This window comes from Eubalaena glacialis, chromosome 13 (genome assembly GCF_028564815.1).
Source record: "Eubalaena glacialis isolate mEubGla1 chromosome 13, mEubGla1.1.hap2.+ XY, whole genome shotgun sequence".
Taxonomy (NCBI): Eukaryota; Metazoa; Chordata; class Mammalia; order Artiodactyla; family Balaenidae; genus Eubalaena; species Eubalaena glacialis.
The window spans coordinates 10,442,318-10,686,110 of record NC_083728.1 but is presented as its reverse complement, the minus strand read 5'-3'; the positions used below and the strand labels follow the sequence as shown (position 1 = coordinate 10,686,110).

The following is a 243,793-nucleotide window of genomic DNA, read 5'->3' as shown; positions in this document are numbered from 1 at the left end:
CAGCTAGAAAATGTGGCAATTCCCTGGGAACTGCTATGTCAGGAACGGAGGTAAGGAGGGTCCTTGGGAATGATGAGAGTCAGATAAACAGAGCACTCGTCATCTTCACTGACATTTCTCAACCTCTCATGACATGCCATAAAGGAATGCAGCTTGCTGGACAGACTCAGGCTGTTGCTTTTACTGGGAGCCTTGAAGTTGAGGGTTAAAGCGGATTATAGCTCCAGAGAGGCAGCTGCCTCTAAGACAACAGACCTGGGTTCCAATCCTCACCCCACCTCTTACCTAGGAGCTGTGTCACCTTGAGCCAGTCACTGAATCTCTTAAAACCTTACCGGTAGAAAAGATAACGACCGTCTCCCCCTCTTCAAAAACATTCTGTATGTGAAGCACTTTGCATAAAACCAGAGCTGCTGTTGAACCAAGACCCCCCATACCAGACTAAGAAATGATCTGATGCAAATGAGAACCACAATGAGATACCACAATGCACCCACCAGAGTGGCTAGTATGAGAAATATCGACAACAAAGAGAATGAATTGACAAGCTACAGGTGGGGGAAAAACTTTTTGCAAATCACGTATTCAACAACATACTTCTATCCAGAACGTATAAAGAACTCTCAGAATTCAACAGTAAGGAAACAATCTAATTTAAATGGGGGGCAGGGGGAGGGGGTGAGACATGAATACCTCACCAAAGAAGACATGTGGGTGGCAACCAAGCACAAGAAAAGATGTTCAATGTCATCGACCATTAGGAACGTACAATTAAAAATCATGAAGAGGGACCATTGCACACCTGTTAGAATGGCTAAAACAAAAGGACTGACAATGCCAAGTGCTGCCGAGGATGTGGAGCAACTGGAACGCTCATGTGTTACTGCCGTGGAATGCAAAAACAGTGCAGCTGCTCTGGACACAGCTTGGTAGGGTTTGTCTTTTAACAGACTTATTAAGATATAAGTTATATACTATAAAATTCACCCATATGTGGTGTATAATTAAACGTGTTTTAGTGTGTGTACAGTTGTGTAACCATAATCACAAGCTAATTTTAGAACTTTTTCATCATCCCCAAAAGAAACCCCCTACCCATCAGAAGTCACACCTATCCTCTGATCTTCCCCAGCCCTAGGCAACCACTAATCTACTTTCTGTCTCTATAGATTTGCCTCTTCTGGACTTTTCATATAAATATGCAATCATACAACATGTGGCCTATAGGGACTGGTTTATTTCACTCAGCATAATGTTTTCAAGGTCCATCCATGTTGTAGCAGGTGTCAGTACTTCATTCCTTTTTATGGCTGGACAGCATTCCACAGTTATGGATAGACCACATTTTGTTTATCCGTTGATCAGTTGATGGACAATTGGATTGTTTGCACTTTTTGGCGATTGTGAATAGTGTTATGAATATCTGTGTTGCTACGTGGCCCTGCTTCATCCTCAGTCTCTCTCAACGATGCTTTTCTCATCTGCAAAATGAGGATGATAACACCTCATAATCACAGAATGAGGGACAGGTGGGAAAGCACTTTGCAACCGTAAAATGCCGTGACACAGCAAGGCCCACTTTTTCAAGTCAGGTTCCTGAATCTTCCAGAATCCACTCTTAAAACTCAATGACCACAACACTGTAAATCAACTACATTTCAATAAAAATTAAAAAAAAAAAATTCAATGACTTAATGCCACCGAACCGTATACTTTAAAATGGTTAAAATGGTACACTTTGTGTATATTTTACCAGAATAAAAAAACAAACTCAAAGTCACCACGGGCCAGGTCCTGGGCTGGCTGAGGACAAAACCGGAAGTCAGTTCCTTCCAAGCCGCCTCTCCACATCCCCTAAGAGCAAAGCCAATGAGGAAGCACCACCCACGTGGGCTCCAGCCACCCCCTCCACCTTCACTCCTCTCAAGCCTCTTGGTTTATTTTTTCAAACTCAAGCAGATTTTGCCTTCTGCTCTATTCATGAATTTGTTTTCATGTGAAAAAAATGTGTTAAATGATTTGCCAATTCAATGACTGACTGACTCTCATTCTCCATCCCAAACTGCGGAGTCAGTGGAGTTTGGGGGACGTCCTCTTTCTCCTTTGGCTACATCTACCCCCAGCCCTGAAGGGGTGCAAGCCTCAGGTGGGGATGCCCAGGCCAGCCCAGCATAAGGTTGGCAGGTTCGTGTCCCACGCGGGGAAGAGGAGCCACTCAGAGCAGGGCAATTTAAAGGGAAAGCACCTGCAAAGTCAAGGAAAGGTGAGCAGAGTCAAGGTGGGATATTGCCTCTGTGCCCAAACCTTTAACTCTTATAAGGACTCTATCCAGACGGGTGACCTTGGTGTTTGGAAAAAACATGCACGTGAACCCATCTCTATGAAGGACTTTGAGCGTCGGGGAGACGGCCTCCCTCCATCTGCAGCCCGCCCTCCCTCAGAGGTCTCAAGTGATGACAACAGCTGTGCCATGAGCCTCGTTGCTGGCTCTCACAGGTGGTGTTCCTAGTCCTAAAAACAGGCAGGGAACTGAAGCTCAGAGACTCTAAGGAATTGGCCCCATATCACTCAGTAGGTGTGGGACTGGGTATTCAAACCAAGTCTGTCTCGATTCCAGCTGGGGCCATGGCATGGTGCCCTTTGCTGCCTCCCCCTACCCCCCGCCAAATTCCAGCCCGTCTCCTAAATTGTCATTGCATTCATATCGACTCCCGCCCACCATTAGGCCCAGAAGAAAGGTAGTGCATTCTCTTGGTGTCTCCCTTAAGTATGAAGCCATTTTAGAGCAAAAGTCTCCACGTCTGCATCAGGCAGCCTGGCTAGCGGGATTTTTTCTGGCCTGATTTTCTCCAATTCTGGTGGTGATGAGCTGCCTAGTAAAATTATGCTAAGTTTTGTGCAGAGCGAGTAGCATCTTACACGCTAATTAGTGGCCACGTCTTTGAAGAATTCCTGTGCGATTTCCAGGGTAATCAACTCACCTCTTTCCTTGGGTCTGATTAGTAGTTTGGGCAAACTGGAGCCCCCGGCCCCGGCCCCACTCGAATCAGCAGGGCTCTGGATGTCGTTAGCTACTCCAATTGCCTTCTAAAAAATCTGTTTCACATAAAAGGACAAATGAGAATGAGTATTTGCCCATCTTTAAGACACTAACTACATTCCTTTCCACAGCCTGTTCTCGTTATTATTTCTCTCTTCAGGAGGAATTTGAACACAGCCTGGGTTCCCGCACGCAGTTCATGACTGCAAAGCGCTTCCTCTTCGAAATCCGACCCAAGTGGGCATATTCTGGAAATGTGGCATCTTCGAAGAACGTGACCCAGTTCATTCTTCTCTACTGGTTCTCCCTCCAGACTCACCTTCTAAGTCGGAGATGGCCGGCTTTCCAGGGCTCGCCCAAGAACAATCACCTCTGCCTACTGCACCCCAGGCAGGGCTGAACAGAGACCCTTTGTAGTATTTGCTGGAAATGCAAGAAGAAACTTCATCCAAGGACCGCCTTCTTCTCCTCTTTATATAATAGTTAGTGTCGTTTATGCCAATAAAGTCACACAGAAATACTGGGCATGGCAGTGGGCTGATTCCAATGGGAGGGGTCTCGCCTCAACCCCCTTGGAACACAGAGGTGGAAACAAAGACAGGAAGGGATGGGTCAGTGAGTAGCAGGGAGAGAGTAAACTGGGGCCCCTTGGACAGAGTTCAGGTTCTGACATAGTTCGTGGGCCAACTTTAATAATGCTCGCTTGGTTCTCATACAGCACTCAGTGAATGAATGCCATGGACCATGGGCCCTACCTGCCTCCCACCCCGCCCTCATCTCCTCCAACCTCCCTCTTGGTCTCAGCACTCCGGCGATGTGCCCGCCTTTCTGCTCCTCTGACATGCCCAGCCTTTCCAACCCCAGGGCCTTTGCATACCCTGCTGCCCAAATACCATTTCCCCCAGAGCTTCCCACAGTTCCCTTCCTCTCATCCTTCAGGCTTCTGCTCCAGTGGTCCATCCCAAAGGGCCCTTCTCTGACCCCCATCACTTCCACTATCCATACTTTAACCATATCATCACTCTCTTCTTCTCCCTCTCCCTGCTTTCTTCAGAGGACATTAGAGTCTGTATCTGTATGTCCGCTGTCTCTCCCACACACAAGAAGATAATCACTATGAGGGCAGGAACTGTCCCTCTTGCTCTCCACTGTTGCTTCCTGCCCGAAGAACAGTACCCAACACATAGTAGGTGCTCAGTAAATATTTAGTGAATGAATGAATACATCAGCATACTCCACACAACTCCCATCCCTCTTTCTGGATTCTGCAATCTTCCCTGAAGAAAAAAAAAAATATTCCTGGGCTTATCTGGACCCAATAAAAGAAAAAATGTTCTTCTCTTAAATCTCTTGAAAATGAACAGCAGAGGCTTAGGAACACGAAGTTCTCAGTGTAAGCAAACAGAACCTGTACGCTGAGTTCTAAGAAATGAGACCTGGCTGGTCACCGAGCATAGGGTGTGGGGCTGGTGACTTCACATATGATTCAGTTACCCCCAAATTTTATGGGGAATCCATTTCAAAATCAAAACCTCAATATGGAAAGTGGAGGGTGGCTTTGCTTTGGCATTCTTACGAGAAGGCAGGCCTTCTGAAAAGATGCTACGCTGTAGATAACTCATCCATAAAAGGGGGAGCAGGAGGGAAGGGGAGAAACCCCAGGATCGGGCATACTTCTCTGCTAAGGCTTCAGATGAAAACCGATCCGGGAGTGCGTGATCCTCCAAAAATCTGCCAGCCCCCAAAGTACTTAAGTTATCCCTCCAACCACAGCCACATGGAGAACGAAATTAAATCCCACGGAAAGATTTGACTTTTTTTTTTTTTAACATTATGCAATGTTTGGATGAAAAAAAGGGGGGGGGATATCAGAAGAAAAAAAAAAAAAAAAAACTCATCGTTTTCCCAGAGTTTAGCAAAGCTATTTCTAGCTTTTAACGATACATTTCACCATCACTTCACGGGTAGTTTTGAGAGGCGCAAAGGAGGGACTGTTCTATTATGTAACCCATTTAAAGTAGGAAATTAGCAAGTCCTGAATGAATTCTGTTACTGTGCTCCGACTTGTGGAAAGTTTGGAGCGACTACAGTTCTATTTTGAGGTGAGCAAATTCATCATTTACAAATCAGCTCACAAATACTGCAGGGTTTCATGTCACCCTGAAAAGTTTCATAACAAAAACAGTTAAAGTACTTGAGGTGTTGGGACATTTCGTCTCTAAACCTTATGAGCCTGAAGAGTGAGGAGGGCAAGGATTCCCAGTTGCCAATTATTCAAAAATGCAAATATCTGAGATCAAATAAATATTCATCTCACCCCCGCCCCCATCTTTTTTTCTTTTTTCTTTTTTTTTCCAAGCTAAGTCCAGCAAAATAGTCTGGTCAACAACATAAAAAGAAATGTCTGTTTTTAACGGAGCCGTTGGCCATGAAATAAATTCTGAAGCTATGAAAGCAGCGTCTTGAAACATAACAGTTAGGTATGCTGGGCCCGCCGGGCTGGTGAAAACAGGAAACAGAAATGTCTTTTGATCCTCAAGTTCCCCCTAGTGGCTCGGATGGAGGAGTGTCTGCACATTCATGGAATTTCACAGCAGGTAAAAGCGGTCTGAAGACTTTACATGGATGGCACGCGGTTAAGGAAAAGTACTGCCCTCTGCTCTTGAGCGCATGCGTCCCCCACGTGCCCGGGGAGCCGCTGTTGACTGAGGCACAGCTAATGTACAATCCCCTCTCGACTCCATAAACTGAGAACGGCCCTTTCAGCGGAGAGCCAGGGAGAGGAAGCCAGTAGCCCGCACTGCAAAGAGCTGCTAATTAAAACATTTGGCCAGTTGGATGTATAATCAGCTTCTTGAAGACAGGAGTTTACGGCTGCTGGGCTCCTTTGGAAATGAAGACAGACTCTTACAAATGGCAAAACTGACGCTTGCAGATTGTATGTGGGTTTCTCAACCTCAACACTTTTGACGTCGGTTTGAATGAGCCTCTGCTGCGGGGCTGCCCTGCGCAGTCTTCATTAGATGCCAGCAGAGCACCACCCCTCCAAGTTGTGAGAACCAAAAGTGACTTCAGACATTGCCCCATGCCCCCTGCAGGCCACAGTAACCTCTGGCTGAGAATCACTGGATTAGATGAATAAAATACCATGTCCTCTGTACCCTATACACTAGCTTAAAAACCTCTTTTCCCTAAAACTTAAGTGACTGGGTTCCTAAATCTTCTATCACTTGATTAAAAAAAAAAAAATCTATACAAAGCAATCAAAGACTGGGTGTACAAATACAATATGAATCATAAAATATGTTCTCTTTTTTTATATAGATCACTTTTTGAAATTCTAACATATCTGGAATAGACAACAGTACAGAATAATAAATAATGCATGGGTTTGGGGTTTTTTTTTTGCTGAAATTAAAATAATTCTTTACCTGGAGAAAAAGCTATTTACATTTTATGTACCATGAGATACATACAACATAGGAGTATTATCATAACAAGCTCTCATTTTTGACACCAGAGTTTCATGTCGCTGCACAAATTGAAATGATCCCCAAAGGCATAAAGTACACAAGCTTTATTGGGCAACAGCAACGGGCCACGCTGGCAGACAATGAAAATAGAACCGCTCAGAATCTCGCAGGATCACATGTATGTCATCACAGGATCAAGAATTTAAATCATCTGGGAGCTCCTGCTAAATTAAAGCTCTGTACTATCACTTCCCTCTAATCAAAAAACGCTGTCCTGGTGAGTATTTGCCATGAGGATTACAGATAATCTACTAATGAGGAAGTCAAGGAGTCCCAGAAGAATTCACAGTCAGCCCCATTGCAACAAAATAATAAATGAGCCACAATTTTTGTTTTTTGCAAATACCACGCCCCCTCCCCACCTGCCCCCCAGCAAACACACTATTCACTGACATCGCCCAGCGACATCAACAGACTGTGTCTCCAACCATACTGTGACGGAGAAGACAGATTCCCAGGAACGCCGCGCTGGTGTGAGAAGATGCTGAGCGTCTCCAAGTACTGCAATGCCGCTCACGTGCTTATCGGTTCCATCCAAGAGCATAATATATATATACTTTTCCATGACACAATGGACTTAATTAATGGAAATATTTCCTAAGACATACATATAAACGACCAAAAAAAAAAAGCTTTATGTTAAAAGAAGGAGGGAGAAATAAAGTCTGTCGTCTTTGCAAAGCTCCTTGTATATTTCTTAATGAAAAACAAAACCGTGAGTGACAGGATTTTAACGCAGTGAAAACCAAGTATGTCTTCAAAACACTTGAGGTGACATCATACACTCACACATACACACGTTTCAAACACACCAAAAAGATCCAAGATAAAAGTGGCTGATAGGTGTTGGCCTTAAGTAAGATGGAGCAGAAGATCACGTAGGTCCCATCTGCAATTCTGGCGCAGATTTAAAATGCTGCCCCATAAAGGCGCAAGGGCATTCCCATCCCCACCCTGGGAAAAACAAAACAAAGTATAAAAGCAAAGGTCTAGAGAAAGAAAAATAGGCATGATCATGTCAATTTCCAATGAGCACAAAAGCCCAAAATACATTCAAAAGTACTGTCAGCATAACCTAAGTTTTCAGTGGAAAACATACGGAGGAAAGGGTAAGCAGACGTTGGTATTTAAGATCACTGCTACGAAAAAGGGTTTCACTTAAGGGAAGCGAGTCTGGGATCTGGCTATAATAAAGCTAAAAGTGGGAGGAATCCCGGCCCTGGGCCTCCCAGCTCCAGGTGGCTGTAAACAGATGGTATGCTCCAATCTCAAGATGCTCCTTGGGATGCGCTTCATCGCTTTAGGGTGAAGTCCTCTGCCCCAAGCAACCCAAGTAAGTGCAGCCAGTGTCACGGAGCACGACAAGCAACACACACATGCATGTGCTCACTCTCAGATTAGCACTGAAACGGGCAGATACAAGAAAGCACTCAAGATGGAGACACTCGTCTGGTCATTTTAGAGAAAGGGAGGGAAAAAGAGACACCCCACGGATTCCTCGCTTTCCCACACGCACAACCGTCACCAAAAAATATAATAAAAGTAATCATCAAATAATAAAATTAAGTTACTCTTGACAGAAATACCTAATGTTGTCAAAGGGCAGGGGGAGGTGTAATTTTTACTTTGAGGAAAGTATTTAAACAGCGCTGATTGTGTGCCAGGGGCCTCTGGCTGTCGGAGACTTGGGGCCACTGAGTTCCAAGGCGAAGGGACCTCCAAGGTGTCAACGGTGTTTCCTAAGTTCCTTCCAGACTGGTGAACGGAATCCTTATGCTTTTTATGAATTCAGCAGTTTCCTGTAAAATGGCTTGGATTTTTTGTCTGTGTCTTTGTCTTCTCCCCACAGCTAAGCTAACACGGGAAGTGCCTGTGTACGCAGATCCTCTGTTGGGATCATGGGCTGATGTGTGCACGTCAGGATCTTGTACTCTCAGCTGACTCGTGGCTCCCGCCACGTGGGTCTCTAGAGTTTGAGAAGCACACGTGTGTTTTCCTAGACACTCCGGACCCCGGAAGGCGGCGGGAGCAGGCTGCCCCCTGGCAGGGTGGCTCTCCAACACGGTCACGGTCTCCACTTGCATTTTAGTCCCTCTCACCCTTGGCCGCCTCAGCCAGGGTACGGTCAAAAGGCAGAATGAGGGGGTCTGTTGATGGCACAAACGCACCTGCGACCTCCAGGCACAACTTCTTCTGCTCCTCTGGGACGCTTTCTCCCTCCCAGATGCCAAGCAAGAGTTTAGGTGTTGACTTTCAAAGTCAACTCAAGCACCTCGATCAAAACTGGGAATTAAGGAAAAGACCAAAGAGACTATCTTCATTCCCTGTCACTGCTGGAAACATCTAAAAATTTCCATGAGACCTACCTGTAGGAGCCATCACCTGTCTGTGAACAAGGTCAAGTTCAGGGTTTGAGAACTGGGCGTAGAAGTACCTTTAGACTTCCGGTTATACAGGCTGACTTCCAAGCAGATACACAGGTACAAAAACGCTGAGCACTACGTCCTCTCACTCCACCTCTGAAATCACATAAAATCACCCAGCAAAGACGTCAGACCTGCTCGCCCCTTCTCAAAGTTTTGGACAAAGATCCTCTTCCTGAATAACCATTCATTCAATACAACATTTACTTCCTGTAAATGTTTTGTGTGTGGCAGAAATGGCTGGGACAGAATGGGAAAAATCCTGCAAGACTGCAGAATCTTGAAACTAAAATAGAAGTGATGTCATAGCCAATTTCACAGTGCCTGCAACTTACTGTCATTCTATAAAGTTTTAAAAGGGCAACAGAAATACACGAGCATATCGAGTGCTCCAAAGTCAAGGGCCTCGTGTCCCCAGCTCTCCAAGAGCAGGCTTACCCTAGGGTGGTAGCCATAACTTACATCTCTGAAGCACACGAAGAAGAACCAGGCTGAAGGGCTGGAGGGTATGTACTCATAAAGTATTAATCACAAATCTAAGATCTCGAGCACGATCAGCTCTTGCAGATCCACCAACCTAATCCTCTGGCACGCACATGTGGCTTCTGCCAGGAGAGACTTGAAAACCCAAGAAAGCTTTGCCGGGCCACATCCAGCGCTTGAAAATTCTCTTCTTCCCCTGAAACAAGAAGCCACAGCTTTATAGCAAACACACATGCGTGGGCCCCACCCTGGTGGGGAGAGGAATCTCTACTCCTGGCTGCCTTCCAGCGAGTTCCCCTTGAAATCTGTAGGCTGCGCAACGGAGCCCAGACCCCAGAGCTGCAGCCCGGGCCTCCTTCCACTGGGGCTCCTCGCTCGAAGCTGCCACTGATGAATGGCAGCGTGCTAAGACGCCTCTGCCTTTGTCATTGTGTCCTCAGTAATTCCTCCTAACAGGAAACAGATTTCTGTGGACGTAAAGAGCCCCAGCCCCTGACCTTTCCACTTTAGACTCAGAGGGTCTGAGCCACATGTGCTACGTTGCCTAAAGAATTAGCTGAGTCTCTTGTCACACTGTCAACACATTTAGGGGCCGTTCAGTGGCACGTTTCCTGCTAAAACAACTCTGCTGAAAATGTCTCAGAGTGTCCTCAGATAGCCACAGGCTTTGTAATTGTTACCAGATCCGAACAAAGCAAGATAACACCTTTGAAATTCTTTTACGAGGTGACAGGTGATGTTAACTCCAGGGCCACAGATGCTGAATTGGAGGAAGGATAACATGCCGGATTTACGGTTCTCTCTCTCTTCTGCTCTCTTCTCATGTGGTTTTCTGTAATCCTAGGAATCCAGTGCCCTTTCGATAAGCAGGGCTGCCTTAGAGAGGATATTTAGCATTTCCAAATTGAGATTACTGTCTGGTTAACTTCTTACCAAATGTCACCGTCTTTTCCCCCAAACCTATACTGAGAGCTTTATCTTTGTCTGAAACCAGTTTTTTAAGAGCAGAAAGACGTAAAAGTGCACACACATTGGGATTGTTTAAAACAACAACCAAAAAACCCTCTACAGTCTTCGACTAGACAGAAACTTTTATCACATGACAACAAAATTCAAGTCATAAGGAAGCCTGCACAGTGACCCATGAATAAATCTCTCGGCTGAGTCACCAGTTTTCACACAGTCACATTCACTCGACTGTGAATCACCAGGGGCTCAGACAGGCCCGCGTGGGGCCCTTAGGCGCCTCCCTCCTGTTTATTCGGTGTCGGGCTCCGTGGATGCGCAGAGCCTCTTCATGTCAGAACTGCACGTGGGAGCCACCACTACACAATCCACGGGTGGTGGTTAACAGAAATGCAATTTGAACTCTGTCCGCCAGGAGAGTGCGGAGACCGGGGTCCTCTCCCAAGCGCCCGGCCTAGGACGTGAGCTTCGAGTAGCTGGGAGGGGAGAACCGCCTTCGCAGGTACTTGAGGACATAGAGGGGCAGACAGCTGACCAGAGTGATGACAGACACTTTCCACAAGAAGGACAATGTGGCAATGAAGTACACGTCTGCAAGCAAACAGAAGACAGCAGTGAGCGGGCGGGAACGTGCTGCCCAGAGCCGGCGGGGCGGCAGGGCCATCGGAGGGGACGTGGGCCCCTCTCCCGCAGGGGGTGTGCTGACAGCACCCAGGTTGCCGGCCTGACTTCCCTTCCCTGTCTCTCTCCTCCTCTCTCTGACCTGCTTCTGGAGCTTCCGGACCTTCCGTGAAATGCTGTTTTCAACAACTCTGAGAAGAAAACCGTGGGCAAAAAAATCCCCCTTCCAAGTGTTTTTGATTTGGAATCTGACAGCTGGAGTTTTTCTTTCTAAACCCGGCAGAAAGTGACGCTCAAACACACAGTTCTTCCCAGCAACTTTTCCCCTTCGCCTCAGCAATGGTCACAGAAGCCAGAGCCGGGTCTGAGGGTGGTGCAAAGGGGGGGCGGAGACCCCTCGTCAGTAAGAGTGTGACCTGGAGGGGCGGGGAGCTCCCCTTCCTGCCGCCACACAGTCAGGCCTGCAGTTCCGAGGTTTGTGCAGCAGAGGAGCGACAGCTAGTGATTTGCAACAGTACCGGGAGTGGATGCCTGGCAGCCGCCTTCCCTGCCTCTTGAGCACAGGCTGGGGGAAATGCAGCGGGCACTGAGTAAGCACCTACTAAGTGCCAAGCCCAGGGCCCCAACCATGGGCCCAGTCCTATGACTGGTCCACATCTAAGGTGACGACCAAAGCTTCTTGAGGGCAGAGCTTGCATCTTCTAAGCCTCTGTGACTCCCTGGCCTCAAGCCACTGAGCGCACAGTAGGTGCTCACAAAACCTACTCAGAGAGACTTTTCAAACAAGTGTGAAACTGTTCTAAGACTTCACTTTTCACGGGAATGCTCCTTTTTCCTTTATCAAAACCTTCTTAAAGAGCGTTTACTGATCAAGAAGAGGCGTGATAGAAGATGCTTTCATGATAAGGCAGAGTTTCTCAAGCTAATAACACTGGTTAAGTCCTGCTGGACTGTCATTTACTCTCTGGATTCTCACCATCTCCATAGCTCCACGGAGTCCGGCACAGTGACCAGCTCCCTGGAGAAGCCCACTAGGCCCCTGCAGAACTGAACGAATCCCCTTCTAAGCCAGCAGGCACGGCGTGGTTTTAAAGAAAACACTCTACATTAAGATCATGCCCGCCAGCCTCAGTTCCAAGAGGCTGATTCTCAACTGCCACTTGTCCCAAGGGACGCCAGTGAGAAAAGGGCGGGCAGCTGAGTACAAAGGCCTGCTGGACAAAGGGCCCAGGACACGAGCGCTGGGGATGCTGCCTCCCTTCCCAGCTGGTGAGACCCCTGGACCTGATGGGCAGGCCCTAAGTGCAGGGGGGTCTTACCGATAAATTCGTGGAGGAACACCAGGGAGGCGATGTAGCAGGCCAGACTGAGCAGCTCGGCCACCGTCATGAGCCAGTGCCAGGTCTGGATGGTCAGGGCCACCATTAGCAGCTCCGTGAGGATCAGCGACGTGAAGGAAATCGCCACAATGTGCACGAATTCCGACTCAAACAGCAGCAGCGCCCCGTACATGATGGTGCTCCCTGCAAAGGAGGAGGGAAGTCTGGGTGGGGAGGGGCTTCTGCTGCCCACGCAGCCCTCCCTCCTGGGAGCCGACGCCTCCCCATCCTTCCCCACCGAAGGCTCACCCTGCTCACTCACATCTGACTCCTTTTGTTTTTCCCATTCAGACATGAAAGGTACCATTTGTTAAAGGAGGTTAATGAGTGGTACTTTATGGAGGTTTGAAAGAGAGGCATCACATTCTAGTTTTCCTATGTTCCCTTTTGGCTGTATATAAGAGAGAGTTTTTTTTATTTTATTTTTTTCTTAACATCTTTATTGGAGTATAACTGCTTTACAGTGGTGTGTTAGTTTCTGCTGTATAACGAAGTGAATCAGCTATACATATACATACATCCCCGTATCTCCTCCCTCTTGCGTCTCCCTCCCACCCTCCCTATCCCACCCCTCTAGGTGGTCACAAAGCACCGAGCTGATCTCCCTGTGCTATGCGGCTGCTTCCCACTAGCTATCTATTTCACATTTGGTAGTGTATATATGTCCATGCCACTCTCTCACTTCGTCCCAGCTTACCCTTCCCCCTCCCCATGTCCTCAAGTCCATTCTCTATGTCTGTGTCTTTATTAATAGAGAGTTTATAATTGGATAGAGAGGGAGAGGGAGAGGAAGAGATAGAGAGGAAAAAAAGGAAAAGAGGCAGAGAGAGTAACTGTCTGGATTGGGTGGAACAAGAAATAGAAGTTTCTGTGTATTATTTTAAATGACAGATGTAGTCAGCCACAGAAGAACAAATACTGTACAATCCCACGTATATGAGGGATCTAAGTAGTCACATTCATAGAGACAAAGTAGAATGGTGACTACCAGGAACTGTGCGGAGGAAGGAAAGAGGCATTTGTTGTTGAATGGATACAGAGTTTCAGTTTTGCAAGATGAAAAAGTTCTGGAGATCTGTTTCACAACAACGTGAACATACTGGACACTACTGAACTGCACACTTAAGAAGAGTTAGATGGTAAATGTTATGCTTTGTCTCCTTTACCCCCCTCCCTGCCCCCAAACACAAAAAATGATAGGGACCACCAAGCGAGACCCTCAAAGAATTACGCACCTGCACTGAGGAGAGAAAGGAGAGTGGGGGAGGGTCCAGATAAGTGCATTTTCCTCCAGAATTGCAGGAACTCAATGGGGAATGTCTCACGTTGATCAAAAACGCTAGCTGCATGAGATTCCTGCTCAAGAGCAGGGCCAGGAGACCCTGAACCCCAAAACTCCTCAAATGACTGCCTATTACAACAGTGCTGGGGATGCAGGGGGTGCAATGAAGCACCACCGCTTGTTATTATGAACTTCCATGCAGGATTTACTTTCTTCAACCAGCTACATACATGTCACTTCGCTATACTTCTCAAAAAGAAAAAAACCCTCAAATTGTTTCAATGACAATTTAGCCTCCTAACAAATTCAACGGTCTACACTTTTTGACCACACATCCCATCAGAAAAAAACACTAAGAATGAATCCCTAATGGACGATGTGGATTTGTAAATTATCCATGTGTACCTGTGCAGACAGACATAGAGAGGTAGCAGGACCACTGTCCAAATATATCAGGTACGTTATAAAACATACATGACAACAGAAGTTCTAAAAAGAGGAAAAAATACATACAAAGAGAGGTTCTGACATTTCCTTTTCATATTCCAGTAAGTCGCCTTACAAAGCCTGTACAGTCTGAGGGACCCTCTCTGGAGGCCACAGAAGTAAATATGTTGTTCAAGAACTACAACTTGACTTCAGAAAAAGTATCAAAACATTCCAGAAAACGACCACTTTTTGTTACAATGACTTGAACACCCCAGCAGGGTTTGATTAGTATTAGTTGTACTTTTCTCTGACTTTGTCTCAGTTAAGCGGACAGCACCAGCTCACATGTGTGACTCTGTGCCTGATGAGCAAGGCCTTAGAACCCGAGGAGGGGGGCTCCCTCGGACACAATGCCACACTCCTTACTGCAATCTCAGGATGCCAGCTGCTTCTCTTTGTGTTCTACAGACAACAGAATGGTGAAGTTGACCCTGGGGCCAAGGCCAGAGCATAAGACGACAGGTGGTTTCACCCATCCTTACCTTGATAGATGCTGATCAAAACCCATATCAAGAATGTCTTGTAGGACAACGGCCGTCCCTGAATGAGAGAGAGGAAGACAGAGCGGGTTACCGTGCGGGGCTCATCCAGGGCACGAGCCACCGTCAGGCTACCCTCCACCAACCAGACAAGGCAACCTGCCTGTTTTCATCAAAACAGTGGTTCACACACATCAAAATACATTAAAGAAACAACGTTTTTTTAAAGAGAATTGATACTAGATGGAAATATTGGGTTGGCCCAAAAGTTCGTTCGGGTTTTTCCATAAGATGTTATGGAATAACCCGAACGAACTTTTGGGCCAACCCAATAAATCTGCTCTTTATCAAAAACCCCTTGAGGACCAACAAATGCAATTACACACACACATTTTTCAGGAGTGTACACAAAAGCACTTCCAGGAACAGACACAAGCTGCAGCTACAAAATGGAACTGTCAGGGGCTTTTTAAAAAGGCATTAGAAGGTTTGTTTTAAAAGCTGACGTATCACTGTACAGTTTAATATTCTTTACATGTGCATATCATACTTTAAGAAAAGACATATACTCCCACGCCTTCCTCTCAAAAGAAAGCCACCAGTTCAAGTGCGTTCACATCAGACATGGAGGGTCTGTGTGAAATATGTTAAAAGAGGGAGGGAGGGAGGGAAGAAGGAAGAAACGATGGATATGGAGGAAGGAAGGAAGGAAGGAGGAAGGGGCTCAGTGAACCTTGAGGAGATCCTTGTAGAGCTCAGGGTACAGCATGGCAACTTCTGACTTGACATCTTTGTCCAGGACCAGAGAAAACACAGGAAACATGGTATAGATGGTGGAGTACCTGGGAGAAAAAAAATCACCACAGGTAATATCCAGCCAGTGGAGTACGAGCCATGTGCTGCCCCAGCCTCTGGAGCCCAATTTCCATTCCTTCATTCAACTACTACGTACTGAGCACCTGGTATGTGCCAGGGCCAGCTCGAAGCACTGGAGATTCAAGATGAAAAGCAGACCATAACGCCTGCCCTCGGAGAGCTTCCGTGCTGGTCGGTGAGTCAAAAAACAAATTCAGTGAACTATACCGTGTGCTGGAGGTAAAGTGCTGAGGAGGGAAATAGAACGGGGAAGAGGGAATGAGACATGGGGTGGGGTGGTGCAATTTTAGAGAGGGTGGACAGGAGACGGGGCATTTGAGAAAACACCCACAAGATGTGAGGGGGAGGCCATGCCAATATCCGAGGGAAGAGCATCCCAGGCAGAGAGAACAGCAAGTGCAAAGGCCTTGAGGTGGAGGCATGTCTGTCCTGTTTGAAGAACAGCGAGGCTGCCAGTCTGGGTGGAGCTGAGTGGGTGAGGGGGAAAGCGAAGAGATGAGAACCAAGAGGGAAGAGGGGACCAGATCATGGGGGGGGCCACATGGAGCACGGCTCAGGGAACCCCTGGTTCTATTCTGGTATGTTCTGCCACTCTTCCAGGACCTGACAAAGGACAGGCCATTTTTCCAATTAGAAGCAGGCAGAATTCCAGTGCCTACTCTCAGGCTGAACATAAGAAGATGGAAGGCATGCTTTGTAAGACTCCACTGGGACCAGCCGGCCTCCCTGTGCTTCCCACCTTGGTAACCAGGGGAGCGCCCTGCCAGCATCTCTATCTAGGGCATGTGGTAACCAAACTCCACCTACCTGGGGAATTCAGAGACTGAGCACACCCTCTCAAAAGGTCAAAAGGAACGTCCTAAATTCCAGGTCAGGAACAGGGGGTGGGTTTGATAGCAAACGTAGCAAACATCCAAGGGACAGCGTGCCTCACAGGTCAGTGGCACGCAGTGGCCAAGCTCTATCAGGGGTAACCCGGAGAGAGCAAGGCTCTGGCCGCCTCAGAGACCCACCAGCAGGATGGTCCACTATGGGCAGCCATGGCAGAGAGGGTACTTTCCAGATGCCCCTTCCACTTTTTCTAAGACCCCCCGGTGATTTCCTAAGAAATCACAGTCTGTGAAGCTTCGCTCTTGCCTGGTGTGCCAATCAGCTGACAACCTCAGGCTCTCGTGGGCGAGCATTCTTCAACCATCAGGTATGAATGGACCACAAACAGATCGGACACTGCATCCGCAATTTGGTTAAGGGCTTACCAGTTCAAAAACGTATTCATTCAAGAAGGTTCTAAACCAGACTGCCAGACCTGCCTTGACTTGGGGACTGAAGGGTCTTCACATGATGCTTCCTCCTTCTTCTGTGGCATTTTAGGGAGGTTTCATTAAAAATTAATACCTTGCCTGGACTTCCTTACCCAATGATGAGGAATCCTTGATAGAGAGGAACGGAGGCAAAGTAAAACACGGAGGAAAAGACAGCCTGTGCCGAGGAAAAAGGAGGATGTTACCAAAAACCATGACCAAAGCCCTTGTGTTTGTATCAGAAAAATAACAGCCATCGCTTACAGAGCACTTATTTTACACCCGCACGGTTACGGTGCTTTAAGTATATTAGCTCATTTAATTACTACAGCAACCCTGTGAAGGAGATACTGTTATCATCATCCCCATTTTACAGATGAGGGAAGTAAGGCACAGAGAGGTTAAGTGACTTGCCCAAGATAGCACAGCTCATAAGGGACAGAGCCAGGAGTCACACCAGAGAGTTTAGCTCCAGGGTCCACTCTCAGCTCCTCTGTGAACATTTATTAAGTTACACAAGCTGGACCTGGAAATACTTTGTATCTGATCTCAGTGAATCTCCAGAAGAACGCATGAGATCAAGTCCTAATATCCCCTACATTTTACAGAAGGGGAAACTGAGCACATAAATGGCCCTGCGGGACTCAAGCCCAGTTCTGTCTCCAGAGCCCACACTCCTGACGGCTCAGAATTACCACCTCTCTGGGTGTACAATCGATAAACGAGTTGGTGTACGTACTGGAAACAGGTAGGGGAAAATATCCTCCACTGTGAGGATATGCACCAGTTACCCTTAGGACCGCAGAGAAGGCTTCACTTCTCATATTACATGTTTCACTCTTCTTGGAAATTTTTACAAAGAGCCCACAACCTGCTACTTTTGCAATTAGACAAAAGCAATAATGATATTTACGAACCCCTACTGAAATGTCTGCTTCCGGATTTGGAAAATATTAGCTACTGGCAGTGAAAAGTAGGCTAGGGAGATAAAATCAGGCTTGATGCTCTGTTACTTCCTTCTCTGAACACCTACCCGCCAACAGAAGCAAAGTGACCTCAAAGCTAATTTCTATCAGTATAAAACCTACGGGAGGCCAGGGACAACTGTTGCCTAAAGGCTTTTTAAAAACTGAACGTGGAGGAAAAGGCTGGGCCAGGCTAGTGGTTAAAAAGAGCGTGGGACAGAGACCCCTTCCCCGTATCACCCGCTGTGGGTGTTCGCTTGGCACAGAGCTCAGAACACAGGTGGCACCTAGAGCCATGGTCACGGGGAGCCCCGGCCACACCCGGTCGTGATTTCAGAACTGAAAGGTGAAATCCGTTTTTCAAATGACTTCTCACCCAGGCTGGGCCACTGCACAGGAAGGATGGTTATAAAGACGTCAAGAATCTGGTGTTCAGTCTTACAGATCAACACCAGGAGCCTCGTTCTCTAAAAGGGCCAGACTGACCATAAAGCCTTCACCCTGGAAAGAGCACTGTGGAAAATAAAAATGCTATGTCTTCATCTATCTAAGAGCCCACTGTCAAGGTGCAATTCGAACGGGACTTGCTCTCAGCCAGTCACTTTCAGCACAGTGGACAGGGTTAAGGGCGTTTTTTTTGGCTTTTTTTTTTTTTTTTTTTTCCTACAGCACAAAGAACAATTCCTCATGCTAGAATTTTTTTTTCTGAATCGATGTTCTTGGTAACATACAGGCATTACAGAAGTCAGCTCATCCAGGCCAGCTTTTGTGTGTTTGCCCAGGGACAAGCTGATTAATCTCCCAGTGATTAAAACCATGACATTATCCAGTTCAGTTGATGAGCTAACATAAAATAAAAGTACAGATGTGGTCTGATGAACCGTAGCAGCTGTTGGCGTTTAGACTGTGTTGATGAAAATCACTGTAAGCCTCCTTCCCTCATAAATGCAATACATGCTGAAAACATAACCCCACCACCACCACCAAAGGCATGGATGAGCCAGTGGATGGTGAATTGTCATGTACACCACGCAGCACCACTTGACCCTTTAGGGCAGGGTGTCTTTCATGTATGATTAAACACCTTTCCCACAAAGTAAAACATCACCTTAGGTTTATACATTAGCCTGTTTTGTTTTTATTAATGATGGTAAGGACGCCTTCAGCACTTGATGCCTTATAAAACTCTCTGCTTTTCAAAGCAGCCCTGTCTGAGGGGCAAGGGCCAAGATGCTTGAATGGAGTGATGGAGAGGTCTGATGCCCACTTTACAGGTGGAAAGACTGAAGCCCAGAGTGGTAACGTGACTTGCTCAAGGTCTCAGAGATACCTGATGATATGGGTTCCAAGATGTCCCATTCCTATGTTCTCACCACTTAACTGGGGGTATTTTTCACCTAAACGCCCAAGGAGGAAAGTCAGCCAATAGTTTTTCAACACCCAAAATGTTTCCTTTCCCTCCCTTTGGCCTCCTTCCTAATACAACTTCATTGCCACAGCCTGATGACAGACTTTGAAGGAGCTGGGGAGAGAGAAGATGGGAAAATACCTTACACGTTCTAGAATCTTTTTGTGAAAAAGCAAGATGTAACTCCCTGAGAGGACTGACGATTGGGATAACTACGCTGGACTCCCAGCCAGGCTGCACTGGAGGCAGAAGCAAGATGCCCTGGGCTGCGCAGCCCTCGCTAAGCGCCCCCCTGCATGTGGAAGCAGCAGCTGGCCCTGTGGATGGAGGGCAGAGGGGCACACCTGCATTAAGAGCACAGGTACCGGAATCCCCTGCCTGCGTAGACTAAATCCCTGAGAGACACTGCACTGATTTCTCGCCCACACTGAGCCTCAGCCTCCCCATCTGCGGAATGGGCACAGGCTACAGTGAGGACTGCAGGTGAGCCCGCATTGTGAACACTTAGCCTGACGCCCAGGGTACAGGAAGCACTCAAGAAAAGCAAGTTATTCTTCTTTTGTGGCTGCTCTCTGTAGGTCCTTGCTTCTGCATGTGGAAACCTCAGGGCCGGAGTATTCACTCGGCATTTAACTCTGCATCTTTGCCTCTGGCAAACTAAGGATAACAACTCACCCCAATATGAGCACCCGGGTCATTTACACTACCGCCCACTTGGTGCCAAGCCCTGGCAAGGCACCACTGCTAACGCTCACATCCGCTCCGCACAGCAAGCACAGCCTTCGCCCCCAACACAGGAAGGCTTCGCGGCGGCCACTCCAAGCTCTATCGCCCAGAGTGTGGCCGGGGGGTTGGGGGAGGGGGAATTGAAACTGGCCAGGCCGGGGTAACAGCTCCAAAGTGGAGACTAATTCTCAGGCCCATGGCAACCACACAGCTGTGCGCACCTGCCCACCCACCTGCATGGTGCTGATGCAGAGGCTCCTGTGGATCACAAACTGGCTGAGGGCGGCCGAGCGCTTGTAGCTATTCCGGCCATGCACCATGAGTAACCGGCCAAGGTGCTTGAACTGAGTGATGGAGAAGTCCGCAGCCAGCGAAGCCTGTTTTCCTTCCTAAAATCCGACAAAATTGGGCACCGTCAGGAGCACAGGAGGTCAAGGCACTTTTTTTTTTTTTTAACTGAAAAAGCAAGAAACTGTAAGGAGATTTTTGAAGAACTTCAATAAAGAGGTTCTTTGATTTCCAGCTATACACGGTTGGTGGTCTGAGTCTAAATTTGATTTTAAAAGAGGAATTTATTTAAATAAAAAACATTCATAAGCGCAGATACTCATAATTGGGAGGTCAAACGGATCTAGCATTAAGCCTTGGGGGTTAGGCCCAACCCATAATGTGTATCAGAAGCAAAGAATCATTCTAAGATAGGCATTTAGAACTCAGCTCAGTTCAGAGTTAAACATATGGGGGAGGGGGCACAGCTCATGCTACCAACAATACTAAATTGAACATTCCCAAACATACAGCTTTGCATGTTCATAGAACTGGAAATAATTTATAGTGCAGCCATATTATGGGATTCTCTAATTTTAAAAGGTACATGACGGATGCCACTAATGGGACAGATGGACATCACGGCCTCCTGGTGTGATGCGACAGGAAGGCACAAACTCCCCTTATGTGCTCCTCACACCAAAAACACAGAAGCTGAATCAAATCCATCCAACCCACAGACATCATGGGATGTTCCACAACTGCCCCAAACGCTTCCAAAATATCAAAGTCGTGAAACACACCGCCTCCCCCCACAAAAGAGGTGGAGAGAAGTGTTCTCCATTCAAGAAGAGTAAAGAGACACGAAGACGCGGGAATAAATGCACTGCATGATGCTTCACTGCTTCATGGAGATTTCCTTTTAAACACCTTGAGGACAACTAGGGAAATGAGACCATGAATATTACATAATATTATCATATCAATGTTACACTTGGGGTGATGCTGTTATTTTGCTTATGTAGAAGAATACACCTGCTCTTAAGAGATCCAAGCTGAAGTATTTAGGGGTAACATATCTGCAACTCACTTTCAGCTGATTCTGAGAAAGCCGGAGAGAGAGAGGGGAGGAAGAGCGGAGGGAGAATGCTGCAACTGTTTACAACTGGTAAATTACAGCAGAGAGTAGACAGGTGTTCACTGTTCTATTTCAACTTTTCTGAAGGAGTTACATTTTTCAAAATAAAAAGGTCGAGGCAAGAGTTACATTTTTCAAAATAAAAAGGTCGAGGCAACATACAAAATGGTGGCTCTACATGTTCTGATGTATAAAGAAATCTAAGATATAACAGATTTAAGCAAGTTGCATTAAAAAAAAGCATAGTGGGGCTTCCCTGGTGGCGCAGTGGTTAAGAATCTGCCTGCCAATGCAGGGGACACGGGTTCGAGCCCTGGTCTGGGAAGATCCCACATGCCGCGGAGCAACTAAGCCCATGAGCCACAACTACTGAGCCTGCGCGTCTGGAGCCTGTGCTCCGCAACGGGAGAGGCCGCGACAGTGAGAGGCCCGCGCACCGTGATGAAGAGTGGCCCCCGCTCTCCACAGCTGGAGAAAGCCCTCGCACAGCAATGAAGACCCAACACAGCCAAAAATAAATTAATTAATTAAATAAATTTTAAAAAAAAAGCATAGTATAACGTTTTAAATTTTACATTCTATGTGGAAATAATGTATATACATGTGTAAGATGTATGTATGCATACATATGTATTTATGTGTGTGTATATATAATATTATATACATACCCATAATTACTAGTATAGAAATAGACAAAACTTCTGGAATAACCAATGTTACTAGTTTTATACCGCCATCTAAAAGAAAGGATGCACTTTATCCATTTCTAAATTGTTTCGGGTTTTTTTTTTACAGTGAGCACTTTTTTAGACTCCAAAAACCAAAGGAATCAGAATATAATTCTGAACAGAAGGGAAAATGTTTTAGTACTATCAGCATCGTGTAAAGAATTCCATCTATTAAACTCAAGTGTGCTTCTTAAAACCTGCATTAAAGGAATCCATACAGATTTCAGACATAACAACTCCTTCAAGGATCACTTAACTCTGCAATTTCAAGTAACTGTCAACTGGATGAGAACCAGAAAACCAGGAAAAAAAAAAAAAAAGGTGGAAAAGAAAAAACATTTTTGGAAATTCCAAATGCAGGAATGTATGGAAGGAAACACATAAGGGAGCATCTCCAGCCCTCACTCCCGGCCTCTGTACTCTTACTTTACACACTGTGCTAACAAACGTGGTGACCAGCCTCCTTGCCTACAGTCACCGCAAGATCACAAACGAGAGAGGGCAGGGTAAACTATACACGGCAGGCACACAGTTGACAAGGAAGGAAAGAGGAAAACTACTGTACTATAACACACAAACTCAGCCTTTTAATGAGGGGCAAACCACGCCACATTCTTCCATAATCCCCAAGAGATCACCCCCACAGTGTGATAGCTAATGCTTTTACTGACAACACTCCCAGGAAAGAGTTTGAAGTACATTCGCTGCACCCTAAGAACGTAGCAAAACACTTTAAAAAATTAGGTTTTGGCAAGCAAAGACTCAGCATCTGTCTGTAAGATAACAGTGCTAGGGATCTGTGACTTGCAGATAGTAATACTAGGTAATTATGATACATGATTCCTTATGCTCTGTAATTCTAATCTAGAATTTCCAGAAGCATTAAAGCTGTGTCTTGGAGGGAAAATGAAACTCCAGCTGGTGGAGCAACTCCCAGCTAACGACACAACCACTTCACATCCTAACGACAACCACTCGGCAGAGATCAGCGCACACACGCCCCCACCCCCACCCCACGGGCTCACCTTTCCCTCGACACCCACACCGCAGTCAGATTCCTGGATCATACTGACGTCATTGCCTCCATCACCTGCGGGTCACCCAGACCAGAGAGAAGAGTCAGGAAATTAGGGAGAGGCAATAAACATAACCTCGCTTTTCATTGTTACTTTAAATAATCATACAGGTGCTGCCTTTCACTGCATGCTAAGTGTCTTTTCTGTTCTGCTCCACTTAATCGCTCCAGCAACCTGCAGCATCAGGTTCTTATTTTACAGGCAGAGGAGCTGAGAGTCAGAGGAACCAGGTGACTGGCTGAGGGTCCTGGCCACTGAGTCACTGAGCAAGGGAACTGTGTCCATAGCACGTGGGCACTTACAACACCGCATGCCCTGCCTCCAAGGTGTGGGTGTCTCGTCATTATCAGCAATGACAGACGTTGCACGTAGGGAACACTTACTGTGAGTGCAGCAAGCACTTCTTAAATGCTACTGCCCCTCTGAATCCTCATAAGCACCATGTGAGAGAACCACATTACTCTCCCCTTCTACCAATGAGCAGACAGGCTCAGCTGGGGGAAGGAAGCCCTCCGGGACCCTCAGCTAGGAAAAACCAGCAGTTTGGACCCAGATTCCTCTCCGCAGTGTGGTCTTAGCCCCCAGGCATTGTTGCGTCCCATGTCACTGGCAAAGGAAGCGCAAGCTAAGGAGGAAAGCCCTCAGCATGCTTCTCGACTCTTTCTCAAAGCAAAATACTTAAAAAATAATAATAATAATAACAAAAATAGGGCCAAAGGGGGAGGGGGTGTCAATATCACGGCCTGAATAAAGTGGCCTGGGAACCTGAACACCAGGGCAGCAGGACCCCGTCACCCCTGGGGAAGGTCGCTCTGCGCAGCCGCGGCAGCCCTACCTACTGCACACGTGAGTTTCCCCGTGCGCTCCTGGAGCAGGCGTACGATCTGGGCCTTCTGGGTGGGCGCGCAGCGGCAGCAGACCACGGCCGGGCACTGGCAGGCCAGCTCCATGAACTCGTACTCGTAGTACTTGAGGCAAACCTGGCGGGGATCAGGGAGAGGTGGTGCGTCGGCCAAGGCCCCTCCCACACGGCAGCTCCCGGGAGGAGCCTGCTGGCGGGGGTCCCCGTGCCCACCTCCAGGGAGTCTCCGGAGATGACCAGGGCACAGTCGTGCTTCCTGCGGAAGGCGTTCAGCTCGAGGTGGGCCTCGCCGCGGTTGGTCACCTGGAAGGAAAGACAGGATGACGGAGGCCTTGCTCTCCGAAGCTGGTGGAACAACAAACAGTGGCTTCCTGCAGCCTCGTGAAGACCATGGCCGCCGGCCCGGGACCCCACCCCTCCCCTGCCCCCAGAGCCAGAGCCAAATTAGATCCTGTTTGCTCTGACTCTGTGGGAATCCGGAGGGCCCGTAGGCCAACCATCCCCTCGCACTTCCCCCAGGATGGCTGTGACCCACATAATAAAAATAAGAGCACAAAGCCACTGTGCTTTCATTCTGTGCCAGGCACTGTGCAAACAAGCACTTTTCAAGCATTTTCACCCCATTTGTTTCTCACAAGGACTCTTCGAGGTGCATGATGATAATAGTTCTACTTTACATCTAAGGAAACTGACACAGGGCAAGATTTGTTAGCCTGGCTACAGTGTCACAGCCCGTCCACTGCAGAGCAGGCCTTGGAAGCCAGGCATCCAGCAGGGGCTTTTCTAAGAAGGACCAGGTGTTAAATATGACACGCTCTGTGGACCATACAGCCTGTCACAACTACCCAACTCTGCCGCTACAGTGCCAAAGCAGCCACAGACAATACGTAAATAGATGGGTAGATCTTGTGTTTAAATAAAACTTTATTTACAAAAACAGGTGGCCGGCACACGGGCCATAGTTTGCAACCCCTGAATTCTAGAGCATACAGTGTGTTCTCACTATGTGCAATAGTTATGTTCTGGAAAGTTGCTGTGAATACTGAATTAGTGATTTTTAAACCACTGCTCCTGGGGGAGATACAGGGCTAGCTAGGCTCCTATAAGCCTCTGGTTACAATATTTTTGTCCATCAGTCAATACATAACCTCATTTTCTATGTGCCTCTGTTTAAAGACATCTTTGAAAATATGTACTGTTGAAATAAATCAGAGAAAGACAAGTACTGCATGATATCACTTATATGTACAATCTAAAAAATAAAACAAACTAGTGAATACAACAAAAAAGAAACAGACCCACAGATATAGAGAACAAACTAGTGGTTACCAAGTGGGAGAGGGAAGCAGGGAGGGGCAAGACAGGGGTAGGGGATTAAGAGGTACAAACTACTATGTATAAAATAAGGGGCTGGCGGAGTCAAGATGGCGGTGTGGGAAGACGCAGAGTTTGTGTCTCCCCACAACTAGGGAACCTGCTGGATGCTGGTGGGGGACCTCAACACCCCAAGAGATGGGAGGAATGCTCAAGCGAACCGGTAAGACGTGGGGGGACTGAGGGTGGAAGAGAAGTGGAGGCCGGACAGGACCGGTGCCCCTGAGGGGTGGCTGAGACGGGGGAGGGGTTCCCACGCCTGGAGGGACCCTCAGGGGCTCGGATGGGGGGTGGAGTGCACCAAGCGTTTCCCCTGCCCAATCGGCCAGGGAAGTCTGCCTGGCTCTCAGGCCGGGTCCTACGCCCTCAGAGGCCCCCTCCAGGCCCCATTGGTCCTGTGGGTGTAGGAAGGAGGCCGGGGGAGAACAGGAGAGGCAGGCGGGAGAGGCCCTTGGGGACTGGAGGAGAGCAGCAGAGGGCGATTGCCCCACCCACTCGAGCCCTGCTGGGCTCCCAGGTGGGGTCCCCCACCCTCTGAGACCAGAGGCAGGAGGCACACCTGGGCCCCTTCTGTTCTGTTGAGCTTAAGCCCCACCCCCTACACCCCCAGGGCCTTTTCCAGCCCTGTGGGTCCTAAGCATAGGCCTGCCCACCGCCCAAATCCCACCCCTGCTTAGGCCCCACCCTCCACAGCCAAGGCCTTTGCCACCTTTTTTTTTTTCTTTCTCCTTCTCTTTTTTATTATTGTGGTTCTGTTTTACCTTCCAGTTGTTGTTTCATCTATGTTTTTATTTTTATATTCTTTCTAACATATCTGTTAGTTTCCTAGTCTAATTTTATATTTTACTTCGTTATTGTTCTTTTTTTTTTTGCCGCCCCACATGGCTTACAGGATCTTGGTTCATGAGCCAGGGGTTGGGCTGAAGCTCCTGTGGTGGGAGCTCCAAGTCTGAACCACTGGACTAACAGAGAACCCCAGACCCCAGGGAATATTCATCGGAATGAGGTCTCCCGAAGGTCCTCACGTCGGCACCAAGACCCAGCTCTATCCAACAGCCTACAAACTCCAGTGTTGGAAGCCTCAGGCCAAACAACCAGTAAAACAGGAACACAATCCCACTCATCAAAAAAAAAAAAAAAAAAAAATGAGACAGCAAAAAAAATATCTCAGAGATGAAGGAGCAAGGTAAAAACCTACAAGACCAAATAAATGAAGAGGTAACAGGCAATCTACCTGAAAAAGAATTCAGACAGTAGAGATGATCCTGAATCTCAGAAATAGAATGAAGGCCCGGATTGAGAAAATACAAGAAATGTTTAACAAAGATCTAGAAGAACTAAAGAACAAACAGAGTTGAACAACACAATAACTGAAATGAAAAATACACTAGAAGGAATCAATAACAGAATAACTGAGGCAGAAGAATGAATAAGTGAGCTGGAAGACAAACTGGTGGAAATAACTGCCGAGAAGCAGAATAAAGAAGGAAAAGAACTGAAGACAGTCTCAGAGACCTCTGGGACAACAATAAATGCACCAACATTCGAATTATAGGGGTCCCAGAAGAAAAAGAGAAAAAGAGAAAAAGAAAGGGTCTGAGAAAATATCTGAAGAGATTATAGTAGAAAATTTCCCTAACATGGGAAAGGAATTAGTCACCCAAGTCCAGGAAGCACAGAAAGTCCCATATAGGATAAACCCTAGGAGAAACACAGCAAGACACATATTACTCAGACTAACAAAAATTAAATACAAAGAAAAAATATTAAAAGCAGCAAGGGTAAAGCAAAAAATAACATACAAAGGAATCCCATAAGGTTATCAGCTGATTTTTCAGCAGAAACTCTGCATGCCAGAAAGGACTGGCAGGATATACTTAAAGTGATGAAAGAGAAAAACCTATAACCAAGATTACTCTACCCAGCAAGGATCTCATTCAGATTCAACAGAGAAATCAAAAGCTTTCAGACAAGCAAAAGCTAAGAGAATTCAGCACCACCAAGAGAGCTTTACAACAAATGCTAAGGAAACTTCTCTAGGCAGGAAACACAAGAGAAGAAAAAGACCCACAAAAACAAACCCAGAACAATTAAGAAAATGGTAAGAGAAACATACATATCAATAATAACCTTGAATGTAAATGGATTAAATGCCCCAACCAAAAGACACAGACTAGCTGAATGGATACAAAAACAGGACCCATATATATGCTGTCTACAAGAGACCCACTTTAGACCTAGGGACACATACACACTGAAAGTGAAGGGATGGGAAAAGATATTCCATGCAAACGGAAATCAAAAGAAAGCTGGAGTAGCAATACTCTATCAGATAAAATAGACTTTAAAATAAAGACTGTTACAAGAGATAAGGAAAGACACTACATAAAGATCAAGGGATCAATCCAAGAAGAAGATATAACAATTATAAATGTTTATGCACCCAACATAGGAACACCTCAATACATAAGACAAATGCTAACAACCATGAAAGGGGAAATCGACAGTAACACAATAACAGTAGGGGACTTTAACACCCCACTTACACCAATGGACAGATCATCCAAACAGAAAATAAATAAGGAAAAACAAGCTTTAAATGACACAACAGGTCAGATAGATTTAATTGACATTTATAGAACATTCCACACGAAAGTGGCAGAATACACTTTCTTCTCAAGTGCACACAGAACATTCTCCAGGATAGATCACATCTTGGGTCACAAATCAAGCCTCGGAAAATTTAAGAAAATTGAAATCGTATCAAACATCTTTTCTGACCACAATGTGATGATATTGGAAATCAATTACAGGGGAAAAAACTGTAAAAAAACCACAAATACATGGAGGCTAAACAGTGCACTACTAAATAACCAAGAGATCACTGAAGAAAACAAATAAGAAATAAAAAAAATACATAGAAACAAATGACAACAAAAACACGACGACCCAAAACCTATGGGATGTAGCAAAAGCAGTTCTAAGAGCGAAGTTTATAGCAATTCAATCTCACCTCAAGAAACAAGAAAAATCTCAAATAGACCATCTAACCCTACACCTAAAGCAACTAGAGAAAGCAGAACAAAGAAATCCCCAAGTCAGTAGAAGGAAAGAAATCATAAAGATCAGAGCAGAAATAGATGAAATAGAAATGAAGAAAACAATAGCAAAGATCAATAAAACGAAAAGCTGGTTCTTTGAGAAGATAAACAAAATTGATAAACCCTTAGCCAGACTTGTTAGGAAAAAAAGGGAGAGGATGCAAATCAATAAAATTAGAAATGAAAAAGGAGAAATCACAACTGACACTTCAGAAATACAAAGGATTATGAGAGACTACTACAAACAACTATATACCAATAAAATGGACAACCACGAAGAAATGGACAAATTCTTGGAAAGGTACAATTTTCCAAGACTGAATCAGGAAGAATTAGAAAATATAAACAGACCTATCACAAGTAATGAAATTGAAAGTGTAATTAAAAATCTTCCAATAAACAGAAGTCCAGGACCAGATGGCTTCACAGGCAAATTCTATCAAACATTTAGAGAAGAGCTAACACAGATCCTTCTCAAACTCTTCCAAAAAACTGCAGAGGGAGGAACACACCCAAATTCATTCTACAAAGCCACCACCCTGATACCAAAAACAGAAAAAGATATCACAAAAAAAGGAAAATTATAGACCACTATCACTGATGAACATAGATGCAAAAATCCTGAACAAAATACTAGCAAACAGAGTCCAACAACACACTAAAAGGATCATACACCATGATCAAGTAGGATTTATCCCAGGGATGCGAGGATTCTTCAATATATGCAAATCAATCCATGTGATACACTATATTAACAAACTGAAGAATAAAAACCATATGATCATCTCAATAGATGCAGAAAAAGCTTTTGACAAAATTCAACACCAATTTATGATAAAAACTCTCCAGAAAGTGGGCATAGAGGGGAACTACCTCAACATAATAAAGGCCATATATGACAAACCCACAGAAAGCATCATAATCAATGGTGAAAAACTGAAAGCATTTCCTATAAGATCAGGAACAAGACAAGGATGTCCACTCTCGCCACTCTTATTCAACATAGTTTTGGAAGTCCTAGCCACGGCAATCAGAGAAGAAAAGGAAATAAAAGGCATACAAATTGGAAAAGAAGAAGTAAAACTGTCACTGTTTGCAGATGACATGATACTATACATAGAAAATCCTAAAGATGCCACCAGAAAACTACTAGAACTAATCAGTGAATTTGGTAAGGTTGCAGGATACAAAATTAATGCACAGAAATCTCTGGCAATCCTATACACTAACAATGAAAAATCAGAAAGAGAAATTAAGGAAACAATCCCATTTACCATCACAACAAAAAGAATAAAATACCGAGGATAAACCGACCTAAGGATGCAAAAGACTTGTCAGAAAACTATAAAACACTGATGAAAGAAATCAAAGATGACACAAACAGACGGAGAAATATACCATTTTCTTGGATTGGAAGAATCAATATTGTGAAAATGACTGTACTACCCAAAGCAATCTACAGATTCAATGCAATCCCTATCAAACTACCAACGGCATTCTTCACAGAATTAGAACAAAAAAATTTTACAATTTGTATGGAAACACAAAAGACGCTGAATAGCCAAAGCAATCATGAGAAAGAAAAACGGAGCTGGAGGAATCAGGCTCTCTGACTTCAAACTATACTACAAAGCTACAGTAATCAAGACAGTATGGTACTGGCACAAAAACAGAAACACAGATCAATGGTACAGGATAGAAAGCCCAGAGATAAACCCACGCACATATGGTCACCTAATTTATGACAAAGCAGGCAAGAACACACAATGGAGAAAAGACAGCCTCTTCAATAAGTGGTGCTGGGAAAACTGGACAGCTACATGTAAAAGAATGAAATTAGAACACTCCCTAACACCATACACAAAAATAAACTCCAAATGGATTAAAGACCTAAATGTAAGACCAGACACTATAAAACTCTCAGAGGAAAACACAGGAAGAACACTCTTTGACATAAATCACAGCAAGATCTTTTTTGACCCACCTCCTAGAGTAATGAAAATAAAAACAAAACTAAACAAATTGGACCTAATGAAACTTCAAAGCTTTTGCACAGCAAAAGAAACCATAAACAAGATGAAAAGACAACCCTCAGAATGGGAGAAAATATTTGCAAATGAAACAACGGACAAAGGATTAATCTCCAAAATATACAAACAGCTCATGGAGCTCAATATCAAAAAAACAAACAATCCAATTAAAAAATGGGCAGAACACCTAAATAGACATTTCACCAAAGAAAACATACAGATGGTCAAGAGGCACATAAAAAGATGCTCAACATCACTAATTATCAGAGAAATGCAAATCAAAATTACAATGAGGTATCACCTCACACAGGTCAGAACGGCCATTATCAAAAAATCTAGAATCAATAAATGCTGGAAACGGTGTGGTGAAAAGGGAACCCTCCTGCACTGTTGGTGGGAATGTAAATTGATACAACCACTATGGAGAACAGTATGGAAGTTCCTTAAGAAACTAAAAACAGAACTACCATACGACCCAGCAATCCCACTACTGGGCATATACCCTGAGAAAACCATAATTCAAAAAAAGACATGTACCACAATGTTCACTGCAGCATTATTTACAATAGCCAGGACATGGAACCAACCTAAATGTCCATCAACAGATGAATGGGTAAAGAAGATGTGGCACATATATACAATGAAATATTATTCAGCCATAAAAAAAACCGAAATTGAGTTATTTGTAGTGAGGTGGATGGACCTAGAGTCTGTCATACAGAGTTAAGTCAGAAAGAGAAAAACAAATACCGTATGCTAACACATATATATGGAATCTAAAAAAAAAAAAAATGGTACTGATAAACCTAATGGCAGGGCAGGAATAAAGACGCAGACATAGAGAATGGACTTGAGGACACGGGGTGGGGAGGGGGAAGCTGGGGCGAAGTGAGAGAGTGGCATGGACATATATACACTACCAAATGTAAAACAGACAGCTAGTGGGAAGCAGCCGCATAGCACAGGGAGATCAGCTCGGTGCTTTGTGACCACCTAGAGGGGTGGGATAGGGAGGGTGGGAGGGAGACGCAAGAGGGAGGGGATATGGGGACATATGTATGCATACAGCTGATTCACTTTGTTGTACAACAGAAACTAACACAGTATTGTGAAGCAATTATACTCCAATAAAGATCTATTAAAAAATTAAAAAATAAAATAAAATAAATAAGCCACAAAGATATATTGTACAGCACAGGGAATATAGACAATATTTTATAACTATAAATGGAATATAACTTTTAAAAACTGTGAATCAGTGTGTTGCACACCTGAAACATATAATATTGTACATCAACTACACTTCAATAAAAAAAATTTTTAATTAAAAAAATATATTTATTGTTGATTCATTAACAGTAGACTCATGGCCAACAGGACCATATCTCATGCCTGGAGGAAGCTTATCTCCGGGAGGCTCATCACAGCCTTCCTGCACTCAGGGATATGGTCAGTACCCAGCTCTGTGCTGGGGGCCATCTTAAACAGTGAAACTGCTAACAAAAAAACTCACAAAAATGCAAAAAACGTGGCACTGGGTAGACTGAAAAGGACCCTTGCGTCCGTCTGAGAGCTGAGACGAGAAGGCAGAGCGGGCTTCCCTGGTGGCGCAGTGGTTAAGAATCCGCCTGCCAATGCGGGGGACACGGGTTCGAGCCCTGGTCAGGGAAGATCCCACATGCCGTGGAGCAACTAAGCCCGTGCACCACAACTACTGAGCCTGCGCTCTAGAGCCCGCGAGCCACAACTACTGAGCCCGCGTGCCACAACTACTGAAGCCCACGCACCTAGAGTCCGTGCTCCGCAACAAGAGAAGCCACCGCAATGAGAAGCCCGTGCACCGCGACAAAGAGTAGCCCCCGCTCGCCGCAACTAGAGAAAGCCCGCGCACAGCAACGAAGACCCAACGCAGCCAAAAATAAATCAATAAATAAATTTAAAAAAAAAAAAAAAAAAAAAGAAGGCAGAGCGTCGCCCCTCTCCACCTCAGCTAGGAACTCACTCGTCGGATGACTCAAACTTTCCACTGCTGTGCATGCGTCCATATAGGGCTCTGAAAGCACCCCGAGTATTGATCTTCGGGTTACAAACAAGTTTTAGTGAGTGGGTGAATTTGCAAATACAGAATCCATGAACAATGAGGATCCACTGTATCTGTCTCTACACGATGCTGGTCGTGCTAGTCCCGAAACTGCTGGATTTCATAAAGCTTCAACGGGCTATAGACCAAAGGCAGGGGTGCGGGGGGAGAACCCCAAAACATCTAGAGTGCCTCCAGTTGTTTGGCTTGGTAGCTCTGATGACAGATAAGTAGGACCACCACATCTGGCCCCAGAGGGGACCTAGTCCCCTCCCAACTCCCAACTCAATAAGGCCAATCACATTCCTTGGCTTCGAGCCCTGGAGCGGCTCCTCGTGCCCGCACTGTTCGGGCCAAGCGCTGGCCACCAGGGCAGGGAATTCTCATTCGCCACCCAACACGCCTCCTTCTAAAGGTTCCTCAAGGGTTTCCTTCAGGAGGGCAGACAGGCCAGTATCTGCGATCTGGAACTGATTTCCTACCCAAGGACTTGGCTTTGAAGCGTTCGGGGCAATCCCAGACTTGTACGTACAATCTCACATGTATGAGCTCATCTGCATCCTTCACGCTGATCGTGCCTAACTCCCATCAGCTCCTCAAAGGGACCACAGCCAGCACCGGGTTAAGAACACAGGTTAACACGGGGCGGTAACCAGGTGCTCCGGCACCACCACCGGCAGGAATCGTTTAGCCTCGCCTGGGTCATTCAGTGATCCCACCCAAACCAACAACGTGAGCTCCCGCCACCTCCCCCAGGGGTCCACGCGAGGCTATGAGGTTACAGGGCAAACGGCAGCATCACCCCACAAGGCCCCAGAGCAGAGAACGCTTTACCAGCCGAAAAATGTGGATGTCTTGGTTTCTGGTCACCAGATGTGCATTCTTTGCTGTGCATGTAGCTGTCTCCAGCTTGTCCCCCGTCAGCATCCAAACCTGAAATTACCGCACGGAAGGGGTCCCCTTGGTTAGCGTTTGAGGCTAGGCTGTCGCCTGTGTCAGCCGAGTTTCCAAACACATCAAGCTGAACTTGATACATTCCATTTACCTCCTTGAGGCCTACTATGTCCCCAACGAACCACAGGAAAGGCCCCAGTTCAAGGGCTTCAAGACCTTGGGCGTCCGCCGCTGGTGGCAGCAAAAGCTGGTGTGGCACTTTTGAAAAACTGGCCACATGCTGCAGTAGACATCGTGAAGCTCAGCCTCTGCCCTCCTAATCCCCGTTCTGGAAATTTTTCTTAAAGCAATAAATAATCTCAAAGAAGGGGAAGGCTGTATGGACGAGGGGTCACTTCCATGTCCCACAGGAAACACTGATTTGTCACGTTCCATAGGGTCTTTCTACGCGGCCGGATGCCCCCGAGCAATCTCAGGGGGCTGAACCCTAACTAAAACGCCGACAGTAAATGTGCCAGGTTCTTCCTCACCTCATAACTGAGCGCTGTGCGTCTCACTGCTGCGGGCTCAGAGAGGGCAGGTGACTTGCCCAAAGCCACAGAGCTAGTTCCTGTCCCAACCAGGCCCAGAACCCAGGTCTTCAGAGCGTAAACGGATGTGCTTCCTACCCTGCTGATTCACCCATTAACCCTCTGTTCTCTCTGCGCCCAGTGGGGAAGTGGGGTGGGGGCCTTAGAGTCATCGGACAAAGGAAATCCTGGCAGCAGGGGAAGCGCAGGAAAGAAAATAACCACAAAGGTTCCCCGAGTGTTTACCGTGCCAGGCACCTGTTAAGCGCTGTGCATCGTTCCTTCGCAGTAACTTTATGAGGTGGGAAACGGAGGCCCAGGCCTCAACCTTCCTGCTGACATCGCCCCGCTCACGGGCACTCCTGCCAGATGCGGGCCCAAGGACGCAGCCTAGAGCTGCTCTGGGCAGAGGCAGGCAGCTTAACCTACATATTTTCAGGAGCTTCTAGCCGATGAGTTTGCTAATCCCTTGCTTGGGTCCGCTGAGATGGAGCCCGCTCCCCAGACGCCCTCTACTGGCGTCTCCGGATTACACTACTAGATATGTATTTTTTGGCCCCAAACGAAAATGTAAATATGGCAGTTTGTTGGGGCAGATGGTCACTCTGTTGGGTGGTCATTCAGTTACCCAGACCAAAAGACAGATGGTTGGCTGGCCGGACACTCAACAAGAATATAACAAACACCGCAAATGCACGGGACACAGCTGGTCCTGAGAGCTAAGGAGATGCTCTTGGTCCTGTCTCCGTGGAGCCCGGCATGCAGAGGGGAAGCCGGCAGCAAAGGCAGACACACAAGACGTCTTCCAAAGCTGTCAAGGATGGGAGGGCTACAGGTCACTGTCCGAGCCCGGTTCCCTGTCACTACTTCCATCCTCGGCCCCCCCTCCCCCCCATCTCTAATTTTCACCCTCCGCTGACGGGATCACTGGTCTAAGTCTGGAATTCACTGCCATGCGGCAACCTATTTCAGCAGTGGGTCCAGGTAGGCTCACCCTACCTTGATGCCGGCGTTCCTCAGGGTCTCCAGTGTGGGCCTCACGTCCGCCTGGAGCTGGTCCTCCACTCCTGTCAGGCACAGCAGCTCCATCTCCATCTCCAGGCTCTCGATCACTGTGGCCACTTTGAGGGAACGGTCGTGCACACTCAGCTTGGCCTGGACATAGCGGGCCTGGGACACACCAGGGGACACTGTCACTGCTTAGGATGGGGAGGTGCAAGGCGGACCAACTGGCAGTGGGAGCATCTCATCCGCCCGCACAGGGCAGGGACCCCAGCACCTGGGTGAACCTCAAAGGGGTGAAACTGAGACCTCCAGCCTCCTTCCCAGTTCATCAGTCCAGACGCTGGAGCTGGACAGACCGGAGCTCCACCCTTTGCTCTACACTCACCTGCTATGCAACTTCTAGCAGGTCACTTAACTTCTCTGAGCCTCAATTGTTTTCCTCCCCGAAGAGGCAATAACAGCCCCAACCTCACTGCGTTTTTACAAGGATGAGTACAACTCAAGATCTCAAAAGACAGTAGGTTCTCCCCACACAGCATATGCTCTGTAACCAAGAACTCTTGACCACCAGGTTGTCTAAAGACAAAGTCTTACTTCCAAAGACCATCGACCCAACCCTTGTGTTTATCCCCTCTTTACGGTGTTAACAAAGATACAGCTGTCACAAAGCATATGCCTTTAAAATTGAAAGAAAGGTAGAATTTATCAGGGCTAGAACTCTCATTAAATAAAACTTTACAAAGAACTCAAGCACATAAGAGAGACAGACCCAAGCACGGTTTCTCTGGGCGGAGCAGGACAAGGGCTGCGCAGGACAAGGGCTGCAGAAGCCTTTCCCCCAACCTGGTCTCTCTCCCCTTCAGTCATGTGTAAATACGTTCATTCAGCTTTGTGCCAGGACTGGGGGTACAACAAGGACCCTCCCCTCAAGGAATCATGGGACACAATCCATGGGACGAGATGACAATTAACAAGACATATTGATACTGGAAGCCTAGGCAGTGAAAGTCAATGATCGAGTTCGAATTCAACATTTTTTACAGCTTAAAAAAATTAGGGTTCCAAGAAGGTTTACAATTTCAAATTTGAAGGTTTCATTTCAAATTTTTCAGAAGGTTTACAATGACTATCCTAAGTGTTGGGGTACAAGGGCAAACCAAACTGATAAAGTCTCTGCTCTCAAAAAGATTTTATTCCAGAAAGAAGCTATCAAAAAGAATGTGAAAATACATACATAAACAAAGTCATTACAGCTGGTGATAAATGCAATGAAGAAAGTTCAACAGGGTGACGATGGGGAGTGATGAGGTGGGGCTGCTTTAGATGGGGGATCCAGGAAGACTTCTCAGAGGAGGCGGCATTTGAGCTGAGACCCAAAGGAAGTGAGGGAGGGGGGCCTTGGGACTCTGTGAGGGAGGAGAGTACTAGGCAGAGAGAAGAACCTGGTGTGCTCAGAAATGACGTCAGTCTGGCCAGAGCAGAATGAGGGAGGGGGAGATGGGGAGGTGGGTGGGGTTAAAAAGTAACAGAAAAGTCACAGAACCACTTACCTCAAAGTCTTGATACTGCTCCTCTGCTAGAGATTTCTTTGCCACCACAAGCACCCGCAGCCCTTCCCGGGCCATGTTTCCACACTGAAAAGCAAACCCCGGTCAGCGGAGAGCCACACTAAGAGCTCTGTATCCCTGACTCTCTCTGGGGAGGGCTGGAGGCTGAAGTGGATGCCCCTTCCAAGGGGACGGTGCAATGGCAAATCAGAACGCTGCTTTCCCCTAAAGCAATCTCTCTCAGCAAACCTTCCAAAAAGGGGTCTCAAAATTTAAGTCAATGCAGTAAGATCTCAGAGACTAATCTGGATTTCTGGCTCGTTGGAAAAACTGAACCTCTGACAAGAGCACTTTCCCAAATGACCACAGCCAGTGATACTGAAAGGTGGCTGTTTCCACACGGTCCCACGAAACACAGATGTCAAGTGAAGAATATTCCAACACGTTCAACGCACAAAGTGTGATGCTGTCAGGAAACACATCCCGGCCCGTTTCATTCACCTGAGTTACCTGCCTGGCCCCTGTCAGCATTTGGGTTTGTTACTCACTAATTGGAAATATGATATTACTGAACATAAAATGTGAATTCTGCACCTGGAGATGGGAGATGAAACACAAATGGCCTGATAGACTGGAGAGTTCCTTCCCTCCCTGCTGCAGCCAATTCCCACGTCACAAACTGGGACAAGGCAGCCTGTGACGGGGCCCCACGATGCCCGCCTCCTGGTACCCACACTCTTGTATGTTCACCTGCCCTGAGTGTGCACTGGACCCAGTGCCTTGTTCCTAACAGACAGAATGTGGCAAAGTGAGGGGAGGTCGTTTCCAAGAAGGTCACTTCTCTCTGTTTCACCTCTGTTCCCACGCTTGCTCTCTCGGATGAAGCCAGGACCACGTGTACGCTGCCTTATGGAGAGACCCACATGGCAAGGAACGTGGCTGCCTCCGGCCTAGAGGCACTGAGGAGCTGAATCCTGCCCATGACCACTAAGTGGGCTAGGAAGTGGGTCCTGCCCCAGCTGAGCCTTCAGATGAAACCCCAGCCTCGGGTGACCCGTTGACCAAAGCCTAAGAGACCCTGAGCTGAGGACCCAGCTAAGCTGTGCCTGGATTGCTGATTCGCAGAAACTGTAAGAAATAACACGCGTCCTCCTAAGCTGCTAAGTTTGGGGGTGACTTGTTACATAGCCCCAGAAAACGCATGCAGGGACCCACCTCACTATTCCATGCAAGGGACAGACTCCAGGACACGCATCCAAGGCCCCGTTTCCACACCCCACGTCATGCATACCTCTTCCTCCAGCCAGTCGTTGTACTGCACGATGCCAGCCATGACGACATCCGCTCCCTTCATGTAAAACGTAATCTCCCCAGTCGATTCATCCTAGAGGGGGGGGGCCGGGAGGAATGAACACCCAAGAGGAACACTTGCGTTCCGCGCCAGTGGCCGCTTCCCATGAGAGATGCTGCACAAAGTGTACTCAGTGGACGCCAGTGTTTTCTCACTTGGCCGAAGATGAAAAGTGAGAGGGGAGCCTCACTTTGGGGCAAAGGCCACAGAAAACAAGAAAACTCAAAGCATTTGGAAAATCATTAAATGATGAAAGCAAGATCAAAAGGATTGAAGAACTTTGTTTTTACAGTTATTACTATTCTAACGGGAACGGACTGACCCTCACACTGTAAGATAATTTTAAATTTATACGCGGGGCTGCCAGTATTGCCAAAACGTGGTCTACCAGAAAGCGTTGGGAAGTAAGATAATTCTTGAGATCAGGGTTTCTCAGCCTTGGCACTGTTAATATGTGGGGCTGGAGAATTCTTTGCCGTGAGGGGGCTGGACTCTGCATTGCACCATCTCCTGCGGCATCCCTAGCCCACTAGATGCCAGCAGCAATCCCCATGGTGACAACCAAAATGTCTCCAGACATTAACAAATGTCTCCTGGGGGACACGTTGCCTCAGTTGAGAGCTACTGCTCTAGACAACGTGGGACCCTTACGTCTACCTGAGGACTCAGCTAGAGAGCAAAGTACCCAGATTTTCAGTTCACATTGACCAGATTTTCTGGGGAGAGGGTGACATCACAGCACAGGCATCAGATGCTTAGACCAGGCAGCAGCTCCCAGCTGTGTGCACCTGGACAAGCTACTTCTTTTCTCTAGACCTCAGTTTCCTCCTCTGTAAAATCGGGATCCTAACAACTCTTACCGTATAGCTTGCTGGGGCTTAAACGAGATCACCTACATAGAGCAGGTAGCAAAGGGCCAACATCCACAGAAAATGCTCACCCAGTGTTATTATTCCTGTTGGGGTGACAGTCACTCCTCAAGACCCTCAGTGGCACTGTTTGTAGAAAACAAGGTTCAAGCCGGGGGTCTGAATGGGGGTGGTTTTGCCCCCAGGGGACTTCCGACAATGTCTGGACACCTATTTGATTGTCTCAACTGGGAGGTGCTACTGGCATCTAGTGGGTGGAGACCAAGGATGCTGCTAACCGTCCTACAATGCACAGGGCAGTCGCCGCAACAGAGAATCATCCCGCCCCAAATGTCAATGGTGCTGAGGCTGAGAAACCCTGGCTTTAAGGAATGATGGTGAAATCGTCAATTCTTATCCCATGACTCTTTCCTCACAGACCTGCATCACAGGGAGGCTGGAGGCAATGGAGATGGGCAAGGCTAACTGAGCACGGCCATCACCACCTTGTGCCTAAATTCTGCTACCCCAGGAAGCCCAGAATGCATGCCTGTAAGCTCTTCATCGAATAGGAGATAAGTACCCAAGGCCAAATCAGTGGGATAGTTTCATCTACTAAAGGAACTTCTGAATGCCTCTGATCACGGACAATCTTGCAGAACAACATGCTTACTCATAAAAGCACCCACAGGCCACGAACAGGCACCTGCACTTTAAAAGCATTGGAACTGCAGGCTGCTTCTTTGATGGATTGCATCTATGCTTGCTTGTGACTCGGGCCAAAGATAGCTGTGGGGTCTGAACATGAAAGCATCCGAGGTTTCTTTTTCCTTTCGCCTTCACCCAAATGCTGCTATGGGAAATAACGTCCCCCTCCCCAGCTTCCTCTGCTCCAGAAGGGGCTCAAGAGAACTCGGACATCTTGTCCAATATAAATACCGTATCGACTGTCTCCTCCCGTTAGTCATTTCCTCCCACCGAGTTCATCACAAGGTTACTTCGTTCCCATATTATGGCAAGATTACGCTATAAATTTACAGAGATCTGCCGGTTATGTTGCATTGTTTTGGGGCCTCATCTTTTTCCACTGTGGTCTGACTCTGGCACCTGTTCAAAGGCCTCTTTTATTCAGACAGTGACAAGGGTATGATCTATACCAATGATCCGACTTCAGCACGCCAAGGGGGAAGGGTGAGGGGAGGGCAGTGGAACATCTTGTAACACAACAAAAACAAAACTGGCGACACAGAGACAAACACACAAGCCCCAACGAAACAGGCTTCTCTAACCTCACTGACCTTCTCAGAAGAGAGATTCACACAAAGACCAGACCTTGCTTGGTGAGGGTAAGAAGATGCTGCACAGAACCGTCCACGAGCTCACACATGTTTAAGAGGGTTGATGAGCCAGGTTGAGAACAAAACTATAACTGTCAACAGTCATTAAACCAGGTTGAGAACCATTTTATAACTGAGGGAAAACTTGCTCACATCAGGTAACTGGACAGTTACTTTCAAACAACAGACAGAAAAGATGGACACATTAGAACAGAGTTTCTCAGCCCTGGCACGATGAACATCTGGGGCTGGAACATTCTTTGATATGAGGCTGTCCTGACCTCTATCCACTAGATGCCAGTGGCACCACCCTCTGAGCTGTAACAACCAAAAATGTCCCCAGATGTGTCCCCATGGTCCCCTGGGGGCAAGATGGCCCCAGGATGAGAATCACTTCGTGAAAGGAGAACAGTGAGATTCGTGCTAAGTGGAGAGCTAGCTCCACAGCCCTGGGCACGGATTTGCACCCTGCAAAACCAAAGACAGAGAGGGAGACAGGTCAGAAAACAAAAATATTAGCAAAATAATATGCATCACATTAAAGACAGCCTAACAAAGATGGATGTGCACAGATTCATTGTTGGTAGTGAGAGATGGAAAACAACTTAAGTATCCAAGAAAGGAATATTTGATTAAATAATGCTACATTTTTTCAGCAAAACACCATGCACACATTAAAATCATAAAAATCATGTTTTAGGGCTTCCCTGGTGGCGCAGTAGTTAAGAATCTGCCTGCCAATGCAGGGGACACGGGTTCGAGCCCTGGTCTGGGAAGATCCCACATGCCGCGGAGCAACTAGGCCCGTGAGCCACAACTACTGAGCCTGTGCATCTGGAGCCTGTGCTCCGCAACAAGAGAGGCCGTGACAGTGAGAGGCCCGCGCACCGCGATGAAGAGTGGCCCCCGCTCGCTGCAACTAGAGAAAGCCCTCGCCCAGAAACGAAGACCCAACACAGCCAAAAATAAATAAATAAATATATTAAAAAAAAAAAAATCACAGCAGAAATTTAAATGTAAAAACCATGTAGGGGAAAATATATTTTTTTTAAAAATCAGGTTTTAATGATATGAGAACATTTTCACTATACCTATTGTTCAGTGGAGGGGGTGGGAGTTTTACAAAGCTTTAGGTGGAGTTTGAAGCCAGTTTTATAAAATTGTGTGTGGCTATTTACACTCATTTATGCTTAGAGAAAAAACTGAAGGGAAATTCCCTGAAAAGGCAAGAGTGGTTGTCTTTGGGTGATGAAAATACAGATGAATGGTTCTGATCCCCTTCTATACATACTTATCTGTTCCGAATGCTGATTTTTTAAAAATATAATCTGGGAAGGGTGGAGTGCTATTGCAAAGTAATGATAGATTTGCCCACCCAACAGTATCCCATACTCCCATACTCCCAGACACAGATCCCGTTCTTGCTGTGGGAAGATAGAGGGGTCACATCTCATAAAATATGACACATGTCTGGGAATGATAGCCCTTTGCAACTAAAGGAAGGGTGACGCACTCAGTCCACTTATTCTAGAACGGCTGATATCGGGACTATTTGATGATGATTCAACCCTCAAATGACTCCAGCATAGTCCATGGCCCTAGAACTTGGAAAAATAAAGGCTGGAACAAAATAAAAGTAATTCCATAGTAGATAATGACTCTAATTCCCCAGGAAACACCCACCCACAGGATTCATGTGGCTGCTTCCAGGCCATGGATGTTCTTGACATCAGATATGCACTCAAGATACGGTTTAAAAGCCACGGGGCAGGCTAGGTGCAGACCAGTGGGAAAAGCAGCAGCTGCATGGGAGGAAAAGCCCCCATCCCACTCAAAAACTGCCATGGATATATGTCTGGTAGAGTCTGAAGACTACTGGCATCAGGGACATAAAAATCCCTTAAAATGTGTCGTTTTCAAGGCACATTCGTACTGTGTGTCACTGGACCATCAGTACTGCAGCTCATGGAGCTGCTTCTAACTTTTACCTGGAGAAACAGCCTCTTCAATGACTCCCACTTTCCCCACCTCCTGGTGTGTTCACACCCCTGGGTGATCCAGGCCCACCAAAGTGGTGGGCTGGACCCAGGGACCTGCTTCTAATAACAGAATAAGGCAAAAGTGAAGGGAGGTCGGTTCTGAGATGACGTGCCTTCTGTCTTGTTCACACTCTCACAGACTCACTTGGATGAAGCCAGCTGATGTGGGAGCTGGTCTACGGAGAGGCCTGTGGAGCAGTGGATGAGGGTGGCCTCTGGCCATCAGCTGGTACAGAACTAAGGTCCTCAGCCCAACAACTGCAAGGAACTGACTCTTGCTGACAACACTGATTTTACCTGGCAGTGAATCCTGCCCCGGCTGAACCTTGGATGACTGCAGCCTATGACAGATCCCGAGGCAGAGGGCCCGGCGAGGCTGCACCCGGACTCCTTGGCCCCCAGAAATTGTCAGATAGCACTTCCTGTTGTTTTAAGCCATCACACGCGGGATAATCTGTCACAACGCCATACGTAATTAACACACTACCTCAACATTACTGTGGGTGCTCTGTGAGCTTTCCCACATCCCTCTCATCACACCCAAACTCCCAGGGCCTGGCGATAAAGAGCATGACCTGGGAGCCAGACAGCCTGGGGTAGAGGCCCAGCTCCACCTTTTCTAACTATACGAACTTGGGGAGGTTTCTTCTTCTCTCTATACCTCAATTTTCTCCTCTGTTAAATGCCAACTGCAATGGTATCATGAGAATCACATGAGTTGTTTTATGCAAATCATTTACAACAGTGACTAGCACCCAATAAGCACCATTTAAATGTTACCTCTGTTACTATTATTGTTCCTAACTCTGTTCCTATTACTAGTGCTACTAGCACTATTACTAATTACTCCTATTACTAATTCTATTATTACTAATTTACTACAATAGAATCTACAACTCTGACCCCTAAGGCATGAAACACTTGTGTAGATAGGGTGGAGGGGATCCTCATTTGTTTAAAAAATGAGAGAGTCTTACTCCAAAGATTCTCATGATCTGGGGCAGCATTTTCTCCAGCCAAGCCAAACAATGTGGAGAAACTTTAAGAACACCAGGGAACCATCTCAATACCAATATAGGACTGGGACCAAAGTAGTCTGCAATTTTTAAAGCTCCTATGGTTAATTCCGATGATGAGCCAGGTTTTGTTTGTTTGTTTGTTTGTTTAGATCTCATTTTATTTATTTTTGGCCATGTTGGGTCTTCATTGCTGCGCTCAGGCTTTCTCTAGTTGCGGCGAGCGGGGGCTACTCTTAGTTGCTATGCACGGGCTTCTCATTGTGGTGGCTTCTCTTGTTGAGGAGCATGGGCTCTAGGTACACTGGCTTCAGTAGTTGTGGCACACGGGATCAGTAGTTGTGGCACATGGGCTTAGTTGCTCTGCGGCATGTGGGATCTTCCCGGACCAGGGCTCGAACCCGTGTCCCCTGCATTGGCAGGCAGATTCTTATCCACTGTGCCACCAGGGAATTCCCTATCAGCCAGGTTTAAGAACTACTGAGCAGAGTGGCTTATGAACACAGGGCTTCCAGGCTTCCAGGCTTCCCAGAATGGAAAGTGTGAGTAAAAGAGCAAATAGGAAAACAAGGTGTTAATTCAGATTGGCAAGATTTTAAAAGTCCGACACTATCAAGCATTGGCGAGGATGTAGAAAAACAGTGGAACTAAGATTAGTATAAGCACTTTGGAGAAAAAGTTGAAAATACCTGGTAAAGTTAAAGATGTATATATGCTACCACCCAGCAAGTCCACCTCTGGGTTTAGTCCACAGAAAAACACGGACATATGTACAGTGGAGACTGCAGCAGACAAGGCTACACACGGCAGCGGTCTTTCTATCGGCAAAAAAAGTGGCAACGACCTAAACGTGTATCAAGAGGGAACGGCAACAGACGGAAGGAACTGAGGTATATTTGCGCAATGCAATACTACAAGTCAGCTAAGAGAAATAAAGTGGGATTACGTGCATCAACATAAATAAAGCTTTTTTTAAAATGTTAAACAAAAATCAGGATGTGGAATAATAATATATATACTACAATGACACTTTATAGAGAGAATAAAAACAGGAAAACCATAATACATATTATTTATACCCAATGTGTCTGATAATAGTATTTTAAAATTCATAGGAGTGATAAACCTGGGGTAGGACTGGCGAGGAAGCACATCTAGAAAGGGCAGATGGGATTTCAATTGAATGCACAATGTTTTCTTTGTTTAAAAAATTTTTTTAACTATAATACATGCAAAAGTGTGGATCAATACATAAATATAAATTTGAGCAAACGAACTCAAACACAGAAGGGTATCTACTGTACAGTTTCCTTTATATAAAGTTCAAAAAGAGACAAAATCAGTCAGTGGTAGAAATGGGACAGTGGTTATATCCTTGTGAGAAGGAAGGATGCAGTAACCAGAAAGGGGTACGAGGGAGCTGCTGGGGTGATGTGGGAGGGATTCTGTTCCTTGCTTGGGATGCGAGTTACATTGTGTTAACTTTGTAAACACTTGAGCTGTACACTCATGAAGTTTGCACTTTTCTCTTTGTATGCTGTACTTCAATAAAAGCTTCAAAAAATATAAAGAGAAAATCTGAAATATTAATGCCAAAATGACGATGTTGAGTGATCACGACACTTTCTTCCAATAACTTTTGTGACTGTATGAACGAAAAGTCATCGAAAATATCTAATTACAAGGGTATCAAGACTATTCAATGGGAAAACAATAGTCTCTGCAGCAAACGGTGCTGGGACAACTCTATATCCACACACAAAAGAACGAAGTTAAAACCCCTAACTCACACCATATATGAAAATAACTCAAAATGGATCAATGATCTAAAGAGATAAAACTACAAAAACTTTTAAAAGAAAATATAGGGGTAAATTTTCATGACCTTAGGTTTAGCAATGAACTCTTAGATATGACACCAAAGTCAAGAGCAACAGAGGAAAAAAATAAATTGGACTTCATCAAAATTAGTAACTTCTGTGCATCAAAAGAATTTTATCAAGAAAGCAGGAGGGCTTCCCTGGTGGCGCAGTGGTTGAGAATCTGCCTGCCAGTGCAGGGGACACGGGTTCGAGCCCTGGTCTGGGAAGATCCCACATGCCGCAGAGCAACTAGGCCCGTGAGCCACAATTACTAAGCCTGCGCGCCTGGAGCCTGTGCTCCGCAACAAGAGAGGCCGCGATAGTGAGAGGCCCGCGCACCGCGATGAAGAGTGGCCCCCGCTTGCCGCAACTAGAGAAAGCCCTTGCACAGAAATGAAGACCCAACACAGCCATAAATAAAAATAAATAAATAAATAAACCCCAAAAAAAAGAAAGCAAAAAGACAAGCTACAGAATGAAAGAAAATATTTGTATATCGTATCTCTGATAAGGGTCTAGTATCCAGACTATATAAAGAACTCTTACAACACAACAATAAAAGACTACCCATTTAAAAAGTGGGCAAATGACTTGAACAGACATGTCTCGAAGGAAGAATACAAGTGGCCAATAAGTATACGAAAAGATGCTCAACATCATTAGCTATTAGGGAAATGCAAATCAAAACCACAATGAAATACCACTTCACAGCAACTAGGATGGCTACAATGGAAAAAAAAAAAAAAGGAAAATAGCAAGCACTGATGAGGATATGGAGAAACCAGAAACTTCACACACTGCTGGTACAATGTATTGGGCTGGCCAAGAATTTTGTTCAGGTCTGTTTGTAACATCTTACAGAAAAACCTGAACGAACTTTTTGGCCAACCCTATAAATGGTGCAGCATTTTGTAGAAAAGTTTGGCGACTCCTCATAAAGTTAAAAGATAGAATTATCCAGCAATTGGGAAACGGACCCAGCAATTCCACTCCTAGGTATCTACTCAAAAGAACTGAAAACAGATACTCAAATCCTTATACACGAATGTTCATAGCAACACTATTCACAATAGCCAAAAGGTGGAAACAACCCAAATGTCCACTGATGGATAAATGGATAATCAACATGAAATATTACTCAGTCATAAAAAGGAATGAAGTATGTATATATGCTACAATATGGATGAATCTCTAAAACATTATGCTAAGTGAAAGGAGCCAGATACAGAAGGTCACATATTGTGTGATTCCATTTATATGAAATATCCAGAATAGGTAAATCCTAGAGACAGAAAGGAGACTGGAGGTTTCCAGGGACTACGGGGAAGAAGGTATGGCGAGTGACCGCTTAATGGATACAAGGTTCCCTTTTGCAGTGATGCCAATGTTTCAAAACTTGAGGGAAGTGGTGGATGCAAGACATTGTGAATGTACTAAATGCCAATGAATTACACATTTAAATGATTAATTTATGTCATGTGAATGTCACCTCAATAGAAAATAACATATTTAATTAAACGAAAGAGTATACAATGAGAAATGTATTATTACCGAGAAATGCTCAATCTACACTCATTAGACCTTTCACTCTGGAAGTGGGTTAACCAAAGGCTGAGCAGCTATCCGAGATCTGTCCAACTGATCAACTAATTCTCTTTCTTCTGAGGGAATTATATCCTCTTGTTAGTCTGAACGTCAGGCAATAATACAATAAAGAAAGGGGTAAGAAAGAATGTCCAGCCACAGGGACATACACAGCAGACTTAGGCAGGTTTTTTTTTTTTTTTAACCATTTTCAATCATAAATAAAAGACAACTCACCCTCACGATGATGCCCATGCGTTTGCTTTCGTAGGTGAAAGGGAAGATCTGCAAGATGGTGAAGTTCAGGATCTGGTCACCAGGGGTCCTCAGCTGCATGGAAGACTGGTCACGGCCCACCAGTGTTAAGCCCACACTTTCGGTCCACTGCACCAGGGCCACCTAAATGTGACAAGGGTCGAAGGTCAGATACACAGCCGAGGATCCTGGTTCACAGGTCAAGCAAATGAACATAAAGGTGGACGGGGGAGCAGAGACAGGTGAGGTTGAGCAGGGCCCGCATCCCTGGGGGAGGTCGTGCTGGCCGGTGACCGCCCGGCACCCGCCCCTCTAGGCCTGCGGGGGCTCTGCACTCACAGCTGCCGTCTCTTCTGGGCCCTGAAGCAGGCCACGCGTGCGCCAGAGCCGTGGCAGAGAGAACCGCACAGGCTCAAGGGTGATCAGCACAAGCAGAGATCACGTCTGGAAGGAGCTGCACCAGGCAAACCACAAATACGGGGAAGCCAGGAGCACGACGCCGGGGTGGGGCGACTCACCTCCAGGCTCCCCGTTAAACCTCACACACACTCAACCGGGAGGGGATCTACAGCAGTTCTCGACTGGGCAGCTCTGCCCCCCAAAGGGCACATGGCAACGTCTGGGGACAGTTTTGGTTGTCACAACTGAGGAGGGGGTGGATATTTTCTACTGGCATCTCGTGGGTGGAGGCCAGGGATTCTGCTAAACATCCTACAACACACAGGACGGCCCCCATGACAGAGAATCACCCCACCCCACGTGGCAGTACTGACAGGGGGAGAACGCTGGTCTGTACAGATGAGGAAACAGGCTTGCGGAAGCTCATTAAGTTGCCTGAGGTGATGTTCCGGGGCAACGGCCGGCTAGGCAGGAACCTGGATCTACCTGGTGCACAGCCAAGCCCCCCACCACCCGTTACACTTCCTAGGGCCACGGTTCTGTCCCCAGCTGGAGTCTTCTCACAGCCCGAGCAAGGCTTGCTTCACTTCCAGCCAAAGGCATGGAGGATGCAAATTCCAAGACAGGGGCCAGACCAGCGGGAACTGCAGCAGGCAGGAGCCAGTGCCCCCCCGAAGGAGGCTGCCCCGCGGGAATGTGGACCCAGGGTGGCCAGAGCTTCCAGTTTCTCAAGAAAAACCAGAAATCTGACCTTGTCCCTGAGATCTCTAACTTTTCAATGTAAGCCACTAAGCTGCATGTTTTAAAGGCCCATGAAGAAAATAAAACACGTCTACAGATGAATCTGGTCTGGGGTCTTCAGGGAAAGAAGGAAATAGGAGTGGAAAATGCGGGGACAGAGGCGGGAGCTGGGGAGGGGAGACCACCAAGCCCTCACCGCCACTGCCACAGGAAGGGGGACGCGCCGGAGGGGGGGGAGACGGGGGTAAGTACGAAGAGCCTACAGCATACGAACCACAAGGTCATCGTGTTTACTTGTCAGCACAGCCCATGGAGGCAGGAAGTACCAAGCAGCTCTACCCGATGGACGAAGAAACAGACTCAGAGAGGCCAGGTGAGCTGCGCTCGGCGGGCAGCTACCATGGGCTGAGATGAGATCGAACCCTGTGTCTAGCTGGCCCAAGTAGTCCAAGGGAAAGTGCCAATCCCGGGCCATCCAAATGCCTGTTCTCTAAACACGGGTGCACACACATCAGTGGAGGCTTAGTGGGTGTGCCCGGTCACCCCTGACTCACTGTCACCGTTAGAAAGTTGAGGGGGGGCGTGGTAGGCACAGTAACAGCCCCCAAAGGTGCCCACCTCCTAATCCCCACTGACCTCCACCTCCAAAAGAAAGGGCTGATCAAGTTTGGTTTTTTTTGTTTGTTTGTTTTGCTATTAACCTGCATAAGTCTTTGGAAACTCATTCATATAGTTGTTTCATCTAATCACTCTGAATTTCATTACGGCCTGTCCTATCTGCTAACAATCTTCTTTCCAAGTTTAAAATGAACAAATCAATAAACACTGATATAAATTTAAAAATCCCATCCATATATATATTAAAAACCTTGGGTACATGCACTAAAATGCTTACAGGATGATACACATGAAGAGAAATTACTTCACTCTTCTCTCTATATACTACTGAAATATTTTAGTGTGTACACGCATTCCTTTTATTTTTAATATTTTTAATTTTAATTAAGTAAATAAATATCCCAACACAATACTAGATTATTACAAATACAGAGGTATACACAAGCCCGGAAAGCTTGACTAAATTTACATGCTCCTTTATATACCAGTTTAGTAACAAAGAAAAAGGAAATTCTTCTTCGGATGCTTTCCAACACGACTGCTAGGGAAAAGATTTTTTCATCCTTGCTTTTAAACAGCTGTTGTTTCACCCCTTAAAAACGTATTTAATTGCTCTGAAAAGATGTGAAGAGTCTGTGATACTGGGCTTCAAGGAGATACACTAATTCCCCCAAAGCCTGTTCTTAACTTCAATCAAGAAAGGATCTGAAACTCCAGAACGGGAAGTGGCTTTCAGGGCCGTAGAGGCAGTTCTGGCCTTGGCCAGCCTGGGTTCCCCTGCCGCGGACCCCACAGGACTGTGCTGGAGGGAAAGTTGAACCATGAATCTGAAATGATCAACAGTGACAAGTGTTCCCGGGGAAGCATGAATTACAGCTGAATGGAAACATCTTCTAACCGTGCTTTCTTCTACAGCAAACCCCTCGAGGGAGTTAAGGAACCTACTTTGACTGTGCTGGTTGCCCCGCCTCCCATCTCCCACCCCTTGGGTCCAAGGTCCTAATCAAAACCTCACAGGTCCCCTTGGGGGCTGATTCCAACAGGATATGAGCCCTGCAAGGGGGCCTTTCTTTCTCACCTTACACTCCCTTATTCCGACTTTAACATTAAGTCAGCTTTAATTTAAAGCTGCTTTCTACCAGAACATATAAAATCCCCCGGGTCCTACTGAGAAGAGAGCAGTTTAGAACTGGGGAGCTCATTAACCCTTCTCAACAGCAGCGGGGACAAACATTCCAGCGGTCAGGTGGGACGACTCCATCCCTTCCTAAAGCAAGATGATGTAAATGAGGCTACTTCTGCTTGAGGGTCTGAGCTTCAATTCAAAAGAATCATCCTGTATTGCCAAATCAGAAAGGATTTCAGGGTCTTTTTTTTTTTTCTTACGGCTGCACTACGCGGCACGTGGGATCTTAGTTCCCTGACCAGGGATCAAACCCGCACCCCCCTGTAGTGGATGCATGGAGTCTTAACCACTGGACCGCCAGGGAAGTCCCAATCTCAGGGTCTTGAGTCTCGCTGTCCTTAACAGCCGGAGCTGGGGTCTCAGGGGGCCTCGGGTCAGACTATCCGGAGGTCAGAAGAGCAGCAGGAAAAGGAATCTTGTAAGGTAAATGAATGAACAAATCAATGAGAGGCAAAAGCAAATGCTGGAAACCAAGAAAGGGCCAGAGCGGGGGATCTGGGCTCTACGAGTCAGCTGTGTGGCTGGTTTGGGTCAGGAAATTAAAAAAACAGAGCCTCCTACTCCACCCTTCCACCTCCAAAAAAAAAAAAGCCTATCTGAAGAATTCTTGTCAGAGCTGTCTGTCCATGAAAGGGCTTTTTCATCATTTGTTGGTCAGCAATGAACCACCTGTGACAAGCTTTAATAATCTTCCCTTTGTACCTGGGAATGTGTGCTTGGGAATTACACCAGACAGGCTAAAGAGCCTTGAATTCCTGTCAAAAGCAGGATGCATATGAAATATAAGAACATGCATGAATCTGCTATCTGATTAAAACGGTTCTTTGGGGGCATTCAATCAGATAAACACCCAGGCTTACAAAGAATGGCCAGTCTGCCCAAAGCCAGCCTTTCAAGCTTATAAATATCCACAGACCTAGGTATTCTTTACTTTATTAAGAAATAGGTTCCAAAATGTGCCACATGGTGGTTGCAGGTTTGAATGCCAACAGGAGCAGGGCAGGCAGCGGACAGGGGCAGGGCTGGCCACCTAGGGACAGGGTTTGGGGGAGGGGGCTAACTGCTGCCAGGTGGAAACTGGGCCCAGTCTTTCTAGATCTGATCTTTCTCAGGAGAAGCTGATTTTTATAGAACACTGAGTGATTTTTAAAATTGCTGTTTTTCTTTTAAACACAGCATGGAGCAAACAAAACACAGCCTGCTACTTCTAAGAATCAGTGGACAGGGCTTCCCTGGTGGTGCAGTGGTTGAGAATCTGCCTGCCAATGCAGGGGACACGGGTTCGAGCCCTGGTCTGGGAAGATCCCACATGCCGCGGAGCAACTAGGCCCGTGAGCCACAATTACTGAGCCTGCGCGTCTGGAGCCTGTGCTCCGCAACAGGAGAGGCCGCGATAATGAGAGGCCCGCGCACCGCGATGAAGAGTGCCCCCACTTGCTGCAACTAGAGAAAGCCCTCGCACAGAAACGAAGACCCAACACAGCCATAAATAAATAAATAAATAAATAAATAAATAAACCCAAAGTTTAAAAAAAAAAAAAAGAATCAGTGGACAACGTGGTAGAATAAAAGGCCACTCCCTGATCCAAATTTCCTGATCCTACACTTGAAATTCAGCCTCTTATGACTTAACTCTGATAAAAACAAGTATTTGAAAAGGAAGAATGGCATCATCTCCATAAAAATTTAGCCACTTAGAAACAACTATTTACTTAAGTCCATTCTGGACCAATACTAATGTGATATGGGACAGGACTTTTGCATGTATGGCCACGGATGAGCTAATACCAAGGAAGGCTCATTTGACAGTTTTCTACAGTGTCCCAAAAATCCCATAGTCCTGCCTTACACAGGACCCCTATCTTCTGAGCAACCAAAATCTTATTTCAAAATTCTACCCCAGTGGTTAATACATAACATTGATGGAGGATTTTTTCCTTAAGTTCCCGACCGCTGTTCTTTGACCTCACTCTCAGGTCCAAGGGCCTGGCAATGTGATGGTGGAGCCCCACCAGCCTCCTAAATCTCTCTGGGTTAACACTCCACACTCCATCGTGCACACATCTGAATGCTGGCATTGTCCGAGGCCTGGAGCTGAGGTTCAGACACGAGGAGGCATTCAGGGGACCGACAGGGATGTGGTTATGGAGGAAAAAAAAAACCCAAGGCTGCAAAGGGACGGGAGATTGCCGGCCCCGCCTCAAGGCCACGGGCTTACCTTTCCCCAACGGTTTTTATCCTCACTCTTTGCAACAGGGTTAAGAAATGCAAAATGAGACAACTGGGACCTTTCATGCATGCTGAGAGATGTACAGAGAGATTGAATATGCGAGGCTCTCCATCATGACATTATTTATGACAGCCACAGGTGGGGGACCACCTAAATGTTACACTTGGGAGACAGAGAAATTAATCTGTGGTGTATCTAAGCAGCAGAATATAGAGCAGCCACTAAGAATATTCTTACCATTGATAGTTACCGGAAAGGGATAATGCAAGGGAACAAATCAAGGTCATCGAACATATATTGTATATATACAGAAGAGAAACAGGTAGGAAAAACACCAAAACATTTTTGGCTTTTTTTTTCCTGTAATTTTTTTTTTTCTTCTATAATAAGCTAATGTTACTCTTATAATTAGTGCGGGGGGGGGGGGCGGAACTAAAAATAAAATCTGCTTCTAGATTAGCTGTACCTTCACTGTATACCCCTTTTTCTTATATCACCCCTGTCTGCATTACTCCCAGCTTCTGACATTCTAATGGATGCAGGAATGCTCTCCATCTACAGACTCTGATGTCTGGAGGAGAGACCCACTCGCTCTTTGCCCATCTCTCACGGCCACTTGCAAGGGGGCCATTTCAAGGTTACTGTGGACCAGAGGAGAAACACATCCTTTTTGGTTTTCCCTTCTAAGGGCCGGATCCTGAAGAGATGGACGGTGAAGGCAAGACACTCAGAAGGTAGGCTTCTGGGGTCTGGCAGAAGACGGTTATTATCACCAAGCTTGGAAGCTTATAAGATGAGAAAAGAGGGAAGGGACACACACAAAAGGTGCCACTGAGTTTTGGAGATCCCAGACACAACACTGGCTCAGTGCAGGTGTCCCAAGGGGACCGGAGTAGGTAGAAATAATTGGACACTCTGGAACTTCACCCAGTATCCGCCCTGAGCTCCCCAAACGCAAGTGCTTCACTCTCTGCAACACTTGTGAGTTGACAAAGCACTTTCAAGCCATCATGCCATGGGTAGGGACGTGGTCCTGTGGGGTTACGAGCCCCACCTCTGGACATGGACTGCCGGGTTTTGTTTCTTTGTTTGTTTTTGTTTTTTTTTAAATTTATTTATGGCTGTGTTGGGTCTTCGTTTCTGTGCGAGGGCTTTCTCTAGTTGTGGCAAGCGGGGGCCACTCTTCATCGCGGTGTGCGGGCCTCTCACTGTCGCGGCCTCTCTTGTTGCCAAGCACAGGCTCCAGACGCGCAAGCTCAGTAATTGTGGCTCACGGGCCCAGCTGCTCCGCAGCATGTGGGATCTTCCCAGACCAGGGCTCGAACCTGTGTCCCCTGCATTGGCAGGCAGATTCTCAACCACTGCGCCACCAGGGAAGCCTCGGGCTGCGGGTTTTAATCTCGCCAGCCGTATGACCTTGGGAATATTCCTTAGCCAATCTATACCTCATTTGCAAACAGCACGATCACAGTAATTCTGGGTGGTAAGGGATGCCCATAACGCGGTGCCCGGCACAGAGCAGATAAGCAACAGGTGACCCCTTCTTACCACTGGCAGCATCACCGCTACCCTCACTGCTCCGTCTCTTCTCTAAGGGCCATGAGCTCCGTGTGATGTATCAGCCCCTCTTTACCTACGAGGAGGCTGAGTGCAGCTTAAAATCACACCGCTAATCAAGTCCGCCCTGGCAGTGACACACGACCCGCAGCTGCACTGCGGGGTAAGGAGGGGTAGTGCGATGCCCCCATCTTTCAGAAAAATTAGTGGAAATGAAGGTCTTGAAATGCCAGTGCGAGACGACAGAACACACAGCAAGCCAACATTTTAGCAAAACTCAGCTGACGCCCCACACAGCGACACCACACACACGGACGTGCTTTAGAAGGGTGAGTAACGGAAAGCAAGGCGAAAAACTGGATCTATAATGTACAACTGTGCTCTTAAATTTTTAAAATAGGCTAATAATTAAAGGGTGAGGAAAATTCTAACATATGCAAAGAATTATCTCTGCAAAGGTACTCAGATATTGAGAACAGTGGGCAGCTCCGAGGCAGAGGTCAGGGGAGGGGCCCCGTGTAGAGACTGTGAGAAAGGAGGGGGCGGGGCGCCTCAGGGGAAGAAGCAGATAGACTTCTTGCTCTGCGCCCTGAGCAGGGGTGGCCACACAGAACATTCTACACATTACCCAGAACTTGTAACTAAGGGCTCTGAAATCACTGAGGTACTCAAGGCACAGCCACATACAGCAGGCCACTTTCATTCACACTCACACACACACCTATGCACATCCACACGCCACACACGCTCAAACAGCAGCTGTGCACACATCACGTGCACGTGTTCACACCCACACTCGTGCACATATGTACACGTGCCCACACGCGCACACACACACACGCACGCACACATAAACCCTACAGGACCATGAAAACCATCTGGCTTTCTCAAGGATGTGACTTAACCCACTTCACCCTCTTTCCTTCCTTGTACTATAGTGTGATTCTGTACCAGAGAAACATACAACTGTAATTCTACATATATGCCCACATTTAGGAAAAATCTGGGTAACTCTACACCCGAACATAAACAGTGGTTATCACTACGTAGTGAGAATTACAGGTTATGTTTATCAACTTCTTTAGACAAATGAACGAGTCCCAGGGTGGATTCCATCTGCTTGGAGGAGAGCGCTTCCTTGACCACTCACGCCAAGAAGGACATGTTAAAAGTTGTATCACAGTGACCCCCCTCCACTACACCCCACCTCCAACACTGCCAAATATCCTACAAACGATGGGATGCTGTCAGGGCTGAAGCCTGCTCGCCCAAGCATCTTAGGACCACTTCTCTCCGGCCAGATTACATCTGTCTCATTTCCCCTGGGAGTTTACTGTACGGGCGGGGGGTCGGGGGGTGGGGGCAGTGCCCCCCAGGCTGTAATCAATAGCTGAATAAAGACACTTCAAGGCTTCCCAGGCGGAATGTGCACAGGAAACAAATTTAGGAAATCCTGCTTTCTGTTACAGGAAATGAATCCTAGGCCAACTGGTAGAAATTACTCCAGGAGCTCCGAAGTAAAGAGGATACTGGCTTCTGTATGTATTCCATCAACTGACCTTGCCCGCACCAGCCAGGTTTTATTGATATAGAATTTCAAAGGTAGGATTCTAGACCCAGCCACTCCTACGTGGAATCCCACAGGGATCTGGAAACAGTACAGCTTTCTGAAAGATTTCACTGGAACTAGATTTAACCTATTTTCTGTCAGACGGTATACTTACATAAACAGATTTATATTTTCAGGTACGCATCTTTTGAAGTAGTTTAAAAAGCTGGTGAGTAAAATATTAACAGTGGTTAGTAGGATTATGGTTTACTTTTTTTTCTTCTCTATATTTTCATATCTTCTATCATAAACATGAAATGACTGTGTAATAAAAAAAAATAATAAAGCTGTGGGGAAAAGGAAACCAAGAAAGTAACACCGACCTCTGTGAAGACACCAAAGACCAAAAGAAAATACCTTTTTTTAAAAAAAGCAAACCACTATTCAGAATCTTAGAAAAACAAAACAAATCTGAATCCAAAGGCAATTAATGGACAGCAGAGATAAAGGGCTCTTCTCTTTCACAAAAAGGAGCTGAAAAGCACAAAGCATTCCATGGAAGATTTACCTTCATGGAAAAATCTTTGCACAGCCCTAAAACAAATATATCGAAGTTCAGTGGGAACCAGGGGTGTGGGACAGGCATTAAAGACCGTCACACATGCATGTCAAAAGCCAATCGGAGCCCAGAGGCACAAGTGCTGATCGGATCACCAACGTTTAATTTAAATTCTATCAAATACCCACAAGCTACTGGTCCCCGGTCCATAACTACCAAGAATCTGGTCCTTTCTCACACGGACCATTCAATGGTATCATCCTCCCATTCCCAAACGGAAAAGCAAGATCAAGCAGACTAACCCTGGTCAAGATACGGTGACAAATATGACAAGCTTTTGGTTCCAGGGCACAAGTCTCAGTAGGCTCATCCATACCTATCCCCCACCTCCCCCTTCTCTCTGCACACAATTCCCATCTCAGAATTTGGCCAAGGGTTACCATATTTTTCACCCCTAAAAAGCCTGGTTCAAATATCAATGGTCACGGATGAACTGGGCTTCACAGCTTGAGCTCTTCCACAAACACCAAGCAGATGAGAAGGAGTCGTCTCCCAGGGGACACATTCCATTGCCCCAGAAAAGGAGGGAGAAGAGACTGGGCAGGGAAAGACACACCCAAGTGTCCTGCCATTTCTGATCTTTGGAAAAGATTCTTATTGTGCCACCCTCCCCCCGCCCGCACGATCACATCAACCACTGGTTCACGGATATTCTCAGATGAGTCCAGACCTCCAAAACACTTCACGTACCAGAGAAGCCCCTCCCTCCTTCTTAAAACGAACAAAAACCATCATCATCATCATTATCATCATAACTGAGAGTCCTTGCAACATTGGTGGAAGAGTAAAATGCTTAAAAAAAAAAAAAAAAAAATCCCGGGAAGCACTCTGGTAATTTACGTCATGAGCCTTAAACATACTCATTCAGTTTGACCCACAGGATTTACTGACCACATACTAAGGGCCTCACAACACCCTCCTGTGGGTCCCATGTCACAGACACACAGTGAGGATAAGAAACCCGCTCAGGTGTGGAGCTGGGAACCCAAGATTCATGCGCTCAACTGTCTCACTCCTGCCGCCCCAAGGGGTGTGGGCTGCTGCCTTGTTTAACGTAGACTCCACAGTGCCTGGCCCATGGGAGGCACTCAAAAATACCTGGTGAATTAATGAACCCTGTCACACCATTTCTAGAAATAGCAAGTGTAAGGATACTCGCTGCAAATGTTTATAAATACTGTTGCTCAAAAATAGAAATAACCTAAATTCCAATAATATGAGAACAGTTGAAGATATTAGGGTCCATACCGTAGGCAGTGAATCTGAAAAACTGTGTTTTAATAATGTTCAAGAAAATTGAGAAACAGGTATGATAAAATATTAGTGAAAAAAGAACAAATATAGGCAAAACCCATAACTATATTAAAATGCTCATTTTTTAAAGAAAAAGATACATGAAAACCTAGTGGAGGGGCTATATATCAAATTAATAAAAATTAATATTTAGTGGTTTCTGAAAAATGGTTTAGTAAAAGGATTAAGAGTTTGGGCTCTGAAAACAAACTCCCTGGGTTAAAGCCCTGACCCTGTCACTTAGGGGACTGGTGTTGTAACGTAAGTTAGCCACAGAAAACGGCAACTTTACCAGGAGGAAACCTGGGAGACACCACCTTAGCCAAGAAACCTAAGTTAGCATCTCCGAGACCTAGACACGCCAACATCATGCATCTCCGGATACCGTGCACCGAGGACAGTGCCAGAAATGCATAACCTGAGTCAACATCCTAAGAAAATGTGAGACAAATACAAACTGAGGGACATTCTACAAAACAGATAACCTGTACTCTTCAACAGAGTCAAGGCTGTGACGGTCAAGGAAAGCTGAGGAACTGTTCCAGGTTAAAAGAAACTCCAGATGGTCCAGTGGTTATGACTCCGAGCTTCCACTGCAGGGGGACATGGGTTCGACCCCTGGTTGGGGAACTAAGATCCCACATGCTGCACAGCTTGGCCAAAAAGAAAAAATAAATTAAAAAAATAAAAATAAAAGAGACACCAGAGGCAGTACAACTGAATGTGGTGTGTACTCCTGGATTGGTTACTGATCTGGGGAAAATGTTTTTTTCTTTTTTTGTAAAAAAGTGAGTGGGACAGTTGATGCAATTTTAATAAGATCTGCAAGTTAGATAACAGTACTGTATCAATGTTAATTTCCTGATTCTGATAAATGTCCTTGTTTTGTAGGGAGATATTTAGGAAAGTATTTTTAGGAAATATTTAGGAATAAAAGGGGATCATGCCTGAAGCTTACTCTTCAAAGGTAAAGATAAAGCAAAAGCAGAAAAGTGTTCACATTTGAAGAATCTGAGTAAAGTTTTGGTAAAGGGGACTTCTTTGTGTTAATTTTACAACTTTTCCAAAAATCTGAAAGTATTTCAAAATTAAAAAGTCTAAAAAAAAAAAATCCAGGGAAGATATAAAAATGCACAGCACAGGGAATACAGCCAATATTTTATAATAACTTTATATGGAGTATAATCTCTAAAAATATCAAATCACTCTGTTGTACTCCTGAAACTAATATAATATTGTAAATCAACTATACTTCAATTAAAAAATAATAAGAGAAAAGAAAAGTCACTATACTTTGAACTCTTAAAAAAAAAAAAACAAAACTAGGAACTTCAGGCTAAATATTTAATCTCTCTGTCCTTGACTTTTCTCTTCTGAAAATGGGGATAATCATAGTACCGCTTAGTTGCTGGGAAGATTTAATGAATAATACACAGTATGTCAAATGGGACCTGATGTGTACCAAATACTCAAGGGAAGTTACCTATTGTTATCTTTCATGAGTGAAGTTGCAAATAACCCATTTCCCTCTTTATATTCTTCTGAAATTTCCAAATTTTCCACACTACAAAAAATTGTTTCCATAATCAGAATAAAATTTTTTTTAAGGAAAGAAAAAAGAAAGGAAGGAAGGAAGACTGGAAAGAAAAAAAAAACAAAATGTTAACAGACTGGTAAAACACGGACTGTGTCTTAACTACACTCAAGTCAGGGGGCAAAGGATATGATACCATTTTCATGCTGGGCGAGGGAGTTCTCTGCCTATACCTACACAGGAGGCGTTCCTATCATATGGCACCCTAAGAGAAAAAGCAGTTAGGGGCTTCTTACAGAAAACACTACACAGGCAACTGTATTACCAGGTCCTATGCTCTTGAACACGGAATTAAATGAATCCTTTCAGCTTTAGCAAGAGTTGATGCTTAGATAAAAAAATATGTGGCTTACTAGACTTCATCAAAATTTAAAACTTCCACGTTTCAAAGGACACCATCAAGAACATAAAAGATAGAATGGGAGAAAATATTTGGAAATCATATATCTGATAGGAGGCTTTTATCTCAAATACATAAAGAACTCTTACAACTCAATAACAAAAAGACACATAACACAATTAAAAGTGGGCAGAGGACCTGGATAGACATTTATTTCTCCAAGGAAGATACATAAAGGGGCCAATAAGCATATAAAAAGATGCTCAACGTTATCAACATTATTAACCTTTGGTATCAGAAACACAAATCAAAACCACAATGAGATTTCACTTCACACTCACTAGATCGGCGAGAATCAAAAAGAGGGACGGTGACAAGTGTCGGCTAAGATGCAGAGAAACTGGAACCCTCGTACCTTGCAGGCGGGAATTTAAAACGGTGCAGCCACTTTAGAAAACAGTGTGGCAGTTTCTCAAAAGGCTAAACATAAATTTAACATGACCCAGCAATCCCGCTCCTATACGTACGCCGAGAGAAATGAACACATATGTCTGCGCAAAAACCTGGACACATGTTCATAGCATAATAGCCCCCCAAAGAAAATACACATATATATATATATATATATATTATACACATAGAAAATATATAAACAGTCCAAACGTTCATCAACCAAAGAATGGATAAACAAAACACGGTATTATCCATTCAATGGAATATTGTTCACCCATAAAAAGGCATGAAGTATTGATACATGCTACTACATGGATGAATCTTGAAAATACATGCTAAGTGAAAGAAGTGAGACACAAAATGTGTGTGTATGTTTCCATTTGTATGAAATGTCCAGAATAGGCAAATCTACAGAGATAGAAAGTAGGTCAGTGAGGCTTCCCTGGTGGCGCAGTGGTTGAGAATCTGCCTGCCAGTGCGGGGGACGCGGGTTCGAGCCCTGGTCTGGGAAGATCCCACATGCCGCGGAGCAACTAGGCCTGTGAGCCACAACTACTGAGCCTGCGCGTCTGGAGCCTGTGCTCCGCAACAAGAGAGGCCGCGATAGTGAGAGGCCCGCGCACCGCGATGAAGAGTGGCCCCCGCTTGCCGCAACTAGGGAAAGCCCTCGCACAGAAACGAAGACCCAACACAGCCAAAAAATAAATAAATAAATAAATAAGTTTAAAAAAGAAAAGATGACTACTATCTAAAAAAACAAACAAACAAAAAAAACCACTGACCTGTACGTATCTGTCAAACGGGCGACTGTATGGTATGTGGATTATATCCTAATTATGCTGTTTTTTAAAAACAGCGCCCCTTATGCGCTGGCCGTCTGAACCACAAACAAGATCTCTCGCTGCTTCCTAACTCAGGATGTATCTCAAGTCCAAGGCTACTCCTTCTAGAGGAAGATCAAGGGCTGCAGGCATCTGCCAGCGTGTTTCCCTAGCGGCCCAGCATCGTCCGGGATCCCGCTGCCCTGACAGGCAGCCCCAGCCAGAGCGCGTGGGAAATGGGCAGGGCACCCCGCGTGCCCGGGGCTTACCTCGTCCGGGCTGGACGCCTGGTACACGCGGCAGGAGTCCTCGTACTGTTTCTCCGCCTCGGCCTGGTCGGTGACACCGTTGGACTCGTACACGGGGGTGACATTGTGGCACAGCGCGATGGCCTTGACGGCTTCGTGCACGCGGCTGCTCATGGTCCGCCGCACTTTGGTGGTGAGCGCGGGGCCCTTCTGAGCGGGCGGGTCCTGGGATTGCTATGAGAAGAGGAAACCAACGAGGAAGATGACCAGAGACACGGAAGGACCTCGAGAGAGAAGAAGAACGACGCTGCGGAGTCGCTGCTTCTCTTTCAGCTGCTCTGACACATGTCACTCTGGGGGTGTCTCCAGTACCACTGCCATGAGGGCGTGTGAGTCAGGGATCCAGTCATGGGCGCTCAGCCAAAAACAAAAATGCAAAATAAAAAGAGGAAAAAATGACAGTTTAGTGAATGTGGGGGACGCTACCTGGGAACATGTGAACGTGCCTTCCTTTGGGTGGTGCTGGGGGCCTCTGACCGAGTGGGGACCCCATTACACTTCAAGTGATGCTGCTGCTTCAGACCAGGGCTTCCAGACCTCAGCACTGCTGACATTTGGGGCAGATAATTCTCCGTTGGGGCTGGCGGCGGGGGGAGCGTCCTGTGCACAGTGGGATGGCTAGCAGCTTCTCTGGCCTCCATCTACTAGATGCCAGAAGCAACCCCCAGTTGCAACAGGAGAACAAAAGTGTCTTCAGATGTTGCCAATTGCCCATGGAGACCAAAATCATGCCTGGGTTGGAACTGCTGTTTTAAATGTACATTCCTCTTGGTTTAAAATTGAAGACAGGGGACTTCCCTGGCGGCACAGTGGTTAAGAATCCACCTGCCAATGCAGGGGACACGGGTTCGAGCCCTGGTCCAGGAAGATCCCACATGCCGCGGAGCAACCAAGCCCGTGAGCCACAGCTACTGAAGCCCACGCGCCTAGAACCCGTGCTCCGCAACGAGAAGCCACCGCAAGGAGAAGCCCACGCACCGCAACGAAGAGTAGCCCCCGCCCGCCGCAACCAGAGAGAAAAGCCCGCGCACAGCAACGAAGACCCAACACAGCCAAAAATAAATAAATTTTTTTTAAAAATGAAGACAACAGTATGGATGGGGGCTCTAGAGGGTAACAAGCAACCAAGGGCAGGTCCAGGGAGAATATCAGTAACAACCAGAAAGAAGCCTGGCTGGCTGAACACACTGCAAAATGGTACCTAGAAGTCCACTTAGGGTAGATTTTCAAGAGTAAACTCAAATGTGCTCAAGCTTTGCCTTCCACACTGGCCACGGACCCTAACTCTTGTCTAAGAAGCAGTTCTGTTGCTTACACAGCCCTCATCCATTCCTTCATTCATACCTTTCAACACACAGCTTGGCCTCCTAATGGGTTAAGTTGGGGAAGACGTTTTGAGCAACATGGTAAAAAGAGTACTGAAGGCTGAGAAATCTGAGCCTGATTCTCGGGTGGGTGTGAACAGCTGTGTGACCTTGAGCAAGTCCCATCTGCCCTCTGGGCCTCGGTTTCCTGCAAATGAGAGGAGTGGGCTAGGGGGTGGTTTTCAACCCACATGCGGAGTAGAGAAATCCCGAGAAACCCACTCAGCACCATCAAACGTGGAGGACAAGCAACCCCATACCCATCTGTGTTACACACCAGGTACCATGAAGGACTAGCTTTGAATAAAGGGGTTCTACTGCCTTAAAATACAATAAAAAATTAAGACCACTAGAAAGAGACCACTTGCCAACAGTCTACGAGTTAGTGTTCAATAAAAAACAGTCCGGTGCCCTCCCATGACCCATCTGATTAGCCTCTCTCTCCAACCTCCTTCCTGCCTCAGGGCCTTTGCACTTACGGGACCCACTTCCTAGAACACTGTTTCCCACACCTCTGCAGAGCTAGCTCACTCCACCTCATCATTCAGGTCTCCATTCAATGTTTCCTCCTCAAAGACACCTCCCCTGAGCCCCCTAATCCATGCTGCCCCCTGTGCCCACCCCACTGGGAGCCATGCTTCCACGTTACCATGTGTGTTATTGTCTCCACTGGCTAAAACTGGATTCTTTACCTGATAACTCTCCCGTTAGACCATGAGAACAGAGAGCTTGTCTACTGAATTCTAGTACCAAGGGCAGTAGTAACTAGCAACAGATATTTGTTGAACAAATGAACGACTTAATATTCCTAAGATACTGGTGAGAAGTCCTCATTTGTCATGAACTTTTTTTCCATTTCTAAGAAGAAATAAATATCAAATTGACCAACATCAGTTCCAGATTTTAAGTCACAGTTAAGGACAAAAGACCTACAATAGTCTTCCTGCCTCTACAACTGAGTCTCGGAAGCTGGAGATGTCTGTGAAGTTACTGAATGCTGTGTTCCATTAAAAACATATTTTATCCAACAGAGCAGAAGCCATCCGATCTTTTAGAATGAATCACGTTTCATACCCATGAACACACGGTTGCCCAAAATAGAGAACAGATGGGTTATGAGAAACAAGAAAACGACTTTCATTTAATTTTTTAATACTATTTTTAGCAGTGGCATTATACTCCTCAGGTAATTAGACAATTACTAAATTATTCTGGTCATGCAGGCACACACACTGCTCTGGCTTCCTGCTCTGTTAACCTTTGGTGTCAAGAGGACACGAGTTTCACTTCCAGGCCAAAGGGCACGGCATGGTAACAATAATTAGAGTAATATATCAGAACTACAGTTTAAATGAATCATTATTTGCCAAGTGCTTTTAATCATAAAGAATTTAAGTTTAAAATTATAACGAGGACTGAAGATTTACAGAAAGGTTCCCTCTCCGGGAGAGACTAAATCAAGAACATTTTTTCTAAACTCTATAATTTATGTTCTAGCCGTGGACGCATGTCTTCATTTTTTTGCCCACATTCCTCAGCACCTGGACCAAATTATTACTTAACATTAGGAGCAATAACAAGACCTTTGACAAAGTAATTGCTCTGGCTGGCAAGTTTTAGTAACAGTGGATTTGAATGAAAGGCTGAGTTCAGGGCATCTTCCACAAACCTTCGGATTTTATAAGCAATCTGATTCTGTCTACAGAAGTCAAATATTTCCACTCCTATTTCAAATGTGGGATAACACAGAGCTTTGGGGTTTTGCATTCCAGGTGAAACCACACTAGGGCAAGGCAAAAAAGAGAAACACAGCCCAAATTTTTGCAAAGACCTCACTCTCAGATCAGGGAACCATTTGACAACAAACTAGAAAATGATGGTGACTGAACTGGACCAACATCACAGGCAGACTGGTTTACTATCTCCACGTTCATTCCTCTCTCTCTTAAATTGATACTTATCCCACTTTCCTACCAAGATGTTTCAGGGAAGAGGGGTCATAACCACTGATTCTGAAATTCTCTTTTAATTTGCAAATAAAAGGCTCACCCACACACCAAATGGCAATCTACATACACCATGAAGGCACTGGTAATTACCAGGAGCTCAGCTAGTGTTAGTATTGAGGCCCAGTCCCCAAACTTCCTCACATTCCCCATATGGAAGAGTTTCACATTGTACAGTGTTTATCTCTAGCCTCCTCCCCATAGGCCCTTTAACCTGCACACATTTCTTCTTACTTAAAAAATACCAGGGGAAAATAAAAACAGATGTGGTATCCACAGAGACAGGTTACAACTCTTTTTGCCCTGGGGGAGAAACCACTGGCCCTCTTAAGGAGGGAGGGCAAAATAGCCCCACGTGAGGTCAGAAGTTGGGTGAGGAATCAAGATCTCCGTATACAAAGGCCTCTGACTTGGGCCCTTCGGTGGATATCTCGCACCATGTGATGTTTTGGTCATTCTAGGGCAGCCCAGCCAACAAATGAGACACGGAGATTCAGTGAAAAAAACAGCCCTCCGTTTCTCGTTAATAATCCATGGCAGGGACATTTCCCAATGAGAACTCCAGCCTGTATTTCAGGAAACAGTAATACAGAAGTTAAATGCCGAGTCACCATGAATATCAATTTTCTTTCCAAATACAATGAAAACATCACCACTTACGAACATTCATAATATTACCAGATACGATGGATGGGCTGCAACCGGTAAAAATACACTATTGAAGAGAAGGCATTCCTGTTTCAATAGGCCTCCTTCACTCCCCAAATTGAGCTCAGAGCTGGTAACTCATTAACCTGAAAGGTCCACCTCCACAGAGACAGGCTTAGAGCTACCACTTCCAAGTGAATCAACTGCCTTACACGCTAAGCGACTGCATAAACACAGCGTTTACTGCTTAACAGTATACATTTTCCGCATGACAGAGGCAACAAATTTCAATTCGTTGAAACTGAACCACATATTACACAGGGGTTCTCGACTTGGGAGACTGTGCCCCCCCACTGGGCAGTGTCTGGAGATACTTGAGGGTGCGAGACAAAGCAGGTGCCGGGGGAGCGTGCTACAGGCATCGAGGTGGCAGAGGGCAAGGATGCTGCTGAACACCCTGCAGGGCACAGGGTGGTCCCCACAGCAAAAAATTATCCAGCCCAGATGTCAATATGCCCAGGCTGAGAACCGGACATGAAGCCGCTGCCACCGTAAAACCAGGGTTAGGATGGTGAGGCCAAACTGTGCACGAATGCTGAATTGGATATTGTCAATTTAAGATTTGGATTTTTCGCATTAATTTTGAGGTTTTTAAGTATTGCATTACAGTAAGATTTGTCTTGATGATGGCGTTTTCTTGCCATCTCAATAAATTTTGCTCCCTGGGTGCATGCCTCACTCTCCTTAACCCTACCCAGTCCTGGCCCTATTATAAAACCATTAAAAAGGATCATAATCATGACATGTGTGAAGAGAAAGAAGCTGGACAGTGTTATTCCAACAGTGGTTCTTAACCAGAAATGCCTCTCTGAATAACCAGTAAAGATTTTAAGAAGTATATATATATGCTTGGGCCCCTGACACTTAAAGAATAGAGTAGGGCCCAGGCATATATACATATTTTTAAACTTTACAGTTTTGATGCTCAACTCTAGTTTAAAAGAATTACAAAAATATGATGCCTTCTTGTTGAAAAGAAAAAAAGGAACAGAGAGAGAGAGAAACAAAGTACACATCTCCACAGACACACAAAGGCAGAGAAATAGCTTGGCATTTTATACACCCAGGTGTTAACACTGGCTATCACTGAGTGATGTGAATACAGGTGATTTCAATGTTTTTTATTTGTACTTATCCATGTTGTTTATTTTTTCTGCAGGAAAAAAAAAAATGTATCCTAAGAAAGTATTAGGAATTTTTTAAATCAGTAAAAAACAAAGTAAACTCTGTGTCACAGAGAAAAACACACAGATGAAAAATTCTTCCTCGAGAAAACATAACCTTCTCTGTTTCCTATGGATGCAGAAAGCAAGAGGTACACTATCTGGGACACAGCAAGCACTGACTACCGAATGCATCCTGTGTGTATATATCTTGTGCAGGAAAGTAAACCACAAACTCACACATTCACTAACATACTCATTAAAAAGAAAAGGAAAAAAATGCTCCGTAAATTCCAACTCTAACAAATCCTAAAACAATATCAGAGACAAAACGTTAAGTGAAAAATCACAGTTCCCAGATCAAAATACGTGAAATAATGTGAACTATGTTTTTTTGAAAAATAAGAATTTACATGTACAAAACAGCCTAGAAGAACACTCTTGGTCTTGGTCTTCTCTGACACAGGACACCACGAGCCTCCCACTTCCCATAGTCATCCATTTTTTTTTCAGATACATATATTAGTAAAAGTTAAAGATATTTCCACTTGCTGAGGGGAGTAAAATAAAACAGATGACTACATATTCCAGGTAATAAAGACTAGTCGTCTCAAAATACTTTGAATGTGTTGAGAAAAAATTTAAGCACCTTCCACACATGTATATTTAAATTGTATAAATATTGTATTGTGCATTATGAAACAACAAAAAAATTCTAAAATGATATGATAAAAATGAAAAGAGCATATTTCACAGAATTAGCTAATACCTCAAAATAACATATACTCAGGGTAAGTGGCACTGAGAATTATAGATTTTAAATTATAATTATTTAAAATTATAGATTCAAACTGTCATATCTGTCATAAGGGGCATGAAGCGCTGACACGCGTTGCAACCTTGGGGATGCCATGCCAAGTGAAATAAGCCAGGTGCAAAAGGTATTGACTGATTCCCTTCATCTGAAATGTCCAGAACAGGCAAACCACAGAGATAAAAAGTAGACGGGTGGTTGCCAGGGGCTGGGGGAGGGGTGGGAGTCTAAGAGATCGGGGGTCCCCCTTTGGGGTGGTGAAAACATTCTGAAATGAGAGAGCAGTGACGACTCCACAATGTTGAGAATATACTAAAAAACGCTGACCTGTACACTTAATGGGTAAATGTTATGGTTTGTGAATTCTCTCTCAGTTTTTTAAAGGTGCCAATAAGTAAATGAATAAGCCAGAGGAAAAATCATCACATCTCCTTAGCCTGTCATGGGTTTCTCATAACGTGTTGGCCATTTCCTTGTGGTTTACTTGGGCTTGTATTGATCATCTGGAGTTTCCCTGCAGGAATCTTGTAAAGCCGCCTGCCCTCTTTCCTCTTTACGAGGTTACTTTAGTTAAATAACATCCCTAAAACCAGTCACCTGGACACTCATAAAACACAATCTGAATTTCAATGTTCTGAAAATAAACAATCGTAGAATTCCAACTCCTTTCGCAGGACACCTCAAGGACTGTGCCTGATAAAAGTTCATCTGATATATGGAGTGGGGGTCCCAGGGTCAATCTTAAAGCTATTAGTAAAGTTTAAATTTTGCTTTAATTTTGAAGATGAAAACGAAATGTGAATAGACATTCTAATCTTTTCCTCCTGCACCTCAATGGGTCTCCTTGCAAACTCTGTTTTGGAGTCCAGATTTAGACACTGACATTCTGAAAAATAAGGACGAACCTCAGATGTGCGGTAGCTATTCTCAAACTCTGTTTTACTTTGGAATCACCTGGTTCACCTGTTAAAACTGTAGGTCCACGCACCACTCCTAGAGATTCTGACTCTGTCCCTAGCGATCTGAGCCAGGAGTTCCAAATACTCTACTTTAGGAGACACTGTTGTAACATCCTATTATTAAACTCTAAAAGTCAGATGAATGGCTGTAATGGGCTCAGGAGAATCATCTGGGGTGGTGGGTGTGGTCTAATACTGGATTGTGGGGATGGTTCCACAACTTTGTAAATTTACCTAAAAAAATCATTGAATACTACAGTTAACATGGCTGAATTTTATGGTATGTATGTTATACCTCAATAAAGCTGTTTAAAAACCACAGGAAAGCCTTCGTATTTGTCATCACAAAAATAGTCATGTGTTTACCGCAGGGCTTTTCGATGTCCCGAGAGAAGGATGCACGTGGCCTCGGGGGGTGGAGTGTGCACACCAGCCTCGGTCTTTCCCCATCACACTCAGCTACTTTAAACCCAAGGCTGGGACGGGCAAATCAATTTACGAGCTTCCGCTGAGGAAGGGTGATGAGTTAAGTGTCCACGGTAAGGACTTCCCTAGTGGCACAGTGGTTAAGAATCTGCCTGCCGATGCAGGGGACACAGGTTCGATCCCTGGTCAGGTAAGATCCAACATGCCACGGAGCAACTAAGCCCGTGCACCACAACTACTGAGCCTGCGCTCTAGAGCCCACGAGCCACAACTACTGAGCCCGCGTGCCACAACTACTGAAGCCCGCAAGCGTGCCACAACTACTGAAGCCCGCAAGCCTAGAGCCAGTGCTCTGCAGCAAGAGAAGGCACCGCAATGAGAAGCCCGCGCACCACAACGAAGAGCAGCCCCGGCTCGCCACAACTAGAGAAAGCCCGTGCGCAGCAACAAAGACCCAATGCAGCCAAAAATTTAAAAAATAAATTAAAATTAAAAAAAAAAAAGGAGTTCACGGTAAGAACTTTTAAGACTTTACACAGTGTTATCTGTGCTAAACCAAAAATGGGCTACAAAAGCTGAACTACACAAATATCCTGAGAAAGGATGGCTTCTGTCAATACCACAAGCTCTTAAAAATACCACCAGCATGGGCAGGGGTGTGCCTCCCGCCGGGGTGCACCCCAAGGTCTACGAAGCTGTCTAACGTGACCGTCGGCAGCCGGTGCCGCTGATACAGGGCTGACAGGCAGGCAGGACTCGGCCAGGTGCTGAGAAGCTAACGATCCACACGGTGACCCCTCAGGAGGGGCCCGGGAGGCATTGGGACCGAGGGTTCAGAGGGAAGAATATTCCAAGACACAGAAACGAGGCGGCTCACCTTGCCCTGAATGCCGCAGGCAGTGGTGTAACGGGGTGAGCGGGAGGAGAGGGTGAACAGTGGGAGAGGTGGCGGCAGGGGAGGCAGGCCACGCTGGACCACGTGGAAGCCTCAGACCCTGCGAGGGAGCTGCCAGTACCAGGGCGATCCTGTGCTCCCGGGAGGGAGACAGGGAAAGCCTGCAGGGCAGTCACTGCAGACAGCCAGGCAAGGGAGAGTGTAGTTCCTGCCTAGTGAGCGAGAGGGGATGAAGACAAAAGGCCAAACAGGTGATCTGGGGGGAGCAGGTGGTCATGGGGCAGGAAGCAGGGGCACTTCCCAAATCCCTGGACGGAGCTAACAGGGTAAATGGGAGTGGTGCTTACTAAAACAAGAACAGCTTAAAGAAGCAAGTGTACGGAATGCAGGAAAAATGTCGGGATGGTGGGTGCACCGTCCTCATGACCCACAAGCGGTGATGCCAAGTATGCAGGTGTATTCCAGGCTAAAGCTCCTGGTCGGGCCGACACAGACATGGGAGCCATCAGCTTCAATAGGGTGACAGAAGCTGGATAAGAGCAGAACCCCCTAGAGAGGGACACACAGAGCCCAGCACAGACACCACGTCACCTCACAGAGGAAGACGGGTCAAAGAGAGAGAAAGGAACCAGGGGCTGACTGTGGCTTTTCCTCTTGGTCCAACCAAGCCCTTGTGATTTTTTTAATAGTCTTAAAGTCCATCTTTGAAGAAGAACAATGGACCATTTGGGGACAAGCCACGATGACCACACAGGGAGCCTAGAAGAATGACAAGTGCTTCGTGGCTGGTAGTAGGTGATGACGTGACATGGATCAAACAAACTGTTCTCCACTTAAAATCCACCCCCACTTCCACACTATCCCCTGCCCTGCCATTTTCAGGAGATACCCCGGAAATCCAGGTATGCAGGCTAGCGAACATTCCGGAAAATTAAATGTTGACTATAACTGTATCACAAAGCATTTAGAGAGTCCACCTCTAACTCTTACACAAAAATACATTTTTAATTGGCCTTCTGACTATGGAATCATTATCTATTTGGACAAATTTAAGCAAAACATGGCCTTTTTATTCTATTGCCCCCAAACAAGTGTCATGACACGTAGCTGGTCTAATGCAGTCCATCTTAGCCCTGGGTGTGTCTCAGAATTACCAAGGGATTTGTTTGTTTTGTCATCTTTCTTTTAAAACACAGAAGCCCAGACTCTCCTGTCATCTTAATGAGTCAGAATCTCTAGGGTACCACACCCAAGTTAATGTCTTTTGTTTTGTTTTTACTCTGTTTTTAAAACATCACCAGTAATTCTGATGAGCAGCCAAGGTGGGGGACCCGCTGGTTTAACTTTTTAGGACTCTTAGGACACTTACAAGTAATACCTTTCTCTAAAAAAAAAAATGACCGGTTTTGAAAAACCTTGTAGGGGGTGAAAATCAGGAGCAGAGAAGTTGACCATCATCTCTGATAATTTCTTCCATGAGATTGCTGAGTTGAAAAGAGATGAGGAACTAAAGTGATCGGTTATACCATGATTATGTCACAAGCAGCCCATTAATTATGCTGCTTTGGCTCATAATGGGGGAAAAGGAAAAAGTAATTACGCATGTTTGTAAACTTGAAGGAAAACCAACCATTAGGTTCTCAAAGTTCTTTCTGGCACCAGTTACTAGCAAATAATTTTTTCTTATGTTTTCCCCAGTATCCATTAGTATTTCAGTAGATTAACCCTGGGGATGAGGAAGATGGGGAAAAAACCTCAAATGCAGGTCTATTCAAAATGTGAAGGATTAGTGGTTGCCAGGGGTTTGGAAGGAAAGGTGGGGTTGGGGGAAGTGAGGAGTGACTGACTGTCCATGGGTACAGGGCTTCCTTTCGGGGTGATGAAGATGAAATTGACTGTGGTCATGGTTACACAACTCTGAGTATACAAAAAAACACCCAACTGTACACTTTTAATGAGTGAATCGTATGGTATTATGAATTCCTCTCAATATAGGTGTTAATAAATGTAAAACAATTGTTTGGGTATCAAAACAGAAGGCTTTACCTGGGTGTAAATACTAAAAATGTGGCTTTGTACTTCATCCATTGAGTCGAGGCCATAGGCCACGGTGCCTAGATGGAGCCGTTTGAAAACCATCTCATTCTGGGTAAGAGTTCCTGAAACACAAGACAAATGAGTAACTGCCTACATCCCGGAGCTCTTATTATTATTAACAGTAATGATAGCTATTTGGCTCTTTTTTTTTTTGAGAGTTTACTATATGTCACAGACTGGTTTCAGCACTGCTCCTGCTGGATGAGACACCTGTGATATTTTGTCAGCCCGGAATCCCAGAATTTCTTCTGAAAATAGAACCCCAGGTTTCCAGGGGGAATTATCACCCTCGTTCCCCGGGATGGTCCAGAGGGAGCATCAATCAGGGTGCCTGACTCATTCCATTGGCCAAGAAGACAGCACGTGACATACATGAGGCCAATCAGATTCTATCTTGAAGGAATCTAAACCTTGAGCAGACAGGCATATCGACAGAGGATGAGTAGAGTCAAGTCAGGAGACCATCCCAGGGGTCCTGATGCTGACACAGCCAGAACTTTCCTGGTTCTTCTCCTTCCTGAAACCTAGTTTTGCTCTGATTTCCCGAATCCTCGCAATAGATTCCCTTTCATCCCATGCTCACTGAATGGTAGAGAGGAAGCTAAAACCCAGGTCTCCCCACTCCGCACTTGCTCTCAACCACTACGACAACCTCGTAACCTGACAGATGTTAAACTGTGGAGCAGTATTTTGACGTGTGGTTTCAAGGTCAGGACTTGAAGCCAGAGTGTCTGAGTTCAAAGCCTGCTTCTGCCACTATGTGCTCCCGACAAGTCACTTAACCACCAAGTCACTTAATACCCCCGAACTCACAACACCGGGGGAGGATTAAGTAAGTGACTATAAATACCCAGAATGGTGCTTTTGTACATAATTAGCATGAAGTAAGGCTCTGCTGCTATCATCATCATCATCATCACCAAATAGTCTGTCATAAAATAAAAGAGCAGCAGCATGCATCTCTAACACCTCCAGAAAGAGATTCCAAGCACCTTCTTCGACCTTGAATCCTGCGAGAGCCCCAGGAAACTCACCGGTCTTATCTGTGAGTAGGTAGGAAATCCTCCCCAGCTGCTCGGGAATCGTGCTGGAGCGAACCACGGTCCCGGGGATTTTCGAATCCCTGCGAATCACCCAGCTGTACACGATCTTGCCCATGTCCAGGTTCACACGCAGACTGTCAGAAAACCAGAGCACACAGGTTAACGGGATAAACATAAGACTGCTTGTATCTCAACAAGGACTCTAAATGCACATCGTTTGTGCCATAACATCTGGAATCACCCCCTGTCGAAGCACACTGCTGGGGCTGAATCCACAGATTCAACACCACTATCAAATTTCCATGAAGCGATCCTGTTACGGACCAAAATAAAATATAAAAATTTAAGATACTTTTAAAATATTGAAAAGGTAGTTGTTTTAGCCTTACTTAAAAAAAAAAAAATAGTAGTCCTCTGAGCTAATGTATTTTTGATACCTTATTCATTTTTTACATTGTGGTAAAATATACATAACATAAAATTTACCATTTAAAGCATCTTAAGTGTACAGTTCAATGATATCAAGTACATTCACATTGTTATGGGACCATCATCACCATCCATCTCCAGGACTTTTTCATCTTCCTACACTGAAATTTTATACCCATTAAACAGTAGTTTCCCATTTCCCCTTCTCCAGCCCCCAGCAAGCACCATCTACTCTCTGTCTCTATGAATTTGACTGCTCTAGGGGTCTCGTACTGTGGAATCACACATGATCTGTTCTTTTGTGTCTGGCTTATTTCACTTAGCATAATGTTTTCAGGGTTCATCCATGTTGCAGCATGTGTCAGAATTCCCTTTTTATTTTTTTTCCCTTCCTTTTTAAGGCTGAATAATACTCCTTTTTATGTCTTACACTCATTTTTAAAAATTAATCAATTTATTTATTTTTGGCTGTGTTGGGTCTTCGTTGCTGTGCACGGGCTTTCTCTAGTCGTGGTGAGCAGGAGCTATTCTTAGTTGTGGCGCGCTCGCTTCTCATTGCGGTGGCTTCTCTTGTTGCAGAGCACGGGCTCTAGGCACGCGGGCTTCAGTAGTTGTGGCACGCGGGCTCTAGAGCGCAGGCTCAGTAGTTGTGGCGCATGGGCTTAGCTGCTCCGCAGCATGTAGGATCTTCCCAGACCAGGGCTCAAACCTGTGTCCCCTGCATCGGCAGGCGGATTCTTAACCACTGCGCCACCAGGGAAGTCCCTGTGTTATACTCATTTTTAAATATTTCATTGCAAACAATAAAAAGAAATCTTCAAGTTCATTCATAATCCTATAAACTGATTAAATTGCTAACTATTTCGCTGGCTAGCCCTGGCCCATATGCAGATTCAATGTACCGATTTTCAGTCATGTTGTAGACAGAACTTTAAAGACTACAGTTATACACAACATTACGGCACAAACACTCTCTTGTTAGCAGTAAATTTAGACTTATGTATTCTTTGAAACCATCATCCAGAGCACACTAGCTTGGGGCTCAATCTCCTTCTTCTAGTCATGTTGTTGTACCAAAACCACAATCTCTGTCTTTGGAAAAAGACAAAGTCTAGCTGGGATGAAGTAAATACACAAAAGAGCAAGACAAAATACAGGGCAAGAGATCAAGTAAGTGTAAGAGAGAGATTATAAGCACTAGAAGTCTGAGGGAAAAAGATATGGCTTATTTTATAATTATTTACTGATCATTTATTATGGGGAAAAAGTAGAAACAAGCATCCAACAATATGGGTCTAAATAAATTATCAGGCATAGAATACATACTACAGCAGTTCTAATAAATGACGGTGTGCAAGTATATTTGATGTGAAAAGTTATTTGCAACACATCCTTTGTTAGAAAAAAAAGTGGAGGGTGGGAGTGGATTTTTATGTAGAGCAAATTCTCCTTTTTCTAAAATAGAAAGCTGTCTAGAAAACATATATCCCAAAATATTAACAGCAATTATCACTTAGTTGTGAGATTAGAGATGATTTTTATTTTATTCTTTGGCTACTGTGAATTTTTTTTTCTACTACGACCATCTATTACTTATATATATATATATATATATATATATTTTTTTTTTTTTTTTTAACCATTTATTCAGCCTTCAAATGAGGTAGGCGAACAATTGCCTGGCATGTGCCACCAAGCTTCCACTGCTAATCAAGCACCATGAGTCCAGACTCAGGCTCAGAATCCTTCTCAACACAGCACTCCCACCAGCCACCACCAACCTCTTGGGGCTGGTAAATAAGATGAAATCTAAATGGCATGTCCAGTGTACACTGAGGCTGGGCAAGGCCAGACCTCTTGAGCAGAGTCATTCCAGAAAGGATGGTTCAGGGAGGACTGTGCCCGTCCAGTGCTCCAGCCAGAGCGCCGCCTACACTCCTGACCCTGCGTGTCCTTGGTCATCACTCTACAAAGGGCCCAGCTCCTTCTCAAAACCGCAAAACCATGACCTTTGAATGAAGAGAGAGAAGCAAATGTCACAGCACTTAAACACAAGCTTGTTCTCTGCTTACCTGATGGGAATGATGTTGGAAAACAAAAGGAGGAAGCGGATGATTTGTAGGTACCAACGTCCGGCGAAGTGCTGGAGGGCGACCATGACCAGAGACACCACCACCAAAGCTCCAAAGAGGATCTTTGTCAGGCAGTTCACTTCCAGGTCAAACAGGCCAATCTGTGGGACAAGGCACAGAGCGAAGCTTGTGATTAGCTGGTGCAACCCACAGCCCGCCCGGAGAACTGGTCCTTCCCCCAGGAACACCTCTACCTCGGGCAAGACAGTGGGCTCCATGGATCCCCACATCTTTGCGTGAGAACACTGGGCTCCACAGGCTAACAGACATCCAAGGGACTTCAATGAATCCGATTTCAATTTTTTTCTTAATGAATTTAGATTTAGCCTTGGAATCACATAAGTGGGTTACTGCTGCCTTCAGCGATGCTGTGCGCTGCGTGGCCTCTACCATCCTACACGGCGGCCTGTAAAATGACTCAGTCCTACAACCCTGCGCAGCGCACCACGCACTAATTCCCTATTGCCTGCAAATTCAGGGCACACACCACTGGTGGCCCCTGATTTTTAGATGCTGCATTCATGAACGTTAGTATTTTAATGGCTACATATTTATTTTAATGTATATTCTTTAAAAATGGGACCAGCACATGAATGAAACCCATCACTTCGCAGAAACGTGGCCCCGGATACAGCTAAAACATCAAATAGGTGACATTCAGAGTTGTAATAACGATGGTCATCGTGGGGGTTGTAATGGCGGGGTGAAGTGACTGGCATCTGTTCACGGTTTTGACAAAGAAAACCACTCTGCAATATTCTGACTCTAAGAAGCTGGGGGAGGGGTGGGGCTGGGAGGGAGGGTGCTGGTGGGAAGGGAGCAGTAACAGGGCCGTCAGGCAGACCGCAGAGCTGACTCCGCTCGCCCTGCCACAGCAGCTCAGCGTGGGTCTGAAGCCAGGTCTACACAGCTTGGCCAGAGCGTGGTCCTTCTCCAGGCCATTTCTCCTCTATAAGATGAGGCTGCAGAAGCACCTGTGCTCACAGGCTGGCGTGAGGATTAAATGAGGTGCACGTGAAAGATGCCGCACAAGACGTGGCAAACAGTAAGGACTCAACAGTTCATTTTAAAAGCTTTTAAAACGTTATGTATTCATTTACAAGCAGTCCTTGTTTAACTGCCGTGAGCTTCGCAGATACTGAGGTTTTTTACAAATTGAAGGTGTGTGGCAACCCTGTGTTGCCAGCGGATAAGTTAGTATTTTTTAGCAATAAAGTATTTTTAAATTAAGGTATGTACATTGGTTTTTTTGACATAATGCTTTTACTGAACACTTAACAGACTACAGGATAGTGTAAACATAACTTTTAAATGCACTGGGAAACTGAAAAATTCGGGTAACTTGCTTTGTTGTGATACGCACTTTACGTGGTGGTCTGGAATAGAACCATCACCTCTCCAAAGGCTGCCTGTACATACGAATACATATTTATGTACTGTGCGTGTGTATCTATATAGACACACATACCTATGCACATACACGTACGTGAAAAGATAGTGTGTATAAATGAAGTCACACTGTCAGGGGTTCCTGTTTTTAAATCTAGCTTCTCACCCCACCAACACCAATCATCAAACTACATCAGGTCAGAAAGTTCTGGCAAGGAAACACATCCTGTGACTCTGTACACACCTTACTTCGAGGATTTGAGGTATTCATGACACTCCGGAGTTCTCTCCCCGTGTAGAGAACAACACCCACAATAGTACCTAAGGTGAGAAAAACAACCCAAAGAAATGTGAGTACAGACAGGCAGGCTTACAGACAGAAGAGTCCGACCCGCTTGAGGAGGATATTTTCTCCAACCAGTACCCACACCGTGAGATGCTACAAAGTTTACATCGGGGCCAACCAAGACCTATGTCCGCACTGAGGGTAGGAAAGCCCCTAGCCACATGTGGCCATTCACATTTGAATACAATTAAAATTAAATAAAATACAGTCCCCCATTTTCACTAGCCACATTTCAGGTTCAACAGCCATATAAGGCCAGTGGCGGCCACACAGGGCAGTGAAGATACAGGGCATTCCCACTACCGCTGAAAGTTCCACTGGTCAGCGCTGGCTTGCGGGGTCCGGCAGCCTCCGACGGCAGGAAAGGTGGTAGAGGCTTGCAGAGGTGCCTAGAACTCCATAAACAATTATGGAAACTTATGAGCACACCTCTCTTATTAGAGCACGTTCTTCCCAGGGAGTCTGATTCCTTTCAGGTTCGCTGTGTAACTAGAACATTTGGGGGATGTCTGTCCAGATGACAGTTCTTTCCTGAGAACTTCCCCACACCCTCTCTTCCATCCCCCCAGCATAATTAAAAATAAGAGCTATCAATTCTTGTAAACAATTTATAGGAGAAACACAAATGACCAATTAACATTAGAAAAGATGCTTCACCTAGTGAAAAAGCAAAGAAATGCCAAATAAATCATTTTTACTCCCATCCTATTAATAAAAATTCAAAAGACTGAGAACATTCAGCGTGAGCCAAGAGGTGGGGGAATGGACTCCGTCATGTACGCTGCTGGCTGAGCTGTCAACTGGAAGAGTCTATTTCGGAAGGAAAATTGGCAATATCTATCAAAAATTTACATTTGTCTCCCCTTTCCAGTGTGTGCCAGGAAAACACTCCACACAGTGGGGAAGACGGACAGTCAAGAAGGAAAGCAGGACACCGGTAACCACGGAGAGAGGTGGGTACCACGATGAAACGAGCAGAGGAACAGGCAGGAGGGGACCGGCTAGGCTGCCGGCGTGTGCTGGGCGGCCAGGGACGCTGTCTCTGAGTTGAGGACATCTGAGCTGAGACTTGAAACATGAGAAGGGGCAGCCCTGCCAAGCGCTCAGGAAAGACCCCAGGAATACAAACAATCCGGTCTCTGCTGGATAAAGAAAAGCCCTAACCTTCTCTCTGCTGGCCCCTCACTCGTGGAACACCAAAGAGGTTTAAACAGAGTTGGTAAAAGAGCCCAACCCCAGACGAAGCGCTGGGGCTGTGTCTCCTGGGGGGAGACACTGAGGTCCCCCCCGACTTGATGCACACAGCGTTCTGCACAGTGCAATTCCCTTCCAGAGAGGCACTCAGCAGATGGCGGGCCGGGGAGGGCGCCTGCCCGCTCCTGGGCAGCTGGCAGCTCCTGCGAGCGCAGGCCCGTCCCCCCAGCAGATGGTCGGATGGTGGGAGGCGAGCCTGGGCCTAGTAGGGACAGCCGCACGGCCGTGGCACTCATCCCGGGGTAGACGTGGGTCGGTCTCAATTCCCAACGTCCAGGGTTTGAGAGGGTCCTAATTAACAGGGGCCCCCAAGGGCAGTGTCCCCCACTTGGCACCGGCCAATCTCCACGCCTTCAAAGGCTACTGGAAATGCCCTTCCCTGCAACACCCCCTGTGCCCAAAAGCAAAACTGTCTCCAGGAGATGCGAACCCCGGCCTCAGCCACCCCGAGGGAGCACACCAGCAGCACAGAGCCGCGCTGCTTTGGTCTGCTCAGTGCTCTTAAGGTTTTGAATTAGGTGCCAACTTTTAAATGCAGAAACTTTCATATAAAACATAGGGATTTCTGGCTTCTTCTGGAAAATCGGAAGACCTGGTGCCACTGACTGCTCGGTCCTCACTGTGTCACCAGCAGATGTTGAGCTCGGCCACTCCCTTTAGCCGGGCTCCTGCTCGCCTCTCATCACGGTCCCCACGTAGCCCTTGAAGACCTCCCGACCCGTGCCCCTCCACCCCCCAGACCTCTGACCCCTCTTTCTAGGCTGTGCCCCCTGCGGTCCCCCCTCACCCTCACCACTCTTATCCTCACTCTCACCCTCTGCCGCCTGCCCACCATGGCAATCCTCTCCATCCTGCTGGCTGGGATCTCCCACCGGCCAGGCTGCTGTGGTCAGGTATTTCACCAAGTCCTTTGGAACCCTCCAGAAGAGGGTGGTGCTGGGGTCAGACCTACACTGTGACTCCTCTGACCCCAACCACAACGAGATAAACCATGAACCCCAGAGAGAGAGTGTTGGACACATTTACAGCAACTACACGCTGTTCTGATGTTCGAGCCTGCAATCCCGGGACAAGCCCCAAGGAACAGGGTACAGACCAGCTGGGCATTATCAGACCCACGTGGCGTGACCTGCATGCTGGTCACACACAGCAGGGTCACAGATCCATCTGCTACAGATTACGGGTGGGGCCAGGGGGACAAGAAACTGGTCCCCCTCCACAGAGAGTCTGAGAAGAACTGGGATCCATAATATCCAGGCTCCTTCTCTGCCAACACACCCCCGGCCTCCCGCATCCCCTTTCCTATCTTCGCCCCAGTGACTCCTCAGCTTAGCAGCACAGTGTGGGGTTACCATGGCAACTGTATCCTCTACAGACTGATGCCAGCCAATGCAGCTGGACCCTTAGCATTGCCTGGCAAGCTTTTTTATTCTTTAAACTTCTAACTGATAACAGCTGAGTGACCAAGACACAGGAGTTAGATTCTAAAGGGAACAGAGAAGTGAAATCTCATATAATTAAGATTACTCTTGATCGCTGCTCCTGGAGTTGAGCCCCAGGAGGAAATGGTTTGCATTTAATGCCGAGTTTACATTAGAATCAGAGTGCGGTCAGACATCTACTTGGTGAGCAGCAGGGGAAACTGAGGCCAGCTAAGGAAATGGTAACTGCCCAGCTCCTCAGACTCACTCTAAAACAGACGTTCACTGAAGGGCGTGGCAAACAGTGCCACTGGATCAGGAATCACCACTCTCTCTCTCTTCCCACATCACCAAACACAAAGAGAAGAATTCAGACAAGTGGAAAAAATGCATATTTTAACTTCACAGTACATTTCTGATGAACTGTTTGAAATCTTTTTTCCATCTTCAAGATCCCAATTTGCCTTCCATTTTCCTCCTCCCAGGAGATGATCTCTCCAAGGCTGTGTGACCTTAGGCAAGTCACTTGACCTCTCTGAGACTCAATTCTTCATTCCATTAAATGTCCTCATTTAATGTTGTGAGACCAAAACAAGAGAACAGAAGCAAAACACTTGGAAAATAAAAAGTGTCTGATAAATAAGACTTATTACTGTTAAACTCTGAAATTGAGGCTGAGAAGCCTCTTCACTCATTCCCTCCACCCTCCGAATTCTCCACGTTTTCACTAAATCACTTTTCTTCTCACTGGTTTCAGAGGAAATCCAGAGAACTCACTCCCACTTCCTCCCATCTCCTCTGCAATTTATATTAAGTTTAGAGTAAGCTATAAATCCATGAAGGTGGAGACAAGGGTCTTCTGGTATACCACAGCACTAGGACCTAGCAATGGAGCTTGGCATTATTATAAATAAGTGCTCAATAAAGGTTTGCTGCATGGAAAGAAGGAAAGCAGGAAGGAAGGAAAGAAGAAAATTACCAGAATGAAAACCAGACATGTAAACATGTATTTCTTATCGAATATTATCAAAACCAGTGCCTAACCAAACAAACCATCAGTCACCCCTACCCCACCCACCCAGAAGTAACCACTACCCTGACTGCAAGAAATGAAGTGTGCACTGTTCACATTACTGCCTGGGAAGGAGACGGGTATGTCACAGGCATCCTTGAATTTCAGTCCTGCCTCTGCCAGGTACAACATGACACAGGGCTTAAACCCACTCTGGGGCTTCCCTGGTGGTGCAGTGGTTAAGAATCCACCTGCCAATGCAAGGGACACGGGTTCGAGCCCTGGTCCGGGAAGATCTCACATGCCGCGGAGCAACTAAGCCCGTGTGCCACAACTACCGAGCCTGCGCTCTAGAGCCCGCGAGCCACAGCTACTGAGCCCACGTGCCACAACTACTGAAACCCGCGCGCCTAGAGCCCGTGCTCCGCAACAAGAGAAGCCACCGCAATGAGCCCACGCACTGCAACAAAAGAGTAGCCCCCGCTCGCCGCAACTAGAGAAAGCCCGCGCGCAGCGACGAAGACCCAACGCAGCCAAAAATTAATTAATTATTTAAAAAAAAACAAACCCACTCTGTTCTGATTTCCTTTAACACCTCTCTCTGCTCCACCTGAAGAGATGGGCGTTTGACACAGGATGTCCCCCTCCCAGCGTGCATGCTTTATCCTGTGACGTCTCTGTTTCCCATCACACTGTCTCTTTACACAGGGCCACAAACACAACCTGGCACAAGTGCCCGGAGCTGGGGTTTGAGCTGAGCTAAGATCCCTTCGCTAGCCAGTTGTCCTAACTTCACTCCTTAAACCAAGATGAATCCCAGATGGAGCAAACATTTTAATATAAAACCATATAAACACTCCAAGCAAACACTGGTGCACTATTAAAATGTTAGAGCAGGGAAGATTTTTCTCAGCATGTCACAAAAACCAGAAACCATAAGGAAAAAAACATCAATAGGTCTGCCTATATAAAAATTTTAAACTTTTGTGCCAAAATACGAATGAGATCAACTGGGAAATAGTAATTGCAATTAAGGTAACAAACAGAAGGACAATATCCTTATTGTCCTTATAAAGAGTTCTTAGAAGTCATTTTTTCAAATGAACCCCTCAACAGAAAAAAATGGGCACAGGGCATAAACTGGCAGTTCGTACATATATTTTGAGAAATGCAAACAAACCGTAAGTATGAAGAAAGTTGTTAAACTTTACAAATTATTTTAAAAAGGGAAATCACTATGTTAGATATTTGTTTAATGTCTATAGGTGGGCAAAAATTTTAAAGTCAAACAGAACATGGTGCTGGTTAAGGTACATTTATAAGATTCTCAGAAGAGGGAAGTTTGCCCTGCGAATCAAAATGTACAATGTATACACCCTTTCACTTAGTAATCCCATTTCTATGAAAATGGTGACGACATCAACATTGAGAAATTCTATCTGGAAAAACCAACCAAACAAAGCGTATCACAGGCAAAAACAAAAGACAAACAATAAACTGTGAAAAAATGTTTGTGACTGAAGAGAGATGACAATTCGATACCCTTTCTTCTATAAAGCATTCTTACAAGTCAATAAAAAAAAGAACCTAGAAGGAAAGTAGATAGACCAAAATATTAAGAAAGGTCTTACATGTGGAAAGATGGTCAACCATACTCACAAAGAAATAAAAATTAAAACACTAACAAGGGGCTTCCCTGGTGGCGCAGTGGTTGAGAATCTGCCTGCCAATGCACAAGCCCTGGTCTGGGAAGATCCCATATGCAGCGGAGCAACTGGGCCCGTGAGCCACAGCTACTGAGCCTGCGCGTCTGGAGCCTGTGCTCCGCAATAGGAGAGGCCGCGATAGTGAGAGGCCCGCGCACCGCGATGAAGAGTGGCCCCCGCTTGCCGCAACTGGAGAAAGCCCTCGCACAGAAACGAAGATCCAACACAGCCATAAATAAATAAATAAATAAATAAACATTAAAAAAAAAAAAAAAGTAACAAAGTATCATTTATCACCTAACAGACTAGAGACAAATGAAAATAGTAACTTTTAACTCCTGCATATTAAATACACCACAAAATTTTTTAAAAGCCACATGACATATTTATGGAATCTAAAAAATAAAACTACCTAGTGAATATAACAAAAAAGAAACAGACTCACAGGTATAGAGAACCAGTGGTTACCAGTGGGGAGAAGGGAGAGGGAAGGGGGAGGGGCAAGATAGGGGTAGGGGATTAAGAGGTACAAACTACCATGTATAAAATAAATAAGCAACAAGGATATATTGTACAACAAGGAATATAGCCAATATTTTATAATTACTGTAAATGAAATAAAACCTTTAAAAACTGTGACTCACTACGTTGTACACCTGAAACTTACATAATACTGTACATCAACTTACCTCAATTGAAAAAAAGAAGAAATTTTGGAAAAGAAAAAAAAAAACAGATAATAAATTGGATGGGGGCAAAAGGATATGAGGTTTAGGCATCAGAAATGAGAAACTCTTACAAATGATTAAGAAAAAGATAAGAACCATAACAAAAAAATGACTAAAGGACACACAAAGTAACTGACATAGGAAGAAACAAAACAGATATATGCAAAGATGGCCAACCTTCCAGATAACCTAGGAAATGCAAATTGACACAAATTCTTTTTCAGTCAAATTATTAAAGATTAAAAAGAATAACTAATTACTTGTTAGCAAATGACTTCAAAGTGGAGAAAAGCTGGTGAGGAAGAGTAACAAGTTCAGAGAGACCTGGGTGGACAAGGGGCCAGGAAGAGGCCGAGGTGAAAGGGCTGCGCCTGCCCTGGGTGGCCATGGCCATGGCCTTGGTGTGGCCGGGCAGTGGGCAGTGCAGAATATTAAGGACCAATCTCTTACATCTTTAGTCACCAGGGGAATTGAGAGACAATCTAGATTGTGCTGCAAATACAGGCTGAAAGTGGAAAAACAACATGGCAAAAAACCAAAAGGGAGAGCTCATCTCTGTCCACTGGCTTGAAGTGAGTCTGTGGATGGCAGCCTGTGTATAGTCTGTGCTGGTCATTCCCCCTCCTTGTCATAGAGCATCCTGACTGAGCATCTGTTGTACTAAAGAACCACAAAACAGCATCAAGCAGAGGAAAATGGGTTGGTAGGAGAGAGAGGGGGAAAAAAATGGATTCATCCCATGGTAAAGACAGAAAGCTGCCAGTAGTGGAATTACGTTATCAATAGCATATATTATTATATAACATATGTAATATAATAACAGCTGCACACTGAGTTCTGCTTCTGGGGCAAAGTGCCTGGGTTCAAGCCTCAACTTTGCCTTTCATGTGCTGTGTGACCTTGGGCAAGTTACTTAACCTCACTGAGCCTCGGTTTCCTCATCTGCAGAATGGGGACAATACTAGCACCTGCCCGCATGGTACTGTTGGGAGGATTAAGTGAACCGTGTAACACACAGGAAGGGCCCGGCCCGGTGCCTGACAGACTGGCGGCCCCACTGCTATCACCCCAGCTGCTGCAGGCCGTGCTCAGCCCCTGGAGCCCTTTCTGCTCAGCTTCACACCAGTGTTCAAATCTTTTCCTCCTGCACCTCAACAGGTCATCTCGAGAACTCTGTTTTGGAGTCCAGAGGTCTAGAGAATTTCTGTGTCATCTTGGAGTTTTAAACACTGAGGCTCCATCAGGCCCGTAGCCCTGGCGTGCGCACCAGGGCAGGACCGGCTGGGCAGCCCTCACGGACACAACTTCCAGCCCGAACACCCAGGCTGACCCAATTTCTGGTACAGATTAGGACGTCAATCTCAAGTGGCAATTAAGGGCTATTCCCAGAGCGGACGCTGTGGCCGAGTCCACAGGCCAGGGCGGCTTCTCCTCCAGACGTCTCCGAACGTCCGAGGGGCAATTAGATGGCCGTTTAATTCCCCGGCGGTGCAGGAGCAAGTGGAAAACACCACCTGACCGACAGCTCATTGTCCCAACTGACAGATGATTATTCTCATTACACAAAAGGATTTTCTTTCCTTTTCGAATCGTTAGCACATTCCTCCGCAAGAACACCGTACCTGATGCGGTGACCGTGCCCGCCCAGAGCGCGTTCTCTATGCTCAGGCTCTCGCTGATCGGGGCGTCGCTGTCCTCCTGCAGAAGAACAAGTGGACACACGCTGACCCACCAAGGTCTGGGCAGGACCCGCTGGCTGTCTCCAGCCTGCTCTTCACAAGAAGGGAGGAGAGGGGGTTTTCCCTGGTGGCGCAGTGGTTGAGAATCTGCCTGCCGATGCAGGGGACGCGGGCTCGAGCCCTGGTCTGGGAGGATCCCACGTGCCGCGAAGCGGCTGGGCCCGTGAGCCACAATTGCTGAGCCTGCGCGTCTGGAGCCTATGCTCCGCAGCAGAAGAGGCCGCGACAGTGAGAGGCCCGCGCACCGCGATGAAGAGTGGCCCCCGCTCGCCGCAGCTGGAGAAAGCCCTCGCACAGAAACGAAGACCCAACACAGCCATGAATAGATAAATAAATAATAAATTTTAAAAAATTTTTAAAAAAAACAAAAAAGAAGGGAGGAGAGGATGATCGCTGTTTGGAAGCCAACAGCCCAGATGGGAGAGGCGGGCCAAACTCATAAACTCTTATCCTTGGCGTTTCCTCCCCGGTGAAAAACAATGGTTCACGATTTAAGAAATGCAGGCTTCTAGCACTAAAGAAACATTTTACAAGTTGAGAACTAAAATGTAGAGGCAAGTCGAACAGAAACAGCCCTTTGCTGGTCAGTCTTCGGGCTTCCAGAACAAGAGCAGGAACAATTCAATTTGGGTTCTATAAACCTATTACCCAACAGGCCTAAAATAATTCAAATCCAAACTTAATTTCTATTCTGAAAGGCTGGGACGTGGCTTAAAAATTATAACCCTGGCGGATAGGACTTGGAGGAATAAAAGAGGACAGGGGCTCACGTGAAAGAGACAGAAAGAGTAACTGCTTTCAGACACCAGAGTTAACGTTAATTACAGTAACACTGGCTCCAAGCTGTCAGGTGATTCAAGCTGTTCAGAGGCTGGAAGAAAATCCCAGTGGTGTTCATTTTACTGAGAAGCAATATGTCAGCTTTCAAAGTGGGGCCTTCTGAAGGGAACGTCACCCCACCTGGCACAAAGCAACTCCCTGACAAACACCTGTCAGCACTGCGTAGCAGGGCCTCACCCCAGACATGCGCCCCGCCAGACCAGATTCTGCATCACACGAGGCATACTTACTCTGGTGAAAGTCCCCACAAAGTTGTGAATGTCGATGTTTGGCTCCTCTGCATACACATATGATCGAATCTGAAGAAGGTCCTGTTCAACGGGGGTGACATTTTGGAGGTAAAACGAAGTCACTGTATGATTAAAGGGATTTCAGGAAGCATCCACTATCTTTCCAAAGCAAGTGTATTTTCCAAACAGCTCTCAAAACCATGGGGCAGGTGGAAAAAAAGAGGGAAACCTTCCAGCAAGTAAGTTTAGGAGTCACTACCTGCAATATCCCAAGACACACTGAGACCCTAAAGGGAAGATTCTGTGTTTCTCTTTGTTTACCCAGCATTTCCAAAACTAAGTGATAGCGCAGATCCCCCCGCAACACTCTGGTTTACAAGAGTTGTTCATACCAATCAAAACACTCATTAGGGAGGGTACGAGGGAGAGGCAAGGAGGAGGGGATATGGGGATATATGTATAGCTGATTCACTTTGTTATAAAGCAGAAACTAACACACTGTTGTAAAGCAATTATACTCCAATAAAGATGTTAAAAAAAAATTTTTTTTTAAATAAAAGGAAAGAAATTCTGACACTTGCTGCAGCATGGATGAATTGTGAAGATACCATGCTAAGTGAAATAAGCCAGTCACAAAAAGACAAATACCATAGGATTCCACTTATCTGAGGCACCTACAGTAGTCATATTCATAGAGAAAGAAGTAGAATGGTGGTTGCCAGGGGCTAGGGGAAGAGGGGGAACCGGAAGCAGTATTTAGTGGGTCCAGAACTGCAGGTTTCCATGATGGGAGTCTGGAGATGGATGGTGGTGATGGCTGCACAGCAGTGTGAATGTCCTTAACACCACTGAAGTATCCGCTTAAAAATGATAATTATGTATATTCTGCCACAATAAAAAAGACAGGGCGGGGGGGACCAAATCAAGTGGTCAGGCAAATTCAGGCCACAATGCCCCTTAGCAACAAGGGCCTGGAGTGGAGTAGAGGCTACTGGCCACGCCCTCAGCAGGCCCTGAGCTCCCTGCAAACCATCCAGGACGCCCACATGCAGATGTGTGGGCAATGCGGCATCTGTGTGCTGATAAATAAAAAAGGCCCACAGACAGAAAGTGAAGGGAAAAAAGTTTCAGAATCATAATTACAGCACAATCCTGTTTATGAGAAACCACACTCCACCAGCAAGTGTGCAATTGTATATTTGTAAGAAACTGCACTAAAAAGGACCCGGAAAAATCACTACTGACTTCACAAGAGCCCCTGGGAGAGGGAGGTAAGATCTGGGGAGGAGGCTGTGAGCAACACTTTTCACTTGTTCCTCCAATTTGAGTCTCTTTTTGAATAGAATATACTCGCCTATTACTCAGGTAAATCTTTCCATACAATTCTTTTCATCTATGACTTCGTCAAAACGCTGTTACCCAACTAGGCCCCTTCAGCCCACTAAGGCTGAAGGTACAGACAGTGGTACCTTATCTCTCTCTGGACGCCAGCCCAGGCCTGGAGAAGATGAATGTTTATGAAACTGGGTGAAGTTTCCAAAGTGCACATCGAGAAAGAAACTCAGAGCCATGGAACCGGCGGGCACCTTCACGATTCTAGGCTCTTCTGGACTGTCTCCTGAACAGAGTCCCTCAAATCATGGGACTAACCCTCGCTGGTTAGCCCCATCTCAAGGATTCCCCAGGGCTCCTGGCCACAGTCGAAAACTCACTAGAATTCCTGGTCTAAACAAATAATAATAAGGATGGTGCTATTTCCCGTCTTATTGGCCATGAAAAATCATGAGTACCGCGGACACGTTTATTGCTACGTTCACTCCACTGAGACACAGAACTGTCTCCTGCCCTCTCCCTTCCTCCCGGGATGCAGTAAGGAGTGGCATGAATCAATGTGGCCACAAGCCCAGGAAAAGCTTCTGCGCTCTGCTTAATCCCTTCAGACCACCCACAGGGCATGTCAGTCTCTGGGCATTTAAATTACATTTTGTGATTTTGTAACCTACTCCCCAGGCCTCATCCAGCCCAGGTGGCTTGCGTTTACACTTCTTCTTTGGCTCCCTCCCTACCTCACTCTGCAGTTTAAGGCATGAGTGACAGGGAGCTGGTGGGGAAGTGCGGGGCCCCGGGGAGCTGGGAGGGCCTGTTGGTTCCAGCTACGGTGGCCGCCCCCTCAGACAGGGCCTGCATGCGTTCCCTGCACCGTTCGACATGCCGTTCCATGCGCTGGGCGCCCAGCAGTGAACACACCGACAGAACCCTGCTCTCGAAGACTCTGCCTTGAAGTGAGCGGAGTGGGAATGCAAGGAGAGGGTGGTCAGGAAACACCTCTCCAATAAGGGACTTGTACACAAAAACCAAGAGTGAGTCTGACTGTTCCTGGTGGAGAAACTGCAAGGGCAAATGTCGGGGGGCAGAAGCATGCCTGATGGAGAGGCCTGTATGGCTGGAGCTGGCGGGCAGAGGGGAGAGAGCCAGAAGCTGAGGTCAGGGCCTTAGTAGAGAGACAAGGACCGCAGGATCGAGTCTCAGGAAGCGGAGATGCCTTTGGAGATTCTAAGCAGAGGAATAATGTGCTCTGCGTTGGGTTTTACTTTTATGCCAGGTATCTGGTCAAGGTTTCTTAGAGCTGGAGCTTCCCTCAAAAGAGCACCATCCCTACAGGCCAGGTCTGCGTTCACAAGGCCACACGGCCTGGAGCCAGCAAGCACTCGAGGCTCTCGAGAACCCCACACCGCCCCCCCGCCCGAGCCCCACCTCACACCTGACGGTCCGTGTCTGGCCCCTGAGGGGCCCGAGTTTGAGAGCCCTGAGGTGACACAGTCGCCAGCGGGGCTGCTGCAGGGACGGCTACTCACAGCAGCGGTGGGCAGCCTCTGAGTGCAGGCCACGGGAAGCCGAAGTTTCCAGTCCGTCTCTCCGTCCAGCTGATCCGTCCGCAGGAAGCAAGACCCTGTGGAGGGAAGTCAGGCACCGTCCGTTCCCCTGCAATTCAAGAATCCTTCCCGTGGCGGCTCCGAGCAGCTCCGGCTCTAGTACTTGTAAAAACAGCCAATCAACGGCCAACGACCAAGAGGGAAAAATAAATAGCCGATTTCCCATTTCCTCCGTAAGCTCCGGGGTCAGAAAGACCTGGGTTCAAATCCTCGCTCCACCACTCACAATGGGAGCCTGGGCTAGTTTCTGGACCTTGCTAAGCCTCAGCGTGTCCAGTCTGTGAAATGGGGAGACACACAGATCTCACAAGCCTGCTGTAAAGGATCCAGTGGGGTGATCATACCCCCAGCACGGCGGCTGGCACGGGGCAACCAGCATTCGAGTCCATCTGGGGCAGGGGTTACGAGCACCTTCTCAGGAACCAGACCTCCTGGGTTCAGGTTCAGGCTCCACGACTCCCTAGCTGTGCCCTGAGGGAGTTACTTCTCCCCTCTGAGCCTCAGCTTCCTCCAGGGCACAAATGAGGATATTACAGCGCCAACCTCATGCTGCGAGGCCTAAAGAGCTGATCCATGCAAACTGCTCAGAACAGGGAAAGGACCACAAGGACCACGTTAACTGTCTGCCGTGACTATCGACCTGCAAATTTTGTGGATACATACTTCAACCTGATCTGTACACGTCTGAGCAGTCAGCTCTGTATTTCATCAGACAGAGAATGTACTGAACTCCCTGACACCGCACTTAAAGACTTCTGAGGACTTTCAGGAAGATCCCTTCTATTTTTTTTTTTTTTTTTTTTTTTTAGGAAGAAAGGGCGAACACATCTGGGACCTCCAATCCATAACACTCCATTTTCACTGCCGAGGACACAAGAACTAATTTGAGGACAAAGCTGCAGTGTTTAAAAGAAGACTGTTTTAGGGCCTTCCCTGGCAGTCCAGTGGTTAAGACTCCATGCTTTCACTGCCGAGGGCCCAGGTTCAATCCCTGGCTGGAGAACTAAGATCCCACAAGCTGCGCAGGTGTGGCCATAAATAAATAAATAAATAAAAGAAGACTGTTTTAATGGAGTGCTTTCCACCCCCTCTCTGGATGATTTAACATATTATTAGTATATAATGTCATCCGCACTTTTATCCAATTCATCATAAAAGAGGTTGCAGCAACCTCAAAGGGACACAAATATGGATTTTTCCAACGTTTGAAGATCTCTGATTATGCCTGATGGGCAAGAGAAAAACAGCCTTGTTGCCTCAAAACAGCTTAAATAACAACAAATAAAAAGGAGATTTGAGTCAACCGACGGGGAGGGCAGGAGGCAGTGGGGGGGGGGCCACAGTGGGAAACGCAGCCGGGCCCCCGAGCCTGCCCTGCGGATGCAGGACGTGCGGGTGCTGACGGCCGAGTGTCCTACGTCATTTTATATAAGGGACTTGAGCATCCGTGGATTTGGGTACCCACGGGGGTCCTGGAACCAATCCCCCTCGGACACCAAGAGACAACTGTAACTGCGAGAAGTAGGGTCTTGCAAGAGACTTGAGAGGTTCACTCAGGCAAATAGGCTGCAACGACAAATAAATCAATGGGCAGGGGTGACTATGGCCCCACCACTCATGAGCCAAGGCGGGGAAAGGCCACCTATCCCTAACCTCTCCCCCCAGCTTCTCTACTGCCCCATCTCATGACACACCTCCCAGTATTTTCTCAGAGGAGTTTCTGTTTGCTTCTGTTTGTTCGACACACTTCCCAGTCCTGCCAACTCCTGCGGTTGAGCTTAATGCAGCCCAGCGGGGAAAAGCACAGCCACTGTGTGTGACTTTCCCAGCTATGATTCAGCACGGGTCCGACTATCTTTGCTATGATCAAAATCTGTTGACCTGCGCGCACCAAAAACCTTTTTTTTTTTTTTTTAAAGACTGCTCTATGAAAAGAAACGTTCTTGATTTGCCTCCATGGCTCCAAAATGATCATCTACTTCTGTTACATTTTCAAATGATTATTTTGCCAAATTACCACTGAAAGGTTAATGGTTATTTTCAAAATTGATCCCAGATGTTTACCGTTTTTTTCTGATGTCCTCAGGAAGATCATGTCAGCAGGGACCCGCTGGTTCTGCGTTATGAACAGAAAGACTGTTACCGTGAATGCCCCTGTGTGAGGTTTCCATCCCCAAGCCCCCGCCCCCTCGGTGGGGAGGAGAGCAACCCAAACCCACAGCCTCTTTTAAGTGTCTGCCTTTGTCAAAGACAGATCTGGGGATTTATTTTGTTTTGAATCTGAAAACTCTTGCACACTGCCGTTACGTTACTAATCTCCTATTGAAATCTTATCTCGGAAAGAGAGCTTCTAGTTTTCTGGCGAATCCAACCATTACCGCCTGAAATTGCAGCCAGAGGACCCGGGAGCCCAAAGCCTGCTCCCCTAGCTGGCTTTCTTCCAGGCTGTCTGCTGAAACTAAAGACATACATACACTCGGCTCACGCTTTCTGCTTCTACCAATTTTCCGGCTTGATGTTTGGCTTCGAGTGGGATTTTAATAAGGAAGTCAAGTTAGTAAGAAGCAACAAAAGCCGCTCTCAAAAAAAGAGGGAAGCCAACAGCGGGCCTCATGTAATTGTGAACAGGCAAGTATGTCATAACATAAAGAGGTTTGTGTGGGTCTTCTGAGCTGCCACCCAGGAGAGCTTCACTTTACCCCAAATCAACTGTGAGTTCTTGGATTTAATCCTTTTAAGAGAGCATAGTTCACTTCCTACAGAAACAAGTTAAGATGCGATCCTTTTCTAATCAAATATGATTCCAAGACTCTCCAGGGCCACCCCCAAAATCCAACACCTCCAAACGTACACAGTAAGAAAAGGTATGAGTGCTAGAGTAACAAACATATCGACAGCGCTATCTTTAAAAATGCATTTGGGGCCTTTTTACTGTTCTCATGTTTCACTTAACCCCTACTCCCCATAGAATGACAGAAAAGCACAATGTTATTTAAGTCAAAAAATGTGAGCCACAATTGTTCAAGAGGTAAATGACAAATATTTTTATGTGCTTATGCAGCCAGCAGACTTCTAGGAAAAACTTTATTATGATGAGCTTAAAAAAAGACTCCAAAAACAACAAGCACATCAAATAGGAAATCAAACCTTGGAATTGTGTTTGTAACTTGGATTTCTGGCTAAGAAGCACACAGAAACCATGAAAAAATATTGTGTGTGTGTGTCTCATGGGCAAGAGATGTTTCTCCCCAGGCAAAGCTTCTGGGTAGAATCCCAGAAAGCAAACATCCAGTTCGGCCACCAGATACACGAATCACACGTCGCATCGGGACGCGTGAAGCGGGGGCAATGACGCCCCTCTCCCACGCGCCCACGCGGCAGCCGTCAGGAGCGGCGCGACCCTACTCACCTTCTCCACAATGATAAGATCTCCAACTTGGATGCTGGAGCTCTTCACCTTCACTGTCCCTGCAAAGAAACAGGCCCAGATACATCACATCTGAGTTCCTTCCAAGTCTGCGCACCTCTGCAGGGTGTCCGCTAGCCTGCGGACCCAGAAGCACGTGCCCCCGAGCCCGGCAGCGGCAGCTGCATCTCCTGTCTCTCCGAGAAAAGGTTCACCTACCGCAGAGGCCGCTCCAAAAATGAATCCCCATTTCGCGTAGCACTGGAATGACTCACTCAAGTAAGATCTTCTGTCTTAACAGCACCTTAGAAGCTATTCTAAATCAGCACCATAAAAGATTCAGCCTCACACACACACACACACACACACACACACACACACACAGAAATGGGGAAGAAAATTCAGAGTCAGATCCATGGACAGAAGGTCAACACTTAATTCTCAACACCATCAAAGAGAAAGAGGATAACCCAAAATGACTGACTCTTTTTAAATCTACGATTGCTCTATAGTGCAGTTTATATGATTATGATCAGATCACATAACTTTGGCTGGATGTTTAGCTGGATAAACAATAACAGCTAACATTAAACACTAATTCTGTGCTAAGTGCTGTATAGATATTGACATCCTGATGGCTTCTCTTGCTCCTCTCAAAGGCCACCAGAAAAATATATTATCTCCAGTTTTCAGACAAAGAAAGTAGGCTCAGAGAGGCCCCATCTTCCCCTAGTCTCACAGTTAGCACAGGTCAGCACCAAGATTCAAACCCTCATCTGACTCCAGAGGATGGAATAAAAAAGAGGGACTTCGGTTCAACTCAAAAAACATTTACTGGGCTTCCCTGGTGGCGCAGTGGTTGAGAATCTGCCTGCCAATGCAGGGGACACGGGTTCGAGCCCTGGTCTGGGAAGATCCCACATGCCACAGAGCAACTAGGCCCGTGAGCCACAATTACTGAGCCTGCGCATCTGGAGCCTGTGCTCCGCAACGAGAGGTCGCGACAGTGAGAGGCCCGCGCACCGCGATGAAGAGTGGCCCCCACTTGCCGCAACTAGAGAAAGCCCTTGCGGAGAAACGAAGACCCAACACAGCCATAAATAAATAACTAAATAAATAACTAAATAAATAACTAAACAAACAAACCCAAAGTTTAAAAAAAAAAAAAAAAAACATTTACTGAAGTGCCATGTTCTAGGAATTCGAAGCTCAAAGACAGTCCCCTTGTCCTAAAAAAAAAGCTCAGAGTCTCATGCAGGCATCGACAAACGTGTCCTACAAAGAGCAGGAGGGCAGACAGTTTAGGTTTTGCAGCCAGTGGACAATCTCAGCTCTCCCAACAACTCTTCTCCCCAAGGGCAAATAGTCTTTGTATATTTATATTTTAAAATGTAAAAAATGTTCTTGGCTCCCGAGCCAAGATGGTGGGCTGAATTTGGCCCACTGGCTGTAGTCTGCAAACCCATGAGCTGGTGCGAAAGACAGCAAGACAAATGCTGTTAGTGCAAAATAGTGTGTGAAAGGATGGGAGTAAGTCCAGTATGCAAAGGGAGCAGAAAAGGTGACCTCCCCCACTGAAGGGGGACCAAGAACAGTGCCTGACACCCCGAAGGCTCGTGACTATTCACTCCGCATTCAAGCCCCCTTAACTGAGTGCCTGCTGGAGGCCAGGTGTTCTAAGGGTGGGATGCATGGGACTCGCACTCCAGGGGCAGGAAGGAGGCAAGAGACAAATAATGAATGAACGGGCTGGGGTATGGGGAGGCATCAACAAATGCTTTACAGGAGAGCTGAGGTCAGAATTAACCAGATGAGGGACACTGGTTACCAGCATCAGGAAAAAGGAAGGCATGAGATGGGAGACAGTGATGCACACGCGTAGCACATGCATCTGTGTGGCCACAGGCTGGAACTCCCTTAGCAAGACAGAAAGCATCACACGGAACAGAAAGAGATGAAGGGCTTGGGGGGCCAGGTGGTCCAGCGCCCCATAAATAAGCCTGTGGAGGACATGGGTCTTTATTCCGGTGACGGATCAAATTCCCACACAAGGGAGCGAAACCATAAAAATCTTCATGTTGGCGTCTCGTAATAAGCCCACTTAGCTTATAAATGTTCAGCCGAGAGAGAAGAAAATAATAATGATTCTCAGTCCTCCTCGATAAAGTATATGCCCCAGAGCAAGGGTGACCTGGGAGTTCTGAATCTGCTGTCCCCCACCGTGGACTCACTCCTTCAACAAACACCCAACGCTCACCCACTAGGAGCTAGTGCACAACGCAGGTTATTTTATCATACACTTTTCACATCATTTAATGCCATGGGTCTTTTTAGTAATTCACCACTAAATGAGATGTTTCAAAGCATTCCAATGACTTCAACTGAAACAACTCTTTCTAAGAGGTTCCACGGGGTTGGATTTTTAACTAATGTTTGTACTTAATTAAATTTTGTCATGGTAACAGTGAGAAGACCTGGTGCTAAAAGGGCAGCTCTTGAACACAAACGACTTCTAGAAAACACGTGGCAGATGGCTCTGAGGACGGCTAGACTCTCTCCCCCTAGGAAGGGAGCATCTGATAGGGCCTTGCTTTCATAAAGCACGAATTCAACCCAATGGCCTGAGCCTGGGCATCCGCGGGACCCACTACCCTCAAGAGTTCGTTGTGTCGATATCTTTGCAGAGGGAATGGAGAACATCCGCGAATCCTAAGAGTCAGCTCATTAGAAACGGCTGAATGAAGAGTGGGCTCCACGCGCAGAATTCTCTTCCGGCCTGAACAATCCTTCTTGCCCAACGAGGGGGCAACAGGAAAAATGCATACAGATACACTGCTCTCTCTGGACAGCTTATCAAAGCCTTCCTCGAGGGAAGATCGTAAATTCGGCGTGCCCCCCACCCCCTGAGCCAGTGAGCTTTTCCTTCGCCTGAGCTCGCCCCCACTTTCCCGAACATAAATTTACACATTGTCTTTGGTTTTATTACTGAAATTTATGCTGGTGGCCTGACCCAAACCATCCCTGAGCCTGTGTTCTGATCTTCAAGACCTACTCACAAGTTTGCTCTTAATATCTGACCCGAAAAAGAGCACTGTTATAACTCTTATTAAATAATAATTGCATATGGATATATATGTGTGTGTTAGCGAGACAAAGGACAAAATCAGGAGGATTATACTAAAAGGGTTAAGGGTGATTCCCTCTAGGGACAGAGGAGATTTACCCCTTTCTTTGGCAAAAATACTTCCTAAATTCTTCACGACAATTTTTTTATAATAAACATGAGGTGCTCTTCCAATAAGAAAAAGATATAATAAACTAAATTAGCTCAAACTTTTAAGTGACCGGGCCCAGATTTTTCCCTTCCACGGCGGGGTCCTGATTTACGATCGGTTAACTTGAACTCTGCCTCTCTGTTCATCTGCTCTACCTCAACAAAAACCCTTTAATCCGCTGTGTTTGCAGAGCAGTTTCTGACTAAACCCAGCAGGCCGATCCCTCCGACAAACCCTCCTCCTGTAACTGGCTGCATCTCAGGAGGAGGGCAGCGGGGGCCGCACCACCCTGAGGTCACTGGGGTTTCTCAGCCCCGGCTCCCTCATTAGCATTTTAGTATTTGGCAGGGATGAGCCTCAGCTTTGCAGGTTCCACACAGGGAGACCCTCAGATTCACCTGTTCCATTGAGCCAACACACGTTCCTCACCATACATTTGGACTTTTCGGGCCGTACTGCCATTTTTGGGTGATCAAAAATGTGTAGCTCAGTCAGGCCTGCACACAGAACACACATCTAGCATGCGTCTGTGTACCTGTGCGTTCTGAACAAGACAGATAAAACCAGAAGAATGAAAGGAGGAAAAGCAGCAGGAAGGAAAGAGAAGGGGAAGCAGAGACCAGTATTTCAATTCCAACATTTACTGGGGTTTTGGCTGCCGACGTCCGAATGAAACGCCCCTCTCTAAGAAGCCCACGAGTAGGTAGGGAAGGCACCGGCTGGGGCAGGAGAGAAAGAGGACCAGAGTCAGAAGAGGTGAGCACTCAGTGGCTGGGATTAACTTCCAGAACGACAAGACTCTGAAAATTGTGGAAAGGGCCCAAAACACATAATTTCTAACCTTACGTGAACCACTGTTGTGAGTTTTCTACCAATATTCTTGCAAAAAAAAGAACAAGAAACATTCGCAGAGCTCCCGTCTTCCTAGCAAAAGAATACGATACATGAAAAGTAGCACACTGACAGTGATTATTACCTACCTCAAGCGAGAGGAGCTCTCCCTACACTCCATTATCTGGTTAGAAGAAAATTCTCTCCCAACGCCCCGCTGAGAAGTTAGCAGACATACTTCCCAAGCACCCCTACTTTTTTTGTGTGTGTGTCATCTACCCTAGAGATTCCTAAAACTTCTAGAAGCAGAGTCCAACCCATGGGCATGTGACCTGTGTATTCACATAGATCCCCTCACCCTTGGGTGAATGACCTACTGTTTTCATCTTCAAATTCTTAATAACTTTTAAACAAGCGACCCTGTATTTTCATTTTGCACTGAGTCCCACAAATTACATAACTGGTCCTGAACAGGAGTAATAACACCCATTCGCATCTTCTTTATAAAGTGCACAGGAAGATCCGGCCGTGGTCTAACATCTGAAGCCACAGAACTCCTCACTTTGCCCCGCAAACCTCTTTTTTCTTTTGGACCCTGTCACACCCAATCTCCAACCTCTAGGCTCTGGGATTCTTACATATCTTTGCAGAAACTCTACAGAAGTTGGGTAAGGGATTTTTCAAAGGTTAAGTGGCAGATTCTCTGCCGGCCACATCCTAAATCATAAAATGCCTTCTATAAAATAAATGCATCCCGTTCAGCTTTTGCCACTTCACCCAGGTCACCTCTGAGCTAGAGTTTATAACGGGGAACAAACTTCCAATTACTAGAGCTGTTTATTTCTGCAGAGATGGACCCCCGAGCCTTTCATAAGCAAACCCATTGAGCCCAAACCATGCTTTTCATGGATGAGAGCTTCCGAATAAGGGCAGTTTGTCTATACTGCAGAGAGAAACCAGATGTTTCCCTTGAGTCGAAACAAGCAAATGACAATTCCGTCACACTGCAGAACAGCCCGAAAAAAAAAAAAAAAGAAGTAAATTCCGGAGCACTAGTACGTGTGGGCCAATTTTTTGACCTCCGAACACCTCCAGCCATACTTCTATTTTTCATTGTGCCTGCAGGACATTGATTGCCTTTGCAGGTCTTTAGCAGCAAGCTCCACGCACTAACCCTGGTTAATGTATAACTCTTTAACTCGCACTCTAATCTGACTGTGGCAGTGATGAGTTGTAAATTCTACAGCATGTGTACATTTCCTGGGCTTGACACGAAAACGCCCTCGCAGACCCGGCAGAGTTCATAGGTTGAAAGTTGAAATTTTCATATTCCGATCGGGTTGTCTGCGTTCCCCAAAGCCTAAGAATAAAGACTGTTATTTGAAAACAGGCAAAGGGTGGAAGAGTATTATTATAAATTCCATGGGCCACTTCCTGGGGCTTTTGTTTAAATTAGCGGGAACTTTAAAAAGAAAGGCTGAAGTTTAAATTTAACAAGTGTATACCCAACAGAGGCTTTTAAAATAAATACATAAATGGCCCTTCCCTGCTTCTGGTGCCCAATAATGATGAAATAGACCAACATCCCCGGCAGGGGGGAAATACCTTTTGGGAAAGATAACAGTGCAATTTGCATGTGAGATTTTTTTTTCAGGGTTTTTTGTGTTTTTTTTTTTAAATTAAACAATAGATCAGTTCACCAGCGATTTGTAATAAAGTCAAATTGCGTAGTTTGAAAGAATAAAAGGAACCTTATGGGTCTGAAATAACAAACTTCACATCTGTCAGAATTATGGGAAAGTGTTTGGCAAGACCTATTTTAAGACTTGTAAAAGCTAATGCTCTGAATCTTAATGAGGAAAGCCTGGGAAGGGGAATGCTTTGCTTACTGAGCTGTATTTGAGATCCTCAGTAAAGACCTTTGCAGTACCTCTGCGGCAGTAATATCAAAAAGACCATCACTGAGCAGATGCAAACTGTTATACATAAAATGGATAAGCAACAAGGTCCTGTTGTATAGCACAGGGAACTAGATTCAATACCCTGTAATAAACCATAGTGGAAAAGAACATGAAAAAGAGTATATATATATACGTGCAACTGAATCACTTTGCTGTACACCAGAAACTAACACAACATTGTAAATCAACTATACTTCAATAAAATAAAAAATTTTTTAAAGACCATCACTGTAACCCTCTTCTTTTAAAAAGTATAAAGCAGTTTTAGTGTTATCCTAAGTCTGAACAGAGTTCATACTTTGAAAACAAACGGTACTTGTGTTTAAGAATACAGCGTTTTCGTTTAGCTAATTATTAGCTAAACAACTCCCCATTAATGAACACATGTTCCCTGCACTATCCTACCTTCTCCTGATGAACTCCAGTGGAATACAACGCCCTAAAAGAAACACATGTGTGTCCTTAGACCTCAAATATTAGTCACATTGATTGCAATCCTAAATAATGGTGCAAAGTGGATTTTGAACTAAATTGAAAAAAAGATATCACTCTCAAATGGAAGTGAGATCCTTGAGGTTATTCTGTAACTGGGAAAGGGTGAAGAGAGCAGCACGGAGGAACAATCTGAAAAGAACTGGAGAAGAGGAAAGATATCCGTTCCGTTTTTTACACCACATATGTACTAAAAAGCTGAAGATGAGAGGGATTCGCTCCATCTTGCACAGACCTTTGGCTTACGACTTACGGTTCACCATGTGCCCAGATGTCCCCAGCAGGAAAGAAGCATCAGCAATTGTGTTAATTATGCTTCTGTTTGCACTTTCCTTCAAGGCTAATTATCCACTTGCTTCATTTAGCCCTTGATCACAAGTTAGTCTGAGAAAACATTCCTGGTATGAAGACCCCTGGAATTCATCTGGTAAAAATGCAAATCCAACTGCCCTTACTACCTGTGATAAGCAAGGCAGATTCCCCCTCCAGAATTAAAGTTTTGGTTTGGTAAGGACAAGGATAAAGAAAAATAATTCCTTGACTAATTACTCTTTCCTGACCCAACCCAAATCTTTCAAGTAACAAAACAAAGTTTTGCTGGGTCTGTTACTACTTCAAGACCCTCTCTTCTTCGGCTTTGGTGTTTGCAGTGCCACTGAATGCTATTAATTTGGAAAGACAGCTCTACAATTAAAGTCATAGAACGCATAAAAGTCCAATAAGAACCTCTCAAGTCTCTGATCAGGTTTAAATGTGGATTCCAAGTAGGAGGAGAGGGGATGCTTACTTATCTAAAAGCATCATTCCTACTTGGCTTTCAACAGTTTGTTCATCTCAGAATGAGGGGGCTGGATTGATTTCTTTGGACTCAGAAATGTGTTTTGTCCTACTGTACAGCAAAAGGAACTATATTCAATATCCTGTAATAAACCATAATGGAAAAGAAAATGAAAAAAAAATGCATATATATGTATAACTGGATCATTTTGCTATACACCAGAAACTAACACAACACTGTAAATCAACTACATTTCAATTAAAAAACAAAGTGTTTTAAAATGGACTTAAATCTAAAAGCCCTTCTGTAGCATACGTATTAAGGCTGAACGCCATGGCAATCATTGAGATAGTCTATGGGAAAGTGTGAGCCTCAGCTCCACGCACAGAGTGGAGCCTAGACTTATAGGCTAAAGTTTTACATTCAGACAAGCTGGGGTTCACATCAAGCTCTACCCCTTAACTAGCTACATCATCTCAGACACAATACTTAACCTCTATGAGCCTCAGTTCCCCATAGGTAAAAGCTACCTCCATAAGGCTGTTTAAAATAATTACAGACCAGACCTTGTCCAGCACCTGGCTGGCTTATAGTAGGTAAATCTTTCTTTTTGTCTCTCCTGCTTCCCAATCTGGACAGCGTTTTTCAAACAGTTCCAATGCCACCTTCTCCCTGTAGCATGCCTTGATTACAGATTCCTGGATCACAGAATAAACTTTCCCAGAGTCTCAGGTCTTCACTGGCCAATATGGTTTTTTCTTCTATTTTCCCAGGAAGGAGAGGCTCAGGAAACAAGGCGGAATTGCGAAGAACGAGATGGAGCCAGAACCTGGGGTTCTGTACCCCACGCTTCTAGCCATCCCAGCCTGTGACCTGTGGAGAACTCTTTACCAGGAACACTTCATGGGCATGTGATTCCGGTAAAGGCACAGGGCCCTGCACTCAGAAGGGGCCATTACTTGGTTTCATGCTCTGCTGCCGCCAACTTGAATAATGTTTGAACAGGGGCCCCAAGTGTTCATTTTGCATTCAGCACCACCAATCATAAAGCCAGGCTGCTTTCTTCCAACCTCGAAGACTCAGGATGCGGGTCACCTCTTCCGGGAAGACATCCTCAGCTCCCCTCTGATGGGCTCCCATAACCTCTGGCTCATACCTCCATTAACTCACCCACCAATATTTAATGAACCCCTGCTACAATACCACCAGCACTGCCTTTCTTGGGCACAGACCAAATCCCAGCACAGCGCTAAATTTTTCTCATGCAAGAGTTATATTTACGGCAACTCTCGAAGGTAGGCACTATTATTATCCCCAATTTACTGACAGATTAAGGGATCTGTCCCCACAGCAGGGGGGGAGGCAGAAGCAGGACTCCTGAATCCAGGCAGAGCACAAACTCAGAACCACTACTCTCCTCAACCACCAACCACTGTGCTCAGAACCAGGAACGTGGTGGTCACGAAAGGGGACATTCTTTATAAGGACCCCAACACTCATGCCACTAAAGTATAACTACCAGTTACATTTTGTAATCATCCCCTTTACACGCCTGGATACCTTGCTGGACTATTAATTTCCCCAAGTCCCAGCCCCTCAAGTTTATCTCTGTAATACAGAAACCTATCACAGACTTTGTAAAGTGATGGAGTTTCAAATATCCTTGAAGAATGAATAAAAGGTCATTTCTACATGTAGGCTAATTTTATTATCAATATTAAAATACTTCAAATACTTCTTATTAAACTATGACAATTACATTAAAAACTAATCCACTGATGTGTTGTTTTAGACACACCTTGAATGAAATAAGATGATCTAAACCACTGGAAGCAGCAATTTAAAAAAAAAAAAAAAAAAAAGATCATCCATTTTTTTTCTCCCAATGGTGAATTTCTTATTTCCAGAGTTTTTAATTCACTTGTTTAAAATCAATTTTTTTTCTCCAAGTTCGAAACTTTTTCAATTCGATTAACACAATGCCTCTACAACTTTGGCAACATCCCAGGATCTGTGCCACTGGCATTCTTAAAACGACATAAATTCCTGCATTGTTGTGAATCTAATTTTGAGACCTCGAGCAAACACAAATTGAGGGACAAGTTGCAAAGTAACTGGCCTAAAACTGGCCTGTCCTTTTCAGAAATGTCAATGTCATAACAAAGAAATCCGGAGAACTCCGCCAAGTTAGAGATTAGGGAGAAAGGACAACTAAATGCAAAAGGCAAACCTGTCCTGGCTCCTGGACAAGAAAAAAAAAAAAGCCATAAAAAAAATTTTAGGAACAAATGGCGAATTCTGAGTAAGAAGTATAGATGAGATTAATAGTAATGTAATGATAAACTTCCTGATTTTGTAATTATACTGTGTTATGTAAGGAGAACATCCTACTAGGAATTAAACGCTGATGCTGATGTATTTACAGGTTAAAAGGGAATACTGTATGCAACTTAATTCTCGAAGGGCTTAGAGTGTGAGGGGAAAGATGAAAAAGCAAAAGCTTAACAACTGATGAATCTGGGTGAAGGCAAATAGGAGTTTTCCACATGATTTCTGCAACTATTTTGCTAGTTAGAAGTTATCACCCACCCCCCCCAATTATTTAACTGTATTAGTACAAGTACTGTTACTATTAAACAGGAAATGATGCAGAATGCAGATAAATATAATGGCTTATAATCTCATGATCAAGGACTTGATATTTTGGTTTCCAAACTTTTTTGAACTCCAAAAATAGTGTTGAAAAGTACATTTTAAGATGCCATGTGATAAAAAGAGAAAACAGTCCTGCGTGGACATACATATACGTATCTGTTTCCCTTTGCTTTTGAACTTACTAAATGAAGATCTTGGTGAAAAGCCTCACTCAAGAAAATATTATAAAATAATTGAACGGTAAGGTAAAAAAAGGCTTCTTTCTCTTCCTCTCTCTGAAATCCTCCAGTTTGGGCTTCTTACTTTGGCCCTTCCCCCCAAAGTGTATCAAATAACTAACCTCCCCTCCTTCACTTTCCAAGCTGACAGTTTTCTTCAGTGCCTTTTTGGGGCTTACAAAACAAATTGCAGAGCCAGGGTCTGGGTTAATATTCAGAACTCTGCTAGGTCTTCCCCTACTGTTGGATTGGCATGACAATGGAAACCACGGGCCACAAAAGGAGACCCACAAAGGAAGACAAGTTTTTAATGCTACAGCCATCTGCCAGCTCTCCTCAGGATCTTTTCAAGAACGGAGGGAAGCTAAAGCAGGGGCTGAGAAGGGGGTCGGGTCTGCAGGGGAGGGCAGAAAAATCACTCACAGGAAAAGCAATTGCAATATGAAAAGAACCAAAGAAGGTCTGGAGCCTGGATGGCTGAAAGAATGGGATCCCAGGGCCCCTCCTCCTGAGCTCTAAATAGACCCACCGCACCCTCTCCGATGGGGCTTTTGTCGGTTGCCAAGCATTTTAAATGTTATAGTCAGAATATGTTATTAAGGGAGGATTTAATATACACAAACCACAAAAAAACGTACTCCAGAGGGGTCTCCTGATTACCCACATGGAAAGCCCACGCCACCTGCCTTTGCAAAGATTACGCTGGGTTTTCTTTCTTTAGGTAGCAAAACGTCCTAAATACATTAGTTTAGCAATAATAAAGCATTTCTATACCAACTCTAAATCCCCCCTTCTCCCAGAGACTTGCAACTTTTTAAGACCACCAACTATGAAAATCTATTTCAATGCATTAAAACAAGATACTTTCATGCTCTCACAGGATTATACTTTTTTTAAAAAATTTGGAGCCTTAAATAAATTTCTCCAACATTTTTCCGAGAAGGAAAATTCTACTCAAACCCCTGAAACCGTGGACGGACTGCTTCCTCGGAAGACTAATGCACTTAACATAAAGCAGTTCACAACCTGGCTGGCTGCAAGCTCCCTTGGGCATCTATCTTATCTCTTTCAGAATTCTCAAATTCCTGAAGGCAAACCACAGCTTTTATTCCCCTCAGCCGCTCCTAAAACATTATTAATCCCTGAATGGGATCAGTAATCTTAGGGAATTTTAGGTAACATTCTCTCAAGTCTGAATACAACCTTACAGGAAATCTAGGTAGAATTTGTAGTTGGAAACAGAAGTCGACATTGGCTGGGTTGTTTTGTGGGTTCTCAACGGTGTGTTTGAGCAGGTTTTTTAAATTCCACCATTTCAAAAATTCAAATTAAAGGTTACCTAGTAATTTCTCTTTGGGTCAGATTTAGTCACTCTTCACTCTTCCGTTTTGAGGATTTATAAGATGCCTCCAAAGAAACCTTCACAGATGCAGCTTTTATTATAAGTCTGGTGCCTTCTTAAAAACTCATATTGCAAAGTTGTAACATTAGTTTTGTAATGTTGAAAGAGTATCTTTTAAAGCTGCACTGCCTTGGAAACGCGTGTGGGAGGATGCCAAGCGCACAGAATTAAATTCCAGTTTGATGAGGCACAAGTCAGATGACAGGACTGGCTCTACGAGGACAATGGCAGCCCAGGGATGCTGCCGGAGTAACCCCAGGCCCTGGGGCAGACGCTGGCCTCCCTGGTGCCAGCAACGAGTGACTGTCCTGCCACGGGGCACCCGCACACCCGCCGGCCCCAGGCCTTGAACTCTGCTCCCTGACTGTCAGCGGCCCATGATTGAGTTGCAACCCTGTGGGCCACCCCCCCCCCCACCCCGCCACCGGGGGCCCTGCTGCAGGAAGTGGCCCCACTGGGGCCAGGAGGCTGACCTCTCGCTGTGAGCCGGCTGTAGACCTGCGAGTTGACTTCCTTGTCTCGTACGTAGCATCGGATCTCCTCCACCGCCTCTCGGATGATGGTGACGGCCAGCACGAAGCCCTGCACAGAGACAGAGAGAGGGTGAGCCCTGGTGGAAGCCACCTTCCTCTCCTGGGGCCGGGGACAGAAAAGGCCAGAGGCCACTTGAGGGCAGCGGGGCAGGACCTGCTAATTATTCCAAGTGCAGAGGCCCCAGCAAGCCCACTTCTCTGAATCTCATGCACCGGAAAAACTCTCACTGACACACACATGTACAGGGACGTCCCCAGTCACCACCACCACAGGGTTCCTAAGAGTGAACAACACAGAAACCCCAGAACCGTCCGTCCGCAGGTGAGGGCTGAGTGATGGTGACCTCTGACGTCTGCATCTCACTCGCCACGTGCCGGATGCCATTCGAAGTGCTTTCCACCCCTTAGTGCAGTTCGTGGCTGAGATCACCACACTACCCATGAAGAAACTGAGACACACAGAGGCTGAAAAATCTTGCCCCTAAGTGATAATGCAGGGAATCTAGTTCCAGAGTCTTAACTGCCACAATGTTCTGCCTCTGGAGAAACCTGGGTAGGTGGAACCAGTAACATGGGCCACCAGGACCCAAAGTGAAATGCATCCCTGTTTGTATTGACCTGTCAGTAGGGAAATCAACTTTCCGGAACATAACAATGTAACACTGTTCAAATAAACACCAACAAAGATTCTCCTATACTGCTAAAGATCTTCCACTGTCCTCAATTACTGGCTAGATTCCTCTGCAAGGTAGGGGGCTAAGATGGGATGGGGACTTTAGTCTTTCCGGTAATGTTTTAAACTTCTATAAAGAAAACATATTAAAGTATTAATTGCGTAAGTACACACTCATAAAAAGAAAATTTTAAACTGCCCTACCTTCCCAAGTCAGATACCCCAACTCATAAAACCTGTTACAGAGGTTATACTCACAGGTATGTGAGTCACCCATATCTAGAATCTATTTTCATCTAGATTCTTCCTCTTGTATCAATAAAGGCAAGAACCGTCATTCATTTTTTCTTACAAAATACACTTGTCACCCCTCCTTTTAAAGTCATTTTGTTTTTTAAATGCAGAGAGCACAATCGCCCCAAGGTTAGCAGCAGTGAATTCTTTGAGGCTGTCATTTTCATACTGTTTATCCCATGCAATATATTAAGTTCGATTCAAAGGACTTCAAATCTCTTATGTAAATTTAGCCAGAGATGGGCTGCTTTATGAAACTCCTCCAAAGGCCCACACATCTTTACAATCAAAGGATTACTCCTGTTTCCACTCAGATGTAAAGTACACACTGAAGCCAAAGCAAAACTGGTACATTTCAGAAAAAAAATGCATAACCAGACCACATACAGAGGTGAGAGAAAACCCGTCCTGGAAAAGCAGGGCCCGGTTTGCAGAATCCCCGCCCCCTCCCCCAGGCTGCTGTTTTGTTCTGGGCCAGAACCCACGTTTTTGTTGTTTGTTTTTTCAAATGTTCCAGTTTCTATTTCTCTCTGCGTGGGCCTGGCTAAATCCCATTGATGTTAATGGGAAGTGTGTGCTCATTACAAAGACAGGAGGCGCTAACCTCCCTGCTACAAATAAATACTGCCTCCTAAGTCACCGTATCTATGACCCCCCGAACACACACACACACACACACACACACACACACACACACACACACACACACACACGGTCCTCATCAGTCCCAGGGGACGTGCCACGTCTTAAGCTAGAAACTGCTTTACAAAGAGCTGCAAATGTAGTCCAGAAATAAATTCCACCTGTCCAACTTCGGAGGTCCTTAAGAGCCACAGATACTGAGAAAGAGGCTTGAATAGGAGTGGGGGGTTTTCTGAGCTTGTAAGGAAATCAGAGGTGGTGACGGTGAACAGACACGAAATTCTGAAGGTGCTAAGACTCTTCTATAAGGTTGTATGTCAAAAATAGATTTACTAAAGCAAAATTATGAGAAAAATCAGAAAAGCCGTTCCCTCTGGTTGGGGAGGGGGCTGACTGGAGAGGGGCAAGAGGGAACTTTCCGGGGTGATGGAATGGTCTTGACCGAGGTGGTGTTGACATGGGTACTGACAAATGTCAACACACAGTGAACTGAAAACTTAGTATCTGTGCATTTTATGGCATGTAGATCGCATCTTAATGACAAAAAAAAAAATCTAGATTTGGTCTTCATACAATTTTATGGATTATTTCAGCTGTCTCCTGAGGAATTTCTCCCTCTAACATATTACTATCAAGAAAAAAGTTACCAAAAGCTAAAACATAATCCGCACAATGAACGATAGCACTAGTACCAGAATTTTTAAATTAAAATGAGAACATTTCCCGAGAATGTTCTATGTGTCAGGAGCTATTTGAAGCATTTTACTTGCTGTACTTCACTGAACCTCCCAACAAGCCAAGGGAGTAGACATGATCGCCCCTATTTTATAGGTGAGGAAACTGAGGCTCAGAAAAGCTTGTTCCAATTACACAGCTTCTCAGAGAAGTTGCAGCAAGAGCTCAACCATCTGGCCACACCGCCCTCATTTTGAACCACTGAGCTCACGGCTGGGTTTGAAATGAGAGGACTCTCAGGGTGGTTGGAGACATTTCAAAATGTACTTTAGCCAAGAACGGGAAATTGATTCTCTACATAAAAATCTAGGGGATTTAGGGGAAATCAGCTACAGTCTCCTAGAAACAGATGCTACCTAATTTGTCTGACCCGAAACTCCCTTCTCGGCAGCCCCTGGAAAGAGAGGAAGGACTTGTACAAGACAAGCATCTCCTCCTGTCTCTGAACAATCACAGGAAACTTCGGCTATAAAAGGGGTCACAAGCTAGTGAGAAACCTCAGGACTGGGACTTCCCTGGTGCGCAGTGGTTAAGACTCCGCGCTCCCAATGCAGGGGGCCCAGGTTCAATCCCTGGTCAGGGAACTAGATCCCACACGCGTGCCACACTAAGAGTTCGCATGCCACAGCTAAGGATCCCGTGTGCTGCAACTTAGAGGCCGGCAAGCTGCAACTGAGGAGCCTGCCTGCCACAACTAAGACCCAGCACAACTAACTAACTAACTAAATAACCTCAGGACTGTCAGAGGCTGCTGGTAACCCACCTGTCTTCTCTCTACAGCCAGAGTCCCAGGGAAACCAGGTGATTCAGCTGCTTACATTGGAAGTCAGGCCTTCTGGCTTCTCCTGGAAATTCCGAGCATCATTTCAGAGAGGAGACTGGGCTAGGACTGGGGTCGGGCCCTCTTCTAGAAGGATGGCAGCCCTCCAGGTCATCCCAGCCCCCACGGTTCACCCCATTGCATTTCCTGAGACCCTGGAGTCAGCATCACCGGTGCTAATGTACAGAATACATACTAGGAACAGAAAAGGGTAGAGTACCTACTATCAAGTTGCGTTCAACACTTTGATCCTCGGTCACCAGCCCCAAGAACCAATGTGGCCTCCCCCTGTGGAGGGAGCAACTCTATTCTGAATGATTTCAAACACCCTGAATGCACGTCTGATCTACGTAGTTTCCTATACCTTTCCAACTTCCATAGAGGCACACTGAGGTGGCTTAAGACAGAGGTCTCTGCACATAAAGATAAAAAACACTTAAAAGAATAAAAGGCAACCCCCGGCTCCAAAGATAAACACTAGCTTCGGTGAAGAACCTTCCAGACCTCCATGTATTTACATGCACAAGTGTGCAAAAATACTTCTTGTGGGTGAGAGGGTCATAAAAATGGGAGTATGCTGTCCATGTTATCCTGCAACTTACTTTTTTCATGCAAAGAAAAACATGAGTCACATCGTGTCGTGTCAACATCACTGGAGTGACTTCATCTTTCCTGACTCCGGGGCAGCATTCCATAGTTTTGCTGGGCCAGCGTTCAGGTAACCACCGATGGACATTTGTTTGCTGCCGGTGTCTGAGTAACATACAGCATGCTGCAAAGAATATCCTCGTACACACACCACACACACATCCCAAAGCCTTTTCTGATATTCCAAAGCCCAGTCCTTAGAAAAAGAAAATGAGTGTCCGTCTCTGTGGGGCTTCACATCCTCTCCACATCCTAGCATGATCTCAAGCAAGCTCCTTATTCTCCTTTGCCCCATGTTCTTGTTTATCGAGTGAAGAATCTTTTTTCTCTACCAGTCTGATTTGCCTGCAGTCCATGGGAATCTCCGACAACCACTGTGGAAGAATTCGATAGAGCTCATCTCTTTTCCAGCCCCACTATTTCTCCTGCATAATTCCATCTTCTCTGAGTCATACACATGACTCTTGGTTAACAGAATGAAAAACTTATGCCAAAGATGGCCAAAGTTCCCTCCCCAACACACATTCCAACACCAACGTGAGTGAACAAGGCTGTAGGGGTGCTAGTAGGTCTGCACCCCAAAAATCATTCGGACGATGGGTTTATGTGACAGGCTGGGCAGATGAATACCTCGAGGGGAGAGAGCACAGACCAGATATCATGCTTGAGATGGTAAAGGCAAGGAGAGGGGGAGACACACAGCTGCCTTCTCGAACGCCTTGGGATCCAACTGCATTTACATAATACATACTTTACTATAATGTAAGTTAGAGTGTATGTAAAACAGGCACGTGTAAGAAGAGACTGAAAGGAAACAGACCACAAACATAGATGGGGCATCTCAGGAGGTGGCTGCACAGGTAGGGATGTTTGCTGCGCTGCTTCTCCTTCAAATTTTTCTCCAAAAATAATGAGTCCCGGGGGACTTCCCTGGTGGTCCAGTGGTTAAGAATCTGCCTTCCAATGCAGGGGACATGGATTCGATCCCTGGTTGGGGAACTAAGATCCCACATGCCGCGGGGCAACTAAGCTCTTGTGCTGCAACTACTGAGCCCGTGCACTCTGGAGCCTGCGCCGCAACTAGATGGAAGCCCATGCGCCGCAACTAGAGAAGCCCGCATGCCGCAATGAAGATCCCGCATGCTGCAACTAAGACCCGATGCAGCCAAATAAATAAATATTAAAAAAAAAAAGAAGAATGAGTCCCTTTGTAGAGTCCCTTCGTAGTTGATAAAGGAAAAGAAAAATGAACAGAGGCCGTTTTGCAGGCAGTAAAGCAGCAAGATCTGGGGTTTGGGGAGAACCCAACAGACAAGATTTGAGAGGTGGGATCTGGTCATCCCACACTCCCAGTCGAGGGTTCCTGAGCCCAGAAGGCACCAATATGAGGTACCAAGGAACCCTCTACAGCCTCAAGCAGAGCAGAGACCGCAAACCGGCAGCCTGCAGACAGACCACCAAGAGAAGGGGTGTGCTCGCTCCACACGATGCTGTAACATTCTGTGAATGAGTTTGCAAAGTTTGAAAATCAAGGGAAAGCGATGCTGGAAATTAGAAAAAAATGACTCAGCACTGTGTATACCTTGTAACCTTTTTTCTAAAAAGGAGCGTTGGGGAACGGGGAAAAGACAAGATTTTTAAATTTAATGTTGTATGTCAATTATACTTCAATTTTTAAAAATTATGGTAAATGGCAGAAGCCAGTCCAGAAAAAATTTACTCATTGTTTGTAAACTTTGGAAGAAGGAAAAAGAAACGAATGACAGTGTTCTGGGGGTGGAACTGGATAAAAGGGAGATTTTTCATGAGGTACCTTTTTTTTTTTTTTTTTTAAGTGAGTTTTTTTTGGTTTGTTGTTTTGTTTTTTTTTTTAATTAATTAATTTATTTATTTATTTTTGGCTGTGTTGGGTCTTCGTTTCTGTGCGAGGGCTTTCTCTAGTTGCGGCGAGCGGGGGCCACCCTTCACCACGGTGCGCGGGCCTCTCACTATCGTGGCCTCTCTTGTTGCGGAGCACAGGCTCCAGACGCGCAGGCTCAGTGGTTGTGGCTCACGGGCCCAGTTGCTCCGCGGCTTGTGGGATCTTCCCAGACCAGGGCTCGAACCCGTGTCCCCTGCATTGGCAGGCAGATTCTCAACCACTGCGCCACCGGGGAAGCCCCCATGAGGTACCTTTTTACACATTTCCTGAATCATGTGACTGTATTACCTTTCAAATAACTATACTTTAAAAATGTAATCAGTAAAAGGCAGGGTGATAGATATTTTATACACACTGTAGACTAACTTTTCTTAAATAACTGACTTACAGCTTGACTTTATATAGGTACGTAGCAAACCGCTGTGGAACTAAAAAACTAAATAAAATTAGGGTATTTCCGGTAAAACTCTGAAGTTTCTACCTCTTGGGCCTGGCAACTCTGGGTCCAGGTTTGCAGCTGATGGAACAAAGCAGCATCTTCTGCTTTGAGATGGGACACGAGCCCCCCGCTTCTATCAGCCTGGCCTCTGAGTTAGCGACACTCACTGTGTAAAAGCACACACCCTGACGCAGGCAGGAATGTCTGTTATCCCAACATCCTACCTCACCCACAAATGACTCAGAGCAGAAAAGAACGATTCCCGCATCCCAAAAGCACCTCCACCGCTTGTGTGGAAGAAATAAGCCCCCCTCCTCTTTCCAGGGCTGGAACTGCCGACACGACCTGTCTGATTAAGGCAGCACCAAGGGCGTGTGGAGCCCGCTCCCGGGGCCCGTGGCGTCCACTCACTCTGCTCCCTAAGTGCCTGTGCACCAAATCCTTACCGTCCAAAAGAATGTGTGTTTTTGTTTCCTTAAGGCGGAAACATCTTTTCTACTTTAACAATCTTCTCCCAATGAAAAATTTAACAAGATTTGTGAACAGAGAATCCGAATGTTCCTTCCGAGCCCTGCGTAATGAAAAATAATTGTATTTCATAATGTCTCTGGAGGAAAAGAAATGCCAGTTTCACCCTGTGCCCCAGACGTGCTGGGCTTCTTCTTTCTGTCCTTCAAATACTCTAAGTATGTGCTGAACGCAGGGCCTTTGCACCGCTGCTGCCTGAACCTGGGATCCTCCCACCCTCCTACTTTTCTTCCCATCACCTCCTCAAGAGGCCTTTCCCGGCCACCCTGGCTAAGACTGCCCCTCCACATCTCCCACCTTCATCCACTCAACAAATACTAACTGTGCCTGGGATGCCCCATTTGCCCTACGACCTTCTACTACCTTCACAGCAGTTTCACAACTTGAAACAATTACGCTCAACTGTTTATTGTCTATCCCCACTGAAAGTCAACTCCGCTAGGGCAGGAATTTTCCTACGTTTTAGTCACTGCTGCATCCCCAGTGCCCAGCACCGTGCCTGGCACACAGCAGGTGCTCAGTAACCATTTCCAAAAAGGCAGGAAGAAAGAAAAGGCGGCACAAGAAGGATGGAGGGGCGTCGGGTCTGTCACCCTCCATACACACCGAAGCACAGAATCTGTTACTCTGTCAACCCTGCACGCTGAAATAGTCTACATAATAAACAGAAAACGATTCAAAGAGCACAATGCACAGAGTCGGAGGCTTTGCCTTTCTCATGACCGCTGTGTGCCAAAGCCTAGAACCGAGTGATTCATGATAAGCATGCAAAAAATATTTGCTGAAACAAGGAAAGACTGAACAGCTGACGGACAGAAGGAATGAGTAGCACAGGCATCACTACGGTTGATCCTGGTAGTGGGAGAAACGGAGCTTCACCATGAAAACCTCAGGGGTTCCCAACGTGTTGGCCTGAGGGTGTCCTCTCCCTTGAAAGGCCGAGTCCCATTCCAGGTGCTTGGAGGACAAAGAACCTCTGCTGCCCAACCTCTGATGTTACTGAACGGACGACCCGACTGACTCACCAGGGGAACCCAGTAGGTGTACAGTGCTCCCAGTCGCATTTCGGGGACGAACTGGGAGCAGGCGAGAAGTAGGAAGTAGAGGTTGAAGAAGTATTTGAACTGGTTAAACAGCACCTGGAATGGAGAGAGAGGAGAGAGAAGACACTTGAGGCTGGTCTGATGCAGCTGGGCGGGCTTAGAGGGGGATGGGTGACATTTCAAAACACTCCCCCAGAAGAACACAACTCACATGGTACCTGCACATACGGTTTACACACCTCTACATGTTGTATAGGAAAATACACCTGGGTGACGAAAACATAATTTGTCAAAGTAAAGAAGCAAATGATACACGTGGGAATTATAAACACCAGATTCAAGACAGTGGGGACCTCCGGGCAGTGAGGGTATGCTGGAGGCTTCGGCTATAGTTGTGAGATTTTATTTCTTAAACTTTTTTTTTTTTTTTTTTTTTTAATTTATGGTTGCGTTGGGTCTTCTTTGCTGCACATGGGCTTTCTCTAGTTGCGGTGCACGGGCTTCTCACTGCGGTGGGTTCTCTTGTTGCGGAGCACGGGCTCTAGAGCACAGGCTCAGTAGTTGTGGCACACGGGCTTAGTTGCTCCACGGCATGTGGGATATTCCTGGACCAGGGATCGAACCCGTGTCCCCTTCATTGGCAGGCGGATTCTTAACCACTGCGCCGCCAGGAAAGTCGGAAACTTTTTTTTTCCTATTTTTTGGCCACGCGGAGCAGCACGTGGGATCTCAGCTCCCCGACCAGGGATCGAACCCACGCCCCCTGCAGTGGAAGTGCAACGCTTTACCCAGTGGACCGCCAGGGAAGTCCCTTCTTAAACTATTTTGTAAGTACAGGAAAGGCCACTCAAAATGTTGTTGAAGAGGTTTTAGTGGGAAATGCTTATGCTGTAAGACTGAATCAAATGAGTGAGATAAATGGATATCTCCATGGTATGATCTCAACGTCATACAATAACTATAGCAGAATTTCATCCCATGTGGCAGGAGGGTTCTGGCAGAGTTTCAACTGCCCCCACATGCCCTGGAAGTGACACTGATCCCCCTGACTCGTTTTGGCCATTGGGCAACGAACAGAAATGACATGTCCCTTCGGAGCACTGTCCGGCCCCTCGCTCTTGCCCTGCCATGGAGACGTGGGTGCCCACGTATTCCAGATGGTGTAGCTGTGAGATGGAGGAGAACGGCCTGATCTGCCTCAGAATTTCCATGAATGAGAAATAAACTTTCACTTGACTTAAGATACTGAGCTTGTGACTTCCCTGGTGGCGCAGTGGTTAAGAATCCACCTACCAGTGCAGCAGACATGGGTTCGATCCCTGGTCCGGGAAGATCCCACATGCCTCAGAGCAACTAAGCCCGTGTGCCACAACTACTGAGCCCACGTACCACAACGACTGAAGCCCACGCACCTAGAGCCCGTGCTCCGCTAAGAGAGAAGCCACCGCAATGAGAAGCCCACGCACCACAACGAAGAGCAGCCCGTACTCGCCATAACTAGAGAAAGCCTGCGCGCAGCAACGAAGACCCAACGCAGCCAAAAATTAATTAATTAATTAATTAATTATTTTAAAAAGATACTGAGTTTTAGGGGGCTGGGGGAGGGGGGTAAGCCAGGCATCAATAAATGTACTCAAAATCACCCTTAAAAAACATTCCGGTTGACCTTAAGCTACAGTGTAAGGTATTTGCATTTCCACGTTCTCCCTCAATAAATCAAACAGTGATTTTTTTTTTCTTCCAGCTTTGGAACTGATTGCTGCTGCTGCTTCTGAAGTCAGTCAGTGTATTTTGGAGGCCACAGTAGATAAAAATAGATGTTTAACTTAAGGGTGTTTTAGGGGGAAGGTTTTCAGAGTACTTGTCCGTGGATTTGTGTTAGTTAACGAACAAAAGGGATGACGGCAGAGTAAAATACTACGCAAAACATTAGCAAACATGTTAATAGAAAGTCTCTCTGGATGATAGTGTTAAAATTTACCTTCCAAAAAAAGTTCTCTACACTTTTATCTCCCAACTTTCCTGTTCCAAATATGTGTTTCACGATAATGAGGGGTGGGGGGGAATGTAAGCACTGATTTTTTTAAAAATAAATTTATTTATTTATTTTTGGCTGCGTTGGGTTTTCGTTGCTGCGCACGGGCTTTCTCTAGCTGCAGCGAGCGGGGGCTACTCTTCGTTGCAGTGTGCGGGCTTCTTATTGTGGTGGCTTCTCTTGTTGTGGAGCAGGGCTCTAGGCGCGTGGGCTTCAGTAGTTGTGGCACGCAGGCTCGGTAGTTGTGGTTCGCGGGCTCTAGAGCGCAGGCTCAGTAGTTGTGGCGCACGGGCTTAGTTGCTCCATGGCATGTGGGATCTTCCTGGACCAGGGATCAAACCCGTGTCCCCTGCATTGACAGGCAGATTCTTAACCACTGCACCACCAGGGAAGTCCTCTCCTGATTTTTTTTTTTTTTTTTTTTTTTTGTAACAAAGCTACGTCCTCAAAATATCTTTTTCACTCTCAGGCCCAACACACCAAATAAATGTGAAGTTATTCTAACCAATCAAGTGGAGTCTCACAGCCTTGCAGACAGAAGGCAGCCCCCTTCCAGGTGCTCAGGACCAGGGAAGATGAATGGCCAGTGGCTGAGGTGACATGGAAAAGACACGGGGTATTCACAAAATCTGCCACAGGGACTTCAGTCTTCTATGACTGGTACCACTGCATACATTTGGTGTAGGAAGAAGAAGACAATGTTGCCCCTGCCCGTACATACCCCAGGCAAAAAGGTGAAGAAGTTGTACTTCTGATTGTTGATGACGTTTCGAGGGTACCTCTGGTCCCTCTTCTCGGGGTGCCCCAACCAGACCGTGCGGGGCCTGGGCTCCCCTGCACCACAGCATCTCAGCCACTCGCAGCACCTGTGGGAAAGACACGCCCACACCGTCAAGACCACGCCCACACCCATCCACTCTTCCCAGAATGTCTTTCTCTAAAGCATCTTCACTGGGTCAGAACCACAGCCCCATCTGGGGCTTCATCCTTCAATGAGAGGGGAAAACACAGCTGAGGCGTCTAAGAAGCTGTGGTCCAAATCAAAGATGCTTTGTCCCCAAGCCCAAATTATTTCAAAAAGTAGGATTCATTTTTAAAATAAGATTTAAGTTAAAAAAGTAAATACAGAGCAACAAGTACTGTTATCACTTTGACATTCTGCAGGTGAGAGAGGAAAGCTCAGGACAGCTGAATAAAGCACCCGAGTTTGCCAAGATGTGAGAAACAGCTGAGTCTGGCCTTGAACCAGGTCTGTCTTATTCTAAAACCCAGTGTCTTCCCACCCCACATGCTATCAAGGGTGCTGGTCACACCAAGATTACTATACAGAAAGAGAAGGGAAAGAACCTCCTTCCACACTCGGCTCTACTTTTTAGCAACATGCTGGAGGAAGACGCCAGGAAGATGCTGATGACTCAGCGCCCCGCATAACCTGGAGGCAGGCCAGCGTGCCCGCTGTAGGCAAAGTGACTCCAAGGGCCGCCCCCGGAGGGCAGCTCACCAGGCACACCTGCCCTCAGGTCACCTGTGTGAAGCCAGGGACACCTGCCCGGCTCTGGCAAAACTAAGCTGCTCTGAGACACACTCATGCCAAAAAAAGGCAGCCCATCCTTCAGGAGAGGCTATAAACAGGCACTCTGAGAATTACGAGCATTCCTAAGTCCTTGCGTGGAAAGACCCCAGGCTGAACTGTTCACCTCCCCACCCCCCTCCCCGCCCCACAGGCTGGGAGGAAGGAACCCCAGCCCTACCAGCCCCTTGAGATGCTGCCAGCTGAAGGCAACCCATCCAGACATGGCCATGATGACTTACATAATCACTTGTCACCTGCGGACCCACCGTCTTCCCCTCCTCCTACGGGCCAGGCAGGCCCTGCCCAGGTACTGGGGTGCAGAGCTGAGCACACACAGTCCCTGGGCATCGGGACTCTAAAGATTAGCAAGCCAGCAAGTCGCCTGCTCAGATGCTCAAAATTTCCATGATGAAACACAATGCTCTTTCTTAAAAATAGCATCCTGATTCTGGTAAACTAGTGCTAGGGCTGGGGCGGGGAGGATGGTGGTAGCTCTCACGAGGACAGGTTTCACTTCTAATAACTCATTCGTGCTGGCGAGAGACACATACAGAAACCTTGAGGTGTCCAACCCCATTCCTGCTCTTGGGTGTGCGTCACCCAAGCTGGCCATCCGTGGACGCAAAGCACTGAATGAGGGAGGGAGGGAGGATGCATTTGATGGAAGCACACCCTTCAATCTGCAGATAGCTACCCATGGTCACTGACTTTTCTGTGAACCAGCCAGTCTCTCCCCATCCTATAATAATTCTGTAATGACGACTCCCAGAGCTGAATGTTTCTAATGAAAGCTGAAGAATGGATTTAAGAGAATGACATACTGTCAGGCTGTTTATGAGTTTTGTCTGTTTTGTCCTAGCAGAAGGTTCCTCACAGCAAGCTACCAAGTTAAACTCTCCGTGACTTAACCTGCAGGCGTGCACGTGCACAGGGGCAGCCCGCACGTGGTAGCAAAGACTGGAACCGAACCGTACCTAACCGGTCATCAGAGCGGCGCTGGTCAAATAAGCAGGGAACATCCATACAATGGAATGCTCAACAGTCTTTGAAGAAGGAGATAGAGCTGTATGCGCTAAATAGCCCCATTTGCAAGATATGCTAAATCAGAAAGGAGCTGAAAGGTGTGTCCAGGATGCCATTCTTTGCATGAAAGCAAGAGGATAACGTGCAGACTATGCTTGCCAATGCAGAAAACCTCCATGACAGCTGACACCACCAGTTTCCTTTGGGAAGGAGGGAGTAGGGGCGCCTTTTCCTACTTATTCTTCCGTCACATTGTACATATATTACCTATGGGACTAAATGTGCTTTTTTTTTTTTTTTTTAGCTAAATCCATAATAGTAAGCATCTATTAAGTGCTCATCTGGTCCAACTATGATTCCAGTTCCTGTGGGGACCTAACTTTGGAACAGGATCCTTCCCTTCTACTTCCTCACAATCTCATTGCAACAAAGGGTAAGCACTTGGCACAAGGTAAAATAAGGACTTTGTGTCACCTGAGCCCAGTGTAACTAGCCCCAAGCCCATCTCATTTAATCACCTTGTCACCTTGTTTATTCACTTTCTACCTGCACTGGATATAAGCTGCACACTTTCAATGACTTTTAGGTCAACAGTGTTTACTGAGTATCTAATAATAACAATAATAAGACAAGTGATCATTGCTCCCTTTTTGTCACGCATTCATTCACCTAGAATGTCCTGTGCACTCACAGGATGCAGGCCCTCACCTAGGGCATTCAACAGTGAGCAAGACAGACAAGGTCCTCCTCCCATGGGGAGGAAGAGAGACAGTAGACAGCTATCCAAAATAAAATAAGGCATGGGATAAGAGAAGGAGTGGGCAAGGGGTGCGGCTCCGGGAGACTGGGTGGTCAGGAAGGCTGGGGTGACAGTCGAGCTGAGTGACAAGAAGAAACATCCACGCAACCAGGCAAGGAAGTGCCATCTAGGCAGATCAGAACCGCAAGGGCAAAGATCCAGAGGTAGGAAGCAGCCTGACACACATCTGCAGGGAAAGACTAGTGTGGCTGGAATGCACCGAACACGGGGGAGAGGGTAAAATATGAGGTCGGAGGAGAAGGAGGGGGCAGACAACACAGGGCCTTGTCACCAGGGCAAGGAGTCTGGATTTTACTCCATCCACAGTGGGGATCACTGAAGGGTTATAAGCACAGGGTGGCATGATCTGATTTAATTTTTTTTTTTTTTTTTGGCCATGCCTCACGGTTTGCAGGATCTTAGTTCCCCAACCAGGCATCAAACCCATGCCCCCTGCAGTGGAAGCACAGAGTCCTAACCACTGGACGGCCAGGGAATTCCCGATTTACGTTTTTTTAAAGGTCCTTCTGGCTCCTGAGCAGAGAAGACACTGCCGTGGGCAAAAGGAGAAACAGGTAACAGGTGTGAGGCTTCTCTGGGGGATGGTGAAATGTTCTAACGTTGTGGTGATGGCTGCACAACTCAATGAATACACTAAAAATTGCTAAATTATATACTTTAAAGAGGTGAACTGCAGGGTATGTGAACTATATCTTAATCAAGCTGTACATTAACCAAAAAAAATTGGAAACAGAAGGATCATTTAGAAAGCTGTTGCCATCATCCAGGCAAGCAAAGACTAGGGTGGTGGCAGTGAGGGGTGATAAGAAAGATACAGATTCTCAAACTGTTATGGATGTAGAAGTGTATTCTCTTTTAAAAATAATGTCTTACTTCACTTAATGTTCACAACAATCCTACATAGTATGTACTAGCATCATCCCCATTTTCATGATGGATAAACTGAGGCCCAGAGAGGACTCAGTTACCTGCTCAAGATCTACTGCTACATCAGCTCCATCTACTACCGAGTGGTGGAAGCAGACTTTAAGGCCAGGTCTGTCTGATCCAGATCCTGAGCTAAGAGCCTGAGAGTACCCTGAACAGCCATTAACAGCCCCATCAGCACAATTATTTCACAGCTCTATTTTTTTTTTCTAGCCTCTCTTCATTACATAAAATTGGAAAGATCCTTAGGGGCCATAGAGGGTGAGGGCTCTCAGGCTGCTCAAACCGGAGCTCTTCTGTGTGCACATCAGCTGCCCTGCCCCCCACACACATTCATGAATCTTCATATCAATGCGTTGGCGCCCAGCTCCCCAGTCACCCTTCAATGCCTGCTCTGGGATGTGGACAGACTCCTTTCTGCCTCTCCTTCACAGTCAGTGAAACGCTAAGCTTTCTCAGTAGAGGGCGCTGGAGGGACACCACTGGAGGAAAAAGCTCACCTGTGGTTTCCAGGCTGTGGCACAGTGGGCGGGTCAGCAGTGCGTTGAGTGAGGCCATCGAATGGTGCTCTGGCCAGCCATGCGCCCAGCACATGCTGTCCCTCGAGGCTTTCAAGCCCCACTGTGGCCCAGGGGTCACCTTCCCAGGGCCCTCTCGATATGGACATCCCATGCCCCAGGCCTCTTCCACACCGGTGCCCTGATTCCCTCACCCCCAGGTTTGTCTCCCAAGGTCCTCCTGTCACTGTGGCCCTCAGTGTCCCACCAGGGACACTGTGAGCTCCGGTGCCCTCACTCCCATTGTACACCCAATGTGTCAACCACCAGCTGTGCCTGCCACCCCATCTGTACCCCTGCGATTGCTTTCTTGCTTGCCCCACCTGCAGACCAGCTCTGGTCCTGCCATCCAGTGGCCGGAACTACACTGTCTCCAACCAGGTCTGCACCCCAGCCTTAGGGAGGGGCCCCCGTCCAAGTGTGTCCCACCTCAGATTCAGTCCCTTAGCCTAGGCTACCATACAGTTTTCTTCTACAGCCTACAGTTACTCTTGTATCATAATTTAATAAGTCCATTTCCCTCCATCTTTCCACCTGATTGAGCCGAGGCCAACCCCACCTCTGAACTCCAGTCATGACAAGCCCAGGACCCAGGCTTGGCCAAGCAGAGCCCTCGACATGGTGATGGGCTCAGAGAAAGGGCCAATGAGAGGCCTGGCTGGGCTTTTTGCTAGAAATTCCAGAAAAGACATGCTCTTCACCCTGGGGTTGTTAAGGTGGCAGAAAACAAGCCTGGAGTTGCAGGAAGCCACCTTGTGCCTGTTTAGGGAGAGTCTGCCTGAAAATGGAGTCACAAGGAGGATGCAGAGACCACAGGTGGCTCCTGCCCACCTTGGGGGAGACTGTAGGTCTGTAGGTTCCCTGGGCTTCTCAAGTCTTAGGCACCAGTACATTGGTTTTTGTTTTCTTTTACTTTGCTAAAGCCAATGTTAAGTGGGTGCAGTTAACCACCGCCCCAAATCTCCTGTCTGATAGTCCTGTCTGCCACATGGCTGGACTGTCCTTAAAGATGCATTCCTGTTTGTTTATGTGTCTTCGCTTCTAAGCTTTTAAAGCCTGCAGTCTATCATCCTGACGTCTGCACACTGATTTCTTTAGAGCTGTGATGTCCAACACGGTAGCTTTACATTTAAGTTACTTAAATAAAAGAGTTAAATTCCTCATTCTCAGTAGCCACATTCTGAGTGCTCCGCGGCCACAGGTGGTCAGTGGCTATGGACTGGACGGTGCAGATGCAGAACATTCCAGCATGGCAGAGGTTCTACTAGACGGTGCTGCTTTAGAGCAGCTCTTTCAAGGCATCTCCTCCCTCCTCGCTCTTGAACAAACCTCAATGTCACAGGAACATCAGCAAGTGGACCCCACAACTGAAGGCAATTTGCCTAAAGAGTTTCCCAAACTTCAGCCATTTTCACACACACGGGATTTCTACCATATCCAACTAACTCTACTTTCTAACTTCATAAGTTTGCCTCAATTTGCATACCTTAAATCAGCGATTCTCAACAGGGAGAAGGGGGTTAGTTACTGGTATCTAGTAGGTAGAGGAGGTCAAGATTCTGCTAAACATCCTACAAAGCCCGGGACAGCACCCACCACAAAGAATGATGCAGCCTCAAATGCCAGTTGTGCCCTGGTTGAGAACTCCTGACCTGGATTTTATTAATCAATACATAAATGTGTCTTAAAAGGTAACTTAAAAGGTAACCGGTATCATAAATGCAAAACCAGGGGCTTCCCTGGTGGCACAGTGGTTGAGAATCTGCCTGTCAATGCAGGGGACACGGGTTCGAGCCCTGGTCTGGGAAGATCCCACATGCCGCAGAGCAACTGGGCCCGTGAGCCACAATTACCGAGCCTGCGCGTCTGGAGCCTGTGCTCCGCAATAGTGAGAGGCCCACGCACCGCGATGAAGAAGAGTGGCCCCCACTTGCCACAACTAGAGAAAGCCCTCGCACAGAAATGAAGACCCAACACAGCCATAAATAAATTAATTAATTAATTAGTTAAAAAAAAAAAAGAGAGAACTCAAATTTTATAAATAAATAAATAAATAAATAAATAAATAAATGGAAAACCAGTATCACTTGCCATAAATAGAAGGTAAACATCAAAATCAACACAATGATTAGCAAATGTTACTAAATTCCCACTGGATACAGTGGCTCCCAGCCCCCAGCCTGCTGCCTGCTTGCCAGTTTTTTCTGCTATTCAAAAGTGGGCCCTGACAGGGTTAAAAATATTGAAGGAAAACTGAAAAAGGAAGTGTCTGGCTGTACGTCTCAATGTGATTTAGTTCCTGTCCATGAATTACTTAGTATCACCGTAGCACCTGGAGCCATCATCTGCTATTTGAGGAACTACTGTCCTGCAGTAGAAGCCTTGGGCTTGGTGGCAAATTTACAAGCAACGAAGTCCTCCCCCGGCCCCCAGGTCAGTTAAAGCAGAAGAGGCGGCAGCCAGGCTCCCCCCTGACATCTGGATTTATACCCACGACTCTTTTTTCTTCTATCCGCTGCCACCAGACCCCGTCTGTCCAGGGGTGGACGTCAGCACCCCGGAGGTCCAAGAGGGGGAGATGCCTGGAGCTGTGGGGTGGCAGCTGTCACCCTGCTGTTGCTTCTCAACACCAAACTGAGCTGTCTGTCACTTTCCCAGACAAATTAACTCCTATCCCACATTCTAGACAGGCTGGGGAGATGGGCTACAAGATAGAACCCCTGAGTGCAAGAAATTAATGTAGAGGCTGAAAAAGAAGTAACAAGCAAGAGTCACAGTTTCAGAACAGCAGGACCACGTGGGCTAGAGGAATAAACACCAGCTTTTAAACCAGATGGGCCTGTGCGCAAATCCGAGCCCCGCTCCACACCAGCTGTGTGCCCTTGGACAATTCATCTTCTGTGATCCCCACTTTCCCTATCTGTAAAATGACAATAAGACCCGCCTTGCTGAATTACTGCGAAGACTAAGGATTTTATATATAAAGGGTGTAAGACAATGCCTAGCACATAACAGGCATTCAATTAAAAGTAGATATTATTTCTCTTAAGTTATTTTTCCAGATTAAAAAAGAAAACATGAAAATTTTCTCACCTGAATAGCAATAGCTATCAACTAGGTTAATATGTAAGGCTAGAAATAATTTAGTCTACACTGCTTCCAGCTTAGACAATTTAAACAAAAGGAAACCAAAATGGACTTCCTTACGATTTGACTCTAAAACAAACAAAGGTTTTGATAGCCAATAGCCTGCCAACCAGATGTGCAGTGTTTTCACACAATCTGGTCAAATGCAAGGAAAAGCAAATATTAGAGAGGGACACGCCAAGGGAACAACGTTTCTGGAAAAGGTAACCACTGCAACAAGGAGCTGGCGTCCAAAGAAATGATCATCTCTGCCCTGGTGCCACTCAGCAGGCACTCAGTAAATATTTGCTAAATTGCCTGCATGACGTACCCACCTTCCCTGAAGCCAGAGTCCAGGAAGCTAGAGTCTCAGTGTTGACGTTGGGAAGATCCAGGAAGAATGTAAAGGAAAATTAAAAGCAACACGGACAACTCACAGATACAGAGAACTAGAGGGTGCCAGTGAGGAGGGGCGAGACAGGGGAAGGGGATTAAGAGGTGCCAACTACTATGTATAAAATAAGTAAGCTACAATGATATATTATTGTACAGCACAGGGAATATAGTCAATATTATATAATAACTACAGATGGAGTACAACCTTTAAAAGTTGTGAATCACTAGGTTGTACATCTGAAACTTATATCATAGTGTACATCAAGTATACCCCAATTTTAAAAAACAGCTATATAGAGAAAATAGTCTGCAGCAGTAGCTCTCAACGGGGGTAGGGGGTGAATTTGCCCCTGGGGACACTTGGCAACGTCTAGAGAGATGTTTGGCTGTCATGACTGCAGGTCCAGGGAAGGGAAGGGCTACTGGCATCTGGTGGGTAGAAGCCAAGGATGCTGCTAAACATCCTTCAGTGCACAAGACAGCCCCACACAGAGGATTATCTGGCCCCAAATGCCAACCGTCCCGAGTCTGAGAATGCTGCTCCAGAGCGGGACTGTCCCCGACATTTCTGTGCAGAGGGAGATGTTCTCTAGCTGCACCATCAAACACACCAGCCATTAGCCACACATGGCTGTTGAGCGTTGGAAACATACATTTTAAATTTTAGTTCATTCATTTAATGAATGAAAACAGCCACATATGGCTAGTGGCTACCACACTGGACAGCAGGTCTAGAAGGACGTAACCCAAACTGTTAAGCACAGATGCCTGGGGGGCGGGTGGGGGAGACTGGAAGGAATGGAAGGGAAGGTATGAAGGGAAACTTTTGCTCTTTGTTCTAGAAACAGGGAAGTGGCTAGATTTTTTTTTTTTTTTTAAACCGGGAGAATATAAAATCTAGGATCTGAAAGAACGCAAAGAAGGAAGTAGTTCACTGAAGTCTGAAGTACCTCTGGCCACAGGAATGCTACTGTCTGGAGAAGAAACAAGACTATAGTTGTCCCGCTTATCCACAGGGGATACGGTCCAAGGCCCCCCCAGTGGATGCCTGAAACTGGGGATAGTACCGAACTCCATCGGTACGGTTTTTCCTATACACAAATACCTGTGATAAAGTTTCATTTATGAATTAGGCACAGTAAGAGATTAACAACAATAACCAATGATAAAACATAACAATTATAACAATATACTGTAATAAAAGTTATGTGAACGTGGTCTCTCTCAAAATACCTTACTGTACAAATTTAATGCCCTTTTCATCTTAACTAAAGTACTTATCACACACTGTGGCCATACTTTTTGCAGTCTGAGGTGCACGAAAACTAGCACGTATTTCTTTTTCCCTCTTCATAATTTCACTGATAGAAGATTCATTCTTACCGTGGATCTTAGCAACCTCAGCATACGGTTTTTTTTCTTTCCTTTAAGTCGAGAACTTTCACCTTTTCACTTAAAGGAAGCACTTCACAGCTTCCCTTTGACACGTCCGAATTGCCAACATTACTATTCGGGGCCATTATTAAGTAAAATAAGGGTTATTTGAACACAAGCACTGTGATACTGGGACAGTTGATCTGATAACGGAGACCCATCTCAGTGACACGGGCAGGATACGTGGGACGGAGGGATGATGACTCATGTCCAGGGCAGGACTAAGGAAGACACAAGATTTCATCATGCTACTCGGAACAGTGGACAATGTAAAACTTATGAATTGTTTATTTCTGGAATTTTCCATTTAATATTTTCGGGTTCATTACGGGTAACTGAAACCACAGAAAGCAAAAGCTCAGATAAGGTGGGACTACTGTTTACCAATGAAAAAAGCCAAGTCAATGTAGCAACTTCTTCAACCGTAAAGCTCAGATCCTCTGACCTAGCAAGTCTACCTAGAAGGACACAACTATTGGTACTGGTGACCAACGGGAAATGCACTAGGAGGCCGGCAGCAGCAATACAGAGAGAGAGCAAAACCCTGGAAATGACCAAATGCCCATTACGGCAAGACCCCTGAACAATGGACTGTAGTCTGGAAAGAATAAGGTAGAGACACACACACTGGCAGGACAAGATCCAAGTGATAAAGCGGAAGGAAAAAAACAAGCAAAAGATAAGCAATTTATTGTGCTATATTTTAATAAAAATAATATATGCTGATATATGCATGGGAAAAAATACTAGGAAACAAATACACACACACACAAACTGTTAACTCTGGTTCTCTGGGGTAGGGGGCAGTCACGGATGATGGAAACTGTCGCCTCTCCCTATTTCTCGTGCCTTAAGTCTTCCCCTATTGGTCTCTTTCTGCTCAGAGCACATGACACCTCTCACACTGCATCCAACCCCACGATTCAATAATTATGAACTCAAATTCACCCCTGGTACCTTTTCATCCCAGGTCCTCACAGTCAAGCCACCGATTGCAGCCAAGGCAGGTGAGCTCCAGAACTCTGCACTTTTGGTTCTTCCCTGGCTGTTTCACTTTTCTCCAACTCCCAAGCCCTGTGCAAGACTCATCCACACCAGACTTGCTCAGGCAAGCCCATCACCCAACTTCTACTTATCCTTCAAAACCCAACTCTGTTATTCCCGAAGAGAAGAGGAAGCAGCTCTGTTCTCCCTTAGACTTACTCACCTGTTTCTCTCTAGACCAGGACTGGCAAACTCAAATCTACAGAAGCCCAGCAAGTAACAGAAAACAATAAATGAACAAAAATAAACAAAGGATCCAGTGGGGTGGGGCACACTGAGGAGACCAGATCCCATGGGAAGGAAGTAGCTGCCCCCAGCTCCTACCAGGATACAATTCTACATAAGCCCAGCACAGCAGACCATCCAATTCTTCAAGACAAAGACAAAACATAGATTCCGAGATGCAAACACTCAGTTTTTAAATGTTGGCAACTGATTCAATTTTAAAGTACTAGGCAAAACTAAAACCACACTGAGAGAGAATTTTTTTACTTAGCACGATGACGAAGATCAAAGAGCCTAACAACACCTGTGCTTGGTCAGGATGGCCAAACAGGCACCTTCACTGCTGGGAGGGGCCTAAATCAGTGTCACCTTGAGGGAGGGCAACCTGGCGACAGCTATCAAAATTACAAATGGACATTCATTTTGACCCAACCATTCCCCTTCGAGATATTCCATATGTTCCAAAATGGGTATAAAGACCATTCACCATAACATTGCTAGTAACAGCAAACTAGAAATAACCTAAACCTTACCTGTAGTAAACTGGTTAAAGTACATCTATTCAATGGAATCCTATTAAGCCACTTTAAAAAAAAAAATTTAAAGGAATAAAGAAGCTTTTTATGTCCTGATATGGAACAAGCCCGGAGTGTATTGTTAAGTGAAAAAAACAGGTTGTAGTGCGTAAGGTGTACTAACAATTGAATAAAAAAGGGAAACATCTATGCATGTTTGTCTAGATAGATAGATATAAAATACTTGCACTTTTTTTGGTAGATGGTTAAAGTTTCTCCGGAACGACACTGAAGAAATTGATGAGTGGTTGCCTGGGGAGGGGCATAGGGTAGGTGAACAGAGCCGGTGGGAGGGAGACTGAGCTTGCAATGTACACACTTCTGTACCTTTTAACACTGAACTGGGACTTCCCTGGTGGCACAGTGGTTAAGAATCCGCCTGCCAATGCAGGGGACACGGGTTCGAGCCCTGGTCGGGGAGAATCCCACATGCCGTGGAGCAACTAAGCCTGTGAGACACAACTACTGAGCCTGAGTGCCACAACTACTGAAGCCCGCGCGCCTAGGGCCCGTGCTCTGCAACAAGAGAAGCCACCACAGTGAGAAGCCCACACACCGCAATGAAGAGTAGCCCTCGCTCACCACAACTAGAGAAAGCCCGCACACAGCAACGAAGACCCGATGCAGCCAAAAACAAATAAATTTATTTAAAAAAACACAACACTAAACTATGTGACCTTGTGATTAAACTTTTTAAATTTAAAACAAAAACCAAAACAAAAACCGAAAAAAACCCACACTGCTGCCCAAACAGCATGCAGCTCTCAGTCCGCAGCCTCAAATCTCAGCCACAAGCCTGTGGGTCAGAGACCAGATGCTGCTCGCCTCCCACCCCAGGCCTGGTATACAGCAGGTGCTCAGTCGCTCTGCGTGGATCCCTTCACACGCCCCAGGCACCCAGCATGCAGGGACCCTACTCACACGTGGACACTTTCGCTAGGCCATCTGCTCACGGGTTCTAGAAGAGGTCTGGTGTGGCAGCACCCAGCAGCAGCCCACGAAATGCCGGAGAACTGAACAGAACTACATGATGACATGGAAGGCAATGCCCCAGATACCAGAACAATAAGCAAGAACATCTATAAAGCGCTCAGTGTGTGCCGGCTGTCAATGTGCATTACTTCCCTGGATCCTCAGCTCCACTCCGTGGGCGCTCTCATCCTCCCCCTCCCGCACCGAGAGTCCTGCAGCTGGTGGGGGGCAGAGTCAGCTGTGGGTCCAGCAGGTGGACCCAAGAGCCATCGCTCTTAACCGGCGCCTGAAGACCTCACACTACAGCAGACTCCAAGAGCCACCTCTGAATTGTTCAGACAACCACCTAGGGAGGAACCCAATGACAGACACAGCAGGACACACGGAGGGTCCCCAGTGCCACCGCCCAGGCCCGCATGGCTCCTCCCTCCACCCCACTGTCATCCTTGACAACGGCTATCACTGCTACTGTACTTCCCAGGGGCCACACGCTTGGGATCTAAGCACCTGACACACATCAGCTCATTCAGTCCTCACACCCCCTGAGCACTGTCATCACACCCATGTTCAGAGAGCTGGACTCACTCGCCCAAGGTCATACAGCCAGTGACAGGAGGCGCCCAATGTGGACAGAGGCAGCCGTGTTTGAATCCAGGCTCTCAGACCCTCAAGGTCCTCAGCAGCCAAGCCAGGCTGCGGGGAGCCAGCCCCTCCACCAGGAACCCTCCTCCTTCCCGGACTTGGCTCCATCCGAGCTCCTCTGGAGACCTGGGCTGCAGCCCAGCCGAGGAGCTGCCGCACCGGGCGTGGCTTTGGCACTGAGACAGCCCCGGGAAGGCCATGGGGGATGTTTCCAAGGACACCTGTAAGACGCCAGAACTTACAACACCTGTCGCTTGGGAGGAGTTTACCTCTGGAAACAGGTGGTAGAGGGGCTGAGGGGCTGGTCCGAGGGCGGCTCAGGCGTGGCAGGGACCTCACAGGGAGCACTTCACACCTCTCCTAACGATGCTGCTGCAGGGGAACGCGACCCTGGGCTCCAACGACCCCACTACAACCCTCACCCTCCTCTGCAAGGAAGCAGACATGCCCTTGGCCCTGTTGTCTACACACAGCTTTGTCACGAGAAACTGGATCTAGAAAGTCTTTTATTCGTTCAACAAACATTTACTGTATGCTTGCAGACTCCGTTATCTCTCATGACCACCAAACACACACCACCGCGAGGTGTTCAGTTCCCCAGTCCATCCACAGAGCGTTGCCACGGAGCAAGCCTGTCCTCAATCGACCACAGGCCCCTTCTGCCCTCCAGCTCCACCTGGCTCACACATTAATAATCAGGAAGCCTGATTTGTGGTCGACAGAGAAAGGAAAGCATGTGTTTTTACTTCTTTCTCTCTCTTTTTTTTAAACTTTCCCAGTCTCGGGGGTATGCGCTAGGCAAAAGGCAAAAGGCAAAATTATCCTGACCCTGGAACAAGGGCCATTCTGGCTTTCATGGGGTGTAAAATGGCAGAGCCCTTCCAGAAATTAATTGTCCAAGATGTAGCAAAAATTCATGCATCAAGATAGCCTCTAGGGACTTCCCTGGTGGTCCAGTGGTTAAGACTTCGCACTTCCACTGCAGGGGGTGCGGGTTCCATCCTGGTCAGGGAGCTAAGATCCCACATGCTGCATGGCATGGCTTTAAAAAAAAGAAGAAGAAAGATAGCCTCTATAGACTAAGTTCTAATTTCTAACAGCAAACACCAACGAAAATAATGTCACCTAATAGCCATCTGATAAAATTATACATCAGAAGGAAACATACCTAAATGTTAATAGGAAGTCGGGCTTTAAATTCTGGCTACTGCATCTTTAACCTTTCTCTAAGAGAAATCACTAGTTTTCTTTAACAGAAATTATTACTTTTATACTAGAAAAAATAAAATGCTAGTGTTTAAAAGTCCCGTGTGGGGGGCTTCCCTGGTGGCGCAGTGGTTAAGAATCCACCTGCCAATGCAGGGGACATGGGTTCGATCCCTGGTCCGGGAAGATCCCACATGCCACAGAGCAACTAAGCCCGTGCGCCACAACTACTGAAGCCCGCGCGCCTAGAGCCTGTGCTCCGCAATGAGAAGCCCGTGCACCACAATGAAGCGCTGCAACTAGAGAAAGCCCCCATGCAGCAATGAAGACCCAATGCAGCCAGAAAAAAAAAAAAAGTCCCATGTGGGCCCCAGAGCTGGGGAGGGCTCTGAGTGGGTCAGGTACCTCCAGGGCCACAGCAGCTGTCTCCGGCTTGACTGTACAAGCCCTGGTCCCCCAGGCCCCTAGTTCCATCACTGGGCACAGAACAGCCCAGTGCTGCTCAGGGGATGTTAGTGACTGACAAAGGCTCAGCCCCAGTTAAGGCAACAGCCTGGAAACACAAGAAATCTCAGTGATGCAGCAGGAAGCAGCAGGGAGGCAGTGAGGACTGAAACGAGAGCATCTCCAGCCAAGTAGCAAATATGAGATCACCATAACCCAGGCCTGGGCCTCCCTCAACTTTCCCTTTGTGTGTCTTTGGCGTGCCTCTGCTTTGCAGGGCCAGCGTTCAGAATGAATACATTATTTATAAAGTGACAATAAGAATCAACTTGTAAAAATACAGGGCCCTGGTTATGTAAATTAAAGGTGTCTCCTCAAAGAAATAATATGTTGCCACTTAAAGTGTCATTTACAAAGCACATCATGATACAAAAAAAGCCTTACATTAAAATGCTGAATGAAAAAAAAAAGTAGGAAATAAAAACACATGTGCTACATGGTTATAATTCATCAAACAATGTACACACGGAAACAAGACAGGAAGAAAAGAGCATACGCTAAAAGGTTTGTGTTAACTGTGGCTGCCTTTGAAGGGAAAGTTACACCAGTAACTCATTCATGAGTTTTCTCTGTTCTCCAATTTTTAATACACATGCACTCACTTTACAATTAAAAGAAAGTAAATTTTATACTTTTTTACTGTTTCCCTTATGATGAAAACTACTCAAGAAGAGGGTGTTTGGTTGTAATGTATGCAGAAATAGAAATATAATGTGGGTCACATGAAACTTACATAATGCTACAACCCAATGTTACCTCAATTAAAAAATATCAAAAATAAGAAATGCAAAAAAAAAAAAAAAAAAGAAAAGGAAAGAAAGATCAAGCTGCAGAATATACTGGCAGGAATCAAGGTAGAAACAAGGATTTGTGTTAGGACAGAGACTGCAATCTTTGAGCTAGTGTGAGCTTATGGTGCAAAGTTATCATGAGGCAAAATAAAATCAAAGTAAAACTAAAAAGAGAGTACTTGGTCTGAAAGGCAAGGCCGCTGTGATGTGACCATTTTGCCACGTTTAGGTTCAGGGTTACCATGATGTGGCTATCCTATACGTCTAAAACTTGACTTCAGAGCAAGAAAACGAAGCCTCTCTCAAATAAATATTTTTTTAAAATGCATTTCTTGTGATACTACTATGCTCCCATGAGGATGGCTAAAATGAAAAATGACAAATACCAAGTGTGGACGAGGATGTGGAGCATCTGGCACTTTCCCGGGTGGAGAAGCACAAATTCGTACAATTTGGAAAACTATCAATTTCTACTAAAGCTAAACACAAATATCCCCAAGGGCCCAACAAAGCCACATAATACATGTCCTCAAGATAAGCTCAGGGAGGTCCACAGCAGCACCATTCATGAGACCTCAAGCTGGAAACGTCCCACTTGTCCATCAGGAAGAGATGCGATAGAGGGGTCACGATATACAGCTGACCCTGGGACAACAGGGGTCTGAACTGCACCAGTGCACTTACTTATATGTGGATTTTTCTCAATAAATAAAGTACCTGTATTTTCATTTTACAGATCTTTAAGTTAACTAAGCTCGGGGAAAAGTTTGTGTTTGATTAGAGATCACAATATGTAAAATGAAAAGAACTAGGGCTTGAGTCCCGATTCTATTCAAACTGTTTGAGCTTCTGCTTTTGGGTGAGTCATTTATCAATTCCTTTGTTTTTGAGGCAAAGATAGCAGTACCAGTACTTGGATTTTTGACTGGTTGGGGGTCGACACCCCTAACCCCCTCCCTCATTGTTCAAGGATCGATGACTTATTCGTACACTGACTTCATATGGCCGACAGAAGTGAACAAACTACAATAAACATGCAACACGGTCAACCCCTATGAACAAAACATGGAGCGAGAATTAACAGGCATGAGTGAGTACCTGCTACATGATTGCATTTACTTAAAGGTCAAAAACAGGCCCAGCCAATCTGTTAGAAGTCAGGATATATATCGAGGCAGGGGAGGAAGGAGGCAAGAGGAGGCTTCTGAGGTCATATAGCCTGTTTATCTGCTGCCAGTTACAGGAGTGTGTTCACTTCATGAAAATTCATCAGGCTGTGCGTTTATGATGTGTGCACTTTCCTGTGTGTGTATATATATGTATGGATGTGTATATATGCATAGTTTTTTAAGCAGCTTATTTAGGAAAAAAAACCCTGCGAGGTGGGACAAGTGGTCTTATCTATTTACTACCTAGTCCTTTGATTTACCCGGACACAATTGGGTCATTCCTTGTATGAGAGCCTCTAATTGCCTTTAATCTGGAGAACAGAAAAAAGAGAGGAGAGGATGCGGGCGGGGGAGGTTCTTCAGTTTTAAATTTTCTTTGCACTTTCATGGGGACTGACTGTATAAAAGCTAAAAAGTATTCAGATTCAAATCACTTCCTTTTACAGGGTGAGTACACACATTTTAGAAATAGATGTTCTGCACTCCCCCCCCATTAGCATGAATGTCTCTCCTACAGAGAGAGTGAATTTAAAGTACTAAGGATCAATATGGAAACTAACTCTGAAAACAGATACTATGCTTCTGATGGATTTACAGTGACTGGGATAATTTGAAGTTTCTAGAATTTTCCTCTGTCACATCATTTCTGCTCTCTGCTTCTACCAGGAACAATGGAGTACACACATATTTACTGCCAAATCACTGAAGGCTCACAAATCCCCAATTCCTCTTCCCTCAACAAAAATCACCTCCTCCAAATGGCCATTACAAAAAAACTCAAATAGGAAAGGGCATAGAGACAGGTTACAAAATACAATTTGCTGCATAAATTCAAATTAAAATGAGCCTTTTAAAAAAACTCAAATGAGCTTTTAAGTTTTCTAAACCAAAACCGTTCTTCAGTTTGTCACCTGTAAAGTAGGGCTGTCAGCAGGATGAAATGGGATGATCCACGTAAAACTCTTAGAAGAGCACTGGGCACCTATTCAGCACACAATAGGGGGTAGCAACTATTAGAATTCTCATCAAATTAATCTAGCACAATCCAAGTGACAAGAACTAACAAGCCAACCATCCAAAGCACAACCTGGAAATGTGACCACTGTAAACTCTTTAAGCAAAAGGAAACATCTGGGGACAGCACCTCCCCCTTATGGAGCATGTGGCATGTGTTTTAGGTTGCAGGGGGCTGGGGGGTGGCATTCAGCTCTAGTGGACATGACTTGGCAACACGGAGAACTCTTTGCTTACGGAGAACTCTTGAGACTGGACTGTCTAAAGGAAAGCACTAAAGAACTCATCATCAGTTTAAAATAAAGGTTTACCAAGAACACCGAGAGATTCCTCACCTACCGAAATAACCACGCGATGCTTCCTATATTAGCCTGCTCAGGCTGCCATAAGAAAATATCACAGGTCGGGGGGCTTAAACAGTGGAAATTTATTTTCTTATAGCTCTGGAGTCTGGAAACTCCAAGATCAAGGTGTCAGCAGATTTGTTACCTTCTGAGGCCCCTCTTGCAGACGGCCACCTTCTCCCTGTGTCCTCATGGGCTTTCCTCTCACCCCTGGTATCTCTCTTCGTGTCCTAATCTCCTCTTCTTAGAACACCACTCAGATTAGTTAAGGGCTCACCATAATGGCCTCGTTTTAATTTAATCATCTCTTTAAAGGCCCCGTCTCCAAATACAGTCACTTTCAAAGGTGCTGGGTTAGGACCTCAACATGTAAATTTGGAGAGGGACACACGTCAGCCCATGACACTTTCCAAATGCTTTCTTCCAACAGCTCAAGACTTCCTTAGTTGCTAAATGAGAAGCTGAGCTCAGAGTTAAGAACACAATCCAAACGTGAATTTCTTGCCCAACAGGTTTTTCTTTTTTCATTCTTTCTTTTTGTTTTTTTAAAGACAGGATGAGTCACCTTAAGGACAGTAACGGGTATGGCTTTTCATAGAGTGTACGCATTCCACTCATCCAGGGGTTCCTAACAGCTGCGATTCTGCCCACTCCTACTCCTCCCACCCCCCGGGGGACACGGCAATGTCTGGAGACAGTTTTGGTTGTCACAGTTGGGAGGAGGGTGCCACTGGCATCTAGAGGGTGGAGGCCAGGGATGCTGCCCAACATCCTACAGTGCACAGGACAGGCTCCCAAGGCAGAGAACTGTCAAACCGAAAATATCAATAGTGCTGAGGCTGAGGATCCCTGAGGTCTAAACTGGCCAAACCCTACCTCATCTTGTGTCACAGCAGATGGCCCAGCGAAGAGAGGGAGAGCCTACCAGGCCCCGTTCCCTCCATAGGCCTCTTCTTCCTCAGGGAGGGCAGCCAGCAGGCTCTTCCCTGGCACTGGGCAAATGCCACAGAGATCTAACTGGAAGAAGGCAATAGTCTCCAGCCCACCCAGCTTTCCAATTCACACAAGAAGCCTTTCTTTCCACGGGGCCCCTTCCAACTGTCCTCTCCCACAAACCTCTCAAACTTTAGACAATGATTAAAGCAACGTTAAGGCCCCAGATGAACTAGGTAAACTAACCATCGTTTAAAAATCATGTTTTTCATGGACGACTTGGCAAAATAAAAAGAATTTTTAAGTCTACAAATAACAAATGCCGAGAAGGTGTGGAGAAAAAGGAACCCTCCTACACTGTTGGTGGGAATGTAAGTTGGTGCAGCCACTATGGAGAACAGTATGGAGGTTCCTCAAAACACTAAAAATAGAACTACCATGTGATCCAGCAATCCCACTCCCGGGCCATATATCCGGACAAAACCATAATTCGAAAAGATACATGCACCCCAATGTTCACAGCAGCACTATTTACAATAGCCAAGACACGGAAGCAATCTAAACGCCCATCAACAGATGAGGGGATAAAGAAGATGTGGTACATGTACACAATGATACTATGCAGCCATAAAAAAGAATGAAATAATGCCATTTACAGCAACATGAATGGACCTAGAGATTATCATACTAAGTGAATAAGTTAGACAGAGAAAGACAAATATCATATGACATTGCTTCTATGTGGAATCTAAAACATGACCTACATGAACTTATCCATGAAACAGAAACAGACTCACAGACATAGAGAACAGACTTGTGGTTGCTCAGGGGTAGGTGGGGTGGGCAAGGGATGGAGTAGGAGTTTGGGATTAGCAGATGCAAACTATTATATATAGAATGGATAAACAACAAGGTCCTACTATATAGCACAGGGAACTATGTTCGATATTCTGTAATAAATCATAATGGAAAAGAATATATATATGCATAACTGACTCACTTTGCTATACAGCAGAAACTAACACAACATTGCAAATCAACTATACTTCAATAAAATAATTTTTTTTAAAAAAGAATTTTTAATCTATTAGCACAACCAGCTTATCCTTTTTCTTTCCCCTTTGTAACAACAACATTATATTTTTAGACCAACAGCACCATGTTATTAGCACAGGCCACCACTTCCTAAATGTCAGGCATGACGTGGGCACGTCTACAAACCTACCGAACTATTACTGACTTCATACTTTTAAATCAACTCTGTGTTTTTTACTGAAATGTATTCTAAAAGAAAACTTCCTGTCACTACTACAAAGAGAAAACAAGTATCACTTGGCACAAACAGAAGGAACTATAAACATATTTGCTAACCTTTCAATGTTTGGCCACGAGCCACCTAAAGTGATCTCTGCTGATGCTTCCCACAGGCCAAGCTCTGAATACCTAAATCAATCTTTCAAAGTCACATAAATAAAAGACGCTAGCTTTAAAAACAATCAGCACCATTCTATCTCTTTAGGTAAAAGTCATGGAAAAATATGTAACGATGAGTCTTTTTCTTTCTAAATTAAACCAAAGTCCACTCGCTTTTAGGAGGGAAGCTCGAGGCACTTCATGTCCATTCCCAAAGGTGGCCATCAAGTCTGGCCAGCCCTAGTTAATGACTTTCATCACGTGCATCTGGGTAGAGATATTAAAAGAAACTTCTGTTCTGAGAAGTAACAGCCCAAAGTCCAAAGACGGATCATTCGACACCCCGCCTCCTCCTTTCTACTTGTTGCATGGGTGGCCGAGGTCAAGGTCAAATGGCCACCCTGCTTCCTTAGGGACTGGCACCCAGGTGGCTCACTGGCCTTCCTCAGGGAAGCCCCGGCAAGCGTGGCGCCTGTATCCACGCTCTACCCTTCGGCATCTCCACCTGGGTTTGTAATTTCACATCCGGTGTCACTGCCTGTGCCTGGCATGGGCAGGGAGCACCTGGTCCGGGTTTGGTCAGCACAGGGGAGGGACCAAGGCAGGGATTCTGTAACAGGAAATGGATGGCACAAGTGCAGCTGGGCTGGCAGAGGACGCACAGAGCACTTCCTGATGGGCCGCTACCAATGCCTGCTCTGACTGTTCTCATCCAAGGGAGCAGAGAGCTGTTAACACAACTCTCCACTCCATCACAGAGAGGGGAAGGGCTGGGGTCTGTGGATTTCATTCACCAGCACAATCTCCCATAGACTCCCCCAAACACACCCCACCCCCCAATATTAATACCTAATATTAGGTATTAGGACGGCATACCTAATACCACGTCCACTGTGTCAACAGAAAGACGCTGAAAACACACGCACCCCTACATACAGCCCATCCTTCTGATTTGTGATATTTGTTTTTGCCAATTCACCTACTGCCTAAAATTCGTAACCTCAAAAATCAATGCTCACAGCACTCTCGTGGTCATTCACAGACATGCTCAGCGTGGAAAAAACAATCCGAGTCACCCACACACATTCCCAGCTGAGGCTGAACGGGGCGAGGATCTGCCTTCTCGTCTCCGCTCTCATACTGTACACAAGTGTCCTCTTCATGGCCTGTTTAGTGCCATGTGTCCTGCATTTCTGTGCTTTTAGTTGTCTATTTCACCGTTTAAAATGGTCCCAGCACTGTCAGCGTGCCTAAGAGCAAGAAGCCTGTGATGTGCCTCACGGAGAAAAATACATGTGTTACATATAAGCTTCCTTCAAGGCATGAGCTGCAGTGCTGTTGGTCATGAGCTCAATGTTAATGAATCAACAATGTATTTAAACACCATGTCTTTCAACAGAAATACACCTAACACAAGGTTCTCTACTGATCAGTTGACTGAAATGTTGTAACAAGAGGCTCACAGGAACCTAACCCTATATTTCCCCCTAGGAGCTGTGGTTCACTGTTCGCTAATTCAGGGCTGGCAGGGACTTCACAGAACAGAACTACTGCAAGTAATGAGAATCAACTGTACTGTATACCTAATACTACCCTCCATGATGTCAACAGAGACAGGCATTTTACCATCACAAATCAGAAGTGACAGCTTCAATAAAAAGTTCAGAACTTCCCACTGAATAAACACATCTGTATAAAGAACTCCCCACGCGGGCACTGTTCTTAGCCCACATCAACAGTGAATTCACATCACTGATGCACCCTCATCCTGGCATGGCATGAGCACCTCTGCAAAGGAGCATGTGGCCTGCAGCAGCCCTGCCACTACAGATTTAGTCATTTGAGGTCTGAGAGAGCTTCTGGCAGAGTCAAGTCCTCTGTGGCCATTTTCCGGCCAGAGTTCTTACTCAACCAGACTCTCTACAAAGTTCTAGAAAGAGAAGGAGATCGTGTTACCCAGTGCAAGAGTCCGCATGAGGCTTCGTCCCCCTTCCAGGCTGTGCAAAGAACAATTTCTGACGTTCTCTGAGGGCTCACATCCACTCTGCATATATTATGCCCGACCACATGGGCTCTTACTATGTCGCCACTTTACAGAAGAGGAAACTGAGGCACAGGAGGGAAAAGACAGTGGTCTGGGACTTCCCTGGTGGCACGGTAGTTAAGAATCCACCTGCTGGACTTCCCTGGTGGCGCAGTGGTTAAGAATCCACCTGCCAATGCAGGGGACACAGGTTCGAGCCCTGGTCCGGGAAGATCCCACATGCTGCGGAGCAACTAAGCCCATGCGCCACAACTACTGAGCCTGCGCTCTAGAGCCCGCGAGCCACAACTACTGAGCCCACGTGCCACAACTACTGAAGCCTGCGCACCTAGAGCCTGTGCTCCGCAACAAGAGAAGCCCACGCACCACAACAAAGAGTAGCCCCCGCTCCCTGCAACTAGAGAAAGCCCAAGCGCAGCAACAAAAACCCAACGCACCAAAAAAAAAAAGAACAAAAAACAACTCACAGTAGACAAGAGAAATAAAAGCATATGTCTACACAAAGACTTGAATGTTCTTAGCAGTGTTATTTACAATAGCCAAATACTGGAAATAATCCAAATGTCCATCTTGGTGAACAGATAAACAAAATATGGTATATCTACACAATGGAATTCTATTAAGCAATAAAAAGGAACTTTAAAGCCATTGTGCTAACAAAAAAGAAGCAGTCTCACAGACATGGAGAACAAGACGAGTTGTTACCAGTGGGGGGCGGGGGGTGCTAAATAGGGGCTGGGGAGCAAAAGGGACAGACTATCGGGTGTGAGATGAGCTCAGGGATATACTGTACAACACAGGGAATATAACCAATATTTTGTAATAACTGTAAATGGAAAGTAACCTTTAAAAATTGTATAAAAAAATTAAAAATTAAAATTAAAAAAAATATGCTAAGTGAAAAAAGGCAGATACAAAGACAACATATTTTATGATTCCATTTATATGAAATTTCCAGAAAGGGCAAACCTATTAAAACAGAAAGCAGATCAGTGACAGCCTGGCATGAACTGCAAACACGCACGAGGGAACTTTTGGGACTGATGGAAATGTTCAAAAACTGGATTGTGGGGACGGCTGCACAAACTCTATAAATCTACTTGAGAAAAATTAGTGAGTTGTACATTAACAGTGGATGTATTTTATGTGATGTAAATTATACTTCAATAAAGTTACTTATAAAAAAAAGCTGAAATAGACTCTGTACCTAAATAGTCAGCTCTTTCTTAACCCAGTTCATAGCCAAAACCTCCTAATGCCCCAAGTCCAAATACGTCAAAAATCAAAGCATCCTTGTCCACTTAGGCCACAAAACCCCAAATTATGACTAAGAGAAGGCAAAGTCTCAGTTCTGCCAGAGCTGCTTTCGACAATATCTATCACACCAGGGCGTCTACATACCTGGATGGAATAGTTTATGTAGTTAATCATTTCCTGGATTTGATCAGGAAGGAGAAATGAAGTCAATAATATTTCTTTACTTGCTACCATCAAAGGTCCTTCCTCTCAAAGGAGCGTTCTGGAGATCCCCCAAAGCAAACCTTACACAAAGACCTAATTATCGCTATCTGTCCTAGTAAAGACCCAGGATGTACTAAGCACTTAGTGTTCCAAACTTAACATGGATTAAGTCTCAAAACAATCCTAGGAGGGATACATAATTACTGTTACTCCCACTTTACAGATGAAAAAATGAGACCCAGAAAGGTAAAGTAATTTCCCCAAGTCACACAGCTAGTGAGTGGCAAAACCCAGGCTTGCACCCAGCTCTCCAATCCTACGCCCACGCTCCCAACCAATCTCTTGTGTTTCACCAAGAGGAGAACTTCATTTAGCCAGAAGGAAAGCACATGATGTCAGAAAAATGGTTTCCAGCAATGTGAGGCAAATGCCTTGTGTCCTAACAAAACCACTGTAATAGTTTTCTCAACATCAGGATGTGGTAACTTTCTCAAGAGAGAAAAGAGCTCTGGGTCTATGGGATTCCTCCAGCAAATAAATTGCATGTCTTGGCAACATATGCTGAGTGACCCCAGCATTAATTATACTCTGTCTCCTGGGACCTGTGGCACCTATGTTTTTGGTTTTTTAACCACAAAATCCCCCAACCATCCTACAGCTTTGAGCCATTAGGTAAAAAGAGTTGATCCACCTCCTCACACTGAGTATCCCTATGACCTCCAACAAATTATTTAGCATCACTGAATCTTAGTTTCCCTGTCTATAAAATGAAGAAACTAACTCCAAAATTTCACACAGTTGTTATGAGGATTTAAACACAGCCATTTATCTCAAGTGCCCAGCAAAGAGTCTGACCCATCACAAATATATTTCTTATTCCTTTACCTCCCCCCGCCCCGGCCCCCCGTCTTAAACTACAGGAAGCCTTTCCATCTCTCTGTGCTTCCAAAAGTGTTTCCCAACACCAAGACCCCCAACTTGACAAGGCTACTCCTAAAAATGCAGATTAAATACTAGAACATATATGCAAATACCTGGAATTCCAGATACATGATTTGAATTTGAATCCATGTCACTGTTTAGGAAATCAATTAGTTCCAAAGTAGCAAATTCTAAAGGAGGAGTGATCTTCCATGTCAATAACAAACAGAAATTTTTTTTTTTTTTTTCCAACTGTCAGCACCACTTCCTCTGGGCCCCTGTATCAACGGTGCATATTTCTATCATGGTAATCATCACTTTTAAATAATAATTTGCATTTTTCTCTCATGCACTGAATCAGAGGTTCTCAACTATGCCAGTGCATTAAAATCATCAGGAGAGCTTATAGCCAGGTCCCACCCAAGACTCTTATTTCAAAGGTCTAAAATGGGGCAGGGATGGTAATTGTTTAAGCTGCCCAGGTGATTCCAATGCAGGGTCAGGAGGCCCGCACCTGTGGTCAGGGCTTGTTTAATTCGTATATGCACCCCAGTCACCTGACAGCCCCCCCACACACAGTAGGCATTTTATAATTGTTTTTGGCACAAATTAATAACTAGAGGATCTTCGAGTCCATTGATCATATTAATTCGTTAAAACACTTACTGAGAAAAAAAAATTTACTGAGGGTGTATATTACATCAGGCACTATACCAGGCATAGGGCTCAAGTGAATTGTCATCGTTCTTTAGCCTTGAGTGGTCAGGATTAAAACGCGCGCGAACAGTGAAGGAAGGGGTGGAGGGCTGTCGGTCTCTGGGGTCAGAGAGCCTGAGCGCAATCTGCACTTTGCAGCATCTTCCCAGCAGCCCTCGACCTCGCTGGGCTCGCTTCCTCCTCTGTATTCTATCAATGGGGCCTCCTCACCGGGGGATTCAAGGAAGACTTTAAGAAGACAGGGACAAAGACCTCACAAAATGGCAGCTGGCATCATTCCTCTTTTTTCTTAATTCGACAGACACCTGGTGAAGCCAGCCTACTTGTTCACCCTCCTCACCCCCTCCATCAAGTAACCGACGCCGCAAACAGCGGCCGCCACAGGGAAAGGCCCAGAGAGAACAGGACGCCAAAGGGAAGGGCCGGTCCGAGAGGCCCGGCCCCGCCCAGCTGCGGTTCTCAGCCTTCACCCGACAACAGCCTCACCTGGGCAGCCTCGGAAAATGCACATTTCCAGGTCCCACCCCCAAGAACTGATCGGCGGGTCTGGGCGGGGCCGGGGAATCTGCATTTTAACCAGCTCCCCTCAACCTTCCCCCCAGCTAACTCTGTCGCAGGCGATGCCACAGACCCTTAAAACCTCAACAGGTCACTGCCATCCTCCGAATAGGAAGACGGCAGGGCGCAAAACATCCGCCCGTCCTCTCTCTCCAAGTGAGGGAAACCCTCACCAGGCTGTCCAGGGGCCTGCCAATGCGGGAAGGCACAGCAGGTGGCAACCCCTACGCCTGCCAGGGGGCTCCTTCCCTCAAACTGTGGGGAACCGTGGAGGGGGGGGGGTCTCCTGTCGACCAGTAGGAGCCCTTCTCGCCCTCCTGCGGCTACTAGTTCGGGTCCAGCCGGGGCCGGGAGGGGAAGGCGGCCATCTGGGGGCTGGGACCCGGAGGCACTGATGGGGACCCCCCCGGCGGGTCTGCGGAGGAAGCCATGCCTCCCCCGACAAACAAACTGAGCATACCCGGGCTTCGGAGGACTCCACGCGCAGAGCAAGGTTTGAAACTAACCAAATCGGAATTACAACGACAAGGAGTAATCAGGAAACAAAATGGTTAAGAGGCAAGGCTGATCCCAATTCCACGCGCGTGTAAACAGCGCTGGGCAGGCCCGGCTTCCAGGGGTTTCGAAAGGAAGGGGGGCATCGGTGCTAGGCAGCCGGGCGCTTGGGCCCGAAAGGGACGCGATCGTGCCGGGGGCCCGGGCGGGGGCTGGAGCTGAGCCGAATTCTCTCCCCGCCCGCCCGCCGGCCTCCCAGGCCCGGCCACCGGCTCATGGCGCCGGCCAACCTGTCAGGCCCGGCCCGCCCCGCCCGAGCGCCAGGCTCCGGCCGCGCGCGGACAAAGGAGGGCTGCCAGCCCCGGGTCCCGCTCACCCGCCGCGGGGCCTGCTGTCCATCCGCTTCTTCTGGCGCACCGGCTGCAGCGGGATGTTGTCCGTCATGTCGCCCGCGCCGCCCGCCTTGGCCGCCGTGCCCCCCGCGCCGCCTGGGCCGCCGCCCGGTCCGGCCTCCGCGCCACCGCCCGCCGGCGCCGCGCCGCCCCGGGGGAGGAGGCGGCGGCAGCGGGCGGGCCGGGCCCGCAGCGAGGGGGCGAGCTCGCGAGCGCCGGGCCACGCGCGGAGCCGCCCGCGCGGCCCGACCGACGGACACGGGCGCACCATGGGCCCGAGCTACGCGCCGCGCCCGCTCGCCCAGCACCGCGCCTGCCACGGGGGGCGGCCGGCTGTGTCCGCGCCGCCGCCGCCGCCGCCGCCGCAGTGTCCCCGCCCCCGGCCCGCGCCGCGCGCCCCCCACGCGCGCCCACCCGGCCACGCGCCCCCCGCCCACGTCCCGCCGTGCGCGCGCGCGCCCGGTCCCCGCCCCCAGCCGACACCACTTTCACGCGCACACACTGCCACGCTCCCTCGGCCTCCATCCTCTCACGTGCTCACTCTTGCACGTTCACACGCGACCCGCGCGCGCACACACACACGCACACTCATTCTCACCTGCTTACTCCGCACCAGCATCCGACCTTCACAATCACACACGTACACCTGCACGCACACACCCTGCTACACTCACCCCCATGAGTCACCTTCGTCCGCCCTGGATCTCAGGCCTCACACACGTGTGCCCCCAGGAATCACAGTCACACCGGGACCCACACTCTACCTCACTCCACTTTCCAGACTCCCTCACCCACCATCCTTCACCATCACCTACCCTCACTCTCCCACCTGGACCCCTCAATTCACAATCACAGCATGCACGTACACACCTGCACACCCTCGTTCTCACACACACTCCTTCACCTACCTCTGGGGCTGACACACGTACCCTTCTCAGTCACCCAGACCAACATCTGCACCTCCATCCTCTCCCACACAGTGTCCGGGATCCACTAACTTTCCAAGGACTCGATAAAATTTTAAGAACAGAAAGAAGATGAATAGTGGTGAAGGAAGGAGGGAGGGAAGTTAAAAATCCATATGTAATGAAAGAGCCTCAAAATGTAACACCGTATAAACTAACCTACTGCAACTAAAGGAAATTTTGAAGTAGCTACATCTAGTACATTTCATGCGGGATGCGGGTGCCTTTTAATTTGTTTGCGATGAACAAGGGCAAAGCCACCAACTGTGTCTGGGGCCTTGGGTGAAGTGGATCCCAAACCAAGAAGTGTGACTTATCTCATGTTCCGATGAAGTTCCTCAAGAAAAGCATGTCATTAGACGTTGCTGCATGGCACCTTTGAAGGGAAAACAGCATTCTTTGGATAACAGACCTGGTCTGCTTTGCGTCCTGTACCTAGGACAGTGCTAGGCCCACAGCATGATACACAGTCAACTCTCAGTAAAGGCTCACTGAGTGGAGGAAATGTAAACATCCTGACCCACCAATTATGGCATCAGAGGAGGCCCCACCCCCTCCCACCTGCTCCCCTAAGGTAACCTCTCAAACCCCACCCACCTCAGACCCTCTTCTCCATTCCACTACCACACAAGGTAACAGACAAGACCGAAGAGATTGTGGCCCTTTAATCCAAGGTCCCCCACACAGCTGGTGTTCAGTAAACGTGGGCTCGTTTTAATCAAGCACCTAAAACACACGTGGAGTCCCACATTTAATCCTCCCAGCCCTGCCAGCTGAGTCTAAATGGTCACACCCATTTCACAGGCGAGGAAACAGAAACTCAGAGTGGCCTGCACAAAGCGACGTGATTAGGAAGGAACTCAGCTGGGCTCCCAGGCCTGGTCTTTTGTGATCCAGAAGGCAGGAAAAATGCCCTCCAGTGACCAATGGATTCAGTTATCGTGACATTTCCAGGCACCTATTAATCCTGATTCCGAATATCTTCCAGCTCCCTCTGATCCTTGAGGAGCCCCCCTGTGGCCACCCTTGTCAGGCTGTGCCCTCACTGTCTAGAATATGCAGTAATAATAGTGGCTCCCTCATCTGAGATCCTATATCACTTCCACCACCTCCCAACTGTAGAACCAGAGGCGACTTACAAACTGCTGAGGCTCAGTTTCCTCATCTGTAAAATGGGGATAGTACCAGCCTCAGAGGATTGTTGGAAGGGTTAAATGAGCCAATCATGTACATAAAGCAATTCAAAGAGTGCATACACAGAGGGAGAATGTGGGCAGTTCAGGATTGTTGGAAGAATTCAGGGCAGTAATAGGAACATGTAAAGCACTTAGTGCAGCCCATGCCACAAGGTCAATTCTCATCAAGGTTAGCTATTACAATTTCTCGTCCTCCTCCTACAATGAATATTATTATTTTTTTCCTAATTAAAGAACACCACAGTGTTATCAAATGGTGGTCTCTGGACAAAAAGATTCTAGGTAGATTTTTGAAATATAATTCAGTCACTAGATTATTTTTTGTAGTAGTCAGTACAGAGAGCTCCATTATCCCATCCCATACCCACCTTACCTCATATCCACCCCCACCCCAAACCCAGCAGTCTCCCTTATTAACATCTTGCTTTACTGTGGTACATCCAAGTGGATCTTAACATTTTCCTTCTTTATGTTTTGTCTATACTTTCTGCTTTTTCTCTAGTGAACAGGTATCACTTTTACAATGTCTTTCTTTAAGTAAATACATTTTTAAAAGGCCAAAGAGCCCCCTCCATCTCCAAAGGTAATAACATTTTCATATGAAAAGAGGCAATTTTTATTGCCTTTGCATTTCCCAAATTTCTTACAGTGCACTTTTATAATCAATACAGAAGACACTTTAAAAGACTCCCTTCCAGCAAGGCAATCCCTCAGGAAAGGAGGCACTTAAAGGCTTTTATCTCTTCTTGAGAGAGATCCAGATGCTTGCGTGAGATAGCAGAGAGCCTGTGGGGAGAGCAGCAGGGCTGGGGCAGTGATGGGGTGAGGACGGGAGGAGGGGCACAGCATCCCTCTTCCGGGCCCAGCCCTGCCTTCTCCCCGTGGTCCTAGGAATGGTCACCTCAGGGTCCTGCTTTCTGAGGAGCAGCCCCTTTTGTGGCCTTTGACAGCCGTCTCCATCCAAGAGGCCCCGGGTACAAGAAGCCACTGACCCCTAGAAAGCTGGAGCAGAAAGATCTTTGACAGATTAACCAACCTAGTCTAGCCTCTTCTTTCCAGAAATCAGAGAGACTGAGGCCCACAGAGGTCACCCAACCTCACCAACAGATGTTGGGTCCAGACCATAATCTATCTTGAGACTCAGTCCAGCCCACGCTGAACCCTCATTTTCATAGATCACCAAGCTGGCTGCAGCTGTTTACAGAGTGTTGGTGGTAAGAGGCCAAGAAGTCAAGGGCACTAATGGGTCAAACGGAGGCAGGGAAAACAGGAACAATGACTTAATAAAAATGTTTTGGGTAAACTCAGGCTGGGGAGAGAAGAAGTTCTTTTGGTGCCTAGAATCTTCTCTCTGAATGAATTCTCTCTGAATGAATGCATTCATTAGGTAGTCCCTAAAACAGTTTAGGTAGTCCCTAAAACAGTTTCTCAGCCTCAGCACTACTGACATCTGGGCTGAATATTTCTTTACTGTGAGACGCTGTCCTGTGCATTGCAGGATGTTTAGCAGCATCCCTCATCTCTATGCACTACATGCCAGTAGCAGCTCACCCCCTTCTCCCTGGTTGTGACCTCCACTGATGTCTTCAGACACTGCAAAATGTCCCTGGAGGGCAAAACTGTCCCTAGCTGAGACCCACTGGGCTAGAATGTGATGTTAAATCATTGCTAAATTTCTAGTAAAGCTGTGTCTCTAACACTAATCTCATCTAATCTCATCATCAAGAAGAAGTATATCTTCTTCACTCCCCTTTTTGGGGACAGAACTTTGTAAGCACTTTCCACAAGCACCTATATCTAGCTAGGATTTAATAACATTACTTTGTTTGTATGGTACTGTTTTTACCTCCAAAAAGACACAGGAAGTTTAGGGAAAACACCACTGAACAATTGATTCAAGTCATCTTCACCAAGGACCTACAATATTCCAGGCCCTGGGGATACAGTTAACGAGACACACAATCCCTGCTGCCTAGGGCTGGGGGCTCTGCTGGTTCCTAGAGGTAAGAAAAGACTGGTCATCTTCAGCAAGATGACCAGATGACCTGTCTAGCACACTCTTCCGGGTTACCTGTGTCTTTCCTTGTCTTTGAGCTCTTTTACAACTCTCTAACTTGCAGAAACCCGATAGTAACACAAATGATTCTTCTCCATAGAAATGCAAATGAATTTTGTCCAATGGAATGCAGTTGATTCTAGCCCTGTGGATACTGACCATTTTTTGCATCTTTATGTAAATTCACTTGAACTTTCCTGATTGCCTGAAATTGGGGAGTTCTTTCAATTCTCCTTTCAATCAGTTGTAAAACTGTTGATACAATCTTAGACACGTTCATTTTACATTTGTAGGAGTCCTGATTTTCCCCTTCTAAAATGTTATATTTCAACAGGATAGACAGAAAATAAACAAGCAAACATTTCAGAGTGCAAAATGCCATGTGGATAACAGAAGAGGGCAATGTGAGATATTGTGCTTTTGTTTATCATTCTTACTTGATAAAAAGTTGGCAACCCTAAGCAATTCCCTTCTATTTCCCCCCTAATTTTTAAAAACAATTTCCTGCTCTGTGGAATCTCCAAGATTAGCAATCCTAAATTCCATTATAGTTTCCTCTCCTCCGTCCCCTGTGGTCTTCACCACACAAGAACATGAAGATGAAGATAGAATCAGCCTCCAACACGATAATTAACTCAGGACATTTAGGAAGGTCATTGAAAATAATTTCTCCCACCAGGATGGTTTGAAAGCCATCAGAGTACTTGGCAAACATTAAAAAGCAAAACAAAACAAAAACTGATTCAGGTGAAGTAAATAAGAAAAGGGGCAAACCTAACTTTGACACCAGGTATATCTTCAGCACTTACCACCAGAGAAGGTCATTTGTTTCACTGCTTTTAATTTAAGGACCCACAATTATCCCTTCAGGATAAAATAAACCTTTGTATCCTTTGTTCCACACCTTGTCTTTAGCACACTGGTATTTCTTTCAACTTACTTCTTTCCTTAAAACAATAGATTGTTTACAAAGGGTTGGAGGGTGGAAAATGACAGGGGAGGGGAAGAGAGGGCAAGAAATACAAGTCATTTGGGATGTTCATTCTTCTCCCAGGAAAGTCACTTTCAAATATTTAGACTTTGAAGCGCAGAGCTTGATGCTTCTTTTAAACACATTTGCGAGGTCTTACCTTAATACCGCGATTGCAACGTCCACTTTTGAGAGGTAAATTTACTTATCCTCATTTTGGCCTAGCTTAGCTAATTCTCCATTTTTCTTTTATTTAGAAATAGTTGGATTTAAAGAAAAAAAAAAAAGAAATAGTTGGAATTAGTCACAGAAAAGTGATAAGGAAGGACCTGGGGTTTTTTGGTGTTTGGGGGTTTTTTTTAGGCAAAAGTCTTGAATTTCCATGGATGCCAAGAGCAATAAACCCCTCGACCAAAAGCAGTTGCTTCTTTGAGCATATTACGAGACTTTAATTAAACTTTGAAAGCTAACTCAATTTCTTTGAAGAGAAATGAGCATTCTTTATTTAAGCGGTTAATGATTTTGTTTGGAAACAAGAAAACAGAACTAAGGGAATAGCTAGGACTGAGAATAATTACTCCACAAGAAGTATATGCTTTCTCCACTGGAAAAAGTGCCCCTTTAAATGATTTACATGGTTACAGAATCCATAAAATCAGTGGTGCCAAGGAGAGAAGAAAGCAAAGGTATGAATTAGCTGCTGTGGTGTTTAGGTCTCAATCAAGACAAGGTCGGAGTCACAAGGTTAGTCAAATATAGCTCTTTGATGGATTCGACATAGGCTCCCAATACCAAGAAAGGGCCTAGAACCGGCAAGGTTCTGCCATTTTGTAACTTCCAACCACAAGCATCCAAATGTCCTGGGGTAATTTGTCGAAGGGGTGGTGGAGAGGGGGTAAAATGTACACGCAGGAACCAATGAAATTGTAACTACTGCTGAAATACCGTTCCTCATGTGTCTGTATTTGAAGAAGACACGCAGAAAACCCACCTTAGAAATTACCCCACCAGCCTACTTTTTTTTCGCATTTTATTAATCAGAGAATGATGACATATGTCATTTCATGCATGTCCCATGTGTTATGAGCTGCAAAGAACCACATCACCTTGAAGGTAAAGGAGCTGCCCACCGCCTGGGGGCTTCTGACCCACATGACTTCCTTCCTCAGTCCCAACAGATTGAACCAGGAGACTCCGCCTGATCCAGAGTTGGGACAAATCATACCCAACTAAAGTAGGATAGTGTTGATTTTCTGAACTAAACGGGAAACAGTGATGGCTATTTTACACTAAGTCTCAGATTAGATGAGCATAAAAATGCATCGTCTCACCATCGTCTTATGCATCAAATATCATCCCCATTTTGCAGACAAGATATCCAAGGTTCCATGTTATCTTGTCTTAGGGCAGGCACCCCGCCAAAGTGTTGAGCTGGGACTTCTTGCCCAAATGAACAGCCAGTGTTCTCATGATGAACCCTTCTTTTCCCCAGATTTGAAATGTACCTGTTTCATCTAACTCCTCCCTCATTTTATTTCTGGACTTTCTATGTATCCTGACATGTAAGTTTCCTGTTTGGCCTCAGGGATCTGCTGAGTTGTAAACAATGGGAGTTACTCTTGAAACTCTATTGAAGGGCTTCCTGTAAATGTGCAGATTTTCAACACCTCCCCTGATGTTAGGGTTTAGCTACACCGTCACCTGACTCAGTGGCTCTTGGCAAGTTCTGCCGCCATAAAGGTGCAACTTTTCCACCTGGAGGTGGGCCTCTCCCAAGCTTTCTCCAGGCCCTCTGCAAATGCACGTTCCTGCAAATGCAAAGCAACAAATCCTTTCCCAGAACACTTGTCTTTAAGCAGGTTCTGGGCGTGCCAACTGAAAGCAGAGGGCCAGCAGGAAAGGTGGAAGTTTATTCTTTTTTTTCAGCTTTACTGAGATATAACTGACAAATAACAGGAAGTTTATTCTTAAAGTCAAAAGCCTTTTGAGACTCCCTCAAATCATCATCCATCAAGTATCAAAAACAGTTGTGAATACACAGAACCCATAGAGGAAGACACAACGCAGGCAGGTCTCAAGTTAAAAGAATACGTTCTATGGCAGCTGTACTGCTCACAACCTATTCTGGCTTCAAAGATTAAGGCCGAGAAAACAGCCACACACACACATACACGCTTACGAAAACAACTGCAAACACACGTGGAAACATTCATAATCTTTGTCCTAGCAATCCCTCAAGGAGGAATTCACCCTGGAGTCAAGTGCAAGAAAAATTAGACCACAAAGATGATCAAAATCAAAGTCTGAAGGAAACATGAATACTGTCTAGCAATAGCTGATTAAACATGTTTGTATTATTGCAGATATTTAAAAAGGATTAGCCAGAAATGTGCTTTACCTTGGAAAGATGTCTCAAGTATGTGAAAGGAGGAAACATATTTTTCACTTAAGTAAAACAATTCTCATACATTCGAATCTAGAAAGACATAAAACTTAGCTGTAGGGTAGTATCAAGTGTGAGAAAGGATGAAAATTCTGAATACTTGGGACTAGGGAATATTAGTTTAGATCAGCGGTCCCCAACCTTTTTGGCACCAGGGACTGGTTTCGTGGAAGACAATTTTTCCACAGACAGGGGTGGGGGAAAGTTCAGGCGGTAATGCGAGCGATGGGGAGGGGCAGACGAAGCTTTGCTTGCTCGCCTGTCGCTCACCTCCTGCCGTGTGGCCCAGTTCCTAACAGGCCGCGGATTGGTACCGGTCCGCTGCCCAGGGATGGGGACCCCTGGCTTAGATCCTTCCATGTCAATTATCTAAATGATTGGGTTTATCTTGCTCTCAGTCAACAGAGTGGCTGCTTTACCCTAAATTTAGATGAGTTGAGGTCAAAGAACATCAAACCTTGGGGAGGAGGGCATCCACCTGCAAAGGAAGTTGACACGCAGAGCTCACATCAGGTCAAAGGCCATAAGGACACAACTCCTAGACCTTTCCTGGATGTCAAAAGACTCCTTTCCAGGATGCTGCGGTACCCACAACCATTACATAATGAGCCTGATGCTGTGTCTTGCAAAGACACAACACAGCACAAGAGAGTACTATGCCGGGAGGAGGACATTACCATGGTCCTGCCCTTATGTCTCTCCTCAAGGAGCACTTTTCCCACCACGCTCTCTAAGACTCTTCCCTTGGAATTAAATCCCACCTCCTATGTGATTCTCAGCCCATCCCCTTCTAAGCAGCCAGTCTGTTAAGTATGAGATGATTAAAGATACTGCCTCTCTGGGAATTCCATGGCGGTCCAGGGGTTAGGGCCCTGCACTCCACTGCAGGGGGCACAGGTTTGATCTCTGGTCGGGGAACTAAGATCCCGCATGCAGTGTGGCATGGCCAAAAAAAAAACAAAAACAAAAACCAGAACCTGTCTCTCTGCCCAGTGACATGTAACCAGGTATGGATGGGTTGAGATGTGGGATCATCTAGGGCCTGATAAATTTTCCACAGCTACAAGCGAACACAAGCAAAGTTCTCTAGAAGGAGAGGACTCTAATAAAATGCCTTAAAAAAGAAAGATACCAACCAGCAAGTAGTTAGTTGTGTGTGCTTGAGTAGTGGGTCAAGCACAGGTGTAACCAGATGTGTAGCTTCAATTCCAGGACTTAGAGGGTCCCGAGGGAGCTGGAAATGATTGTCAATTAAGGATTCTCAGGTTTTTTTAAAAAATTTTTTGGCTGCGCTGTGCAGCATGTGGGATCTTAGTTCCCCCACCAGGGATCGAACCCGCACCCACTGCATTTGAAGCGTGGAGTCTTAACCACTGGACCACCAGGGAAGTCCAGGATTCTCAAGTTTAGAGCAGAAACTACCAGAAAAACTTACATACACGCCTGGTGGTGAAAAAAAGAACCATCCAAAATTTATTCTCCAACAGACAGACAGCATCAGCAGGTAAAAACTACAGGGGTTTCTCCGTAGATCATACATTCACAAGGCATTATTAGCTTAACAAGTGAGAAAGCCTCTGGTGTATTTTCTGTAACAATATCCACTTCACAGTGTAAACAGGTACTATTATTGTGTTCACTTACAATTCCAGAAGGAAAGGCACAACTTGGCAAAACAAAAAAAAATTTTTTTGGATCCTAAAGTCAGGTGCAATTACCGAGAGACAGACTTGAGAACAGTTGCAATCCACTTTTCCACATAGAGGGGCAAAGACTTCACCCAGAAATGTGGGTCTTTCTTTCTCCTTCCGTGTTAAATCCTCAAGAGTAACGCTTCATCGTCTGCTTAATATCACATATACAAAAGGGGGATTAAGAAAAACAGAATCACAACAACATCTTGAACTTCCAGCTGCTCCCACCAATACATCAACTCTTAGGTTTACGACAGGGCCTAGGAACACTTCAGCGGTCATCAAATAAGAAAATAGAGACTATAGCTACAAAAATAACACATGAATGAGGTAGATAAATTAAAGCTTTCACATCCAGGACTTGCCTGTTCCAACTTGGTAGCCTTCATGCAATACTCAGGAAAAAAAAAAATCTTCATAATTACTTGGCATAAGTCACAATCAAGGAACTTCTGGTACAAATTAGTATAAGAAGTTATTAGTATATAATAAGAAGACACGCCCTTCTGGTGAGTTTGTTTCTTCAAGAACGGACACCCAGCTCTTCAGAGTAGGCACCGGTGAACTAAATTAAGTCACCTGAGATTCCCTGCTCAGGTGCTCACCTCTCCTGGTTTTAGGAAGAAGAAGGGCATCTGGAAAGCTTAGGGAGGACACCTTGGCACTCTTGGGGCTCCAACTGAACTGTATTTAAATAAGCAGCAACACACACACCGACTCTCTAAGGACTAAAAATCCGTCCACTTGAGGGCATTCTACTTAAGGTTCCAAGGTTGAAAAACAATTTGGAATTCTACAACCTTGGTTTAAAAAAAAAAAAAAAAAAGTACATTCAAAAAAGAAAAGAAAAATGGGTGTAGGGTTGGGAGAATACCAAACAGGTCCCTAAACAGACGACAGACCTTGTCCATTTACCCGCATACAGTCACCGCAGAAGTAAGAATACAGTACCCACCCACCCCTCCCCCCAACCCCCAAACAGGCAAAACAGTTGTCTTCTCCATGGTGCTTCAACACCTTCCAACTTGAAATGGGTGACAGTCTTTGGAAACAGTTCCTCTAGGTTGTACAAAGGTTTTATGTATATAGTTTGTTGCAAGTAACAAAACTACTTTGCAAGACCCGCTTCTTTCCAAAATTAAAAAAAAATACTAGTCTATATTTGTTTTAGTATGAATTTTTTTTTTTGATTTTTCTTGTTTGTTTGTTTGTTTTTGCAAAGCAGCATAGCAACATTGTGATTGTAGGATGTGCCTGAGGTTGTGGTCACAACTGTAAACATTATTTGCACATCAGGAAGAAAACTGGAGGAGATGGGGGTCTTTAAGAAAAACAAACAAAAAAGGGACAGTTCTAGAGAGGTCACTGCACTGCTCCTTTGACGTGCGTTCTCCTGTAGCTTAGCTGACGGCAATCTTGTTTTCCTCCAGGAAGTGAGGGAACTGGTGTTTGGGGACACTGTCGGCAGCTCCCGGCTTCTCCACCTCGGCACTGATGGCCGACTGGGAGCCATCCATCTTGGAGGTAGCGGTGTTATTCACCACGGAGCTGGCCCCCAGCGACACCGGGAGGGTGGGAATGCCACCACTCTGGATCACGGAGATTTCGTTGGTCTTCATGGCCAGACCACCATTGAGCATGGTGGTGTACTGGTTCCACACAACAGGGTCCACGTTCACCGAAGGGGCCAGGATTTCCTTGGGAAATATCTCGGGGACCCTCTTTCCGTCCGTTCCTAATAGAGCCATGGTGTTCTCGATGGCCAGCTTCCTGCCACGGCGTGCCGAGCTATTGTTGGCCCCATGCGTCATATAATGGACCTGTGGGAAGAGGGACAGAAAGGTTTCCACCAAAACAGAGATGGGATTGCATGTGGGCAAACCAAAGTCAAGTCTGCCTATGGGTTTGGTCTATCTAAACTTATATTTTAAAATTAGATTTCATATTAAAAAAATCCAGATATTGGGCTTCCCTGGTGACGCAGTGGTTAAGAATCCGCCTGCCAATGCAGGAGACACGGGTTCCAGCCCTGGTCCGGGAAGATCCCACATGCCGCGGAGCAACTAAGCCCGTGCGCCACAACTACTGAGCCTGCGCTCTGGAGCCCGCGAGCCACAACTACTGAGCCCACGTGCCACAACTACTGAAGCCCATGCGCCTAGAGCCTGTGCTCCGCAACAAGAGAAGCCACCGCAATGAGAAGCCTGCACACCGCAACAAAGAGTAGCCCCCGCTCGCCGCAACTAAAGAAAAGCCCCGGTGCAGCAACGAAGACCCAATGCACCCAAAAATAAATAAATAAATTTATTAAAAAAAAAAAAAAAAAATACAGATACCTATTCTCTTGGGGGAAAAAAAAAAAATCAGATCATCTGGCAACCATGGATCTACATTCCTGCCTAGAGGCAAGTAAGGGCAACAGAGGTGGGGAATACACACTCCAATTTTCCTCCTCCCACTGTTCACATGTACAGTTTTGTCAACACCTACTACATAGCAGCGTTGTTTCAAGTGCTAGGGTTACAACTTGTGAACACACAAACTTACACAGTTAACAAATGGTACGGAACTTAACACATACAGACACGGAGTATAAGTAAAATGGGAAAATCTGTAAGACCAGTAGGTTACATCAATGTCAATATCCTGGTTATTATTTATTCTATAGTTGTACAAAATTCTATCACTGGGAGAAACTAGCAAAGTGGGTAAGCATCTCTGTATGACTGCTCCCTTTGCATGAATCGACAATTACTTGAATAAAAATTTGAGTTAAAAAAATAATCTTTGAACAAAACAGACCCTGGCCTGATGGAGCTGACATCCTAAATACATAGTGTGTCAACAAGAGTAATCACTGCTGCAGAGAAAAATAAGCCTAGTTGGGAAGGTTACACGAGGCCACGGGGAATGAACGTTATTTCATCTATGGTAGCAGACAAGGCAAGGACTCTTCTGAAGAGGAAAGAGATCCTACCACTTACTGCTTCTTCAACCTGGCCGGCCTCCTTTCTGCAATTATTTTCCTGGTCTGGCTTTTGAGTTTTCAAATCCCTTTCTTTATAAAGAGTTGAAGAACGTGGTGGGTACTGGGTTTCAAGTATTCTCACGTCACTTCACTGACATCCTTAGAAGTTAGTAGTTATCCCAGCGGGCTCAGAAGTGACTTGTTCTTCATCACTCCAAGAAATTATTAAGATGTTCCTGGCATCATGTGAAACACTAATACAACTCAATTAATCTCCAAGCAACCCTGAGGTCATTACCACGATCCCCATGCCTGAGAAACCGAGGCACAGGAGCCACCTGCCCAAAGCCACTTATGCAGCAATAGCAGCTCCAAACCTTCCCCAGATTGATTCCAAGGCCCCTGAACAAATTTAAGCTTTATATTTCTGGAAGTTGGGATTACAGATTAAATTACTTCCATGTTCCTCCCCTGACATTTTTGCCACCTAGACTAAAAAATTAAAAGAATATAGTTTTTTTAATAAGTACTTTTAATTTCTAAAATGATATGAGGTCTTCTAGGTCAACTTTAAGATGAAGTTTCAACCTTTATTCTCACTACAAAGAATTCAACTAGTCTACTCACTGGAGAGCTGGCTAGAGAAAAGAGGCCCAGAGAAACACACCTGGAACAAAGTAGAGGCAGGACCATGAGGGAAACCCAGGTTTCCCATCCTGTGTCCTTACACAGGCCACTTTCGATCCTTACATGGGACAGTCTCCCAGGTAATATCTTAGGTGGAACCAACTTACCCTAACAATAGACACAGGACATTCTTTGGAAGAACCCAGCTGTTCAGTTTCAAAGAAAGGCCAATAAACCTGGAGGCTTTCTTCCTTTAACTCCAGTGGCACTATATATACGTTTAACTCGTGGTATTTATTTCAACCTAGCAGGCCAGGAAAACAAAAACCAACGTACAGGGTGGTCATCAAGTCTGAAAGCACAGGCAAATCCGTAAAGGATTTATCAACACTACATTACAATACATGACAAACATCATCTGTGTTTCCAGACTTGAACGATTTCACGCAGGCACTGACTACAATGATCATCCCAACTTCAGAGATGTTGTAATGTGAGAAAGTCTCTTTCTTCTTTTTTCTTTTTTGACTGCACTGCGAGGCTTGAACTCACCTTCAAGTTGCCTTTGGTGGTAAAAGCTCGCCCACAAATGTTACACACGAAAGGCTTCTCCCCGGTGTGAGTCCGCTCGTGAATCTGAAGCGCGCTGGCAGATGAGAAGTTCTTCCCGCACCTTGTGCAGCCGTGCTGCTTGGCCTGTCGTCGGGGCTGGATGGCTAGCAAAGGTGTCACGCCTGGGGACATGGTCGCGGGACCAACAAACGCACCAGGAACTTCAACTTTGACATAGGCTGGCTGGGCTCGGATAAATGTCGGTGGGCCACTGCTCCGACCTGGTGTGCACAGAAAAAAAAAATCCCAAATTATCATCCTACAGTCATTCATTCTTCAATCCAAAAAAAAAAGGAGCTTTGACCACAACTGCCCCACTGTTTGACAGCCTGGAAAAAGCATTCAGGAAATTGACACCTTGGAAGCAGCTTTCCTTTTACTTGTTTATCTGCACGGAGAATGACTCCAGCACTTCAGAGAAGGTTACTATTTTGGCTTTAAAGGTATCGGCAACACAGTCACAGGCAATGCAATTCCAAGTTCAAATTCCTGCATACAGTTACCTTTATAAAGTAGGCCCTGACACTATCTTTCTGATTCTACGCTGTTGCTGTTCCCCCATTTTTGCCATTAATGCCGTCAATAGGCACCCCATTTATATGGGGCGCGTTTAAAATAGGTTAGATTCTTTTCTCTCCCTCAAGAGTTATTAATTTGTGAACTTTACATAAGGGAGTGGGATTTCAGAATCAAGGAACTATGGCTTATCTCACTGGCCAAAAAGCAGTGCCCACTTTCTCAAATATTCTTCTACTGGAGCATTTACTTAGGATTACCCATGTTGCCCTCACAGGGCTCAAACACAAAAATAAAAACCCACCAAAATTAAGTACGCTGTCCACACCCAGCTTGCAAGAACCGTCGTAAATAAAAGCATGTCTCTACTATGACAGAGGTAGTTATTATTGCCCTCTATCCAGAAGTACCCACAGAAAGGCTAGTCGCCCTACAGAGGAGCTATTTCACATATACCACACTCTCCATTTGTCAAGTTCAACCCAGGTTCCTTTTGGATGACTCTGTGCCCAGAATGGACCTAAGTTAAATCCAAAGCTCTATCACCTTCCGTCTCAGGGCGGCTGTTCTCGGAGCTATCCACTTTGCCACCAGCATCAGGAGACTTGGACTTGACACTCTCCGCTTGGCTATTGGCTGGGGAGACTGCCTGGAAGGATGTGGTCTCCAGGACATCTGGACTTCGGCTCGGATACTCCTGGTCCCCCATCACTGAGGAGGAAGAGTCGTTGGTCAAGCCATCACTCTCCACTGAACCATTTTCTCGGCTGCTCTGTCGCTGCAGGACAAGACCAGCGAGACCTGTCTTCCCCGGGGCATCTAGGGAAGCCATCGAGGACAGCCCTAGAGTAGGTGATGCCGAGTGGATGCTGGGAAGGGGCATGGGGACCTTCGAGGAGCTGCCAGGGGCCTCCTGGGAGCAGACTTTGTCTACATCGATGCTTTCGACATCATCATGACAGACAACGCTTGTACTGCCATTTTCACCGACCATCATTGGCTCGGGACCTGTAAAGTCACAGGGATTCTCCGGCAGAGGCGTGTTGGGAATCTGACCGCCCATGTGCATCCGAATATGCTGCTGCAGCATGACCGCGTTGGTAAACTTCTTCTGGCAGATGGGGCACGAATGCTGCGTCTTTATGGACGTGTTGGTCCGGTGCACCCCGAGGTGCGTCTTCAGGTTGCCTTTGGTGGAGAAGGCTCGACCACAGATCTTACACTGGAACGGCCTCTCCCCGGTGTGGGTGCGGTAATGCATCTTGAGGGAACTTTGGCAGCTTAAGACACGGCGGCATATGAGACATTCGTTGGGGTCGATGGTGGCCTTGTCGATGTTCTCCACCAGCTGCTGCAGTTTCAGGGTCTCTGACCCCGGCTCGGGTGTCCCACTCCCTTGGAAGGCACCAACCCTCGGGGAATTATGGTTTAGCCCCACCCCAGGTAGGATGGATCCATCCTCACTTTCCGGAGAAGGCCCGGGCTGCAGGTCGTTGGGCAATGGGCCACCCATGAGGTCCTTGGGGTTAGTCCCTGAAGAGAGATTCTGAGGTAGCCCTACATTGGGGGTCCCCGTCGCAAGGACGGGTTTGTTGTCTAAGGAGAGCCCGGATTCATCTACGGGGACAGGGCCAGAGAGCGCGTAGGGAAGGCCACTGCCTGCCGCCATCTTGTCGTGGAACTCGGCAAACAGCTGGGGGTTTGCCTTCACCTGGGGATGCCGATGGAAGTGCACCTTGAGGTTGCCCTTGGTGGTGAAGCGGTGGCCGCAGACAGAGCACACGAAGGGTCTCTCTCCGGTGTGGGAGCGGAGGTGGATCTGCAAGGAGCTATCAGTCCCAAAAACCTTGCTACAGTACTTACACTTGTGCTTGTAGAGGACCTCGTCCTTGGGTTTGACATCTACCGGGGAGACACTCGGTGGCTTCCCTTTCCCTTTCTTGGACGGGTCTAACGCCACCGCGGAGAAGGGGCTCTGGAAGAGCACAGAGCCTGGGGCCTGAGGTAGCAACGCCCCTGGGAGACGCGACAGGACGTTGGGGAGCACCCGGGTCCCATCTGGCTTCAGGGCGAAGGGCGTCAGCCCCGGGGACACGGAGCTGGCAGCGGAAGGGATGCTGGTGTGAGGTAGCTTGGCTGGCTTCAAGGTGTCCAGGGGCAAAGCCGGGCTCCCCGCCTTCTGGCTGAGCAGAGCCACAGCCGCCGAAACCTGCTGGGACACGTGGCCGCCCAGCGTCTTCAGGGAGTCGGCTCCGGCCACGCCGCTGGAGTGGAGGGCGTGGGAGGCCCACAGGTTCACCTGCACGCGGATCTGCTCCGTGAGCTGGATTTGCTGGAGCTGCTGCTGCTGCAGACACAGGATCTGCTCGAGGACCCAGGGGATGCTGCTGGCGCCGGGCAGCGGGGCTGGGGGCGCGTCCGCGCCCCGCTGGTTCACGGCCACCTTGGTGCCCCGTAGTGCTTGAAGCGTGACGTTGGTGTTGGCCACTTTGCCTTTGGGTAAATAGCTTATGTCCTGGGGTGTAGGCGGCAGGGCGGCCTCCGTCTTTAAGTACACGACGGACTCTGCCCCCGGCTTCTCCCTCGTGTCCCCTGAGCTGCCACCGTCCTCTCTGTGACCGTCCTTCCTGCTTGGGCTGCGTGGCTGGTGGCTCAGCACAGCCCCGGAGAAGTCTTCTGAAGGCACCGGCCCCTCGCTGTCGTTCATGATGAGGACAGGTGGATTTTTAGTGCAATTTTTCTTATGGTCTAAGAACTCCGAGAAACTGAAGAACTCGGCACAGCATTTCTCACAGATGTGAGTCTCCTCCCGCCGAGGCCTCTTTATCCCTGCTCCGTCCACGTTCACGTCATCGCCACTCCCTGGGGGGTTCATTGGAGTACCTGCGACAAGAGAGAAAAAGCTAAGAACTCTACCCAAGAAAGGATGTAGGGCAATTTCTTGAGAAAAACCGCAGCTCACAATCCAGAGGTCTTCGTGATCTGCGTCCCAACACGCACAAAACTGTGTAAGGGAACGAGGCATCCAAAGAGTCTCAGTGAACCAATCACTTAGGTAGTGGGTCAAATCATAACCCCCAAAATGTCCAATCCTAACCCCTGCACCTGTGCAAGTGACCGTCTTTGGGGCAGGGGGGGAAATCTTTGCAACTGTAATTAGGGTGGGTCCCAAGCCCAGTATCTGGTGTCCTTAAGGAGAAAAGAAAGTGACATGAGACAGAATAAGGCCATGCGAAGCCAAGGCAGGAGTTATGTGGCTTTTATAAGCCAAGGACAGCTGGAAGCCAACAAAAGGTAGGGAGGAGGCCTGGTACAGACTCACCCTCAGAGGCTCCAAAAGGAACCCTGCAACTCCTAAATTTCAGGTGTCCACCCTCCAGAACTGTGAGAATAAATCTGTCTTAAACCATCTAGTCTGTGCCAACTTATTAAGGCAGCCCTGGGAAACGCATACAATTCATTAAAATAATCCCCTTGGAGCTCTGGCCCTCACCCTCAACTGAGAGCTGGCTTGAAAGGCAAATGGATTTCATGCCACCATAAAATGATGTTGGAAACCTGCTCAATTCATGGCCGCTCATCTCCATCCTGGGCCCATCGAAAGTGAAATTGCAGTAAGTCACTCATTCAGACAATGTGGTAAGTGTACCTTCCCACCAGGGACAATGAAAGTTTAAAGGTGCTAAAAATTATGAGAGCAGTAATAAATTCACCTAAAATATGGAGAACCGTACACGGGAAGATGAGGCAGATAGTCCTAGGAGTATTTTCATACAAGAAAAAACACACTGAAAAAAAAGGAAAGATTGCATGTCCAAGAAAAAAAACTTCACTGACCTTCCTGATTATGAAAAACCTATAGAAATGCCTTAACAGGACATCAAAGGATTAATAAGCCATTAAACAAAGAAAGAAGCCCAAGAGAGGAAGGAAGGGATGGGAATGATGGATTTTATTCCTCACCTTCCATTTGCAACTTCTACTCTGTTACACAAAAATCAAACAACCATCCTATTCTGGGTAGTTCTATTCCTGAAAATGAGTGGTCCCTGGACTTCTTTTGCAGTTGGGTCCTATTTCCTTCACAGTGACTGCTCGTCTGCACGTTCAAATGCCTTTTTGGGGGACTGTGCTTTAGCCAGATGCCTGAGTCCTGGCGGGTGGAGAATCTCTAAGCTACTTTATTTTTCTCATTTCCTGCCTAACCTATTATATGTACACCTTACCACTGAGAAGTCATATAGGCACACGTCAGACCCAGCAACTCCAGGTGTGCAGATCCAAACCACAGACATTTGCACACGTATACAAAGACCCATGGAGAGGACTTCCCTGGTGGTGCAGTGGTTAAGAATCCACCTGCCAGTGCAGGGGACACGGGCCGGGAAGATCCCACATGCCGCGGGAACAACAAAGCCCGTGCGCCATAACTACTGAGCCTGCGCTCTAGAGCCCATGAGCCACAACTACTGAAGCCTGCTCTCCGCAACAAGCAGCCTCCACTCGCCGCAACCAGAGAAAGCCTGCGCGCAGCAAACAAAGACCCAACACAGCCAAAATAAATAAATAAATAAACTTATTTTTTTAAAAAATCCATGGAGGAAGAAGGATATTTTTCACAGAAATGTTTATAGCCACAAAAGAAAAAAAAAAAAAAAAAGGTAAATTTTGGTTTACCCACAGTACAAAAACGATGCAGAATTTCCGTGTGTCCTGACATGGAGACAGAAGTTAGGTGGAAGTAGGTTACAGCACGGTTTGTAAGGTGTGACCATTTTTGTTTAAAACAAAACCTATTTGAAATGTACAAATGCATGGGGGTAAGGCCAGTCAGTATCCACTTATCTTTTAAATAAAATCATCACTTTGTAAAGCCAACTAACCCATTTTGCCTCAATTCCTTGGGTGATTACATTTCCCAACAGCATGGGTTTTTGACTGAGGAGTCAGTCAACATTTTGGGGAGGGGCTGATCTTGCAACAAAGTGTATTTCTCTTGAGAAAGAGCTATGCTTTCCATCAGATTTTCAAACACTGGTTCTTTTACATTTCCGTAGCACGGCCTTAATAAATTGAGTTAATTTTTCCTAATTTCAAACTAAATAATCATCAGAAGTTCTGCAAGGTGTATGTGGGTCGGGGGTGAGCCGAGAGAAAGAAAACAGGTCAGGAGCAATCCATGGAAAACAGGTTTGATATGGTGGGCCTACCCCTCAGGATTTCTATTAAATGTGTAAAATCATGACAACCACGTAAGTTAGATGCCTGTGTTAAGTGATGTGATTAATTTAACAAATGTTTGTTGAGTGCTGACTGTGAGCCTGGCACCATCCTATGACCTGAAAGTGCAGATACTGTAGGTATTCAGTGAACATCAGTTTCTCCACCTTCTCTATTTTGGCGGCTTATCTGGTTACCTGGGCAACTAGGGCTGCTGAACACAATAAGGCTTGTACCAGTCATTTAAAGCCTCACTCATTTAACAATACTTCTCGCCTCCTACTGAGTGCAAGGCCGGGGCTACGGGGGCTGATGAAAAGATGAGCAGCCTACCAGCCTCCTGTAGTCCAGACTAGAACCTCCAGGTGCCCCGTGCTCCATACTACACTCATCCAACCCTATTAAACATCAGCCCCATTTATAGATGAGAAAAACAGACTCGGAGGTAATGTGACTTATACCCAAGGCAACACAATGAAAAATCTAGTCATAGATAACTTTTGAGCACTTATTATGTACCAGGTGTAATTTACATGTTATTAACAACTCTTGAGGTAGAGACTATTATATTTAACAGAGGGGGAAACTGAGGCACAGAGGACATTAACTTCCCCAAGGTAGGGCATGTGGTAAACTGCGAAGCCAACATTAAAACCCAGGCACGCAGGACCCAGACCCTCCCTTTGAACTCTTCCTTGATACACTTCCTCCCAAGCATAGTATGTTTCTTCTGTTGAGAGGGGCAACTACCTTTCTTCCCACAGAAACCCCAGGAGGGACAGGAAAGCTTGATGGGTCAGGTATGGGGGTGTGGGGAGGTTAACTTCGGACACAATACACCCCTGCTACTTCCATGTGGAGTGTAGCAGGTAGGTACCTCCTTCCTTCTGGCTCCACAACTGCTCCAAAGCAATCAAATTTCCAAGAATCAAGTTAAAGATATTCGTCAATTCCCAGAACCCTTAAGATAGTATCTATTGGTACACTTTCCCAAGACTTCTAATGCGGTATTTGCGGGGTGGTTGTTAAACTGGCACAATCTTTCTGGAAGTACAATTTTGGCAATTTTGTGTCAAGAACTTTAGAAGTGGAACTTAAAAAGTTTCTCTTGGGAGGGAAATACACCAGTAGGCCGGTGCCCATAAATACATACAACTGGGACTTCCCTGGTGGTGCAGTGGTTAAGAATCCGCCTGCCAATGCAGGGGACACGGGTTCGAGCCCTGGTCAGGGAAGATCCCACATGTCACGGAGCAACTAAGCTCGTGAGCCACAACTACTGAGCCCGTGCGCCACAACTACTGAAGCCTGCGTGCCTAGAGCCTGTGCTCTGCAACAAGAGAAGCCACTGCAATGAGAAGCCCGCGCACCACAACGAAGAGTAGCCCCCGCTCGCCACAACTAGAGAAAGCCCGCGCGCAGCAACGAAGACCCAATGCAGCCAAAAATAAATAAATAAATAAATGTTTTTTAAAATTTAGAAAAAAAATAAATAAATACATACAACTTCTTCAGAGCACAATCCACCGACATCATCATTTTAGTGCAATGCTCCTTCCACCCAGCAATTCCCTTGTTAGGAGTTTACTTTCTGTGATACCAGGATACAGGTTTCATAGTAACAAACAGCCTAAACAAAAAAGGATGCACTCTGGTCCGTCAGTACGGTTCTGATTGAATAAATCAGGGTACAGGAAAGATGACTACTTTGTAGCCTTCAAAAATAAAGTAGATCTTTATTATATATGCTTGCTCTATAAGACAACCGCCCAAGACTGATTTCAAGAGGAAAAAAAGTGTAGAGAACAGGATGTATAGATAATGTGCTCCCCCCTCTTTGTGTTTGGGGATAAAGATATAAGTATGTACGTGGGAAACTTTTGAAATAATAGATGCTGTGGCTGGTCCCTGCCTCTTGGAGCACAGGCCTGGGGTGGAAGAGAAACTTTAAAAGGTATACACTTTTGGGACTTCCCTGGCGGTGCAGTGGTTAAGACTCCACACTTCCAATGCAGGGGACGCAGGTTTGATCCCTGGTCGGGGAGCCATGTGCCGTGCAGCGTGACCACAAAAAAAATAAATAAATAAATGTATACACTTTTGTACTTTGGCTTCTTTTTAATTAGCATGTTACACCCCTTTTCTCAGCCATTCTACTTCTGGAAATCTCTAACAAAGCTCATGTACAAATGCTTGTTAAGGGCCAAAGCAAAACTACTACCATCCTCCACAAACTGCAACAAAGCACTCACTTCAGACTCCTATACCTTAACTCACTTATCTTCGTAGCCCCGTAAACAAGCATCTTTGTTCCCAATTTGCAAACATGGAAACTAAGGCTCAGAAATAACTGCCTCAAGGTGCCATACTGGTAAAACACAAGAGCAGGGATTATAGTCTTAAATACTATTGAAGAAGGGAACTAAAGTTAGTGTCCTAATTTATAATTGTTTCTTCTAGAGCAGTTTCTTGAACTTTTTTTCATTTTACCCCTCTAGGAAGGCTTTTAAAGTTTTTTTTTCCTAATCACCCCCTCCCCAAATTTTAATACCACCAATATACTATATTATCTGTTTATGCACTATGGTCCTTTGGAAGGCCACAAACCACTGTAACATCAATAAACATTTTTGCCCCCCCCCCAAAAAAAAACCAATTTTCACCCCCTTGGGGACAATATTCCCTTACTGACAATGCAGGTTTTAAAGGAGATAACTCTTTAAACTGGGGCCGATGAAATTAGACAGGAAAAAAAAATGGCAACCTTATTTTCACTCAGCTGAATTAAAACTTAACATTTCTTTCAATTATGAGCGTGGGGAACATACCTCAGCGGTATTTGCAGAACCCATGCCTATGTCATCAACAGAAAGCAGGTATTTTCCTATGATGTCAATGCGGTTGCATTACTGGAAATTCTGGTTACCTGACTGACTGCTAGATCTCCTTTATTGTGTTCATAAAGAAGCACATGTTACTATATCACAAATGTTTTCATTTTTACTAAGTGTTATCTCAATGCAATTTATTTCCTTGGTATTTCTATGTATCTTATTGTATGCATTTAAATACATTCTGTTGAGAAGGGGTGAATGTGGCACAAAAAAGGTTAAGTTCCCTGCCCCAGAAGGATCCAACAGTTCCCAAGAGTGATTTACAACCTGAATACCAGCTTGCCTGCACTGTATACACAGGCTTGCCTCTTCTGCAGCCTCCAAGCAATACCAGCAACATCCCACTTGAGTCTTCAAACAGCAGGAGCTCTGTTTGCTGGTGCAGTAAAAAGTACTTCGACATCCAGACCACCACTGGCAAATACTGAAAGCGTATTTGCCAAAGAGTAAGAGGACTCTGTTATGAACAATTGCTGGGTATGCTTAAGTTAACCCTTCCCAAAAGGAAAAAGCAAAGTTCAGAGGGATTACACAGCAACTAGATCTTCCATCCTTCCACCCCACCCCCCACTCCGAATTTTAGGAATGTTATCTCTCAGCATCTAGTTATCCAATAAGTTGGAAGAATGCAGTAAACCCAGCAGGGGGCTTAGATTCAATCACTGCCAAATGGATAGAAAATACTCTTACTATTGTATAGGAAGAAAGCTCATCTGCCAGAGGCCAATCAAATTCTGGAGCCAGTGAAAATGCTTAAGAAACAAACCTGTGTATCTGGAGAAAAGCATTATGCCTCAAGCTTATCTCCCCCCCCCCCATTCCTATATTAAAAGAATTACAATGAGCAGATTATCTAGAGTACATAAACATCTTCTACCCCACCCCCACCGGCAGGGTAACTGCTTACCAAAAAACAAAAGGAAACTGAGATGTCCTTAAGTACTGAACCAGTTCAAAGAAACTGGTTTACCAGTTTAATTTTACATCTGAATTCAGCAATCCGGGAAACACTTAAGGAACAAGCCCTTAACTCAATTTGTAGGTGGCAAATTAGAGCAGTAATTAACTTTCTATTTAATTAAGGTACCAAAAAAAATTGTTCCAAATGGTCTTGGATCAAAATTCAAGTCGGCTGAAAAGGAAAAGTAAAAGAATCAAAGTTTCTTTGAGCTAAGGTGTGCGAGCTCTGCTATTTACGCTGTAGAGATACGTCCCATATTGCCTCAACTGGAGCTCATCTTTAAAGCAATTTGTAAACTCCATGAAGGCAGGAGCTTTTGCTGCCTCCTTCCCCAGATCCCCCTAGAACAAAGCCTGACATAGACTTGAAATCTAGAAAAAAAAAAAAAAGATGGCAATGATCAGAGATGCAGTTCTTACATGGATTTAGAGCTTTTAAAATTTTTAGATGCTTTTTTAAACAATCAAAAGCACAATAGGTTAAGGATGATGAAAAAGGGAGTATCTTGAACTCTTCCCATCATTTTTTCCAAGGCAGTAAAGCCCAGAGCACCAAATGCAAACTCTGCTTTATTTTCGACTTGCTTCCCAGGACCTCTTATTCTAAAGCCTGCGAAGGCACATCTCAAAAATTAAAAGGGAGGAGGAGAGATAACACTCAACCAGCCGAACACTCACCATAGCTCCCTCATCTGATAGAAAATCCCGTCCCATAACCAACTCTTCTAAAACCACGATAAACACAGCTTCTTGGATTTAGAGCAAGGCTCAAATCAAACAGGACAAGGCAACCCTGGGCAAGCCACTGCAACCAGGAGTTAAAGTTTACTCCAAAATGAGTAAAAATGAGGATTACAGATAATGTCGTTGAGGTCCCCAGCCTGGTGTCTGGCACACAGTAGGCTACAGATAAAACTGCAGAATTATCTCAACTTGGCAGTTCAGTGCCATCTTGACACAATAAAAAATAAAACATTGTTATTTTGAACAAAATTAATTACTGATCACATTTTCAGCACACAGTGGGTCTTGTATAGTTGAAACTATCTAAATAAACAGCATGCTTCATCTCCATGGTACAGAGGAAGAACCCAAAAGCTCAGAAATCAAGGCTACACAGCTGAAAGTCATACAACCAGATTGGAATGCACACCTCACTCTAAAATCTTACCAAAACCTAACTTCATTTAAAAAGAGGAAGCATTAACTCTATCCCTCCCTCCCAAGATGGCTCCCCAACTCCCCACCGTGAGGAAGGCAGCAGAGGCTTGAAGGACCAACTAGCACTGACTTGTGCAATTTCTTTTTAACGGAACAAAAGCGGTGTGGGCAAGTTGTAGCCCCTTTCAGAAACTCAGATGGAAACACAGAAAGTCGGCCTGCAACATTAACGCTTCGATCAACAAGATTTCCCTCTCCCTCTATTAAAATATAAGCTCCCAAGTGCCCTATTCTCAGAATCCTTACTGCCAATGTAGGTCATTTCAGTTTAGAAACTAGGGCTAGGCAGTTATTTGAAATTTGGGAATCTTAATCGTTGATGGCTGTAATCCAGTTTAGCACAAAGGGCATTTGAAACTCTTTTGAGAAAATGCTAATTTTCCTGTATGTAGCCTGAGTCCCCTGACCACCTGCAGATTTTTTGATCTGCTAATTTTTTGCCGGACTTCATTTTCCTCCCGCAAAAAGTACATTCTTTATAAGTGGGTCACAAATTGGCTTTGCAAAATAAGACCAGTCTAAACTGGATTTTTAAAATGATACATACAGGCTGCTCAAATACAAAATGCATCAGTTAAAATGTACTGCTTGGGAAAACTACCTTCTGTCCCATGGTGGCAACTGGGGGACTCTGCAAACACATTCGAGGATCGAAGAATTCTTTCCAAGAATTCCAAAGACTTGGCAAAGAAAACCCGGCACAGCCAGGGACAGCTCAAGCAACCGACTGGAGTCCCTAGCCCAGCCCAGCGCTCTCCATCCCCCTGCCCCAGCCTGTCCCACCCATCAGGTGTGAGCCGGTACCTGCGAAGGGACCCGCCTCTCAGCAAAGGGCGAGGTTCCAGGCTGGGCCTCCAGGGGGCGCCCGCGCGCAGCTCGGCCGTCCACTCCAACCCAAGCGATCAATAGCAACTCCCCCTCCCAAATCGTGGAGGGAGCGCACAGCCAGGCCCGCGATCCTAACCAGCTCGGGTTAACTGATTGCAAACTCCAGCTAGCGTTAATTTAAGAAGCTCCCCCTAAGGTGCCAAACACCACCAAAAGCCCCACTTGAGCGCGCCCACCCAAAATGAAGCGAGTAGGGGGAAGGGGAGGTCAGAGCATGACCAGGGGAGGGGTCAGAGCCAGGAGCTCGCCCCTCCTCTCGGGAGGAAGCGGGCGGGCAGAGGGTTAACCCTTTTGTTCCAGGTGGGCCAGGCAACGAAGCCTCTCCATTCTCCCCCCCCCACTCCCCCTCCCAAGGCACAAAGAGAGTCCACCCTCCTCCGACCTTGGGTGCACGCTGCCCTGACCATCGGACGTCCGAAAACGCACAGCCGCCCCCTCGGTCAAGCCGATCTCTTTAATTTGCCCTGGAAAAATGTTATTTGGGGGGAAAAATAGGGATTTACATTATATTATAAATTTAGGAAATTTACCACATTCCCTCCCCGAAATAAAAGGTACGGTAACCAAAACGTAGCGACCGTTTTCCCATCGGAGTTGTGGCTCGGAGAGTCTGGGGTTGCCGCGCACATCCCCATCACGGGCTGGGAAATTAGAAAGCAGGCGGCGAGAGGAGAGAAGCCACCAACAAGGCCCAAGAGGACGTTAAAAACGCCCCCTCCCCCCACGCGTACACGAAAAACTTATCAGGCGACAATTTGGCGGGCCAGGACGGAGGGGAGATAGTGGGAAATCGACTGGCTCCTAAAGCCCCCTGGGTTACATGATTAGGAAGAGAGGAGTTTGCTCGGCCGCTCCCGACCGGGCTGGGGGTCCCGAACTCCTCCAGACCCTGTAGACGCGCGGCGCGGAAGCGTGGGCCGGGTCAGCCCCCGGAGCTCGCCCTGGCCACGACCGCCCAGCCCTGGCCCGACCTCTCCCCTCTGGCCCCCGGGGCGCGAGTTTGGAAAGCCGGGCGCCCTAGAAAAGCCACGCAAAACGCCAGGCTGGTGCACCCCAGCGGGGCTGCTGTGCGCCCGCGACCCCCGCCCCTGGGGGCCCGCACCCCTCCCGCCGGCCGCGGTTTATTTTTAGGAAGTCGGAAATCAAAGATGGCTGGAGGTCAGGCCCCGAAAGGTTAGGGCGAAGATCGGCAGGCGGCGTAGCCCCGGGAGAAAAGAGGAAAACCAAAAAAGAAATTTTTTTTAAAAAGGAAAATACTGTGCTCTTCTCCTCCACCTCTTCGGGCCCTCCAATCCCCTCCGCAGCGCTGGTGGCCCGCACCCCAGCTCCCGGGGGTGGGGAGAGGTCGCGCCCCCTCCCCCCTCTTGGCCCGGGAGGGGCGCGTGCAACAGATCGTGCTCCCCCGGGAGGTCTTCCTAGGGTGCGCCCCTTCCCCAGCCTCCTACAAAGACCCTAACGGGTGAGGGAAAGAGTGGGGACCCCCGGGGTCTTTCTTTTAAAAAGCAGCGCCAGGGAGGGAGGAGGGGAGCCTAAGTTACAAGTGGGGGGGAGGCTACTAGTGAGGGGAGTGGAACCAATTACGAGAGGGACAGAGGACAAGGAGAAGGGAACCTTTCAGGAATGAGGGACACAGGAGAGGCTGGGGGTCAATTTTACAATAAGAGCGAGACCTGGGGGTGAAACTTACACAAGAGGGGAAAAGCGATAAAAGGGGAGAAGTGTAAAATTAACGAGGGTGGGGGTGGGGAATGAGGCTGCCGCTCTCCTCTGGAACGAACTGAGCCCCCAGATCTCGGTTCCACAGCCTGCGGTGGTAGCCGTTGGCTCCCCAAAGTCCGCGCCTTCGAGGGTCCCGCGAACGTCCCGGAAACTGCCCGCCCGGGGCGTGCGCCCCCAGCCCCACTCACCCGGCTCCCCCGCCGCCGGCGCCGCTGCGGCCGCATCTGCAAACTCCGGGGCCGGCTGCTGCGGCTGCTGTTCGCCCTGGTCCTCCTCCGAGTTGATGTGTTGGGGTTTCGCCTGCTTGCGCCTCGACATGGTGCGAGCATCGGGGCGCCTGGAGAGCCGCGGTTATTTGCCCACTCCGCCACAAATTCCTGGAGTTGGGAAATTTACCCCCCTTCGGCCGGAACGCGCATGTCCCAGTAATTATTATTATCAATAATGCATTGCGATTTATCATGAGCCCTGACAGCTGATTGGCCTGGGTCCAAGACCTCAGAGATCATTTAAATAAGCCCTCATTGATCAGGGAGGGGCGAGGCATTCTGGGCTTTGTAGTCCGGCCCTACAAGCGACAAAGGCGTGTTCATCGGGGGAGAGCAACTAATTAGCATCCGGGCTCAGATTGGCTGGATCGTGGACGAAATCTGAGGGGGACCCATCCTCGCTTCAGCTATCTGAGTCCTTGGAGAGAAAAAGAAAAATGATTGTGTATTTACTAAAAACTTGGAGCTTCCGTAACAGTTTTGGAACGAGCGTATTCGGTAGTGTGCTCCAAAAATTACTTTTGTAAGGTTGATATCCTCGCAAGCCGGGGAGGAAGGTCTTTCCAGTGAAATATTTTGGCTCAGTGTTTACATCTACCAAAAAACAAAAAAACAAAAACAAAACAAAACAAGAAACTGAGATTTGACCCGTGTCCCCTCCCATCTCCTTTTTCACTGAAATGTTTAAATTGAGTCTGGAGGTATCTGAAGAATGGTAAATGGTGGTATATTCAACCTTCCCACCCCATCTCAACACTTAAGGTGGCCTTCAAATTTCCCAAGTTTCAGATTATCCCCTCACCATGATTTATTTCCTTTAAATGCTAAATAATAACCTCCAGGATTCATACTCAAAAGGTTTGGTTTACTGTCAGTGCAGACCTTGATTTTTGGTTTTGGTTTTGGGTTTGTTTTTTTTTTTAATTTAAAATGACTCGATACTAAATATAGAAAAGGTAGATTAAAAGCAAGTATAGTCAGAGATAATATCAAAACAAGGAGGGACTGCACTTTTTCCCCACAAGCCATAAATGTCTGATAACATCATTTTATTACTGAGACAATCCTCTTACATCTCCCACGGATCAGCAATGGGCATTGTCATAGTAACTGGGTGTTGCCAAAGTAATCATTATCGGAATTTTTTGCAATATGGACTTTACTATGGAAAAGATGTGTAGTTCAAAGTGATTGCATCATACTGACACGGAGATGCCTGGAATTTTCTAAAACTGTGTATGTGTGTATAATATTATATGTATACACTCCTCTACAGTAAATCTCTATGTATTTTATTCCATTAACTGCCTTGCATGATGTAAATGCTCAATAAATGTTGAATAAATGATGAAATCTTCAGCCTTCTAAGTCTTTGATTAGTGTTTCCCTAGTGCCTCTGGGCATGCGTCTGTATTTAGCATTTACTTCATTGTAAGGAACTGTGCAATTATAGACCCTTCCTCCACATTTGTGCATTGCATTTTCTTGATTAGTTATTCATCAGGTTCCCAGCTTGTTAGAGTTTCTTGTAAGCTCATCGGGAATGCAAGCAAAATAGAATGCTAAGCTGATAAATATGTTCACCTGGGTGTTTGGACAACCCAAGGCAGAAAATAAATCAGCTTGATCATCTTTTTGATATTCATGGCCATCAATAAAAACTTACTGAAGGAAGGAAGGAAGGTTAAGCTCCAATTTTTGAGTCTTTGTTTGAAAATGCTTGGCATTGTTTTAAGTCCCCTAAACCAAAAAAGATAGAATTACAGTCAACAGCCCAAGTTGGAAAAGTAAGAATTTGGTTTAATAATACATGGAAGCTGTTTAGAATTCTCATACTGAGTAAAAAAGCCAATTAACACCTGCCTCACTGACTAATCTGCTTATATTCCCAACACCTTTTCTGTGTAAGGTGGTGTGGTAGATGTAATTTACCAATCTAAATGCATGTGCACTAGGTTTACAGCTCAAGAAATGTTAGTGGTTTAAGGAAAACTTCATTTAAGATATAATTGTTTATACTTATTTTAGTTGGTGATAGTGAAAACACGATGCCATTTCTGCTTAGAACAAGGTATTAAAATTATGCCACTTGAGTCTCCAAGTGATAATAATAATAATTGATTGAGCTCCTGGTACGTGCCACAGGCTGCACTAAATGCACACTTTCTCCTTTTATCTTCCAAGAGAGATTGGCATTGTTTTGTCCATTTTGAAAATGAGGAAACTGAGGTTTAAGGACATGAAATAACTTAATTAGGAAGTGGATAAGCTCAATCCCTAAGCCCGATTTCAAAATTCTTTTATCGCATCCCAATGCTTGTCGTTCAGCGGTAGCTGAATATGGACAAGATAGCTAAACAAGAAAAAATTGTGGTAAAAGAAAACATATGTTAAATTAAGCCTGTCCTGAAAAATCCACAGTCTGTGGAAATAACTTCTACAGAGAAAGTCAAAGAGAAGTTTTCCCCAAAGGAAAACCTTCCATGAATATTATATTAAGAAAAGAAAGGCACAGTACACTTTTTGAATCTACTTCCAACTGATGAGCCAGGAGCTAGTAAGCCAGAGGTGAAGTAAGACCCTAGAACAAAGGGGGGGTGGGCAGTAAATAGAGCATGGCAGGGCAGAAGGCCAGTCCCTAATCCACGGTAATTTTTTGGATGATTTAATATTCCCTAAGACCAAAAGACCTGGGTGTGATCAGAGTCAGGGGGGAAAAAAAGATCATTGTAAAGGATGGTATTAAACTTTGTAATGCCTTTTGTTAGGTGACTGGGTTCATGTATAATCCAGTCCTTCTCACTGTTTGCCCCAGGCAGAAATTGTCAATTGTCCAAATTGACTTCTTGTTATATCTTTCCTCAAGCAGTCTATGAACATTGCGGCTTTACTGTGTCTAAGGGTATCTGGGATACATAATCCCATTTCAGCTTCATTAAAATCCTTTTTTATTCCCATTTCATCCATGGCAAAACAATCTCAAAGCTCCCATCAGCGCCTCATGGGTGCTAACAGTTGTATGCTGAATGTATGAATTCAGGAACTTTCCAGTTAAGGGTATAGGTCTCTGTGGAACTCAGACCTTCCAACTCTGTCCACAAAATCCCACCTCTGTCCTGCAAGGAACTTTCTTCCCTTCTACTCTTTACCCCTCTTCACCTGCCCACTTCTACTAAGCCTCCAGTCTCAGTTCAAATTTTTCTTCCTAAAACCGGCTTTTTCTCATCCAAATTAGAACGGTCTCACCTATTAGTGTCGATCTTCTAGAAGCTGGTTCTTTCCTTTTATAGCATAGTTCAAAGTTTATAGATTGAATTGTCTATGTATTTATTACTTGTTTTTCACACTGCAGGCTCCACAAGGGCAGACACCTTCACCACTATGTCCTTAGCACTTAGCCACGGTAACAGAACACAGAAGTCACAATAAATGAATTTGGAGAATGACTTTGGAGACCTGAATATAAAATAGAGTATTAAGGGACTTCCCTGGTGGCTCAGTGGATAAGACTCCGCACTCCCAATGCAGGGGGCCTGGGTTCGATCCCTGGATCAGGGAACTAGATCCCACATGCATGCCACAACTAAGAGTTCACATGCCTGCATGCCGCAACTAAGGAGCCCACGAGCCGCAACTAAGATCCAGCACAACCAAATAAATAAATAAATATTTAAAATAAAATAGAGTATTAAAAGGCAATTACCGTTGGTGGAAATGTAAAATGGTGCAACCGTTGTGGAAAATAGTATGGCAGTTTCTTAAAAAAATTAAACGTAGAATTACGGTAGGATCCAGCATTTCCACTTCTGGATATACATCTGAAAGAACTGAAAGCAGGGACGTGAAGAGATACTTGTTCACACAAATTCATAGCAGCATTATTCACAAGAGCTAAAAGGTGGACATAACCCAAGAGTCCATCAACAAATGAATGGATAAACAAAATGTGGTGTATACATACAATGGACTATTATTCAGCCTTAAAAATGAAAGAAATTCTGGGACTTCCCTGGTGATGCAGTGGTTAAGACTCCACGCCCCCAATGCAGGGGGCCCGGGTTCGATCCCTGGTCAGGGAACTAGATCCCACATACATGCTGCAACTAAGAATTCACATGCCTCAGGTAAGGAGTCAGCGAGCCACAGCTAAGACCTGGTGCAACCAAATAAATAAACAAATATTTTTTTAAAAAATGAAACTCTGACTTGCTACAGCCTGGATGAACCTTGAAGACATCATGCTAAGGGAAATAAGCCAGTCACAAAAAAGACAAATACTGTGTGATTGCACTTCTATGAGGTACCTAGAGAAGTCAAATTCATGGAGATAGAAATTAGAGGGGTGATTGCCAGGGGTGGGTGGAGGGGGAAATGGGGAGTTACTGGTTAATGGGTATGGAGTTTCAGTTTTGCAAAATGGAAGGAGTTCTGGAGATTGCACAATAATGCGAATGTTCTTCATACCACTGAAGAGTTCACTTAAAGATGGTTAAATGGTAAAATTTTATATTATGTGTATTTTACCACAATTGGGGAAAAAAGGCAATTACAAACTGATGGTTGCCTAACTATATACATTTATTAAAAATCACTGAAATGTACACTTACAATGGGTGAATTTTATGATATGTACAGCATATCTAATGAAGTTGTTTTTGGTCAGAAGAGCCTTCAACAAAAAGTCTACAAATAATAAATTCTGGAGAGGGTGTGGAGAAAAGGGAACCCTCATACACTGTTGGTGAGAATGTAAATTGATAGAGCCACTATGGAGAACAGTATGGAGGTTCCTTAAAAAACTAAAAGTAGAACTACCATATGACCCAGCAATCCCACTACTGGGCATATACCCTGAGAAAACCATAATTCAAAAAGACACATGCACCCCAATGTTCATTGCAGCACTATTTACAATAGCCAGGACATGGAAGCAACCTAAGTGTCCATCGACAGATGAATGGATAAAGAAGATGTGGCACATATATACAATGGAATATTACTCAGCCATTAAAAAAAACCGAAATTGAGTTATTTGTAGTGAGGTGGATGGACCTAGAGTCCGTCATACAGAGTGAAGTAAGTCAGAAAGAGGAAAACAAATACTGTATGCTAACACATATATATGGAATCTAAAAAAAAAAAAAATGGTCATGAAGAACCTGGGGCAAGACGGGAATAAAGATGCAGACCTACTAGAGAATGGACTTGAGGACATGGGGAGGGGGAAGGGACGAAGCTGGGATGAAGTGAGAGAGTGGCATGTACATATATACACTACCAAATGTAAAATAGATAGCTAGTGGGAAGCAGCCGCATAGCACAGGGAGATCAGCTCGGTGCTCTGTGACCAGCTAGAAGGGTGGGAGGGAGGGAGACGCAAGAGGGAAGAGATATGGGGATATATGTATATGTATAACTGATTCACTTTATTATAAAGCAGAAACTAACACACCATTGTAAAGCAATTATACTCCAATAAAAATGTTAAAAAAAAAAAAAAAAAGAAGGCAATTAGGGGGAGTTCCCTGGTGGTCCAGTGGTTAGGGCTCGGCAGCTTTCACTACCAGGGCCCAGGTTCAATCCCTGGTCGGGGGCCTAAGATCCCGCAAGCCACGCGGCCAAAGAAAAAAAGGCAATTAGATATTTGGTTGTCCCTATAATTGAAAGGGCCATAATTACATGTGTGGTTTTTTTCCTATGTGGGATTCCCAGCATCTTAAGCTTGAAAAAACTGAAATGGCAAGGCTGGTGTCCGTAAATCATGTTCTGCCACTGCAAAAGTATTGCCCCTTTGGGTCTCTAATTATTCATGCCAGGAAATGGTCAAGTGGACCGATGTGGTAACCGCTGCTGCTTTAATTTGGGAAATACACAGTTTGGATTCGGGAAGTATAAAGAGTGGCTTTTTTCTCAACATGGACCAACCTCTTGGAGGCTATGGACTCATCGATTTGATATCTGCCTGCCTCAAAGAGAAGGCTTTATATGTCTGGAAACAGCTGCTCAAATCTAGAGATTTAGAAGTTGAGCTAAAATTGCTTCAGAAATCATGCTTGTAATTCACTGGGAGTGCTTTCTTATGGGGCCAAACGTCCACTTTTCTGAGTGTCCTGGCCCAGAGCCCTTCTACTGGGATGATTAATAATTGCAAAGTCTGGCTAATTGCAATCATCACCACTTAACTGATGATACCGCCTCCTCGTTTTGATATCTCTCTGCTTGTTGCCATTTTATCACTCCCAAATTGGTACTGAACAATTTCTAGCTCCAATTAATCTTCCCGGTTAATATATCCCCTGATATGTTGAAGCCCACAACTGTGTACTCAAAAAGAGAAAAAAAGTAAAACTATTCCAGCAAGTTCATTAAAACAGGAATGAATTTCCAGAAATGAGAATTTCTCCTGCAGTTTCTTCAGCTGAAGAGGAGATGGACTAGGAATAAAGAAGTTGATGCGACTGAGTTTTTTTGTCCCTCAGTCCCTTGCCGGGCTCACTGTGGTCCATGCATGCGGGTCTTTAGGTCAGTCTGGAGCACTCACGTGCTGCAGAGAAGGCTGACTCTCTAAGTCCATGGCAGGGGTTCTCAGTGGGGGGCAATTTTACTTCCTCCCCCAACTGGGGACATTTGGCAACACAAGAGCGCTAGTTATATACTAGGTAGAGGCCAGGATCATGCTAATACCCTACAATAGCCCAGGACAGCCCCGGACAACAAAGAACTATCTGACCCAAAATGTCAGTAGTGCCGAAGCTGAGAAACCAGGTCTATAGGTAACATGATTTCAAGGCCATATTAGCAACTACCTAATCCTTTTTGTTTTCCCCAATAGTAAAATACTTTCTAATAAAACTAAGTACTAAATCACAATCAAATCCTCTTATCTGGACTTCCCTGGTGGCACAGTTGTTAAGAATCAGCCTGCCAGGGCTGCCCTGGTGGCGCAGGGCTTAAGAATCCCCCTGCCAATACAGGGGACATGGGTTTGAGCCCTGGTCCAGGAAGATCCCACATGCCACGGAGCAACTAAGCCCGTGCGCCACAACTACTGAGCCTGAGCTCTAGAGCCTGCGAGCCACAACTACTGAGCCTGCGAGCCACAACTGCTGAAGCCCATGTGCCTAGAGCCCGTGCTCCGCAACAAGAGAAGCCACTGAAATGAGAAGCCCACGCACCGCAAGGAAGAGTAGCCCCCGCTCGCGGCAACTAGAGAAAGCATGTGCGCAGCAACAAAGACCCAACGCAGCCAAAAATAAATAAATAAATAAAAATTTTTAAAAATCCTCTTATCTTCTATGGAGAACCAACTAGTGGTTACCAGTGGGGAGAGGGAAGGGGGGACGGGCAATAAAGGGGTAGGCATTAAGAGGTACAAACTATTATGTATAAAATAAGCTACAAGGATTGTAAATCAGCTATACTCCAATAAAAATTTTTTTACAAGCTACAAGGACATACTGTACAACACAGGGAATATAGTCAATATTTTATAATAACTATAAATGGAGTATAACATTTAAAAATTGTGAATCACTACATTGTACACCTGTAACTTGTATAATATTGTATATCAGCTATATTTCAATTAAAAAAAAAATCCTCTTGGCTTCTCCAGGGGAACCTTGTTAACCTCCCCCGACTAAATCAAAGCCCTGCATTCTGGCCTTTTCTCCCAAAGATTATACAATCTTATATTCACTTGTTGGAATGATTTGAGTAATTTTTCTGCCTCTTCTGCAGATGAGAGAAAGATAACATTTGAGTGAATTTTCTTCTGATCTTGCTTCCATGAATATCATAACTTTTACAGAGTTGAGATCCATTTGAAAATACATCTTGGCATTCTGTTTCTTTCACTTGAACAGGATATCATCAGCCTTTTCTACCTCACTAAAAACAAATCTTTGTCAATGTGTTTTATCAGGTAATTTTTTCACTCGTGGATGAACCTTTAATCTAGTTAACCAATCCCTGTTATATATTTGAGTTGTCTTTATTATAGAGAATAAAGTCCGTGAACTTTCTGTTCACACAGCTCTGTCCAAATTTTGGATTTCTTTTCTTAAGACCTCGTATCCTGAGTCTTTCTGCGATGAATGTTGGTGTTTCACAAATTCACAACCCTTCAAGAGCTTTTGAAAATACTCTCTTATTCCTTTGTGGGCTCTTGTGCAAGACATGAGCCTGGGTAACGTGAGTGATCAAGCTAAAAGGGTAAAACCATAAACATGCTTATCGGGACATTCACATATTTCGTAACTGGACCGGAGAAATGTATAGATTTTCAAAAACAAGTTGAAGGTTCAATTGATTGAACAATTTTTCTGCTAAAAACGCTTTCCACTGCATTCCCTTTTGTAGCAGTTGTGATTCATTCTTTAAACATTTTTGTACTGGTCCCTGCAACCTTTCCTAAAAGTTTTCTCTTCTTTCTTTTTTTGACTACCTACCAGACACACATCCTGCCTCCCCCTTCCAAAAAATACCTATTCTGAACTTGTCTTTAAAAAAATATCACCGAGGAGGCACTTCTGTCCATTTGCCACGAGCGTTCTTTATTATAACAAACCTTTAAGAGCTAAAAGCCCAGCACACAGGAAAGTTTACTGTCATAAATATCTATCTGTCATTGCAATATAAATTATAATTGAAAATAAACTTTTCAGAGAACTCTGCCCAACACGCAAAAAGTGAGCCAGTGAGAGCGAGGCAATTAAGAATGTTAATTGGCACAGAGAGAAAAGCAAAGGACAGTCATTGTTAAGATAACTGGTCTATAAACACCTAAATGGATTCTGTGAAGGGGAAAAAAGAAAGGACCATCTTTTGACCATGAAAGGGAATATAAAATGTCCCTTTCTTTGTTTTAATGTGTGGAGAGGTTTTGACTTCTTTTCTCAGCTCCGACTCCCAAATAAACAAATGACTTGGCTCTGGTCTGGTTACAGAGACTGAGATGAGGCACCTAAATGGAGGGAAAGAGGGAAAAGCAAAGAGAGCAGACAAGAGCAGAAAGAAGCAAAGGTTGAAGAAGAAAAATAGGAGGGAGAGGGAGGGGAAGGGAGGTAGGGGAAGAAATACAGACACCAAAAGAGAAGGAATAAAACTCCTGAGAAACAGAACAAGAGGTAAGCACAGGGAAGAACAAGAAAGTTTTCATCTATTTTTCACCCTTCAGGTGATCTGAAACTTGTTGTTTTGTTTTGTTTTGGGGGGTTTTTTTGTTTGTGTGTTTTTGTTTTTGTTTTTTTCCAGCTCTGCCGTGCAGCTTGCAGGATCTTAGTTCTCCGACCAGGGATCAAACCCAGGCCCCCAGCAGTGAAAGCGACGAGTCCTAACCACTGGACCACCAGGGAATTCCCTGAAAGTTCATTTCTTAAACTGGGCAGTGTGGACAAGCCAGGGTGTGGGTCCTGCCTTTGTAATTTCCCTCCAGCCTGTCTCAGTCTCTCCAGACCTTGTTTCCTTCCCCAGTAAATGCGGAGACTAATCTCTATTTGTGGCATTACCCCGAAAATTAGAAATGATTGTCGTAAAGCCTCTGGCTTAAACTGGTGTTCAGGAAACATGTATCATCATCATACATATTTTTTCAGGCTACAGTAGGAATATTTATCTAAGGTTATTAATCTCATAATATTAAGTAGACCTGCAACATACATGATAGTTTTGGTGCCAGAGTTATTTTATTTACTTGGCCATTCATTCATTCAACAAAGAATTATTTTGTCTACTAGGTACCAGGCCTTGGGCTGGGTGCTGAGGCTTTTAGGATGAAAAAACTCAAGTGGTCATAGTCTAAAATGGGCAAAAGGGAATTCCCTGGCTGTCTAGTGGTTACGACTCCGTGCTTTCACTGCCGAGGGCCCGGGTTCAGTCACTGGTGGGGGAACTAATATCCCATGATCTAAGAGGTGTGGCCAAAAAAAGAAAAAGGCAAAAAAAAGCTAATGTCAACACTATTGGGTCATGCAAAAATGGTGGTCTAGGGTACATGCACTCTGCCTAGAGTGGGGCTGGGATGGGATGAAGTCGTGAAAGGCATAAGTCGCCTTGCAAACTAGTCACTCCATGACAGAAGAGGCCCTGGTCACCTCACTCGCCATTTTGTAAACAAATACCTTTAATATGTGTCAGCTAGAAGTGAATGCTATGAAGACAGTGAAAGCAACAGAGAACGTCAGAGGATGCTTTTTTTGTGGAGTAATGAGGAAAGACCTCACTGATAAGAAGACATGTGAGCGGAGACATGAAGGAAATGAGAGCCACGTTGATATCTGTGGGAAGGGCATTCCAGGCAGAGGTAACAGACAGTACAAAGGCCCTGAGGCAGGAATGTGTTTGACATGTTTGGAGAACTTGAAAAAGGCCACTGGGGCTGGAGTGGAGTGAGTGAGAGGTAATGGGTGGGCAAGCACATGTATGGCCTTAGAGATCGTGACTCTAATTTTGGTTTGTTTTTTTTTTTTTTCAATTAAAAAAAAATTGTGGTAAAATACATATAACATAAAATTTAGCATCTTAATAACTTAAAATTATACATGTCAGCGGTATTAAATGCATTCACATTATTGTGCAAACACCACTACCATCCATCTCCATCACTCTCTTCATCTTGCAAAACCGAAACTCCGTACCCATTAAACAGCAACTCCCCACTTCTCTCTCACCCCAGGCCCTGGCAACCACCACTCTACTTTCTGTCTGTGAATCTGACTACCCTGAGTGCTTCATACAAGAGGAATCATACAGGGACTTCCCTGGTGGCGCAGTGGTTAAGAATCTGCTTGCCAATGAAGGGAACACAGGCTCAATCCCTGGTCTGGGAAGATCCCACATGCCATGGAGCAACTAAGCCCATGAGCCACAACTACTGAGCCTGCATGCCACAACTACTGAAGCCCGAGTGCCTAGAGCCCGTGCTCCACAAGAGAAGCCCGCACACCACAAGGAAGAGTAGCCCCTGATCGCCGCAAGAAGAGAAAGCCTGCGCGCACCAACGAAGACCCAACGCAGCCAAAAATAAATAATAAATAAAAAGAGGAATCATACAGTATTTGTCTTTTTGTGACTGCCTTATTTCAATTAGCATAATATCCTCAGGTTCATCCATGGTGTGGCAAGTATCAGAATTTCTTTCATTTTTAAGGGAATAATATTCCTTTGTATGTATATACCACATTTGGATTATAGCTTCATCCATCAGTAAACACTTGGGTTGCTTCCACCTTTTAGCTATTGTGAATAATGTTGCTATGAATATGAGTATAGAAATATCTCTTCAAGACCTGGCTTTTAATTCTTTGGGGTATATATATACCCAGAAGTGGAACTGCTGGATCATATGATAATTCCTTTTTTTTTTAAATTTTTTTATTTTTAAAAATTTTTATTTTATATTGAAGTATAGTTGATTTACAATGTTGTTTTTGTTTCAGGTGTACAGCAAAGTGATTTAGTTATACAAATCTATTCTTTTTCAGATCCTTTTCCCATATAGGTTATTACCAAGTATTGAGTAGAATTCCCTGTGCTATACAGTAAGTCCTTGTTGATTATCTATTTTATATATAGTAGTGTGTATAATTCTATTTTTAATTGTTTAAGAAACTGCCATACTATTTTCCTTTTTTTAAAAATTAATTTGTTTACTTTTGGCTGCGTTGGGTCTTCGTTGCTGCGCGCGGGATTTCTCTAGTTGCGGCGAGCGGGGGCTACTCCTTGTTGCAGTGCACAAGCTTCTCATCGCGGTGGCTTCTCTAGTTGCGGAGCACGGACTCTAGGTGCGCGGGTTTCAGTAGTTGTGGCACGTGGGCTCAGTAGTTATGGCTCACGGGCTCTAGAGCGCAGGCTCAGTAATTGTGGCGCACGGGCTTAGTTGCTCTACGGCATGTGGGATCTTCCTGGACCAGGGCTTGAACCCGTGTCCCCTGCATTGGTAGGAGGATTCTTAACCACTGCACCACCAGGGAAGTCCTGCCATACTATTTTCAACAACAGATGCACCATTTTATATTCCCACTGACAGTATACAATGGTTCCAATTTCTCTGCATCCTCACTAACACTTGTTATTTTCTGATTTTTATACTAACCATTTAATGCGAGTGAGGTCGTTTCTCATTGTGGTTTTGATTTGCATTTCCCTAATGATTAGCGTGTTGAGTATATTTTTCTAGGTTTGTGTATATTATATATCTATCCCAAATAAAAGCTGCTATGACCTCTTTTTTCCTTCCCACCATTTATTTTTTTATTTTCCCCTCTTCCATTTATTTTAAATGTCATATCACAGTGGCACCTTACCAAATAGATATCCAAATAACTGCCAGGACATTTCAAAGTTGTAAAGAATAACTCAAAAAGGGTAACTAGTAGAATGTTTAAGAAAGTCTTAATTGTCCTGCACCAAAAACACGTAAGAGTCGAAATTTTTAGATAGGCTTCATCTTAATATGACTGCTAAGACAATCACAGTAAAACAGCCCTCCCTTTTTAAAAAGAACATTGCTTTTTGTCTAGTGAGATGCAAAGTCATTGGAAGGTTTCGAGCAGAGGAATGACGTGACTTTCCTTAGGTTTTAGAAGGAGAACTCTGAATGCTGTGATGGACCGCAGCTTGAGGGGAAAGGGCAGTGGAGACTCTATAGCAATAGTCTGGGAGGGCAAAGATGAAGGGTTGGCTCAAGGTGGGAGAAATGTTTGGACGGGAATATATTGTGATTGTGTGGCTGATAGGACTTGCTGACAGACTGGATGTGGGTGGGAGAAAGAGAGGTCAAGGATGATTCTTAGGTTTTTAACCTGAGCACCTGGAAGAAAACAAGTGCCGTGTCCAGAAATAGGGAAGGCTGGGGGAAGTCAATATGGCTGTGGAGGCTTCATTACTCACTTGGGACTTGTTATGTTGGAGACATCAATTGTAGATTCAAGTGGAAACATTAAAGCAGGAGTTGGAGAGACCAGTCTGGAGTTCAGGGGTGAGGTCCAGGAGCCTGGAGACATCTGCAATGGGTAAGATGGGATTTGAAGCCTTGGGACTGGTTGGGATCAACTAGGGAGTGAGGGGAGATAAGGAAGAAACAAGGGCAAAGATGAGGCCTGGGGAACATTGGGGTTTAAAGGGGGGAAGGTGAGGAGGAACCTACAAAGGGGACTGAGAAGGGCCGTCATTTCCTGAATCAGAACCAAGACAGAGCCATCCAGGAAGCTGAGAGAGGAAAGCCTTCATAATGGAGGGTGTGATCCACGGTCTGAACACAGGGCTGCTCTTTCAAGGCAGGCGGACCTGACTGGTGGTTCGGTTGGGCAACGTAGAGATGGCTAGTGATCAAGAGAGACTCCAGGGGGCCGAAGGGGCAAAAGCTGATGGGAAAGGGTTGAAAAGGAATGGGAGGAGGTAGTGAGTAGGACCAACCCTTTTGAAGATGTTTCATGGTAAATAGGGGGAGGGAAGGGTGGAGTGGGGCAGGAAGGGGGGCTTCAGGGGGAATATGAGTTTGAGGTATTATAGCAGGTGTTGGATGACGGGAGCAAGGATTCAAGTGAAGAGGAGTTCTTGGTAATGCAGGAGAGAAAAGGAACAATTACCGAGCAGTGATCTTAAGAAGGTGGGGAGGGATGTGGTGTTGGCCTGTGATATGGTCCCATACAGTCCATCCATAACAGCAGAGAGGGAGAACATTTGGGCCCACATCAAGATAAGTGGGCTGATTTAGCTTGGGGGTGTGTGGAAGTCCTCCACCAACAAGAGTACAGAAGGGGAGAGAGCGCTGAGTGTCAGAGGAGATAAAGGAGGGGTAGAACAGCCTTCCAGGAGAGATGGAGAATGAATGGGAGAGGGAAGTGCGGGGAGCCGCCCAGCCCCCGTTGCGGGTCATGCATGTAAGAGAAGCCAGTTCTCACGGTTGTGAGTTTTCCCCCAACCTTGTTCAGCTGTTTCCGTGCAGGTGCAGAATGGGCTAAGAGTTGGATTTCACCCAGAATGGGGTTTTAGCCCAGAAAGTCCACAGAGAAGGAAGAGAGCAGTGGCACCCCGGGTGAACATGAGGGGGGTATCATGATGGACCGTAGAGCCCAAGCCTGATAGGATGGGACAGGGGTGTAGAAGAGTGAAACAATGACAGTCAGTAAATGTGGAGGTTACAGGAAGGTCAAGGAATTGGTGGACTTGGGGTCCCCAAGGGACTGAGCTAGAAAGGTACTGGGTCAGAGAGAGAGATGCTTGATATTGAGCTGGTGGAGGTGATGTTGCTATTGGAATTGAGGAGAGTCTGAGCCCGGGAGTGTGCACTGAGACGGGGTGTGGACAAGATCCCTCGTGGAGGGGTGGTCAAGGAAAGGAGCAGCTGGGAATCAAAGGGTTATCTTCACAGAGATGGAAAATGTCAAGAATTATTACAGGTGAGCGAGATATTGAGTCTGGTAACAAAATCTTCAAAAGCTGAGGAGCAGGATCTCCAGGTCTGCAGAGGATGCAGCGAGAACAGGGGTGTGGACAGGAAAACCTGAATTCTGGGTCTCCAAGCGCTGAATGGTTTGAGGAGAAGAGAAGCAAAGAGCTCAGGTAGCCCATGTCCAGGCTGGTAGACTTGGGTGTCACAGGGAAGAAGCCACCCCTTCAGAGAGCCGGACAGGAAGCTGTGTCCCCAGGGGAAAACCCAGGGTCAGTTGGAGCAAAATGATGCGGGGACATTCAGAGAAAGGGGTGAGGACAAAGGAGACTTTGCCACGAGGGACCAGAGGGCCCTGGAGGAATGTTGGGGGTATTGAGGATGGGGCTGGAGATCGGGTCGAATAAGTACCAGGGTTTATGGAATTGGTTATTCAGGACCAGGCACTGTTTTAACCACTTCGCATGTATTTAATCATGTACCCTATGGGGTAATTACTATTACTATCAGACTAATTTTCCAGGGCAGCAGATTGAGGTACAGAAAGGTAAATGACTCAACCAAGGTCTCACAGGGTTCGGGCCAACTTTCAGAACTAAGCAACTTCCTCAGGACCATGTCAGCAAACCACAGCCCAAAGGCCAAATCCAGCCTGCCAATGGTTTTGTATGACCTGCAAGCTAACAATGGGCTTTACAGAGGGAACCTTCACCATCTCATGGAGGATAAGAAACATTTACTTTGAACTCCAATCAAGCAATGCTATTCTCCAAAAGAATTCCATTCTTCTCACTCACAAACCTATATTGAAAAAAAAATTATAATCAAGTATTGTTATATTTGGAAGTTCATCAATTGAAATTTTGTTTTCTCTCTTGTGTAAGTATCTACATAATATCCTTAGTTTTGTCTCTTGGTCTGCAAAACCTAAAATGTTTCTATCTGGTCCTTTACAGAAAATGTTTGCCAAACTCTGTATTCTATTCCAATCTCTCTCAGGAGAGGAAATGTTCAATAAATGTCAAGTCGTTATTGCTGATGTTATTTTTATCATCTTTGGCACCTAATTCATACGACTGAAAACAACCTGGTTGTAAGTTATCTTGTGGGTGGTGTCACCCAAAAGGTATTAAAAAATAAATGTTAGCTATTGAATGAATGGACGAATGAATGAATGAATGAGTGGGTGGGAGGAGGGAAGGAGGCAAGAAGTGGGGGTGGGCATTGATAGCATCTTTCACCAAGACAGAGAGCATATCAAGACGGGGAGGGTCAGAAGCTTTATTGGAGGTGAGAGTCGATTAGGTCAGCATAAACCCAGGGAATGCTAATTGAATCTAAGCAAATCCACCATTGTCCTCGGTATCTGACCCCCGAGAGAAAATTCCATAGCTATGCAGAAAGCCCTGTATACCTCTGGGATATTTTTATAGGGAGTATAAAAGAACTGGGTGTGGTTGGGCAGATGGGGAGAAGATTCTGGAAGGCTGGACCTTTGAGAAGAGTTTATCAGGAAAGACCAGTATTTATCGGGTTCCAACTAAATTAAACACAATGTGCTGGGGCCCTTATGTAATTATCCTCACAATTCTGAGAAAGAGGTATTGTTATTCCCATTTTGCAGATGCAGAAACCGAGGATGGGAATAACTGTAACCTGTCTCAGGGCTCACATCTCGGAAGCAGCCAATCCAGGCTTTCTATCAGCTCCTCTGTCAGTCACCCATTTGCTCCTTCATGCAACCCACGGGGCAGGCAAGGTTCTAGGCCCCAAGATTCAACAATGAAGGGCCAGCTTCTTGGAGCTCAGAGCCCAGTGGGGAAGACAGACAATAGGCACGTAACCAACACACAAACACATGCTGTGAAGGGTAAGATAATTAGAGAGTGACCAGAGATGGAGACCACAAGAGTTGGGAAGTTCATGGGTGACCACTCTGAGTCCAGAGCTGATGAGCTGAAGGAAGAATGTTCTAAAAACAGCAAGGGCCCTGAGGCGGGAATGAGCTTGGACAAGTTGAAGATCAGAAATGAGGCCGCCGTCCTTGGACAGTGCCCAACAGGAGAAAAGGTACTCCCGTCTTGTCAAAGGAAGTGCCCCCAGGTGGAGTGAGCTTCGTGTCAAGGTTTCAAGAAAGGCTGAAAGCTGGCTGGGACTGGTCTCCTTTGGGATGGATCTTTCTTTTATTATTTGTAATCATTTCTTCTATGCCATTTTTTCCCTCCTCTTCTTTTTCTTTTGTGTTTTTTGGCCCCGAGGTCTCACTGGTTATAGAAGAATAATCCACGTTGAAATGAATTGCTCTGGGAATTCCCTGGCGGTCCAGTGGTTAGGACTCCGCCCTCTCACTGCCGAGGGCCCGGGTTTGATCCCTGGTCGGGGAACTAAGATCCCACAAGCCGTGCGGCACGGCAAGAAAAATAATAATAATAAAAAATAAACGTCTTGAAATGAATTGCTCAGTTGTCAGGAAAACATAATATCTGCTTTTTTTAAAAAAAAATGCCACATAGTTGCCAAGACTTTGAACACCATTATTTATGGAAATAAGGACCTTGGTGAAATTAAGGGCTCATAACCTCAGCCTTGTATTCAGGAGTTGGGTCCCTGGATGACTGAGCCTCCTGACCACGTATACCAAATTTGGTGCATTTTCCTGGCTAGAAGCTCTCCTGAGATTCTCAAAGGGCCTTTGTGCCCCTCCCACTGTCCTACATCTAAACTCTCCATCAGGGTTTCTTAAGCTTCACACTATTGACAACTTGGGGGTGGATAATGCTTTGTCCGGGGGCTGTCCTTTGCATTATGGGATGTTTAGCAGCATCCCTGGACTCTACTTACTAGAGGCCAGTAGCACCCCGTTCCTTCAGTATGACAACCAAAAGTGTCTACAGACATTGCCACATGTCTGCTGGAGAGCGGGAGCAGAAATGGCCCCTGGTTGAGACCCCCCCGCTCTAGATGGCTCATGGGGATACTGAGGCATGAAATATGACAACAGCTGCCCGCCCTGATGCATGTCGGCCCTGTTGCCCTATAGCACTGTTCCCCTCCCCACTTTCAAGCAATCCTTCCTAAGCCACGGTCCTTCCCAGAGGGCCCCTGACTCTGAGACTCTGGTAACGATGCTTACCTTGACCAACCGAAAGAACTCTTCAAAGGATCCAAGGAGATCCTGTACCTGCCACCAAACGTGCACTGTGCACTAACAGCACTCGAGGAATCATGATAAGTGTCATCGTCACCACAAAGAGAAGCTATTTTAATAAACACTTGTAAAATATTGATCCCATCAATCAATATTTTAGACGGAACTCTTCTTAAGTGTGGGGCAGATTACACTCTGTATCTCATCATTCTCCTTGTACCACTACAACTTTATACTTGCTCAGCAGCTATTTCCTGAATGCCTGCTATGTGCCAAGCCCTGAGATCCACAGGGCAACCCAGCAGTGAGTGGCACCCCCATCATTTGCTGTCTTTATTTACCCTGCTCTGTTGTTTTCATAGCAGAAAATTTTCATACCAGACACTGTATTCTTTGCATATTTATTTGTCTCATCCACTAGAAAGAAGCTGGGATTTTGGACGGTTTCTTTCACTTCTAAATCCCAGCCTTTAGAACAGGGCTTGGCTCACAGCAGGGATTTTTTTGGAGAAGTCTTTTGGACCTTAAAAGAGAAATCTGGGGTGGAGATAGAACTTAGGGAGACACCGGTTAATAGGTGGTTTAGAAACTGCAGGAGCAGATGATCCCTGGGGAGAGAGTATTCAGTAAGAGGTGACAAGGTCCTTGGGGCTTTCGATGTGGTCCCAGAAAGGAGGTGGAGCCCAGAGGGGTGAGTGATGGTTAACGGAGGGACTTTCTCCAGAAGGGAAGCAGGACTTGTCTACACTCCTGAGTATCTCGATGCTGCTGAGAGATGAAGATAAGGGCTGGAGAAAATGCCTATTGTATTTAGAGATAAAGGCCAGGAGGCCAGGGAGCGCCCTTGGTGACATGTGTAAGGACAGTTTCCACGGATAATGGAGGCCAAAGTGAGGGGAAATGAGGCTACGGTAGCAAAAGCCTTTCGATAAGGAGGATATTAAGCAGAGGAAAGAGATGGGACAGTAGCTGGAAGGGAATGGGGGGCAAGGCAGTATTATTATTATTTTTTAAAGATGGGAGAGACTTAAATGTTGGAGGGAAGGATACAATTCAAAAGGAAAGCTTGAGGGACTTCCCTGGCGGTCCAGTGGTTAGGGCTCTGTGCTTCCACTGCAGGGGGCACGGGTTCGATCCCTGGTCAAGGAACTAAGAAAAAAAAAAAGGAAAAGGAAAGCTCGAGTCTTCAAGAGGGAGAAGGAGTAAGGAAGGTTCTGAGATGTCAGGAGGGGCTGGGAGATGGGGTTGGTCTCAGGTGGAAGGTCCTTTAACAGGAGGAGAGAAGCTGAAGACCTTCCAAGGGTGTGAAATCCCTCCACGGTGGGTCCCTGCCTCTTCTCCAGCTCATCTCCCATCTCCCTCCTCGGCCTCTCATCCACTCTGCTCTGCCACCTGCTCCCTTGCCTTTTTTCAAGTCCTCCAACCAGGCTCCTCTGTCTCGCTTTTTCCTCTACCTGGGATATGTGCAGAGATCCATGGGGCTCAGTCCTTCACTTCTTCGGTCTCTGCAGTTCCGTCCCTTTTTCAGAGATCTTTCCTGACACCCCCCTGCTTCCCTTGGGTATTGGCATCCTCCTGCTATCAAGGTCCTTGTTATCATAAGCATCGTGCTCTTGTCCTGCTTGGGTTTCTCAGCACGATCCACAGTGTATCATGCATTTTGCTCGTATTTATTCCTTATCTGTCCCCTCTTAATGCCTTTGTCCTGTTTACTAAGGTGGGGTGTAGCCCCACCGCCTGTTACAGTGCCAGGCAGATATACCTGAGAATGGATCTAGGGATAAGTGGTTTACGTACTGGGCTGGGGCAAGTTGGGGGTGTCTCCTTCTGATGGAGTCCCCTTCCCGCACGATGAAGGGCATGAGATCATGACTTGTGGTGATGGGGTGTGGACTGGGGAGAGGCTAGTCAGAGATCTGAGGACTTGTGAGACTAGGTTAGGGAGAAAGTGGAGAGTTGGTTTAATGTGGGGTTGTGCATCAAGGGTTTGGGGGAGGAAATTCATAAGCGTCTTGACGAGAGTGTTGTTGGAATGAAAGTCTCTGCAAGCTAGGTGAGGAAGTGTTAGGGGAAACACTGACTGAAAGCGCCCACCCTCGCCAGGCAAAGACAGTAACAATTTGCATGAGTTATTTTACAGAGGAGATCCTGGTAAGGAACAGGGAACTAACAAGCCACCACCAACTGGAAGAATTCGGGAAAGGTCAAAAGGAGAGAGGAGACGCCCGTCCACGCGTCCTACCAACCTCCCAGAATCCTTCTTGCTGGAATCCATCTTGGCTGAGTGATGCGTGCACCACCAGAAAGGACCCTGAGTCAGAATGATTGGCCAGAGACAACCCGGAAACTAATCACATCACCGTAAAACCTGAGACTGCGAGCCATGTGGCAGAGCGGTCCTCCTGGGGTCCCTTATCCTCCCGCTCTCCACCCAGTTGCCCCTTCCCAATAAAGCCTCTTGCTTTGTCAGCACGTGTGTCTCCTCGGACAATTCATTTCTGAAAGTTAGACAAGAGCCCAGTCTTGGCCCCTGGAAGGGGTTCCCCTTCCTGCAACAGAAGGATGAAAACTAGTTTGGCAGAAATACCAGAAAATCCCAGAGTAAGCAAGAAAGGAAGGAGGAGAGGGTGGGTGCTACGTACTATTCTCCCCGTTTTACAGATGAGAAAACAAAGGCACTGAAATGTAAAGTGACCTTCCGAGGTTCCCACAGCTGGGACCCAGTCTGCATTGGAACCCAGATCTACCACATTCCATAGTCAGACTCCTCAGCCTTGGCTTTAAGGCATGATTTCAGGCCAGTCACCTAAAATGATTCTGGTTTCTGAGCCGGAAAATCAAAGGGAAGCATCCCCAGGTGGGGTTTTAGGTGTGTTCTAAGGTGGGACAAAAAAATCTCTTTTTGAGATTTCAGGTCTCTGAGATCTCTTTTGTTATGCTTACATTTCAGTATCCTCTGGATTATTTCTGTCTCCTCCCCACTCTCTATTTTTTAAATTCCTTTAGTGTTTTGCTTGAGGTCTGTTGGGTGTGGCTGAAAAAAATCTAAACTGGAGGCGTGGAAGCTTCTTGCTCAATTTATCAGGTGACTTAATATCACCAGTTATTATGATAATAGTTTCTCCGTCAAAGTTTTTGAGCCCTTTACATATGCAAATGAAGCTCTTCTTTAAGGCAGAAATTTTTAACCTGAAGTCCAAGGTCTGTGGATGGGACCATGAAGCCTTTGCCATGGTATAACAAATTTTGTGCATACCAGCATATTCTTCTCCCAGGGAAAGAAGTCATAACTCTCATCAAATTTTCATGACCTCCCCACTTTCAGCCTCCAAGTCTCCACCAGCTTCTTTTCAGATCTTCTCCCTACCACAGGGCCTTTGCGCCTCCCTGCCTGGAACCCTCTGCCTTCCCTGATCTTGTTAATGACTCAAACTTGAGCCCTAGCTCAGGCATCTTGTCTTCAGTCCTGTCTCCCCTTCCTCCCTGACTAATTCAGGCTCCCTCACACATGACCCTTGGAGAACTGGATACCTCTCTACTAGCGTTTATCACAGCTACAATTTTGCTTATTTGTGAGTTTATATGACCAAGATCTATCTCCTCTAGACTAAAGGTGCCACCTAAGTAGGTGCCACGTCTATTTTACCCAACCTTGTATCTCCGGTGCCTGGTATAGTGTGCCAGACACCTAGCAGGTATGCCAAGCTGTAGTCATTGGGCATACTCATGTGCCAGAAACATGGCTCAGACTGAGTTCCAGATCTGAAGCCTGAGGTTCAAAATATACCATCTGTACCCATTTATCGTGTACCCAAACCCATGCCGTACACATTCGTTACTGCCCTATTTTTCCAAGAATAACTTTCATTTATCGAGATGATATTACATAGAGGTTAAGAGTGTCCTCTGGAATCAGACTGCCTGGATTTGACTCCTGGCTCTGTCTGCCATCTATGTGGCCCCAGTCAAGTTGGTTCAGCTCCCTCTGGGCCTCATTTACTCATCTGTAAAATGGGGATAATAATACACACATTATACACCCATTACGAGGATGACTGCAATCGAGTACACATGGTGTGTACTCAAGTTAGCTACTCTTTCCATGTACCAGGTTTCACGTTAAGCTCTTACTGGTTTTTACTCTGAGCCCCTAGAGATTATCAGCCCAAGTTTCAGGTGCATGCGTCTTTATTAATGTCTCAGAAAGCTTGAATTGGAGGTTGTAGGCACAATGCCTGCACAAAGTGCAGGAACCTCTCTTTACCGATGCATCTCCAACTGGCTAAATTCCGCTTTTCAAAGAGCAGTAATTATTTGCAAGAGATGGATGGCAGGAAGTGAATGAAGGAATAGATACATTCTCAAGATCCAACCACAGCTTGGACATCTTGGGGGCTGAGTGGGTCAGGGGATGAATTTATTGGCTTCCATGTCAGATGCTCTGTGGGTCATGAGATGTGCCTTTGGTCCTGACGTCAGCTAAGAGTGGATCTTCTGCAGGATTTGTCTGTCAAGCACATTTGCTGAAACATCTTGGCTTCATTACATTTATGAGTTTTAAAAGCATGTAAAATATTTTATGTGGTTCTTGCAAAAGGGTAGCAACATAAATAACCAGCTGGGATAGGACGATTTTCAAGAGATGGGGTCTGTTGGCTCACCAGTGTCAGCTCTGCAGACATCCCAAGTGTACAGAATATTCCATTTTCTCTTTCCTGCTCTGTGCCCAGGAGGCTGACCTTCGGGGACTGTAGTCCCTGGCTCCCGTGACATCTGGGTTTTTGTTGGCTTCAGACAATAGGGAGCAGGGGCTGGAGATGGGAGGTCAGGAGATAGTGAGTTTGGGGTGTTGACCCTTTGGCCGGCCATGGTTCAGCAGCGGCTGTGTCCCTCTACTGAAGGCACAGCTCCCGTGGGGTGGCCCTCTCCTGCAGCTTTTGCCAGGTGCTTCTAACTGTTCCTTCCTGTTGCCTTTTCCGGCCTAGAGGAGGCAAGAGCCCCCTGCTATTGATAGCCCCAGGGTGCTTCCCTACCCCTACTGGTTTCTCTACACCTGCCTGCACCTTTGTAAATACGCCCTTCATTAAACTCTCCTGTTAGCCTGTTGGAGTGAGCCGTCTAATTCTTGCTGGGACCCTGAAATGGGCTTACTTATTAATATCGGATTAAGGTTAGAAATCAAACTCTTAGAGGAGCTTGAACTTTTATGCTGTTGTGGCTTCCTGTCCCAATGGGAAGAAAACACTTCCTGTAGAGAGGTCAAGCTCAAAACTGTAGCCAAAACCCCCAAATATTTCATATCTATCAGGTGCCTTTTACATATGAGGCACTAGAGGTACAAGCTCTACATGATTTCAACTGTCCAGGAAACATCTATTTTAGCAGAGAAGACAGACAATTCAATGAGAAATCATAATATAGGAGGAGCATGGCTTAGTAGTTAAGAGTACTGGCATTAGAGTTTGCTAGGGCTGCTGTGACAAACCAGGTGCTTTAAACAGCAGAAATGTATCGTCTCACAGTTATGGAAGCTGGAAGTTCAAGATCAAGGGTGGGCAGGGTTGGTTCCTTCTGAGGGCTGCAAGGGAAGGGTCTGTCCTGGACACCTCTCCTTGGCTTGTAGATGGGCATCTTTTCCCTGTCTCTTCACATCACCTTCCCTCTATCATTTCTGTCTCTGTGTCTAAATTTCCCCCAAATGACATGAGTCATTCTGGATCAGGGCCACTCTAATGCCCTCATTTTAACTTGATTACCTCTATAAAGACCCTATGTCCAAATAGGGCCACATTCTGGGAGGGTGGGGGGGGGGGATGACAACATATCTTTTTTGAGGGGACACAATTCAACCCATAACAAAGTCCAACACAGATGAGTTCAAATCCAGGCTGGGTCAGCTGGGACAAGTTATTTAAACTATTCAGTGTTTCCATCTCATCATCTGAAAAATGGGGATAATGCTGCAATCACTTTGCAGGATGACAGCAAGCATGTTATGAAATAATGGGTGGGAGAATGCTTCAAAAGTGCCTGGCACATGAACAGTGTTGACTAAGGGTGGGCTTTTATTACTCTGGTGCTAAGGTATTCTACTCCTAGGTGCCATCTCCATTTGGATGACTTCAAGCATCTCAAATTTTCCTCTACCCACTGGCTCCTTTTCCAATCTCACTCATAGGGAAAATGGCACCCAACAACTGAGTTGTTCAAGCCATCTGTGATTCTTCTTTTCTCACCATCCCCATTTCACTCCATCAGTGAGCCTGATGGGCATCGCTCCAAGGACACGTCATATTCTGAATTTATTCCCTTCCTTCCCTCTCTCCCAGTTAGATCACAAAACAAGTCCTCAACGTCCTCTCTCAGACAGTATCTTCAACAAAGCAGTGGCTTTGCCTTCTATAACTCATCCTCTATACAGGAGCCAAAGGGGTCTTTTAAAAACATGGATCACATCATATGATATTGCTCATATGTGGAATCTAAAAAAATGGTACAAATGAACTTATTTACAAAACAGAAATACAGTCACAGATGTAGAAAACAAACTATGGTTACCAAGGGGGGAAGGGGGGAGGGATAAATTGGGAGACTGGGATTGACATATACACACTACTATATATAAAATAGATAACTAATAAGAACCTATTGTATAGCACAGGGAACACTACTCAATACTCTGTAATGACCTATATGGGAAAAGAATCTAAAAAAGAGTGGACAGGACTTCCCTGGTGGCGCAGTGGCTAAGAATCTACCTGCCAATGCAGGGGACATGGGTTCAAGCCCTGGTCTGGGAAGATTCCACATGCCACGGAGCAACTAAGCCCGTGTGCCACAACTACTGAAGCCCGCGCACCTAGAGCCCGTGCTCCGCAACAAGAGAAGCCACGACAATGAGAAGCCCAAGCACAGCAATGAAGACTCAATGCAGCCAAAAATAAATAAATAAATAAATAAATAAATAAATATTTTTTTAAAAAAAATAAATAAAAATTAAAAAGAGTGGATATATGCACATGTATAACTGATTCACTCTGCTGTACAGTAGAAACTAACACAGCATTGTAAATCAACTATACTCCAATAAAATTAACTAAAAAAAAAAAAAACACGGATCCATCCTGTCTTTTCCTTCTCAAAACTCTTGATGATTTCCCACTAAAATTAGAACAAACTCTACCATTCCTTGCTCTGGCTTCCCGGGCCCTAATGAGCTGGCCTCTGCCTGCCTCTCCCTCACGAGTCCCTACAACCCTCCCCCTTGATCACTACATTCCAGCCACATGGGCCTTCTTGTTCTTCCTCTAATACAACAAGGAGATCCAGCTTCAGGGCCTTTGCACTTGCTATTCCTGTCACCTAGAATGCCCTTCCTAGAACTTTGGCTTTCTCTCCACTCCATTCTGGTTTCTGCTCAAATATGACCTCTTCACAGAGGTGTTCCTTGGCCACCCTTTCCTGATGATGTTGGCTCTTCTGCCCCCTCCACTTAATTGTATCATTTTATAGTATTTTCCTCATAGCACTTACCCTCAGGAGTTACCACGTTTCTATACTTGTTTATTTATGGTCTGCCTCTGTCATCAGAATGCAATTTCTCTATCTAATAGCTGAGAACTCCCTTGCTCATGGCTGAATCGCCAGAGCCTAGAACAGTGCCTGGCGCCTAATAGGCACTGAGTAAACCTGTGTGGGGAGGGGGAGGGGAAACCAGTACAAAATGATAGGCCTTTCTCTGCTCCCTCTTCCTTCCCCCCTACCCCGGAACAAAACCAGCAGCGGAGGAAAGAACCAGCTGTCTGAAAGAGCTGTCAGGATTCTTGCTTCGGAAAGATGGCTAGGGGCTGGGAAGCCGGGACCGGTCTAGAATGGGCAAGCACTGGCTCCTGAGAACTGCGGTATCGCACGATGTAAAGCGTGGGTGGGCTGGGGTGACAGATCCACTCGGGGTGGAGGCCGGGAGCACTGCGAGGTGTTTAAGCCCGTCAATAAAAAAAAGTGACCGCTGCTTTGTATCTGCAGCTACTCAAGGGAAATAAAGCCGTTTGCTTATAAAGAATTTCCATAAACATTTCTGAGGATGTGTATTAGGGGTAATCTTGGGATGTGCATTAAACTAAACAGGGTAGTGTAAACACAGGAACAGGCTGAAAGAGGGAGAATAAATGGCCCAGATTTGCCCTGGCCCGATGGCCTCAGGCAGAAACCCAGAGACTTCGGTTCTTTATTTAAAGCAGGCGGAGACAAGGAGGGGGAGCCCAGGGCACCCCCCGCCACCAGCAGATTCTTGAACAATCTCTGGAATTAGGCATATTTTTTTCTTTCTCCTAATGCTCAGTGCTTTGGATTCCTGAAGTCATCTGTGTTGAAACACGAAGAGGTGGCGCCGTTAGGAGGGTGCCCTGTGCCAGGCCAGTTCTAAAAGCTGCGTGTGCACAATCTCATTTCAGCGTCCTGATACCACTACCTGGAAGGTCACGCTACTGTCTCCATTTCACAGATGAGGAAACTGGGGCACAGAAGTGTGATGATTTGCTGAAGGTCCCAAAGCTAACTGAGCAGGAGTGGGGGCTCCAGAGCCTGAGCTCTTCCAAGGATGCTCTAGTGAAGGAAAGAAGATGCACACCGGTATCATCGTCTGCATTTTATCACTGAGTCTTTGGATTTATTCTGAGGAATCCAGGGCGCACAGTGGAATGCATCACATGCCTCCGTTCGGCATTGTTGGTCTGTGCAAGAAGATGCTTCTAAAATTATTTATTAAAAAAAAAATAAATGTATTTACTTATTTATGGCTGCATTGGGTCTTCGTTGCTGCGCGTGGGCTTCCTTTAGTTGCAGTGAGCAGGGGCTACTCTTTGTTGAGGTGCGCGGGCTTCTCATTGCAGTGGCTTCTCTTGTTGCGGAGCATGGGCTCTAGGTGCGTGGGCTTCAGTAGTTGTGGCGCACGGGCTTAGTTGCTCTGCGGCATGTGGGATCTTCCCGGACCAGGGCTCGAACCTGTGTCCCCTGCACTGGCAGGTGGATTCTTAACCACTGTGCCACTAGGGAGTCCCTAAAATTATTTATTTATGTAATCAATGCATGAATGCATTAGCAAATTTAAAAGGCTCATAAGGCGGTAATAGGGATAGAAGGTCTCCCTCTCCCTTACCCTCTCTCCCAGCCACTCCATTCTCCCTGCCCCAGGTCCCTCTGGGATCAGTTTCTCTGTGTCTTTTTTGAGAGTGAGAATTCATGCACAGGCAACAAACATGCATATGTTCACACACATGCCTTTCTGTTTACACACTGTCTTACTTGTTTTTTTTGTTTGTTTAACAGTGTATTTTGGAGTTTATTCCATAGCCCCACCTATAGATTTACAACCTTCTTTTTAATGGCTGCATAGTATTTCACCATATGGATGGACCATGATGAAGGTGGTCAGAACCCTTAACCTCTACCTAAGTATTTAGGCTGTTTCTAGTATTTTGTGATTATAAGCAATGCTCTGGGTTGGTGAGTGTGGGGCAGTGTGTGTATAATTTTGTACATACGGATGTGTGTATGTAATTTCATACATGTGCAAGGATAGCCATAAGACCAATATACAGAAGTAGAATATTGGTACCCTTTACAAATTATTTTACAATTTTCCCCTTCATCTCCATCTCCAATCCCATTTCCTTCTCTGTCATGTACAGCCACCCTTGTGTATTTAAAATGAGTCCTTCAAATCCACTTTCTGTATCTTCTATTTATGTTGTGTATCTTTAAATATACATATATGTATGTATATGCATATACAGTATTGTTTTGTGTATGTATAATTTATATAAATAATCTTTTGTAAAATATTACACAGATTCCTCTATACCTTTCACCACTTTTCCCTTTTGTTAATGTTAATATCTTATATAACCACTCTGCAATGATCAAAACTAGGAAATTAACATTGGTATATTACTATTAACATTGGTACAACACTATTAACTAAACTACAGACTTTTTTCAAATTTCAACAGTTTTCCCATTGATGGTTTTTTCTCTCTGTTTCAGGATCCCGTATGGCAGCTGTGACAGTTCCTTGATCTTTCCTTGTCTTTCATAACTTTGACACTTTTAAAGAATTCTCGTCAGTTATTTTGTAAAATGCCCCTTAGTTTGAGATTATCTTATGTTTTCTCATAATTAGATGCTACGCAATTTTGGCAAGGATACTACAGAAGTGATGTGTCTTTCTCAGTGCTGCTGCTTCTTTTTTTTTTATTGGGGTATAGTTGCTTTACAATGTTGTGTTAGTTTCTGCTGTAGAGCAAAGTGAATCAGCTATATGTATACATATATCCCCTCCTTTTTGGATTTCCTTCCCATTTAGGTCACCACAGAGCACTGAGTAGAGTTCCCTGTGCTATACAGTAGGTTCTCATTAGTTATCTATTTTACACATAGTAGTGTATTCTTAGTGCTTCTTATTGAGGCCTTTGTGTTGTCAATGTGTCATAGGATTTGTGATGTTAACCTTCATCCCTTGGTTAAGGTATTATCCTTATCATTTTCAGCTCTATTGATGATACTAAGTGTGATTTCCCCTCATGACTGCTGCAGAGAATTCCTCCTTTTTCATATTGTACTTATCCTTCATAATATGCTGAAAATTTTATTCCTTGTGAAATAAATTATTTAAAATCTTTGGCCAGATCAATTGAAGAAGGGTTAAAGAAAGTGTGTTTCAGTCATACTGTGGAATACTATGCACTATCAAAAAATAAAACCAAGTTAAAAAGAGTTAAAACTATAGATAAAGATGGGGGAAAATGCCCAAGACATATTATTATGTTTAAGAAGTTTCAGAAAAATTAATATTTCCAATACAATGTTTACAAAAATATTCTCAAATTATTGGAATATATTTGGAATGCAAAAAGCTCTAGAGGAACAGCCACAGATTTACAATAGCCAAGATATGGAAGCAACTAAGTGTCCATCAACAGATAAATGGATGAAGAAGATGTGGTATATATATACAATGGAATATTAGCCATAAAAAGAGTGAAAATTTGCCATTTGCAATAACATGGATGGACTGAGAGGGTATTATGCTTAGTGAAATAAGTCAGAGAAAGACAAATATTGTATATTTTCACTTATATGTGGAATCTAAAAAATAAAAAAAATGAATGGATATAACAAAATAGAAACTGACTCACAGATACAGAGAACAAATTAGTGGTTATCAGTGTGGAAAGGGGTGGGGGAGGGCAAGATAGGGCAAGGGCATTAAGAGATACAAACTACAAGGTATAAAATAAATGAGATATAAGGATGTCATGTACAGCACAGGGAATATAGCTTATATTTTATAATAGCTCAAAATGGAGTATAATCTATAAAACTATCAAATCACTATGTTGTACACAATTTAATATAATATTGTAAATCAACTATACTTCAAAAAAAAAAAAAAGAAGAAGAAGAAGAAGAACCACAAACTATTAACAGTGGTGAGTTAAAAACTCCAGACAGTAAGAACTGGGGCTGGGAACAGATGCAGAGTTTTTACCTTATATTCCTTATATACAGTATACATTTATGTACATTATAATGTGGTCCTTTCAAAGAATGAGGAAGCTCCTAGGAACAGATATGAAATGATCTTCAAGATAATGTGATTAAGAGGAAAAAAGCAAGCTGCAGGGGAAAAAAATGTGTACAGTATGCTATCATATGTAAAAGAAACAGAGGGAAATAAGAATCCATATTTGTATTTGCATAGAGATATTTTGCAAAAATCTATAAGAAATGATGGGAGGGGACCTGGGTGGAGGAGGAACAAGAGTTGGGCAGGGGTGGGGCGCTCTTTCCATTTTGCCCATTCTTTTCAGGTTTTGGATCATGTGACTGTATTACCTACTCAACAATTTGAATTATTTAAAAAAAATCTTCCGTGGAGATATAAATTTTAAAGTTTTAAAAAAATGTGATGCAGGGACTTCCCTGGTGGCGCAGTGGTTAAGACTCGCGCTCCCAATGCAGGGGGCCCAGGGTTTGATCCCTGGTCAGGGAACTAGGTCCCACATGCATGCTGCAATTAAGAGTTTGCATGCCACAACTAAGAAGCCCACGAGCTGCCACTAAGGAGCCCGCCTGCTGCAACTAAGACCCGACATAACCAAATAAATAAATAAATAAAAATTTTAAAAATGCGATGCAAAAAATAATTTTAAATAAACAATAGGAAATGAAGGAAAGCATTTAGGAATGCAAAGGCAATATGTCCCAACATTTTATAACAGCATAACCTTGCTTTTGATGTAAAGGTTAATTGTAGAACTAAATTAGATGGCAAGCAGGTTGAAGCAGGATGAAAACATTGATGAAGTCACCCCTCCTATTGCCTTATCTACGTGGAAATTATCTTCATCAAGGAGGTCAAGCAGTTTTCTCTCTCTCTTCTTCCACTTGCCTACATGACCTACTTCACAGTCCTGGTGCATTAAAAACAAATACAACTCCTTCAAGTGTTCTGGGAAGAACTGTAGAGGACAGAGATGGGGGGCTCCAGAAAGGCTGAATATCAATATTATCACTGATGTTTTGATGATCATCATGTCTGTTTCCTGGGAGGCAAGGATGAGAGAAACTCATCAAGTTAGCCTGAGGCTGCTCAAACCTGAGGTCAAAACACCTGGAAGAAGAGGTCAACTCAAAGATCTGGTTGTTTCCACATACCTGGATTCATTCATCTGACAACTATTTATTGAGCACCCACCATATGCCAGGCCAGGGTGGGGACTAGGGTGAGGCAAAGAGGGTGCCTGGAGCATCCAAGGTAAGGGGCCCCCCTTGCTCCATCCTCATCCCTACACATGCCAGGCACTGTTCTAGGCACTGAGGATATAGCAGAGAACAAAACAAATAAATAGGGAGGAAAAAAAAAAAGCTGAACAAATGATCAAGTCTTCATATTTTAGGGCTCTATATTATGGTGGTCAGTTGGTTCTGTTAGAAACAGAAGTTTTGCCCACCCTTCCCTTTGGAGGTACTAAATGACCTCATGTGCAGTTTTGCCTTGATTGGTTTTTCACTCTGCTTCCCCAGGTTGTTCTTTGTGGCTCACGACTGGCTCAGACAGTGGGACAACCCACTTCCTGAGTGCTTACCAATGCCTGGTGCTATAGATGCATGGACCACTCTAATCCATGTTGCACCCCGTAAAGTGAGACCCTTGACTATCACCATCTTTCCAGGCTGAGGTCACAATTGGTGTGTAACCTGGGAGAGGTTGCAAAGTTAAAGAAGACCGGCCAAGATAAGATTTGACCCTGGTGTGGATCCAAATAGCCCCCGGGTGGGTGCTCTTCCCTGCTCCACATTGTTACTTAAGATTGGTTGAAAAAAAAAAAAAAGATTGGTTGAGACTGGTTGACTCTTACTTCCTGGTGTCTGGACAGGAGGTCAAGATATTGCCTTGAAATGCAGGCAGGGGCTGTTCTTTCTCCCTGTCAAGTGCTAATCCAGGTGAGCCTGAGATGCCATCATTCCCCACCATCCTTCCTTTTGGTCCAGCCGCAAAGAAACGTTTTAGCTGAGCTTTCTGGTCCCTTCCACCATCTCAACTCAATCTGCCCCAAACCGTTACCTCCTTTCTCAGAATCTTCACCAAGTCACTTTAGCTACAGCGTCCACAGCAATAATAACAGCCGACGTGCCATGAGTCCTCCCTCCTCCCTTCCTTCGACGAACAGAATTATTACGTGACCATCTACTATATGCCAAGCCCTGTGGTTAGCACTGAGACACACCAATAAACAAAAGCGGACATGGTTCCCATCCTCATGGAACCCATAGTCTATTGGAGGGAGACGGATTTCAATCAAGTAATCGCTCTCAAATATTTAGAGAGATACCATTGCACACTGGCATAACTGGTATGAAGAAGAGGTGCAGGGTGCTACTGGGGGAGTGGGTTAGTCCAAGGGGGCTTCTTTGAGGAAGGGAACTTTGAGTTGAAACCTATAGGATGAGGTAATTGCGTGAAGAGGGCAGGAAAAGCATTCCAGGCAGAGGGAACAGCATGGTCTGTAGGTAGCTGGGCGAGGAAAAGGAACTGAAGCCCTTGGTGCTGGAGGATGCTGAGCAAGGAGGAGGGTCCAGTGATGAGGCTGGAGAGGAAGAGGGAGTTCAACTTGGGAAGGGCCTTGAGGTCAGTCTACAAGCCCTGATGGGGCACGTCTTCGGGGTCTTGCGTAGGGAATTCATTCATTTTGCGTTCAGTCAAGTCCACCCTGGCTGCAGTTGGAGAACCCACTGGAGGAAGTAAGAGTGGATGGGAAGGAACTTCCCAGGCACTCCAGTGGTTAAGACTCCACGCTTCCACTGCAGGGGGCACGGGTTCCATCTCTGGTTGGGGAACTAAGATCCCTCATGCTGTGCGGTGTGGCCAAAAAAAAAAAAAAAGAGTGGATGGAAGACCAGTGAGGAAGTTCCTGCCAATCTATAGCTGAGACAGCGGTGGGATCAATGGAGGTGCAAACGGATGGGTTCCTGATGCAGCATGGAGGTTTGGCGATAGAGCGCAGCAGGGGTGAGTAGGGGAGTGAGGGATCCCTGGCCTCTGGCTCAAGCAACTAGAACAACTGTAGATCCTGCAGCGACCTTCCAGTGACCTTCCCAAATTCAAACCATCCGCCCCTCCCTTGCATGGGTGAGAAATGTCATAGGAGTCTATTCGTTGAAGAAAGACTCTGTGGTCCTCTTTGGTTTTCTCTATGCTAATTAAAATGTCCAGTGGAAACTGGTTTTGGCCAGTGACACGAATTATGTTGAGAAACTAGCATTTCCTTCTTCTCTCTTTGTGTCTGTTGCATTCTCAAAAGACACACTGTCAGGGCCAAGATACAAGAATGAACCGATCAGAAACAATTCTCAAGTCATTCGAGGCTTACTTTCATCAGCAAATAAAAACTGCTTCTATTACCACCTCTGATGCTTGGAATTCAATGGAATCAATTTAGGAAGGTCTCAGAGGCTTCCCAGGTTGAAAAATCAATTAAAGTGGGTTTTCTTTCATAAAAGTCGATAGTATCAATATGTATACAATGTTCATTAGGTTCGCAAGGCCTTATCCATGTTACCTTCCCAAATGGCCTGGCCAGGAAAAAATGTGACTTCCAAAACAATAAGTAGATATGATTTCATTTATAGAAAAACAAAACAAAACAAATAAAAACCAAAAAGATACCCAAATTCAGCAGTATCAGCATCATCTAGGAGACAGTTAGAAATGGGGAAGCTCAGATCTCACCCCAGACACACTGAATTAGATCCTGCCTTTTTTTTTTTTCTTTTTTTTGGCTGCACCATGCAGCTTGCAGGATCTTAGCTCCCTAACCAGGGACTGAACCCGGCCCAGCAGTGAAAGCGCCGAGTCCTAACCACTGGACCGCCAGGGAATTCCCTCAGATCCTGCATTTTAACAAAACCCACAGGTGAGTTTTCAGCACGTAAAAGTTTGACAAGCACTCCGGTAAGCTTTTATATTTATATATACACATATGAACACCTATTTGTGTATTATATCTATCTATCTGGACCTACATAGAAATATGTATGTGAATAGAAATGTAAATGCATAGACAGGTCTGGAATTACATGCACTAACTCACAGTGGTTAACTTTGAGAAGGAGAATTGCTTTTGAGAAGGAGAATGTGGAGGTGAAGGGTAGGGGGTTGAGAATTCAAAGGGTACTTTCCCATTTTACCATGTATCCTTCTGGATTGTTTATTTATTGGTTTAAGCTACAGGGAGAACGTGTTCATGTATTATTTGGGTAACCTAAATGTAAATATGAAGGTAGTGAAAAACAGAAGGCATGAAAACCTAGCCCTATAAATAACAACCAACATCTCAAGTCTTCCCTCTCCACCCATGGGCTAATAACAAACTCTTTGACCCACCATTTCCACTTGGAGGGCCGCCCCTGCAGAATTACTCACACATGTGTGAAATGATGTCCCATCAAGATCAGCCAAGGGAGCACTGTTTGTAATAGCAAAAGATCAAAGGCGACCTAAACGCCCATCAATTGGGGACGGTTAAATAGGTTAAAGTACATTTACAGTGGAACAATATGCAGCCATAGAAAAGATTGATGAGCTCTCTGGGTACTGAGATGGAACAATGGCCAAGATCAATGTGTCGTCCATGGGAGAAAGTGCCAAACAATCTGTAAGGTATGTTAACACTGTGTAAGAAAATTTCGAAAAGGAATATATATTTATATTTGCTGATGCACGCACAATACATCTCCGAATATTATAACGCACAAAATAAACTAGAAGGGGTTGACTCTGAGAAGGCAAACAGGTGACTGCAGAACAGTAGTTAGAGACTTTTCACTGTTTGTTATGCTCTGTGATTTTTGAACCACTTGGAAGCATTACCTCGCCAAAACTTTACTAAAACAAGAACAAAACAAACCAAACAGAAGCCTCTAGGGTTCTCTTTATTCCTCTGAGAATCCTTACTCCTGGGAACTACATCTGGGGAACTCATTGTGAATCTAATAACCCAGGGGCTTGGTTTCCCACGAAAAGAAGGCTGCTTTTCATGGAAGAAGGGGGACGGTCCCCATCCTAATGGGACACGCACATCCCCCAATGCCCCCTTTATTACCATTTTGTCCTTTGCTTTTCTCATTTTATGTGACTCAACCTTTTTTCTTAAAGGTCCCACTAGTTTTCTTTAAAGAGAGTACCCCAAATAAAAATCTTTGTAATTTTCCTCTTAAACCATCCCCCCATCTCATTTAAAAAACAGTAAAGATCATATTCTAGGATTAAAATGATGAATAGGAAATAGCTGTTTTCATCCTTCTTTTCCCCACCCCTCAACTATGGAAATAACACTAAATAAAACTAAAAGTGAACAGAAACAGCAGACAAGGAAAATATGTCAAAATCAGGATGTTTCATGTCCTTTGTAGCCCACAAACCTAGTACCCAGGGGAAAAATTCTATCAAAAAATGCAATTTTTAAAAAAGTGGCACATGCTTGTTACGAAAACACTTCAATCATTTTCAGAGTAGAGGAGCCAGAAATACCTCGTTGTTTTGCTAGCAATTGCCTTATCTTTCTCATGCTTTCCTGAGATCTGAATTATGCTTGAGAAAAAGAAGAGAACAAGACAGAAAATAATGCTTGCTTAGGTAAATATAATCAGCCAAGGAAAGCTTCCTAGAAGGAGCATAATTCACTGAGTCCCAGTTTATAGAGGGAATCCCCAAACAAAGGACTTTTGTGAGGGGATCAGTCTGGAGCCCACCATAACTTAGCATACAATGGGACAGCTTCATAAAAGAGCTTTCCAAGTTCCATCCTGGTTATCAAGGAGCACGCAAGGGGGGGAGGTGAGAGAGAGAGAAAGGAATAAACATCTGGAATGTTCCCAACTATCTTCCTAGTTAGCATTCATGAATGCATGAAAGGTTTCTTATCAGCCTGAGTTCCACGCATTTTTCAAAATAAGAAGTTTCTGCTATTTTCTTCTGGATCAAGAGAGGTCCAGGGCATTTGTAAATTGATGTAAATATCTTTTCAATGAATGTTAGCGTTTCAATGAATGTCTCAATGTTTATGTTAAATGACCAGGTGTAATAAACAGCCCTGTAAATTTATATATATATATATATATATATATATATAATACACATATAATATATATACATTTAATTTTTGAAATGTTCAAAAATTAAATGTGCAATTATCGATTTTGTTAAGAACAGAATCTTTTGCTCTTGGGATTGAAAGACTCCTAAAAACTAAGTCCAGGTCAGTGGCAGGTGCCGGTTAGCATAATGATACATTTTGTACCCATTTATGAATTCTGTATTTTCTTTAGCTGGTGCAAAGCTCTGTGGGTTCTTCAATCTAGTGCCCCAGAAGCCTATAAAAATATCCCTGAAAATTTAGGCAAGGCAACCCTTGGCTTTCTAGTGAATCTGACCCCACCTGCTGTCCAGTTCCATTTGCTATTCATCTTAAGGCACATTTCTGATTTCTCCTTGTCATTCTGTCCTTGTAGCCTCAGGAGGTGAGGGTGAGGCTCAGAGGGGGTAGGAGTTTGGCTCCAGGTGTGACAATTAATCTTCAAGTATTTCTTAATCTTCCACTGTATGCAAATACTCTACACGATAAAAAGAAATATAAAACAAAATCCCTTCAGGAGATTGCAAATGAATTCTGTGGATTAGGTTAGTAGGTTGTATAAGAGAAGATTCTTGACCTAGGCATATAAGAAAAATGCAAATATAAATTATTATGAGATATCTTTTTTTTCATTTATCAGATTAGCAGATATGAAAGTTTGATAACACTGTCTTTGCAAAACATGGGGCCATGGGCTCTCATACATGGCCTTGGTGGGTGGGAGGCTGGGAGTAAACATTGGTTCAACCTCCTTGGGGGGGGTATTTGGAAACATTTACTAAAAGAAAAGATGTACATATCCTTTGACCTAGTAATTATTCTGCTGGAAATTTATCCTACAGACCCTCTATTCAACACATGACAAATGATATATGTTCAAGGAAATACATGACAACATTGTATGTAAAAGCTAAATAATGGAAACAACCAAAATGTCCATTAGAGGAAACTGTCAAAATAAGTTATGGTCACCTATAACATGGCATTGTATTTCTGCAGCTGGAGGCATCTGTGTTTGGACTGATATGGAATATTCTATCCGTGGTGGAGTGAAATGAAAAAGTGAGCTGCCAAACCGTGTTTTGGATGCTACCAATTCAGTTGAGTGGAAAAAAAAAAATAGGCTGAACCATATGAAAGTGCCAATATTAGATCATTTTTGACATATAAACACAATAAGATTCAATACTATATGTATTTTAAAATATATTTATATATTATATATTTATATAAATATATATAAATTTATATATTTTATATGTTTTTTTAAACAAACTTTCAGTTTTGAGATATGTGTAGATTCATATACAGCTGCAAGAATTAATACAAAGAGAGCCCAAGTACTTCCCGTAATGGTAACATCTTACAAAATTTTAGTATAATTATCACAGCCAGGATGTCGACATTGATACAGTCAAGATACAGAACGCTTCCATCTGTTCTGACAAGGATCCTGTATGTTGTCGTTTTATAGCCACACCCACTTTCCTCCCGCCTGACCCCCTCCTTTTTTTTTTTCTTTAATTTTTATTTATTTATTTGGTCGCATTGGGTCTTAGCTGCGGCACACGGGATCTTCGTTGTGGCATGCAGGACCTTTTTTTTCATTGTGGCGCACAGGCTCTTCGTTGTGGTGCTCGGGCTTCTCTAGTTGTGGCTTGTGGGCTCCAGAGCGTGCAGGTTCAGTAGTTGTGGCTCGTGGGCTTAGTTGCCCCGTGGCATGCGGGACCTTTGTTCCCCAATCAGTGATCGAACCCGCGTCCCCTGCATTGGAAGGCGGATTCTTAACCACTGGACCACCAGGGAACTCCCCCGACCCCCTCCTTAACCCCAGGCAACCTCTGATCTGTTCTACATTGCTACAGTTTTGTCATTTCAAGGACATTAAGTAAATGGAATTATATAGTATGAGTATGTAACTTTTGAGATTGGCTTTTTTCATGCATATAATCCTCTGGAGGTTCATCCAGGTTACTGATTGTATCAAGAGCTTGCTCCTTTTCAGTGTTGGGTCCTATTCCATGGAATGGATGTACCACAGTTTAACCATTTACCTGTTGAGGAACATCTGGGCCTATAGTGAATAAAGCGGCTATGAACATTCAGGTACAGGTTTTTATATGAACATAAATTTTCATTTCTCTGGGATAAATGCCAGGAGTGCCTTGCTGGGACATATTGTGGTTGCATGTTTAGTTTTTTAAGAAACTGCCAAACTAGTTTTCTGAAGTGGCTGTAACTTCTGACATTCCTACCAGCACCATATGGGTGAACTAGTTTCTCCATATACTCACTGGCATTTGGTATGTGGTTTGGATTTTTTTTTTTTTTTTCTTGCTGTTGTTTTTTTGGCCATTCCCATAGGTGAGTAGTGATATTTACTTGTGATCTTATTTTGCATTTTCCTGATACCTAATAATGTTGAATATCTTTCATGTGCGTGTTTGTCCTCTGTATATCCTCTTTGGTGAAATCTCTGTCTTCTGCCCATTTTCTAATTGGTATGTTTATGTTAGTGTTGAGTTTTGAGAGTTCCTTATATATTCCACCACCACAGAGAGCCTTCACATTGGATACTACTGTCAGGTATGTGATTTGCAAATATTTTCTACAGGCTGTAGCTTGTCTTTTCATCCTCTTAATAAGGTCTTTTACAAAGCAAAAGCCTTTACTTTTAATGATGTCCAATTTATCACTTTTTCCTTTTATGGGTTGTGCTTTTGGTGTCAAGTCTAAGAACTCTTTGCCTACCCCTAGATCCTGAAGATTTTCTCCCATGTTTGTTTCTGAAAGTTTGATGGTTTATATTATTTCCCAAACATGTTCTCCAGAACATCTAAAGATGATGGCAGAGCTGGCAGCAGGGGATGTTGAGGGGACCAGGTTTGGCCAAGTCTCCATTTGTATCATGGAGGGCAAGGAAGCATATGTGAAGCTAAGAAGAAGTGATTCCTCACCTTTTCTTTCTTTTTGACCTTGTACTTTGTAATTACAATAGATTGTTCCAGAAAAACCAGCAAGTTCCCTTCAGGAAGATAATTCAGACTTCTTCTCCATATTATTAGCAGGCAACAGCGTTTGGAATTTCAAAGGACAAAGGTCCTTTCAACACATCACCTTGATAACAGTGGTAGGAATTAAATAATAATTATAATATAATTATTGATAATGTAATTATTAATACTAAGAATGAATAATAATTATCTATCTTTGTCCAACGTGTCTCAGTTATCACACCAAGCACTTTACACCTACTCTTACTGGGGGCTCCAGGAAATCCCAGGAGGAATATGCTGTTAGTATAATTCCCTTTCATAGCTAAGGCAACGAGGGCTCTGAGCAGTGAAGTGGCCTGCAAAGGTCACGACCTGTAGTGGGGGAGAATGGGATTTTGAATCGTAGAGCACAGGAGGACGTGTTCTTCAACCTTTTCAGGCTTCAGAGGTGCCTTTGAAAATCACACCTGAAGAGTATCCACAAAATTTAGTATTTGTGCTGGGACAACTGGCAATCTATATCCAAACGAATGGACCTTTCCCTCACACCATATACAAAAATTAACTCAAAATGGAGCAGTGACCTAAACACGGAAGCTAAAATCCTAACAATTGTGGGAGAAAACATGACCTTGGATTTGGCACTGGATTCTTACACGTGACACAAAAAGCATGGACAACAAAAGACAGAATAAATTTGGACATCAAAATTAAAAACTTTGTGCATCAAAGGACATCATCTAGAAAAAGACAACTCCAAGTCCTGATGGCCTCATCTGTGACTAGTTTAGGCCTGGGCATGTCATGAAATCATGCCTAAGGAGGGATGAGGTGACTTCTGCTGGGAATGGGTGCTTCTGTAACAGAGATTCTTGCTTAGAGACTCACAGAAGAAATATATTTCTTCTAGACATCATCATGTTTGCATGTGATTTCTAGAACAAGGGTGGCTCTAGAACACTGGGCAATCGTGAGGTGAGCCACCAAGAGCAGAGTAGACATATTACGTCAGAATGGAAAGAGAAGAGAAACCTGCATCTTTAACCCATTGTTCAGATACTAAATGAGTCATTTTTGAGCCATCTTAACTTGGCACGCTCTGTTAATGTGATACAATAAATTTTCCTTATTGTTAAATGGTAAAAAAAAAAAAAAGAAAAAGAAAAAGAAAACTCACTGAATGGGAAAAAATAATTGTAAATCCTATCTCTAATAAGGGTCTAGTATCTAAAATATATATATATAAAAAAAAACCTTACAATTCAACAACAAAAAGACAAATATGGGCAAAGGACTTTTCCAAAGAAGATATACAAAATGGCCATCAAGCACATGAAAAAATGCCCAACAGCATTAGTCAGTAGGGAAATGGAAATCAAAACCACAATGGGATACCACTTCATACCCAGTAGGACAGCTGTCTTTGCAAAAACAAAACACAAAAATAAAAATGGAAAATAATAAGTGTTGACAAGGATGTGGAAAAATTGAAAACTCATATGCATCCCTGGTGGGAATGTACAGTGGTTCAGTCACTCTGAAAAATAGTTTGGTGGTTCCCCAAAAAGCTAAGCATAGAATTACTATGTGATCCAGCAGTTCTGTTTCTAGGTACAATACTCAAAAGAATTGAAAACAGGCACTCAAATACATGTACACGCATGTACATATCAGCACAGTGCACTACAGACAAAAGCTGTAAATAACCTAAATTCTCATCACATAATGAATGGATCAACAAAATGAGGGGGACTTCCCTGGTGGCGCAGTGGTTAAATCTGCCTGTCAATGCAGGGGCACAGGTTCGATCCCTGGTCCAGGAAGATCCCACATGCCGCAGAGCAACTAAGCCCCTGCGCCACAATTACTAAGCCCGCACGCCTAGAGCCCGTGCTCCACAACAAGAGAAGCCACTGCAATGAGAAGCCTGTGCACCGCAACGAAGAGTAGCCCCCGCTCGCCGCAACTAGAGAAAGCCCACACGTAGCCAAAAATTAAAAAACAAACAAACAAACAAAACAAAACAAAATGAGGGCTATAAATACAATGGAATATTAGTCAGCCATAAAATGGAATGAAGTACTGATACATGCTACAATGTGGATGAATCTCAAAAACATGACAGTAAGTGAAAGAAGCCAGACATAAAAAGCCACGTGTTATAGGATTCCCTTATATGAAATATCCAGAATAGGTAAGTCCATAGAGACAGAATGCAGATTGGTGGTTGACAGGGGTTGGTGGGAGGGGGAAACAGAGAGCAATTGCTTAATGGATATGGGATTTTCTTCTCAAGTGATGAAAATGTTTTGTATTCGATAGAGCTCGTGGTTGCACAATACTGCGAAGGTACTAAATGCCCCTGGATTGTTCACTTTAAAATAGTTAATTTTATGTCCTATGAATTTCACATCAATTTTTGAAATTATCATTTGATTCCAGGGGTTTGGAGATTAGCTGCCCCTCACTGTGGATTTTTACTGTCTTCAGGGCAGGGATAAAAAAGGGAAGAGCAAAATGGGCATATCTCCTTTAGGAAAGATATTACAATTTATTTGATACTAATCTCTCAAGTCACTTGGCTTCTCATGTCACAGAGCACTGGACTTAGAACCTGAAGAAGAAATGCTTCCCAATATTTGACCTTGAGTGAGACACTCAGACTTTCTGAGCCACTGTTTCAGGGAGGCAGCCCCGCTCCACTGGCAGCTGTGGGGTTTGGGAGGAAATAACGGATGCAGGTTGGATTGTTCCTTCTTTCTCTCACATTCCACAGGCTATCAGGGTGCAGACATGGCTGCAAGCAGAGGGAGCATCGGCCCAGGGTTGCAGAGGCACCAAAGAACTGGTTGGTTCTGTCCATTTCATCCAGGAACTAGTCAATGGGGTGAAACCATCAAATTGGCCTTTGCCAACAAACAAGAGGTTGTCAGGTTCAGGGACTGCCAGTTGTCTTGGCGTGGGCAGATGCAGCTATGACAACCGCCCCATTCAGGCTGCCTGCCCTCACAAAGGCTTTACCAGGACGGATGGACCCCTGGACCTTGATGACAACAAGACATCGGATAAGAAGCTCTTTACATGTGACAGAGAACAACATTTCAACAGCCCAGAGAGGTGGAATTATCACAGAGTGGTGTAAAAGGAGCAAAATTATTTTGGATAAACCATGAAGGAATTTTATTACCCAGTGATGTTATAAATCAACTTCTCTGTAAGTGCAATAAAACAATTGTTTAGTCTGCATGATTCATACCACAAACGTTAGGATTCTGGGTTTTGATCTTATTGCTGCAATAAACTGTCTAGACAGCAATTAACAAACTGTTTTTCCCTCAGATGTTTGGAGTGCCAGTACAGCGGGAATCGGCACTTAGAAATACAGGGGCTTCTTCCTGGCTCCTATTAATTATCGGGTTGGGGTGAGGGGGGAAAGCCCGAAATCGTCAGAATTAGCCTCCTAGAAGTGTCCTTCTCTCTTGAGGGTCATGCATCACCACATAATGCTGATATATAATTGGCAGGAAATCTAAATATTCAGATTTTTTTTTTGGCTTGTTATTTTAGTGTCAATTTAGAAAGAGGTTGCCACAGGGAGATCAACTCAATGCTTTGTGATGACTTAGAGGGATGGGATAGGGAGGGTGGGAGGGAGGCTCAAGAGGGAGGGGATTTGGGGATATATGTATCCTTATAGCTGATTCAATTTGTTGTAGAGCAGAAACTAACGTAACATTGTAAAGCAATTATACTCCAATAAAGATGTGGAAAAAAAAAAAAGCAGCATGAAAAGTCTAAGCTAGACACCTCAGATCCTTTGGGAGATAAAAAGAGATGGGCTATATTTTAACAGTGACAATCTGTATCTATTGAGGGTCCCCCAAGGGGCAGGTGACCCCCACAGTATTTAAGTCAGCCTTCACAATAGTCCTATGAGGGGTGCAGCTGAGGGTATCAAAACTCTGAAGGAGAAGTAACTTTGCAGGAGGTGGTAAGACCCTAGGATGAAATGAACTCTATTTGGTTCTGCAGCCCTCTCTCTTCCCACTAGGTCACATTGTCTAAATTGATGGAAAACAAATACACCAGATTCTAAAAGCAACTAAGTTTAAAGTCCCATGAGCACAGCGCTTTCATTGGTTGGTTACTCTGTATCACATATGCTGCTTTCAAATTACTAATGAATGAATGTCCCTGGTACTGGTGGATAGGGATGTGGGCTGAGAGAGAAAAATTAGAAACCACCTAAATGTCAATCAATAGGGAACTAAACTATTAAGCCATGGGATATATCCAAACTCTGGCTAGAATAAAGAAATATCCTTCAGGAGTTAAAGAGAAAGAGACAGGTTTATATAGACTTGGGAAACTCTACATATATTACTGAGTGACTTAGAACAAGTTGCAAGACAAAACACAGAAAACACAAAACAATGCATAATTACGGACATGCATTGGAAAAGTCCTGGAAACCTACATTCCGAATGGATGGCTGGGGTTTCTAATGGGGGAGGGGAGGAAAAGAAGATGGGCAAGCAGGTCATCAAAGGGGACTTTAGTCTTATTTGGAATATTTTAGCCTTTTTGCAGAGAATATATTCATGTATTATTAATGAACTTAAAAATTAATTAAAGAAAAGGAGAAAGTCCATCTATAGAAGAATAGCTAGATAAATTGTAACACAAACCACCCATGAAATACAATGCAGAATTAAAAATAGTGAGGCAGATCCATGACAACTCTGCAGAAATCCCTCCACGTCTCACAACTAAGTAAAAAGAGCAAGTGGCAGAAACGCTTTACATGGAATGATTGTATTCATGTAAAAAGAAATTCTAGAAGGATATATACAAAGTGGTTATTTCTGGGGAGAGTAATGGCCTATGGGGCACTAAAGGTAAGCTTTGATTTATTTATTTATTGTTTTTGAATTTTATTTTATTTATTTTTTTATACAGCAGGTTCTTATGTTATCCATTTTATACATATTAGTGTATATACGTCAATCCCAATCTTCTCATCACACCACCACCACTCCCCCGCCACCTCCCCCCCTTTGATTTATTTTTAACTCTATATTTGAATAACTTTATTCTAAAATAAAGATGAATTACCTATGTAGCTTTAATTTTGTAATGAATAATAGAAACAACAAAAAATTTTTTTAAAAAATATTTATTTATTTATTTTTGGCTGTGTTGGGTCTTCGTTGCTGCACACGGGCTTTCTCTAGTTGTGGCGAGCGGGGGCTACTCTTCATTGTGGTGCGTGGGCTTCTCATTGCGGTGGCTTCTCTTGTTGCGGAGCACGTGCTCTAGGTGCGCAGGCTTCAGTAGTTGTGGCACGCGGGCTCAGTAGTTGCAGCTCGCGGGCTCTAGAGCACAGGCTCAGTAGTTGTGGCACATGGGCTTAGTTGCTCCGCGGCATGTGGGATCTTCCCAGACCAGGGCTTGAACCTGTGTCCCCTGCATTGGCAGGTGGATTCTTAACCACTGCGCCACCAGACACGTCCCAAAGGAATAAAAATTTTAAGAAAACAACAAGAGCTAACATTAAATTGAGGCTACCGGTGGCCAGACACTGTGAGAATGTTTCCCAACCACCCTATAAGATATAAATGTCTACTCTAATTTTACGGAGGAGGAAACTGAGGCACAGAGGTGAAATCAGTAGTCTAAGGCCACACAGGGTCAGAATCAGGCACCCAGGCTGATTGATTCGGAGGCTGCAGGCTTAGTCACTTCCCCATCACTGCCTCTTGGCACAGTGGGGACTCTGTCCTGTCCTGGCCAAGGGCGAGTGTAAATCTTAAACCGAACAGTCTGGGAAAAGGACTTCACAATCATCCCGTCCATGCTACTCACTGGACCCATAGGATTCTGAGGTCTGGAGAGCCCAAGTGAGTTCTACGGTCACATGGGGACAACCAGGGGAAGAATCCACTTTCTACCCAGGCTCTCTGACCACGGCTCCATCCATAGTTTTTCTAGCCCTTTTATGGTCAAGGGCCCCAAAACAACTTATAAGTTGGAATCTCCTTAAACACCCACACTAATATATATATATATATATATATATATATATATATATATTTTTTTTTTTTTTTCCTCTTAATGCTCCAATCTCCATTGTCTGGTTTGCAAAGCAATGGGAAGAAAACTTTCCATTTGTTGCTGGAAAAGGTAACACTGGACACATCAGTTTTGTTCTTGTTTAGCTTTTGTATATCCTTTAAGAAAAGTCTGCCTGCAGACAAATCATTCATTCATTTATCCATCCATATATTCAGCATCAGGATATAATGGTTCAGCATGCTCACTCAGGAGTCAGGCAGAATTTTATGTCATTTTGGGTTTGTGACTTAGCTCTCCTGAAGCTTATTTTCCATATATTGAAAATGGTGGGGAAGATGAAATTAAATAATCTGTGTAAATTTCCTGGCACATAATAAGGGCTTAAAAATGTTCACTATTATTGGCCTTCCCTGGTGGTGCAGTGGTTAAGAATTGCCTGCCAATGCAGGGGACACGGGTTCGAGCCCTGGCCCGGGAAGATCCCACATGCTGCGGAGCAACTAAGCTCATGTGCCACAACTACTGAGGCTGCGCTCTAGAGCCCGCGAGCCACAAGTACTGGAGCCTGTGCACCTAGAGCCCGTGCTCCGCAACAAGAGAAGCCACCGCAATGAGAAGCCCGCGCACCGCAACGAAGAGTAGCCTCTGCTCGCTGCAACTAGAGAAAGCCTGTGTGCAGCAACGAACACCCAGTGCAGCCAAAAATAAATAAATAAAAAAAATGTTTAAATTTCACTATTATTATCTATCATCCATCCATCCATCCATCCATGTGTTCACTCACTCACCATCCCTCTATCCATCCATGTATCCATCCTCCCTCCCTCTCTGTCTCCCTCCCTCCTTCCTTCTTCCTTTTTTCTTTCCATGCATCTACTCATCATTCCAAACTTCCTTCTTTCTCTTTCTTCCTACCTTCCTTCCATACACTTATCTCTCCATCCATCCATCCATCCATCCATCTATCCATCATCCACTCATTCATGCCTCCCTTGCCTGATGCTCTATGCCAGATCGTTGAGATTACAAAAACAAATAAAACATAACCCCTGACTCCGTGGAGATCCCAGTTTAGATGAAAAGACAGAATTAGGCCTCTGGCTGTAGGGAGTATTTCATCCTGAAGGGAACAGAGAGAGAAAATCTGGGAAACTGTTTAACTTCCGTCCCTGCCCTGGCAGTTGTTTAGGAAGATATGTGATACCCACTCATCTCCCAGGGCTCTTGATGGCTAAGAGCTCAGTGGATGAACACGGCTTAATCAACACAGTCGGTAACAGTGCGATGCTGCACCTTTTGTCAAAGGGCCCCCACCAAACAAACAAACAGCATAGTTTGGGTTCAAGGGTGACAGTCTATCATGCTCTTCAAAAGTAAAAGGCTCCTCTAGCTTTCTTCCACATCTTCCCTGCTTCTTTCCACAAACTCCCTCACCTCCATTTTGTACCAAATACCATATGCATTGAGAGGATACTGCCCAGGCCACCCTGGGTATTGTTGCCTTATTTATAGAGAAAACAGGACTCCTTAGATTAACAGGATTTGTAAAGGAAAGCTCTCCTAGAAAGGAATTCCAGGTTTCTCTCTTGAGGGCCGAGCAGCAGGGCTGGGGGCTGCAGTAACTCTCCAGAGAAACTGACTCTTAAGTTTCCCTCCTGGCGACAATTCAATGGCAGGGAAGCATTTCACATACCATCTTTTGCCTCAGCCTCCAGGAGCTGCTATTTTTCATCCTGGCCCTTAACAGGGCCTGGACACTGGTCACTGGCCCTGTCCTTATGAGACTCAGTGTCTATCAGGAGAGACTAAAGAAAGAAGCTTGGAATTACCATGAGCTGTTATTAAGTATTTGAATGTGAGGTACTGGGCCTGTTTTATTTTGGGGTTGTAAGTGACAGAAACAGATTAAGCCAGACAGGGATTTTTAACATTATAAAACTGGTTGAGCATGAACTAACCCATTTGACCTTCACAACACCCTGTAGGACTGCCTCCCTCCTCTACCCACCTCCCCGCTTCCACTCTCGTACCCCACAGTCTGTTCATGCAGCCAGAGGGATCCTGTTAAAGCCCAGATGAGCCTGCATACCTCTTCTGCTCCAAACCCTCCCCTGGCTCTCACCCCACTCAGAGTAAAAGCCAAAATCTTGACTATGATATGCAAGATCCATCCCCTCTCTGATGTAATTTCCTGGTAGTCTTACTCTTACCCTCTCCAGTTCCACCACACTAGCCTCATTGCGGTTCCTTGAAGCCTCCATGCATGCTCCAGCCTCAGGACCTTTGTACTTGCTGTTACCTTCGTGGTTCCTTTCTACCAGGTATCTGTATGGCTTGCTCCTCACTTCCTGCAGGTTTTTACTCAAAACTCAGCATCTAGGGACTTCCCTAGTGGTGCAGTGGTTAAGTATCTGCCTGCCAATGCAGGGGACACAGGTTCGATCCCTGGTCAGGGAAGATCCCACATGCCGCAGAGCAACTAAGCCTGTGCGCCACAACTACTGAGCCCATGTGCTGCAACTACTGAAGCCCGCCCGCTCTAGGGCCTGCATGCTGCAACTACTGAGATCGCGGGCTGCAACTACTGAAGCTGGAGAGCCTAGAGCTCATGCTCTGCAACAAGAGAACCCACCGCAATGAGAAGCCCGCACACTGCAACGAAGAGTAGCTCCCTCTCACCGCAACTAGAGAAAGCCCGTGAGCAGCAACAAATACCCAACACAGCCAAAAAAAACCCAAAACAAACAAACAAACTCAGCATCTAAAGATATTTTTCCCAGATCATCCTACATGCAATTTTACACCCCCTCCTATGCTTCCTATAACTCTTTCCTGCTTTAATCTTTTTTCTTTAGCATTTATCTCTATAAAAGTTGCCATATATTTTACTTCCTTTTCTTTAATCTACTTACCTTTTCAAATAGAATGTAAGCTTCATGAGGGCAGGGCTTTTTCTGTATTAGTCACCGTCCTCTGTGTCAGAAGCATCATAGCACTCAGTAAGTATTACATTTCCTTAATAAGTAAATTTTGATTGTGCAGATGAGAAAACTGCCCAAAGTTACAAGGTGGATTTGAATCCAGCAGTAAGACTTTAGAATCCAATAACTGCCTCTTATACTGCCCCTCTGTGCTAATGCTTTGGTTCAGGTTCATGCAACTGAAAACTCCAGGAATTAAAACTCTAGGGTGCATGAAGACTCCTCAAAAATTCAACCAAAATTTAAACCAAAATTAGTATATGATCCAGCAGTCCCACTTCTGGGTATTTATCCAAATGAATTAAAATCAGGATCTTGAAGAGCCTTTTTCACAATAACCAAGAAGTGGAAGCAACCTAAATGTCCATCGAGGGATGAATAGCTAAAGAAAATGTGATAAATACATACAAGGGAATATTATTCAGCCTTGAAAAAGAAAGAAATCCTATCATACACTGTCACATGAATGAACCTTGAGGGCATAATGATAAGTGACATAAGCCAGTCACAGAAGGACAAATACTGAATAATTTCACTTAAATAAGGTATCCAGAGTAGTCAAATTCATAGAAACAGAATGATGATTGCCAGAGGCTGAGGAGAGGGGGTGAATGGGGAGTTGCTGTTCAATGGGTATGAAGTTTCAATTATACAAGATGAAAAAGTTCTAGAGATCTGCTGTACCATGTCGTGCTTAGAGTTAACAGTACTGTACTGGGTACTTAAAATTTTATTAAGAGAGTAATCTCACATTATTATTATTATTATTATTTTTGCTACAATATAAATAAATAAATAAATAAACCTCTAGGCTGCAGGTATGGCTGGATCCAGGGGCTCAACCTGTATCATCAGGTCCTAACTTCTCTCAGTCTTTGGATCTGCTTTCCTGGTTCATTCAAGCCAACACCTGACAAACCCATCAACAACCCCAGAAGAAATTAAGGAGCTTCTCTTTTACAAGAGTTTCAACAGAAATCCCAGGATTGACTCTGGTTTGCCCATCTTTGGTTACTCAACCGTCTCTAAATCAATCACTCTGGCCAGGGGACTGCATAAGATCACGGGTTGGCAAACCACAGCCATCCAAATCCAGCCCCCTCCCTATTTTTTAGTGACCTCTGAGCTAAGAATGGTTTCTACCTTTTTTAAATTGTTGGGGGAAAAAAATCAATAATATTTCATGACCCATGAAAATCATATGGAAAATTTCAAATTTCAGTGCCCATAAGTAAAGTTTTATTGCAATACAGCTGTGTCCATTTGTTTACACGTCATCCATGCCTGCTTTCTTGCTTCAACAGCATTGTGGAGTAGTTGCAACAGGGACTGTAGGGCCCACGCAGTCTAAAATATTTACGATCTGGTTCTTTACATAGGAAGTTTGCTGACCCCTCCATAGAAAGAATCACTTGGCCTGTGAGTGGGTGGGGCGAGGTCAGGGACTCCAGGTCAGATGAAGGTATTAGTTAGGGAACCAACCCTAGTTGCCCTTCTGTGGGTATTTATTTAAGATGTGGGTTTGGGGACTTCCCTGGTGGTGCAGTGGTTAAGAATCCCCCTGCCAATGTAGGGGACACGGGTTCGATGCTTCGATCCCTGATCCGGGAAGATCCCACATGCCGCGGAGCAACTGATCCCGCGAGCCACAACTACTGAGCCTGCGCTCTAGAGCCCGCGAGCCACAACTACTGAAGCCCGTGCGCCTAGAGCCCGTGCTCTGCAACAAGAGAAGCCACCGCAATGAGAAGCCCGCGCATTGCAACGAAGAGTAGCCCCCGCTCACCGCAACTAGAGAAAGCCCACGCAGCAACAAAGACCCAACGCAGCAAAAAAAAAAAAAAAAAAAAAATGTGGGTTTAACTGCTCTGACAGAGACTCACAATAACAAAGGTTTAAACTACAATGTTAGTAATTTCTTTCAAACGCAGCAATGTCCAGATATAAGCAATTCAGGACTGGACTAGCTCCATTGCCTGGGACACTCCTTCTATCTTGCTGTCACGCCTGGGGCGTTGCCTTCATCCCCACGCTCCAAGCTGGCTCTCCTCCACATCCTCCAGAAGGGGAGAGGGCGGAGGGAGGGCGTGATGCTGAAGGAAGCGCCTGGGAGCCCCTCGCAGCTCGCCCAGGCACAGCCCGTCACGTGACCGCACCGCGGGAGTGTGGGTGGGGCGTGTGCGCGTCCCTTAGGGCGGCTGGAGCTCATCTCTATTTCTGCTAAAAAGTGGACGGAGCACTAGCCGACTCTGTCACACCCTCTGTGGACTTGATGGCAGCCCGTGCACCCTCGTGTGGATGTCTCAGTTTCTCATTTTTCTGCTCCTTTTTCTGTTGCGAACACAACTCCAGGGGTGCAAAAGGGGTGGTGCATTGAGAATCTTCATGTTGTGCCCCAGTGGCAGACCCTCTGGTTTTTCAGCAGGGAGGAGGTGGGTCCCTGAGGAGAACTGTGGGAAGACCCAGGGCTGTCTCTGAACTTTACTAATTCTGGGTCTGGGACCTTGGACTCAGCAATGAAAAACCTCTGAGCCTCAGTGAATGGGGTAAAAAAATAAATGATTTCCAGAGTTGCTGAGAAGACCAAATTGCATCGCCAAGTAAAATTTGAAAGGGAAAAAGTTCTATAAATTATTATGTGCTTTGTCATTATTGTTACCATCTATCTATCTATCATCTATCTATGTTATCTATCTATCGATCGGTCTATTGATCTATCGATCTATCTATCTAGTTTTTTGCTGAGCTAATATAGCTGGATTTGCATAAGTATAATGGGTCCTTACAAGAATCATAACATTTTATGTGGAGAGAAAGGTATAGTAGTCTTTCTCTAAGCTTTACCAACATACCATTCTTTTTTTTTTTTATTTTTTGGCCACGCTGCACAGCTTGCAGGATCTTAGCTTCTCTACCAAGGATTGAACCCGGCCCCGCACAGTGAGAGCGCCGAGTCCTAACAACTGGACCGCCAGGGAATTCCCTAACATACCATTCTTTTAAAAAATATTTTAAATACCGTATTCTTTTATTTATTTAGTCATTCATTTATTTATTATTTATTTTTGGCTGCGCTGGGTCTTTGTAGCTGCGCATGGGCTTTCTCTAGTTGCGGCGAGCGGGGGCTACTCTTCGTTGCTGCACTGGGCTTCTCATTGCGGTGGCTTCTCTTGTTGCGGAGCACGGGCTCTAGGCATGCGGGCTTCAGTAGCTACAGCACGCGGGCTCAGTAGTTGTGGTGCATGGGCTTAGTTGCTCCGTGGCATGTGGGATCTTCCCGGACCAGGGATCGAACCCGTGTCCCCTGCATTGGCAGGCAGATGCTTAACCACTGCACCACCAGGGAAGTCCCATACCATTCGTTTAAATTAATGTGAGTTCCCTCTGAATGTACTGGCCTGGACCTGAGGCTCAGGTCAGGGTGGGCAAAGATTCTCTGAACACGTTGTGGTTAGGTTGGTGAGACATTTACAAGCCAGGACCAGCATCTGATCACAGAAAAGAAATCAAAGGACAGTAGAAGTTCCTTTTCCTGGAAAGGCCATTATGTCTCCAGGAATGGCATAAATATTCCCTGGAAAAGTCCTCATTCCAGGAAACAACACTCCTCAGGACAAGGCAAGGAGTGTTGCCTTGTCCCCAGACAGATGCCCTTGGTGCTAAGTGGTCTCTCTTGCCTCCAGCTTGCCACCCAATCTCTACCTGGAATGCTCTTCTCTGACTTTTTCTCTCCTTCCCACTTTCATCTCAGCAATACTGAGTCCCCCACTGATAGGAGTAACCAGAGGCTGAAAACTTCCTGGTGGGGATGTCACAGAGGTGACACGACCTTTAACATCACCTCAAACTCTGAGATTCAATGGCCCAGCGATTCTACTGTCCTCAGAGTCAGTAAATTCATCCGTCCATGGATATTGATGAGCTCCACGCGAGAAGCTCAGGAAGAGGAGATGCAGGGGCAGATGAGATCTGACAAATGGAGAGCAGGCTACAAAGCAGACTTTGTGGGCAATGTGTAGCGTGCCCAGGACTCTCTTCAAAATTCTTCTCCTCTTTACCTTTATTTGTTCCCATCAGAGGTTCTCAACCTCTGCACTTTATTTATTTTTATTTATTTATTTACTTATTTTTTTGGCCACCCGGTGCAGCTTGTGGGATTTTAGTTCCCGGACCAAGGGATTGAATTCAGACCCTCAGCAGTGAGAGCTCGGAGTCCTAACCACTGGACTGCCAGGGAATTCCCTCCACCTCTGCACTTTAGAATCACTCAGGAAACTTCAAAAAATCCTTATGCCTGAGCCTCACCCCCAGACAAATTAAACTGGAATCCCTTCGGTGGGACCCAGGCATGAGTATTTTTATTTTTTATAAATTTATTTATTTACTTACTTTTGGCTGTGTTGGTCTTTGTTGCTGTGTGCGGTCTTTCTCTAGTTGTGGCAAGCGGGGGCTACTCTTCGTTGCGGTGCGCGGGCTTCTCATTTTGGTGGGTTCTCTTGTTGATGAGCATGGGCTCTAGGGAACGCGGGCTTCAGTAGTTGTGGCTCAAGGGCTCTAAAGCTCAGGCTCAGTAGTTGCGGTGCACAGGCTTAGTTGCTCCGCAGCATGTGGGATCTTCCTGGACCAGGGTTTGAACCCATGTCCCCTGAGTTGGCAGGTGGATTCTTAACCACTGTGCCACCTGGGATGTCCCTGTCCTATGTCTTCACCAACATTTGATGCTCTCAAATTTATTAGTTTTTGCCAACCTGGTTATTTTAATTTACATTCTCTTCATTATTAATGAGGTTGGTCATCCTTTATCCATTTATTGGGCATTTATGTTTCTTCTGAGAAATGCCCATTCAAGTATTTTGTCCATTTTTCAGTTAAATCTTTGTCTTTTCTTATTGATTTGTAGAAGTTCTTTACATATTCTGGATAATTTTCTAATAACTATAAATGTAATCTTCTCCTAGCTCATCTTTTCAATTTCTTTGTGATGTCCCCTGATGTAGTTGTACTTGTCAATTCATTGGATTCTAATGTAGTTGTATTTACCAATTTTTTCTTTATGAATTGTCTTTTGTGTCTTACATAAGAAATCATTTCAATTGTAGCTGTTTTGTTTTGTTTTTTTAATTATTTATTTATCTATTTATTCATTTATGGCTGTGCTGGGTCTTCGTTTCTGTGCGAGGGCTTTCTCTAGTTGTGGCAAGCGGGGGCCACTCTTCATCGCGGTGCGCGGGCCTCTCACTATCGCGGCCTCTCTCGTTGCGGAGCACAGGCTCCAGACACGCAGGCTCAGTAATTGTGGCTCACGGGCCTAGTTGCTCCGTGGCATGTGGGATCCCCCCAGACCAGGGCTCGAACCCGTGTCCCCTGCATTGGCAGGCAGATTCTCAACCACTGCGCCACCAGGGAAGCCCCAAGAAATCATTTCATAACCCAAGCTTATAAAAATATTTCCTTATATTATCTCCTAAATATTGGCTTTTCACATTTTAGTCTTTAATCACCTGGAATATATTTTGGTTTTGAGATATAATTCACATACTATAAAATTCACCCTTTGGAATAGATTTTTATGTCTGGTATGAGGACAAGATCTAATTTTATTTCTTTTCCTGTGGATAACTAATTATCTTGCACCATTCACTGACTCTCTTTCATTCCCCACAGAGGTACACTATCATCTTAATAATAGATTAAATCTTATTATAATTAAAATTTTTCCATGGCTATATTCCTGGGCTCTTTGCTCTATTCCACTGGTTTTGTTTTCTCTCCCTACACCAATACTACATTGTCTTACTAACTATAGATTTAGAAAATGACCTTTAATATTTGGCAGGGTGCATTTCTCCCAAGTTGTTTTCCATGAGAGTTTCCTTGGCTGTTCTTGGCCACTTGCTCTGTCATAAAACCGTTAGAATCAGCCCGTTAAATTCTTTTAAAAATCTGATTCTACAGGTTGAGCTCATTTTCACAAGTTATATTTTCCTAGGAATTAAACCATTTCATCCAAGTTTTCAAATTTATTGGCATAAAGTTGTTCCTCATGTCCTTGTGCTTTAAAACTTTGCTGTATGTATAGTTACCATCTTGTGATATTGTTTATTTGTTCTGTTCTGTTTTTTTCCTTGATATTTTAGCTGGATATTTGTCAATCTTAATTAGACTTTCAAAGAACCAATTCTTGACTGTGTTGATCCTTTCTTTTGTATCTCTGTTTTCTATTTTGTTAATTTCTGCCTTTATTTTTATTATTTCCTTCCTCTGTTTTTCTGAGATTATTCTGCTATTTTTCTGACTTATGTTCTTAAGCATTTAATTCCCTCACAGTCTTCTAGGCACTGCTTTAGTCACAACCCCTAAGATTTGTGTAGCATTTTGATTATTGTTGAGTTATAATAATTCCCAAATTCAATAAGGATTTCTCCTTTAGCCATGACTTTTTCAGAATGTGTTTTAAATGTTCCAAATGTGTGGGGTTTCCGTAGTCATCCTTTTGCTATTGATTTCTGACATTTTAATCAAAGGACATAGTATGAATGATAAAACTGAAACTTCATGAAGTGTGCCTTATTTTTGTACTGAAGAATACAAAATGATATCTTTTCTTTTCATAAGTATATGTAAGTAAAAAGCATTAAAACATCCAGGAAATAGAAACTCCAACTTCAGGCTGGGGGTTTTCCCTGGGGGAGGGATAGAGGGAAATGAGCTCATGAAAGGTGGGTGGAATGTTAGCTCTATCTGTTATGATATTTTTCCTTTTAAAATTGTATAAAAAGATATTTGAAACTAATCTTATAGAGATCCACAATATTCCCCGTGGAACCTGGGGCATCCCCTGTAATCAACCACATTGCTATATTTGCAATAAAATGTCTGTATTTCAAATTAGGTGAAATATTAGGATTATACATAGCCTCCCATCAGCTACAGGTACTGGTTTTCAGGGCTTTTTATATTCTCTGAGTGTAGATAAAGAATCATGGACTTGTAGGTATTAACATTTATTAAATCTGGATGGTGTAAAAACAGGTCTATCTGTTCCATTATTTGTTTGCATTTCTCTGAATATTTGAAATAGTTCCAAATGTACAATTATTAAAACTTTTGTTAAAAGATAAGAAGGACTCTTCTCAAATTGCTTTCCTCCAGGTAGTAAATGAAAATCTATATTAAAAAAAAATAGGGTCTGTATGCAATGTGGTTTGCTGGGTTGGCTCTTGGAACAGAATAACTGGTGACATCCAAATGAAGTCTGTAGTTTAGTTAGCAGTATTTTACCAGTGCTAATTTCTGAGTTTTGACAAATGCACAATAACACGGTAATATGTTAACTTTGGGGGAAGCTGGATGAAGGACATAAGGGAACTCTGTACTATATTTGCAATTTTTCTGTGCATTTAAATTATTTCAAAATAAAACATTTACTTAAAAGAAAAGAGGGGTAACACTCAGTGTTGGTGAGGGTATGGACTTAAGGGCTATCGGGAACGCTTATATGCTGGTTAGTGGGAGTGTCAATATTCTAAGGGTATATTAGTTTCCTAGGGCTGCAACCACAAAGTAAGTGGTTTAAAACAACAGAGATTATTGCCTCACTGTTTTGGAGGCTAGAATTCCGAAATCACTGTGTCAGCAGGACCAGGCCCTCTCTGAAGGCTCTAAGAGCTTCTGTTGGCTCCTGGAAATCTTGGCTCTTCCTAGGCTTGTAGCTGCATCATTCTGATCTCTGCCTCTGTCTTCACATGGTGTCTTCTTGGTTCTCTGTCCCTGTCTCTTTTCCTTCTTCTTACAAGGACACCAGTCACTGGGTTAAGGGCCCACCCTACTTTAGTAGGACCTCATCTTAACTAATTACATCTGCCATGACCCTATGTCCAAACAAGGTCACCTTCTGAGCTTCTGGGAAGGAAAAGGATTTTAGGAGCACAGTATTCAATCCAGTAGAGAAGGTAATTTAAATGTGGATCACATTCCCCGCAGAGACCCTGCTCCTGGGTAATATTCACAAGGAATATTCCCACATGTAGACAGCATGGTGGTTATGAAGTGCGTGTTGCAGCATGGTATTAGTAATGATAAACTAGAACCCAGCTAACTCTCCATTATGGATAGATATAGCCAAACAAACTGTTTCATTCACATTCAAAAAAATCTGTGAAGTAGTTTAAGAGAATGAGGGATACTCCAAGTATTACTAACATTGGCAGTTTTTTCAAGCAAGAAAGGAAAGTTAGGGTACAATATATACAGTTTGATCCAATTTATGTATTTTTTAATACACAAAAAGCTACGAATTTTTATATGGGTACAAACGCACGGAAAAATCTGGACGACTACACACCACAACGATACTGACTCTAAGAAGGGAGTAAAAAGGGAGAGCTGTGATGTGGACTTTCTGTTTGTTCTATGTGGTTTTTTTTTTTTTTAATTTATTTTATTTTTTTTTGGCTGCATTGGGTTTTCCTCACTGTGCGCAGGCTTTCTCTAGTCGCGGCGAGCGGGGGCTACTCTTTGTTGCAGTGCACGGGCTTCTCATTGCGGTGGCTTCTCTTGTTGCGGAGCACGGGCTCTAGGCATGTGGGCTTCAGTAGTTGTGGCTCACGGGCTCAGTAGTTGTGGCTTGCGGGCTGTAGAGTGCAGGCTCAGTAGTTGTGGCGCACGGGCTTAGTTGCTCCGCGGCATGTGGGATCTTCCCAGACCAGGGCTCGAACCCGTGTCCCCTGCATTGGCAGGCAGATTCTTAACCACTGCGCCACCAGGGAAGCCCTATTCTATGTGGTTTTGACAATTTTGTAACAGAAAAGTTTTAAGCTACTTCTTATTAAAATTAAAATTAAAACTAAGCAAGATGTAGATCAATACGCATAATTGATCCCAGTTTTGTAAAAAAAAAAAAATATATATATATATACATATACATATATATATATGTATATATATAAGTGATTTTCCATAAACACACATACTTTTTAAAATGTATGGAGAAAAAAGCCTGAAATAAATTACAGGTGGTATATATTGCTGTTTACTTTTCATTTTATATACCTTTTTAATTGTTTGAATATTTTCGTCAATCTTTAATACAAGATGCATTCATTCTGTAATTTAACATTTTAATAATGTTTTAGCAAAAATTTTTCTGAGGTTTAATTCATTCTAAGTGTCCAAATTTTCTGTTGACCATCACAGGTATGAAAAGCAAAGCAAAGCTCCAGTGACCTGGTTCATACCTAACCTTGTGTTGGTGTGTAACTCTGACATGACCAGCACACATAACATTACAAAAGCATAGGACCACTGCTCTGATATAGTTGTTAAATTCCCTCCATACTTTTGGGATCTGAAAAGGAAATTATAAGCACAGGCTTCACAGTGATATTTTTTATTGTAAATCTCTGTTTATTATTTTAAAACTTTACTGCCCAATATGGTAGCCACCAGCTACATGTGGCTCTTTAAAATAAAATTAATTAAAATGAAATAACATTAAAACTTTAGTTCCTCAGTCACACTAGCACCATTTCAAGGGCCCAAGAGTCACTTTGGTTAGTGGCTACCATATTGGATGATATAGATTATAGAACATTTCCGTCAATGTGGAAAGTTCTATTGGACAGTACTGGTTTAAAGCACAACGATATACAAACATTCTTGTTGTTTACCTCATTTGGTAGGATTTTTACTGTGGGAAGGCATTCTTTGTTTTAAGTACTCAGAGACATCCAGGGGAAGGTAGTTCAGTGGATAACTTCTCCTTAAGTCCCCACTTTTGAGAGCAGGTCGTGTGTGATTCTGGGCTCGTTATCCCACTGACCTGCCACCCTAGTCCCTCTGCATCTCTCCATGCATTTAAAATATCCCAGTAGATCCTATGAAGTATTCCCATGTTCTGGTCAAACTGGTTTATGAAACCACGATTTGAGAAGTCCAGTCTTGCAGGCGGCAGGGCCCTGCCTTTGTGTGGCCGTAATAAGGTTATTTATGGAGGATGGAGACGACTCTCAGAGAAGATGAAAGGTTTGATGGTAAAGGAAAGCAGAAGCTTGGAGAAGCAGGTTTCTCCTTATAGCAATGACTCTCCAGATAAGATAAATCACCTGGGACCATTAAACCTTCAAGAAGAGTGCTTGTAAACCTCCCCTCGAAACTAACAAAGCATCTTCTCTCCTGGAGCCGCCCATGTGGTGAGGGGCTCACAGCTTTTCCCAAACCACCAGCTAGTCACAGTGTTACCCTACTGGGCTCTCTACCCAGGACACTGAACCAGAAAATCACTTTCGAAGTCATTCCTTAGGGCGGCCAACTGTCCCTAGTTTGCCAGGTACTGAAGAATTTCCTGGGATTAAACCTGGGAAAGTCACAGGCAAAACCTGGGTGGCTTGGTCAACCTACTTCCTCTGTGCCTTGAGGACAAGCAATGCCTGGGACTCAGCAGGGCAACGGAATTTTTTTTTTTTTTTTCATATTTAGCTACCATTTTTTGGGTTCTACTGTGGGTTAGGCAAAGATAGCTCTTTACTTGCTTTTTCTCCTTTAATCCTCACAACCAAATGGGGGTGGTGTTATTATCATGATTCCCATCTGACAGATGAAGAAACTGAGGCTCAGAAAGTGGAAATGACTTGCCCAAGGTCACACTGAAACAGTATCCACATCTCCACAGCCCATGCTCTGAATTGCTCTATTTCTCTTTCCTCTTGTTTCTTAATTGGCCTCCTGCACAAATGGGGATCTCTGGGGTTTCCAGAAGCTTCCCACCAAAAAGGACTTGGAAGCAAGCATGCTTTCCTCGTTAACCAGGAGGGTAGGAGCAGGCCCCAGAGGGTCAGACTTGCACCTGAACTGCGTTTGCATGTTCAAAAGTCAAGTCTAATTTTCTATAACTGTCTGGACCTTTTCACTGGCAAAGGCCAAGTTGGAAAGGTGGTCAATAAATCACTCACAGATGTACCCTGGCCGTGGCTGCGCAGACCCCTTCCTGCTCGCCTCACCGCCTGGGTGCTCTCGAGACAGGACGAGGTGAGATTTCCCCACCAAATTCAGCATATCTCGGAGTTCAGAGCACCTGTGACCAACGGGAAAGTCTGGCTACACCAAAGTCCTCTCCTGAGGTGAGAGAGGAAAGCATCCCTTTATTGAGGCTTACATGCGCCAGGCAGGGCTTTATTTCATTCCCTTCCCACATCTCACTATCTGTGAAATAGATAAGATTGTTATTCCAGCTCAGAGATGAGGAAACTGAATCGATTTTGTCCCGAGGGGACACGTGGCAATGTCTGGAGACAATTGTGGTTGTCGAAACTTTGAGGGGAGGTGCTACTGGCATCTAGTGGGTAGAAGCCAGGGATGCTGCTAAATGTCCTACAACGCACAGGACGGCCCCCTTCTTCCCCAACTAAGAATTCTCCGCTGTGCATGGCAATAGTGCTGAGGTTGAGAAACTCTGGTCTAAACCAAGAAAAGGCCCACGGCTTCTGATGGATCCTGTCACCCCAGAGCTTGAGGGATTCACCTAGAATCTCATGCCTTGCAAGGGGCACAGTAGCTATTAGATCCCTCCTGCCCTCAGCTTCCTGTACCTCGAAGAACAATTACTCAAAGGTCAGTTTAGGAGGGTACAGATTTTGTGTTCATCTGATGCTGGAACAGTGCTAGGCACGAAATAGGTGCCCAGGAAATACATGTTGCATGCATGAATGAATGAATACAAAGTACCATTCACCGAGGGCTTTCTGTCTGCCAGGCTTCATACCAAGCATATTACCAGCATCATCTTGTTCAATCCTCAGAACCTATCTCAGAGGTAGGCATTGCGACTCCCAGTCTTAGATTACAGAGCAGGAGACAGGGCACAGGGAGAAGAGGTCCCGTGCCAGGGTCACACAGCTAGACAGTGATGTAGTGGGTCTCCAATTCTACTGCATTGTGTCACGCCAGAGTCTCCAGAAATAAGAACAAATTCTGGGGCTCAGATGCAGTAACTTTTCTCATTGTCCTGGGATTTATGAATACACCCCTCTTTGTAGCACTGACTTTTTTTTTTTTTTTTAAATTAGTTTTGGCCCTAATAGGTGCCATAGAATATACAATAAATAAAAGAACTTTGGAGACAGCTGAAGAAAAGGCCCCATTGGCAAAGTTGTCCTGTGATCAGAAAGAAAAAGTTTGAAATGATATTTCGCAGTTGGAGATGAAGCCATATAGGGATTACGGGCCTCTCTGGCCTTTCATTTCTCCAGAGACTGGAGGTCCCTTGACCAGGAGGGCAAGACAGTTTCCCACCCAGGGGCCCAGCCTTGACTTCCTCACATTTCTGTCAACACCAACATTTTAATGAGTCTACCCAAGATGTGGGCTCTCCATTGTATTTCCATTTTATGACATCTTTTTATATTCCAGAGGAGAGGATTCTGAATAAAAATGAGCCAGGCTTTTAGGGCTCTTTTTTATTATTAGCATTTGGTAAAAAACAACCTTAATGAGGTGTTAAGAGTCATCCTGCAGCCTATTGTGCAAGAGGCCTGGGAGCTCATAAAATCCTGAAAAGCCACAGGGCAATTTATGATCCTTGATACCACCCCTTCCTGACAAAGCTTCCGAGGGCACATCCTTAGTTCTGGGGTGCTTCCGGCAATTTACACGCCCAAGCTGCTTCAGCTACAAGCTGAATCAAACCTTATTAAATGTCTGCGAGGATTCTCCTTGCCAAGCTGCTCACTTCAGAGAAACTCAGCCGGGTTCACCCGGCATGAATTCAATTTTACATTGAGTTTGGACCAAAGGACCCTAGGGATTGACTGTTCACGTTTCTCTCCTCACTGGTGAGGAACCGAACAGCGGTGCTGCTAGAAAGAAAATAAAAGCAATGACTTTTGCTTCTCAACAGGGAGAAGAATTCCTTGGCAAATAAATACAGTGATATTTTCCTAATCAGTCAACATTCTTCCTGAAATAAGCTTCATTTAAGGCTGAGGGTTTGGTTTTTTTTTTCTCCCCCCACAGAAATATATGTTACCTATTAGTGATGAAAAACAAATCAGCCTCTGGAATGGGAAGAGATACCTCAGGTTTAATCTTGGAGTTTATAATTTGAGGAAAAAGGAAATAATTTAATCCTTCATAGCCTTCTCATTTGGAATTTTTTTTCTTTAAAGAAACTCCTATATATCACAATATATATTGACCCTTCCTAACTTTACTCAGTTAAACCTTATAATTGGTCAATAACACTGTATTATATACGTCAAAAGTGCTAAGAGACTAGATCTTAAATGTTCTCACCACACGCAAAAAAGATAAGTATGTGGGCTTCCCTGGTGGCGCAGAGGTTGAGAATCTGCCTGCTAATGCAGGGGACACGGGTTCGCGTCCTGGTCTGGGAAGATCCCACATGCCGCGGAGCAACTTAAGCCCGTGAGCCACAACTACTGAGCCTGCGCGTCTGGAGCCTGCGCTCTGCAAAAAGAGAGACCACAATAGTGAGAGGCCTGCGCACCGCGATGAAGAGTGGCCTCCGCTTGCCGCAAATACAGAAAGCCCTAGCACAGAAACGAAGACCCAACATAGCAATCAATCAATCAATAAATAAATCTTAAAAAAAAAAAAAAAAAAAAGATAAGTATGTGATGTGACAGAGGTATTAGCTAAGGCTTTGATGGTAATCATATTGCAGTAGATAAATATATCAAATCAGCATGTTGTTGTTGTACACCTTAAACTTACACAATGTTATATGTCAATATCTCAATTTAAAAATCTCATAATTGAATCTTAGATTGATATTTTTTCATTGCTATTAAATTGTAATATCAGTATTTCACACAATCCCGATTTGATTTTCATAGTTCCTTTCAATGGAATACCATTCATATTTAACTTGAAAACATATGTTTATAGTTCCCTTGAGTGAAATATAAAGAAAAAGTGTGTGACTTATTTTGTCATGCAAGATTTTATGGTGTTTCCAGAGTCTGACTGAATAAATAATTCATAGGTGAAATCTATGTTTGTTTCCTAGGTCCTCTGGGGAGATTTATGGGGGAAAGACCCCACAAGATTTGGTGTTGGAAGGCTAGAGTGAAAGTCTTGAAGTGACACTTAGCAACAGTGTGGTCTTGGGACTGTCCCGTCACTCACTGTCACTGACCCCAAATGTTTTTATTAGTAAAATGAAACCAATTATAACTATGTCGCTGGTTGTTAAATTACTATTATTTATTTTCATTTACAATTATGTAATTGGGTGTAAACTATGAGCAAGGTGCTGTGAATGCATTACGTCACTTAATTTCCTAAATAACCTAAAAATGGGGACAGTTGTTAGTACACTCATGTAACAGGTAAGGATCCTGGGCCTCAGAAGGGTTAAGTGACTTGCCCACGGTCACACAGCCTCCAAGTGGCAGAGCTGGGATTTGAACCCGAGAACCTGTGACTGCAGAAACTGCCCCAAATCACTCAACATAAAACTGCCTCTCTGGGATGATGTAAATGAGGATTGAGAGCTGTAAAGCCATCTCTAAACGCCTGGTTCAGAGAGATGTGGCCAAGGCATCACAGACTTTCGAGAAGAAAAAGGCACTGGGAATTACCTAATTAAATAACCCCATTTTAGAATGATGAGGCTGAGAGCCTACCTTAGGTTACAAACTAGGAATGAGATTTCAGATGAGAAGAAAGATCCCCAGCTGCCCCCGAGTCTCACTGCAGTGTTGTGATTAAATACTCAGACTTGGGATCCAGAAACCTGGCTTCTAATCTGAGCTCCATCATTCACTAGCTGTGTGACCCTGGACAAGGTTCATAAATTCTCTATACCTTAATTTCTGCATCTATAAAATGGGATGGATGAGAGTAATTACAGAAGGACTAAATGAGTTTAAAACATGTAAAATGCTTAAGACAGTGTCTAATACATGGTGACTTATATACATATAAATGTATCATTATTCTGGCCACAACTAATATTTGTAAAAATCATACCATTCCTGGGCTTCCCTGGTGGCGCAGTGGTTGAGAATCTGCCTGCCAATGCAGGGGACACGGGTTCGAGCCCTGGTCTGGGAAGATCCCACATGCCGCGGAGCAACTAAGCCCGTGAGCCACAATTACTGAGCCTGCGCGTCTGGAGCCTGTGCTCCGCAACAAGAGAGGCCGTGATAGTGAGAGGCCCGCGCAACACCATGAAGAGTGGCCCCCGCTTGCCGCAACTAGAGAAAGTCCTTGCACAGAAACAAAGACCCAAACAGCCATAAATAAATTAAAAAAAAAAAAAAATCATACCATTCCTAGTTGATGAGTTGAACATAAAGAGAAATCCATGGGGTACCATTATCAACTCTATCCCCTGGTAAACAGCTAAGGATGAATGAACTTGTACAAGTCATCTTTTTTCTTTTTTTCAAATTTTATTTATTTATTTTTGGCTGCGTTGGGTCTTCGTTGCTGCGCGCGGGCTTTCTCTAGCTGCAGCGAGCGGGGGCTACTCTTCGTTGTGGTGCACGGTCTTCTCATTGCAGTGGCTTCTCTTGTTGTGGAGCACGGGCTCTAGGCGCACGGGCTTCAATAGTTGTAGCACACAGACTCAGTAGTTGTGGCTCACGGGCTCTAGAGAGCAGGCTCAGTAGTCGTGGCACATGGGCTTAGTTGCTCCGCGGCATGTGGGATCTTCCCAGACTGGGGCTCGTGTCCCCTGCATTGGCAGGCGGATTCTTAACCACTGCGCCACCAGGGAAGCCCTACAAGTCATCTTTGTAAAACACTAATATGATCATTTCACTGCCTGATTAACTCTTTGCCATAAACTATTTGCAAATCATATATCTGATAAGGGATGAGTATCTGGAATATATAAAGAACTCTTGCAACTTAAAATTTTATTATTTTTAAGACAAATAACTCAATAAAAAATGGGCAAAAAATTTGAATAGACATTTCCCCAAAGAAGATACATAAATGGCCAGTAAGCACATAAAAAGATACTAAACATCATTAGTCATCAGGGAAGTACAAACCAAAATTATAAGGAAATACCATTTCTCACCCTCTAGGGTAGCTATAATTTAAAAAATGGACAGTAACAAGTGTTGACAAGGATATAGAGAAACTGGAAAGCTCATACATTGCTGATGGGAATATAAATGGTACAGTCACTTTGGAAAACTGTTTGGCAATTCCTCAAAATGGTAAACAGAGAATTTCCATTGACCAAGAAATTTTACTTTTAGGTATATTGTCAAGAGAATTGAAAACATATGCCTATGCAAAAACTTGTACATGAATATTTATAGCAGCATTATTCCTAATAGCCAAAAAGTGGAAACAATCCAAACATCTACTTACTGATAAATAGATAAATAAAATGTGGTATATTCATACAAGGGAGTCATAAAAAGGAATGAAAAATGGAACAGAATAGAGTCCAGAAATAAACCCGTTATATGGTCAAATGATCTTCAAAAAGGGTGCCAAGATAACACAATGGGGAAAGGATAGTCTTTTCAACAAATGATGCTGGGAAAACTGGATATCCACATGCAAAAGAATGAAGATAAACCCTTATCTTACACCATATACAAAAGTTAACTCAAAACAGAATAAAAATCTGAACATGAGACCTGAAACTATAAAACTCCCAGAAGAAAATATAGGGGAAAAGTTTCATGACATTGGAATGGGCAATGATTTATTGCATATGACACCAAAGGCACAGATAACAAAAGCAAAACATAGACAAATGGGACTACATCAAACTTAAAAACTTCTGCACAGGAAAGGAAACCATCAACAGAGTGAAAAGGCAAACAATGAAATATTTGCAAACCATATATTGGATAAAGGGTTAATATCCAGAATATATAAAGAACTCCTACAACTCAATAACAACGACAACAACCTGATTAGAAAATGGGCAAAGGACTTGCACAGACATTTCTCCAAAGAAGATATATAAATGGTCAAGTAGCATATGAAAAGATGCTCAACATCACTAATCATCAGGAAAATGCAAATCAAAACCACAAGGAAGAGACACTTGTACACTCATGTTCATTGCCACGTTATTCACAATAGCCAAGATGTGGAAGCAATCTAAATGTCCACCAATGGATGAATGGATAAATAAAATGTGGTATATACATACAGAGGAATATTATTCAGCCTTAAAAAAAGAGGGAAATCTTGTCATATGCTACAACATGGAGGAACCTAGAGGACATTATGCCAAGTGAAATAAACCAATGACAAAAGACAGTTACTACATAATCCCATTTATATAAAGTATCTAAAGTAATCAAACCCATAGAAATAAAAAGCAGAAGGGTGGTTGCCAGGTTTAGGGTTGCCAGGGACTCGGAGGAAGGGAAAACAGGGAGTTGCTATTCAATAGGTATAGAGTTTCAGCCGAACAAAATGAAAAAGTTTTTGGACTTCCCTGGTCGTCCAGTGGGTAAGACTCTGCACTCCCAATGCAGGGGGCCCGGGTACGATCCCTTGTCAGGGAACAAGATCCCGCATGCACGCCGCGCAACTAAGAGTTCGCATGCCGCAACTAAAGATCCCGCATGCTGCAACTAAGACCCGGCGCAGCCAAAATAAATAAAAAATAAATATAAAATGAAAAAGTTTTCGACATCTGCTGTACAAGGATATGCCTATAGTTAACAATACCATAACGTCCACTTGAAAATTGTTAAGAGGGTAAATTTTAAAAACGCCAAAACAAACAAAAACAAAGAAGGAGAAACTGACAAAAACAAACAAAAAGGAATGAAGTACTGATTCGTGCTACAACATGGATGGACCTTGAAAATGTTATGCTAAGTGAAAGGAGCCAGACACAAAGGACTATGTTCTGTATGATTCCATTTACATGAAATGTCCAGAATAGGCAAATCCAGGGAGACACAATTAGATCAGTAGTTGCCAGGGGCTGGAGGGAGGGGATGAAGGGGGGTGACTGCTGATGAGTACTGGTTTTGGGGGGAAGCTTATCTAACATGTGTGTTTTCCCCCTAAGGCACATCACAGCCTCCTGAGCTTAGGAATGGTAGGTAGCCAGCACTTCAGCCCTGCGCTTAGGGACCATTTTGAACAACGAAATCAACAAAAAGCACAAGGATGTGAGAAATATGGTACTAAATGGATGGAAAAGAGGACACCGTTTACAGTATGAGAGCTGAACCGAGAAGGCAGAGCATGTGTCCGGACAGCTCTGAACATGTCTGCAAAAGACCGAGAAAGAACTGGGAGTGTTGGTTTGGGGGTTACAAATACATTTTAGTCGGTAGGCTAAAATATGTACTTCTGGAATGATGAGAATTGACTCTCTTTTGAGGACTACCCTGGTGTGAATGCAGCCAGAAGAGGCAGCCTTCTCATTCTGATGGTCAAGGTCTCAGGGTTACTACTGGAGAGTTGAAATTTCTCACTTATGTTCAGCTGAGAGTCTCCTAGCTGACTCAGTGCCTCATATTTCACCAGAAATTATGCAGCAAAGTCCGTGTTTTTCCTAGCACCCAGAAACAAGAGATTTCACACACTCAAGACGAGTTACAATTTATTACATAGAGTTCTCAGTAGCTGGGAGAATCTAATCAAGAGATGAGGAATGCAGACGTCCTTCTTCCCCAGGACAGGAAAGCACATCTTATTATTATTTCCCTACCTCTAGTTTGTAAGGCCTGGCTCTTTAAAAACTGACACCAGTATATTTTGGTCCCAGGGTGCTCTGGAAAATTCACATGAGTTGCTAAAGTTCATATAATAGCAGGCACAGATACCCTTTTTGGCTGCTTGGGTTCTAACCCTAACTCTATCACATCCTAGATGTGCACTGTTGAACAAGTTAACATGCCTCAGTTTTCCTCATCTGTAAAATGGGAATAATAGAGGTAACACTGTTGTGAGGATTAGAAGAGTTCCTGGCAAGGAAGAAATGTCATAAAAGGTCAAGGAATGCTGGCTTTTAAGAAGAAGAGCAGCTAGCATTCATTAGGCCTTTGTTCTATTCCATTGTATATTGTGTCAAACAATTCACATTGCAATTTTAATTTAAATATCGCTTGGAGAGCCATCTCTAGAACATCTGATCTAAAAGAGAACCTCCCCCAGCCTGCTTTTTCTAGTGCAGAGAGCCCTTATCATGACTTTCAATTACTTTACTTAAATTTATATTTTTCTCTCTTCTCATCACTAGACTGAAAGCCCCATAGGGACAGGGACTGCATTCCTCTTGTTCATCTTGTGTCCTCAGCACAGAGCCAGACATTTTAGGTGCTCAATAAATCGTGTTGATGGAATAAATGAACGAACGTCAGAATCAGTGTCTGACTCTAGTCCCTGCTCCTAACTCAAAGCCGTGCATCCTCTCCTGTCCTACTTTGGGGTTGGGCAGGTGGGCAGTGGTCACGAGTTACAGCAGCACATCCAATACAGTAGCTGCTAGCCACACGTAGCTACTGAAATTTAACTTTAAAGTAATTAAAGTTAAATAAATTAAAAAACGCAGCTCCTCCGGCGCACTAGCAAATTTCACGTTCTCAGTACCCACAAGTGTCTCATAGTTAGTAGGCAGTCCAGATATAGAACGATTCCATCATCACAGAAAGTCCTACTGACAGAGCTGATTTAGATCAGTGATTCTCCACTGGGGAGGATTTTGTCCCCCCGGGGGTTATTTGGCAACAGCTGGAGACATTTTTGGTTGTCACAACTTGGGAGATGCAACTAGCATCTAGCGTGGGTAGAGGCCAGGGATGCTGCCAACATCCTACAGTGTACAGAATGGCCCCCACAGCAGAGCATTATCTGGCCCCAAATATCAATAGTGCTGAGGTTGAGAAACATGGTTTACAGGAAGGCACTTGGGTGACAGTTCTCTGTTTGACCAGAATGCTAAATTTCCTAGGATTTGGATGGGTTAATTTGTAATTACAAGCCTGGTGAGGGGCTTCGCTGGTGGCGCAGTGGTTAAGAATCCGCCTGCCAATGCCGGCGACACGGGTTCGAGCCCTGGTCCAGGAAGATCCCACATGCCACAGAGCAACTAAGCCTGTGTGCCACAACTACTGAGCCTGTGCTCTAAATCCCGTGAGGCACAACTACTGAACCCGCGTGCCTACAGCCCGTGCTCCGCAACAAGAGAAGCCACCGCAATGAGAAGCCCACGTACCGCAACGAAGAGTAGCCCCCGCTAGCCGCAACTAGAGAAAGCCCACACACAGCAACCAAGACCCAATGCAGCCAAAAAAAAAAAAAAGCCTGGTGAGGATTTTTCAGCGTATGTGGCATGAAGTCCAGTTTCCTGGCTTAAATTCCTGGAATTCCTCACTACGTTTTTGAATAGGATATTAAAATCCAAAAATCATTGTCCAGCTGTGTTGTCAAGTGTACATACCTGCCTGTGACAAGAGCAAGACCCATCAAATATGAACGACATCATTCAGACCAAAAGGGGTTTCCAAGGCCAGATTCTTCTAGATCAAGGGTCTGTAAACTCCAGTCCCTGGACCAAATCCACCCATGAGCTAAGAATGGTTTTTACATTTTTAGATGGTGAAGAAACAATCAAAAGAATACTACTTTTATGACACATAAGAATTACAGAAATTCCAATTTCGGTGTCCATAAAGTTTTATTGGAACCCAGCTGCCACCGTCATTTACTTAAGTGATATCTGTGACTGTTTTTATTCACATACATTGGTGGGCAGTCTCACCACAGAAACTGTATGAGTCGCAGAGCTAAAAATATTCACTTTCTGCCCCTTTACAGAAAAAGTTTGCTCATTCCCGCTCTGGATACTAAAGATCTTGGTGGATTTTTCTTTATTTTTTTTTCTTTGTTCTTGCTTTATTTTCTTTCTTTCTTTTTTTTTTCAGGTCATAATTATCCTGATAAATTGCAGGTGGAGACTCAGACCAAATGACCAAATGGACTTTCTTTGGGAAGTGGAGTGCAGGAGGGGATTAGCAGGAATGCAGGGGCGTTCATGTGAAAGATTCCTCTTAGATGAATTTAGGGAACAAAGACCCCATAGTCAATGATTTCTGTGGGTATAAAAGTAGAAGAGTGGCTGGCTCCTTTTGTCAGTTTTGCAGCACAAATCATACAGTTACTGAATACCCCCATCTGCAGTAGTATTCTTTTAATGCTTAACTCCGTGACCTCACAAAAATAATTGCTGGGAAGCAAATTTACTTAGCTCTCTGCCTTTATTTGCTGACCAAGAGGCTTGGCCTGATAGCCATATTGTTTATGGAAATGCTGGAGGGGGTAGGGTGTGGGGAGGAGAAAGAACACAATTTGGCCAGAGAAGTTGGATGTATTGAAAGGATTGAGGGGATTTTGTCTTTGCTTTATAATTGGAGTCAGGATTTCCCTTCAAGTTACTCACTGCAGACTCAAAATCTCCCTGGGCTTCTCAGCCCAAAAGTCCTGTTAAGCTCTTTCTCACTGGGTTGGCATCTGGCTTTTAAAATCCTTGTCATTTTTATGATTATAATGAATATTACAACTTGCCCAATGAATGGGCTTTTCCAAATGCTGAGACTGTCTGTAGTCAGAAAGAAAAGAAAAAGTTGATTAAAAATGATTAGTATGTTTTGGGGGCAGTTGAGAATTTTTTTTTTTAAGTCCCCAAGAATTTTCACTTTAGGAGGCATTGCCAGTGGCTCTCAATTCAGCTTGGAATTTTACTTTTAGAAATGGAAGATTTCATCTTGAAAGAAAGCCCTAAAAGAAACTTATTTTGTTCCATACTCTCATTTTAGAAAACAGATGACCCGTGATTACAGTGGAGAGCACATTCAGTGATTTGGAGATTGCCTCGGTGGGCAAAATAATTGGGAGATTTTCCAGCCCTTTTAATTTGTAAAATCAAAACCTGTGTTGGCTGCAACTGATCAGAAAAAAAATTAGTATACCCAAAGCAAAAGTTAGCAACCATAACTTTAGGAGGCGAGAACCAGTTTGTTAAGCCCCTCTGAAGGCAATACTGAAAGTGGCTTCCTCAGGAAAATACTTCACCACCCAATCGGTCAAACCATCTGATAACTGCTTATCTTCCCTAATGCGATTGGGAGTCCATTTGATGCCCCTTTGCATTCCAATCACAAAGCTCATCTTAGGTAAGCACCTTGAGGAGGAAAAAAAAGAAAATTCATGAGTCTCTGCTTCTGCATTCATGGAATTTTCTTTTCACAATAGAAGGAAGCATGTTAAGCTGGGTGGGGGCAGGGTGGTGGTGCTGAGGTGAAAATCTTGGAAAGGGAGGGGTATGGTGTTCAATTGAGGTGAAGCACTTTATTCTGGCTAAATGGTTGAGAAACAATCAAAAGAAGATTATTTCATGATGCATGAAAACTACATGAAATTCACATTTCAATGTCCATTAAGAAAACTGTATTGGAAGGCAGTTTCCAGCCTCTAGAGCTAAAATGCAAAGCAAAGCAAAGCAAAGCAAAGCAAAGCAATCCTCCGAGAGAGTCGTGGAAGATGAATTGGCTACTCTATTCTCCATTTTTAGTTACCCAGTCACACAGGAAAAATTAAAGATGAGTATAAGCGAAGATTTCCAGGATTTGTGATAAGCATAACTTGCAGTATCTGCCCTCTCTGCATTCACACTCCCTTTTATAATCCGCTAGCCCAGAAGTCTTCTATAAAATGGGAGAGGCAGAGTGCCTCCCTCATGAGAGTAAAAAGTTAATAAATGAGAACAGTATGGCACATGGTAGGTATTCAAAAAAATCTTAGCTATTATTCTTTTTTTAAAAATTAATTTATTTTTGGCTGTGTTGGGTCTTGCTGTGCGGGCTTTCTGTAGTTGTGGCGAGCGGGGGCTACTCTTCGTTGCGGTGCGCGGACTTCTCATTGCGGTGGCTTCTCTTGTTTTGGAGCACGGGATCTAGGTGCACGGGCTTCAGTAGTTGTGGCGCATGGGCTTAGTTGCTCCATGGCATGTGGGATCTTCCCGGAGCAGGGCTCGAACCCGCATCCCCTGCATTGGCAGGTGGATTCTTAACCATTGCGCCACTAGGGCAGTCCCTTATTATTCTTATTCTTATTAGGTTACTGTTAACAGCAATTGTTCCTTTACCCCACCGTCTCCCCTTGACAGCAGTTAGGCAGTATCCACCAAATTTTTAATCAATATGTACTTTGACCCAGCACTTCAATTTATAGAAATTTATCTCACAGATAAACTCCCAGTCAATGTGTCAAACAATTCATATTTTTGTTTGTTTTGAGTTCCATACTATGTGCCTGTATCATTCTTTCAGTTCTGTGTTATTAAGGATATACAGATTTAGGATTATGTCATTTGGTGAACTGAACCCATTTTCTTTTTTTTTTTTTTTTTCCTCCCGTTTTCATTTTGAAATGTCCCATTTAATCCCTGGCAATACGTCTTGTACTGAAGTCTACTTTGTATGAAATTAGTATAGCCACTCTGCTTTATTTTGCTTAGTGTTTGCATTGTGTATCTCTTTCAATTCTTTACTTCTAATCTCTATATTTTTATATTTAAAATGGGTTTCTTGGAGATGGCATATAGTTGAGTCTTGCCTTTTTTTTTTTTAACATGAGGTATTTTTTAAAAATTTTATTTATTTCATTTATTTATTTTTGGCTGTGTTGGGTCTTCGTTGCTGTGAGCAGGCTTTCTCTAGTTGCAGCGAGTGGGGGCTACTCTTCGTTGCAGTGCGTGGGCTTCTCATTGCGGAGGCTTCTCTTGTTGCGGAGCTTGTGCTCTAGGTGCGTGGGCTTCAGTAGTTGCAGCACGTGGGCTCAGTAGTTGTGGCTTGTGGGCTCTAGAGCGCAGGCTCAGTAGTCGTGGTGCACGGGCTTAGTTGCTCTGCGGCATGTGGGATCTTCCCGGACCAGGGCTCGAACCTGTGTCCCCTGCATTGGCAGGCGGATTCTTAACCACTGCACCACGAGGGAAGCCCGAGTCTTGCCTTTTTATGTAGCCTGACAATCTCTGACTTTTTAAATGGAATATTTAGGTCATTTACACTTATAGTAATTTTTGATATGATTGGAGTTAAGTCTACAATCTTGCTCTTTGTTTTCTATTGTCTCATCTGCTCTTTATTTTTTTTTTCCTGCCTTCTTTTGGGTTAATTGAGTTATTTTTTAGGATTCCATTTTATCTTCACTGTTGGATTATTAACTATATCTTTTTATTTTTTAGTGGTTGCTCTAGGGTTTATCATATGTATTTTAATTTATTGCAGTCCACCATCAAATGATACAATACTTGTAGTAAGATCTTTCCATTTCCCCCACATGTCTTTTGTGCTTTATTTGTCATAAATTTTATTACTACTTTGGTTATAAATGTTAAAATACTTTGACATTTTTGCTTTAAACAGTCAATTTTACTTTAAACAGTAAAAACAGTATCCCCCATTATTAACATCTTACATTAGCATGGTACATTTATTACAATTAATGAATCAATATTGATAACTATGAACTAAAGTGCATGTTTTATTGAGATTTCTGTAGTTTTTATCTGATGTCTTTCTTCTGTGCGAGGACCCCTATTCAGGATATCATATGATATTTAGTTGTCATGTCTTCTTAGGCTCCTCTTGGCTGTCACAGTTTTTCAGACTGTTCATGTTTTTTCATTTTGACAGTTTTGAGGAGTACTGCGCAGGTATCTTGTAGCATGTCCTCAACTGCGATTTGTCTGATGTCATATGTTTGTGGGAGGAAGACCATGGCAGTAAAGCCATTCTCATCACATCGAGGGTACGAACTATCTACACTGTTTATGTTAACTTTGAGTGCCTATCTGAGGTAGTATTTGTTAGGTTTCTCCCTTGTAAAATTTCTTTTTTTCCCCTTTATCCATGCTGTACTTCAATGATCTTTTTTTTTTTTTCCAATGATCTTTTAAAGACATTAAAAATAGAGGGGAAAAAAGTATTTTATATTTATCCACATATTTATCACTTTTGGCATTTTTTATTCCTTTGTGTACATCCAGTTTTCTATCAGATATCATTTTCCTTCCATTTGAGAAATTTTCTTTATCATTTCTTGCAGTGCTGGTGACAAATTCTCTCATTTTTGTTTGTTTGAAATGATCTTTATTTTGCATTCATTTTTGAAAGATATCTTCACTGGGTATTGAATTCTAGGTTGACAGTTTCAGCACTTCCATTGTGTCTGACTTGCATAATGTCTAACAAGAAATGTAACTCTTTCTTCCTGTATATTCAATGACTTTTTTTTTTTCTGCTTTCTCTTAAGATTTTCTCTTAGTCATTGATTTTCAGGAATTTGTTTTTTGTTTTTGTTTTTTTTCCAACAAAAGGTTCTCACATATTTATTTCTGAGCCAAACTACTAGTGCAGATAAACTAAAACAAAGAGAAAAATCATTTTCCCAATAAAATACATCCAGTTGTCCACATAGTAGTGGTTTTCAGGGTGAGATGGTAAGATGCAAATGACCTTGATTCAGCATAAATATGTGTACCATCTCATGCGCGATTCCTTATAGACCCAGCTTGGCTCTTCTCCAATATCTCCTCTTGGAGTTGTACCTGATTTTATTACCAGTTTTCAACCAAATCCACTGAGGAATGGGATAATTCTGCTTTTTCTTGACCAGGAATTGCTTGATCCTGAAAGTCTTGTGAGAAGACATGGTGAGGAACAGAGTCGACTGCACACACCAGAATGGCAGAGGAAAACTTCAGGAATTTGATTATGATATATCTTCTTATGGTTTTATTTTTATCCTGCTTTGGGATCATTTAGTTTCTTCATTTTGTGAATTGATAGTTCTCACCAAATTTTGAAAAAATTTGGCCTTTATTTCATCAAATATTTTTTCTGCACGCCTCCTTCCCTCCTCTTATTCTGAGACCTCAATTACACATATGTTAGACTACTTGATATTGTCCCATGGGTCACTGTGACTCTGTTCATGTTTTTCAATCTTTTGTCTTTTCTGTCTCTTGGTTTGGATGGTTTTTATTGCTATGTCTTCATTCATTGAGCTTTTCTTCTGCAGTATCTAGAAAACTGTTAATATCGTCCAGTAATTTTTCCACTAGCAGTTCCTCTTATTATTTTTTAAAATAAATTTATTTATTTATTTTTGGTTGAGTTGGGTCTTTGTTGCTGCACGCGGGCTTTCTCTAGTTGCCGCGAGCGGGGACTTCTCTTCATTGCGGTGCACGGGCTTCTCATTGCGGTGGCTTCTCTTGTTGCAGAGCACGGCTCTAGGCATGTGGGCTTCAGTAGTTGTGGCGCACGGGCTTAATTGTTCCGCAGCAGGTGGGATCTTCCCGGATCAGGGCTTGAACCCGTGTTCCCAGCATTGGCAGGCGGATTCTTAACCACTGCGCCACCAGGGAAGCCCTCCTTTTAGTTCTTTATCTTTCATTTCTCTCCCCACTTTTCAAGTTTTCCTTTAAATATTTGAACAGAGTTATAATAGCTGTTTCAATGCCCTTGTCTGCAAATTCCCTCATCTCTTCAATTCTGGGTCTGTTTCTATTGACTGATATTTTTCCTGGTTATGGGTCATATTTTCCTCCTTATTGCTTGTCTAGTAATTTTTTTATTAGATGCTGGACATTGTGATTTTAAATTGTTGAATATCTGCATTTCATTGCCTTCCTCTGAAGAATGTTAGACTTTGCTCTAGCAGGCAGTTAAGTTACTTGTAGTTCAGTGTGATGATTTTGAGGCTTGTTTATAACCTTTGTCAGGAAAGAACTAGAATAGTCCAGGGATATCTAGGGGTAGTTTAGCCTCACTATTAAGATGTGGCCCTTTTGTGGTCTTTACTAAATATCCTGAGTGATCAATGAGAGCTCTCCAATCGGGATGGTAGGAATTTGAAAATATCCAGCTCTGTCTGAGATCTGAGAATTGTTCAGCTTAAAGCTTCCCAGTCACTCTTTGCTCAATACTGTGGACACATGTCATAATATTCAGCAAAGACTGAAAGCATTCCTTATGTAGATCACTAGAGCTCTTTTTCTGTGTTGTTCCTTTCTTTCTGGAATTCTGTCCAACAACTTCCAGTCACCTCAGACTTTTTGAATGCCAATATCTGTCTCCTTAACTTAGTGAGACAGCCATGCTGTGCAGGATATTTTCCTCTGTGCTCTGCATTCTCTTTTTCATTACTGTTACATTTCTTTTATTTGTAAAAGAGGTTACATGTTGCTGAATATATTTTCATGATTGGCACTCCTTAATTTGAATCATCTACTTATGACATGCCTCCAGTTTCATTTGGGGTATTAGTAGTTTTTATAACAGCTTATTACCATTTTATAAAATAAAAACTTTGTCCAACAGGTTTGAAAAATTCAAGTGACATTAAGATTTTTTTTTAATTAAAGGGAGGGGGGAATCTCTCCCCTTATTTTCTTTCTTTTTTTACAAATTTATTTATTTTATTTATTTATTTTTGGTTGTGTTGGGTCTTGGTTGCTGTGCATGGGCTTTCTCTAGCTGTGGCAAATGGGTGCTACTCTTTGTTGTAGTGTGTGGGCTTCTCATTGCAGTGGCTTCTCTTGTTGCAGAGCACAGGCTCTAGGCATGCGGGCTTCAGTAGTTGTGGCACGTGGACTCAGTAGTTGTGGCTCATGGGCTCTAGAGCGCAGGCTCAGGAGTTGTGGTGCACGGGCTTAGTTGCTCCACGGTATATGGGATCTTCCCAGACCAGGGCTCAAACCTGTGTCCCCTGCATTGGCAGGCGGATTCTTAACCACTGTGCCACCAGGGAAGCCCAAGATATTTTAAGATGGATAGAAGTTGAGATGGTTTATGAATGGCAGGTCTACTGGTGATGAAAGGAAAGGGGAATCTTTCTGCTCTGAAGGCACCAATACTGGAGGTGAACAGATTTACAAAATGATAATGAGCACCATAAATGGCAACATGTGGACACAAGTGTAGGTTCTACTTTAATTCTTTGAAATTTTTTTAAATTTAATTTTTCTTGTTTTATATATGTATATATTTCTTAAAATTCTCACTCTCTTGAACATATGTTTTTGAATGAGATTAAAGTGTCAATTCCTTTTTTTTTTTTTAATATTCTTGTCTGCTTACATTCTTTTTTTTTATTTATGTATGTATGGCTGTGTTGGGTCTTCGTTTCTGTGCGAGGGCTTTCTCTAGTTGTGGCAAGCGGGGGCCACTCTTCATCGCGGTGCGCGGGCCTCTCACTATCGCGGCCTCTCGTTGCCGAGCACAGGCTCCAGACGCACAGGCTCAGTAATTGTGGCTCACGGGCCCAGCTGCTCCGCGGCATGTGGGATCTTCCCAGACCAGGGCTCGAACCTGCGTCCCCTGCATTGGCAGGCAGATTCTCAACCACTGCGCCACCAGGGAAGCCCTTGTTTTATATTTAAGTGT

The 243,793-nt window shown here is 44.9% G+C and overlaps 3 protein-coding genes across 4 annotated transcripts; all 3 read right to left on the bottom strand.

The window, feature by feature from the left end:
* Positions 1-6,602: 6,602 nt before the first annotated feature.
* ATP9A (ATPase phospholipid transporting 9A (putative)) lies at positions 6,603-141,007 on the bottom strand. Its single transcript, XM_061209403.1, has 28 exons — positions 140,866-141,007; positions 114,327-114,471; positions 111,553-111,666; positions 103,768-103,876; positions 91,686-91,744; positions 90,341-90,392; positions 88,199-88,293; positions 85,344-85,424; positions 84,157-84,232; positions 76,312-76,388; positions 74,619-74,779; positions 72,109-72,251; positions 71,024-71,136; positions 60,604-60,816; positions 46,917-47,078; positions 37,934-38,026; positions 36,646-36,729; positions 35,090-35,260; positions 33,462-33,560; positions 24,256-24,345; positions 24,016-24,160; positions 23,130-23,194; positions 20,205-20,360; positions 16,986-17,050; positions 15,429-15,537; positions 14,699-14,756; positions 12,386-12,589; positions 6,603-11,036 (listed from the first exon to the last, which is right to left on the bottom strand). The coding sequence occupies exons 1-28, from the start codon at positions 140,931-140,933 to the stop codon at positions 10,900-10,902; spliced, it is 3,144 nt and encodes a 1,047-aa protein (XP_061065386.1). The 5' UTR covers positions 140,934-141,007; the 3' UTR covers positions 6,603-10,899.
* Positions 141,008-151,480: 10,473 nt separating this feature from the next.
* SALL4 (spalt like transcription factor 4) lies at positions 151,481-168,220 on the bottom strand. Of its 2 annotated transcripts, XM_061209405.1 has the most exons (4): positions 168,019-168,220; positions 155,475-157,811; positions 154,353-154,633; positions 151,481-152,025 (listed from the first exon to the last, which is right to left on the bottom strand). In XM_061209405.1, exons 1-4 carry the CDS (start codon positions 168,146-168,148, stop codon positions 151,606-151,608), a joined length of 3,168 nt encoding a protein of 1,055 aa, XP_061065388.1. In that variant the 5' UTR covers positions 168,149-168,220; the 3' UTR covers positions 151,481-151,605. The 2 variants fall into 2 exon arrangements, with proteins under 2 accessions (XP_061065388.1, XP_061065387.1); XM_061209404.1 differs by lacking the exon at positions 168,019-168,220 and having other exon boundaries at positions 155,475-157,953.
* Positions 168,221-240,905: 72,685 nt separating this feature from the next.
* On the bottom strand, positions 240,906-241,058 carry LOC133103898 (large ribosomal subunit protein eL39-like). The gene has a single exon (XM_061209502.1). The coding sequence runs from the start codon at positions 241,056-241,058 to the stop codon at positions 240,906-240,908; it is 153 nt and encodes a 50-aa protein (XP_061065485.1).
* Between the last annotated feature and the right edge of the window lie 2,735 nt (positions 241,059-243,793).

Excerpts from the sequence above, each read along its gene's own strand:
- SALL4 (XM_061209404.1), bottom strand. The coding sequence starts at position 157,953 with ATGCCTCGTTCCCTTACACAGTTTTGTGCGTGTTGGGACGCAGATCAC. Across the intron at positions 154,634-155,474 it reads CAGCCGCCCTGAGACGGAAG|GTCGGAGCAGTGGCCCACCG; the intron begins GTGATAGAGCTT and ends TGTGCACACCAG. Across the intron at positions 152,026-154,352 it reads CCACCAAAGGCAACTTGAAG|GTCCATTATATGACGCATGG; the intron begins GTGAGTTCAAGC and ends CTCTTCCCACAG.
- LOC133103898 (XM_061209502.1), bottom strand. The coding sequence starts at position 241,058 with ATGTCTTCTCACAAGACTTTCAGGATCAAGCAATTCCTGGTCAAGAAA.
- ATP9A (XM_061209403.1), bottom strand. The coding sequence starts at position 140,933 with ATGACGGACAACATCCCGCTGCAGCCGGTGCGCCAGAAGAAGCGGATG. Across the intron at positions 71,137-72,108 it reads CCTACTCACAGATAAGACCG|GAACTCTTACCCAGAATGAG; the intron begins GTGAGTTTCCTG and ends CTTGTGTTTCAG. Across the intron at positions 23,195-24,015 it reads GAAACTCACGTGTGCAGTAG|GTGATGGAGGCAATGACGTC; the intron begins GTAGGGCTGCCG and ends GGTGACCCGCAG.